The 262739-nt window shown below is 49.1% G+C and overlaps 70 protein-coding genes across 70 annotated transcripts in view; 39 read left to right on the plus strand and 31 right to left on the minus strand.

The window, feature by feature from the left end:
• The first annotated feature begins 2895 nt into the window (after window positions 1-2895).
• Window positions 2896-6338, plus strand: F4807DRAFT_203619 (kinesin-domain-containing protein). The gene is made up of 2 exons (XM_047993835.1): window positions 2896-4012; window positions 4067-6338. The coding sequence occupies exons 1-2, from the start codon at window positions 3262-3264 to the stop codon at window positions 6220-6222; spliced, it is 2907 nt and encodes a 968-aa protein (XP_047858397.1). The 5' UTR covers window positions 2896-3261; the 3' UTR covers window positions 6223-6338.
• A 3671-nt stretch (window positions 6339-10009) lies between these two features.
• F4807DRAFT_203718 (uncharacterized protein) lies at window positions 10010-12337 on the plus strand. Its single transcript, XM_047993837.1, has one exon. The coding sequence runs from the start codon at window positions 10246-10248 to the stop codon at window positions 12070-12072; it is 1827 nt and encodes a 608-aa protein (XP_047858398.1). The 5' UTR covers window positions 10010-10245; the 3' UTR covers window positions 12073-12337.
• Window positions 12338-15423: 3086 nt separating this feature from the next.
• On the plus strand, window positions 15424-17348 carry F4807DRAFT_409497 (cytochrome P450). Its single transcript, XM_047996544.1, has 2 exons — window positions 15424-15762; window positions 15826-17348. Exons 1-2 carry the CDS (start codon window positions 15517-15519, stop codon window positions 17161-17163), a joined length of 1584 nt encoding a protein of 527 aa, XP_047858399.1. The 5' UTR covers window positions 15424-15516; the 3' UTR covers window positions 17164-17348.
• A 102-nt stretch (window positions 17349-17450) lies between these two features.
• Window positions 17451-19815, plus strand: F4807DRAFT_409498 (uncharacterized protein). Its single transcript, XM_047996545.1, has one exon. It carries the CDS (start codon window positions 18068-18070, stop codon window positions 19280-19282), a length of 1215 nt encoding a protein of 404 aa, XP_047858400.1. The 5' UTR covers window positions 17451-18067; the 3' UTR covers window positions 19283-19815.
• A 166-nt stretch (window positions 19816-19981) lies between these two features.
• Window positions 19982-23918, plus strand: F4807DRAFT_409499 (tRNA synthetases class I-domain-containing protein). The gene is made up of 2 exons (XM_047996546.1): window positions 19982-23049; window positions 23115-23918. Exons 1-2 carry the CDS (start codon window positions 20157-20159, stop codon window positions 23519-23521), a joined length of 3300 nt encoding a protein of 1099 aa, XP_047858401.1. The 5' UTR covers window positions 19982-20156; the 3' UTR covers window positions 23522-23918.
• Window positions 23919-23944: 26 nt separating this feature from the next.
• Window positions 23945-26620, minus strand: F4807DRAFT_409502 (ammonium transporter MEP1). The gene is made up of 4 exons (XM_047996547.1): window positions 26234-26620; window positions 25806-26137; window positions 25115-25706; window positions 23945-25061 (listed from the first exon to the last, which is right to left on the minus strand). The coding sequence occupies exons 1-4, from the start codon at window positions 26313-26315 to the stop codon at window positions 24478-24480; spliced, it is 1590 nt and encodes a 529-aa protein (XP_047858402.1). The 5' UTR covers window positions 26316-26620; the 3' UTR covers window positions 23945-24477.
• A 2127-nt stretch (window positions 26621-28747) lies between these two features.
• On the minus strand, window positions 28748-32241 carry F4807DRAFT_409507 (uncharacterized protein; the record flags this gene model as incomplete). Its single annotated transcript, XM_047996548.1, has 3 exons — window positions 31779-32241; window positions 30369-31642; window positions 28748-30317 (listed from the first exon to the last, which is right to left on the minus strand). Coding segments are annotated over exons 1-3 (2237 nt in total), but the record flags the coding sequence as incomplete, so codon positions are not given.
• A 2097-nt stretch (window positions 32242-34338) lies between these two features.
• F4807DRAFT_203791 (uncharacterized protein) lies at window positions 34339-34973 on the minus strand. Its single transcript, XM_047993838.1, has 2 exons — window positions 34789-34973; window positions 34339-34679 (listed from the first exon to the last, which is right to left on the minus strand). Exons 1-2 carry the CDS (start codon window positions 34848-34850, stop codon window positions 34412-34414), a joined length of 330 nt encoding a protein of 109 aa, XP_047858404.1. The 5' UTR covers window positions 34851-34973; the 3' UTR covers window positions 34339-34411.
• Window positions 34974-40290: 5317 nt separating this feature from the next.
• F4807DRAFT_409522 (Clavaminate synthase-like protein) lies at window positions 40291-42416 on the minus strand. The gene is made up of 6 exons (XM_047996549.1): window positions 42011-42416; window positions 41713-41961; window positions 41421-41651; window positions 41298-41365; window positions 41065-41234; window positions 40291-41004 (listed from the first exon to the last, which is right to left on the minus strand). The coding sequence occupies exons 1-6, from the start codon at window positions 42015-42017 to the stop codon at window positions 40560-40562; spliced, it is 1170 nt and encodes a 389-aa protein (XP_047858405.1). The 5' UTR covers window positions 42018-42416; the 3' UTR covers window positions 40291-40559.
• An 818-nt stretch (window positions 42417-43234) lies between these two features.
• On the minus strand, window positions 43235-46274 carry F4807DRAFT_204103 (uncharacterized protein). Its single transcript, XM_047993839.1, has 8 exons — window positions 46073-46274; window positions 45495-45975; window positions 44876-45438; window positions 43930-44799; window positions 43825-43873; window positions 43695-43763; window positions 43523-43636; window positions 43235-43437 (listed from the first exon to the last, which is right to left on the minus strand). Exons 1-8 carry the CDS (start codon window positions 46085-46087, stop codon window positions 43334-43336), a joined length of 2265 nt encoding a protein of 754 aa, XP_047858406.1. The 5' UTR covers window positions 46088-46274; the 3' UTR covers window positions 43235-43333.
• Window positions 46275-51467: 5193 nt separating this feature from the next.
• F4807DRAFT_204266 (uncharacterized protein) lies at window positions 51468-53908 on the plus strand. The gene has a single exon (XM_047993841.1). It carries the CDS (start codon window positions 51827-51829, stop codon window positions 53552-53554), a length of 1728 nt encoding a protein of 575 aa, XP_047858407.1. The 5' UTR covers window positions 51468-51826; the 3' UTR covers window positions 53555-53908.
• Window positions 53909-56191: 2283 nt separating this feature from the next.
• Window positions 56192-57553, plus strand: F4807DRAFT_456432 (uncharacterized protein; the record flags this gene model as incomplete). Its single annotated transcript, XM_048000877.1, has 1 exon — window positions 56192-57553. One exon carries the CDS (start codon window positions 56192-56194, stop codon window positions 57551-57553), a length of 1362 nt encoding a protein of 453 aa, XP_047858408.1.
• A 1794-nt stretch (window positions 57554-59347) lies between these two features.
• On the minus strand, window positions 59348-61998 carry F4807DRAFT_456433 (putative sulfate permease; the record flags this gene model as incomplete). The annotated part of the gene is made up of 4 exons (XM_048000878.1): window positions 59348-60873; window positions 60926-61472; window positions 61528-61673; window positions 61725-61998. The coding sequence occupies 4 exons, from the start codon at window positions 61996-61998 to the stop codon at window positions 59348-59350; spliced, it is 2493 nt and encodes an 830-aa protein (XP_047858409.1).
• Window positions 61999-64106: 2108 nt separating this feature from the next.
• F4807DRAFT_409566 (TBC-domain-containing protein) lies at window positions 64107-66709 on the plus strand. Its single transcript, XM_047996550.1, has 3 exons — window positions 64107-65009; window positions 65065-65849; window positions 65911-66709. Exons 1-3 carry the CDS (start codon window positions 64488-64490, stop codon window positions 66032-66034), a joined length of 1431 nt encoding a protein of 476 aa, XP_047858410.1. The 5' UTR covers window positions 64107-64487; the 3' UTR covers window positions 66035-66709.
• Window positions 66710-67238: 529 nt separating this feature from the next.
• On the plus strand, window positions 67239-68158 carry F4807DRAFT_204328 (uncharacterized protein). Its single transcript, XM_047993842.1, has 3 exons — window positions 67239-67563; window positions 67627-67704; window positions 67761-68158. Exons 1-3 carry the CDS (start codon window positions 67372-67374, stop codon window positions 68109-68111), a joined length of 621 nt encoding a protein of 206 aa, XP_047858411.1. The 5' UTR covers window positions 67239-67371; the 3' UTR covers window positions 68112-68158.
• Window positions 68159-68197: 39 nt separating this feature from the next.
• Window positions 68198-70074, minus strand: F4807DRAFT_204356 (HlyIII-domain-containing protein). The gene is made up of 3 exons (XM_047993843.1): window positions 69754-70074; window positions 68442-69683; window positions 68198-68386 (listed from the first exon to the last, which is right to left on the minus strand). The coding sequence occupies exons 1-3, from the start codon at window positions 69937-69939 to the stop codon at window positions 68288-68290; spliced, it is 1527 nt and encodes a 508-aa protein (XP_047858412.1). The 5' UTR covers window positions 69940-70074; the 3' UTR covers window positions 68198-68287.
• A 796-nt stretch (window positions 70075-70870) lies between these two features.
• F4807DRAFT_409573 (Fms-interacting protein-domain-containing protein) lies at window positions 70871-72637 on the plus strand. Its single transcript, XM_047996551.1, has 3 exons — window positions 70871-71417; window positions 71556-71799; window positions 71852-72637. Exons 1-3 carry the CDS (start codon window positions 71068-71070, stop codon window positions 71891-71893), a joined length of 636 nt encoding a protein of 211 aa, XP_047858413.1. The 5' UTR covers window positions 70871-71067; the 3' UTR covers window positions 71894-72637.
• Window positions 72638-77690: 5053 nt separating this feature from the next.
• Window positions 77691-79997, plus strand: F4807DRAFT_456438 (glycosyl transferase family group 2-domain-containing protein; the record flags this gene model as incomplete). Its single annotated transcript, XM_048000879.1, has 5 exons — window positions 77691-78284; window positions 78433-78658; window positions 78731-79286; window positions 79340-79916; window positions 79977-79997. 5 exons carry the CDS (start codon window positions 77691-77693, stop codon window positions 79995-79997), a joined length of 1974 nt encoding a protein of 657 aa, XP_047858414.1.
• A 607-nt stretch (window positions 79998-80604) lies between these two features.
• Window positions 80605-82360, plus strand: F4807DRAFT_469659 (ThiJ/PfpI family protein; the record flags this gene model as incomplete). The annotated part of the gene is made up of 4 exons (XM_048002731.1): window positions 80605-81353; window positions 81421-81952; window positions 82093-82221; window positions 82302-82360. The coding sequence occupies exons 1-4, from the start codon at window positions 81225-81227 to the stop codon at window positions 82358-82360; spliced, it is 849 nt and encodes a 282-aa protein (XP_047858415.1). The 5' UTR covers window positions 80605-81224.
• Window positions 82361-83105: 745 nt separating this feature from the next.
• F4807DRAFT_409582 (uncharacterized protein) lies at window positions 83106-85619 on the plus strand. Its single transcript, XM_047996553.1, has 4 exons — window positions 83106-83411; window positions 83558-84022; window positions 84074-84749; window positions 84801-85619. The coding sequence occupies exons 1-4, from the start codon at window positions 83316-83318 to the stop codon at window positions 85004-85006; spliced, it is 1443 nt and encodes a 480-aa protein (XP_047858416.1). The 5' UTR covers window positions 83106-83315; the 3' UTR covers window positions 85007-85619.
• A 582-nt stretch (window positions 85620-86201) lies between these two features.
• F4807DRAFT_449853 (kinase-like protein) lies at window positions 86202-89134 on the plus strand (the record flags this gene model as incomplete). Its single annotated transcript, XM_048000065.1, has 4 exons — window positions 86202-87079; window positions 87136-87691; window positions 87731-88677; window positions 89131-89134. 4 exons carry the CDS (start codon window positions 86202-86204, stop codon window positions 89132-89134), a joined length of 2385 nt encoding a protein of 794 aa, XP_047858417.1.
• Window positions 88644-91593, minus strand: F4807DRAFT_409586 (DNase I-like protein). Its single transcript, XM_047996554.1, has one exon. The coding sequence runs from the start codon at window positions 90981-90983 to the stop codon at window positions 89244-89246; it is 1740 nt and encodes a 579-aa protein (XP_047858418.1). The 5' UTR covers window positions 90984-91593; the 3' UTR covers window positions 88644-89243.
• Window positions 91594-91959: 366 nt separating this feature from the next.
• F4807DRAFT_204609 (WD40 repeat-like protein) lies at window positions 91960-93912 on the plus strand. The gene is made up of 2 exons (XM_047993845.1): window positions 91960-93067; window positions 93138-93912. The coding sequence occupies exons 1-2, from the start codon at window positions 92064-92066 to the stop codon at window positions 93748-93750; spliced, it is 1617 nt and encodes a 538-aa protein (XP_047858419.1). The 5' UTR covers window positions 91960-92063; the 3' UTR covers window positions 93751-93912.
• A 71-nt stretch (window positions 93913-93983) lies between these two features.
• F4807DRAFT_409588 (uncharacterized protein) lies at window positions 93984-101134 on the minus strand. The gene is made up of 2 exons (XM_047996555.1): window positions 94562-101134; window positions 93984-94502 (listed from the first exon to the last, which is right to left on the minus strand). Exons 1-2 carry the CDS (start codon window positions 100744-100746, stop codon window positions 94235-94237), a joined length of 6453 nt encoding a protein of 2150 aa, XP_047858420.1. The 5' UTR covers window positions 100747-101134; the 3' UTR covers window positions 93984-94234.
• Window positions 101135-101411: 277 nt separating this feature from the next.
• F4807DRAFT_409590 (ubiquinol-cytochrome C reductase) lies at window positions 101412-102405 on the minus strand. Its single transcript, XM_047996556.1, has 5 exons — window positions 102235-102405; window positions 102151-102173; window positions 102028-102093; window positions 101924-101972; window positions 101412-101870 (listed from the first exon to the last, which is right to left on the minus strand). Exons 1-5 carry the CDS (start codon window positions 102235-102237, stop codon window positions 101826-101828), a joined length of 186 nt encoding a protein of 61 aa, XP_047858421.1. The 5' UTR covers window positions 102238-102405; the 3' UTR covers window positions 101412-101825.
• F4807DRAFT_409593 (uncharacterized protein) lies at window positions 102406-103910 on the plus strand. Its single transcript, XM_047996557.1, has one exon. It carries the CDS (start codon window positions 102688-102690, stop codon window positions 103288-103290), a length of 603 nt encoding a protein of 200 aa, XP_047858422.1. The 5' UTR covers window positions 102406-102687; the 3' UTR covers window positions 103291-103910.
• Window positions 103911-104321: 411 nt separating this feature from the next.
• On the minus strand, window positions 104322-106504 carry F4807DRAFT_409594 (MFS general substrate transporter). Its single transcript, XM_047996558.1, has 2 exons — window positions 106104-106504; window positions 104322-106028 (listed from the first exon to the last, which is right to left on the minus strand). Exons 1-2 carry the CDS (start codon window positions 106327-106329, stop codon window positions 104557-104559), a joined length of 1698 nt encoding a protein of 565 aa, XP_047858423.1. The 5' UTR covers window positions 106330-106504; the 3' UTR covers window positions 104322-104556.
• A 1434-nt stretch (window positions 106505-107938) lies between these two features.
• F4807DRAFT_204722 (SUN-domain-containing protein) lies at window positions 107939-109836 on the minus strand. The gene is made up of 3 exons (XM_047993846.1): window positions 109787-109836; window positions 108185-109482; window positions 107939-108130 (listed from the first exon to the last, which is right to left on the minus strand). The coding sequence occupies exons 2-3, from the start codon at window positions 109400-109402 to the stop codon at window positions 108080-108082; spliced, it is 1269 nt and encodes a 422-aa protein (XP_047858424.1). The 5' UTR covers window positions 109403-109482; window positions 109787-109836; the 3' UTR covers window positions 107939-108079.
• A 7436-nt stretch (window positions 109837-117272) lies between these two features.
• Window positions 117273-120377, plus strand: F4807DRAFT_409640 (uncharacterized protein). Its single transcript, XM_047996559.1, has 3 exons — window positions 117273-119065; window positions 119123-119407; window positions 119465-120377. The coding sequence occupies exons 1-3, from the start codon at window positions 117742-117744 to the stop codon at window positions 119848-119850; spliced, it is 1995 nt and encodes a 664-aa protein (XP_047858425.1). The 5' UTR covers window positions 117273-117741; the 3' UTR covers window positions 119851-120377.
• Window positions 120378-120587: 210 nt separating this feature from the next.
• Window positions 120588-121871, plus strand: F4807DRAFT_409644 (40S ribosomal protein S15). The gene is made up of 4 exons (XM_047996560.1): window positions 120588-120798; window positions 120887-120963; window positions 121109-121405; window positions 121482-121871. The coding sequence occupies exons 1-4, from the start codon at window positions 120778-120780 to the stop codon at window positions 121549-121551; spliced, it is 465 nt and encodes a 154-aa protein (XP_047858426.1). The 5' UTR covers window positions 120588-120777; the 3' UTR covers window positions 121552-121871.
• A 288-nt stretch (window positions 121872-122159) lies between these two features.
• Window positions 122160-123577, minus strand: F4807DRAFT_409651 (uncharacterized protein). The gene is made up of 3 exons (XM_047996561.1): window positions 123190-123577; window positions 122870-123108; window positions 122160-122664 (listed from the first exon to the last, which is right to left on the minus strand). Exons 1-3 carry the CDS (start codon window positions 123409-123411, stop codon window positions 122484-122486), a joined length of 642 nt encoding a protein of 213 aa, XP_047858427.1. The 5' UTR covers window positions 123412-123577; the 3' UTR covers window positions 122160-122483.
• Window positions 123578-123657: 80 nt separating this feature from the next.
• On the plus strand, window positions 123658-125465 carry F4807DRAFT_204934 (uncharacterized protein). Its single transcript, XM_047993849.1, has one exon. The coding sequence runs from the start codon at window positions 123967-123969 to the stop codon at window positions 125314-125316; it is 1350 nt and encodes a 449-aa protein (XP_047858428.1). The 5' UTR covers window positions 123658-123966; the 3' UTR covers window positions 125317-125465.
• On the minus strand, window positions 125466-127693 carry F4807DRAFT_204933 (uncharacterized protein). The gene is made up of 2 exons (XM_047993848.1): window positions 127036-127693; window positions 125466-126980 (listed from the first exon to the last, which is right to left on the minus strand). Exons 1-2 carry the CDS (start codon window positions 127293-127295, stop codon window positions 125615-125617), a joined length of 1626 nt encoding a protein of 541 aa, XP_047858429.1. The 5' UTR covers window positions 127296-127693; the 3' UTR covers window positions 125466-125614.
• A 3204-nt stretch (window positions 127694-130897) lies between these two features.
• Window positions 130898-134366, plus strand: F4807DRAFT_204928 (uncharacterized protein). The gene has a single exon (XM_047993847.1). It carries the CDS (start codon window positions 131099-131101, stop codon window positions 134198-134200), a length of 3102 nt encoding a protein of 1033 aa, XP_047858430.1. The 5' UTR covers window positions 130898-131098; the 3' UTR covers window positions 134201-134366.
• Window positions 134367-136371: 2005 nt separating this feature from the next.
• On the minus strand, window positions 136372-138552 carry F4807DRAFT_469664 (uncharacterized protein; the record flags this gene model as incomplete). The annotated part of the gene is made up of 6 exons (XM_048002732.1): window positions 137704-138552; window positions 137628-137647; window positions 137464-137568; window positions 137011-137393; window positions 136860-136958; window positions 136372-136726 (listed from the first exon to the last, which is right to left on the minus strand). The coding sequence occupies exons 1-6, from the start codon at window positions 137951-137953 to the stop codon at window positions 136372-136374; spliced, it is 1212 nt and encodes a 403-aa protein (XP_047858431.1). The 5' UTR covers window positions 137954-138552.
• A 22-nt stretch (window positions 138553-138574) lies between these two features.
• F4807DRAFT_409660 (MFS general substrate transporter) lies at window positions 138575-140555 on the plus strand. The gene is made up of 3 exons (XM_047996562.1): window positions 138575-138877; window positions 138924-139585; window positions 139645-140555. The coding sequence occupies exons 1-3, from the start codon at window positions 138693-138695 to the stop codon at window positions 140229-140231; spliced, it is 1434 nt and encodes a 477-aa protein (XP_047858432.1). The 5' UTR covers window positions 138575-138692; the 3' UTR covers window positions 140232-140555.
• Window positions 140556-140745: 190 nt separating this feature from the next.
• F4807DRAFT_469668 (uncharacterized protein) lies at window positions 140746-142170 on the plus strand (the record flags this gene model as incomplete). Its single annotated transcript, XM_048002733.1, has 2 exons — window positions 140746-141429; window positions 141495-142170. The coding sequence occupies 2 exons, from the start codon at window positions 140746-140748 to the stop codon at window positions 142059-142061; spliced, it is 1251 nt and encodes a 416-aa protein (XP_047858433.1). The 3' UTR covers window positions 142062-142170.
• Window positions 142171-142173: 3 nt separating this feature from the next.
• F4807DRAFT_205429 (uncharacterized protein) lies at window positions 142174-143864 on the minus strand. The gene is made up of 3 exons (XM_047993854.1): window positions 142847-143864; window positions 142566-142777; window positions 142174-142493 (listed from the first exon to the last, which is right to left on the minus strand). Exons 1-3 carry the CDS (start codon window positions 143504-143506, stop codon window positions 142340-142342), a joined length of 1026 nt encoding a protein of 341 aa, XP_047858434.1. The 5' UTR covers window positions 143507-143864; the 3' UTR covers window positions 142174-142339.
• On the minus strand, window positions 143818-145149 carry F4807DRAFT_205044 (3-hydroxyanthranilic acid dioxygenase). The gene is made up of 3 exons (XM_047993850.1): window positions 144859-145149; window positions 144725-144800; window positions 143818-144657 (listed from the first exon to the last, which is right to left on the minus strand). The coding sequence occupies exons 1-3, from the start codon at window positions 144888-144890 to the stop codon at window positions 144223-144225; spliced, it is 543 nt and encodes a 180-aa protein (XP_047858435.1). The 5' UTR covers window positions 144891-145149; the 3' UTR covers window positions 143818-144222.
• A 98-nt stretch (window positions 145150-145247) lies between these two features.
• On the plus strand, window positions 145248-146694 carry F4807DRAFT_205321 (Ctr copper transporter family protein). The gene is made up of 5 exons (XM_047993853.1): window positions 145248-145470; window positions 145610-145751; window positions 145968-146151; window positions 146257-146389; window positions 146457-146694. The coding sequence occupies exons 2-5, from the start codon at window positions 145665-145667 to the stop codon at window positions 146572-146574; spliced, it is 522 nt and encodes a 173-aa protein (XP_047858436.1). The 5' UTR covers window positions 145248-145470; window positions 145610-145664; the 3' UTR covers window positions 146575-146694.
• Window positions 146604-148529, minus strand: F4807DRAFT_205084 (NUDIX hydrolase domain-like protein). Its single transcript, XM_047993851.1, has 4 exons — window positions 148040-148529; window positions 147675-147840; window positions 147556-147606; window positions 146604-147496 (listed from the first exon to the last, which is right to left on the minus strand). Exons 1-4 carry the CDS (start codon window positions 148295-148297, stop codon window positions 146814-146816), a joined length of 1158 nt encoding a protein of 385 aa, XP_047858437.1. The 5' UTR covers window positions 148298-148529; the 3' UTR covers window positions 146604-146813.
• Window positions 148530-148610: 81 nt separating this feature from the next.
• F4807DRAFT_205125 (NAD(P)-binding protein) lies at window positions 148611-150377 on the plus strand. The gene is made up of 3 exons (XM_047993852.1): window positions 148611-148792; window positions 149229-149319; window positions 149372-150377. Exons 2-3 carry the CDS (start codon window positions 149283-149285, stop codon window positions 150103-150105), a joined length of 771 nt encoding a protein of 256 aa, XP_047858438.1. The 5' UTR covers window positions 148611-148792; window positions 149229-149282; the 3' UTR covers window positions 150106-150377.
• Window positions 150378-151782: 1405 nt separating this feature from the next.
• On the plus strand, window positions 151783-155215 carry F4807DRAFT_409698 (uncharacterized protein). The gene is made up of 6 exons (XM_047996563.1): window positions 151783-152091; window positions 152146-152403; window positions 152469-152608; window positions 152755-153710; window positions 153783-154235; window positions 154354-155215. Exons 1-6 carry the CDS (start codon window positions 152087-152089, stop codon window positions 154858-154860), a joined length of 2319 nt encoding a protein of 772 aa, XP_047858439.1. The 5' UTR covers window positions 151783-152086; the 3' UTR covers window positions 154861-155215.
• Window positions 155216-155465: 250 nt separating this feature from the next.
• F4807DRAFT_409716 (proline iminopeptidase) lies at window positions 155466-157296 on the minus strand. The gene is made up of 2 exons (XM_047996564.1): window positions 155899-157296; window positions 155466-155830 (listed from the first exon to the last, which is right to left on the minus strand). Exons 1-2 carry the CDS (start codon window positions 156561-156563, stop codon window positions 155575-155577), a joined length of 921 nt encoding a protein of 306 aa, XP_047858440.1. The 5' UTR covers window positions 156564-157296; the 3' UTR covers window positions 155466-155574.
• Window positions 157297-157326: 30 nt separating this feature from the next.
• F4807DRAFT_409721 (uncharacterized protein) lies at window positions 157327-161762 on the plus strand. Its single transcript, XM_047996565.1, has 6 exons — window positions 157327-157423; window positions 157494-157771; window positions 157832-158337; window positions 158389-159593; window positions 159648-161131; window positions 161189-161762. The coding sequence occupies exons 2-5, from the start codon at window positions 157688-157690 to the stop codon at window positions 161021-161023; spliced, it is 3171 nt and encodes a 1056-aa protein (XP_047858441.1). The 5' UTR covers window positions 157327-157423; window positions 157494-157687; the 3' UTR covers window positions 161024-161131; window positions 161189-161762.
• On the minus strand, window positions 161141-163474 carry F4807DRAFT_469678 (uncharacterized protein). The gene has a single exon (XM_048002734.1). It carries the CDS (start codon window positions 163135-163137, stop codon window positions 161257-161259), a length of 1881 nt encoding a protein of 626 aa, XP_047858442.1. The 5' UTR covers window positions 163138-163474; the 3' UTR covers window positions 161141-161256.
• A 4-nt stretch (window positions 163475-163478) lies between these two features.
• On the minus strand, window positions 163479-166720 carry F4807DRAFT_409727 (checkpoint kinase 2-like protein). The gene is made up of 6 exons (XM_047996566.1): window positions 166368-166720; window positions 165737-166310; window positions 165079-165671; window positions 164655-165024; window positions 163789-164584; window positions 163479-163729 (listed from the first exon to the last, which is right to left on the minus strand). Exons 1-5 carry the CDS (start codon window positions 166404-166406, stop codon window positions 164106-164108), a joined length of 2055 nt encoding a protein of 684 aa, XP_047858443.1. The 5' UTR covers window positions 166407-166720; the 3' UTR covers window positions 163479-163729; window positions 163789-164105.
• A 1653-nt stretch (window positions 166721-168373) lies between these two features.
• Window positions 168374-171953, minus strand: F4807DRAFT_456468 (centaurin beta; the record flags this gene model as incomplete). Its single annotated transcript, XM_048000880.1, has 6 exons — window positions 168374-169697; window positions 169755-171117; window positions 171174-171240; window positions 171294-171638; window positions 171701-171834; window positions 171890-171953. 6 exons carry the CDS (start codon window positions 171951-171953, stop codon window positions 168374-168376), a joined length of 3297 nt encoding a protein of 1098 aa, XP_047858444.1.
• A 2930-nt stretch (window positions 171954-174883) lies between these two features.
• F4807DRAFT_456469 (uncharacterized protein) lies at window positions 174884-179113 on the plus strand (the record flags this gene model as incomplete). Its single annotated transcript, XM_048000881.1, has 3 exons — window positions 174884-177490; window positions 177546-178127; window positions 178187-179113. 3 exons carry the CDS (start codon window positions 174884-174886, stop codon window positions 179111-179113), a joined length of 4116 nt encoding a protein of 1371 aa, XP_047858445.1.
• Window positions 179114-185855: 6742 nt separating this feature from the next.
• Window positions 185856-189997, plus strand: F4807DRAFT_456470 (uncharacterized protein; the record flags this gene model as incomplete). Its single annotated transcript, XM_048000882.1, has 5 exons — window positions 185856-186708; window positions 186759-186791; window positions 186848-187941; window positions 188013-189503; window positions 189560-189997. 5 exons carry the CDS (start codon window positions 185856-185858, stop codon window positions 189995-189997), a joined length of 3909 nt encoding a protein of 1302 aa, XP_047858446.1.
• A 3552-nt stretch (window positions 189998-193549) lies between these two features.
• Window positions 193550-195322, minus strand: F4807DRAFT_206001 (uncharacterized protein). The gene is made up of 3 exons (XM_047993857.1): window positions 195060-195322; window positions 194967-194986; window positions 193550-194110 (listed from the first exon to the last, which is right to left on the minus strand). The coding sequence occupies exons 1-3, from the start codon at window positions 195159-195161 to the stop codon at window positions 193969-193971; spliced, it is 264 nt and encodes an 87-aa protein (XP_047858447.1). The 5' UTR covers window positions 195162-195322; the 3' UTR covers window positions 193550-193968.
• Window positions 195323-198673: 3351 nt separating this feature from the next.
• Window positions 198674-201406, plus strand: F4807DRAFT_409809 (uncharacterized protein). Its single transcript, XM_047996567.1, has 8 exons — window positions 198674-198696; window positions 198786-198937; window positions 198995-199028; window positions 199083-199259; window positions 199365-199419; window positions 199512-199745; window positions 199809-200564; window positions 200617-201406. The coding sequence occupies exons 2-8, from the start codon at window positions 198822-198824 to the stop codon at window positions 200796-200798; spliced, it is 1554 nt and encodes a 517-aa protein (XP_047858448.1). The 5' UTR covers window positions 198674-198696; window positions 198786-198821; the 3' UTR covers window positions 200799-201406.
• Window positions 201407-202148: 742 nt separating this feature from the next.
• F4807DRAFT_456473 (barren) lies at window positions 202149-204908 on the minus strand (the record flags this gene model as incomplete). Its single annotated transcript, XM_048000883.1, has 4 exons — window positions 202149-202409; window positions 202502-204091; window positions 204147-204732; window positions 204820-204908. 4 exons carry the CDS (start codon window positions 204906-204908, stop codon window positions 202149-202151), a joined length of 2526 nt encoding a protein of 841 aa, XP_047858449.1.
• A 522-nt stretch (window positions 204909-205430) lies between these two features.
• On the plus strand, window positions 205431-209258 carry F4807DRAFT_409813 (uncharacterized protein). The gene is made up of 2 exons (XM_047996568.1): window positions 205431-208620; window positions 208676-209258. The coding sequence occupies exons 1-2, from the start codon at window positions 206024-206026 to the stop codon at window positions 209004-209006; spliced, it is 2928 nt and encodes a 975-aa protein (XP_047858450.1). The 5' UTR covers window positions 205431-206023; the 3' UTR covers window positions 209007-209258.
• A 1519-nt stretch (window positions 209259-210777) lies between these two features.
• F4807DRAFT_206060 (uncharacterized protein) lies at window positions 210778-211681 on the minus strand. Its single transcript, XM_047993858.1, has 2 exons — window positions 211214-211681; window positions 210778-211143 (listed from the first exon to the last, which is right to left on the minus strand). The coding sequence occupies exons 1-2, from the start codon at window positions 211619-211621 to the stop codon at window positions 210871-210873; spliced, it is 681 nt and encodes a 226-aa protein (XP_047858451.1). The 5' UTR covers window positions 211622-211681; the 3' UTR covers window positions 210778-210870.
• Window positions 211682-212405: 724 nt separating this feature from the next.
• On the plus strand, window positions 212406-213472 carry F4807DRAFT_456477 (uncharacterized protein; the record flags this gene model as incomplete). The annotated part of the gene is made up of 3 exons (XM_048000884.1): window positions 212406-212644; window positions 212711-213169; window positions 213241-213472. The coding sequence occupies 3 exons, from the start codon at window positions 212406-212408 to the stop codon at window positions 213470-213472; spliced, it is 930 nt and encodes a 309-aa protein (XP_047858452.1).
• A 572-nt stretch (window positions 213473-214044) lies between these two features.
• On the plus strand, window positions 214045-215493 carry F4807DRAFT_206108 (eukaryotic phosphomannomutase). The gene is made up of 2 exons (XM_047993861.1): window positions 214045-214803; window positions 214898-215493. Exons 1-2 carry the CDS (start codon window positions 214247-214249, stop codon window positions 215148-215150), a joined length of 810 nt encoding a protein of 269 aa, XP_047858453.1. The 5' UTR covers window positions 214045-214246; the 3' UTR covers window positions 215151-215493.
• F4807DRAFT_206131 (uncharacterized protein) lies at window positions 215305-219857 on the minus strand. Its single transcript, XM_047993862.1, has 3 exons — window positions 217179-219857; window positions 216415-217103; window positions 215305-216299 (listed from the first exon to the last, which is right to left on the minus strand). Exons 1-3 carry the CDS (start codon window positions 219689-219691, stop codon window positions 215818-215820), a joined length of 3684 nt encoding a protein of 1227 aa, XP_047858454.1. The 5' UTR covers window positions 219692-219857; the 3' UTR covers window positions 215305-215817.
• A 1983-nt stretch (window positions 219858-221840) lies between these two features.
• On the plus strand, window positions 221841-223312 carry F4807DRAFT_206104 (HSP20-like chaperone). The gene has a single exon (XM_047993860.1). It carries the CDS (start codon window positions 222075-222077, stop codon window positions 223140-223142), a length of 1068 nt encoding a protein of 355 aa, XP_047858455.1. The 5' UTR covers window positions 221841-222074; the 3' UTR covers window positions 223143-223312.
• Window positions 223312-224066, minus strand: F4807DRAFT_206080 (Pcc1-domain-containing protein). The gene is made up of 2 exons (XM_047993859.1): window positions 223829-224066; window positions 223312-223766 (listed from the first exon to the last, which is right to left on the minus strand). Exons 1-2 carry the CDS (start codon window positions 223864-223866, stop codon window positions 223472-223474), a joined length of 333 nt encoding a protein of 110 aa, XP_047858456.1. The 5' UTR covers window positions 223867-224066; the 3' UTR covers window positions 223312-223471.
• A 221-nt stretch (window positions 224067-224287) lies between these two features.
• Window positions 224288-227720, plus strand: F4807DRAFT_409824 (phosphatases II). The gene is made up of 2 exons (XM_047996569.1): window positions 224288-225397; window positions 225459-227720. Exons 1-2 carry the CDS (start codon window positions 224959-224961, stop codon window positions 227012-227014), a joined length of 1995 nt encoding a protein of 664 aa, XP_047858457.1. The 5' UTR covers window positions 224288-224958; the 3' UTR covers window positions 227015-227720.
• Window positions 227721-228639: 919 nt separating this feature from the next.
• F4807DRAFT_456483 (alpha/beta-hydrolase) lies at window positions 228640-231019 on the plus strand (the record flags this gene model as incomplete). The annotated part of the gene is made up of 4 exons (XM_048000885.1): window positions 228640-228852; window positions 228943-229134; window positions 229363-229504; window positions 229611-231019. 4 exons carry the CDS (start codon window positions 228640-228642, stop codon window positions 231017-231019), a joined length of 1956 nt encoding a protein of 651 aa, XP_047858458.1.
• Window positions 231020-231116: 97 nt separating this feature from the next.
• On the minus strand, window positions 231117-234148 carry F4807DRAFT_206244 (adenine nucleotide alpha hydrolases-like protein). The gene is made up of 2 exons (XM_047993863.1): window positions 234142-234148; window positions 231117-234087 (listed from the first exon to the last, which is right to left on the minus strand). Exon 2 carries the CDS (start codon window positions 233842-233844, stop codon window positions 231214-231216), a length of 2631 nt encoding a protein of 876 aa, XP_047858459.1. The 5' UTR covers window positions 233845-234087; window positions 234142-234148; the 3' UTR covers window positions 231117-231213.
• A 1265-nt stretch (window positions 234149-235413) lies between these two features.
• F4807DRAFT_456485 (uncharacterized protein) lies at window positions 235414-237446 on the minus strand (the record flags this gene model as incomplete). The annotated part of the gene is made up of 2 exons (XM_048000886.1): window positions 235414-236579; window positions 236888-237446. The coding sequence occupies 2 exons, from the start codon at window positions 237444-237446 to the stop codon at window positions 235414-235416; spliced, it is 1725 nt and encodes a 574-aa protein (XP_047858460.1).
• A 4265-nt stretch (window positions 237447-241711) lies between these two features.
• F4807DRAFT_206319 (uncharacterized protein) lies at window positions 241712-242295 on the minus strand. Its single transcript, XM_047993864.1, has one exon. It carries the CDS (start codon window positions 242111-242113, stop codon window positions 241820-241822), a length of 294 nt encoding a protein of 97 aa, XP_047858461.1. The 5' UTR covers window positions 242114-242295; the 3' UTR covers window positions 241712-241819.
• Window positions 242296-242837: 542 nt separating this feature from the next.
• Window positions 242838-243929, minus strand: F4807DRAFT_206327 (uncharacterized protein). The gene has a single exon (XM_047993865.1). It carries the CDS (start codon window positions 243588-243590, stop codon window positions 243066-243068), a length of 525 nt encoding a protein of 174 aa, XP_047858462.1. The 5' UTR covers window positions 243591-243929; the 3' UTR covers window positions 242838-243065.
• A 7702-nt stretch (window positions 243930-251631) lies between these two features.
• F4807DRAFT_409864 (uncharacterized protein) lies at window positions 251632-253008 on the plus strand. The gene is made up of 3 exons (XM_047996571.1): window positions 251632-251927; window positions 252138-252501; window positions 252572-253008. The coding sequence occupies exons 1-3, from the start codon at window positions 251802-251804 to the stop codon at window positions 252919-252921; spliced, it is 840 nt and encodes a 279-aa protein (XP_047858463.1). The 5' UTR covers window positions 251632-251801; the 3' UTR covers window positions 252922-253008.
• A 298-nt stretch (window positions 253009-253306) lies between these two features.
• On the plus strand, window positions 253307-256186 carry F4807DRAFT_469694 (DNA helicase; the record flags this gene model as incomplete). Its single annotated transcript, XM_048002735.1, has 5 exons — window positions 253307-254011; window positions 254099-255223; window positions 255341-255500; window positions 255566-255626; window positions 255833-256186. The coding sequence occupies 5 exons, from the start codon at window positions 253307-253309 to the stop codon at window positions 255918-255920; spliced, it is 2139 nt and encodes a 712-aa protein (XP_047858464.1). The 3' UTR covers window positions 255921-256186.
• A 3067-nt stretch (window positions 256187-259253) lies between these two features.
• On the plus strand, window positions 259254-261656 carry F4807DRAFT_206616 (uncharacterized protein). Its single transcript, XM_047993868.1, has 2 exons — window positions 259254-260094; window positions 260169-261656. Exons 1-2 carry the CDS (start codon window positions 259612-259614, stop codon window positions 261588-261590), a joined length of 1905 nt encoding a protein of 634 aa, XP_047858465.1. The 5' UTR covers window positions 259254-259611; the 3' UTR covers window positions 261591-261656.
• Window positions 261657-262642: 986 nt separating this feature from the next.
• The window catches only part of F4807DRAFT_206619 (Zn-dependent exopeptidase), a 2326-nt gene continuing 2229 nt past the window's right edge, over window positions 262643-262739 (plus strand). The window contains exon 1 of the mRNA XM_047993869.1: window positions 262643-262739. This exon is cut by the window's right edge and continues 1001 nt beyond it. The gene's annotated coding sequence lies outside the window, so the exon portion shown is untranslated.

Genomic DNA, 262739 nt, shown 5'->3' on the forward strand with positions numbered 1-262739 from the left:
TAAAGACGCAATGATATGTGATCCCAATATCAGAGGCAGTTTAGCACTTGTCGACATTGACGCTACTGCACGGACTTGGGGGATCTGATCACGTACATGCTTTCATACATAATAGTGGGATAAAAGGATAAGCGCATACGTGACGAGTGCTAAGGCTCCTCTTCGCCGAGTCCGTGCAAAACACCGTCTTTAGTAGAGTGCTGACAATGCAAAGGACACAGACATGGTTGGCAACTTCCGAAATTACCTCGATTATCGGCCGTTTTTATGCATACAACCCAAGCAAAAAAAAACCCTTAGGCCGATACCATATGACAAATATGTGAGTGATAACATAGAGAGCCGACTGATATGCGTGGAGAAACCCCTGTATGCTCTGAATGTTGGTTGACAGATGATCGTGGGGGAAAATGGAAAGGGGATCCCCTGAAGAATCTTACATCGCGTAGTAGAGTCTTGCAACGGGCGCTGTTTACATTCATATTACAATGGATATAATCTACTGTCGTTTTCACCCACCATGTAACGAGAAATACGCGAATAACAACCGTGGGACCTGCGTAGGTGCAGTTCCATTGCATCTACATCCCAGGTCTCCCGCTGTTGCAGTCAGTACCTAGACCTAACTGGGTGAGCCCATTCGGATCAGCAAATGCAATAAGCTACCTAGTGTATGTACATAGTATGTACTAACCCGCAAGGAAACACAAATGCAAGCCACTTGCATCTGCACAGAACATCGAACCATAATCTTCGAAACGTGGGAGGACAATAGGTAAGCTGTTATACCTAATAGGTTAAATAGGAGAATTTTTTAGGTTGTAGATATCGCACCTTCAAGCATCTCCAACGGATACTTCTCGTAAATCTTTTCCGAGAATCCTCTTTTTTCTAAAGGGGAAAGTCAACCCGTTGCGGCGGATGGAGGGACTAGGGGTTAAGACAGCCCGACAGCCCGGCAGAAGGCTTTTAGCTCGACTCTCATTAAACCCAGTAGAAAATACTTGATTCAGAATTCCAGTTAGCTAGCCCTGCCCGCTACGTGGTAGCGCAGCCGTCCTAATAAAAGGGGTTCAAGCAAGGCGTTGAGAATTGATACTGACCGTTATGTTTGTTCTACCTCGTCAGGAAGGGAGAGTAAGGAAAAAAAGCAATGCAGCGCCGTCGGTTGTATTTACTTGTTTCCAACTTCGCCGCCAAACTAAATCAAGATCAGCCACAGCCGAGATGGCGTTCTGGCTCGAACGAGTGCCACGAGTAAATGAGACATCGGCGCACGGCTGTTGAGGCAAGAAAAAAAAAAGAAAAAAAGATCGGCAACACTGTTGATGAGTTGATATGTACGAATGTGTTATGGAAGAGAAACTGAGAGAGAAGAAGGATAAGAGGCAAAGATAGGATCATCGCCGTCTCTTCTCTTCTTGGTACGCGAAGTGACTTTCGACAAGAGGCACCATCCAGATCCCTAATTCATATTAACGAAAATAAGTTCTCTATCACGGCAGGGGGGGGCCCTGGTCGTGAAGAGCATGCATATCCAATCCCTGAATCTGGACCATACATTGTGCATGGTCTGTGATAGTGCAAGCCCCTACAGTGAGCTTGGCCCTAATTTGGATGCAAGGTACTGTAATTGGTCAGGCACGTATCAGGGGATATTAAGGGAAAATATACTAGAAGATACAATTAATCCTTCCCACGCGTCATCTGGTGTTGTCATAGGAGACACCAATCTCCTTCTTTTTCTGTCGCTCGAGATATTTTCGTATATCCCATATTGAGGTATTAGGGTATTGAAGGGATTCGATCGTGAATGAAGAAGAGAAGAAGAAGATCTAAAATACCTATATACATGTGTAATCCATGATTGAATTTAAGGTTAGCAAATATTGAACGATTGGGGCAACTTCGATGGTTGCGTACGACCTACCTAGTACTTAGGTGAACTTTCTGGCCGCGCATCTTATCCCCTTGTTCCCCCTCCACTTTCCCACTCAAATGCCTACCCCAACCCAACCCAAAGTACCTAAGCCCAGACCACTTCGAGATTGTTACTTCCACTGCTTCCACTAGGGTTCCAGCTAGTTGCGTGCAAGCAAGCAAGCACTTTCCGCTACCTCTATCGTCCTTCTCTCCACCGGATCCATGAACTCCAGTTTCTTAACCTTCGCGCATGCTTCTTTTGAGAAGATTCATCGTTGGGTGCTTCAGGTAGCTTGCCCGATCGCGACGCCCGCCATTCATTCATTGTAATTTACATACTTGTCTAATTTTTACTTTAGCAACTTCCTCTTCCTCCCGACGATTTGTTGTCGAGATAGCTACCTATACTTCGTATATTCGTTCGCTTTTTTCACCGAAAATAGAAATCGGATACGCGGTGTCTCTAAAAAGTGTCTCGGCCCCATCCATCTTTCGCAGGGACTCAGCAAAAGAAAGTAGATCTCGAACCGCCGAAAGATTACCCAACCACCGACACGGTCTCATTTGTTCTTTGTATTCGTTGTCATTTTGCTGCGAAACCAGGAATTGCTGGATTTCTCTATTGTCAGTTTCCGGCAATAGTACATTCTTAACTATTTTTTTTCGACTACTTTGGAGATACCCCCCGTTCCCAATCGTCAGCCTTCGCGTTTGGACTTTGTATCAACACAATACCTATCAGACGTGCTTTCACCTTAACCTACATAGTACCTACGTAGAGGTACTTGCGACTGAAGTAAGTGACTCAATTAACAATGTTGGCAATTACGGCGCAAAGCTTAGATATTCGAATATGTGTCGTACTGACAGGTGCTTGAATAGATTAATCTGGAACCTTTTGAAATTCAACTTGGATTCTTGTTCACCCACGTGGAGTTTCACCAACATTCTACCCTACTAAGCCAAGTCATATCGATATAATCGAGATAATTACATCCTAGACCTGTGAGGGGTCGTAACTTTCGGCTACGTTTCGTCACACCAACTCGATACCCGCTTCCCTTTTCATCCCGACTGTGACTATCCTCGAACGTTTCTCCGTTGCCGAATTAAGGAATAAAGAGGCTCTATTCTGGAAACCCCCCTATACGGAAAGCCTTGACTATGAAACGAAAAGAATGCCATTGATCTTATAGTTTTCTTAGATCTGGTTTGCCTGCCGTTAATCTGTTAGCACCGTACTGTAAGGAGTTGTAATTGGTAACATAAGAAAAAAACCATCAACCTACCTATTCTTCCCGCTTTCTCGTGTGTCAGGTCATAGACACTCCTTTCAATATGGCGACCACCCTACCCCGACCGCGGCCTTCGAATGGCCCGCCAACCGGCGCTCTTCCGGCCCTGCCCATCGCAAAGACCCGCAAGAGCACTAGTTCCTTGTCAACTCATAGCAATCATCACGGTACGCCTAAGAGTGGCCTCCGAGCACCTTCCGCCAATTACCCCGGCCCTCCCCCGTCTCCTGCACCGACGACAGCCCTCCCGGTTCCAAAAAGCTCACATGGGGTCAACAGCGCTGGAAAGACTATTAGGAAAACCGTGAGCATAAACTCGTTTCCCCAGCCGCCGAGCCGCACAAGCCTCCCAAGCCCCTTATCTGGGGCAGTGACCCCATCGAGAAAATCACGGACGCCCCAGCCAACCTCTAAGATGGCTCATATGGGCAGTGGAGTACCAAGTTTATTAAATGGTAGCGGTGAGGGCAAGTCACTTCTCGGCGGAGCCGGCGCGAGGAACTCGGACGGACTTATTAGTATTTCCTCTCCCCCACAAAGCCGTAGTTCTTCTGCGCAAGATTCATATTCTACCTCGGCAACAACCTATGACGATCTAGCTGAAACAGCGGGTACTCCAACCGTTGATAAGCGTTCTTCTAAAGGGATGGAGGGTAAGGGCAACGTTATCGTCAGCGTCAGGGTAAGGCCCGACGCCGGAGGTAACAACGGTAATCCGGAAGGTGAATGGATGGTAGATGGCCGCAGGTCTTTAGTAGCTTATCGTGGCCGCGAAGGGGGCGATTACTATTACGGTGAGTGTGTTTCGTGCTTATTCTGTCAAATGGTTAACTAACTGATTTTGGTAGATAATGTCTTCACGACACATGATGACAACAGCAGAGTCTACGACCACATTGCCAAGCGCTTAGTTCGCCGGGTTATGGAAGGTTACCATGGCACTGTATTCGCATATGGTATGACAGGCACTGGAAAGACGTTTTCCATGCAAGGAACCGCGTCGTCACCTGGTGTGATTCCTCTTGCCATAACGGACATTTTCTCGTACATTCGGGAGACTCCCTCTAGAGAGTTTCTGTTGCGTGTTAGCTACTTGGAGATCTACAACGAGAAGATCCACGATCTCCTAAGCATGGCCTCCGGCAACGGCCCCGGGATGGGCGCGCAAGAGGAGATCAAGTTGCGGGAGGACAGCAAGCGGGGTGTCTACGCCACTCCGCTGAAAGAGGAGATCGTCCAAAGTCCCACACAGCTTTTACGAGTAATTGCCCGTGGCGATCAAGCTCGTAGAACTGCGAGCACGCAATTCAACGCTAGGAGCTCTCGCAGTCATGCTGTTGTGCAGATCGTGGTTGAAAGCAGAGAACGCATACCTGGCGGCGCAGGTGGCGACAGCAAACGACAGGCCTTACCTCCCGGTGGTGTTCGTGTCTCCACGCTGAGCTTGATCGATTTAGCAGGTTCAGAAAAAGCTGCGGAGTCCAAGGAGCGCCGGACAGAAGGATCTCATATCAACAAGAGTTTGTTAACTCTAGGAACCGTTATATCCAAGCTATCGGAACACAAAGAAAAAGACGGAAAGGGGGCGGACAAAGATGGGAAGCACTTACCTTACCGAGATAGCAAGCTGACTCGACTCCTGCAAGGAGCTCTGTCCGGCAACTCGCTTGTGAGTATTTTGTGTACGATCCAGACTGGCTCGGCTGGTAGTGCAGCCTCTGCAAATTCGCATGCAAACGAAACGATAAACACCCTTAAGTTCGCTTCGAGAGCAAAGAACAGCATTGTTAGTCATGCCAAAAGAGCCGAAGAAGCTCTCGGCGCCGGAGGAGAAGGAGGAGCCAGAGTTCTCTTGGAACGTTACCGGATGGAGATTCAGGAACTCAGGAATCAATTGGAGACTCAGGCCAAGTCAAATAACAACAAGGCCGAGGAAGAGGAGAAGGATAGAGACGAAGAAGAAGAGCGTGCTCGTGAAAAAGAACAGGAGGCAAGGCATGAGGAGCAAATGTTGGAGATGCAATTAGCACGTACGGCACTGAAGGAGCGGATCGACCATCTGAACCGACTAATTCTTAGCTCGAAATCGACAGGAGTAAACACTGGCGGAACGTATAGTGCGCTAGGAATTCACGCCAACTCCAGGTTTTCTCAGACGTCTATACGGACATCCCTCACGACTTCTAACGGCAGTCGTTCAGTCCTAGAGAGAACCGCTTCCATGAATTCTTCATCGTCAACAATTGGCCGACGGTCAATAGGGCAGCGACGGTCCAGCATAGGGGAACAGGCGTCAAACGAGGATGAGGATAGTCTGGGTGAATATGGCGATGGCACAGCGTCCTTGCAAGCCCAGAACCAAGCTCTACAGGCGGATCTTGCTGATAAGAACCGATATATCGCCACGCTCGAAAAGCGTCTCCTACAAGCTCGTCGTGCTAGCTCCTCGCGAACTTCGGTTGGCCTCTCAGCCCCTAACAAGGGCATCATGGTTGGCGAAGATCACAGTGTTTCTACCCTTATGAAGGAGAAGGATGCCGAGATTGCGGAATTGAGAGCAAGACTCGATGACAAGGACAGGATGTTAGCAGCTCTACGGAGCGCAGCTCGTTCGAGAGATGTTGCTGAGGGTATTGATTTTTCGAGAGATCATTCTAGGAATGAGACTAGGAACGAAACTAGGAACGAGACTAGAAACGATACTCGCTCGTCTCTCTTGTATGAACAAGCAGCAAGCCCGCCACCTCAAGGAGCTCTTCCCGACCCACCAATATCCAAAGGTCACTCGCCGATCAAAAAGCGAACCAGAAGCGTTGATGAGATGAGCCGTATCCTAGACGAGATGATCCAGGATCGGGTCGAGGCGGGCGACATTGTCAGGGGCTCCCGAGGCAGCGTTCGTGTAGTCAGCGACCGCAAACGCGAGACATTGACCGAAACAAACAATGGGGATGTTGAACCGTTGCACGGAAGCGAGTCGATGCAAGTCGTGCTGGAGGCGTAGATACCCTCATTGGCGATTCAGGAGGCAGCATCTATCATCTTTGCGAATTAACGAGGGCGTTCCGGTTTGGCACTGCTTCTGCCGTTTGTTTTATACCCGATCCAATTCATCTGTTTGCTACGCCGAGGGGCCTGTGAAACATGAATATTCTGACGAAGGAAAGGAAGTTGACGGATCATTTTTTACCGTTTCCGAGCCGTCGGACAATGTTATTTTTTTATCATGTATTAAATGAGGGCGATGGGATTGTTTTATTTCCTAATGGCAGCGGGTAGAAACGTGAATAGGTGGCAGAGCAACCTTGTTTTGGCCCCTGGGGGGGTTTCTTCTCTGTATATTATTGAAACCTATGCCGGGCCCAGGCTCATAAAAAGGAGGCGTAAATATGATCTAATTACCATAGGATTTTTTTTCTATGCATGATTCTATTGAATCTGTGAAACCACATCGGCCCTCTTAGGACCTTTTGACAAGCTGAAGAATACGAAGCTGACATCCGGCGTCCGGGATATACCTAGCCTTTTGTTCCTTTTTTTAAAGAAAAAATTCTTTTGCTGAAGACACTAGGTGATCACATCCTTTCTACAAGATGATTCTGAAGAATAGTGAAGTAGCTAGCCTTCCGTCAAGCCCGGAGCGAGCGCTCACTCGGAGTTCGGTCAACTGCATTGTTTATCGGTCGACTCCATCCAGTTGTGGAAATTGTAGTGGTACATCTCAATGCTATTCACATTGCAAACGACGAAATCATATTTCTCTCAAAGACCTTATGTATGTTTTATGTGCTAGGCTTGCTTCCCGCTCCAGATTCGGGCGTGATGACTCAAAAGACGGTAGATCCGCGATACCTTTGGGATCCTGCACGTGGCCTATTACAGCGCTCGGATATTACAAGGAACTTTTGAAAGTGAACGATGCTGTGGATTAGGTGATGGGTTGTTGGCCCGCGCCTCTTTAGAATGAATATGTTGTGCAGTAAAGTTGAAACTGGATTCAATATAGTAATTTTCACAACGTGGCATTGAATTCTATGATGGGGGCTATCTAATAAAGTGTAACAACCAACTCAACCGGACTCAACTCCATCGCAGTCAGATGATCGTCCGAAGGGATGAGGTACGCAATATGATACCTAGGCATGAATGGATTCCATGGTGCTATTTTTAAACTACACGCCTCTCCGTCGTCATCTTATGATTAACCGGCGGAGTTGTAAGGTCTAGATGGCTCTTGTACGGATGGCGTCCGGAAGGACACTTTGCTCCGAACACGGAGAGAGGCTAGATGGTGGATGACAGTGGTTAATACAATTCCGGGGAGAGGGTATGGTCCGCAAAGATCTAGCTAAATACTCGTGGCTTTTGATCTCAGGTGGCACAGCAGGATGTGGTGAGGAGGTAACCAGGTTAGAAAGGATTGGTGGGAGCACAGAATTGTCGTTTCGTCAATGCGGCACCGCATTCCTGCAACCACAACGTGCTCGTCTGAATGGACCACTCGGCGAATACAGGAACTAGTCTGTGTGATCAGTTTGGGTCCAACGATGCCTTTCCACCGGTGCCTTCGCGGTCACGTCTTCGTCCTCCGGTCCCAAAGAGCCAATGCTGCGTCTAACTGGCGTTCGCACGGCAGACGAGTGGACCAATAGGAGTGGATGGCGGGGTCTGACGCCACTCAGACCTAGCAGACCCAGCTGACGAGGCGTGCTAAGAGGCGGGTAATGAATTGCCTATTAACTTTCAATTGACAGACATTCGCGGCAGAGCGTCTGACAAGATCGTCGGTAGCCCCTCAGAAAAACCAACAAATCAAGGATTTGACTAGGTTGTCAACGTAAGATCTTGCGACGATAAACTGCCACACCAACCAGGCAACCAAGCCCAGCCAACTCGAACTTCGCCGCTGTCATCCATGGAGGTTGGCGAAAGGGCGCCGAGGTATCCGGCAATCCGAAGTTTAGGAAAGCCAACGGGAGTCAAGTCCGTGTCCGCTTGCGTCTTATGTAAACATGGGATTGTGCAGAGCATTTTCTAAAGACGGTCAAGTGAGCCTGTGATAAAAAGAGAGGATTTTCAAGGGACCTAACAAGGGACCTAGAGAATTAGACGAAATGGTGCCTACTACGTAGTAGAATATCGTCATGCCCCCAAATTCCGAATCGACGCACCAATGGGCACCCGATGAGGTGGAATCCACCTTTTGTAGCGACATTTAGCGCAGTTTCAAAATGCTCAGGGGTTTCAAATGGCGATCATCTCTAGTCGAAGCCGACCAATCAGATAACGCATGGATTTTACGCCGTCAAACTCGATGGCACCGTGTCACCCGAGAATTGGGGTACACATGCCTATGCCAGTATGGGGAATCATAAAAAAAAAATGCATGGTATATAATAATCTCGGCGAACCTAAATTGCTAGCGAAATTGCAATTGGCTCATAAACAATTGGTGCGGCTTTGAGCTAACTTCTTATTGCTTAAAGAGGGTACATTTCGGCCACAAGGGCTCCTGGGCTATTATTATAAAGTTTACAGTCCCAAGGCGGAACGACATCATCCAACTGCAACCGCGTATAGTTACCCAAATTTGAATAATATAATACCCATGAATAGGTGCATAGAAGCAGGTGCCGTCCATGTCCAACGTACGTTGCCGTTCGTCCTTTCTTCCAACCATGGCATATTAAAAATAGAGGTGTGTGTGTACGTATACGTACTGCGCATTTCATCTCATCAATCTGTTGTTTGTTAGTTTGTTTCTATGAAGCCGTTAGGCGATTCTAACGTGTCTACTAAACTCAAAATTCCATCTGTTGCTTCAGATACATTATCCAGCACTATTAGAGTTCGCCTTACTATGTACCCCTTGCAAATCCATAACAGGCCCGATGGAGATCAGGAACCATTAAGATTACGGTTGGTCGATCTTCCTGGAAGGAGAGCTGGACATCTGGAAATCTAAGTCTCTCCATCGTTCGTCTGTGTGGTCTGACATCATCCCGCTACCCTGCGTAACCCACGATGTTGTCATCTCTTTTCTTTTTCACCATTCCTTTCCCACGCACTTATCCTCTTTCCAATAAGTGGCTCGGCGCATCTTCCTTTGCGTCAAAAGGATCTGGAGAGAACCGAAGGTAGATTTTCTCATTAGCTTTCTTTCTACAAGAGTACTGTCAAGTACTGTTTGTTTTAATTTAATTACTTTTTCTGTTCGATCGACAAAATATTTTCCGTATCGTCCTTCCCCCGGCCTGGTTGCTCTCAGCCCTGTAAGCCTGTGGCTATCGTGGTCCTTCCTCTCTTTTTTTTATGCCAAGAGTATTTGGCTATTCATATGCACATCGTTCGTCGTATTCCTCGGCTCCATTGGACCACATACCTGTGATCGTCGTCTCACCACCAAAAAGCATTGGGCGGTCAAATATATTGGGTCCTTGTCGACCCCGTTTCCCCCATTTCCTGGGAAATATTGTACATACTATACATATACTAAGCACCGGCGGACGGCTACTCAGCGCGATCTAGTGCCGAGAAAGGAAAATATTGAGTAGAGATCGTCGCTCACCTGCGCCTGAGCGATCACCTGCTTTTTCTGGGCACGATCACCTCCAAGTGTCGAAGACAATAAGGCATACAAGTACCGCGTCGCACGAAGGCTCGGCCACCACCCGGAGTTTCCTCACTTTCTGCCACTCGAGGTTCACCATCTTCGGTAGTTAGGTGGTAACTTGTTCTTCGATACACCGCAGATGTAGATGAGAAACCGCACGAGCTGTATGCCCTGATGCCTGGCTCTAATAGGTAATCGCCGTCTTCGTTGTCTTTGAATCATCTGTCGCTCCTTTTCACACTTGAATTCAAACTTCCCTCTCTGCCGCAGCCTCTTTCAGCTGGGCTTTCTGTCACTCCTTATACACGCCTGCGGGCTGTGATTACCACATAACGTCGAATCCCGATATCCCGTTCCATCCCCGCGGATGTCACAGTAGTGAGGTCGCTTTCGACGTCACTACATACTTCAGCCATGCCGCCGACTTTAGACTTATCCCAGAGCACCCACGCCAAGATGATCGTCTCACCACCTCGAATTAATCTGCGCAGGGCCGCGTCCTACCAGCATGAAAAGGCACCTCTATCCGCGACTTCGTCACGCTTCAACTTCAACCACCTCATGTTCTCTCCTCCGCCCTCTCCCGGACTGCCAGCCTTGGTACCCCGGCCACGGAAGTTGTCCAACGGACCGAGGCCAAGCCGAGTCGTCCGAGTTATCGTGTGGGTTCTCGGATTAGCACTTGTCACATTTGTTGTTAGGGCCGTCGTAAAGAAGGAGGTACGAGTCCCGGTTGTTTCGTGGGCCTTGGACCGTGAAGAATATGAGATGGTCGGACAGTATGACTTACCGGATTTTCCTACGCCTATTGCCGTGACGGACCGGAACGGCAGGTCGAAGTGGACGGTCTCCATCCCGCCTACGTATTCTTTCCCTCTAACCGTCAAGGAGTATTCGGATATCTGTGTTAAGTGCCATGAGGTCGCTGCTCATGTTAGAGAACTACATGGTCATACGAATCAACAGTCTCAGACAGATTACTATTACGAGGATCCTTACTTCATCGATGTCAGGGATGCTGAGAAACGTGGACTGTTGCCGGGTGTAGAGGGAAAGGCGTGGAAAGTGACTGCTCAGGCTCAAGACGGTCACTTGGTGGGGGATAGAGCGGACGGGTTGGTCGATAGGGGCATTTGCAAAACGTCCTTGACGTTTGTCCTTGAGTCGGCCGATGCTGGGTTGGGTCCCACATTAATGATGATGTGGATGGCATATGGTCTCGCCCAGAAGGAAAAACGGTCTTTCTTCATTGATGATTCGCGATGGGTTTATGGTGAATATACCGCCATCTTCAAGCCACCCCCAATGCCTGACTGCAACCCGCCCCCGCGTCACGAGATGCTGCCGTGCCCTCACACTGCGCGCCACTTGGTTGTCTCATCTGCCACCGCGTCTGAAACCTTCGGCAAGAGTTTCAACGCCGAATACGAGAATCTCCGCCGCAGTAACGTTGAGCGAGAGAAGCCAATATACGATCTCGCTCGAGTTGGATACGAGGCCTTGTTCCGTCTCAATGATGACGATCAGCCTTATGTAGAGCATCGCGTGAAGGAGCTAAGAGCGATGGCTAAAGCGACGGATGGTGCCTATCACGATGGTCTGATTATCGGGGTTCATATTCGACATGGCGATTTACACCCATATGAATATCAGTATAATGGGGCGTATATACCCCTAAATATTTATGCGCAAAGATCTAAAGAAATTGTCGAAGAATATCACAACCACAGTACTCCCCTCGGAGGGGAGGATCTAGTTGCAAAGCAACATTCATTTTCTATAGTTGCGTCAGACGATCCTGACGTTTACGAGTCGGAAGAGTTTTCGGGCTCGCTTCGCGCCCAGGAGCAAATCAAGCTTGCCAGTAAGCAACATATCCAAAGCGCGAACCCGGATAAGTCGGTGATGCATAAATTCGTCGACGAGACCTTCGGTTGGGAGGGCGGGTTCTTTGCGAGCATGTTCTGGAACTTAGGTCGATCGACGATAAATAATGCCAACGCAGCAGACGACGTGCAACCAACGTTACGACCGTCGGCGGAGACCATGCGGCTTAGAGGGCTGATTGGCCGAGCTTACGTGATGGACCTGGCTGTCCTTGGTCAAGCTAGCGATTCTGTCATTTGTACTATGAGTGCGATGGGATGTCGATTGATAGCCGTGATCATGGGCTGGGAGAAGGCAATGGAGGATGGAAAATGGGTCAACATCGATGGTGATTTCCAGTGGACGGCGTTGTGATTATAAGCACCCGGCAAGGCGTTATTGGGGGTTTGATTGCGTAAGAGCTAAATGAGGCCGGCATAAGAAAAATTAAGATATCCTGCATATTAGCATATCCATTCGGCGTTGGGTTGACGTAGAAAAACGCTTTGTTGATTGATGGAAGTACGACATCTCAACGAAGCATACGGGGGATTGTCGTATGAGAGCATCAGAGCATATGTGCCGACCGCGAGGTTAGGACAAGGGGAATAGCCCCGTACAAGCCTCTATGGCTACGAATGATATTTTCATTTTACATACAATGCATGCAAACTGGATTTTCTCGTGACAAGTGAAGACGTGAGAATATTTACCATAATTACAATACTAGTAGTTCAACGCGTAGCGTAACATCAGCTAACGTAGGATACGCTACTAATTCAAGTTGGTACGGTACTTTGATAATAGTTAGATAATTTCTAGGGCGACGAACAGAGCTTGATTGATGTATCATTATAAGGGTCATATATGCCGGATTTGCTATCAAATGCAGTGGGGACCTTACCTTAAGCCAGTCAAATAGACAAGATATGATAAGACTAGATAGCTTCTTCCTCACATCGCGCGTCAAGCACGCGATAGCAACGAAAAAAAGGAAAGAAAGAATATGCCTGTCAGACGTCCACCATCGCCCACCCCGGCCGCGCGCCCGAAGGCAAAGACCGCGACAAATCGGGGTTGAGATCATCACCACTCTCTATACAGCAAGATCTGTCGCCAGAAGTTACCGCCGTCCTCACGGACGGTGCGAGAGTTAAGGAACAAAGCGACCAAAGGTCTCAGTGCTCCCGTAAAATGGATTTTCACTCTGGGGCGACGGGGATATGCGTTCATCAACCAGGGTGGGATCTGTGGCTCCTGTAGGGAACACAGAGTGGGAACGAATACTATAGAAATGATTCTCTGAAGTACTGTTTGCGCAACGGCGGTTAGCTCGTTCGGTCTATTTGTGCGAATGGTTGGTGATTGATGAATTGGTGATTGGGTATAGATTTGGGTCTGGGTTTGGCGTTTGGGACCAGGTAGGGGAGGGGAGAACTCACTTGTCGACATGAAGAAGAAAGGAACAAAAATTCAAAAGTAAACGTGGAGAGCTGGGTATATATAGATTATTCTGCCGCGGCAGAATCACGGGCGGTGCGGCAGAATTGTCGGCGGTGTGTACTTTCTGCCACTAAGTGCAGCCGGCAGCTGTCATGTGCTAGTTGATGATACAGTTGGACGGCTAGACGACAGCCGTCAAGTGAGTACGCTAGAAGATAGAGTTTGCTAGTGCAAACTTTATTTCGTGACATGTTCTTTCATTGCTTACCTAGGTAGTGTTGATCACCTTATGGATAAGTATCTCTAAGGAACGCACTGGCAATGATTTCACACCGTAGCACAGGACATCAGGTTGCTTAAGTATTACCATTCATGGGCCATCTACTCGAAGGGCGACAAGATGTCGTAAAAGTATCACGAGTTACTCGAATCGTCAGAAATATACCAGTACCTGGTGTTTCGATGACCTTGGAGCCGAGTCTTCTATCCGAGATAGTATAGCAGCGTTAAACCTTTCTAGAAGGTTTACGGATGCCCAATAGTTGTCTACGTCCATATCGATCCTTCAGCAATAATAAATCTATCTAAGTTTAAATTAAGGTAAGGGCTTAAGTCTGACCTCTTCTTGCTTTGCTTAACTCTCTACTAAGCCAAGAGTGACGATGAGCCTCTTCTTCCGGTTGGGCTTATTAGCAATACTAGGTTACTTAAATACATAAGACCTACAACACTACTTTGCTAATTACTTCTCCTATCATACCTACAATAGATGTTCAGAAATTTTCTTTGCATCCTTGGTCTTCTTATATCTCAAGGGTATACTGCACCGACTTGAAAGATTGTGTTGATAATGCCTTGCTCTTGTCCTCGCCGGTCCTTGGGACAGATTTGCATAACTGACTTCTTAGATTGCTACCCTAGCGGAGTGAAACCACACAGACAGAGGACTTGGTTATGTAGGGACTCACAGCGGCTCTTGCGGAAGACTTCAATGTGGGGGGTAAACTCTGTATCAGTAAGATATTATTGTAAGCGAAGCACTCACGAGGGTAATGGCCTAACGCCGATAAGGTACATAATAGGCATGCCACTTGTTGTTATGAGGCATACGTCACGATAGTTAGAGTTCCAAGGTTCCACGATTGTGTATAGGAGCTTGAAACCATCTATCGTAGTTCTGCGCCACAAATAGTGGCTTGAATAGCGAGTCTTATGCCAATTAGATAAGCCTGAACCCGAATACGAGATTTTATAGACGACCATCGATCACCCGAATATTGACACGGTGGTTTAGGGGTCTCGCAGAGGTCAATCTTCACGATATCCGATGATGACTATTTCTGAGCTATCATTCTACAGCGGGTTCCGTTACCGGTCCAAGGATGTAGAAGTGGTTCTTTAGTTCGAGGTTGGGTTTTCGTAGTGAAGGGTACATTGGTGTTGTTAGGCGGGAGGACTGTTAGATACAATGATCAAGGTTAATAAGCAACCACGAAACATGATCTTCAATATTACAAACCAGCAACTCTTCAATAGGTATGTGCTTTTTAGAAAGTCAAGTAAGGTGGATGTTCAAGGAGTTTCTCAGATGCGAGTAATCTCCTAACTCCTAACTAGCTTTGACTACTAGTAGATATAATATCCTGACTGTAACAATTGATTAAATGACGATGCGAAGAATAGGGATTGACAATCCCAGATTAATGGATAGTTTAACTATTAAACGTAAAATTTTTGAAGGTTACTCAGCTGATAGTGTTGAGTAGGAGAGTGTTAAAGAACTTTGCCAAGCCATATCGAGTCGATGTAATTCTACATCGTATCATTGTCATGCCTTAACAGACTGATCGTACTGGATACCGCAGGTGCGGGATTACCAACCAGCAAGTCTAGACATATCAGATGTAATTTTACAGATTGACGTAGTTAAAATGTTTCGGTAGCGGTGTAAAGCCTATGAGGTGTTCTTGTTTCGTAATTGGCTAAGAAACAGTCGATGTTCTGCGGCTTAATTGATCCTAGGAAGGTTCCATGCGCGGCATTCGACGTCCTGGAAATAAAGTTGGACTTGTGAAAATAAACATTGGAATAATTTGAACAATTTGAAGCGTACCGCGTGGAAATCCGAATACGAGGTATTTAAGTACTTCTTTAGCGTGGTCCCTGGATGGGGAACATGGGCCGACCTTGAGCCCCCTATCGATTGGCCAATCTCTTGCCATCTTTTACCAAAAAGGGTTTCGACTTGACCCTCAGTTTTTTGTATTTATTAAACTGTCTCCTAATATTCTCTATCCCATTTTCATCCTCACATTTCAAGAGTCTTTCAAGCTACATGTGCAGTGGACAACAGCTCAGTAGCGATAGATTTTCGAAATGGGGCTTTTAGAGAATATTCAGGGACCCGTGTCCCAATACATGTCGCAGCTTTCCACTCCGGCGCAAGTCGTTGTTTTCGCTGTCGGCGCTTTATTCTTGACCGTATTTTTCAATGTCTTGCAACAAATCCTCTTCAAGAACCCCAATGAGCCTCCCGTCGTTTTCCACTGGTTTCCTGTCGTAGGAAGCACCATCACCTACGGAATGGACCCTCCCCGATTCTTCAAGGAAAACCGCAAAAAGGTACGGTGCCCCTTATTCTCCGACCCGCTTAATTAGGTCGCGTACTAATAGGAGACGCGACAGTATGGAGATATCTTCACTTTTATCCTTCTTGGGAAGAAGACCACCGTATATCTTGGTACCGCCGGCAACGACTTCATCCTTAACGGCAAGATTAAGGATGTCTGCGCCGAGGACATCTACACCGTCTTGACTACCCCTGTCTTCGGGAAGGACGTCGTCTACGACTGCCCTAACTCCAAGCTCATGGAACAAAAGAAGTTTATGAAAATCGCCCTCACTACAGCCGCCTTCCAAAACTACGTGCCCATCATCGCCGACGAGGTCACCAGCTACCTCAAGAGATGCCCCGATTTCAAGGGCAAGTCCGGAATTGTAAACATTCCCAAGAACATGGCCGAGATTACCATCTTCACTGCCTCGCATTCTCTCCAAGGAAAGCAGGTCCGAAGCAAGTTCGACGAGTCGCTGGCTGCTTTGTACCACGATTTGGATATGGGCTTCACTCCGATTAACTTCATGCTTCACTGGGCCCCGTTACCCTGGAACAAGAGACGCGACCACGCCCAGCGGACTATAGCGAAGATTTACATGGATATCATCAAGGAGCGCCGTGCTGCTGGCAAGACTGATGCGCAGGATATGATGTGGCATTTGATGAACTCTACTTACAAGAATGGCACTCCTGTCCCAGACCACGAGATCGCGCACATGTTGATTGCATTGCTCATGGCTGGCCAACACTCTTCCTCTTCAACAAGTTCTTGGATGATGCTGCGTCTCGCTGCGCGCCCGGATATCATGGAGGCCTTGTACCGCGAGCAAGTTGAGGCTCTTGGTGCCGACTTACCACCACTGAAGTACGAGGATCTCGCCAAGCTTCCGCTGAACCAGGCAATCATCAAAGAGACGCTTAGACTTCACGCTCCTATCCACTCTATTATGCGAGCTGTCAAGTCTCCTCTGCAAGTCCCTGGAACCAAATATGTCATCCCTACTAGCCACACTCTATTGTCTGCCTCCGGTGTATCTTCGACAGATCCCCAGTATTTCCCCGAGCCGGATAAATGGGAGCCTACGCGATGGGACAAGAACTCGCCTATTGCCCCGACTGTGGTACGAAACAACGTAGAAGAAGAGGAAAAGATCGATTACGGATATGGCTTGGTCAGCAAGGGCGGAAACTCACCATACCTTCCGTTCGGTGCTGGAAGGCATCGGTGTATCGGCGAACAGTTCGCCAACGTCCAGTTGCAGACCATTAATGCTATGATCGTTCGCGCGTTCAAGTTCAGGAATGTCGACGGAGGCAGCGACGTTATTGGCACAGATTACGCCTCTATGTTCTCGAGACCGCTTGAGCCAGCTAACATCCGCTGGGAAAAGCGAGACTGGGAGTGATTTTGGATCAGGAAGCGAGGCGTACTTGACTGAATACCATGACTAGAGATCTGTACATATATACATGCGACCTATTAGATGATGAACACGGCCCAAGGCAAGAGAACCTGGCCGGATATGTCACGAGAGAAGACAGCATATAGCTAGACTAACTAATATTAATAAGATAAACATAAAGAAGTAACCCTCTATCCCCTATCGAACGTATTGCGACTCACCCCGCATGTGACGCGGAACTGCAGGCGAGTATGAATCTGTACGGATTGTCTCCCTTATTACTACGCAGATGCGACTCAGCCTCCTACAGTAAGGGGTTGACTGGTCGAGTTCCAGCTGGGAACCCTGCCGGCAATCGATCATGGAACCCAATGTTTTTGCGCGTCCCCACATATTGGATGACGCAGGCCAGTCGAAGCTACACATCACGCACTCGGCATTTTGAGGCCGGATATATAGTGTCGCATAGGGTCGATGATCTACATATTCGATAACTCATACGAGCCTTTTGCCTAAGGAATTCGACACAACGCTATGTAATGATCATTAGGGTTAATTTGGGCTCGTGTCACCACATTACCTACTTCTTATCTCTTTCTAGTGCTCTAGGGCTTTTTTGCGTTTTTAATGGATAGGTAGTAAATGAGGTGCGGTTTGAATCGGTAGCCCCCAGCCCCTTGAAACGGTTCCAACAAAGTTGCGAGCAAGATTTTACCTTAACCTGGGGGTTGTGAGACACGCAACGCTAACTAGCAAACAAACATTTCCGAATTCTCAACCTTTTACAATACAAACTGAGAGAGTTTAAAAACCCGTGCTCTTATACCCTTACATAATTTATCCATCCGAGTTTAAAATAAAATAGTTTGAAAGACTTATCATATACAAAGAACTTACACAAAATACTATGTCGACAAACACGCTAGGCCCCCTAGTCCGCCTACGGGGCCTGCGAACGGAGCAGCTGCCCGCGGCGTCCGCGTCGCCGGACGACCTCGCGCCGTTTTTGCTCGCCATCCTGCAGGAGGCCGTGCCATTCATCGACTCCGCGGCGCCCAAAGCTTCCGGCGACGCCAAGCCCGACCCCAAGATCTGGAAGCTCAAGGGGACGCACACGCACCCGGATTCCAAGGCTAAGGTCGAGGTGCTGGAGCGCGTCATCCCGGCCGCCGAGCTGGAGAAGGTGGAGTCTAGGAGCAGCGCGGCAAGCGAGGGTGGCGGAGAAAGCAAGGGCGGTGGGGGAAAGGACGCGAAGGTGAAAGGCGAGACGTGGTGCTGCCGCCGCAGCGTGCACGCGGACGCGGCGGAGCGCGGGACGGCGAGCTGGGAGGAGTTTGTTGCGGCCTTCCGCGAGGAGCACGCGCAGTCGGAGAAGGCGTTCACGCCGGCGTGTCTGGCGGCGCACGAGGCGCAGAGCTGGGACTGCGCGGGCGTCGAGGTCGAGGAGGGGGGCGTCCGGTGGGGCCGGTTCAAGTTGGTTGTGGAGGAGATGCGGCACCGTATTGGGAAGCCGGTGCTTAAGGACCGTACGTTTCCTGTTTTGCAGATGACGGCGGCGGCGCTGGGGTCTGGGACCGGGGGGGAGGGGGGAAGGGAGTTCGTGGTCGCGAGTATCCCGGTGCCGGATTATGGGGAGAGGTCTGATAAGAGCAAGTTGGCGAGGGAGAAGGGCGCGCAGGTCGCGTTCTATGTTAGTGTGGAGCGCATACGCGGCATCGGAGGAGGAGATGGGGGCCAAAGGAAGATCGAGTGGTTGATGGCGACGGCGAGTGATGCCGCGGGCGTTCTGCCCGCCTGGGTGCAGAATCTGGCGGCGCCGGCGGTTATCTGGAAGGACGTGCCCTTGTTCCTGGGGTGGATCGCGAGGGAGAGGGGGAGGAGGGCGCAGACGAAGGAGGCAGCGCCTAACGGGGGAGGGAAGAAGGAAGAGAAGGCCAAGAGCCCAGATGCGGACGGTGAAAGGGCGGCGTTACCGCGGGTTTCGTCTGGGGTGGAAGTTGGCAGTTTGCCTACGGTTTCGGAGGAGACGTCGAATGACCCCGAACTCGATGCGCATACGGGTCCCGAGGTCACTACCGGGGTGGAGGTTAGTCAGACGGCGAAGGTCTCGGGGAGCGCTTGATTCTATCTGAGGAATCTTTGGGGAGTCGCTGGGGGGAACAGCTGGAGGAATTAATGGTACGGTATGGTCGGGTATACCCCAGCGTGGCTTAGGTTGCTTTTTCCTCGCTCGGAGAGTAGACGTGTTATAGGGAGCAATATGTCCTAAGTGATATCCATGGATGGATAATGAGAGTTACCCATAGTCAAACACCGTAATTAGGAGGATCACCACTCTAGTAGGTTGTATATACAGAAATCCCATATTGTCTTGTACTTCTTTTCATTGGTCAAAGTATACGCTTTGTGATATGCCTACCCAGTAGGTATTCGTACCTAAGAGACTGACTGGGCCATTGTGTGTGTTATACTCGTTACAGGTCGTTCTTATGACGAATGAATCTAGGAGTCCACGTCTAAGAGAGTGTGGAGAATGCGTGATGATATAACAAGATAATTCATTATGACTCTTACCGAAACATAAATCAATACAATGGAGTCATAACATATGGATATCTTGTGCTTTTAATAGATGCTATGAACGTATTGCTTACGGATGTTCGCTGTGAGTAACGAAGTGGTGAAGCAATTGGTTTTACATACGAGGTACCGGAGTACACCTAACATCCCACTATCAATTATCGATAAGCGATAATAACCGGTGGTGCTTACCCCTCCGTGACTCTTACCTTTTTACAGTGTGAGTCAAGAAAACTTCGAGAACGGAAGGAAGCGACACGGGTTTTAATATAAACATCCCACTTCAACCAAATGCCACGAACCGCCTCTTAACTTCCTCCGCACAAAATACCGTCAAGTTGTCTAGGCTATTACTAAGAGCACTCTGGGTGCGCAGGCCGCCATACAGACCAATTCTTCACTTCAATCGTGCCACAATGGCTACTAATAGCGGTCGTGGTAACCCTATCAACGCATCCGAGGGCCCAAGCAAAGTCGGCGAGGGCGCACCGCCCCCAGTTCCCGCCGACGTTAAGGGTGCTGTGAAAGAAGCTGCGGGACAGTCCGACGGTCCTGGTGTGCATGCCCAAGGCCAAGATGCAGGTGCAGCACCAGCTGGCGCCAAGGTCAAGACCGAAAAGGAGCTAGAGAAGGAGCGCAAGAAGGCTGAGAAGGCTGCCAAGTTCGAGCAGAAAAAGGCCAAAGCTGCTGCCCAAGCCCCTGCCGCCAGCAAGAACAAGGAGAAGAAGGCCAAGGCTCAGAAAGCCGAGGAAGAGGCCCTCCCTTCTTATGTCGAAGAGACTCCCGCCGGCGAGAAGAAGCAACTTCGATCCCTCGACGACCCCCAGCTGAAAGCTTATAACCCGATCGCCGTTGAGAGTGCCTGGTACGAGTGGTGGGAGAAGTCTGGCTTCTTCAAGCCTGAATTCACCCCTGATGGCAAGGTGAAAGAGGAGGGATCCTTCGTGATCGTCATACCACCACCCAATGTGACGGGAGCTCTACATATGGGTCACGCTTTAGGCAATTCTCTTCAGGATGTCATGATTAGGTGGAACCGTATGCATGGCAAGACGACATTATGGCTACCGGGTTGTGACCATGCCGGTATTAGCACCCAGAGCGTTGTCGAGAACATGTTATGGAGACGGCAGGGCAAGACTCGACACGACCTGGGACGTAAGAAGTTCGTAGAGACCGTCTGGGAGTGGAAAGAAGATTACCACAAGAGAATCAACAATGCTCAACGTAAGATGGGTGGCTCGACCGACTGGAGTAGAGAAGCCTTCACTATGGACAAGAACCTCAGTGCGGCCGTAACAGAAACGTTTGTCAAGCTTCATGAGGAGGGGACTATCTATCGTGCGAATCGCCTCGTCAACTGGTGTACGAAGCTCAACACGGCGCTTTCTAATCTGGAAGTCGTCAACAAGGAGTTGGCTGGGCGAACGCTTCTCGATGTGCCTGGATACGACAAGAAGGTTGAATTCGGAATTATCGTCCATTTCAAGTACCCCATCGAGGGAACTGAGGAGACGATTGAGGTAGCCACTACACGTCCCGAGACGATGCTGGGTGATACTGGTATCGCCGTCCACCCTAAGGACGAACGATATAAGCATCTCGTTGGCAAGAATGCCATCCACCCTTTTATCCCTGGTCGTCTGCTGCCTATCGTGGCTGATGACTACGTTGATCTAGAATTTGGTACCGGTGCCGTAAAAATCACCCCAGCTCATGACCCCAACGATTTCGCACTGGGCCAGAGACACAACTTAAAGTTCATCAATATCCTGACAGATGATGGCCTTATGAATGAGAATGCCGGTCCATACAAGGGCCAGAAGCGATTTGATGTAAGGTATTCTATCCAAGCTGATCTTAAGGAGCGCGGACTGTACGTGGATAAGAAAGACAATCCTATGAAAGTCCCTCTCTGCGAGAAGTCAAAGGATATCATCGAACCCATCATGAAGCCCCAGTGGTGGATGAGAATGAAGGATCTGGCTGCCGAGGCGATCAAAGTAGTGAAGAATGGCGAGATCAAAATTAAGCCGGAAACCGCCGAAAAGAGCTACTACAGATGGATGGAAGATATTAATGACTGGTGTCTTTCGCGTCAACTCTGGTGGGGCCACCAATGCCCCGTCTACTTCGCCAACGTTGAGGGTGAGGCAGGTGATCGGGCAGACGACAAGTTGTGGTTCTCTGGCCGAACGGAGGAAGAGGCTCAAGCAAAGGCTGAAAAAGCTTTGCCGGGCAAGAAGTTCACACTGGAACGTGATGAAGACGTGTTAGATACATGGTTTTCTTCCGGATTATGGCCCTTTTCAACTCTTGGGTGGCCCAACAAGACCCATGACTTGCAGACGCTTTACCCGACGAGTGTCCTCGAAACCGGATGGGATATCTTGTTCTTCTGGATTGCGAGGATGATTATGCTAGGCCTGAAGATGGTCGGAGAGATTCCGTTCCGCGAAGTTTACTGCCACTCCCTCGTGCGAGATTCAGAGGGAAGGAAAATGTCCAAGTCTTTGGGTAATGTCATTGACCCTCTTGATGTCATCAGTGGAATTCCCCTAGAGAAACTTCACGAAAAGCTAGCTCTTGGAAACCTGCACCCTAGTGAGGTCGAGAAGGCCACGAAATACCAAAAGACGGCTTTCCCAGATGGTATTCCCCAATGTGGAGCCGATGCTCTTCGGTTTTGCATGGTCAATTACACCACCGGCGGAGGAGACATCAATTTCGATATCAAAGTCATGCACGGTTACCGAAAGTTTTGCAACAAGATTTACCAGGCCACGAAGTATGTGCTTAGTAAAATAGACCAAGACTTTATTCCTCAAAAGACCGGAAAACTTACCGGAAAGGAATCCCTTGCTGAAAAGTGGATCCTCCACAAGATGAACACAGCCGCCAAGGAGATCAACGAGTCTATAGCAGACCGAGAGTTCAACAAGTCAACGTTGACGGTGTATCAGTATTGGTACAACCATCTTTGCGATGTTTACATAGAGAACTCGAAGGCCCTTATCCAGGATGGTACGGCAGACGAGAAGCGCTCGGCCGTTGATACTCTATACACAGCACTTGACAATGCGTTAAGATTGATCCACCCATTCATGCCTTTCCTGACGGAAGAGTTATGGCAACGGCTTCCGCGGCGACCTGGCGACGAAACCCCATCGATCATGCTCGCGCGATACCCTACGTACGATCCGGAGTTGGACGACCCCGCAGCCGAGGCTGCATACGAGCTCGTCCAGGGCTGTTCTAAGGGTATTCGGTCCCTGATGGCCGAGTATGCGCTGAAGGACGAAGCTAAGGGTAAGTTATTTGAAGACATTCGTAATTCTTAATTCATGGATGTAAATTAACACATACGACTACAGTCTTCGTACAAACCTACGATGAGACCGCACACCAAACCGCAGTTGATCAGGTGCAATCCATCAAATCGCTAAGCGGCAAGGGCGTCACCGACATCGAGGTAATCTCGGGCTCGCAACCCCGGCCGGCGGGATGTGTGGCATTCCCGGTGTCAAGCTCGGCGGCCGTGTTCCTGCATGTCAAGGGTCGCGTAGACATCGACGACGAGATCTCCAAGGCCAACAAGAAGCTCGAAAAGACGCGTCTCGCCATCGCGAAGCAGTCGAAGCTCCTGTCCGACCCGGGCTACCAGCAGAAGGTCACGGCCGCCATCCAGGAGGCCGACAAGAAGAGGCTCGCGGACTTCGAGTCCGAGGCGAAGGGCTTCGAGGGCACGATTAAGCAGTTCGAGGCCCTGAAGCTGGAATAGATTAGGTGTGCGCCTAGAATGCGGCAAAGCTTTTCGAGTTCGAGCGAGGAGCAAGTGCTATATAGGCTGAGGAGTAGATGAGTAGAGCACGTACTGGGATTTGAGAGGGAGAGCTAATCGGTTGCTATGAGCGACTGACTGGCTTGCCTGCCTGTGCTTCGCATGTAGCTGCAAGTAAATAAGAGGATATTTCAAGATAAAGGCAAGGTTTTAATGCAGTGGTTGTGTTTGCAGAGTGATATGCTATTAAGCTTGATGTGACGTGGTGTAATGAGAGGTTAGAGAAGGAAACTACCTAGTAATTATCTACATAGATGTCTAGGTAAGCACCAGGTAGGTTCCTATTACATCAAGAAAGTTAATAAAAGCTGACTACGTGAAGGCAAATCTTCACGACTTGATTGATACTGCTTAGTATTTATCATCTAGTTGCATGTGGCGAGAAGAGTTGAGGTATGGATTATATCAACATGATACTTGGTGCATATATATATAGATGTAAGTACTAGGTAGATGCTATAAGTTACTTGCTGTAAGGGGGGGTAGTAGTGTACATATGCAGATGGAAAAAGGGGCGGTTGTTCACGAGCACGTACATGATAGATCCGTTAGTACCTATAAATAGGATATAGAAGTGCTTAAAATATTAGTCAAAAACATCACACCGAATCACATCTAACCAAAGACAAGGTACCTAAGAATCCGAGACGAAACGATTCAGATTCAACAGCAACTCAATTCAGCTAGATTGGTATTCAACGACATCTCAACGCCTTATACACCACGCCCCTAAGCAGATCTTTTTTAAGCCTCCCTGATATATGTTTTTCCGACTCCTGATACAAGACAAATAAGAGAACCGAAGAACTGATGGGTATTATGTAGCCAACTTGTATCCACAGCGCAACCCTCCCACGGAGCAAAAATACACGGGGCCCATTTCACGCGATGGGCCATCATCGACTGCTACTTTCGGTAGCCGCGTCCGCGTCCGCGGCTTCTTCGGCGGCCTCCTCTTTAGCAGGGGCCCTGACCGAAGCTCCCATCTTCTCCTGCTCCTTCTCGAGGACGTGGCCGTTCGTGTTAGCCATGTTCTGGTGCTCCTCGATGCCGTGCTGGGGGATGAAGCGGTGGCCGCCGGAAGTGGGCTCCTCCTTGGCCGGGGTCCAGGCCAGGAAGTCGCGGCGCACCTCGACGTAGTCGTATGCGAATTCGCCGAGCTGGTCGTCGTCCATGCCCAGGAGTTCCGCTTCCTCCGTGGCGCGCAGGTGTAGGCCCGGCACGAGGTCGATCAGCTTAGCAATGATGGCCGACATGACGAAACTGTAACCGCAAGCCGCTACGATATACGCGATCTGGATGTACAGCTGTGCGTAGTGGTGGTCGATCCAACCACCGGGGTACACGCCGTTGTTGACGCCGTCCAGACCGATGATGTAGTTCGCACCGAACAGGGCGTTAAAGATGAGACCGACGATGCCACCAATACCGTGCTCGGCGAATACATCGAGGGAGTCGTCGATTCTAACCAGGAACTTGACTGTTTCAGATGTTAACTTTTGTTCTCATAATTTGAATTTTCAAGTGAAATACCTTTAGTGCCAAAATTGCAGCACACTCCAGTAACAACACCCAGGATAATAGATGCCCAGGGAGGGATGAATCCCGACGCAGGGGTAGCGGCAACGAGACCGGAAATAACACCAGAACACCATCCTACCATCGACCACTTCTTTGCGAGGCGGAAATCGAGCAGGCACCAGGTCATGGCGGCAAATGTGGCAGTCAAGCAAGAGTTCCAGCAGGCCATCGTCGCGCGCAAGTTAGCGCCGAATGCAGATCCACCGTTGAAGCCGAGCCAGCCGAACCACAGGAAAACGGTGCCAAGAGTGACTAGGGAAACGTTGTGAGGACGGAAATTGAGCATCATCTTCTCGTGACGTCGGCCGAGGACCCACGAATAGGCTAAGGCGGATAGACCGGAACCGATTTCGACAGGCCCGCCTCCGGCATAGTCGAGGACACCGTAGTTGAAGGCCCATCCGTTTATATTCCAAACCCAGCAGGCGAGTGGGCAGTAGACCAGGGTGGCCCAGAAGAAGGTGAAGACCATGGCGGGAAGCATGCGACCACGTTCGGCAACCGCCCCAATGACGAGAGCTGCTGTTACGGCGCAGAACATCATCTGAATCGCGCGTTAGCCGATAAGTTCTCAGATCACTAGAAATATTCATTTTTTGAAGGCGGCGAAGGAAAAAAAAAAAAAAAAAAAGGCAAAACTAACCTGGTAGAAAGAATAGAGCAATTCAGGTATTAAAGGGGAACCGGGAGAGGGCACCGCGAGGGTGTTCATGAGGCCGAAATGGTGAAGGTTGCCGATAAAACCATTGGTGGCGGTCGAGCTGAAAGCCAGCGAGTAGCCCCAGAAGTACCACTGGAAGATGATGACGCTGAAAGACATCATGCAGACCCAGATCAAGGACAGAGCCGACTTTCTTCGCGACAGGCCGGAATACAGAAAGGCGATTCCGGGCACCATCAGCAAAACCATACATGCCGCAACGAGGATGAACGCCTGGTCACCCGATTGGTACCATTGGTTCAGGTTCTCGGTGTCTACGAGAGGATCGAGTTAGTTTCGGTCGTAAGGGCGCTTTTTGCCCTTTCCCTCTTTTCTTGAATTTGTCAAGAATCGTGTATAGTTGTACATACTGGAATCGCCTCCGGTCTCAGCGTTCGTGCCATTGAACGTGGTGGGCGCACCGGTCCACGAGTAGGACGGTTGCCACGACATGCTGCCGGTTGAAGGGTGGTGGTCGTTGAAGATCAGTGATTAAACGGCCGTGTTCGGTTTCTTTGTATCGGGAATGCCGTTTCGGGGTGGGTACTTAGGCGGTGATATCTACTCGGAAACGAGGGCGTCGAGGATGGGAAGAGGCGAAGAAGAATTGAAACAACATCTGATCGTAAGTTCGCAACGAGGCGGGATCTACGCGAGTATATATGAGAGAATACCTAGACCGAGACCGAGATTTTTCTTAGACTTTGAAGATCTGGCTAGACCCCGGTATGAAGATGCAACATGGACCTTGAAAGAAGACGGGACCAAATTTGGGATGATAGATAAGTATCCGGCCAATCAAAGTTCAAAGTCTTACTTGTAGCCCGTATGTAATCGAGTACCGGGGTGCACTTCCCCAAACCCTAATGATGGTTGGGTACCTACACCTTTTATGGGACCCCCATGTATGTCTCCACCGGAGGCTTACATCTTACATAGTACATGCATTGAGGCAGTTACCAGAGTCATAGTTTGTGTAATGTAGAGTAGCAGAGCAGTCACTTCCAGGTGTGCGAGAAGGCACGTCCTATGAGCGACATCGCTGAGTCTCCTAGACCGAGGCCTTTACCTTGCCTAGGTACATGTAGGAATCTAGACAGGTACCTTATTCAGGGTCCATCCTCACGAATTAGCTGGGCATGTCCACAACATCGGGAACCTGTTCATGAACAATCTTGGTGACTAGTACGAACCTCTGCCCATTTTCGTCGGCTCGTCGGTTCCAATCTTTCGGGCTTGTTTATTCAGCTCCGATCTGTTTCACCATGTCTTGGGGGTTAATCAGAACTGAAGGAGACATAAGCCAACCGGATATCTAAGTGGCAGCTTACCAGCTTACGTTGATGTTTCTGCCAATGTTCAGCCCTTGTCGGTATCGTCGTCCTTCTCCTGGTCTAGGAATATCCGGAGTTTGTGGGGTACGTGGAGCTACGCGGCTACCTACTGCACGGCCGGGGGGCTCTCGCGTTACTAGGATTTCCAATTGCCAGGTCTAGGGGTTCGGTAGCAGCGCTAATAATTCACACTACATCATGTCGTCAATGTGTGCAGAAAAGATTCTTTTTCGTGATCTTCGATATCTCATTGCGTCGTAGTCGCAAGCGACGACGAAGTCCAAGTCGTATAATTTCTTGTCGTTGCCGATCCCAAGCCCAAGGGTCCCTCGAATGCAGGTCCCCTAGTTCCATAGCCAAGCGAAGCTTGAGCCCTTTAGATCGCGTGGGACGGGAGTATCTGTTACGAAATAGTTTGTCTGCTTCCCTGCAAACCATTTGCAACAGCCTCGACTCAGGCGAATGAAAACGCCAGCCTTCAGCCCGAACAATTCCTATCTTTTGCTTCTATCCTTGAACGAGTCGTGCAATGGGGCTGAGATCGGAACCAGCTGCGTAGAACCGGGGGACGCGACAAGGGCGAAAACCGCGAGATACCTTGGATCTTCTCGAACCGTTAAAGCTTAACCATGTATTAGCCGCAAAATCTTGCAACTTCACGATCTTGCCCGTTTGTATTTGGTGCTAGGTATGCATAACCATCCATCATCCCAACTGCTTAATTCACATGCAAGTGACCAACTAGCTTCCAAACGAAATGCAACGAAAAATGTCGCTTAGCCTCAAAACATCCCGCGCCCTTCAAGCCTAGGCACGACAGGCTGCGGGCTTGAGAGATTTTTTGCAGCATTGATATGTCATCAATGTCTTTTTAGTCAACAGCGCTGTCTCTTAAGAGACATGGTCCGCTAGTGCCGGGATCGACGATGGGTTACGACTTTTTTTGATTGAAGCCAAGAAGATGTGGAAGTACCCCCTTAACAATTTCCACATAGGGTGCTGTAAAAATCGAGTACCATGCCTAGGTAGGTATGATGTCAAGCTGTCGATTTGCTGAGAGATACCACCTCTTGGCTATCTTGGTTCGGTAACCATTTAGACACGTGCGTTTCAACCCTCATGTTTAAAACATCAGAAGGTAGGTGGCGTCGGTGTCACCCGAATAAATCGCCTATGGTACCAATTCTACCTACGTCCGTCCCCGGACCACTTCAAAGGTAACAGCCGGAGAGAATATCGTGTCACAGTCGCATGTTAGGAAGGCGCATGAGGCTGTCGGAAATTAGCAACCTTGGGCTGAGGGCTGAAAGTCTCTTTCGTCAGCTTGCCTGCCCGAGAGTTACCTTTTTAAATGACAAAATGGGTCCCGCCAAACCCCATCCACCCCCGGAAATAAAGCGCGACCCGCAAAAGTCTGACTGAGAAGGGAAAGGTCAACTTAGAGCCTTATCTTCACTTTGCCATCCAATCAGAACTTCCAATTGCTTCATCGATTTATCATTCCTCCACGAAATCGCGGCTTGGCATCTGATCTCCCTAAAGGTACGTACTCATCTAACTACTCCTAAGCGTAAGTCGTCAAGGGAATGGGAATTATTTGTAAATGTTCAACTTCAGTAACTTCTTAACGTAGGTATGGAGCTTCCAATTCAATGGTTCATATGAGTGGCTCAACTTATTGAACGTACTCCTGAATATCCGAAGCATCGGCACCTACCTACTCAGTATGAAATAGGCATCATGGGTAAAGCTTAGCTCATTATTCATCATGTCTTTTATTATTAATGCGTAAGAGTGGCTGCCCGAACAGAGAGAGCGCAGGTCCAAATTCATGTTCCTGGCATATTACCTGTATGTATCCTCATCATCCTTGCCGTGGAGAATTCTTCTAGAAGAAAACATCCTTGCTGCGGCGATCTGATTTCCCCACGGGTCAGCCGCCACTGTATTTCGTATCGCGTACCTACATATCAAGCCTGGCTGCTCAGTACCCAGTACCTAGATACCTAAAAGGAATTGACCCAGAGACTTGTTTTTATTCGTGCCATTATTTCCATTCATGTTTCACCTAACGCCTTACCGGGACGGGCTGCCGGATGATTAAGTGAGCCTCGTCCACCATCCGTCATTCTCATGCAACCCAAACGCCTACCAGCCTCAATCTGAAAGTAGTTTGCAAAAGCCCCTGGGTATCATGACAGCATAGTCTAGGGAAGAAGGGAAATGATATCTTCAGCTAATAGAGAGAGAATCCGTCGCTGAACTCCGGGACAGGTCATAACTCAGTATGCTAAGATCGTAGAAATGAAGCATGATACGGTACGGCCTTGCGTTAATAGGCCTGTCTGCTAGTTCAGGGCTTCCGGAAAATGGAACAGGTCCGACAGCCACGCCCAGCAAGGGGCATATGGGTCGCCTCCCTTTATCTTCGTCCAGTGCGGTGGGTAAAATAGCCTCAACCCTGAATGCTCGTTTGAAAGAGAGGCCCTTTTCCTCTGGGCGCGTTAAGGTGACCAGCGCTACCCTTCCGCATAATGAGGCAGCTACCACCAACGACAACTCAGGGACATGAATGAGGTTTGCTAGACGCTCATGTGCCACTCTCATCAAAGGTAATACTGCCTGTGAAGGCCGCATTTGATCAATGACCTTTTCGAACATGATGCCTCTACCGTCTTGCTCAAAGCTGCGAAGTTCGATATCCATTTCGTACGTGCGCATGATACTGCTTCCATCTGCCAAGACGGTCTTACGTTTCGGTTGGTTTTTATAACCCGGGCGAGATTCGCGTTCGCGACGTGACATCCTATCTTCATCGTGGTCCTTCACCGAAGAAGCCGACTTGGGGCCATCGAAATCAAACCATGGTGCCTCTAACTGCGCCCTTCTAGGCTCTAGAGGGTTGAAGGCGAATTGCGTATGATGTCCCCATCTCACCCACGGATGCACCCGGGAATTATTTTCTACATTCTTAATGCCCGGGCTGATATCTATCCAATTGCCGACCCTGTCGTTCGATACGTATCTGGCATCGTCCAATGACATACCAATCGCATCCTCTTTATTCTTCATCGGAAGAAAACTACTTTCAGGTAATACGAGTACACCCCAACCCCTAGGTCTAAATCACATTTAGCCACTCCTACGGTGTAAGGAAATAGGATAAACTCACTTGTGCGAATGGAGGGTAATTCCTTGGTGCCTTAGACGAGGCTGGCCTGGGTGAAGACCATCAATTTTGACGTAGGGGCGTTGGTCAAAATTCCAGATATCCATCAACCAAAGTCTTCCGTTAATGTCTACCGCCACAACCTTGTCTGCCTCTCCATCGGCGTCGCTGCTGAAAGCAATATTGGGAATGTTGGCGCCCATGCGACCAGTTTCCAAGACAATACGCCAATTAGCATCTCGACGTCGGACTGCACTTTCCAGTGCAGCAATCTTGGAATCATTTGAACCGTGCTTAGTAGCATCGGAGGCCTGTGATGAGCCCGTCTTTGGATCCACAAATTTGCCATGCTCGTCTTTAACAACATTTCTGAAGAGTTCGAGCTCGTCAACCTCAGGCGTATGTCGGTATGGATGACCGGTCAAGGCGAAGATGAAGACGGAGACATTGTGGGTGTTGGAACTGGCAGCGATGATGCGAGATTGCTTGTGGATTGCTAATCCCCAGGCGCTTTTCTCAACGTTTTCGTGGAAGAAGGGGGTAGGAACAGATTTATGGTTCCGACCTTCCCTCTCACGGCGTAGAAGCTCGTTCTCGATGTGATGGGTGTAGTAGCCTATAACGTCGCCGTCATCGTAGGCAAGCAGTAGAATTTCCTCATTCCCGAAGGCGCCAACGATCAGATGATTAACCTGATGCGGAAAGTTCTCGTCTAAGTAGCCACCAACATCAATGCCCATCGTACTTGCTTTGGGTTGCAAAATAAGATCAGGCTCAGCAGGCAGGGCATTGGTAACGCAGCTACGGGGCCGAGAGACATAGATCTTGTCAGTGTATGCTACCATGTAAATATTGTAGACCTGCGATAACGCCGTGAGATTCATCCTCCACGGCGCAACTTGCGGCAGGCCTTCTCCCTCCACCGTATCATCGGCCTCGTCTTGGTCATCTGACTCATCTGATTCATCATCAGGATCGGCAAGTTCCATACCATCATCAAAGAATCCAGCAGCTAGGAGTCCTTGTGGTGTCATCATATCTACTATCACTGCTCCATCATTAATTTCGGGAGCCTCATCAAATAAGAACGCGGCATCTTCCAACAAGGCATCATCCTCTTGGTCACTTCCGTCAGAAATGGTGGTATCATTATCGTCGTCATCGTCGTCGTCGTCGTCATCGTCAGGAGGTTCAATATCCATATCGTGATCTTGGTTGATTACGCCGAGGTGCAGGGAACTCTCGAAGGGGATTTGTACTGAGCTTGGAATTCGGTGCTATGAGGAGGACGATGTCAGCAGGTTGTCGGAATACATTGAAGGCAGTCAAGTTAATCAAAGTAATCAGCGGGTGAGGCTAGAAAAGCGACGGGTAACTCAGAAGCCACACAACGTTAGCTGCTTAGGTACTTACCCTCTTGCGACCAGTCTCCATGTAGCTTCTGCTCACTCGAAGCGCCCCTTCGGAGCTCGCAGGCTTCGCCATAGCCATGTCATCACAGATAAGTCGACCTCAACAAATGCAGCTACCTTCTGTTAGAGGATGACCAAATGAATGATTAAAGGTAAGTGGCGCAATTTCTTAAAGTTAGAAGTCATAACAACACCCGCCTGATGCACAACGGTGGGGGATTTGGGTTTGATAACTGATAATTGATAGGTGATAGGTGAAGCTTAACGTTGGAAGCTTCCGGTTTACAGCCTCAACTGGAACAATTGGAAGGGACCACTACCTGCGTACCTACATTGGTACCATGAACCCCGCCAATTACATACCTACGCACGCGTACCTGTGGAGGTACACGTAGAGAGTTCCTGACGACTTTATGTTGGGGCCTTTCGCAACACAATGCCTATAAGGCACCGATTGTTTGCTTCCAACAAAATGGCAAGATCAGCTCAGATTCTACGTAAGTCCAGGGACATCTATGGTTGACGTTAAAGTAACGAAGCCTACATAATCTTTGTACCAGGAGTACGTAAGGTGCCAAAAATACCTAGATTATGTACTTATATACTTAGTCTCCACATGCATATGTGCAAGGGTGTGCTCCAAACCCCACAGTGGCTAAGGTGAGCGTATTACGTAATATCTAATTGCCATTCGACATGAAACCCCGCCAGAGAGATGGATCAGCTACTCCTTCGTCTATTAGGCAGTTTCCCTCTTCGATTCTCGAGGGAGAAGGCTCTCAATCATTGAAAGCACTCGCTGAGTTCAGACTTTTCTTGAGTACCGGCTTAGTTGAATAATTACCTAGGTACCAATCCTAGTTTCGTGAGATAGAGTTGGCATAAATCTCGTCACGAAATGTGAGTATTTTCTCGATTGGATGTTGGTTTGTAGGTGATGTAATATTATCATTGGGAACTACCGTGGGTCGATGCAAGGATCATACAAGTATATAAATGTCAAGGAACTACGCGATTCATAGAACAGAAGAGAAACGACGGGTGTGCGTTTTGTTTATTCTGAACATTAACTTTGATTAACTTGTAACACTTGTCCCGAAGACCAGCTTGGTAGTCAAAGTATTACAGGTGAACCTTACTGGTTAAAATGACATTAATATAATATCTCTTTTGGTCAAGTATTTCTCAACATGACGTATTTAACTATTGAAGAGGTTATTAGGTACACTTGACAACGAACAAGTCTAGACCAGAATAATAAGAGCATGATCTCGGCAGGATACCTAAGACAAAGATACCGGACATCGTGGAATACATCGTAGAATTAGAGACCATGGAAAATGTCGTGGTTTGTGAGTTCGGATCGGGTAGAAATCTTGATATAATTGGTTTGAACCTTTTCGGGGACTGTAAGAATAGTTACACATTCATGTATTCTGAATTGATGTATCGGTTGATCGTGAATATGACATGATAAATAAGGTAAGGAAATGGCAGAATAACATATCGCAGTAAAATTGACTACGGGCGCATGTGAGATTCAAGTGGTGGTTGAGCAAGAGTTATCTTAAAGACCGAATAGGGGACTAGGGGAATATGGATATCATAATCTCACTAAGGAAAGTGTTTCTAAGGGTTGCTCTGGCATTATCTTCTAATCTACGTGAGTTGAGATTTAATTACTGCGTTCTCTAATCTGTTCATGTAATTCATAAAGGAATACTTATAAGATCTCGTGGACTATCTTAGCAAAACCTTTCGTATGAAATAAAAAGAGAAAGTGACAATATAGGTACCTAAGGTATATGAGAAACTCTTTGTGAATCAGGTCTTCCTACAGGGATTTTGAGCTTCTATGATATCATCTACTCCCTTCGAGATCAGCGTACCTTTCTTCTGCGTCTAAAGCGCTAGCTCCCCATATTCATTACATACGTAGCCTTTCTGTCCGAGATACTTAGTACACGTTTGGAATAGGTGAAGTCGGTATGTATTTTTAACACGTCTCTGAGAATAATTGTTTGCTTGTCAAGAAGCCTTATCATACTTTCTTTTGAAAATGAGATAGCTTTTTACGATAATTATGTTGGTGTTTAATAATATACCGACCCTTCATGAATAGTTGCTTCCTTGATAAGTGTGTATCTAGCTAAGTCATCTGACGCTGTAACTGTAACTTTGGTATTTCAGATGTTAACCAATATTTTATGAGAGTGGTCAAACACTAACTGCTACGAGATACAAACGCCAATAACGGGCTGTTTAATATTATAATTAAAACGTGTGGTGTGAGTAACCTGCGTAAGAGTCGAAAATAATACACATAAAAGGGATTATCGCGGAGGGAACGTATATCCGTGATCTGCTACCCCCATAACAAACCTATTTGATAATCTAATTCCTGTAGTCGGATGGGGAACGAGGACGTGGGGTGACAATATTATTGATTGCCTCTCGAAGCCATACGAAGCGGTCGGGTATTTATGAGAACTATCATGTATGACTGGATGGAAGCCCATACCGTAGATTTCAATAGACTCAATGGACCATGGTCAGACATGGTTAGGGCAAGAACATGATTTGTTTCTAACATGTTTGGTATATCTAAATATATGTAGGCGCCGTAGGAGGGTACTACGCCCTATTTCGGATGTAAAAGTCATCACTCGGCTTACTACCCTCAATCTGCTCGATATGCTTCGCATACAACTCTACACCACCGGGCCTGTACCAGGTCACACAGCGTCTTGACGAGGACGTCATAACCTTCTCTACGCCCAAAACACCCAAATATCGTAAAGGGGGGGATACCATCCTAGGGCACCATTGTGGTGGTATGGACAAAGAATGGCGGTGGAAAAATGGATGTGGGCATATCGAGGAAGCCCGAGCCCTTATTGACCTGTGTTGCATTCGTATAATCTCCAATTGGAATGTTTTGGATACGGTGATTCACGAGGAGATCATGCATCCTCATACAGCTGATTTCGCCTGTTGGTGCTCATGCTTACATGTAGGTTGCCAACAAAGCCACCCAGTTCCGAAGAAACACTGCAAAGCGCGCAACCCTCATCTTTATTAGATGCCTCGTGACTAATCCTGTCGGTAGATCTCGATTTCGCCGCCCTCTCCTAGTCTTTCCGCCTTCCTTTAATTGCGGATCATAACAAGGGGCCTAGACTAGCCCCATACGCAGAACACATGTTGAATGGGCCGTTTGGTGTCTGCAGGTCTGCCGGCCCACGTGGTCGAGAACCTGGAAGCTATGCGGCTCCACGGCTATGCCGTACCTCCAAGATCTAAGTGATCACTTTTTAGTGCTTATTTTTGAGTCGTCGCCCCAGCGTTGTAACACGGCGTTAGATCTTAAGAGTGGACAACATCTGATCTGTATGCGACTGTTGCACAAGTTGATGATGGGGAGGTCTCGCATGGCAACCCGGAAGACCCCTTGATAAGTGTCGCAAAGGTAATATAAAGCTTTGACTACCCCCTCCTACTTACCAAGTATGTTAGATTCTCACTTATTCATATGTCAAGTTTGACTCCGTCCTTGTTGTATTGGAAGTTATATTTCTAAGAATCGCACCATATGACGTTGGGATTCTTGAAAACATGCTACGCACGGTCGGAGGTTGACTCCTTTCGGCGCAACCCCGAGTTACCTTGTACGGAGATAGACCGAGAGCTCGGATCAAGACTAGGATAGCCTTCATTCATTCTCTAACTCTAGCTTGAGTTAGTCGTTGGTGGTATTCGGTGGCGGGACTGGATTGCATAAGTTTACACATGTGTCAGCTCATCGTGAGATACGGGCTTGTATCAACCTGAAACTTTTGTTTTGAATCACAAGGACACCGGTTTCGAGGGCAGGATGCCGAGATTGAGAGGTATGTGTGATTGGCTTGTTCTGAATATGGATATAGATTATGGATTAACTAATGATCTTTCTAGGTCTTATCAGATCGGACATACCAAGATGATGATCACTTGGTTTACCTTCTTGATAAAGGCGAAATCTTCTAAGTTACCTCCAAGCTGAAGTTCGAGGAACCAACTATTGGAGCGCTTATTGACGTGAAGAGGTCGATCAAGCTACCTAATCATGAAAGACAGCTGTTGATTTGATGACCGAACATGCCCGAAAGTGCTCCAACGCCGGTTGACCGATACGACATTCTGCTATGCCGCCCGAGTTCACTGGACGGGTGGCTTTTGTCGAGGAGCCTGGAGGGGGGTCTAGACGGCTTAAGTGGACAATAAGAGTAAAGAATGACAGATATACCTACTAGTGGAGTCGTACCTGATAGGGATGGGGGAGTCCAGAGCTATGGAAGCATGGAGGTATGGAGAGTGGGAAAGGGAAAGGTAAGTTCAAATGTTTCTTTTTCTCTTCGCGAGAAGTAGGAACCTTGGAAGTCTCGATCTTCGATGCAAAGATAATGCTGGTATACAAGGTAACTACTTCCAACCTCCGTTATGAGTACACAAATCTGGAATGTGGCTATGTGCTTATGTACCTAGTGGTTACCTGCTTGGCCCCTTATTTACCGGAAGGCATTAGCCGAAGCTTGCGTATTTATGAGTATTGAGTACCTACTTTATTAAGTGCGCACCCTAGTCTACGTACCAAGGGCAGTGTCACTGACGGTATGGGACATGTATGGAGCAAGGTACTGTGCAGCTCATACTTTGCGAAGCTTACTTGAAGCCGGAAGGACCTAAGGACTCTCTTTTTCCTCATACGGGATTTGGGTTGGGCTGGTAAGGCCCAATAACCAAAATTTGCCCCCTTACCCCCTGTCTAGGTAAATGTACCAAATCATCATCGTCAGCATCATTCAACGTCTACTTTGCCCTATTTCAACTCTGATACTCATACATAATCGCACAAATTCACAAAAGTTCACATCTTCAGCGAATGTGGAGGATGGGCTGACTTCATTCGTCACCATTCAAGGATTGACGCAAGGAATGGTTCCTTTGGAATGGAGCCCGTCCTGCGTCGAGTTGCAACGGGTCACGCGACGAAAATGGCCGAAATACGGTCTCATTAGTCAATATTTCTTCCCAAGCGCGCCTCTCGCCTTTCGAATTCCGAGAGCGTGATTCCTGGGGATCGACGACATGCAGAACCCGTACCTGATGCGTTCACACGCCCTTATCGGGTAATCCGATTACAAAATTGTGCACAGTTCACGAGTTCGTGGCTTATGTTGCACCCTTCCCAGTCTTACTGTCGATGATTTCTAAGACAGCCTGGACTTTGTGTGGCCATCACTGTGCTGATCGAGATCAGCCACTCTCTACCTACCTATACCTATACACGAGGAAATCTCTTCGGATATGTGTGCAGAACCTCGTCACCGTGCTTGGATTCTGTTGGCCGTCCTCGCTGCAGCAGGGTAAAGGAGCATCGATCCTATACATCCCCCCTTATCGCGCGTTTTCGTTGGCTTCGTGTCGTGGCTCCCGATGACAGCACAATGATGCTTGGCTCATCCATATGTGCGCGGGTGTCTCTAGCGAAAGGATGCCGTCGACTCGCTGCTGTCCTCGCCTATGCAGCAATCAGATGGCTACTCGGCGTCCCGACATGCTGCAGCAAGGAGGAGTGGCAATCTGCGCATGCCGAAGAACATGGTATACCCTCCTCTCTGCAGCGCAAAGTGGGCAAAGCAGCCCGGCAGGCCGTCTCGCACTAGCGGCAACCGTCGCAGTATCCAGTCCTAATGCAAGCACGCCTTGCAGATATACCCATACCCAGACCCATATTTTAGCCCTGGCCCTGACCCCATACCTCAGATCTCTCGAGGGCGGAATGCAAGTGCATACACTGCCCTAGTAGGGAGATGTTGGAGGCGTGCTTGGCTTCCTGCTGGAACCTGGTATTCGCTAGCGGCACAGTATGGTACATAGTACCCGCAGAGAGGCGTTTCGGCGCAACCACAACAGGGTTAGCTGTGCTTATCCTTCGTCCTATACAGCCCGTACCGTGCTTGTACCTTCGCATTTCTTCGCCAAGATCGTAAGGTGTAGCTATCCGAGAGCACGGCGTTCCCAAATATTGGGAATTCGGGTTCCATAGACGGTGCTAGGCGGCACATCGTACGTCGGGAGATCTGGAAGACTAAGCCCCCTACGGCACTGGAAAAACTGGGGTTCTTTAGGAAGAGCCCCGACGCCGCGAAGATGAGCTTACGATGCTCAAATTTGAAAGGAGCAGCGCAGAACCGTATTTTCCCTCTACCACCACCCCAACCCCCCAATACATACATGTAATTTTCCACCTGCAGTTTATGAGATATGATAGAAGCTCATGTCGTCCCTTAGTGCTGAGGCAAATAATACGTAGCAAATAAGGGTCGGATTGTTGGTTCCGCCTGCTCCGATCCAGTGATGCTTCTCCCTGGTCGTTTCTAGTCGATGTTTGCAGTCAAAACACAGGTCGTCGCCATGAAACTGACAGAACTCTGACGTGGGTTCAACGTGGGTCGAAAAGTGATGGATGAGAGTCCAGGCCTTGCTCATCATGCACGAGGCGCTCTGAAGTCAACATGTGTTGCCGATCACACGGTTCATTATAAAAGCGAGCTTCGGTCTATTCCGTCAGCCCCGACCGCCTCTTTGAAAAAGACGAGAGTGTCGCAGAGGGGCGGCACGGGCTTGTATATTGAACGAGATGGCTTTCTTTTGCTATGCTCGTTGGTTCAGCCGACGGGAGGTGATAAAAGAAAAAGAAAAGGCCCGTAAGGGATTGTAGTAGGATAGCCACGTGAGTAAATGGTAATGTACAGGAGAACCGGGTTATCAGTTCTAGATTCAATTAGAGGTGGCTGAGGATCTTGGCACAGATACGCCGCGCGGAAGATCCGGATCAAAGTAGCCGGCGGGCGGCCTGAGGTTCTGCGGTTCTGCGGTTCTGCGGTTTTGCTACGTCGCACAAGATATATAACGGGCAACGTATAACATATGCGCCTAGTAGATGCTCAGTTATGACTATCTACTAAAAAGTAGCCGCCCTGTAGGTGGTTTGCATATGCACCTGGGATATGTCGCAGACATGGATTTGCTAGCTTGTACGACATAGATTGATCAAGGCACTCGTCATGGATGATGCGAAGAAATTTCAACTCGCAAAATGCCCCTTCTCTTTCGTCGTGTTCAAGCCGGGACTAATCGGTCTCGTCAACGTGCAGTAGGCCGGAGTGGCGAAGTGGCGAAGTGGACCGGATATCAGCCCACACGGCCACGGAGTACGGCACGTACACGGACATTATACACTCTTTAATCTCATACTACAACGTACACTGCAAGGATTGAAACTAACGAATGCGGCCGGCCGGGTTGGCGGATGAAGTTGAAAGATGGTAGAAACTAGCTAAGCAGAATTTTTTTCTGGAATAAGACGTAGTCAGACACTAGAGGCGGAAAAAGGGGGGAGAGGACAGGGAAAACCTTGGGTGAAGCCACATACTTCGTTCTTACGCCCTATGTAGGTGTTTACGAGAATAGTCTACTGCAAAAACTACAGTAGTAGCACTAGCGAGAGACTTTAGATGCTTGCTCCACTGTGATAGGTACAAAGCCCGCAAAACTCCTCCGCAATCACACTATATATAACCATCTTGGATGGTTAACGGCTACCCACCCGATGTGTTGCAAAATGCACATCGATCAAAGCGGTGCAAAATTTCTGCATCTCGAGAGGACCTAGGTTCGTTAGTGTCGAGAAATGTTTCACTCAACAAGGGGAAGACTGGGGAGAGAGAAGAAGAAGAAAGGAAAAGAAGTACCAGAGAGAAAAAAAAATGGTTTCATCCGTTGTGTGTGTAGCAGAGATAGGTAGGGTCCCCCGGTTTGATCTCCGATCTCAACACCAGTCACCGAGGCCTTGGGAGGGTATGATGAATGGGACGGGGCCGTGGTTACGCCTTTCTTGGTTGAATGACTAAGGATATTATCAAGACGAGAGACGCCTTATTACATACCACGTATAGATTTCGCGACATATACATATGTACGTACGTAGCTCTAGATGCCAGGAGGTATGTAACCTACTACTTATGTATGCTTTCGTTCGGTAGCTCAACAAAGTCGAAAGGAACAGTAGCAGCCGTTGCTGCTACTGCCACTTAATAGGTACCAAGAATTAAAAAAATGGACCAATCTAAATCGATCCCTGTTTATCCTTTTTCTCGACCAATGTCGTCGCTCCCGGGAAACAAAAGGTATGCGCTGCAGCCACTGGGCATGTCTCGTCCGCGTAATGGTGTTTAATCCCCGGCCGGTCACTGCTAACACCAATACTGCTGCTGCGGCTGCAACCGAGTTAACGATTTTGATTCGAACAGTAAAAGCGTAGCATTATCGAAAAAAAGATATGTCTTGCCAAGTCAATGCTGGGGACGCATAGGGGCCAATCCGTACCACCGCTGTGGAGAACGGCCCAGACTGCAACAACATCGGAACAAAAAAAAGGATGTCTTAGGTAGGGTACCTAAGGCGTAGCGTGGATATGAATGGTTCGTTAATTTTTTTAGGACTACCTAGAAAGTAGGAAGCTAGCTGACTTATTGCTCCTACTGAGTGACAACGGTTTTGATGAAAAACATACTACTCCTTTTTTTCCCCTAGGTAATTAGTCTTGAGACCACCGTAATGACAATGTTATCGTGATCGAGGAGTCCAGCCAAGGAGAACGTTAAGAAAACTATTAATTATAGGGTACACCTAGTATCACTTTCCCCCCGCCTTTTGCTGGGGCTTCCGCGCCGTCCCATTAGTTGGTGTATTTGCGAAGGGGGAACACGTCGCCAGGCATCGGTTCGAGGTGCCATGTCTGGTAAGTGTCTGTCTCGAATGCATTATGCCACTCCTGCTTTAGGTCGTTGGGGATATCCCACCCTAGCTGCGAGCTTCTTAGTCTCATGCGGACCAGATGTCGTTTCTGCTGAGCGGATTGGCCGTCAACAAACCCTTCACGTCTGTGAAGAATGGCAAGGTTGTTGATGAAATGCATATCGCCAGCTTCGGTCTTGATTTCGAGCTGGACCGCTTGAGCAATAGCTTCTACCACATCGAGCGCTTCGCGTTGGCGATCGTTCAGTTTTGGGAGGTGCTCTGGACGTGGGTGGACAGCATTACCCAGTAAAGGCGTACGGCCGAAGTTCATGACCAACTTCGAGTCATGATAGAAGAGTATCGGCCGACATTGGAATTGGGGTCTTCAGCCGGGATATCAGTACCGTTTATAAGGATAACAGAATATGGAGTAAGCAGCTTACAGTGCAAAAGGCCAATCCGACTTTGCAAGGGTACGTATGATGTCAGGACGATGGGCCGCCAGCATGTTGTAAATCGTGTAAGCCGAAGCAACGATGCATTTGCCGCCAGAGGCCGCCGTGCTGCGAGTTAGCCAAGCGACTACGTCACCTGCCTCCTCGTTGTGAAAGGACTATACGCATCGTGAGAACGCATGAACACGGGAGGGGTTCTATAATTAGTAAGTCTAACTTACAATAGCGGAAGTGGAGTGGCGGTGGTGGCCCAACTTCATCATAGAAGAGTTATCAGCAACAATGTGGACTAAAAACCAATGTTAGAAAATGTGATCTTCGGCTCGTTACGACATAACACTAACCAAGCATGTTTCCGAGATGGTCTTGGCAACCTCTCTGGTCAGCAATGTAAGACTGGATTCCCAACCAGATGATGGTCAAGTCTTCAACGGAGTAATCATCCGGCTTGATGCCACGGACAACAGAGAGGCCCTTCCCATTGTAGATATCCTGGCTGAGCTGTTCTAGCTTTGAGCCGAGGGTGGGAAGAGGGAAATTGTCCCGGTTGACTAAGTCTCCGTCAAGTTCCAGTGCTAGAGGTTTAGAGTCAGCGTGGGCAAGAGGTGACAACGAAGGGTTTTTAGGAAGGTATACATTTGAAGCGATCCTTTGCGGATCGTACTTCCAGCAGCTCGTTCTCGGTCAAGTTGAGAACGTATTCGGACTCACGGCCGTCCAGCTGCTGGCCTGTCCAAGCAAGTTCATGCTGCAGAACAGGGGGATAATCGCTGGGGAGGCTAGACAACCCATCGGAGACGCAGCTGGCCCACGTAGAAGATTTATGTGTTGGGCCGTGAAGGCTGGGGCGGCAAACTGGGCCCTCAAGATCCATAGTGCAGCTATCTTTAGTTCTGTTAGCTGCGCCAATAATAACTCTGGGCCATCAACTTACATCTCATACACTGAAACAAACGAAGGATTCCTCTGGTTCGTACCAGACTTTAGACAACTGTGGTAGAAGAGATGGATCTGAGAAGAAATGGATCTGAGATGAGAAGGACAAGATTCCAGAATTCAAGTGGTCATCAGACATAAAGTGTTGACGCAAACCATTAATCAGTAGGAAAGAGCAATTCATAAATATCGAGACGAGTACAGCTTCCCGTGTGGGAGCGGTATACAAGCCCGCAGTTTCCTGATGGCGTAGACATTACTCAAGTGCTACCGCCTCAGGGTGTGCATATCAAGGTGCCTACCCTAACTATGTAGTGCAGGAGCAGGTACGTACGAGCTGCATAACTGTGTCGATTGGAAGATATACACTGCCTTGTCTGAAGATTGCTTTCCCATGCAGTCGTTTTGCTTCTGCCCCGCTAAATTATGCAAGATCTGGATGGGCCATAGGTGTCAAAACCTGGTTAATGGAACTGTGGCTGGCTGCAGTCATGCGTGGGCCATGTCTGGTGCGACGGAGGGAGAGCCGCATACCTACCTACCTATGCAGCTTGCAGCTGCTACTACCCGCACGTAGCTCCGAGAGACGGCGCGACTTGAAGTTGTGGTCGCAGCATACTCTCTTGGCGTTAGTTCATCTTTTGCTCTTTCTGCGAATGTCGGGAGCGTCTTGTGTATTGTCCAACGAGTGGCCAGATTGACAGTATCCGTTTATATCCGTTTACTTCGAGCTCTCATAGGAGATAGTTGATAGAAGTACCGACTGGAAAATATTGTGCCGTGTGGCCAATGATGTACCGCCTCGGACGGCTCGAGTGATTGGCAAATCAGATGAGATACGCCAATTCGACCTATACTGGACGGCTCGTACATGCAAGAGGGACCGGGCCGCTGCAGAGTTGTTATACAGTATATATTATCATCGTTAGGTAAGAGCAATGTTCCGGATGCTGTGCTCTCGACCCTTCCTCGATATAATGAAAGTTTTCGTCAAGGTTGAATTTGAAACCTTTTTAGCAGCAGCTCTTTCTAGTTTATGTTTGCAGTTCCTTCGTTCTTTGCTTTTGTTTCGGGAGAAACTGCGCCGGTTAAGTGTGTAAGTACTAGGTATAGCATAGATCATCGCCAATGGCCAACCCAAGCGTCTGGAGTTGTTGCCAACGAATAGAGTTCAACATGCGCCGGATCCCGTTCCTAATACATCAATATTGCTGCACTAGTATGCGACGTAAGTTTTCTCGCATATGCTTTTCCATTAACCTGAACTTAGGTTTCCGCTCATACATCCTTTGCTCAAATCGCTCCCACCGTACTGATTGTCTTAGATCGTCGATTGCGGTGTCCAGTTTTCCTCGTACATCTGGCTGATGTAGTAGAAATCGTTTTCGTAATCGTCGGTTTGACGTATCTTCGCCCAATGCCTCTCTACGAAACCAACTGATTAGTGATCCATCCGCCTTGGATATCGTCATAGGAACTCAACACGAGACGGAATGCCAGCGAGGCTTACTGTATTTTTCAATGTTCGACCTTGTGAACTGAATGAGCTTAATTTGAGTCTCATCTAACTCAGCCAGTATTGATAGGTCTTGTTCCTTGCACTTCGCAGAGAACGGGTATATATCTATCGGCGGTCAGCTTCATTAATTCGTGGAAAGTTCCAGAATACCAGTTTTTCTTACTTTTATTGCAGTAATGAAAATACGCCAGCAGAATATTCGCGCCTGTTCGACAAAGTCGTATGTCAGAAGCTGCAATCTCAATAACCGACGCCGAAAGTTTGGACCCGCTCGAGGAGACACGACGGCTTACCCATTTGGTACTCCCTCACCATCTCTTCTCTCGCGAACCGACTCTGCAACTTGATTAGTGAGCGAGGTAGTCCTTATGGTCCATTGGTAGGCATTCGTTACACACCTTAATGCCGTGTTTACGGGCATATCCAGCATCATGCTGGCAAAGAAGCGCTACGTTATGGAGCAAAATGAAGGTAATGAGGTATGTTGTGAACCAGGTTTGGTGTTTGTTAGCTTGCGTCATTGTCTGTAAGTTTTCTAACATCTCCCGACGCAGGTTAGATTGGATTTGATGAATGAGGACCAACTCGATTTGCGCACCCATTACCGGCGGCAACGGAATACATCCTCGAAGCGGGCTTGTGTCGTCCATGATATCGAGAGGCATCCCCAACGTCTCTTCCCCAACAATAATAGTGGATTTCGTTGTCAATCGAATGGCCATCCACAACTGAAGTGCTTTCTTGAGAAGTGCACTTTCCTTAGGATCTATCGTCGGATCTCTTGAGGCCTTGATTGCTGCGGCGTATGTTGCAAGTAATAGCCTGTCCTTGCCTAGAAGCACCTTCTTGCAACATTCGGGCAACCCCTGTCTGATGTATTCGGTATAAATGCTCTTCGCTTCTTCAAGATTCACGATAGCATACGGAGGGATTTTGACATTCTTCTTGGTGCCGTCGTGAACCCAGCTTCGTTCGAGCCTGTCGCCTTCTTGGGGGACGAATTGACGGACTCGGAGCTCTACGGGCTGGTTAGTGTAGCCCTCAGTGACTTTGACTCTCTTTATCTCCATCGATGCCCATTGCGATATATCGTCGGGGATGCCCTCTATCCACCTTCGTGTCCACTCGTACCCCTTAACGTTCCCTGGCTTGAACAACTTCACATCGGTAATCTTGTAACGAAGACAAGGCATTCGCCACACTTTCACGCTAGATACCTTCAGGCAAGTGAGGCATGTACCAAGCTTGTCCGAAGGATTAATCTCACACTAAAATTGAAAATTAGTATATGGAACTCTTAGAGGCCACTAGGAAATAATCGAGAGGCGACGTATGGTGGCTTACGCGAATTCGCTGCATTCGGCACCGAATACAGGAACCTATTCGTCTCGTCTCGGCCGTCTCCTGCCGTATTTCATTTGACTTGAACGGTCCCCTCCTCGCATGTGGGGGGCGTTGATTCGGATGTAAGATGTCCAACTCGCAAGGCTTACTAGAAGTCCGAATTCCATCTGCTTCCTGAGATGAAACGTCCTCGGCCGTAGTGTTCTGTCTGAACGACGATGGAGTGTAGTTTTGCTGAGCTCCCATCATGTTATTCGTCATAGAATTTGGCATATCGGAACAGAAGTCTGGTTGACCAAAATACTGTTGACCAGATACGGGCTCGGGATACACCATGCCCTCGCCGCTAGTAGAAGGCTGGACTGTCATAGGCCGGTTTGGCTGCAGAATAGGATAGTTGGACATCATTGATGAGGTTGTGGAGGGGTCATGAGGAGCAAAGACACTGGGCTGATCTGGAGACATTGTTCCGGGTGGTGGCCCAGGAGACGACGAGCTGTCGTCAAAGTATTGCCGTGCTGGGGCATAAGAATAAGGCGAGGCGGCCGGGATTTGGCCGTAGACTAAGTCATATTTAGTATGTTTGATGGGACACCAAAAACTAGAACAGGAAGCAAACCTTGGGGTTCGCATGTAGTGCAGGGCGGGCAGACAGAGAAGGTTGAAAAGTACTGCGCCAGGCGGGAGCGGTCTATGCCCATGGAGAAACCATTATTTGGTGCTTCGGGAGCACGGGGCCGCTCAGAGCCATCTTGGATGGGGGGCGTAGGTGGCGTGGACTTCTCCTGAGGAGATGCCGGTGTCATGTCTGCACTAAGACGTTGTCTCTTCGTTGAAATTGGGTATGGTATAGATGAGACAGAAGAGAGTGGGTATTGCTGTGGATGAGAGCTTCTATTATTAAGTCCAAGCAATTGGGAGACGGGGCAATTTAAGATAGACGCTGCCTGCTGGAGTATATGTAGATCCTGGACGGAGAAGCCCTCCGGATGAGATGAAGGGACAGAGGCAGAGGGTGAGTACGAGGGATCCAGGGGCACGGGCACCGCCGGGGGTTCCCCGTGGCCATAGGGCCGGCGCTTTCTGATATTATGATTATTCTATATGCAAGTCAACGGACTGCACTCTGGAATCCAAACAAGGTATGCACTACTTTGGGCTATCTAGAGGAGAGGAATATAGTAAGAAAAGCCTTACCATTGTACGTTCCATAAGGGATCGTATGAAGACGGTGGTGTGTTAAACGAAAGCTTGTCACCGGTGCGTGTACGAGGTCCAGAAGCCTCTATGTGTACAACAGAACGAGGGCCAGCAGTAGCAACAGTAGCAGCGATCAAGGAGCTGCGCGTGTCTCTCTCTCTGTTTTTCTTCCCTTACGCCTCACCGGGGCGTCTGACAGATTAGGGTGTGTGAAAAGGCGGCGTACGTCAATGTCTCACGGGCGTCATTGCCGCTAATAAGACTACCAGGATCATCAGAGAGCTAATGCGACTATGTCTTGGTGTCGCGTTGTATTATGTTATGTTATGCTGTGCCGTGAGGTACAATGGCTATACTGGGACGAGCCGCCTGCGTCGATGAGCCTATCTAGGTAATTAGAAACTGAAAAGGGGCTGAATTAACTGTCAGCAGGTGGATAGATGCTAGGGGTGAAATGTGGAGGAGGCCCAAAGAGAGGATGAAGAGGGAAAAGAGAGGAAGAAAACGGCGGTATGCTGCCGCCCGATGAGATGTGCGCCGTGCGGGAGAGGTGATGATTGGAAGAAGAAATGCGGCAACTGATGAAGAAAGATAACTCGGTGAGAAAGTTTCTACGCGACCGTTGAATCGGCGCATTCACCGGTTTAAAGAAGAGGGGGGATTAACTAGTTAATGAGAGTTGGACCTTGTGCAACCGTTCGACTGGGCAACGGGCAACGGGCAAAATGGGCAAATAAGCTTAGGTTTATGTTGTATTAGTTACAATGAGGCAATATAAATCTGTTGCTGACCAAGGGTTTCAATCGTTAGATTTGGGGGTTAATGGGTAGATAAACTTGATAGGACCAAGGAACTTAAGGGGGGGAGACCTGGGGGAAGATGCCGGGATGTTAAGGCATAAGGCATAAGCAGGGAGCAGGGATCTGGGAGAGAAGTTACCTCGTACGGTACAGTACGGGGTCGACGGGTTCCAAAGTTGGCCTGGACCTGCTCAGATACGGCTCAAAAAAGAAGTCTCCGAAATTTTACCTCAACTTTCGAGGTGCCTTAGTAAGGAATAGGTAAGGAACAGCCTTGCGAGCTTGATCGAATTGGGGCAGTCACGGACAATTGTGGGCAATTCGGGACCTTGGAGGTATAGCATCGATAGGTAAACCTTGGAAGGGACCAAGCGACTGTGGGCTGCGTGGGATCTGGTGCACTCTTTCCCGTCGTACGTAGGATGATCAATGTAAGCTTTAATGCAAGTAAGAGATGTCATCATTCCACAAAAGCCACACTAGTATCTCCTTTTCCCTCTTTTTCACCTTTCGGGTTCATTTTCCCTATTCCCTGCCCTTAATTCTCGAACCCCTGTTCCATTATCAACCCGTTAACCCGAAGATAATCATTAGTCTCGGCCAAAATTAAAACATCTGTTCGCATGAGTTCAATGGACCGATTGATGCTTACGTACTGACCGATAAGATTCGATTGAGCTGTTCTCCACCTTTCAGAGCTAATGAGATGGAACCTGATTGAAGCCTAAGGGGTTTAAATATATTAGGGCGAAGGTAATGCTGATCGTACGTATATTTGAGCAAGTATGTACCTACACTAAGTCGTCGGTAAAGTACGTAGAAGCGGGCATAATCGGTCTAGATTAGAAAACTGCTAATACACTACGTAGGTAGGTAAATTACGGCGACCCAGAAAACGACATCGAGCGGAATGTGGAGTTTGTTCTTCGACCTAGGCAAATCAGGAAAGGCGAGGTCTATATCAGCCGTGTCAACTGACCTGATTGCCAACGTATCCATCCACCTGAGATCGCATTTCTGGGGATACACAAGTTCGAGGAGCCAACGAGCCGACGAGCCAACGACATACATCGTTTCTATCTCGCCGGACCCGCTACGACGGATCTTAATCATCGGAAAGTAATCGCGTACATCCATCACCTCCAGCCTCAAAGTTCCGCCTAGTGTAGTCTCCCGTCAAGCCCAGGGGTCAGTTAAGGGTCTGCTAAGGGTTCGCGTGTGATAGTGCGAGAGGGGGGGACCCTTATTATTAAGCCTATCAACTGACGCGAACATGATGTGATACCTGCCGAATTAGGAACTCGGATTGAACTTTTCAGAGACCAGAACCCCTTGGGCCGACTCCCGGAGCATAATGAGGTAGTACCTAACACTCAACTAGGATTCTCCAAAACGGCGACTACCTTGGTGAGTTACATTTCATTGCTTATCCCTCCCTGCGATCGAGCAAATTGCATGATTCCATGATCTGAGAATGTAGCTAGAAAGATAAAGGAGTAGTAGAAGTTAAAATACACGTGCTCGACGATTTAATCATGGATGAACTGACAGTTTAGGTGGGGCTGACTGTACGTAAGGCTACTAGCGCTCGGCAGAACGTTCGCAACCGCATGTACGCCATTTACACATAAACAGGTATGTATGTAGGTAGGTACCTACAGACTTCAGATTATGTAGTTCGTAAGAAAGCCCTGACTTTGTACCTATCTTCAAGGTTGGTTTAAGGATTTGCGCGGGACGTTTACTACGTACCATCTTTACTCCGCATATTGCTACACGTGGACTTCCAAGGTTACCTGGCTGTCGGCTGAGGTAATATATCTTTCTTCCTATAGCATGTGCGGCTTACGGATTATCACGACGAAACATCGGCTATGGATGGTTGTGATGCATACCTGTATCGGGCGCTGCGTATGCTCATATAATCGACGCGACATTGTGATCTCCGCACGCTCTTTTCGTCCACTCAAGCTTCTCCGTGTATAACTCACCGCCCCTTTCGTATATATCTAAAAGTGCATCTCCTTTTAGGTTTCAATGTACGTGAAGTGGCAATAGATGGTCGACCGGTGAGAGCTGACACTGATGCCCAAGTTGTGCGACATAGAACATAACCAGACCGAGACGCCCGATGAACCAGAGAGCCTTGCATTCTCGAAAACAACTGTCTGACCACCATCGAGCCCGTTGGCTAGAGATATAGCATGACTATATACCGATGGATTATGTTCGGTATTTTCGGTTTAGCTCTACCAGGTACCTAGTCACAGGGTCTCAGACAAACCGTTGACGCTTGACGCGGATAGGTCATGCGATTACCAACCTTGGGATTTGCATGGTACAGCTTATCATGGACCGGGGAATTCTAAGCATAACGCATCTCGCAAGATCTGCGACAAATGTTTAGACGCACATGTCTACACCTAAGTGGGATGTGTTTCCGTCTGATTGTAGTTTGGAAATGCACGTCCTCGTCTCGGGATTAGTGCATCCGTCTGGATAGAAAATGGAAATTCAAGATGGCGGAAGCAACGCTTATTTGGAAGTCTTACTGACTAAATTTACCGAGGGAGCAGGTTCCTTCGCTCTCCATTATCAGCTAATACAGTCTGTAATGATGTACAGTGTCTACTACATCCCACACGTGGATAACATGTGAAGATTTAATTGTTCCGAGTTATTGATCGTTCAGGTAACCTTAAGGGACTTGACCCCCTCTCTATGATGTCATTTTCTTGTTACACAAAACCTCCAGATCGCTCCTCCCCAGTTCCCCTCTCCTAGCTTGACATCACCAGCCAGGGGAGCATTTAACCAAAATGAGGGTCCCCCACATTTTGGGAACTTCCCGTTTAGGAGTTCATGGATATTCGATGTTATTTTTATGAAAAAAACGAAAAACTAAAATCTCTACCACGTGGAAGTCACGGTTTATCTGATCAAGAGAACAAAGCTATTAGACACACGAAAATTGTATAATTACCCACCAGATTTTCATACTTCCACTTGTTCATCATAATTCGCTTCAAGTCGGCCTCCTGTAGACGACAATCCCACAATAGCCAATTATCGGAGCCGTAGCAACGCTCAATCATAATCTCATCGAAGAAAATGCATATAGGTATACAAGAACAATCAGCCAGGCTAAATTGATAATGAAAACGTTGCTCCTTAGGCATTTATCATCCTTCGATCCATTTACTGAGGCAAGTAAAAGTGAATCGCCTTTTTTCGGCTTTACTTCACCCCGTAGTTATCTACGTATACTGAATCTCAAGCATAGGTCAATAGGTATCATAGTGACTATCCCCTAGAATTACATGGTTTCTGTATATGCCTTGCGGCGTATCTATCCAAATAACCATTACGACGGGAACATAAATGAACACATTTTGGTTTAGAATTCGACTTGGCCCCGTGTTTTCTTGGCAACGGGGAAAGTAGCTGGAGAAACGCCAAGCCTTTCTGTGTCAGCCCTATGAAATCAGTACCTATTTTAACTACCAACTAATCACGATAATGCAGATATAAATACTATTCAAGGTCATCACTTCACGACGGCGCGTATATGCTGCAGTAGTAACGCTTCCGGTATAGCATAGTCCTGATCGTCCGAAAGCTAAAGAGTTTCTATACGGGAGATGTAATTGGGTTATCAAACCTAGTTGCTTGGTAATCTAAACGGACCTTTTACTATACCTAAGGAGCGCCCATATTAGTAACTCGATGCCTTTCGTCTCCACCGTGTCTAGTAAAGTCATTTACAGATGTCTACCATCGACGTGGGCTAGCGAGATATCGAGGAGCTTTCTTAATAGCCCTTCAGCCGATAGATTCTACGGAGTCAGCCTCACCCGCATTTCAACATTGTGCTAGCTCAGGTAGGTAGGTTACAAACCTACAAAGTATTAGGTAGGTAGCTATAAGCAATGGATGCGGAGCCAGACCGACAGTCCCGACCAATCATTAACCCGACAAGATAATCGGGTTTCCCCTATTTTTGCTTTTTTTTTTCGTTTTAGGGCCGACTACCGCTCAGCTTAAAGAGAAATGGCTTGCGCAACCTGCATCCGGTCAGGCACTCGGTCAGCGGGGGATACATTTTTAATGGCCCAGTGTCGAGGCCATCGTGATCTTGCCACCCACCCGCGGTTTTCGTCCAAGTTGTCTTTTCTGGGCCCGCCAGATTATGCGTAGACACTATCACACAGGCTAAGATTAAGAGTTTCGGCATAGGACAGGTGCTAACGTCCGTTTGCGGCTTGAAGCGGCTGCTCGGTTTTAACAGCCACAAAACCGCGGCAACGCTGCCTTCCTCCAGCCATTGCTAAATAAGCCAGCCGTCCAGACAATCAAAATTCGACTCTTATTGGGTATTTCCTTGAAGGGAGTATACGCGGCTTAGTTCTCAAGAAGAAGAGGAACATCAGCCAAGTAAAACTAGAAACTCAGAGCTGGCTTCTGTCCTTGGACACTAAACGCGAGAGTCGGTCTTAGGGACGAAATCAATCCCCAGACTTCCATCTAGCTTCGAATGTCGGGTATCTACGTGCTACATCGGACCTCGACGTATCATGTAGGCAGGCGTCACCTATGTAAGTTCATTAGGTAGGTCAAGTAAGGAGCGAGCCAGATTGCTTTTGGTGCGCCTTTGCCTTCGATTAAGGAAAGCACGCCGGAAATCTCGGGAGATGGCAGACGTGGCTTCTCGTCCAGGAAGCATCACGCGCTCTTTGTGCTTTTAATTCCAGTATACAGCTAGAGCCGGTCCAGTTTTTGGGCAGCTTTGGGCACGGTCTTTTGCATCCTCCAAACCCACGTCCCCTCTTCGGTCTCCTGGCTCCGACTTCTCTGCATCGGCCGGAAATCCAATACTTATTGATCGAGCATTTGCCTATCTCAAAGGCCTTCGGAGCACCCATCAGCCACGGGAAGCGATATCGACTTGAACATGGAATTGTCCACGAGAGCTATAGGAGAGGTCGTCCACCCCACCGCAGCTTTCTACCAACCTCCTTCAGAGGTTGGAGAAACTCTAGAAAGTCTTAGCCCAGCAGATTCCGTCGTTGAGTCTACGTGGGAAAATTCTCTCTTGAACCCGAAGAACCGGATTGATAGCCTTGATTTACCTCAGAATCCTTTATGGCGTGTAGATGGCTGTGCTGGTTTGGGAACGCAGTACTATGTCCTTCCGCTTTTTCTTCAAAAAATCCCTCCCATGCGCATGGACGTGTTTGTTTCCAATTTTCAACCCACTCTCATTCGTGAGCAGCTCGAACTTCACAGGGCGTTCCATACCAAAGACGCTATTCGATTGCCTAGACTTGCTATCACAAAACATATCGTCCGAATCCTACAGATCTGGACTACTTCCGAATTCAAGGACCTCGCGGCTTTCGAAGACTTTTACAAAAGCGTGCCTTTCGGATCACGTCTAGTCTTGGAAGATATGTCTCTCGATGTGCGGCGAGTTCGTATCAAAGTCGGCCTCAACCATAATCTGGAGCATAAGCTGCTACCATTTTCGAGATTGGCGGACCTCTGGGGATCGGACTTTCCGTTCCCCCAAGTGATTGACTTCTTCGATCTCCATGTTGTCAGCATCTTACACGATAGCGTCTGCCTCGTCCGAATAAACGAGCAACTCTGCATATTCAAAGCATTGACCAGCGGGGCGAAATACCTCTACCACGAGTTGAAAACGCTCTGTACAATCGAACCACATGAGAACATCATCGTACGGCCAATGCATATAGTCACAAAGAGGTGCAACTTCGGCACCAAAAAGGCTGTTGTCGGGTTCACTACGTTCTATCACTCGAAAGGCACCCTCCGAGATGTCCTACCCCTCTCGCGCGCCCATGGCCAATTACGACGTGTCGATCAGTTGAAGTGGTCGATCCAGCTGACCAAGGCTCTTGAGCATTTGACTCGCTCAGGGATATACTATCCCGATTTGCGACTAGATAATATTGTCCTATCAGAGAGCTCCAACATTATTATGGTCGATTTCGAGCAGAGAGGAGTCTGGTGCGAGTTTTCAGCCCCCGAAGTCAATGCCATCGAATACATCCGTTTGATTGCGACCGACGAATGTGTGTCCGAATCTGTGAGCGCGAAGTATCGAAGGATGTTGCAAGATCTGCTACCTTCCTTCGAATCACTAGAGGATGAAAGATACACAAATCCTAAAGACGGATTTAACTTACCTTGGATTGCGCTTAGCGCGGCAGAGCAAGAGGCCGCTGAAGTATACATGCTCGGCAGGGTCCTATGGTGCATTTTCGAAGGGGTCAGCGGTCCTCAGAAAGCAGCTGTTTGGCAATCGTATCGATGGGAACCCGATATCGAATTCCCCGAGTATAAGAGGACCCCTCCTGCCATGAGGGATCTGATAGATAGATGCACCAGAGGCAGAAGAGGCACACTCAGCAATACCATAATGAGACAGCACAGCCAACTCTTTTTAACAGCCAAGGACGCCAAGGAACAAAGCGCCGACGACGTTAGAGAAGCTGCAAAGCGTTTCTGGTTTGCTGAGATCGATGAAGCAGAGAGGTTCCTGGCACTCCGAAGCTCTCAACGTCTTAAAGGGGAGTGGAATGACAACTACTATGGTCGGCCAACTCTGAAAGAAGTCTTGGAGGATCTAGAAGCATTTCAGATCCAAGCTCTTTAGGGTTGTGTAAGGAGCCTAGGTCAACATTTCAGGTTCAACAGCCTAGTCCTCCCTCGCTTCTCGATGGAAGCCAACAGTAAGACAGCTTGAATCATATGCCTTTAAAGAACTTTAGTATCTCATAGAGATCATCTATTATAAACAGTGTTAAACTAACTTTTCTAGAATTGCCTAATTCGATGAAAATGTGGCATGAATGCCACAACGTAACTTACCTTAGGTGATGCTAACATATGTGAACTTCACCATCTTAGACCATTCAGATATACAGTTTAAGTAAGATATCGAGCTCCTTGGTTAGGTGCCCCGAGAAAACTAAAGGAACTCTAGATCAAAAGTGTACCTTGCTTAGTTGAAGGGCCCCATTCATTCCTTATATTAACTCTACTTATTATAAGCAGCTTCGCCGCTTCTTGTTCCAGTAATGATCTCGACCTCCGCCCTGACTCACCATGGACGACTTCTATTACATACCTGTCTTCAGCTTATATCGCCTGTGTTTAGCAATTAGGGGGCTATGTTAATGGACAGCGAGGTACCTCCCTCTGCTATAGCTGCTAGGCAGACAACAATGCTGGCAAGATAGCCGGATTATGAATTGCCGAAGTTGACACCTATAATCACCTATCGCCTCGCGGTTATTCTTGACCGACTTTGTATTGAATCCCGGCTCAGCGGTAACCAATAAGGAAACATCGAGGCCTGTATTTATGCAACTAATAGGAAGCTAACTCTCAGATAGGGGGATAAGCTGACTGAACATTCCACCGTAAGGAGAGTCAGAACCAACGAGCGGACGGAGCAAACATCGAGACGTGTGATAGCAGCAGTCTTGTGTTCGAAGAGAAACCTCAAAGATTGTTAGAACTGCAAGCCAACCAAGAAGGATAATCCTAGTCACTCACCAACGACATATACGACACAAAGTAATACAAGGAACTCCTCCATAATCTCGTACCATTCCTATGAGTTCATTAGCAGTTACTCGATCGTCTCAGCTGTGCAAGCATGGTCACACCGCTGCTATCCTAATAGAGAGCTAGGTGAAGAAGTGGCAAATCGGCGAGAGAAAAGGGGATATATCAAAGCGGCGCAGCAAACCACCATCTCAAGTAGTCTACTATCGTCCCATAAGTCCACTGTCTAGTGAGAATATAGGGTCCTTGAAAAGCGGGTGACGGCAACGTGCCGCAGTGCCCAATCGGATCGAAGCTCAACGACCTCAGGGGAGGCAGAGCAGTATATGTCCATTCCGCCGAAGTCGTCAGCAGACGTATGAATTCCGCGCTGATGCCTGCCCACTCTCATGCGGCAGTGTCCCTCCCCGCGCTTTTAGCATGATGAGACGAACGTTCTCCTTGAGGCTATACAATCAAAGCTAGGTCTGACGCTTGCCGGTTCTGAGGTGGAATTTCAGATATCCCGACCGCCATGAGCGCCGAATCACCATCCCGGTCCTGAGTGCCGAATTAGGCAATGCAGTCGCCCAGGGGATTTCGGATATGTCCTAGTTCGATCATTTGATTCTGGCACGATGCGCAAGAATCGCAAATAACGTTTAGGCCTCATCCGGTGATGCTAGGCCGTCGAGATGTGATCGCTCGGAGTGGGAGCCCTCAATTTTTTTTCCTTCTCGAAGCAATTGATAACAACTAAGGTGAGGGAGAAAAAGCGAGAAGCCTCGTTGGCCGCCTAGTGGGCCGGATTCGCTGGAGACGGAATAGGCGGTCGCCAAGAAGCGGCCTAGTTCGAGGCTTTGGGGCCCGAAATCGTGGCCCGAAGCCACGACGAACCTCTCAAATGAGCGCTGGTCGCATCGATGGCCCTGGCCGTGCTTTTATATTGCTAACCCACGAGCTTCAGATCCGGATTATGGTCCCTCCCCAAGGCAGAAAGAGAAAAAAGGAGGTGAATGAACAAAATACTGCTCCGAACACCCAATCCCGCTTGTCCACCAATCACAACCCCGGTCTTACCGTGTGGCTGATGATGAGATCAATTCGTTGACAAAAGCTGTATTATAACGACTCCAGATTGTCGATTCCTGCATGCGTTAGTATGCAGTACACAAAATTGCCGTATGACTATATTCGGCATCGCCAGTCCTACCCGTCCCCTTGGGTCTGGGTGATTACTCGTTTGAGACATTAATCACGCACCTTAGGCGTGCCATCTCAGGATTACGTAGCATTTGTTTGATCTACAGCATTTCTTTCTACGTGCATCTGCGACTCAGCCATCCAGATGGGTGGGTGCAAAGTTCCCAAGTACCCAGGCTTCCATCCCGGCGACGAGGTTCCCTACAGCGAACCCTTTCCTTTTGTTCTGCTACCATTTCCGGCCCGTGGCGGGCGGGCGGGCGGTACAGAGGCCCTCGTCGGTGCTTCCTCCCCCACGGCCCCTTACCCTCCTGCAATTCGGTCGACTTAGACCAACTAGGTAACGTATTACTGTCGCTGAACCAACGCGGACCGAGTGGTCTCGATATTGGGCCGCTTCTTTCATTATACTAGCACTTAGGGGACTCCCCACTGTCTGCCTGCTCTCGTGATGATTATTCTATATAACCACCCGTATATTTCCAAAGCATGTGTGGTAAATCCTTCAGTATCATCGCCGTTTCATCAACATCACTCGATGTCCCCTCCAACCGAACGTTTTAAGAAGCTTTCACTCGAAGGCATGCCTCCCATAACTCGTCTCCAGAGCCAGAGGCTACCGGTGGAAGACTCGAGCTCCGAGTCTGAGACCGAGCCGGACTTCGACTTCGATGAGGATGGTTACATGACGTCCCCGTCGAACCTCAGATACTCACTAGATCTCCTAGATGAAGAGACACGGGATAATGTAACGAGGGCTGTTGAAGTCCCTCCTCAGTTCGTGTTGCGTGGCTGCCAAGCAGGAGATCAGCGCTGCCTTTTCTTAATAACAGAGCCGGTGGAATACACGATTCGGACTGGTATGGAAGAAAGCGGTTATGGGATTCCAAGCTGTACCTGCGAGAGTGGCGAGCACGGCGAGTCACCTTGCCGCCATATTCTTTGGCTGTTCGATCAAATCACCAGCCAGATCCTGGGCGTCCAGAGGGATCCCTTCACCCTATCGCAACACGGCTCTCCAACGGAGCTCGGGAACCCATACGATGCGATATCGGACTTCCATCTCGACATGCTAGCAGACAGCCTCCATTGTGATGTCGTCGGGCAGTCACCAGATCCGAACCCCAGGCGGGTCCAGGAAACACGAGAGATACTCGCCTCCCTAAACGAGGTGCCCATCGACGAATACCGGCCGGACCTCTTCGACAACCCGCGGAAGGGCAAGAAGGTCATCAAGCGAGGCGACCTGGAGCAGACCATCTTCCGCATGCTGCTCCGCAACGACGACTTCTTCCAGTACTTCCTGTCGTCGATGCGCGCCGACGAGTCCCCCCACAAGAACCGGTTCCGGAGCCTCCGGCACCGGACGGACGCCGCGCTGGCCGGCCTGCGCGCGTACGCGGAGGACCCATCATTGCAAAACGTCGCGCGCCCCAAGGACGTCGAGTGGTGCGCGACACACCTCGCCTCGGTGACGCGCCAGATCCACGCCGTCATCCACACGACGGACCGGCCGCTCGAGGCGCGGGAGCTGCGCGCCGCGGCCCGCGCCGCCGTGCACGCGCTCGCGCGCGTCGTCGACAGCGACGAAGACGTCGGGCCCTCGCACCTGCCCAAGGAGAAGCGCAACCTGTTCTTCCGGCTCGTCGGCTCCGGCGATCGCAACTTCGCCCTCGACGTCCTGGCCTCGATCCCGCCGCAGGTCCTGGGTCCTTGGATCGACGAGCTCGCGGATATCCGCGATAAAGTCGCGGAGCGGGGAGCGCCGGAATCGTATACGGCGCGTCTGGGCTCGCTTGTCGCGCACTTGCGCTCCCGCTGGGCGGGGCCGGCGGCGCCGGCGGCGGGGTCGAAGAGGACGGGCCAGGGGCAGGATCGTGGGGCGAAGAGGGTGAAGTGAAGGGGAGTGAGCTGGGCTTACTTCCGCTTCCATATGACTGGGCAATGAGCTGGTATTCTCGTTACTGGAGTCATGTGTGCGGACTACGGGCAATTTTGATCTGGTCTCACGACAGATACTAACTACGTAACCCTCTTCAGGAAAGGGGGACTCTTCTCTTCTCGTCTTTCATTTCATGTTTTCTATCCAATGCCTACCTCATCCAAACGGGCTTCGACAGCTCGGAGGCAGGCAATTCTTCCCTTGACTTATGTTCGACTATTATACCTACAGTGTACGGTTACTACAATGTTGATGTCTAGACTGCTATTTCTCACGAAAATAGATAAAGATAAAAGATAAATAGGGTGCCCGGAAATAAAATTCAATTCTATTAAAACGTTGTTATCATTATTTTCGCGAACTATGAAAACTATTGCACATCTCCTAGCTATAGGTTATAAGCAACTCTCGCCTCTTCCCCTCCCCTTCCACTTCCTGCACCTGTCCTCCTTTCCTGATCATCCGCCGTGATAGCCGTCCGAACGATCCAACTAGGGAGCGCTTACTATCAGTCCCGTAAGTCTAGTCCTCATAAAAAGATAGATGTATATGTAAAAACGACAGTGCGCCTAATAATGCGCAACCCGTATACTTTCTCCATGCCCGAGGTCGAACTCGCCCGCGTTGGTGGCCAAAGTAGTCCCCCCTGAGCTTAAGCCTCGCCTCGTCCGAAGGTAGGTAATTTCGAGGCGAGCGATCCGTAGCCGCCGTCCCCCAAATCCGACCGCGACCCGGGTTGGGGCCGGTATGCCGAATCTGGCGGCCGCGTAATTTTCCCCCTTTTCCATTTTCGCTTCCGTCCCATTCCATTTCATCCCAACTTCAACCTCAGCTCATCTCGTTTCCATTTCGTCTCGTCTCATCTTACCGCACCTCATCTCCCTCACCGTCGCCACCGAGGCAGGAGAGCGCTCTACGGTGGAAGAAGGCCTTACATCTGACCGAATATTCGCCTAATTACCTACCCAACTACATGCACCTGCCCACTACTACGCGGCCCTGAGGTGTAGTATTTCAGGCCCGGATCTCATTAAATCAATGAAAGAGGAAGGCAAGCAAGACCAGCTTAATTTTCCGGTCGGGATTTGAATGTATATCTCCTACAAACATCCCGAAAGCACGTCACGGTCAGCAGTGGCAGAATGAAACCTCCTACAACCCAAGCTCGTGGCGGCCTCAATTGCAGCCCAGGACACCCCGTAATCTCGCAATGCAAGGGAACGAGTGACATCAGACGTATGCGCCGAAACTTCAAAATGTATTTCCATACTAAGTTCCGCATACGTATATTCAACAACGAAAATGAATCTCACATTAGTCGTTTCGATTAAAAATTCGGAAAGTTCATGTTATTTCATAGGCGAGTATCAATTCATATGTCTCGGGGTATATCCAGCGCGACTCTTTGCATCTCCACCTTCACTCTCCACCGCCGCTAGCCCTTCATGCAAGTAACATCACACGCATCTCATCTCATCTCATCTTACCATCCATCTCGTCTAATCAGCCACACCTTAAAATATGGCCAAAATACCAGACCTCCCCCAAGCCCCCCAAACCAAAGCTGAAAAGTGAAAAAGTTCTCCAACGATCATGCCAAATAACGGTAACGAAGTATCCAATCCCGATCCCATTTCTACAAACCGGCCGCCGTAATGCAAAATGCAAAATCCCGTTCTAAGTTTCTCGCCCGTATATTTCAAAACTTAACAGCACCCAATTAATGTTGGTATGTACAAGCTCGCCTCAAACTCAAACGTCAACACCGATATCCGGTCCCCCCGCAGCCTCGACCTCCTCTCTAGCCCTTACATTAGCGATGGAGCTTTGCAGCGCGCTAGTGAGATCGATGTGGAAGAGCGGGCGGTTCAATCCGTGAACAACGACCTTTCTAGGCTCGTTAGTCCTGGCGAATTCAGGCGCCTTGCTCTTTGAGGCCGACTGCGTTATGCTCGAGGCTTTGCTTGGCCCGGGGCTGTTCTGGGACGGGCTCATGATGTCGGTATCTGGCTTGCTAATAGTCGGCCGCAGGGTACCCTCCTTCTCACTAGCTTCCAGCTCTGCTGCCGCCGCCGCGGAATCCGAACCGCCGATCTCGGCGACGCTGAAGATAGACTTCCAGCGCGCGTGTTCCGGGCGCGGTGTGGGGTATCCGAAGCCTGCGGAGACGAGGCCGCGCTTCGTCCATCGGTTGTTGATACAGGCAAAGTGGAAGTCTACCGGTTCCGGAGCCGCGTAGCGGTCTAGCTGGTTGCGTACGTCGATCAGCTGCTGCACTGATGTTACATCGACGTTATTAACCGAGCTGAAGTCGAAGATGATAGCCTTTAAAGTCGGTAGCTCGTCGTTTTGTTCTTGTTGTCCTTTCTTTGGACCAGGATCATTCCACGGTCGGTCTCCAGGACGTGAGTACGCGTTAGATCTGTTGCGACGTGTATTGGCGAAAATGTGACTTGTAAGGTAGTCTAAAGTGTGACTAGCGCTGGGATAATTGAATCCTTCTGAGAAACGGTAGATAAATATACCCGGGTAGGGGCTGGCGACCTCGACTTGCGGGTTAGAGCCATCGCCATGGTCGATTGGGAGGAAAACGTTGCGAGTAGGTGGAGAGGGGGCAGAATCAACATCGATCGTTCCATATCCACCCATTACGTTGCTGTCGTTGCCGATGAGGTGATCACCAAGCACGGAATGCACTTGTACTCTGCCGAGAAATCTTCCGCGCGATTTGAGGACGCGGAACATAAAGACAGCGAAAGAGATGCATATTGTCGCGTAGATTCCATTTTCAATGGTCGAAAATATGGTAACGAACACACCGACAAAGAAGATGATAACCTCAATGGGTGAGATTCTCCAAAACTTGTAAAGCGTATTCGGTGATGTGATAAGGTCTCCGACAGCATGGATAATAACAGCAGCAAGAGATGCGGAGGGGATATAAAAGAACACGGCGGTAAGGGCGTAGATTGCTAAGAGGACCACAACCGCCGTAATAACGCCAGCGAATGGAGTTCGTACACCTGCCTTCGACTTAATTGCAGTACGGCTAAAAGATCCGGTAGATGGGTAGCCTCCGAGGAAGGGCGCGAGGACATTAGTCACACCAATAGCAACCATCTCCTGCGATGGGTTGATTATGTAGTTGTTGACACGACCGAAAGATTTCGAGATGGCGATATGTTCAATTAATAGAACAATTACTGTCGCAGGGAGTTCGCTGATAAATGAGCGGATAATGTTCGTACTGATCTTTGGGACAGCCGCATGCTGAAAACCTGTTGACTATCAGAACCTCATCGTCAAAATGGAATCGGTTAATATAATTACCTCGCGGGACATCCTTAAGGATTGCAAAGGCTGGATTTGAACGACGGTGCATGTTAACCAGCCAACTGATCATGGTATATAACAAGATGACAAACACAGCCCTCAATGTTGACAGGAAGAAAAACAGCTTGTGGTGGTTTGGAAACTTCTTTGCTGCCCATGCGCAGGAAAATCGGATCAAGTAGAGCATCGTGAGAGCAGTCAAGCCCATAGCTGCGTTCAAGTCCGTCTTGCCCAGATTTTTCAGTGTGTTGATAATCACCAGGTACGTCGAATCCCTTGTCGAGAAACCGGAGATGCCCATAAGCGTGGGGACTTGCCCTGCCGCAATGTTGATGGCAGATCCGGTCATGAATGCAGCAAGCGATACTAGAGGTATCAACTCCACGATCCATCCACATCGGATCAAACCGATAAAAAGCACGATACAGCCAGATATGAGAGCAAGGGCGCTTGCAATGACCCAAGGCTCATCAGCGTACTCTGGGTATTCTTTAATGGCTTTTGAAACGACAGTACCGGTAACGGTAGACACAACAGCAACAGGCTTTGATGTGTTAGCAGATCGTCTATTTCACACATGCGACCATGTATCAACTTACCCCGATGGTAATATCTTTGGAAGTAGCGAAAAACCAATAGATCAGGACGCCCATAAACGAGGAGTATAACCCAAACTGCACTGGAAGGTTGGCTAGCTTGGCATACGCCATTCCTTGAGGGACAACAACGGCACCAATGGTTATACCTTGAATTAAGTTAGTTACGAACCACGTTTAGGTCGCAAAAGGGGACAAACCTGCAACAAGGTCGCCGAGGAACCATTGTAGATTGTAGAATCCAATCCAAGACAGGAATGGGAATAGGGATTTGACGTAATTAATCATGTCCTGCCCCGAGGGCGTGACCTCCGCTATCCATTCTGCACTTGTAGGCTGCTGCTCGATAAAGCTGTCTGTAGTATGCGTCGAAAAGACCGATTCTCCCCTAGTCACGTTGTCCGTATCGGGATCATCGAGCTTGATACCTAAAGCCTTTGCCAAGGTTTGGCCCAATTGTCTTGATTGAGGCATGGCGGCAAGGTGAAGTAGTAAGAGCAACAAGTGTGAGTGGTTGCTAGAGGGCTATGATGGAGTTTATAGTCGAGGTGTTGTATGCGATTGCTCCGTGAAAGAGCTTAACACCCCACGAATATGAGCCCGTGGGCCAAGGAAATGCGACCCTAAAGTAGCGCTATACAGAAGTACCAATGGCCATTTGGGATATTCTAAAGCAAAGGTACTGCGTATGTCTAGATTGAGTTCTCGTGATTGTACGTTATGCGTCGATCCAGAGGTGAGTAATTCGCGCCAAGGAGTGAGAGTGTCGTACGAAGGTTCAGTCAGTAGGGGTTTAGCCGTCAGTCAAGATGCCATCAATAAGTCGTTGCAGTTATTGTAACGATCGAATTATCTTTGAGCCACAATCCTAGGTTGACAGAGATAAAGACAGCCGTCAAGAACGTTCTCTTTTCTGGGAAAGATTTTGTTTGGAGGACGTGTCTGAAGGTTATAAAGGTGAGTTATCCAATTATCCACGTAGGCCTAATTAGAAACAGACCGAGGCGTGGTATGATGGTGCGTAGTCTCTGTGGGGACCGGAGATCTTAAGATTGCCACCAAGAAAAGCTGAGGAGCCGGGGTATAAACTTGATATAAACAATAGGTAGATCTATGTGGGCATAATGGACCCCTTTTCAGGTGAGGCTTGAAGAGATATAATAAAATCTGATCGAGAAAACGTGGATAGTACGCATAGTATGAGCTAGCAGCTTAGTAACTAACAATCTGCTAGTATACGGTCCGTTCTGGTGCTTCTGCGGGTGCCCCGACATTGGCTGGCCTTCGATGGCGCAATTGGCTTTATGCTATATAGAGTCTAGCGGAAATATTCAGGTCGATCATTCTCATGCTCGACTATTACCAGTACATCTTATAAAAACGAATTGCAAGCTGAACTGGGAGTTATCACTTGGTCTTCGAAGACAGCCGAAGATCGATCTTATAGCATTCGTCCGTACTCGCCCGCAGCGAATCCATTGCTCCAATGGCACATTGAAAGACAAATTCGGCAGTTTTTTTCAACGACGTAAGCTACAAGTGATGCTTCTGTACAGTTGCATATTGGATCTCGTGAACGGACATGGAGGAGTCGTGGGATAGTGTGGATGACCACGGGGAAAGTGAGAATTGAGAATAGGAAGAAGTGGATTGTTCCCAATTAGGCGAAAAAGGCACATCCTCGGCCAATCAGAAAGCTTAAATCTATACAAACTGGTCCAAGCGCAGATGACGCGATTTCATCTGCAGTTGATGCCATCAGTAGAAATACGTCAACCACATACAAATCGAAAATATACTTCCGTATACCACCTACCTACCTTATACTAAGGTACATACAATTCTCACAATACGTAGACCGGAGGAATATTAAACTGGCGCCGACTCCACGGAAATACCCGTACGTTTCTTGTCAGGAGACTTAGAATCAGTCTACGTACCTCTAGTACCCACCGCAGTCGCCTGCTTACGAATCTAGACCCGCGAACGCCTCCTAGCCTCATATGTACTAAGGAGATTTTAAAGATCCCAAGTTCTTCCTAAATAATCTATCTTTCCAAGGCAGATGGTCTTCTTTGAACCTTCTAGATCTTCTAGATCTTCTAGATCTTCGGGGATCTAGGAGCTAAATAGCCAGTGCCGGATGCGTCGACTATCCTAGGTTAGACATTCATAATGAAGTTAATAGCTTTTCTAACGCAATCATTACTTCCTGCGATTGGTCGGGAACCGAGACCACATGTTTGGTAAACTCAACAGCCTTATGCTAGGTAAGTTCTCATACATGGCTGGGTACTTGTCTAGGTACGTACAGATCTGGATGTTGTTGATGGATGAGATAGATGATCTTCTAGCGAATGCTAGTATTGATCTCTGTACGCAAACAAATGCGAAGCAACTGTACCTGCAGATGGGGGCTATTTCTTACGGGGATTTCTTGGCGCCGGCCACCTTTTTATTGACCCATTGTAACCTGTCGACATCAATGCTGATTTTTCACATGTTTCTCCTAAGTGCCAATAGAAATAATTTATATAGAAACATTTACTATCAACATTTGAAAGTGATGTCAGCTTGTTAAAGGAAAATTCAAACTTTCACCAAAAAGACATACCATTGAGCTATTACATAAGTTACACGGCTTTCCAAATAAATAACCTTTTTGAGACGACGCGTTCTATTCGTGTTAGTCCAGCTGAAGAAAGAGTGAGGGGATCTGTACCTATGTACCTGTAGCAAGGGCAATAGGGTAACCCTGGGATCCCCACTTGGACTAGACTGACCAACCTCTTCTTCTTGCCTCGATTTTATCGAATTTTATTCGTTTATTGTACCTGATCGTCGCAACCGTCGCACCTACAACTCCAGAACACGTCGAGCACGGTTTTTTGGCCAACGACGATAGCTTCAACTCGCCTGTCTCCGCAATTTCTACAGCAGCTGTTTGCTGCATACGAGCCAAAATGACTAGCCCAACCCGGGAGCAATTCCCACCTGCTGCGCAGCCATTCAACACCATCCACGCGAACCCTTCTCTCACCACACAGCTCGCTACCCAGCTCCACGCCCCGCCCTCACCACAAACTCACAGAGCGCTGCGCAAACTGCAATCCGCACACAATCTCGGTGCCGCCGCGCGGAATCCGACTCAGAGCTCCATCATGCCTCCCCAAGTTTTCCGTGCGGATATCCAGGATCGCGTCGCGTCGCCTGCGCCGAACAACAGACCTGCGAACCGGTCCCCTCAGCGGAACAGAGCAAACTCCGACGCCGCGACACCTCCACCCGCAACCTTTCCGAATAATATCCTCATTTCGTTGAACAGCAAGAGAACTGCTTTAAGTAGAACATCGAGAGCAGCCGACAACATGTCTCTGGACCGGCTGATTAGAGAGGGTCCTCCTGATGGTGACATAGATGCCGCTTTGGAGAGCGCACGCCTGAAGGTTTTGGACCAGGGTATTCGAAGCGATAGTGATGGAATGGTTCGCTTTGTTCTATACTTCAAAATTTGACAATAATCAAGCTAACCTCGTCTAGTCGCGAACTCGCATTTACGTCTGGCTCATCTTTCTCGATGCGCCCGTCCTTGACACCAATGAATATCTCGGTTTGATACATCGAGGCGCTTCGCCAGCCTATTCCAAGATCCGAAACGACACTTTTCGAACCTTGACTACCGATCCTCTCTTCCGTCGTCGTGTTAGTGAGGCAAGCTTAATTCGTCTTTTAAATGCTATTGCCTGGAAGCTGCATGATGCGAAAGAAGAACGCCGACCGACCAGCAGCAGACTCTCTATCGCCCCTACTGATAGTGCCAGTAGCTCCCGTAGCGATCTGTCGCAGACGGATATCTCGCCGTTCTCTAGGAACCGTAACCGCGCTCTTACGCTCACGACAGAGGACTCTGATGCTACCACGTCAGAGCCCGGTACCTACGTGCAGGGGATGAACGTGCTTGCCGCCCCGTTCCTGTATGCAGCTCGTAGCGAGGTAGAGGCATTCGCTTCGTTTCACACTCTCCTGACCAAGGAGTGTCCTGGATACATCCGGGGCGCAATGGACGGGGTTCACCGCGGCCTAGCCCTAGTCGACAAGGTATTAGGAATCGTGGATCCTAAGCTTAGCTCCCACTTAAAGTCTAAGGCTCTATCGGCGGAAATATACGCCTTCCCATCCGTCCTCACTCTGTGTGCATGCACACCTCCTCTCCCAGAAGTATTAAAGCACTGGGATTTTCTTTTCGCCTACGGGCCTCACTTAAACATCTTATGTATCGTTGCCCAGTTGATCATGATGCGTAATGAGCTCTTGACCACTGCAAAGTAAGTGGTCTCATGGACATTATAAATCAGGATATCATGACTGGATGCTAATCGTGAACAGCCCTAACAAACTACTCCGATCATTCCCGGCTTTGCGGGCAGAAATGGTCAAGCGAACTACCCTCGCTATTATCAAGATGATACCCGAGGACGTCTACGCAGAGATCGTCAAACACGCTCTATAATGTACCATCTAATGATAGCGCCATTCTCTAGGATGGAAGTATGCCTATAGGATATGGGGCTTGCTTTGGTTCAGCCCCTTTTGTAACAACAGCCCATGACGACGAATTAAAGGAACTCGGAGACCTCGGCATATACCCAGACGGCCGAGGCATTGGACGACATTGGATCCTCGTATCACGAGATGCCCATGATAATGACCTTTGCATATAGATTCCTCTCGCGCGATCGGAAGCCTGCCTATCTACGGAGTAAGCCTTCTCAGCATACGTCTAGTTGCGAGAACGCATAAGAAAAGGTCTGATACCACCAAACCTTGTACTATATAAGACGACATGGACGACGAACGAACACTAAAAAGGGGAGAAGACCTTGAGGGTCACGAATCATGCATGATGAAGTTACGAATACCGCACACAGCGTGTCTTTTTTTCTTTTGTTTGTTGCTGTACTACTACTGTATAAGGGCAAAGGAAACGGATTGCCGATTGCTATAGATGATTGACCTGAACTACCTTGCCCTACTTTACGCGCAAAACGAATACAATATGTACACTAATAGGCGCGCTTAGCGTGCTGTATTTTGATATATACAATGATCTAACTGATTCTTCTGCGAAGATAACTGATTTCATTCATCTTATTATATTATATACCTATCTTTCTGTATACTACACATAACTATCTAGCCTTAAGCGCCTGGAGAAAAAACTTGATATCGACTATCGAACATCAACGAGAAACTATTAGTTTCGAATTGTGTAAGACAGGAATCCGGAACACGATAATTGCATCCTCGCGCTCGGCTAGAAATTGCAAGGGATATATCCCTCTCCCTCCTCAAAGACCTGCCATCCTAAAAATGCATTCTCCCTTAAGAAACCTCGCACTACCTCCCTACATATTTCCAACCCCCATCTCCAACCACCCTCTTCGCCAGCGACAAATACCATGACGTTAGACCCGATCCGCGCCAGATCAGGGGGGAGGCTATGCGTCGCAAATGTATCGGCCCCAAATTCCGCGGGATTATAATTAAGTATCGATATCTCATTGTCCGCGGTCGAAACATGTTCTACGCACCTAACTATCAAGGAGTTGCGAAGAGAATTCGGAGGTGTTCGGTAGTAATGATATTATGCATTATATACAACGGGCTTCCCATCCTCTGAAAAAGCCCTTCTTCGCTCCCTATGCTATCTATATCCCATGCTTTCTATGCTATATGCTTAACCCCTAAACCGCCATACCTCGCCTTTATACTCCAAAACGCACTTTGAACGCCATTATCCATCAAATCAGCAACCAAATAACATCCAACCAAATAACATCAGTCACCATGTTCGTCCTTTCGCTTATGCTTCTCGCCTGGCTCGGGCTCTTCGCTCTCGCGCAGGAGAAACACGGACATGTCCGCGTCTCCGTCGTCCATAAGAGGGAGACGGTAACCTGCGAGGAGATGTACGGCAATGGCTCGCAGACCTGCGGAGGCCCCGACAGCACCTATTGCTTCAACCCTACTTCCGGTCAGGTAAGCAAGCAGCTGACACACCCCATCCCATTCCCAACCATAGGAAATGCTAATAAGGAACAGTCGTGCTGCGCAGCCGACAACGGGTTCTGCGACGCGGGGAAATATTGCGCGCCGGTCGGAGGCTACTGTTGCTTCGAAGTAAGTTTCCGACCATTCTTAGTCCAAAAAAGTCGCATTTGTTAACCGTGAAATAGGGCGAAGACCTCGAGACGTGCGCCAAAAACGCCGGCTTCACGCTCCCAGCCTCCATCTCTAACTCGTCGTCGATGGGCGCTAATGCGATAGCCGGATCACCGACTGTGACTCCATTTCTCAAGGAATCGTCGGTGCCGGCCACAGTAGATATTGAAAATTGCGGTTCACCCGAACCTGCCGAAGCTATAGCTAAAAACTCGACCACGTCCGCACCAACAACGACGGCACCGCATACGAATGCGACAACCCCGACATCTCTTGTAGAAGTTTCCTTCGCAAGAAGACGGGCTGACCCTATAGGCGGACGAATAGTAATGGTTGGGATAGTTAGTCTTTTGACACTCATTTGAACGATTTAATCTCTAGATCAATGAAGGGCAGAGAAGGGATCCCCATTGGAACAGATTTTGCAGGCTTATTGTTAGACAGATATGTAGGGGTTTTTAATGTGTAATGCCATATGCCAGAAGATTTTGCGCAGTCAGCTGTAGATAAACTATATCCCTGAATCGTTCGAATATGCTGCTTAATAAGTTGGGCAACCCCCTTGCGCGCGCTGAAAGGCGCCGGAGAAAAATTCTTGCATAGCGACATAATGGTAAAGGATTCCGCCAAGTACGGCAAGCTGGACACTGCATTAGCGATGGTGTGATGGTGTTTCGATCCTCTGTAATACTTACATGCCATAGGTTATGCGCATTCCCACAGTAATCAAACGCCCCAGGGAACCACCGCTCAGGGACTTTGCTTGCGTACACACAAGCTCCGATAACATAGACGGCAAGGGATTTGATCAAATTCGAACCGGCATAGAACTCATAGGCCCATTCGGGACCACGCGTGACGATGATCTGGAAGATTGGCAAAAAGCCAGTAGCGCCTAACCCCACGAAAAAGCCTACTCTTAACCAAGCCATATCTTGGCCATTAAATTTCGGATGCCACGGAAGGATGGTACCAGCAATGCCCAGGACAGCCGTTGCCGTCAAGTACGTCCACCGGCTGATAGGCTCGCAATAAAAGGCCGTATATTCAGTTGTCATGATCGATGCGGCGATGAGTAACGAGATTCCGGTGTAGTCGATGCACGCAAACCGTTCCATCAGACATTGATCTGCGACGCAGTTCATGGTGTGCCAAATAGTGCTGCAGACTAGGCACTTGCAAGCCGCGAAAAAGAACACGGCGGCGATGAAGACGTCAGTCTTCGTATAGAGAGAGAAGTTCGCGGACATCGGGTAAAAGTAGAAGGCAATGGACAATATGATTATCAAGCCAAGTGCGTGAGACCAGATGTTAACCGTCTCGTTCGAAACACCAAACATCGAGCGAACGCAACCAATTTTAGACTCGGTGAATCGATATCCACCAAGAATATGAGGGTTAATTCGCCAAGGTACGGGAAGCTCCTCATATTTAATCAGTCCCTTCTGCTTTGCACTAGCAATGGCTCTCTGAATGTGCTCTTCGACTGTTTCTGCGGCACGCCAGGCTCGCTCGAGGCTGTCGTCCACGACGCCACGAGCACGCTCTAACCCTTCGTCTACGACTCGTCGACCCTCGCCTATCAAACTTCCGGCAGCACCGGCAGCGTTCGCAAACCCGTTGTCGCGCAACTTCAAGGCTCGGGTTTCAAAGTCCGTAAGCATACCATCGAGGATTTCAACACCGACACGAGCCTTCTCATTCATCGACCCGGCCGCATCCAACGCTTCATGGTATCTAGTGTCCAAGGTCTCGACCATGACCTGCAACCGCCGGCGGCCGGCACCAATGACCTCTTCCGAGACTTGCGAACATCGTTCCCGCACTGTCTGTAGAGTGGCGAAGGTTTTGGAGATGCTCGTATCGAGGTCGACTAGTTCGCTATAACCTTCGAGGTATTCAAGTCTCCTCTCTAGTTCAGAGAGGAACAGATCAACCTATTATGGTTAGGACATAGGCAATCGAAACTTAAATGTATTAAAAGGTTAATAGTAAATGGGCAAATACCCGAAGCAGCAGGCCTTCTTCACCCTCCATGATATGCTGAACCAAAGAATGTCTTCTCCGAGGCATAAAAGAGGAATGTCGTCTCCGGCGCCGCGGGATGTTTTGTTCGGTCGCTGTAGTAGAACCTCTGGCGCCAGGCTTCTGGTCTTGGTGGGAGCCAAAGGCGAAGGTCGATGTGCAAGACATGGTGAGAAACGTGTGTATGCGAGGATAAAGCGTAGCAAAATAATATGTAGAGTTCGTTGGTGCCAACTAATAAGACCAAGGCTTAGGCAAGTCTACGCTGTCAGAGGTCCCTGCATGAGATATCCACGGAGACAAAGCTGACCAGTAAGAGTATAGAGTTGCGCAATACTTCCGAAAGATTGGGTTGAAGGTTGCTGGCGAAAGGATAGTAAGAAGCGAACTGAGGTTAAGCGGAGGGGTTGTGACTTTCACATGTGGAAGTTTGCCGTTGTTATTGGTTCGATGTTGAGGAGCGGTAACTTTTCAAGGGGAGAAACACTGAATCGGGGAGGACGGGGAGTAGCTTAGATAAGATCGTAAACTCAATAAACCTAATATTCATGCAAGGGTCTGCGTAGGTTCCCCACCATCGGAACGCCATATATCGATCATTTAAAAGTACCAGATACACTTAACCTTTGAATCATTTGCACCTATGACATACCGAAATATGTCCCTAGTACTAGCCGCTTTTTGCATTGATTGTCAAAATTCGACCATTCATTTGGTGTAAATGTTGGACTCCACCAACTTCCTCTATGGATTCAATACTAACTATTTTCAATAATGGATATTAGGTAGCAAGGCGTTGAAGAGCACTGAGGGGAATCCAAGCAATTGTACCAAAGTTGGTGTACATTTTCAGCTGAAGAGCTGCGAAAGCCCCAAAAATTGTTGCGGTGGTATTTGCTTGTTGGTGGTGGCGGAGAAAATGAATGCTGACCCCAATTTCCGTTGCATGTACCTAGGTACATACTTACCAATCACAAAATTGAGTTGAGATCCTCGGAAAGCGGCAGCGGCGATTGAATCATCCGACCCCAAATCGATGAGGCCCATTTTTAACGGGACATGGATCACCTTTCCCAACTTGAACCTTGTAAATTTTTGATTATGTAATGATAAGGCTTGAAGGCCTTCAAACACCATTGTGATTTTGATTGGTCACTTTTTCAAAACATCCTGGCCGCATCTAAATTTCACAACGATTGCACATTACAAACTTTATCTGGGTAAATACCAACTGGTTGATAAACCTGAGTCAAGCTCAGCCTTCTACCTTGAGCTGGACTCTCCACATTCATCACGATGGCGATTGATGAGATTGTGACCGATGAGAACCTATTGAAGGTGCTTGATGCGTCCCGCGATGCCCGGGTACAGGCGTTGAGTCTGGTTGATCAGATCGCGGCGACCGGCCCGATTGAGAACGCATCTCCAGAAGCTCTCCAGGAAGCCTCCAAGCAACAGAAACTGCTTATCACCAACCTCGCGCAACTTCGTGGCCTCCACCGAGCAGCCTATTTTGCTGCGCGACAGACCAAGTCGCAAACGTCCGAGGCGCGGCAGGAGGTAGATCGTCTGCATCTACAACTCCAGAACCTGTACTACGAGCAGCGACATCTGCAGGGAGAAATATTAGCCTGCGAATCATACGAGTTAGTGCCTGACCGAACTTTCCCATTAACCAATTTAGACAGCAGTCGAATCTTTTATGTCAAGTAGCACCAACTTCAGCGACTATTATATAACATCACTCCTTATCTCAGACAATAGCTAACAGAGCTTGAAAATAGTCATACCTATCAGCAGCTGCCTCTCATCCCTCTGGAGGAGTTCCTCGCCCTGAAACCCGAGCATGCCAACGACGACGAGGTTACCTTGATGATTGCACGAATCGACCACGAGCGCAGCGAACGCGAGGCTCTCGAGCAGAAACGCATGGAACTTCTTAAGCGGAAGCAGAAGCTCATTGCCGACAACAAGAAGCGAAAGGAGGATCTCGCAAACCTCGACAAGGAACTTGAGAAATTCATCGACGTGCGTTCATATCTGAGTTCCTCTCTTGCTACTAACGCTAATATACAACCAGGCCGCGAAACCCATTCAGAAGCTTCTCGACAAGAACGTCTAGGCCACATTCTCGAGTAGCCCGAGTAGTAGAGAGTGCCAACACTTCTCGTGGCGCGACTTTATGAACGCCTTTGTAAAGATCTTAGCAAGAATCTTCACAGGCATAATGATCGTCGGTCAAATTATATTACTGAGATTAATGTAAGTCGTTATCAACACCATTCAGAGGGCGTATTTAACTCCCTTCCCTTATATATATTATACGCAGTCATCCTTATTAGAAGCATGTACTAGAAAGCTTACCACTATACAACTAGGGATGTTGAAGCCAGTATTACTGGTTACCCTGGTGACTATCGTAGCTGGTTTGAGCCAAGTAACGATCAACCAACTAACCATTAGGAGTGTACACGCCTTTTTGTCGGTTGAATTTTACTGGAAAGGAGGATCTTGAACATATCCGTCAATGCGAAGGGACGTTTAGCTGCAGCACAGGTAATTGAATGCTGGTGGAAAAAGTCCTTCACATTGGGCTAGCAGACAAAATGGGCTCAATTGTCATAGCATGTTGGCTGGACCGGAGTTGCATATCGAACTCTGCCGGTAATCTTGTTAGTAGCCCACCTCTGCAGCAGTGCAGCATGGTCGGCAACTAATGCCGTGCGCATTTGCTGCATGCAAGAATCGATTTCTCGTGTTCACTACACTTATCTAGCCCGAACCGGTGAAACACAATAGAGATGATCAATCTTCTAAAATGTGCGCATAATGATGTTGAAGCCCGTAGTATTTGGCAAGGCTATTCAGTGAATATAAAAAGTGTACGAGCCTTTATGTATTATATATTTGAATGGATGTGATTTATGAGACTGTGAATGGAGGCCCGTCAACTGATACTATAATCACGCCTAGCGTTGACTCTGATTCTCGTAACTGCATGTATAAATGAATCAAAACGCAGGTCACCTGCTGTGATACATAGCTATGACATCTATCAGGAGATTTGCGTATCAAGACATGGGATCTGACAGCTCGCCGGTTTTACGAAAGAGATGGGACGAAAAAAGGGAGAAACGTCGCGCGTTAATTGGTCGGCCGGGTATAGTCCTGCTAAACCTGAAATGACGCGTTTTGGCAGTTCTCTTCCAATCGTGACCCGATTACCCAGAACGCGTCTCACGAATCGTGGTCGGGTAAGGCTCCTAGGCTCACGCGGGAAAATATCGGTCATTCCATCGCCAAGCTTTGGTCGTATTTCGATTAGCCCTGCCGAGGACCCTGAATACCCACGCAGTCCAGGCAGCCAGGTTGGGATTTTGACAATCATGACCCCGGAAACCTAGACCCAGGTCTATTCGGCAGAGAGCTGGAGCTCCCGAGCTCGTTTCTCTTAATATTACGGGAAACGGCTTAACGAGATGTTTTATATGCGGGGCCTGTTCGTTAGCTGGTCCAGCGGTTAGCCCCCTTATAGATTTCGAGGTCCATTAGCTGAGGCAGCGGATTTAAGCAACTCGACGAAAAGACGAAGAAAAATAGAGAGAAAAATAAATAAAGACCGTGCGTACGAGCCTTTTCTAGACATACATAGGTAGTTATGCCTCAAAAAGGACAGAAGAAGGTATTGCCCCCAATTGGTCTGCAATTGGTTCCTCTTAGCCCCCGTCCCCCGTCAGACTTCGGAAAAGGCAGAATTTTACTGTCGCTTTAGTGACGGATCCAGATCGACGGTGGGCCAGTAATCTCGACTGACAAATAAACGTGGATACGGAATCCGCAACGGCCAATGAGAATTGCCCGAACCGCAGTTTAAATTAATTCGCAGTCGCACTGAGGATCAATGGTGAGCATACTACGCAGTAGCAAGCATAGCGACGCTGCAACGACCGGGGGTCATGTGCCACTGAGCCAAGAGAGAGCTCATCTTGATACCCACAGCTGTAGGCAATCTGTACCTTTTCGGTGCTACCTTACATGATGAAGACCGTCCTGCGTTGGCGGCCTCCACACTGTACTGCGACTTTGCTCTTGCCTTCTGCATGCGAATCAGAACGGGAGGAAACATTTTTCAAACGAAGAGCGTTGATGGATGTTTTAAAAAAAGAGGGAATATCAAGCGAGAAAGAGACGATCCCTATTCCTAAATAGCATCATTTTGGAGGCCGTTTCATATTTGGTATGTTGGCAAGGCTGCTAAGTTAAAGCAGGTTTCAGGATTCGAAAAATGAAAACCGAAGACAATAAGGAAATCGGAATTCTACTTCTGGAAATTTGTCTCCAAAAAGCGCAATTCGATTCGCGAGGGGGCCAAGCCACAGTGAGCTATACTGTGTTTCGGTAGCTCTTGAAGTTGCGATAAAACTATATACCGAGGTACGTAGGTACAAGTCTCGGTACAGAAGGTACGAAGTGAGCCTGGTGAGGTCATTTCCGAATCGCAATTAATATCTGTCGCAGCTTTCGACAATAAACGCATATGCAATTATCCGATTTATTATAGAACCTCATACCATCTCGCCATAATGACGTCCGACTTACTGTACACATGTGCTACAATAACATCTCAGCGTTATCGTTCATGTTGGAAAATAAGAACAGTACCTAGCGCCTACCTAGTATAGGAGCGGGGGGATGTGGCATGACGACGCCACGGGGCGATAAGCCTCATATCTGTCTATCTACGTAGACATATCCAAGGTTATCTCGTCCGTAATCGCGATCATGAGCGCGTGGTATCTTGATGGCAATTGAACAGGTCTTGATGACGATGAAAAGGTGACGACTAGCGTTGGCATCGTGGCTAGACAGGGTAACAAGCCACCATCGCCCACGCGGTCTATGCGTGTGCATATGCATCAGTGATGTCGAGATGCAGGAGAGGGATAGGTTCGAAAAACGTAAACCTATCAGGTGAGCTTATCTGTATAGGTATAGTATATCCTATAAAATATGTTCGGCGCTGTGCTAGTGGCTTGAAGCGACGTCGTCCGCCACTAAGGCGAGTGTTTAGGCCACTTAAGACATAGCCCAGCCATGGGGGGTTATTCTCTTAAACCTATACGATATACCTACGCGCAGAATGCGAAACGAGAGGCGTTTATATGTTTAGCACGTTTAGCGTAAGGGATTGCTTAGTGTAGACTCGACTATGCCACCACATCGCATACATAATAGGACATAATAGCGGTGTCCACTGCCGACAGTACGTGGGCATGTGAAGGATCAGACATGGAATCATGTCGACGTACATAATATGCAACACAGCATTCATCAGGTTGATCGGCTCAGACCCGGCTGACGGGCATTTGTGTCTTTAACAGGAGTCGTGATACAATAATCGTAGAGGTCAGAAGTTGAGATTGGATAGGATTGGCGGGTTAACCAGTATCAGACATGCAGGTTGGGATGCGATATGCTGCCAATAAGTCAGATGGTGACGAAAGAAGGGAGTATGCACACACCACTAGAGAAAAGCCGACTCTGGGGTGGGCGAGTGGCTGCGTGCATGCTATTCGGCAAGATAATCAGATGCTAAGGACGCTTGACTTCTAAAACTTGAACCTGAACCTGAACTTGAACTTCCACAATGAAGAACCGCTATCCGTATCTGTTCGCGCGGTTAGTAGGTCTGCAGTTGCTCATGGTGAATGTATTGCAATGTGCTACTGTAACCATAGTGCCGGTTTGAGGTTATTGATGATGGATAGCAAGTGGAGAACCTCCAGCTACCTACATATCATCATATCTCATCGTAGCACCCCCAGTCAGGACTGCAGAATCTGTATCACGATAGCTGAGCAAGCTGCTGTAGTCATTATCGTACGTCTTTCCGTTCTTCCCAAGATCAACCCGCCTTTCTTGAAGATCAAAGAGGCTGAGATGCATTCGCTAGCCCAAGATTGACTCGCTCAGCCAACAATGACCGGCGCAGCGGTGTTCGACGGCGTAGAATGTACGCTAACTGAGTAACTGGTCAGCCTTGGGGCGGGATGGCTATGAACCTTGCACATATGCAACCTTCATCCCTCTCCCCACGTAACCTAATTGTACCGAACTACGGTAATATGGGTGCCTGGTCCCGTTGTAAATACTTGTACAGTACTTGGGATGGCGCATGTAAGAAAGACCATACATGGTCATACATACACCCTTATGTATGGTTGGTGACAAGAATAGAAGCTGAAGTCATCGCTCTCGAACGTAAGAAAATAGGATTTGGTCTAGGTAACACTTATTCTTCAGCCCTTTAACATCGGGGAACAAATAATGACCTACATACAAGGCACGGCATCGAATGATGTAATTATAGCGAAGAAACATTACAAGGTTTTTCTAACCTTAGGTCGAAAGATTCAAATGTCGAATGTCGAAACGGCGTACCGATTGGGTAGGCGGATGACGGAGAGACGCCACATGAAGGTAAGGGTTAGATTGAATTCGGTCCCTGGTGACTACTATCGAGGGTCTGCTTTGCCTTCTAGAGTTTAGATGCATCTCGCACCTGCAACTTAGTGCTGAAAAACGTGAGCAGTCGAGAGGACTTAGTTGGCTATGCTAAGTAGCATCTTGCATAGCTCTTATCCGGGGTATTGTATTGAGCAGGTAAAATTATATGATTCGAGGACAGATGTTTTGTCACATGAGTTAAGTTCAATATTGAATTTCGCCCAGGAACACTTTTAGACGCCACTAGATTTGATGAAGGAGAAGACTTTCAAACTTTAGAATTGATTGGCAATTATTATATTATTCAAGTTCTACACTACTTACATAATTGTTCTCGTTTTTTGGAAGTTGCTCCATCCAAAGTGAAGAAAGAACGCTTCTTCAAAGTCTATTATGCCGTCCCGTTTTAAGTCTTTGGAGTGTTCTAAAACACATGTGTCGTACCTACCACAGCTGTATTGTACCTACTGTACATATTGTAGTGGATACCTACATCAGACCTAAATGCTGTACAAGGCCGTGATCTATGCTTTGTTAGTGATTTTCTTCGTTCAATTGAATAAAATGGTGATTGGCGGTGCGTCCAACTCGAAAGAAGGCAAAGAAACAGGAGCTGACAGGGCAAAGTGGTCTTTCATTTTACCAGCTGGGCATTTCATCGAATTGCATAAAGAGCGTGTGGCTAACAATTGACTAGCCTTGCATGTAGTGACTAGATCAGAAATTAAGTACTATGGCGTACTGTACTTTGTAGAGACAAGCCCCATAAACGCTCCCCTTGCCCCCCATAACCATAACCATAAACTACTGGCGCTAGACCTAACTGAGCCTACTAGCCTGTCTGGGCCCCAGGCTTGAAATATCTGGGAATTGGAACCTTTCCCGTCGTCAGAGCTACTGTCCACTTTGGGGCGCAGAATCCCTACCCATCTAATTTCTCAATCGTACTAAACCAGGCTCCCCTTTTCCCTAAATGTTATTACCTTCATGAGGTTCAACCTAGTAATTTTCCAGCTCCTCTCCCGTTTTTTTTCTCTCTTTGCCCTGACTTTGCCAGTTTACTACTAGATTTTTTCCTCTTTTCCTTTTTTTCCCTTCACACCCAGCCAATACAACCTAAGAGAGGATCATTACCACAGGCCCAAGGTTACTGTGCAGTAGCGCACGAACATCGCGTTCTCTGCTCAAGCATCCCAGCCCCCCCTCTCCCTCTAACCCCCTTCCCACTCAACGTCCTTCCTTGTGTTATCTTTTCCCGAATTCGCTACTGAACGCCATTTCTTCTTCTCTTTTCTTCCTTATTCCTCGTTGGCGCCTCACCATTACACTCCTTATCTATCCCACCGTAGGCAAGCCATCGCCAAACCCCCGAGGAATCAATCTTTACACGTCCCCCCTTCCGCCTGCCCATCATGTCGCTCTTCAACTGGTGTACGAGGAGAGCTGGAGGGTTGGCCATGTTAATGACCTTAGCTCTCAGCTATTATGTTGTCTCCAAGGAAGCGGCTGCGACGCGATATGACTACAAATTTACGCAGCAAGATACCTTGAGCAGGCCGACACACTCTACCAGCTCTACATCTGAAGAAGAAGGTGGCGGACTATGGACGGTCCTCTTTGCTTGGTACTCTCTATTAATACACATTCTGGTTTTCGCCTTTCCGATGCGTTCTTGCTACGCCATTTTCGACATTACTCGAAGCTTGACCAAAGCTGCGCGGGGTCGATCTCTACGTGACTTCAAGCTCTCCCACCGTCGTCGCGGTTCTTCCACCTCTCTGTCTAGCTCTGAGACATTGACCTCTTCCAAAGAAGATTCTCTCCCTTCCTCGACTACTAGCAGCGAAATCGGCGACATTGAGCCTGAGTTCTATACTGATGGTGACGCGGAATCCGACCGTGTCGTTCACGCAATTGTCATTCCCAACTACAAGGAAGAAGTTGATAGCTTAAGAGAAACACTGGACGTTTTGGCATCCCACCCTCAGGCTCGCGATTCCTACGATGTAAGTTCGTTTTTCTTGAAGGTTGAGTGAAAAGCGCGGTTCAATTAATTCGTATCCCCAATTTGGGCGAATTACGTGGCTCCTTTCTTAAGCATGACGTCGCGCTAGTGATCACCGTTTCAAAAGTACTAATTGGATTTGCCCGCAGATCTACCTTGCTATGGAGCAACGCGAACACAATGTTGAGCTCAAGGCCATGAACCTCATTCAAGAATTTGTCAAGAAATTCCGTTCAATTGATTTTACTCTGCACCCGTCTGATATTCCCGGCGAGTCTCCTGGAAAAGGTAGCAATTTGGCATGGGCCGCGCGCAAGCTTAGCGAGAGATATTCTATGGGCTCCAGGAAGGATGTGATCGTTACTGGAATTGATGGTACGTGCACTGGCTGCAGAACTCCTTCCGGGATATTTTCTATGCAGAAAGCTGACAAACATCGCAATTTAGCTGACAGTCATTTATCCGCCAACTACTTCGCTCATCTAACTAGCATGCATCTAACTTACAAGGAGACTGCCAGCACTACTCTGTACGGTGCTCCTATCATCTTCGATCGTAACGCACACGCTGTTCCCGCCATCGTTCGTGTAGCCGATATTCTGTGGGCCGCTGCTGGTCTGTCTGGTCTGTACAGTGGTTCGACTATTGCTCCTCCTACGTCTGTTTACTCTGTGCCTCTTGAATTGGTTGACCGAGTCGGTGGCTGGGACTGCGACTCCGAGGCTATTGGCGAGGATCTGCACATGTACCTGAAGTGTTTCTTCGCGTTAAACGGAAACCTAACTGTGAGAACTATCATGAGCCCTGTCAGCCAGAGTAACGTCAAGGGTGACGGTGGCGAAGGAATGAAAGGACTATACAACGACATGGGTGCCCGCTACAAGCAAGCTCTGCGACACATGTGGGGAGGTCTTGACTCGGGTTTCGCTATCAGGAAGTTCATGGAGCTTTGGCAAGAGCGCAAGCACACTGCTAGGGCTTTCCGTCCTCTGCACGTCGCCTTGTAGGTTTTTATCTATATTAGGATCTTCAACGGACATTGCTAACACGACATAGGAACAACCCTACCGATTCGTACCTTACGCAGACTCAATTGGATATGAGCCCGGAACAGACTCTTGAGAGTGGAATCTTTAGCGACGTTACCTCTGACACCCTGAAAGAGCCTGACTGGCAACGAATCATCTTCCTTTTCCACCGACTCTTCGAGGCCCACTTCCTGCCCCTGCAAACGACTATTCTCATCATTGCTTCCACTCTTTACGTCTGGGTTACTGATGGCGGTTCTGACCCTCACAATCTCAACTGGATCTTCATTGTCTGCAACATCTTAAGAACCGCTGGTTTTATGGAGGTCGCTCTGATGCTGTTCCTATACGAGCGGTTACATAAGATCTGTGCCACTACGCGCGAGAGGGAAATGACTGAAGCCGGTCTCTCCAAGGGAATGTGCTTTTCTCACCGAAATATCCGAAAGAACTACATCGACTACGCAATGGCGCCCCTGGTCGCACCACTATATGGTGCTATTCCCACTGCACATGCTCAAATCATGCACTTCTTCACGCTTGATCTCGTTTACACAGTCAGCAAGAAGGTCACAAGACAAAGAGCAAAGTCTATAATCGCAACTGTCATGCCCTAATGGACTTTTAACGGATGAGTTGTTTTGAGTTTAATAATCTTCGTCCAGGCCGACTATTGCAATGGTTGAGCCTGTTGCGCGCTTTCTGTTCGATTCTCCACATACCCGTTGAAGACCGAAGAAGCGAGAGCGACCTTTTCCGACTTTTGAAAGAATAGCTCATGGAGCGCGTGTAAATAGAGGACATGATGTTGATATGCATGGCATCGGCATTGGCATTCTAGATAAGGGGATACTTTTTTCTGGGCTCACGGAGTTCTTGGAGCAAATCGCAGGAGTGAAAAAGACTTCCTGCCGGCATTCGTTTACGCGGCAAAGAGAAGGGGCCGGGGGAACACGGCTCTGTGGTCAAGTTCGACTCGTCGAGGTCGAAGGGACGCATCTGTCCAAATGGGGGGCGGGCTAGCCCAGCGAGGACGACAAGGCGGGGTTCACGATGGAGCAACCCACGATACCTAATGCGCAAATCTGGCCCGGTAATAACTAATAATGATGTACATAAGATCCAGTCACCTGATGGGGCTGAAGATTACGAGCAACATGGCGACCGAGAACAGTTGTCAAGCAGTACTCTTCAAGCTTACAACAATGATAAAAATCGTATTGCTCTAGAATTATGCTTCTCATGAATTGACGATTTGGTGATAGAGTTTTTATGAGATTATTTCATCATATTTTGCTATGCTCCGGGGCAGGTCGGATACGTGATAGCGAATATACGTGGTACAGATAATTAGTATGTCTTTCCTGGGATATATGTATTTACAAGGCAACTGGGCAAACCAGCAGGTAATTATTTTGATTTACCTACAAAATAAACCCTTACTTCAGTGATATAGTCCGACGGTTTGAAATATACAGCTCTTTATGTAACTCGTTACGCGCAATCCATGTACGTCTAGCTCCGAGTCAAGTCGGAGTAGACGCCAGATAGTTGGCCAATCATATTACACTGTTCCTGGGGAATCTCGGATCCCTTTTAGGCCGCACGCCCTTGGCGGCATCAAGAACAATAGATTTGTCTCCCATCCGATCGACTTCGGGAATTGGCTTGGAATCCATGATGTTTTGCGGTTCCAGGTCGAAAGGCCGCGCACATGTCGACTCGCGAGAGTTTGGGACCGCGAGAATACAAATACCCCCTTCATCACTTCACTCGAATTAGGTTCTTAGTCCTGTCTATATACAACCTCACCTTAAAGAGACAGGTTCATATATAATCATCTATCTTATATCCAACCCCAGCCGATCTAAGTATACTTGGAACTTTGACCGTTTCCGACACAACTCTACAAGATGGCCAGCGAAGACAAGAAGAGCAACACTCGACACACCGTGAGAATCGGCGTGTTCATCCCCACGGACTGCCAGGTACTCGACGCGGCAGCCGTCGATATCATGGGATCTATAAGCTATGAATGGTCAGTACGAAAGCCACCAAGGCAAACTTCTCAAACCTCCTATTCCATACATAAGCTAACGTGATCGGCAGTACGTTATACTAATCCCGAACTTACTATCTCCCCATTTCGCAGTCCCGTATTATGAGAAGGGAAAGAAAGACACTGAATACTCGGCAGATATGAGCATGGTATCCTCGCTCCTACCCAAAGCCTTCCTGGACCTCGCGCCCTCGGTCCAGATCCGGTACATCGGCACGGTGGCAGCGGGCCAGCCGATCCAACTCACGTCGAACCAGGGGCTCGTGGCGACGAACCACTACGCCGACGCCGCGGTCGCTCCCGGCGAGCTGGACATCGTGGTCGTGCCCGGCCCGGACCCGTTCAAGGAGTTCGAGAAGGGCTCGCTCGAGTGGCTCAAAAGCCAGGCCGAGACCCCCGGCGTCGACGTCCTGAGCATCTGCTCGGGAATCCTGGTTTGCGGCGCCGCGGGCCTGCTGAAGGGTAAGACGGCGTGCGGGCCTAGGGGCATGCAGGATTTGATCAGGGAGAAGGGATACGGCGAGAAGGAGCTTGTTGGGCATAAGTTTAGGTGGATTCAGGATGGCAATTTTTGGTCTAGTGGTGGGTTTTGCCCCTTTTCTTCTTCTTCTCTCTCCCCCCCTATCTTTGGATTACTCCTTACTCCTTACTCCTTATTTCCCCTTATCATAAATTTCTCGAGGCGCTTTGGAAAATTCATGCTGACGTGACGGCATATACAGGCGGCGTGACCAACGGAAACGACCTCGTGGCGGCGTACTGCCGCGCGTCGCGCCACTTCCCGACGCCGCTCGTCGAGGTCATGTGCGAGATGGTGGATGTGGGCGACCGCCCCCAGGTCTACACCAAAGGTCAGTCGACGTTCGTCCTCGGGATGGTATTTGGCGCTTTTCGGGCGTGGCTAACGAGCTTTACTTCGCGGCGCAAATAGAGATGACTACGCCGGATACGTTCGAGGGCCTTATTCAGGCTGCTGGTGTGAGTGTTTGAGGGTAGTAGGGAGGTAAGTACGGTTCTTTCGGAGGAAGGTTGAGTTGGGAGGAGACGGAGGGGAAGTGAAGTGAGATGAAATGAGAGTTATCCTCTTCTTTGAGTGCTGGCACCCATGGACCAGTGGAATGTATATCTAAGACATTCCTTGACTGAGACATAACTTGATGGCATTGCGTTTATTGCGTTTGGTTGAGAGAAGCCAGACATTATCCTTGAAAACCATATATATCGAGAGGTGTGCGCATTGTTCTCGTTTTTGCTTTTTCTTCTTCTCCCCTCTCTCATCCGTGACACCCGAACCGTATTTGTTCGTATCTTCCACCTACCTGTAAAAATGTAGTCGTTCTCGCAATTCAGCACCTACCACCTAGGTGGACCCTATTCTGTTGACAACATACCATATTGAAGGATGCGTCCTACGTTAGTATTCAACAATCTATAATCCCACCCTAAAAACCGATGAAAAGAAGGTAATACATATGCGGACATTTGTTGTTGTTGCGTATAAGTTCTTTACGACTATTGGCTGCATAAAGGCTTACGGCAGTTATTTGGTTGCTGGTCGACGACCGCTAGAGAACCAATTCTGGCAAGGGCTCCCGCTAGATAAGCCTATTCCTTACTAGCGGTCCCTTATCGTCGAAGGCGGTAAGACTTTTTGGGTGGGGTGGTTGCTTCGGCGGAAAAAAAAAATTTGGAGTGCAGTTGCTAAACGGGATGAAAGCTACGCTAAGCTTCGAACTTTTTTTTTCCTTCTTCTCTTCAACGGCTCGAGTCGCGTTCAACTTCCTTTTCGTCCTTTCTCATAAGACCTTGCCTTTCCCTCCTGCCTTTTTACAATTGATATTGGTAATTGACATTTGCGATTTCAATCATTCACTTTTTTAATCGCATCGTAAACCCTCAGTCGCACAAATTTTGTTCAATCATCTAACCGTCCCATCAATTCATAATGACGATTCTGCCTATCGCCCTCTATGGGCTTGAGGTCCCGGCGCAGGGCCTTCTGGTTCCTGCCATGACAGAGGATGGTGTTCCTGGTGCCGCTGTAAGTATATGTTAATATGAGTCGCTAGATTGGCCTTTCGCACAAATGAACTTTTCCATCGCATAAATTCTCCCCGCTCCCCACTCTGTCGCAGCATCGTATCCTGTGCTTCGGTCAATTCTTAGTCGCTAACATGGAATTTGCAGTATCGCATTACCATGGCCGCTCTCGACCCGACTGAGGCGCCCGAAGCTGACGAAGAGGGTAACATCCCCGCCGTCCCTCGTGCTACTCTAAAACTCATTCGCCGCGCGCCCACCCTCGACGATGAAATGGACGATGAATATCTTGATGAACTGATGGGCGGCTCGTCTGACGAAGATGATGACGACGACGACGACGAGCCTAACGGTGGTCCTAGCGACCCGGCCAAGTCGAAGAAAGCTCGACAGGCTGCTGCCTTGCAGAAACTCATCCAGGCTGCCCAGGAAGAAGAGGACTCCGATGAGGAGATGGGCGATGCCAAGCCTAACGGCGTCAAGGCTAGCAAGAAGGGCAAGAAGGGCAAGGAGCCTGCTACATCTAGTGATGACGAGGATGATGATGAGAGCGACGGCTCTGAGGGATCGGAAGTTGAGGAGTTTGTTGTGTGCACCCTCGATACTGAACGCGTATGTCTTCTCTATCTCGTACTGTTGAGCTTATGCTAACCCACCCCGAAGAACTACCAGCAGCCCCTCGACATCACCATTGGTCCTGATGAGGAAGTATTCTTCAGGGTCAAGGGTACCCACACCATTCACTTGACTGGCAACTACCTCATTGACACTGAAGAGCCTACCTCTTCCGACGAAGAGGACGAGGAGGATGATTATGATTATGATATGGAAGACATGGAGGAGTACGACACCGACGACTCGGAAGTAGACGAGCTAGATGGTCTCCAGGACCCTCGCATCACGGAGATAGACTCCGAGGAGGAGGAAGCCCCCAAATTGGTAAAAGCTGAGGCTAAGAAGGGCAAGAACAAACGTCCTGCCGAAGACGAGACGGAGGGTCTTGATGAACTGATGGCTAAGGCCGAAGAGACCAAGCTTAGCAAGAAGCAGCAAAAAAAGCTGAAGAACAACAAGGGCGAGGCGATTGCCGCCAAAGAGGAGGCCAAGGCCGAATCGAAAGATGCCTCTAAGGGAGACAAGAAGGTGCAATTCGCCAAGAACCTTGAGCAAGGCCCCACAGGCTCGGCCGCCGCAGAAAAGGGAGCTACCCTCGGCGTCAAGGTTGTTCAGGGTGTCACCGTCGACGATCGCAAGCTCGGCTCTGGTCGCGTTGTCAAGAAGGGTAACAAGGTCGAGGTCCGATACATCGGCAAGCTTCAGAACGGCAAGGTCTTCGATGGTAGGTTTTAATCTGAGAAGATACATGTGGAAACATGCTAACGAGAAGTAGCCAACAAGAAGGGAAAGCCCTTTAGCTTCTCGGTAGGCAAAGGAGAGGTCATCAAGGGATGGGATATTGGTGTTCAGGGCATGTCCGTAGGTGGCGAGCGTCGCCTCACGATCCCGGCCAACCTCGCCTACGGCAGCAAAGGCCAGCCAGGCATCCCCGCAAACAGCACCTTGATCTTCGACATCAAGTTGTTGGCGATCAAATGATCGTAGCGTCTGCCGAATAATTCTCCTTATAATCTCCTTATTTCCTGATACCATCCTGGTTGGTTGTACTCTATTATTGGCCGATTCGGTCAAGTCTGCGTGCGATATGAGCTGTCGTCGGTTTTCCTACTCATGCGCTGTGTGGTCTCCGACCTGCGCAGGTCTGCTGGGATCTGGCGTCATTCGGACGCGGGAAGCAGATGTTGTCATAAGGGATGACGAGGTCTGCATTGCATCAATGGCGTAAAAAGTGCAGGGGGGTTGGTTATACTCTCGTATAAATGAATCTGCGGCTGTCTGTCGGTAGTTACAATACCAACAATCAAGCCAAAGTTAGTAAATTAGATATGTTCTATAACTACCTACCTAAATCGTGTGACTGTGATACGTCTTGAGAAGGACACGAGTGTTTTTGGTTCAGGTATAAGGAGACAAGTGGCTCTATCCTAGTAGGTTCATATTCGACTTGTTGGTAAGCGCGGAGTGATGAGACAAAGAGAAGTTGAAGCTACAGTTGAGGGTTGGTCGTTCTACCCCTATTTCAACAAGGTTGGACGAAGGTAAGAAGTATACACGTGTAAGGAAGCTACCCCTTTCCTTACATGCTTGCTAGGTAGATCTAATGGATTTTGACTGAAATTTCTATTCTTACCTACTTCTGATACTCTTACTATACCGTTATCTTACATCGCCGTCTAGTTCCCAACAGACACAATACCTCTAGACGGTGGCCTGGGCCCTTATGTTAGCTTATCCACCAGGGCCCAGGCGAAGTTATTTGATATCATTTCTATTGTAACACTGTCTTTTGGATTATAGCTGCTACATTACATGCCACCAATGAATTTACAGCATGACGACACATGAGCTGCAAGTGATGGGCAGCACGCCAACGCTCCTTTTGGATGATGGGCATTCTCCATTAGCTACTCCATCGTACACCCCTTTATCCATGCCTGAGAGAGGCGAGCCTTCTCGAAAACTCAGACGACGTGGTTCACGAATCTTGTCTGTGTTACGCTCACTGACAAACGGCAGTAGGGTCTCCCGACCCAACAGAACATATCGTAGTCAACTCTTCTAACTATAGCTTTTAGATTCGAGTAATTCCGTTAAGGAACCAGCAACATGGCCGGCACCTTCTCCCACCTTTAATGGAGAGCCATCCCAAACACGTCGACGGTTCAGGAAGAAGATGTCTATGCCGTTCCTCCGAAGTCCTTTCGGCGCCTCTGTCACCGTTATTCATCGAATTCGATCCAAGTCTAGAATGTCCTTCGGGTCCATGGAAAGAACTGCTAATGATTCTCTTCACCCCCCTGAGACTGTAGTCTCTTCAAATTCTGGCGGTAACTCGTATAGCAACAGTAATACGACTTCCAGCGGCAAATCGTCCGGTCAAACTACCGGGGGAACTGGTGGAACCGGCACTACTGGCAAGACTTCATTTGAGTCTAAGCGAGAGAATACCTCAGGAGACAAAAAGACCTTTACAGTGATTCGTGACAAGGAGCCAGAGACAACCACCTCGATCACCGAGTCGAACCTAACAACAATCCAAGAAACGGCCCTCGACATAATAACACCGACTATTCTAACTGTCGAGCGAGCTGCGGCCGCAAAAGTCTTTCTTGAGACTTATTTTGACGAACAACTCTCTAAGCCTAGCCCACGCTCGCTTCGCCGGCGTTACCTAGAAGGAGAACTATACCACGCTAGTGGACTGACAGAGGCGGAGAAGGCTGCTAGACGCCGGAGGTTTTGCAAGCAGGAGACTAATTATCTCCGTGAAAGTCGCGTTTTGAAGGCGAAAAGTATCGGCGCGGTGCAAGGGAAGCATAACCAACTTGCTGACGGTTACGAAGTTTTGAAGATCCTTGGGAAGGGGAGTTTCGGTGTTGTGAGGCTTGTACGTGAAAAACCGAAACTAGGTGCTCTCGTACATGAGGTATCACAGGACAAACGAGTATACGCCATGAAGGTGATACGAAAGTCGGCAATGTTGAGGACGAGCCAAGAGGCTCATTTGCGCGCCGAAAGAGACTTCTTAGTTGCTTCAGAGGGCTCGAAGTGGTTCGTTACTATCTATCAACGCCATCAAGACTCAAGGCTAATGAATACGATCCTAGGATTGTGTCATTAGTCACTAGTTTCCAGGACTGTGCGAACTTGTATCTCGTGATGGATTATATGCCTGGAGGCGACTTTCTCGGCCTTCTTATCCGAGAAAACATTCTCAACGAACCAGTCGCTAAATTTTACATCGCCGAGATGATCTTGTGCATCGAGGAGGCACATTCTTTGCGGTGTATACACCGTGATATTAAACCGGACAATTTTCTCATTTCCGCATCTGGCCATCTGAAGATCTCAGACTTCGGTCTGGCTTTTGATGGCCATTGGTCGCACGACACGAGTTACTACCATACGCAACGGTATAGCTTGCTACAACGATTCGGTATACCGGTAGAGGGAGATGCCCTCGATCGTGCCGAAGGCTTACAAGGCTCTGTCAAATGGGCTCAAGGTGTAGCTCAGGCGATGCAGAAGCATGAGCGCCATCCAGCGCACCTGACCTCGTCCTCAGCATTGCCGGATGAACCACTTCTAAATTGGCGTAACAGATGCGGTAACCGGAGCGCTGCTCGATCTTGCGTGGGAACAAGCCAGTACATGGCCCCAGAAGTCATCCGAGAGGGTGCTTACGATGCAAGATGCGATTAGTGGAGTGTCGGCGTCATTTTGTACGAATGTTTATACGGCCATACCCCTTTTCTGTCGGATGAGGGTGGTCGCCAGCAGACGAAGCGTAATATTGTCAATCACAAGCAGACATTCGCTTTCCCACCCCGCCCGGTTATCTCGAGGCGATGCATGGATCTTATTGCCAACCTGATCTGTGAAAAAGAGGACCGTATTTCGTCAAGACGATATCGTTACCGGGATACAACCCCGGAGGCCTCGCACCTAGGAAGAGGCCGACACCGTCGTGGATATCAAGACTGGACGGGAAGAGCAGTATATCCTCATGACGGAGAGGATATCAAAGCACATAAGTGGTTCCGTGATATCCCCTGGGACCGGCTACAGCAAATTCCTCCGCCGTTTGTCCCACAACTCTCAGGGTGCGAGGATACACATTACTTCGATGAAGAGGAGCCAATATCGGATTGGTCGGAGTCAGAACCGGAAACGAGTTCTGAGATGGAGGAATTATCACTGTCGGTAAATCCTCTAAACATCGGTAGTATCGCCGGTGGGCTTCCTAGTCCTTCACTCCCCCGAATCGCACCTTACAGGAGCCCCGAAAAGATAGCAGCCATGCAAGCGCAACTCGCCAAGTTTCCACGCTATGTACGGGGTGTTATCGGACAGTTCGTGTCGGTGCCGTACGATTCGGCCAAGCTCAAACGAATGGACCACGAAATCGAAGCCACAGCACCCGACACAGAAACCCGCGAAGCAATGAAGGCGTTTGTAAGGGGGTATGGGCGTCGCGAGCGGAAGCGGCCCCGCGATAAACTACTGAGGGATCGAAATACCAAAGGGACGGTGCTGGAGGTGCGCAAGCAGACCGCGTTCATGGGGTACCCATATCAGCGCATGAAAGAGTATAACCCTCTGGCTATGGCCGGTTGGGATGGTAGAGAAGATGGAAAAAGGAATGGGAAGTCGAACGAAAGTGCTGAGCTGGCTTCCTATCGGGCTTGGTACCACGCCCGTGCGGCGGGCTGACAGTGGTGGCTTCGGGGCGAAGACTTAGGTACGCTTTGGTGGGAAGGGAACTCGCTCATGATTAACAAATTGGTATGAGAGTAGCAAGAGGATGAAAATAGGGATCGCTGGAAAAATTCCAGTCAGACGGGAGAGAAAAATTAGTATTAGAACAGTATCCCTATATGGATGGAACCTGTATCGTCCTCGTGGTATCATTACAAATTCATAACCTAAGTATGTAATCGCCTTTCCAACACGACTCGTATCGCCCCTATCCTTTTTAATCGTTCCGTGCATTATAAACAAGCGTTTCCCTCGTCCCAGGAAAAAGTAAGTCGGTATGTCCATTATTTCGCTCCTTCCAAAATTTCTGTCCTTAGAAATATACCTACTTGGTTGGTAGGTAGGTAGGTAGGTAGGTAGATCGAAAATAGCGAGATCATACGTATACGCAAACATAAACGTAAACACACACACAGCCTCGCCAATTAATTAAATAACTAATCAACCAATCAATCAATCACCAAACCTTCTCCCCCACCTCCTCCCCGCCAGCAACAGTAGAAGCACCACACCCCTCCTCGTCCCTCAGCCCATGCGCCCCGCTAGCGGTAGCCTTCGCGTTGCGGATCTCCCACTCGAACTCCTTGAGGGCGCGGATCTCTGACCCAAAAAACAACAAGCCCATAAGGCCGTCTAAGAGGCCGAGCGCGAAGCCGAGGCTACTAAGGACGAGGAACGCGAAGGCGACGCCGGGCCACGGCTTCACGAACCAGACGGCCACGTAGCAGGCGACGACGACGCAGAGCCAGAGGAAAAAATGCAGGATGCGCCAGCGCCGCTGCGAGCGCTCGCGCGCGTCGTAGGCGTGGATCAGGGATAATACGTCATCGTACAGGGTGCAGGGCAGGCCCTCGCCGCGCAGGGTCGGCAGCGCGCGGGCGCTGTCGCGCAGCTGCGCGTCGTAGGACTGGTCTAGCTCGAGGCGCGAGGCGACGCGGACTTCGGAGCCCGTGGGCGAGGAGAGGTAGGTGCCGTGCTCGAGGGCCAGGAGCGAGCGCGCGTGGTGGTTGGTCCCCGCCTTCGTGGCGGCGAGGTGCGAGTCTGAGCTAGAGGGCCGTTTTGGGGGCGGGGATGGAGGGGAGGAGGGTGGGCGGCTGGGGGATGTGGTGGCGAGGGAGGTGTCGGATGTGTGGAGCAGGAGAGTGGCTTCGACGGAGAAGTGATCGCTGAGGGAGCAGCCGAGGTCCGGGTGCCGCGTGAGCATGCCTACACGCGCGTCCTTGACGACCCAGCCCCTGGTCCTGGTGCTGCGTTCGCCGACATCATGGCTCGTGCGTGCCTGGTTAAGTTCTCTAAAATGTGGATTTGTCGTCGAGCAGACTTGCGGCGAGAAGAATATGTAGTCGATCCGCTTGCCTCGCGGATCTGGCGTGTCCGGCGGCACGATCATGGAGTCCTTGCCCGAGCGCAGCGCCCGTTGATCGGACTTGGACCACCTCCACGTGTTGTACACACTGTTGCTCGTAACGCCATTTTCGGCCAGGTTGAAGGCAGCAGAGGGTATGGGTCGCCGCCGCGAGCGCTCGAGCTCGTGGATGGCGGAGCCGAGAGACGAGTCCGGGTTTAATACTCTCCACACATCTCTTATCGGGGCGTGAGCTGTTAACATGCGATATGATAGCGACAGCGGCACGTCGTTAAAATCACCCAGCGCTATGGCTAGGTGCCCTCTCTCGGCGGCACCGCGGACTAGTTTGGCCATTTCCCAGGACTGCGAAAGTCGCTGGACCACGTAGCTGTCGGTTTTATCGGGTGGGTGTTCGTATATAGCATGAGTATGTGTGTTGAAAACTTCCACAATATCGCGGTCCCCCGGGCCGTACCGGATCCGCGCGCACGCCACGCCCTTGCCGACGAACCAGTCGCCCCTATAAAACGCGGTCGGTCGGCCGTTAAGAGGGTACCGGACCATACTACTCTCCTCGATGGGCCATCTAGACAGTATGGCGAGGCCGCCGCCGAATACACCGCTATGGTAGAACTTGCCGAAGGGCAGCACGAAGCGGGTTTCGCGCCGGATGGTCCGGTAGTCCTCTTGCGTCCAGCATTCTTGCAGCGCGACGATGTGTGGTGCTGGGTCGGCGGCGGCGAGTTCGCGGCCGATGGCGGTCAGACGCTCGGCGCGGTGCTGGCTCAAGTGTAAAAGACCCCAGCAATTTAGCGTGATGACGTTGAGCTCGATGGGGAGTTCGTCCATCTTGGCTCCTATATTTTTCCTTCTCTTCTCTTATAGAGGGCTTTAGTCGTCTTTTCGTTTCCTTCCCTAAACGTATTTTGCTAGAATTGTCTAGGAAGAAGTGTGGTGAGTAGCTCCTTTGGTAAATGGAAATATGAACAGTCGAATTAGTTGCTCATGTGCCATATGATAGGATGTTTCCCCTGTGCAGTTGCAGCATGCGTGGACTGGGATTTAGCGATCCTTCCAACCAAATTTATTCACTAGACCAACGTTCCTCAAGCCTCCACTGTCTCTAAGACCGAGGACCCGAGACTACGGAAAGAGAGAATAAGGATAAATCGCTTCGAATCGGCAATCTCAAGATGAATCGTCAGTTTCACAGCAAGATGAGACAACTCCACATGAACTTCGCGGGGAAGAGACAATGGACAATGGCTGGTGAGATTTGCATAAATCGAGCAACTTGATCAAAGGGGAAGAAAATTAGCTAGTACAAAGTATCGATGTCATTAATTGCAGGGATGACACCAATTTCTTCATTAAAGCTTCCATTGTTCCATCCTTGCCTGCATGGGAGATTTTTAGACTCGCAGTTTCCCCCTGCATCGGAAAGTGGAAGATTCTCTAGATCGTCATTCGACGGGGATTCGTTCCTGAGAAGGCAGTACCTGCCGAGGAAGCCGGCGATTTTGTCACGACCAGTGCCTTCCGACACTGTATCGCACCGTGATCCCCACGCCCCTAATTCCAATCTTATGCCAGGCACGATAAAGATTAGCGGGTTTAGGAAGCCGGGAAGCTCGCTAAAAGTGGAGCGCATTAATAGCCCGACGGCCCAATGAAGATTTAAGCTTATTATGAAAGACCCACCAAAATTTCTGTTTGCCATTCAGCCTTGTCAAATTCCATTACCGTCAACCTTTCAAACTCGCACACGAGGCTGACGATACCTCCTATCTGCGTAGCCTTACCGTTTGCCCAAGCCTATGCTTCATTCGTGTCACACTAGCGTCGAGATTAAACTAGGGCAGATGAGTAAAATCGAGAGTACCTGACAACGAGTATTTTCGATCCGACGCTATACGAACGAAAGACGCCATGTCCGGCGTCGACGCTGCCGCCACCGCCCCCGAGCCCCCCTCCAAGCGCCGCAAAGTCCACGACGACAACAGCACCGACTCCACGCCCGTCCGCCACTACGACGCCGCGGATAAAGCCGACGACAAGCACACCCTCCGCGTCTCCATCCGCGAGAAGACGCTAGACAGCCCGTCCATGACGCCAAGCAGGAGCCGAAGCCCGAGCCGGAGCAGGGACCGGAGCCGGCCACGTCGACGAGACACAGACGACTACTCCAGCGACCGTTCGCGGCACAGCATATCGCCGACGTCTAGCACGCGTTCGCGTCTGCGCTCCCCGTCCTCGAGCCGCTCCTCGAGCCGCTCACGTTTACGATCGCGAACCCCTCGCTCCCGATCACGCTCGCCCTCCCAATCCGACTCCCGCTCGCCCTCACCAGGCTCCCAACTCCGCGACGACGCCGCCCTCGCCGCGCGCGACGCCCCTCCTCCTTCCCGACAGCATCCCCAACCCGCGAAGCCGCACTACGTAGCGCGGATGGTGTTAACAGGGCACACGAACGGGATCTCGCAAGTGCGGATCTCGCCGGACGGGCGGTGGATCGCGTCGTCGTCGGCGGACGGGACGGTGCGGATCTGGGACGCGGCTTCGGGCGCGCACGCCGAGACGCTCGTCGGCCACATGGCGGGCGTGTCGGCCGTGGCCTGGTCGCCCGACAGCGCGACGCTGGCCTCGGGGTCCGACGACAAGGCCATCCGGCTGTGGGACCGCGTCACGGGGCGCCCGCGCGCGCGCGCCGGCGGCAAGCCGCTGCTCGGCCACCACAACTACGTCTACTGCCTCGCCTTCTCGCCCAAGGGGAATATTCTGGCGAGCGGCAGCTACGACGAGGCCGTCTTCCTCTGGGACGTGCGTGCCGGCCGGCTGATGAGGAGTCTGCCTGCCCACAGCGACCCCGTGAGCGGCATTGATTTTTGCAGAGACGGGACTTTGGTCGTTAGTTGTAGTACAGACGGGTTGACGTAAGTCTTAGTTCTATTCCATACATGCTCTATCTACGGGAACTAATATAGCCGCCTTAAAAACAAATAGCCGAATATGGGACACCTCCACCGGCCAATGTCTCCGAACCCTCGTGCACGAGGACAACCCGCCGGTAACATCCGTCTGCTTCGCGCCGAACGGGCGGTACGTCCTCGCCTTCAGCATGGACTCGTGCCTGCGCCTGTGGGACTACGTCTCCGGCACCGTCAAGAAGACGTACCAGGGGCACCAGAACAGCGGGTTCAGCATCGGCGGGTGCTTCGGCACCGTACCTTCCTCCTCCTCCGACAACGACGATAACAGCAACGGCACCTCGGACGAGAGTGGGAGGGCGTTCATAGCGGCGCCCAGCGAGGACGGCGCCGTCGTACTCTGGGACGTCAAGACGAAGGAGGTCGTCCAGCGCATCGACGGCGCCCACGACGGCGTCTGCTTCTGGGTCGACGTCCACGGGGACACCATGGTCAGCGCCGGCAAGGACGGCCGCATCAAGGTGTACAAGCACCGCCGCCCGGGCGCCGCCTCCGCCAAGGTCAACGGCGTGGCTGCTGCCGGGGCGAAAGACGTAAATATGGAAGACGGGGTCGCTGCTACTGCTAACGGGGACGGGACCGGGAGTATATCGCCGCTTAAGGATGAGGATGTGAAAAAAGAAGATTAGTAGGAGGAGGGCATACCCAAATTATTTACAGCTAACTGTGCTGAGGGAATATAAGTGGTACGTAATATGTGTGCATTTAAGGGGAAACGAAAAAGGCGAAGAAAATAAAACCGACTTCGTTACTACGCGCATGGATCCTAAGAGGCAGGGAGCCTTCCCAAAGTCCGTATTTACTTTATGTACCAGCCTATTTACTCATGCTCGACAGACGAGCAACCGACGCATTATGATGATATAATATATATTAATAATCATCTTGTATTTCCCTACAGCACTCTTCATGTCGTAATGCATGGCGAATGAATCCCGACCCTTCCTTTATACCTATGAGTGGAGAACTCCTAACACCAAAAGAGCAAAAAAAAGAAGGGAAAAAAATGAGTCAAGGGCTATCCGGAATACCAACGACGTTTCTTGCACATTGTTATCTGCTCTGTCGAATGCTACATATCGATCACAGTACGATGTACGATACTCGTCAAAATCATATGGTTTCCCACCCACCACTGTTAATATCAGCTTCCAGCTTTCTGCTAATAAAGCTAGGGATGCCATGGCTAAGCCACATGTTGCGCAGCATCGAGTCGTAGCGCTTCTGGTTGAGGAAGAGCTGGCGCCCGTGGCGCAAACCGATATCCACTTCTCCGTACTTGTCGATGTAAGGTGCGTTGCTAAAGCTACCTGACGTACGATGCAAGTAGAAGATAGCACACTTGCGAATGTTAATGAAGAGTCCGATATTGCCCTGACACCTAATGAAACACTCAGGTTAGTAAATGTGATAAACGACGTGACATTTGTTATAGCATACTTGAACAGCATGTGTTGCTGGGCACCCCCGATTCTCATCAATGGCTTGTCTGGTCCTGGTTCCGAGTATTCCATAAGACAACACATAGTCTGTCCGCAAAAGATGTCCCCGCACATCAGGCACACGATAGGATCGGCCAAGTCTTTGCCAGTCTTAGGGCATCTTCTCTTAGCACACTCCTCGATCAGAGTATCAAAGTTCCTGGGTAATCCAACAAGTTCGAAGATTCCAGGATGACTTAGCTGAGCGGAAACGGGTGGGATCTCTTCAATGCCCTTTTCTGAAGCTAGGTACTTCGTGGTGTATGACCGTATTTGATGGCGCAGCCAGCCCTTGACCATAGCTTCGATACGTGGCGGCCATCCAAATTGGGTACCCAAGGGTGTCAGAGCAGTGCACATCTCATCAAAAGATGGCAACCGCAGCGCGGCCGTTAGACGCGTCAGTTCATCTGCTTCCGGAACCGGAGAGATGTGACTATTGAAGTCAACTCCAAGATGAACGTGGAGGAGAATTGTAACCTTTCGCAAGAAGATTAGGGCGTACTTCCTAACGAATGAATGAAGACTTTCTAGACTGTCTAAGCCCGGCTGGTCGAATCCTTTGTTAGGCTGATCAGGTGCTGGCTCCAAATTCATTCTAGTTACCGTGATGCAGTGGAAGAAATTGGCAAAATTGTTCATCGCAGGGTCATCTGAGTTTCGGTTGCCCATGTATTCGAGCCAACTAGAAAGTGTCAGGTTCTGAGATACGTTGTAGACGACCTTGACTATCTCAGCGAGATAGCAGAGGCGAACCAAATGCATCGGATCTATGCCCAGCGCGGGGGACACGCCGAACATAGTCTCGCATAGGAAAATAAACATATCCTGGCTAAGCAGTGGCGGAAATTCATCGAATGGCCGATGTTCAGCTCCCACGGCCCCATCATAATACTGCGTTGAAAACAGCTGGCAAAACTGGCGCTCGCTACCAGTGCGGAATTCCACCTCAACCTGATTATCCCCTGAATGCCTGAGACCACCAACCGCGATATATGACGATACCGTCTCGGACAGGATTCGAAGTTGGACCAATAGTTGTTCGGGCATACGCTCGATCAATGTCATTCCATATTGAGCTTCAGTGCCCCGTTGTTGGATCTCAGCAGCGGAGATCGAATATCCCACAGACTGCGCCAATACATCGCTGGCATACAAATCATCATCCCTGATTTCGATGTCAAGGGCCTTGAAGAGCTTATTCTTGCGAAGAGTATCGCGCAGGCGTCTATAGGTCAGCATTAATTCTTTGTCGCCGTGTTGCGATTCTGGCGAATGCGACCGTATACTCGATCCAGGGGTAGCTGCAAGAGAGAATGTGTCACTAGAAGACGAAACCGAAGGGACAGTCCTAAAAGGGGTCGGTTCCCAAATGGAAAAGGCCGGCAGACTGGCACTAGTTTTCTCGAGGCAGTCCGGCATCCTTGTTCGCAAGTAGTTGACGAATGCAGTTTGAGATTGGTCCCCTCTTATGACTGAGTTGTGTGGATCCGCCATGCTTGTGGATATGAAGGATGAAAAATCCGATTCTGTTTGCAAGATTCCTGGATAAGACTCTTCTTTACCGTCCCAGGATATAGGCAAGAACGCATTCCCGAGGGCTTTACAGAGAGGACACACGAATTCTAAACGTTCCAATGACTCGGGGTGATGACGGGCGATCTGGTGCCCATGACGGCGGCTTGTCGCTTCCATATACATATCGAAGCAGCTGAAGTGCATAATATGCCCGCATCCAACGGATACGGGGCCTGTTCGGCATAGCTTAGCTGGGAACCCTTTGCCGAGACCTTGCCTTTCGGCGACAAATGTCTGCCCATCTGCTTTTATCTTTTCCACAACCTGTCTGTTTTCGTGGGCAAGACCGAACGGACGTATTGCCTCGGCTGAGCGGTCAAGGTTCACGGGCGTGCTTGCAGCCTCCCTCACGAAATCTGGGTCTTGGAGATCAGTCTGTCGTAAAATTTTGCTCTCAGTGAAGAGTGCGAAGGTTCCGTAGAGACGTCCATCATCGGTATCTTCCTGGCATAATATGCAGGTACCTCTTGGGTATTTCCAAAAGTTCTTCTGCTCTTCCACTGGCTTGGCTTCGTCCATATCGTCCCACTCTTCTTCACCCCAGTCGACGTCCCCTTGCATTTCCAAGAAACTCTTCTGCTGCTGCTGGAACTGTGCCATAACCTTGGCTTGTCGGTCGAGAGCGGCTTTCTTCTTTCGTTCACGTTCCTCTTCAGCATTGTGCGTGCTGGCTGGGGATGCCGTGTCAATTCGATCCACGGGTATGCCCAGTCGGTTATACGCCATATCGAAGTGTTGTGGGTATTTCTGTCTCATTCTCTTCAAGATCAGTGCGATCTTGGCGTGACAGGCCTTGAACTCCTCTTTAGTTGACATCATATCCAGGAGCGATACAATAGTTTTTCGAGCCGGAGCATCTTGCATGAAATTGCTACGGGCGTGCGTCGTCAAAGCGATGTAAACGAAAGACCCGGCTTCGGCGGTAGGCTCGGTCGCTTCTGCCTTGTCCTCGGCAATAGCGATGAGAATTAAATGTAGAACCACTTGCAGGAACGTTTCTATCCTGGTGAACGGAACCTTGGGCGTTAACTTGGCCGCAACTAGAGGGTATAGGAGGCAATAGTAGATGATCTGTGCAAACATCCCAGTGCTCGTGAATTGAGCCAGCCCCATGAAAATCCCAGATTCGATCGGCCGCAATTTGGGCTCGTAGACAATTTCTTCGATAGGCTTGCCTGTCTTTTTGGCCATCCACTTGCGGTAAGCGGCCTCTGATTCCTCTCGCTGGTTTTTATTGTAGTGAGCAATGTATGGGTCAATATCCTCAATAAATTGCGGCTTCAACTCAAAGGTTCCTACGTCCGACACACCTTCGGGAGACTTAAATGTGGCCACCTCGTCCAGGACACGCTGGAAGTCCTCGTGTTCGTGGAATTTCTCAGGAAGCTTGCTAGCTATCTCGTTGAAGGACAGCGGTCGGAAACATAAAACATGGGTGATGTCACGGCGCATCGCCATCAGATGAGTCTGTTGTTCATCTTTGACGGGAATAAGCGAGGTTCGGTCGCTCAATAAGACGATTAGGAAGTGAATCATATCCTCCACCACGTCAAGGTGCTGTATCTCATCTTGGGCTTGCGAAGTGAGCTCGAACAATCCCTTGATCCAGCTTTCCATGCCGAAGCGATCGACAATAGAGGCAAGGACACGACTCGGCTTACAAACAACCATCGCTGTTTGCAATAGGAAGATATCTCGGGCATGAGTAACGTCCCTGTGTAGGATATTCTTGTATGTTCCAGCTTGGTGCCTTAGACTAATGCCATTACGCACCCACATTCCCGCCTTGATCTGGGCAAGCCAGGTACAGACGCGTAGAGGATAATCAAATGCAGCCATGAGATAATCTTCCGGAGAATACTCCCGTCTGGGCATAGACTTCCGGCCCATTGATCTAGGCTTTGATTTGAGCTCTTGTGAAGTGAAGTTCAGGATCGACCTGAGTTGTTGGGGCGACATGTGCTTTCCACATTCGATCAGCCAGGAAAGAGTATAGTGCAACGCATGATGGAAACTAATTGACTGCTCCTCCACGTTGAACTTCACTACTTCAAATTTTGTAGCCTCTCCGGCGAATTCGAAGTCACTCAGCGCCTTGAACCGTATTTCATCTTTAATCTCGGCCTGGGTGAATCTGGCACGTTCGGCACCAACAGAATTGATGATGACACTCTTCGCCGTCGTTCGAATGGCCTTACACAGATACAAAGAATCATGTTCTGGAAGACCCCGGAAGGAGCCGGATAGGAGCCTACAGAGCCTGTTGATTTCCCTAGTCATCAACGAGGCGCCGATCCAACTATCAGTTTCGTATTCCACGTGCTCTCCAACGGCTCGGACATTCGGGCAGATGCCCTGATGAAGTTTGACCAAGTCGAGGAATTGCATTAAATACCTCTCTTCGGTTCTCATGCGTTCCTGAACATGAGGAGAGCCGAGGAGGAACTTGAGATCGACGTAGAAATGGTACATCCGCCTATTGGTCACTGAGCCTGTATCGAATCCGAGGACAGCGCTTGACGAGACCTCCCAAGGATGGCCGACTTGTCGGGTAGTCAAGAAGGTGTATAAGATTGCCATGAGAGTTGTTAAAAAGTTGCCTCTCTCCACCACTTCGGCGGTAATAGATGGTGTGGTAAGCATCTGCAGGGAGATGTTGATGATCGAGTGGTCCGGTTCCCGGTCTCCAATAAGGTATAATTGTGCCAAAGTTGTGTATAGGGCAGCAAATCGGAGGCCTAAGACCCTCTTGAACTCGGGGATGGTAACGACCGTAGAAATGTATAGTGAACGCAAATCATTACGAACTTTCTTCCACATTCTCAGGTCAAACAGGATCAGCCAGTCTAAACGAACTCGTTGGAAGACGTCCTCAAATGGATGAACCCGATCACGTTCCATGTAAGCTGTGGGCGTTTCAACCCAGTACCGCCCAGGCTTTGGCGGAGCGGCCTTGTCTGCCTTTGATAAACCCGGAGTCTTAGGGATCTCAAGATTTGCCTTCGCATATACGGTTGGGGCGATTAACGGCTCTGCGGTATCTGAGTCTGACGGCGTGAGGTCCCGATCTCTGGTCGTGCGTCTCGGCACGGGAGGAGGCGGCGGAGGTGGTGGATAACCTGCCATTGTGGCTTCTTCCTCTTCGAGAGACGCTATACCCGGCGCGTTCCAGTCGGATACACTTACATCGGCACCTGCATCTGGCCGTCCCATGTCTACCATCATTACGTCTTCATCGTCGTCTTCGTCTTCATCATTGTCCTCTTCACTGGAGGGAGTGCGGTTGCCACCGTCCATATCCTCGTCATCATCATCGTCCTCATCATCGTCATCAGTATCGAGAAATTCGGCTAGGGTAGCCGCGTTCCCGGTTTCCGCCAAGAATCTCGCGCGTTGGATGAATAGCGTAGCCGAATGGGCCTCTAATGGATCATACTCGAGTTTTTCCTCATCCTCAAGACCATCCTTGCCCGGCATGGCATGCGTTCCAGGGCTTCCTTTCCGCCAGGACTTCAGAAGTTCTTCACAGATGACCATTCGGAGGATGTTGTGGTCATTTCCCACTACGCAGCCTGCGATGTCATTCAACCAGTCAATCATAGTCCCGCACATCTGCTCTCGAAACGTATCGCGCGATGACCGAATGGTGACAGTTATCTTGATGTGTTCGAGAACAGTGGCGTTTGCCAGAAGCCTCTCAATGCTCGTATCGTATTTCAAAATACTCCGACCAATGGAGTCAGTCTCTACGGCTCGGTTATATCCTTCCTCAGAGGTGGTACTACATGCACGTGCAACTTGATCTTGTACTTCCTTAACAGTATGTTTCTCGTCGTTCCAGAGTAGTAGTGCGTATTCCTCGGGAGAGTCGATATCTCCTCCACAATATGTAGAGGCTAGGCGAGACATCTTCTCATCTTGTTCGATTGATTCTTTCGTCTTAGGCTGTCGGAGTTGTTCCGGAGCGCACGATATGACGTCGCAGATGAAATCGAGGACTCGCGATATGGTCATGCGAATATTGGAAACAACCTCGTCGGGCAGCCCAGCAGCCTCTTTACCCTTTCCTTTCGACCGATCATCCTCGCGTTCGCTATGTATAGTGCAGAACATAGGAGTCTTCCACGCCTCCGGATCTCCGCAGTCGCAGCAACCACTATTACCGGGAGATATGGAGATTCTTACCATATGGCCCGCATGGTCTGTAGCGTTGAAACATTTGCTGCATAGGCAGCAAGTGTCATCAGTACTGCATGTCTTGCAGCTATATGACGCCTCTCCAGCTCGGAATATGTGGCCACATGCCTTGCCGCGGGCTGCTTCTGTGTATTCGGCTCCATCCACCGCTCCCTGCGCCTCTCTAAGATTCAGGGTGCTCTTTGGAGTAAGTTTGCCGTCGGGGAAGAATAGCCGTAGATTTTCAGGCCGGCCTCCAGCCATCGACCAGAAGAGATTATATAATAGATCTCGACATGCGGCTTCTTCGTATCGGTATCTGTAACGTTTGGGCAGCTCTATCAGATGCTGACAGAGCTGCAGCTCTTGGGTAGACAGTCCGGCGTCCATGGTTAGACTCGGCGTAATGTCATAATTGGGATTTGGGAATACAGGTTTCGTCTCGGGGGACAGATTAGGGGAGTCGATGGTGTAGGTCTCGGGAGGATTTGCAACGAAATTACAAAGGATGAGGTCGAAGTCGGTAGGCTAGGTGGCGATAGCACGTGTGGAGTCTGTCAAGAAAGGTGTATCTCGGAATGTGGTGGGTTCCGTTTACGTAGGTGCGTCAGGGAGGACTGGGAGGAGTACAGTCCTAAGTTGTGCTATTGATGTAGGTATCTTATTAAATTAAGATTCGATGGTCGGTCTTATATAATCAAGACAAAGAGTTGCAACACACCTCCCAAGGAAGAAAAGCTATGCAAAAAGGCAGTTACCGTCATAATAAATTGAGACGCAGAAGCTTCGACTAGAAACAGTATCCCCCCTCCTAACCTTTGACACCGACTAGTTTCTTATCTGGAGTCGATAAGACTGAACCGCAGGGATAAATCGTCATAAGCCATTGACAGCTGCTAGCGGGTGTTCGCGCTTTAGCGCCTGCTTAATGCTACGCTATTTACTGTACCGAACGTATCTATAGGTGGGATTACATAAGGCATCAACGATGGTATTTCAATAGTATCATGCCTGACACATGTTCTAGTTAATCATATGCTTCATGAGAGATGGATGATTGCTGAGTTTCTTGTATGAGTATGACTCACCATACATATACCTAGAATCATGTATCTGTCATATGAGTACAAAATCCATCATGAGGGCCTATCATGATTTGACTACCTTCATATTAGAGATTAGCAATTGAATTGATATCATGATGTACTAGTATTAGCTCTATTCCACGAAACCACCTTATAGTAAAGGCATAAGATATGTTTATACGACAATTTCTTGAGTCGCCATATAATTCGTTGTTCATCGCAAGGAGACCAAAAGGGTATATAACTTTGCGTGAATTGTGGTTTGAATATTGTTCCAAGGTTCCGATCTCTAAGGTACAATTGTATAGTTTTGGGTTCATCCTATTGTCCCTGGCAGTTGCTTTGTACTCCATCTCTCTAATGTCGCGAGTTGATCGTTGCCGCTTAATCCTCCTCCACGTATCGGGATCGGATGTCCTTCCATTGTCGCTTTCAACATGTTAGCAATATCATTCTCGACACTCTTAGCTAATAACACATACCCCTCGGTTGTAGTTGTCCCAGAGTTTGTTCATGCCAGTGTCGAACGCCCTGCGATTCCGTCAGCAACCGGTGTTCATCCTGCGAAGCCCTTTACATTACATACATTTCGAAGGCGAAAGCTCCGGCAAAGACGGCTCCCAGCATTTGCCAGTTTCTTCGGAAGAAGGCGCTACGCAAGGAATGGTCAGTTCAGCGCATCGGGGGGTTATGGGAGTGATCGACTTGCTTGTAGAGAGGACGAGCAGCGGCCTATTGCGCGATTAGTTAGTTTCTGCGCAACAATGGATAACCAGACAGAGTTACAACATACCATGGCGAATAGGGTCTAGAAGGCTAGAGACCAAGTATACGAAAATGAAGTTCGTGTCGGTCAAGACGGTTATCGATGTCGTTGAATGGTAGGCGTCGCGAAGAAGTTCTTAGAAAACGTAAGTTCCGGCTTTCGAAGTTCTAGCCGAAGAATTGCCCAGTGGTGATTTTGGAAAATGGTTACTGCTGATTGGCTGAAGCTTCCTTAATTGAATGACCCACTATTTTCTCTTAGGGCAGGTGGGCTGTTCGTTCCACCGGCCTTTACAGTTTACTTGCCCATCTGCGATCGACAATTCGATATTTTTATATTCTGTCTACATATTGTAGCATGCGGACAACTAACGTCCTCACATTTCTCAATTTCCCAAACTCGTTTCTATATTTCTTGGTACTATAAGGTTATAAAGACAAGATATTTTCAATTGCGTGTCGTGTTCGACTACCCCTCCCGATGCCTTCCGAACCGTCCAAACCATCCACTTCGGGCATCGTCACAGACGAGAACAGCGGCGAGCGCCACATCCCAGAATCCGTGCGAGCGGACGGCACCACGCGGAAGGCGATTAAGATTCGCCCTGGCTACCGACCCCCGGAGGATGTCGAAGTCTACAAGAACCGCACCGCAGAGTCGTTCCGCAACCGCGGCAAGGGCGGCGTCATCGGCGCAGAAGGGCTGAAGGAGCAAAAGCAAGAAGCGGCGGCCGCCTCAGCTGCCAGCAACAAGAACGCCAAGCGCAGGGAAGCCAGAAAGAAGGCGAAAGCAGCGACTGAAGACAACGCGCCCGGTGATGCGAGCGTTGCTAAGGCAACAGAAGGAGAAGAAGCTGTCGATCCGGAGGTTGAAAGGGAGAAAAAGGCACGGAATTTGAAGAAAAAGTTGAAGCAGGCGAGGGAGCTGAAGAACAAAAAGGAGGGCGGCGAATCTCTCCTGCCAGAACAGATCGCCAAGGTCATCAAGATTAATGAGCTCGTGAGAGAACTCGAAGCGCTCGGGTTTGACGCCGATGGCGAGCCCAAGTCTGATAATGCTCAGGAGACAACGAAAGAAGGATGAGTAGGCGATTGTCCGAGCGATTTTCCGATTCGAAAATCCCAACAGAACCCTGCCAAAAATATGATCTGCCAGATGTCATGATAAAGGCAGTAACAGTGCTATGGTACGAGTCACACAGATCATGGGATACGACCCAGTGGAAGTAGATCAGGCAGCTTAACGTGATAGTAGTTAAGCCCTACTACGGATTTCACCGGAGGCGCCATTGACTATTTGATTACCGGTCAGCACAGAGGCACACTTAAGCCAAGGCGTTAAGCCTAACTTCGTCAAATTGACGATATGAGGAGGTCCAGCCTAGACAGTGCTATCTCGACAATAAGTATGATGAACTATGGAGTCAAGGTCAAGATACTACCACTGATGGTGCTTGAAGAAAAGGGCTACAGAATCCAGACCTTAAGTATAGTATATATCACTTTTGAATACGAATTCTACGCTCAAGAGCAGCAGCCCTACTTACATAAGATATCTATCACATGAATGAGTAAAATTATATCTTTGTGAATACTTACCTACCTAGGTAAGTAGGCAATTACCAACATAGCCTCGCGCTTGAGATCAAGAGCCTAGGTCCAGGTCCAGGTCCTGCTGTGAATATATAGTGCCCCATAAAATATCAAGGAATCTGATCAAGTCTTCGGCTTTCCAATTTAAGGCTTCACCATTCAACTATCCTGCTTTCTTGGTGTCTTTGTAACGTAGCAGGACTGAAACCTGATCGTGCTAATAGAATAAACTTAAGCGAAGTTATAGTGAAGCCACCGCGGCATCTATATTACACCGGATCGAAGTTATACACATCCCCGAAATCCACTCGGAAATTCCGAAGTAAGGGGGTGCGCGACTCTTGTTTATTAGGTACTTTTCTAAGTACATGCGGACCTAGGGAGTTCCAAGGTCAAATTTTTGACAGGATAATGACAATCTGGAATTATTCGCATATCTCTACGGATTATGTGTTCAGGTACATATCAGGCAACTCCATCTACCAAGGTTCACTATTGGCACTCGAGTTAAGCCGATTCTTGTATGGGCAGTTATCTATGTTTTTGCTTTTTATTCGTAATCCCATCCCAAACCAAGAGGTATATACCTAGACACTATAAAAACGCCAGGCCTAAGACATAGCCACAAGTCAGATATGCGGAATACCTAACAGACTCCCTAAACATTGACTGGCAAAAGCACAATGAAACGCCATGCAGAAATCAAATTTAAACACACTTCTATGCCATTAAAAGACACAAACATGCACGAGCAAATTTAGTACTCTCCGTGCCCATACCCAGCAGCCCTCTTCATACTCAAGCTTCTCGCCTTCAGCGTCACGTACCCCACGAGACAAATTCCAATGACCAAGCCGAGCGATAGCAGCAGCAGGTTCACCGGCACCGGGTTGCCACGGAAGGTGCGGTGGAATAAGTAATCCAACGCACTCTGACTGAAGTTAAAGAGGCCGGATAGGCAGATAATAGTTCCGTAAACAGTACCGAAAGTGCGGAATCCGAACACCTTAGCGCTGTAATCGCTAACGGCCGTGTAATAGAAAGGTCGGTAGAGCACGAACAGCACGATATTGGCATATGCGGCCCACTCGTACGGCAGCACGCCCAGGATCCCAATCGTAGTTGCGGCAACCACGAGAGTCGAGAGAACCGCGACCGTGCTGGTGTGATCCAAAATAGCCCCGATGAACGGAATAGAGATTATGCCGCCCAGTGGTAGTGCAAGATCGAAGAAGTTGTTAATCTCGATAGCCTTTTCCGTGGAGCCAAATATAGCCTCGTACTGCGGCCGGATAGTCGCGACGAAGTAATTGATCCGGGTCATCTGTACAACAGTGAATAGACATATTAGCACAAACCAAGGCGAACGGATCTGTTCCAGCGCCGTGTTGTTATGCATTACACCCCATACGCCGCTTTTCTCGTTCTTGGCCTCTTCTCGTTGAGCTTGTTTATCTTTGTCTGCTTCGTCGGAACCTAGTAGGTCCTCAATATCGTGTATAACACTTTCGTGGTGCTCTCTTTGTTCCTCGCGCAAGAGCGCAGTCTGCTCGTCCACCTGGTCATCAGCATTCACAACGTTAGCAACAGCTGAAGCGTCGCCGAACGGAGGTGCTTCATATTCCTCGATCATTTCTCCCATCGTCTTATATGACCGCTTGGGGAGTATCGTGAGTTGGACGACAAGAATTACTGCCGGCACTACAAGGTAACCTAGGAAGAACTTGTGATGCCCAAAAGCGCCCTCCGATTTCAGGTAGATGATACGATATATGAGGAATAAGGCACTCGATGCATCGAATGCCCCTGTAAGCAATGCCAATATCAATCCGGAATGTCGAGGAAAGGCATTGGATAGTTGAAAGGAGGATATATATGTAAACGGCCCGCCCAGGGCAAGAAAGAGGTAACCAAGGAGGAACGCGTCGAACGGCAAGGTTTTAGCAAAGGATATGGAAAGTGCACCAATGCTAAGAAACAGAGCACCTGTTATTCCGCAGACTCGGGGGCCATAATGGTCTAGGATTGCACCGACGGGCAGAGCAGCAACATTGGTGGCGACAGCCGCAACGGTGAACATGAGATTGAGATGAATTTCCACACATGTATCTTCGCCGTAACACATATCTTGATATGCGCCCTCTCTCTTGAGAACTGGTTTTAGAGCAGCATATCCGAACACGATCCCGGCTGAGAAAAGGCAAATTACGACCATAACAACAACCTGGACTAAATATTGGACCTCAGTATTAGCCGCAGTCTTCCCAACTAACTAGAGAACAGCGACTGGTGGCAGATACTCACGTATACGTTTCCATTGCGGAACTTCAAAGGCCCCACGGGTCCGGGCAAGCTGATCTGCTTCATGATCATCAAATACAGGATTCCACGACTCTGGAAGCGGGTTAAAGGTAAGTTTACGAGCCCTTTCGGAGGCAGCAACGGAGGATACAGAACCCCGCCGCGATCTTCGGCCCTCCGTAGGGACGTTTACAAAGGTCTCGAGAGACGCGACGCGCTGCAAAGACATAGCTTTTCAGAGTCTCGCCAGAAGAGAAAATGACTCGTAGGCGAGGAGATACAGAGATAAGAAACTGGGAGAGAAAGATAAAAGGTGGAAGGAAAAAAAAAGTTGGGATACTTATCCCCGCCACCAACTTGCTAAGTTACCTATCAACGTGACGATCAATGTCGAACAGATAAACCTTGAGCTAAAGCACAAACTTAGATACCCGCTAGTCTACATGCGAGAAGATGCGAGTGTCTAGTACAATGTGGGGTAAGCCCCAAAGCAATTCGCCAATACCGGAACTTCGACGCAAGACCCGGTGGAGAATCGAGGTTGAGAACTGACGTTATGTGCCAAGACAAAGGCACCCGCCAATCGTAGTCGAGTATAGCTATGAATTATGTAAAAGATAGACTTCGAGCGAAGCCGCCGCATCGGTTGTGTCGGACAACAACATCAAAAATGAGAAGTCCGAAATACGTTCATAAAACGCAAATACAAAATGTTGATTGTTACACAGGCTAGTAATATACTGGTAGATACGTATACCAATTGAGAGTCGATTTATTCAAGGCCTACCATAGTCCAAACCTACCTAATTTACAACTTGCGAAATGTCGGTATTTGTTAATGATATTATATCATGACGCCATGAACCTCAGGGGCAGACTAGGGCCTATGTAAGTAAGATTCACTAGCCAATACTGGTGGTCAGCACCTTAACTAACCGCCGAACTGTCTTAATTTTTCAGTCACATTGCTTTTTTACAAGTCTAGGAGCATTCCGTAGAAGAATAAGTTCGACGCTCTATAACCCGTGCCACCAGTCGTCCTATAAAATATGGATCCTATCCTAAGCTCTCTTTACTACCTAAGCAGTATAATGCATGAAATTAGAAGCTAGTAAAGAGCCTCAAGTTTATGAGACCAATCATACATGTTCCTAAACTTGAACCGACCACTCCCCTAGTCTTGCTTGACCTATACCCCCATCGACTTTCACAAGGGTCGATTATTTTACTAACATATGGATGACTTCAGTTGGACAAGTAATCCAATTTATGTCTCATTATTATCTACATAGTTATTCATGCCGACGAAATATAGAAATCGAGTGTTGATTAAGAATCACTAAAGCTCCGTTACACGTTCAAGGTCATGGGGTTGACATCGCGCAATAGTCAACATTAAAAGGAAAATACAAGTACACTTCGAAAATTATTGTAACAAATAGAAATCAACGATTTTATTGAGCGATTTTGCTTCTCTGCAAAGAGCCATATTCCGCCGAGTCAGTGCTCGTGACTTGTACTCCTGAGATCCTCCTCGCCCCGCTCCACTATCAACTCGTCCGCCAGGACTCCTATCCACTAACCCACGGCGTAGGAAAGGTAATCCCTTTGCTCTGCAAACCCTACCGAAGAAGGCTACGGTCGATGGCTTCGGGTAGGGAATGCATAAGCAAATACAGACGCCGGGACCTATCCATCCTAAACGGCCACCATGAAATACTGCGAAACGTCTCAATGTACCAACCCCCCGCGCAACATCCATCCACCGGTGGCTATCGAGGAATGCCTTCCATCTCCTAACCGCAAAGCCAGAAATATACACAATAAAAATTAGATCGTCATGTTCATCATCCACATGACAAGCAGGCCTCTAACACCCCGTCGTACTGAGGCGGAAGATGGCAAGAGGTATCCATTAGAAAGCAATATAGAAACCCATAACCCCAGCATGACTGAAAAGAACTATGGACCGCACTACACTAAGCCTCGGTGAAATGGATGACGGCGCTGCCACCGGACGGGATAGTAGTCTATACAAAAATTAGTCAAGTGCACAAAATACATAGTATAAGATATCGACTTACGGTGCAGCCGCTGTCACCAACGGCGTACGCGCCATCCTGGAAGTAGCATGGTATGCTAACGTCACCAGTGATGTTGATGTTCATCCTAGGCTTGGCGCTGCTAGTGGGCGTGTTGGGGAAGAGCGAGATGTAAGTGTTGCCATCCGCAGCCTTGCCAACACCGAGGATAGTAGGGGCCCAGTTACCGCACTCATCGTGGTCAGTAGCGCAGTCCCACACACATCCGTCCTCGGTCGAAACACCAGGCTGGTTAACATAGTACTGGAGCGTGGTAGACAGACCAGTCCAGTGATAGTAATCGGCAGAATCGACGTTGGCCAAGTTGCGGGTAGTACCGGGTTGGGAGTCGACAGGAATGACCATGGCCTCGATACCAGGGTAGTCAGTACGGCAAATGGCAACGTTCTTAGCCATGTCGTTCTTGATGGTGACGCCACCAACACCAGGTTCGCAAAGAGTTTTGGACGAAGGGCGGCTGAGCTCGAGGTAGCCGTCCGAGTTGCACTGAAGGCCACCAACGGATTGTTTGGTGCTACCCTGGGCCTCGGGCCACTGGGACTTGACGTATCCATCAGGGCAGGCGTACGAGTAAAAGCCGGCCTGCTGGGCCATGCCCTTCACGCCGTTGATAATGTTGCTGATCGAAAGATCACCGATCTTGTAGTCAGGGGTGAACTGGAGACCAGTCCAACCTCCGAGACCAAGATAATCGAGAGGGACAGCACCATATTGCTCGGGGAATTCAGAGCACTTGATCTTGCCACTTGGGAACTCGGCGTTAACACCAGTTGCGCCGCTGGAGTAACTGGAGCTGGCGCTCGACGAGGCGGCGGCAGAGGACGAAGTGGCACTGCTGCTGCTGGTAGTGGTAGCGTAAGCAGAAGATGAAGAGGAAGTTGAGGTGACCTTCTGGATGAAGACAGCATCTTCCTTGGAAGAAGAGCTGGTAACCACGGGCTTGGGAGGGGGGGTGAAGGTAGGGGTGGTCTCGCCAACGACGACGTAGAGACCCTTATCCAAACCAGCCTTAGCCTCGTCGGCGCTCACTTCATCGTTGCCCAGCATGTACTGAGTAACGGTGGCAGGAACGTAAGTGGTCTCAACATCGCGCTTGTCGACGTTCTTCTTGTGGTGGTGGTGACCGTGGTGGTGAGGCTGAGCGTTAGCGCCAGCGGCGATGGAGGCCGCAATGGCCATGTTCAGAACGGTAGCCTTCATCTTGTCCGGATGCAATATTTAAATTCGAAATTACTAATCGGCGATATCAGATTTGGCAATCGTGACCTAAAGTCGTAGTTCTGTAAAGAGTCATTGTTAGTCCGACGGTTGAAGAAACGGCGCCCACAAAAATGAGGATTGTGGGTGAGAATTCGATATCAAGGCAAGGGATAGAAGACGGAAAGCTGGTTGGAGGGAGGGAAGTAAAAGTGAGCGCAATAGTTCTGTGCGTGTGAAGGGCGCAGCGACGTGGCATAAAGCAGTGGGTGATGTGTGATGTGCAATGTACAGTAAAGGTAAGTGTAAATGTAAATGTGATTTGCAGTTATACAGCTACGATCGTTGCGATCCCAACCTAGGTACACAATACGCATGGGCACTTACCGATCGAGTCGCTGATGTCGTGCTTTGATATCCTTTCAATTCCAGATGACTTCAATAAACTATCGTGATAGATGTCGAAGAGAGAAGGAATGGCGAATATTTGATTGTTTATTTTGATTCGTTAGATGCGTAACGTAAACGAGCGTGTTCGCAGTTCCAAAGGAATGTGGTAGAGAGCAGAATGACTCTCAGTTGGAGGAGACGGCGCGAATTGAAAGGAGACAATGAGCGTCCGAAAGTTGAGAAGGAGGGAAGTCGGTGGGAATTAATTGTTTGCAGGGTGCCAGTAAGTTTAGGGGGAAGGGCCGGGGTTTCGACTGATCAGGCGAATGCACGTAGGTTCGTACCTGCTGTACCTGAAAACACACGAGGGTCTACGGGTCTACGGGTCTGCCACGGCGGGTCCTTCCTAGTCCTCTCCCTCTGGGATGTCCGACATGCGTCCAATTGGATGGAGGCACTAACCTGAACAGGCAGGGTTAGCGGTGTAACGATGCCAGCCGATGCGAGTGAGTGGCCAATGCTTGACCGATGCTTCCCACTACTGCAAGGTACGATGCACTATTTTGATTCCTGATGAAATTACCCAGAATTTAGCGTAGTAAGTGGCAGGCACGCCAACAAGGAGACGACAGGGATGCACTTCGCACTTCAAGGCAAATTTGGCACTACACGGCCACAATCGAACCCTTGCCTTTATTTGTCTTTTCCATGATTTTTCTATGCTAAGTGAAATGTACCTAGCAACACACTACACGATATGATTGAACCAATCCACGATCAATCCACCGCCAACAAACGAAAGTTGGAAGTTGGTGGGAAAAGTTGTCTGCGTGGCGTTGCGCCCAGTATCTAGCCGACATTTCTGTCTTAACAAAAATAGATGCTCTCATCATTTACTACAAGTAATACGAGCGTTCAGATGGAGAATTTTCATGCTGTACCCTGAAGCTGTATAGACGGCACGGGCTAAAGCTGTGGTGTCCGTAGCGTCTGTAGCGGTACGCCAATGCTGTGGTTAAACTTGAACGGCATCGCGATTTTGCCTTAACATTCCTCATCTCCGTCGCGTTAGTCATATACTTGGATTCCACCCCCCTCTTCCGACCTTCTCCCTCATTAGCGACCGGTTAATGTCGCATCTCCAAGATTACTCTCGGACTCCTTTGTGATCTATTCGCGTATATCACACTCCGGTTAGCGAGGACTTCTCAGTTTTCACATTACTTTTAGTGGTCTACTAGTGAAAAACCTGTACTCCAGCAGTTCGGATAACTTCATTAGTTCACATGCATCTAGCATCTATTAACATCAGAGACAAAACAAAACACGACAAAAGAAAAATACTACCCATCTAGGTACGCATCAACTCACAATTTGGGGCTAATAATAAAGAGAAAAACACGGGCTAATATCTCGATGATCTTTTTAGCACATGCCACAAGTGGCAGGAGTGGATAGGTTGCGCGTCCGTTCCCTGGCTTTAATTGCTGCAATTTCGGGATTGGCAGCCAGGGACATCTGCCTCCTGAATGGTCAGAATTTCTCTGCCAGCACCTCACTGCACCTCCTTTCTTGATTTGGCTCTCTACAAGCTTTCTACAAAGATCGATTAGCTAGCTGATCTTCATTCCAAGCAATGACCCTCTTGATCCCGTCATCCATCGTTCCTCCGATGCTTCTTCGATAGACCTCTCAAGCCCTACGTATGGGGGTTTCGATGTTTAAAAAAAGATCAGCAACTACACTCCATCTGCCCCCAGATGAACGTTGGCAATCGTGCCTTGTCGAACATGCTTAAAGTAGTTGACCAATAGGACGCTTCCATAGCTAGTAACACAACAACGGTTATCACGACTTCAGGTCTTCAAGTGCTTTTTTTCCGCTCTTCTATGTGTTATGCAATCCGTGTCTCAATAGTTACGTTAAGAATTTGCTATATAACCGCTTAATGTTGTCAAATTGGATTCACCGCCAAGGTCACACAACTCGATTGAGAAGGACGCATGCTTGATTCGGTGAGGAACGAAATGAACGGCATGAGAAATAATTTATACTTAATATAATCGACCTTGGCCTGGTAAGTGACAGCTTAAAACCCCTCGTAGTTTTATACTATATCAATGAGATATTGGATGAGATGTATGAGTGTGCTTCAGATTCGTATGCGAGATACAGTAGGCGAGTTTATGAGACTGGCAAGCTTTCAAAGATAGCATTGTGTTATTATGTCGATTTGGTATATGCCGTTGAATATATCAAACTATCACATCTGACTGAGGCTCCAATTACTACAAGAGATATCCAAGATCGTCTATGCGTAGCCTCCATCGTAAACTACCTACCTAGTTAGCCTTAACGATCCGCCTAAGCTAGCAGACCTAGTCAACATCAATAATTAGAATGACGTTTTATCGTACGTAGTTAGAGACGACTAGTTTATTTAGACAGTGAGCGCGCCACAATATATTATATTTGTAGTCGTAAGACTCGTGCTCATGCGGGGACCCGTTAAGGGTCCATTTCCTTCATCTGCCTCTCGATGTTTGCGGACCGGACTCCATAGTCCCTCTTGCTTCCTCTTCCATTCGGGTTACCGCAGAGGGGTGACCACATATCATATATGCTTATCTATTCCTAGGAGGCTATCCGCGACACCGTCAAGAATAACATAATTTAATTATCGCGCCATGACGATGACGCGGCCGAACGGCAGGGGCTGGAGTCTACAGGTAGATACCCCATACTGTCTTCGAGGCGAAGTTAGCATGGTTCCCCAACGGTTCGTACGCTTGTCTTAGATGCCCGCGAGCCTGGCTTTAAATTTGAGCTGGGATTTCAACGTCGTTCCGGGGTTCCTCAGGGTTCATCAAGCAATAATAGACCGCATACGTGATGAGCCACGCGATAACTCACTTCGCAACAACCACAATCTAACTATTCACTCTCTATTATTGCTTAGCGAACTAGACACGTTCAGGGGCTAGGACCAACTTACATCCTCTGGATAGAATGTAGGTATGTATGGGAGCCTAGGGAAGTGCAATTAAGAGCAACCATAATGGGGTAGCCCAGGTTAATATGAAACCGCAAATGATCTAGTTATGGTACTAGCGAAAAGGACGACAAAGGAATATATTAATATTTTTTAACTCAATTATAGCCTTATATACTCATCTTTTCAAAAGGAAACCGCAATCAAGTGCTGGCTCAGCGAGAGAGGCAGCGAAGTTTGGGTCATCCCAGGTGTTGTACAACTCATAACAGGATCTTTGGGTTGTTTAATAGGAAATCTCATAACTAGGTAGTCATCATAAGAGGATTTCGCTTGGATAATATCGATTTGGAGACAAGTTAACATATCAGACGTCTCGTTACTTTGCTAAACTCTCATCGAGCTAATTCACGACGTAAGCAGGCCATTGGCGATTACTAATTTCTCGGCATATCGTGTTCAGGAAGCAAGGGGTCACCAACCAGCAGGATATCAGGTAAGGGGTAGCCTTGACACAAGGGAGAAGAACAACAGCTGCATAGGGGGGGGGGGAGTCCTAGTCGACTATCTCCTCGGGCGTTGCCACTCGTGAGAGTGGCGAAACAGCGCTGGTGATTTGTGCAAGTTGCGGCCCGCGTTCGAGGTCAGCTGCGCGCGGGAGAAGAGCCGGACCAGGCTGAGTGTGGGGGTTGAGGAGACGTTGCTGGAGATGCTGAAAAGACGGTCTCGCGACGAGGATGTAGCGGGCAGCTGCGAGGTGGGAAATTGCAGTACGCGTAGAGTTGTGCTGAGGAGTGGGAGGGTCAGGATTAGAATGATCCATAGGAATACCGCTACCTAGGTAGGTACCAACCCATGATAGGCAGACTGCGGTAGCCCGAATGTGGTTTTTCAAGGCGTCAGTTGCTGTCAAGGTAAGCTGTATATAACCATGGATTCATAGTATGTACTTTCTATGATGTCTTTAGACTTCCGCAGGTGAAATGCCATACTTGCAGATTTGGTAATATTGGCAATGGCATGCTTCGATATGGTACAAGGTAGCATACCTGGCGCGACGATATACGAGTTCGCAGGCCCTAAATTGATAATAGAGCTTCTCCCAACCTAGGTTGCGTGTGCCGTGACGGCTGATGATAGCTCATTGCCTCGTGCTCAGTTATGGCCGCAGTAACTTGCACGGACACCAAAAATCGTTTCATCGATATTGGATTCGGTTATCTTGGAGAGGATGTCCAGCTTAAGGTTGTACCGATAGTTCGGTATGACGTTCTTTGGTTTAGGGGGTCGTTATATATTTTCTTGTCTGTCATTTGACTGAACGTCTGATTGGAGATGCCTTTAGTTTCGTAACAGGCCTAGTAATAACAGGAAATGTAAGTGTAGGCTTGGAGAAAACACTAAGTTTGTATCTTTAAACTTTGTAGAGCTCAACAAGGAGATACAGTGCGATGAGGAGTAGCCTATTTTTAGTTGATTCCTATATGAAAATGCTCGTATTTGGTTTTCACACAGAAGCGCTGGCTAAGAACGGATGGCATGATCTATCGTGATCTGAGCTTGCGACCTCAAATTAGGGAACCATAAGTAGACGAAACTACATACACTATAAAGGATATGGTAGCATTATAGAACAAGACGAACCTTCCAGAAGTCTTCGTCATCTCATGAATATCATCTATCGGGCCTTATAACTTCGTAAATAGGACTGTTACCTAGGTCGGTATGTTCAAGATATCGAATGATAGACTCAGGATACTATCAACCGCAATAGTCGCCACGTTGAATGACTGTACATTGTCATAGATGTCATGAGTTAAAGATCACACAACCGAACTTATGTATTCAAAGTACCTTGACTGAGGTTGTATCGGAGAATCGTTCGAATCATCTGAGAGAGATCGGACATAGTTCATACATAATAATTATTGTCAATTCGGTTGACGACTAAACAACACTCGATGACTGATATATTCACCGGTGAGAAAAAGGTGAGGGAATGCAACGAACCCATAACTTTGATGACACTTTGTTGTTTGGATAGGTCACATCCAGAAACTCGTTGACCAGCATGGGCAACATAAAGGTTTACACAAGTGTAGCTGGAGTGGCTGCCTGGAGTGAGTGGTATATTTATCCAATAGGTATAAGGCTTCAGTCAACGTCAAGCCTTGGGTTCCATATCTGACCTTTATTATGTAAGACGGTCATGTCTAGGAGCCAACGGCGAGAGACCTGATTCACAAGTATAGTAAGCTCTGGTGTACATGTTCTTTCGCAGTGGTAGAGTGATGACATTCTAACATATAAACACATATAAAATCAATGAGCTAGGTAAGTAGGTAGACTTATGAAGTCGAGAGCGGATTGATACCATTTATTAAACCTATGGTAGACTGCCTTTACAATCTTAACCCGACGAATTCTAACGATAACCGATGTCGCGGAACTGCGGAAATGTTTCGACTTTTAATACAATAATTACCCTTGTGGTTGCCTGCCTAGGTACGTACGTTGTCGTAAGCACATAGGTAAGCACGAGGAGTAATCTCGTATATCGACACGCTTGTCAGCAGTTACGTACATGCTCAGCAAGGCCAGAGATTGAGGCTCAGCAGTATGTCCCTTGAAGAGACTGCGTGGCGCCGGGAAACCCCTAGTCTAACTCGCTAACCGAGCAAGGCTGAGGTGATTCATGAATGTTATGCCCCTAAGTGCCCTCCTATGGAGGGGCACCACGCTTTGGCTTACCATCCCGGCATGTCTCCGTAACGTGATCAACTCTGGCTCATATCCTGCGAGATAGCTTTGAAGTTCATAGCGGCCTAAATAGGTGGCTGGCACCATTATCACGGGCATCGATGAACATTGATGAGCCGTGGAAGACCCGATTCGGAAGAGACTAGTGGAGCATTTGACCGGTTTGGGCGATGGAGAAGAAACTTGGCGTCTGTGGGGTTGCAGTCTGGGTTGGCGAAGCGTGTAATAGGACGATTAAATCTGTATGTTATAGGTAGTAGGGTAGCAGAGAAGAAACATAACTTGCATATAATGACGAGGATTTACTTGCTGGCGCGACACCAACAGCATACCTATCTGTGCTTAGCTTACCGAGCTACAGCTTTGGAACCTTTTGGTTTTTGTATCGAGTTGAGAGTTTTGAGCTTACATCTCGATAACAATGTCTGTACCAAGCTTAAGCGTATCCATGACGAGGTACCTACTTAGGTAGGTAGGTGGAAATGGGTGATGCAGTGATGAAGTGATGCAGGCGTGAAGTTGTCGGATGTCCGAATTATTAGGATCAGAGAACGTTGATGTCAATGTGCAAATGGAGATAAATTCGGTGGGCCGAGGCTTGGAAGATACAAGACTGAAAACAGCTGGTGTGGGCCTATGGAGAAACAAATATGTACATATGCAATAGGAAATAGCAAATAGCAAATGACAAATGACATCCTATCGATCGCAAATGGCATGGGCGACCATGATACTCTATCGTATTAACTGCAAGCGCCGGTTGTATGCTCTAATCTGGATCAAGGTCGTCATTGGCTGAAATCTAATGGACTAGAGTAATGATGGAAGTAGCAGGTCCGTGTTTACTGTCCAGCTCCTGCTTGAGTTATTACCTAGAAGTAGTAGTAGAATAATACGTAAATGTACATATGTAAGTATTCAGAGATTGAGAGATCTTCTTTGTCCTACCTACTACTCTTGGGGCACTCAAGCCACAGTGAATATTGCCTCAGATCAATGGTTGTCTTCAAACTTCCAAGGGCTGAAATTATGTACTTATCATCTTGTATATTAAAACAAAAAGCTTCCCCGCTTGTTATTTAGCGAGATGTATTGCGTATTGTCAAACCTGTCGCGAAGGACAACAATGGTATCCAGGACATTTCTAGCGGTTAGAGACCTTTGGATTGATGGTAGGTACCGCCACATCTACAAGTTACATTTCTAGCTTTGTCCATCCTTGCACATAACATAATGTACCGATCTCAAGCTTCTGCATATACCTACCTATATAATTACATATATGGGTTTTATATGTGGGAATATTTGACTTCGTTCAGAAAGGCAGATGGGTAGTAATATTGAAATGTATATTCTAAGCTTTCAGCTTTAATATTCAGCTTAAACTTACTTTACTTGTTCACCTTAGGGTTGAAGCTTACCAATCCTGTCAATCGTACCTGCTTACGATATGAATGTTGAGTAGACACATAAGTACATTTGATAAATGTATGCATTTAACTATCCCCCTTCACCGATGGGGTACCTAAACGCACTGTAAAGTGTATTTAAGGTACGCTTACTTGATGCGTCATTGCAGAGAGGTACTTACCTGCAAAGTACATATAGTGTGGCAGGTGCATGTGGGGCTTTGGAGCCGAACCAAAATAATTCCGACACGCACCAAGCCCAATAAACTGGAACTTGCCGCCGCCTCCGCCTCTTTTTCCTTCCCCTTCCCACTGCCACCTGGGCCTGCACCACCACACTTGACGTCCCCCAAGCACCTTTTTTTTCCTGCTCATCCACAACCTACCATCTCGTCTTTGCGGCTCAGTCATGCACTTACACTGTTGACAAGGTCAACTTTCTCACCAGTGCAATCAAGGCAATTGTCTTTTGACATATCGTTTCCTTTTTTACGGAGGCGAACGAGATAATCTAATCTTTCATCCTACACGACTTTCACATTTGTAAACCAGAAAAAAACGAATTCCCCCAGAAGATCAGCACCTGGACGCGGCAGGCGCGATCATCAACAACACCGTCAATTTCATTGCAGCAGCCACGTACTTCAGCCACACCATCTAGCCTTATTGTCATCAAGTTCAACAATGCGTCGTTAATGCGCCTAGGCACCACTTGCGTCTCTTTCAGGTCTATTTCGATTAATTTCCTGTAGGGACTTCAATCGCGTCCTCCGTCGTCGTTGTCCAAACCCATGGCGTCCGAGAAAGGTCCCGTCGCGACGGAAGCCCCGCCCTTCTCTTCGGCTACCTCTCAACCTGCCATTCCATCCGATCCCGTCTCCGTCGAGACTTTGACGGCTGAGGCTGCTCGCGCGACACAGTCGCTGAAGAGGCAGCGGGAATCCTCGCCACTCTCGCCGTCTTCAGCCCTCACAGCTGCACTCCACCGGGAATTGTCACCATCGAAAACGGCAAGGCTTATCGGCGCGACATCGAGATACTCACCTACACCCATGACTGGCGCTGCGGCTGTTGAAGACGAGCGGCGGATGGAGGAGGAGCAGTATAGGCTTGAAGTCTCGGGTGCTAGTGACAATCCTGCATTCAAGGCTCAATCTGCGCTATTGTCTGCAAGCGCTCTTGCCATGAGTCGACCCCAAGAAACTCCTCAGGAAGCCCCCCAAGACACACCTATGGATGCGCCACAGGCCATTTCTCAGGCTGTCCCTCAAGAAGCTGCTCAGGAAATTCCTCAAATTCCTCATGGCCTTCCTCAGGATGCTCACGAGGAAGATGGCGCACAACCTGCTCCTCATCCCGTCTCGATTCCGCTCCCCGACGGCCAAGATCCAGAGAACAAGCCTGAGAACGTAAGCCCCCAGAGCGCGACCAGCTTGGGCAGCTTAGGTGGTGGGCCTGGTGCTCAGGTAACGACGAGCCCAGGACCTATGGAGATCGACGGACGTAGTGACCGGTCTGGCTTTGGAGCACAGCCGCCGGCTCCAATGGAGGATAAGGGTGTCGCCTCGTTATCGTATCCCGGTATACTACCACCAAACGCTAATATGCCTGCTCCTCCTGTTCGGGGTATGAGCATGCCAATGCCTGGTAACCCACAAACACCACGCTCGCCGAACTCAAAGAAGCATAAGTGTCCGTATTGCGAAACGGAATTCACCCGCCACCACAATCTGAAGAGCCATCTTCTGACTCATAGTCAAGAAAAACCATACGTCTGCCAAACGTGTTCGATGCGTTTCCGTCGTCTACACGATCTTAAACGTCACACCAAGCTTCATACTGGAGAGAAACCTCATGTATGCCCGAAGTGCGATCGAAAGTTTGCGCGTGGTGATGCTTTAGCGCGACATAGCAAGGGTCCTGGCGGTTGTGTGGGTCGGCGAAGTAGCTTGGGCAGCTTTCTTGGCGAGGAAGAAGTCGAAGGATCAAGTCATCTTGAGGGCGATGATTCCGCAATGTCTGGTGTCATTTACGAGGGTGGCAACGAATCCGAATTGACTGAAGAGGAAAGGCGACGTCTAAGTTTACCCAGCATAAGGGCCCAGCATGTCCAAGGTAACGAAGCACTACTCAAGATTCATCTTTCCGCATTTTTAACGCGTGAACCCTCAGGATCCACTGCAGGTCGACTGTATCCACCTAATATGGATCGTGGCTCTGGAAGCTCAAATGCTTCCCAGACCCCCGCTACGAGCATTTCATCCCTTCCTGTGGGGACTGGCAACCCAGCCATGTACGCCCAGAATGCCATGACTGAGAGCCCTAAACCACTCAGCCCCTCTGGCATACAGGGCCATGATTCTACCAACATTAACAGACAGCGCTCACCTAGCTTGACGGCCCAATTTCAACAGCAACACTTCAGTCGTCACCAATCAGATCGACACACACCCCCAGGTTCGTACAGTCCACAGTCTCCCATTCCATACATTCATACTGAGATGACCCACGAAGTGCCCGGATTTGCCGCGACCGATGCCGCTAGATACGCCGCCTCCGCTGGCGGTCTGCAAGGCGCTGCTCCCGCGCCGCAACCCGTACCTGGAAACTCAGGTCAGCCCGTAGCGCCGGGTCCTGAAGTTGATCACCCGCATGCATCAGGTGACCAAAATGGCGGAAGTGGCGACAGCGCAAGCAATAACATATTTGCAACCGACCAAGGCATTTGGGCCTACATTCATGGCCTCGAAGAGCAGGTGAGGCAGCTTAACGACCGAGTTCAAGCTATGGAAGCAACGGGTAGATCTCAGGAGGAAAAGATTACGTATCTTACCAACGAGGTGGCAACTCTTCAAAACCAAGTCGAAGTCAAGACGGACGCAGCTGAGAAGCTCGGCTGAGAGGATGCTTCGATGCTCCGAAACTTATACGAAATAAAGAACCATGGCATTACGACTAGGGAGGCATGAATTGGCGAAGGACTTATTATGTATGCATGGCGCATATGAGGAACCCGATGTTGCGGATCCGATTCTTATCGGTTGGCATCGTCCGTTAATGGATGGAAGCTCATCCTGATAAGGGGGCGTTTGGGGAGTTATCAAGTTGCCTACAAAAAGCTGGGGTATTGTTTTGCGTCGATTGACGAGTTCCCTTAAGGTCTTTCGTTTTGATTCCAGTGATATCCTATGGGTCTTCGGGCTTGGAGCCGGGTGGAACCCAGTATTTGACTTCCATACCATCCATACCATCCATCACTCGCAAGTCCGTGTACTATATACAAACGCAGATAGATGCCTCGAGGCAGGGCACAAAAGGCAAAGCCGTCGCTAAACTAATGAATTGAGCTGATCAAGTTAATTAATGCTGAATACTTCGACTGGATATATGTCTCGTATAGGTTTGATCAATTTGTAATGATGATGAACTGGTAAATTTCGTTAGCTGAAAGTTTTCTACAGTACATGCCTGGGTGCCCATAGGCCCCCTTGGAAAGCCTCATGATTACTTAATCAAAAGGGAAGTGGGTACACGTGACAGCCACAAATTCACTAGCCATAAGCCCTAGCCACTGTCCGTCTACATAGTACTTGCCACCTGCCCACTACGAAATTGGCCTGTGCGTAGCTCGGGGCCACAACCCTCACACAAAAAATTTACTGGATTCCTTCCAAGAGTGTGGAGGTAAACTAAGCGAAACCCTCTAACAAATTAACCATCTCAAGAAATCCAACAACCCCCCATCTCAATCTTGAACATTCGCTCTTCGACAACCGACAACCCGCACCGATTAGCGAAACGTCTTGAGCATCACAAAAACCGCAATCATGGCTGACGACCCCGACTACGTACGTGATAATTCCTATTGCAGATTGGCTGCGGCGATGCAGAACGAGGATGAATTAATGGGAATGCGACAACTAACTTGGACTGCAGAACGCTGAGGAGGCCGCTGAGCTCAAGAAGCGCCGTCAGTTCCGCAAGTTTTCCTACCGAGGAATCGACCTTGATGCGTATGTTTTCCCCGAAAAATTTCTTTTCTGTTCCTGGCGCGATTGCCTGGTCATTCGAATTTCACGGAAACGATTTTCACGACGGTGGAATATTACAAGACAAAATATCTGAGAAACACGAGGACTAACTTGGTGTTATCAACAGCCTTCTTGACCTCTCCTCCGATCAACTACGTGATGTCGTTCACTCCCGTGCCCGCCGTCGGATCAACCGGGGTCTTAAGCGCAAGCCCATGGGCCTGATCAAGAAGCTCCGCAAGGCCAAGCAGGAGGCCAAGCCCAACGAGAAGCCCGACCTCGTCAAGACACACCTGCGAGACATGATCGTTGTCCCCGAGATGATTGGCAGCGTTATCGGCATCTACTCCGGCAAGGAGTTCAACCAGGTCGAAATCCGACCGGAGATGGTCGGCCATTACCTGGGCGAATTCTCCATCTCATAGTACGTTCTGAATCTGGCACAAGCATACGTGCATTTTTCAAAAATGCCTGGGATAGATAACTGACGAGTTCTATAGCAAGCCTGTCAAGCACGGTAGACCCGGTATCGGTGCTACTCACTCTTCTCGTTTCATTCCCCTCAAGTAAACGTGTGGAAAATGGAGGGTATTTGCACTTGCATTCACGGATTGGGCGAACGGAATGGTTCTTTTCGGTAGATAGGCGATGACCATCAACCGACATGGATGCGCTGCATGATAATGAATGAAATCATATTGCGCATAACAAACACTAATGGAATCCGGCCGTGACTTGAACTGGTCTGACTGGTTTGCCTGCTTTGGCATCCATGTATTCGAGTGAACTCTCCTAGGTATAATATGCGTGCCGAATTAGCCACAAGGGCCATGAAACTCAGTGTACCAATGCTACTCTTGCTTAGATCATTCCACCATCTATCTACGTCCCCATGGCTATCTACGTCAAGCCTAAATAAGGAGTAAACACGATTCACATCCACCTCTGCCGGCCATTATCCAAGTCAACTGTTGCTATGGGCTGACTACCTATGACCTTATCCGTAATAAACGTCTAGCATCTATCAACTCTGGCCCTCCTATATGAATATCTCAAAATCTAGCATTGTCAAAGGGGCAACCTATTTAGATTCTTCCCCACGGTTCTGGTTTCTAGAAATCTAGCCGTCGAATTTTTCACGTTCTCACTGCGAATGTTACTCAAATCTTCATATACTGCGTTGATCCGCTTACAGACAGGATGCTAAGTAGTAGATAGAAAGCAATACTCGAGGACCAAATACACTGGCATGGATATATAGGTCACCGGATTACTTAGGCCATTAGTACCATCTGAACCTGGCCCGAGTAATATAAGACAACACGTATATCACTCTCACTTGCGGAAATCCTTAGCGCTGCGAATAGCCAGCGAATAACAAAACAAAAAGTAGCTACTCCTTAGGTAGGTAGCCATCTGCGCGTTGGATTCTTGGTCTATGCTATGTACGTCCGCCGCATGAGGATGAGATAGTGTATATGACGATGTCACGTCTGGGTCCCTCACGCTGCCGCTTCCTTCTTCTGCTCCGCCTCCGCCTCCGCCTTCGCCGCTAGTAGCTGGAGTTTCTTGAACTTCCTCTCTTCCTCCTCGGCGGCTTGTTTCCGGTAGTGCTCCGTCACGTGGCTGAGGTTGGGGTAGAAGCCCGCGGGTACGTTCCACGGCGAGCCCGAGTCGATTAATCTGTTTGAGAAAGGGGTGATGTTAGCGAGTGTCTATGGGTTGGGTACAGCACATGCTGCTTGCGCCTTGTGCCTTGCGCTAGGGGTCTGGAAGATCCGGGATTTCCGCGCTAGAACATGCCAACTGTGATGCTTGGAATACGAGGGTATTCGGGGAGAGAGGAGAATCGGAAGATGTAGATGGATGGATGGATGGATGTACGTACTCAGGCATCTTGAGCTCGATGTGCGGGTTCTTGCCGGCGTACATGAACAGGTGCTTGTCGTGGGAGGCCTGGTCGAGCAGGTTGGTGCGCAGGGCGTTGCGCTCCTCGTAGTCGTTGAAGTAGTCGAACTTCCGCAGCCAGGTCGTGGCGGTGGAGGGTTCGCCGTCGGCGCCCGGCCGCGTGACCTGGTAGCCGAGGAAAGCCAAGGGGGCGGCGGCGGCGAAGACGTAGAAGCCGGTCTGTCCCCTCGCATGGTTAGCTTAGCCTCCCCCAGCACAGCACTCGATTTGATTTATTGAGGGAAGAGTGAAAACACATACGCCTAGCCCTTCGGGTACTTCGGGGGCGTGGTGGTGGTCATGGTGGTGGTCATGACCGTGGCTATCGTGGCCGTGGTCGCCGTGGTCGCCGCCGAGGGTGTCCTTTAACTCGTTTCCGTGGTCATCGGGGCCGTTGGAGGAGGCGTAAGAGCGGGATATTCGTAGGGACGTCGGTCGTGATCGCCTGGCTACGCAAGCCACTCTCGTTCGGAGGACGTGCATGTTGGGTCGTGTGTGGTCGCGGGATGCCAATTGGCTTCTCTGATGATATAGTCCGGCTATTGAGGAGCTTAATGAAGCTCGAGATGTTGGAATTGAGGCATATGGTGGGGATCAATCCGGCCAATCACATGCGTTTAATCGGTAAGCTTCAATGTGCGAATGTTCCGCTTTTACTATATATTAATACTGTATCAGTATATTGTGTACCTCCACATTCTGTCTAAATGAATTTAACCATTAATGCCTGCAACTACAATACAATATGTAATTTTCTATCGCTAACTCTGACAACCTTGAAGTCAAAGTATGAATTATAAGAGAATGAATGATCTAGGAATGAAATGATATATCTGTTTCTTTTCACTTCTAATCTCGTCATAATTCCCACAAGTTAAGCGTCTTGAGTCTTGTGTCCAGTTTGGTATTTGCAAACTGTCCTAAAAAGACATTGCCACATCACTCATAACACAGATTTATATATCTAAGCTCTGACTACAGGAAACCCACCCTAGATATATCTGTGGTCCTATACATTTCTATGTAATTCTGGATAACATGGGGTCTTCATATACGCGCAATCTGAAAAAGATTGCTCTTTCATTTTTCGTCGTCTCATCCGCTTTCTCCTTTGTATCTGCCTCCGCCTCTTCCCCTCCTCCGTCTGAATCTCCGTCAGCGGAAACCGAACTCATCTGTCACACAGACAACCCCGCCGACTGTTACCCCAAGGTCTTTTCCGCCACAGAGGAATTCCAAATCGTCCACGACGACCAGGACCTTCCGCCGGGCTTGCACGTGCAGCTAGATGTCCAGACGGGGAAGAAGCAGGCCAAACTCTACGACCCTAAGGAGGAGAACCCGGCTCTCGAGGGCTTACCGGTAGACCGGTCCGTCGTCATCGTAGACCCCGAGGAGCCTCAAGATGACAAGCCCCGCATACCCTCCGGCGCCCCGGCCTACGACCCCGTGGGCAAAGTCAAGGCGCCGAAGGAGAAAGACGAGGGTTTCACACAGGCCCTAGAGACCGTTAAGAAGTACGCTAAGAAGTACTCCAACGCCGGCGACTACTCCGGCCAATCTACCAACGCCGGCGACTACTCCGGCCAATCTACCGAGCTAGACCAAGCTCTCGAGGGCCTGTTAGACCTGTCTTATGACATGTACTACGGGCTTCAGATCGCCGAGGACGCGGACACCGTCCACGGCCTATTCTGCCTCGTCACCAACGTAGACGACTCAGACTCGAAAAAGGACGTGCCCGTAGGCGAACGCCCGGACTTTCTCTCTGCGCTGATCCTCGCGTCCTCGATCCGGAACAACAAGCCCGCATTACAAGCCCTAGAGAAATCCTGGGACGCAGCCACGAACAAGCAATGCGTGCGCTCATCCGGATCCGGATCCAGCACCACTCCTCCCCCGCTGCTAGCAACAGACTTCTTCGCCAACCTCTCCCCCACCAGCGAGCCCGGCAGTGCCGAAGAAGTCGCCGACATCTACCGCACGCGCCTATCGCTCATCGTGCTGGAGCCGCTGCTCAAGAGCGCGCCGATCAGGTCCCAGTTCCTGCGCGCCGACGGCATGCAGCGCCTCCTCGAGGTCCTGCTGCGCGGCGAGAACGCCGTCTGGCAGGACCAAAGACCCAAGGTCGCGCGTATCGTCTCTGATACCTTCCTCGACGAGGAGTTCGGCGCGGCGCTGGGCGTCTGGCCGACGGCCGCTCAGGCGACCGAGGACGGCGTGTGTGCGGCTGGCGGGACGGAGTCGAGGGGAGACGGGTGCTGGGAGTTTCATTTGGAGAGGATTGGGCGGGATCCGGGACACGCGGAGTGGAGTCGGCCGTTGCTTGATTTGTTGAAGAGGAGGAGGGCGGATATACCGAGGACGTCTGGGCGAGACGAGTTGTGATACATATCTATCGGGGATATAGCGTACTTGCCCACATTGGCTATCACTAGAAAGCAGCATATCAAGGCGTTCAAAGGAGGTTATTGGAATATTGTAATTTATTCTTAATTGTTTCTATTTTATCATTTAGGTCACCCTAACGAATACCCAAGCCCGCAGTCTGCGATCCAAAGCTGCGGAGCCACTACATAAAGGATATACACAATACCACCTATATGTCCTCTCACGACTCTTCAGTGTACCGCGATATACCCCCTTTCTATTGCACCATGTAGTAGGTATTCATCAGGGCTGCGGGTCAGGCCTTCAGCCGGCTCATACCCTCCACCACCTCATCCCACCTTGTCTCGAAGTCCTTGCGCACCTTAGCCGCCTCTTCGACGCGGCCCATGCGCCGGAGGTACTTCTGCAGCGTCGCGAGCACGGTCACCGTCGCGTTGTCGTTGTGCCCGAACTCCGCCTCGCTGATAGCCAGGCTGCGGTACAGGATGCTCACGGCCTCCTCGTCGCTGACCTCGTAGCTTGTCGGCAGCGTGCGCAGCATGTTGTAGCAGCTGAAGCGCGCGAGGCGCGGGTCGCGGCCGCGGTTCGCTGCCAGCGTGTCCGCCGCCACCTTGGCCTCCGTCGGCTTGTTGTGCACGTTGAACAGCCAGGTGAGGTGGTGGTCGAGGAGATCGATGTCTCGCTTTCTTGATTCCTGGGCTGCCGCGTCCGCCGCTGATGACGACAACGACGTGTCCTCCCTGAGGCCCGCGAGGAGGTCCTGCATGTACCGCTGCGCCGCGGCCGGCTCGAGGAATTCGCTGTTGAGCATCGCGCGGTACACCGTCGCGAGGTACGTCGGCTTCAGGCGGCTATCCACCTGGACGGCTTTCAGGAAAGTCTCTAGTATCAGGCCCGAGAACTGCGCGATCTCGGACGGGCTGGCGCTTTTTAGTCGCGCGAATAGTAAGTGTAAGGGATGTCTAGGACCGAAGACGATCCGCGACATGTTGTATGAGTAGTTGATCAATGACTCGGCTAAGCCTGGCCCGGATTGTCGTAACGCGCCGAGGGCGAGACATGTCTCGACGAGCAGCGAGGGGTCTTGCCGTAACATCACGTCTCTGTAGCCGTCAAAGGTTATCCTAATCATGCGGAACCCCTGCTCCGTGAAGCCGTTGATGAACAGTTGCCTAGCGGACGACACGGGGTCTAGCCACGTTTTCCCCCGGGGTGGAAACACCAATTCCTTGTCAGGCGTTCTTTGCCATAACGCACCGTCGAAGGCGCCCCCGACGTAAGTCTGTACGATTTGCATGCATTCCTCGGGCAGCCGTAAGCTATCGGGCGCTTCCAGTCGCCTCGGCACCATCTCCATCTCCGGCTCTGGCTCGGGCGACGGCGTCCGACATATGATGTCCTCTATGCTACGCTTCTGAGTGCTAGCCATTTCTGCCCTGCCCGAGAGTATGGCGATTAGCTCCTTGCGCCTGGCGGGGGAGACCCGGCGTAAATATGTGTTGAGCCTGTCGGCATCGATCTTGCGGCCGCCAACGAAGGACACAGACGGCTTGCCGACGGCAGCGCGCTTACCCCGCTGGACCAGGAGTTCTGCTACCTGGTGGGCCCGCAACTTCTTATGCAGGCCCCATTTGTTGAAGCGGATCTTGTACATCTTTTCTCTAGACGCGGGTCAGACTTCATGTCGGGCAACTGTTGGACGGATAGGAATCTTACGTTGCGTAGAAGTAGTATTCTTCTCGCATGATGCGCATGACCTCTTTTAGGCTCTTGTTCTGGTCGAGATACAGGGACGTAATCGTGTCCCGGTAGTTGGTCCAATCACCGTCCCTCGCAGGGCCATTGAATCTCTGAGGCGTGGATGACGGGGTGGTCGCCTGTGGCGTGGTCATGGTACTGGAAGAGTGTTGGCTAGAATGCTTATATCGATGTGAGAGCGTCATGTTCGCAAGGTTGGCTTGATCTTGCTCGGACATGTAGTTTAAAGTGCGGAAATAATCTGCTATAATCTGTTACGGGTTTGAATAGGGAAGATATACGTAATCATTATATTGTGATGTAGATGCACCTGGTGGGAGGGTAGCAGAGGAATGTAGAGCCTGTTGCGTTTACGTTGAGATAGACAACGGTTATAACCTAATAAAGAACGAAGCGAAGCTCGCCTCCTGCTTCATCATGTAGTATTCCCTACAACGCGCAAGACCCGTTCGGATAGGCGTCTCTAATAAGGCTACTAGCCTTTATATTAGTCATGGGTAGGGCGGCCATCTTGATCCGTGAACTACGGACCCTTGTCGTGACATGGTCGTAGCACTCAGGGGGGCATCTCTGCCCATGGTCGCTCAATCATATCTACTACACGTGTTGCAGCCATCCAGCAGCATTCTCTGGTGACCTAACCCGTTTTTAGCTGGTAGCGCGGCATATTAATACCACCTGTCGATCACTTCGTTTTGTTTCTAGTTTCCTTCCGGATGTTGATCGTGGAAAGCTTAATAATAACAAGCCTGGGAGGATGTCACCCAAGACTTTCCAGGAGGATGAAGGATTAGGGGAGGTGGGCGAATAAGGAGTTAGCGCGGAGGCGAATATTCCCAAATTAGAAGCTCCACGGCTACTATTGGCGGAGACGGCTTACTTAACCCTATCGTGAACCGGCGGAGCTTGGTAGCCTTGGCTTGTCTGGCCTGTCAAGGTTTCAACTCTTAAATGCAGAAACACATTCTTGGCTTCTCTACTTGCCGGACTGCAATGCTGTAATACCACTTGCATATCATCCTCTCAATCGCGAGCCGGAGCTAGAATAGGTTATGCGCTGAATACAGAATCGGATGGCGGTATGAAAGCACATGGCATGGCACATGGCACCCCTCGCCCTTTTTGCGTGCTTCGCTGCCTCGCTGCCTCGTCGTGCCCCGGGCGGCCTGGCAGGTTCTTCGCTCATCCTGTGCTCCGAATCCTTACGCCGAATTGGCCGAGGATAGAAGAAATGCATGACACGCTCGGCTCGAGGATAAACTCTTAAAGACGAGATGACGTTAGCATAGCTTCGTTTCCCTCGGCGAGTATCTATCTCATGTTCGAGCCGTCAAGACCGAACGCGCTGTGCTCGTAATGAGCATCTTGGAAGTAAAGTAAATGACGAGAATTTGAACGGATCTGTAGTGGATCAAGTAAAAGGGGCATGTCCCCCTACTCGGCAATTGCCCCGGATTATCATCGACGATGGACAAGATACTGCCCTCTCGGTCTCCGTGATGTCGTAGACAAAGCAGGTAGAGGACGAGAGAAATTTGTTCTCGCTTCCCCTGAATGCATAGGGTCGCTATCTACTGGATCCTGATATTGCAGACCGCGTTCTGTCGAGTATGAGGCTGCAGCAGCAACTGTTAATTTGGCCTACTTTGGTCGACATAAACCCCCTAAATCGCTTACCTACTGCATACTATGTAGTAGGCTTTTTAGGATGATGACTATTAAATGACATCCATAGAGACAGACGTGCGTTCTCCAACCCACTGTTATAGTATATTTGGATCAGGTAGCACGTGGATATTCGTTACTAATAGCCGGCAACTGCCTAGGGAGTATTGTTTCTGTCAGTTTTGTTGAAAACACACTTTTCCTTACTCGGATATGATATGAGTAGGATCTCCCAGGTCGGCGAAATAGATTGTAAATCTTCGAGATGCCCGCCGCTGTCGCACCCGGGAATACCAGCTGAAGCCCCATGGGCGGCGCACGGGCTGATGGGTTTACAGGGAGGCCCTGTTGTGAATCAATTACCCAACTTTCAGCATGAATAAATAAAAATGCAGGGCTGCTGGGGTATTGGGTGTTTTTCTGTTGCTCAACCTTAGGCACATGCTAGTAGCACTAGGTTCTTGATGCTACGCTATCAGAAAGACTACAGGATAGTAGGGGTACCGTACAGAATAGATGCTGTCAGGATTTGCTATGATGAAACATAAACATGTAGGTGTTCGAATGAACGGCATCCTTTTTGGAGGAGTATCCCACGGATTCTACATGGAATCATTGGAATAACGTTGTCGATATCTACATGATAGTTGACAGCCTTGTAGGGATTATGCCTAGGGGCCTGGAAGTGATGGAAGATGAGAGATTGGTGGGGGATCTCGCCCGCGTATAACGACGGAGAATGAAACGAGTGGACCCTTTGATGTCGATTTTCTCCATAGAAGTGAAGGATGCCAGACCCGGCTGAAGATTTATGACAGTTGACTTATCTGAAGCTGGTCAGATTGTCACCACTAAGTTGGCAGATGCGGGACATTGACGTCTTCGTCGATATCGATCGAAGACTAGGCCTCGGGAACGACCGAGCCGCAACGGATAAGACGGCGAGTGTTCCACAGCATACGAAGAGCCGTTCACAAGGTTGATAGATTGGGAAAGAATAATACGGCAGGATGAATCTGGCATGGTATCGAGCTCCCAGTCTGATACATCAGCGACCTGTTCCTTGTTCGCTAGATATGTTGTCAGTTGTCTCATCGATGTTATGAAAGAGAGTTGGAGGCCAATCAAGAGGCCAGTTTGGGAGGGAGAGGGGCAGGGGGTTTGGGGGCTTGGGGGCTTGGGTACTTAGGTACATATAAACGAGTATTTGAACACACTGCCGGTAGGTACCTGGTCTGCCTGGTATGTAAGGAAGCTGCATCCCGTTGGATGGCGCAGATCGTCAAGGATTGATTCATTTGATTCGATGCTTAGATAAATGGCCCACTAACTTGATAGGCTTTACCTTATGATTGAAGTGTTCATTTTAACTCTGCACTCTCGTCCTTATCAATCTCACCATGCACATGCACTCCTTACCTATACCTACACCAACATGAATAACTTCAACAAGCAAGCTATGTATTTGCGCAGGTATGGTCAATGGTAACCTACGGTCCTACGTACGCTTACCGCTTGTGTATACTGCGGAGGGCGGGATGTGTGGGTCGGTAGGGTTGCAGCCGCGAGACAAGACATTGCCGCCCAGTCATTGTGCTAAGTGGCTTGGCTTGATCATGACCGACCAATAAGGTCCATGCTCTCCGACAACTAGGCGCCTACATCGAACATTCATCTGCCTCAAGCGAAAATTCCACCATCCAGAGGCTTCAATTTACCCTCATCGAGCGGCCGTGAGTGTCTCTCGGGTCCCCGACCCTGCTTATGGCGTCGTGTTGTGCGATGAGGTCGGATTTTCACGGCCAACCAGACATCGAGAAACTATCCTGTCGAACCAATCAGGTTGGGTGTTGGTCAAGCTTGAACCTCCGTTGTGTGAGCTGTTACTATGGCTTCGTCTAGATGTGTGGCCGCGGCAAGGTCTGCCCCCATGCCGGCCATTGTTCAGATTCATTTAATACTAGTCTTCGCCAGTAGTCTCAATTCACAATGACCTCTTGCATCTGATTTTACTAACGTACATTGTTCTCGAGCTTTTCTTTTGTTTCAACAAAGACGCGATTTATATTTATCATGGTTGTTTTCTTTCACCTATGACTCAATGGATTGCTCTTCATGACTTATACCATTCCGCTCACTCGTCAACGTCCGCGTTACGTGTAAAATCAAACCTGCCTTTTTAATACTGTCAAGGCAGCCTCTAGAAAGCTCTCACCTAACTTTACTACAACTACTTAATTTTTCTTCATTTCTGGCCCGTCGGACATCAACGCTGGTACTTTGAGTTTGACACAATTTACAGATAAATTCTTGATGAATTTCTAACACTTTCATTTCCTACGTACATTATCTCATCATGAACGCGACTGAGCCGACCCCGAACACTCCCTGGCCGAGCCCTAGGGACCCAAACCGCAAGGATGAATGGGAGGACTGGGAGGATTCGGACGAAGAGGGACAGGTGACCATAGATGATAAGGATGGGCTTCTCATCGATCTTTCCGATGAGGCGAAACACAAATCAAGTCGACCTGGTGCTGCTCAGGGAATTCCACGCAATCTATTACGGTACTCGGTTCAAAAACCGGTTCGCGTGAAGTCCAAAGCTAGACAGAAGGCGCAAAACGCAAAAGCCGGTATATCACTTGTGACGGACATGACAAAATTCCGCCAATCAAAGCAACGCGCGAAGTTCGTTAATCCTACCACTCTTCAGGCTTTAGAAGGAGAGCCGTCCTCTGCTTCAATAGGCAGTTTTTCATGGCTTAAGCAAAGGCCCGGGAATGCCAGCGGTATCAAGGCAGGCAACAAATCTGTACAACGGTCTTCAGACCTTTCTCCAGTAGCTAGGCCAATCGTCATTGGAATATCGGTACCTTCGGACAACCTCTCTGACCATCAAGTCAGCCCACAAACGGCCGTCATCGAGACGCCCACAGACTTTCCTAAATTCCCCCCTAAATCAACTACGACCGCCGCCAATCCTTCAACCCTTACACCCCACCAACTGCGCTCTGTTTGGTCACCAGACACGGAAGCAAGCGAATCTCCGTACCAGGCTTCTAGAGCAGCTTCAAGTCTCTATTCCCAGCCAAGTTTATATGGTGGCCCGAGACCGGATACCGATGTACCTCCTGTACCCGCCTTGCCAACGACTTTCGGGTCCAAAGAGAGGCAGACTGTGGTGATTGCGGATCTCGAAGATGACGACGATCTTGGAACGCCTTGTACTCTTTTTGAAGAAGATGGAAGTCCTACGATGACTCGCAAGTCGGTAAAACCTAAGGCAGCGATAGTTAGCCCTGAAAGTGCTGGTAGCCGATCTCATGGTTGGTGGGATCATGTTACAACTCCTTTCATACAACAGACCAACAACCCCTTTAAGCAACAAGCACAAGAAACGGGATCCAGTCCTTCCTCGCAGCAATGGAACCCGTTTAAGAATCAAACACAAGAGACCGGGTCCAGCCCTTCACAACTTACAGCAGTTCCTCATCAGTGGTGGGCTGGAGCTAGTGAGAAGGGTAGCCCTTCCCAGCTAAACCCACCAGCACAGCAAGTACAGCAGGCCACTCCTAGCCCTTTACAATCTACAACAGGTGTTCGTGAGTGGTGGAATGGGACTAATGAGAAAGATGGGCCGTCATCCAACACTCCAGCTCAGGCTAGGAGCACCCCCGTCGTTCTCCAACAACAATATATAGCCCAGTCAGCGGGTTCTTCGTCTCGCGAAACGTCACCAGAACGCAGAGAAACACGATCCGAGAAAGCAAGGATTCTTTTGGAGGAGAACCAACAATCGAATGAAGAACCGCCTCCGTACTCACCTCCCAAGCCAGCGCGAGAGCCTCAAGTCAAATATGGCGTCATACTGCCGCCTCCGGTTGTAATCAACTCTCAAAGGGTCCCGTCCCCTGGTCCAGTGACTCCGGGCTTGGCGGGAACGATGACATCTCAAGGGGCTATAAATATGGCGGACATACCCTTAACACCACACAATCTTCAACCTGTGCAGGCTGCAGTACTTCCTGATCGCGCACCCGGTTCCTTCACACCTGGTGACCATTTCTACGAAGTCCGAGGACAGGCCAACCGCACTGAAAGGCAACGGCGCCGTCACGAGAAAGAAGAGGTAATTGCTAGAAAAGCTGGCGGGTTCTGGAGAGGGCGGGGCTGCATGCCTAAAAATGGTTGCTTCGGGCGGAGCGGTCGCGAGGGCAGAAAGAGAAGGCGGATTTGTCTATGCGTTATCGCTGGTTTGATCGCTGCGATCATCCTTGCCGTCGTCCTAGCTGTTGTTCTTACACGACGACCTCGACCTCAAGAGAATCCGGCTCCTTCAATCTGGCTCAATTTGACAGATTTCCCGCCGATGCCGACTGGCGTCTTGACGGTTTCTGGGCCGGACAATTCACTAGCGAGGACTGGCTGTTTCGTTGGCACATCAGATACCGCTTGGTCTTGTGCTTTGCCGAAAGAGGAGCACGCATCTGTAGCTCCCAATGCTCCTAACCAGCCTGAGTTCATCTTCCAGATCCAATATGACAACGGCACTAGGGCTCTTTGGAACGTTACGGAAGAAAATGATGGAGACCAACCTACCCTATTCGACTCAGGCTTCAATCCAAACCCACAGCCACCCTCCATCGCGGAAATTCGATTCCTGGGCAACACGACCGATCACATCCAGTCAGATAACAAGGCCGGAGAACCGACGCCTTTTTTTATTAGTACTTTGACAGACGTCAACAAGACAGTTGGCGCTAACATGCTCACTCGTCGACAAGGAGCTAATAACGCCATTGGCGTAGCTGGTGACGATGGCTTTAATCTGACGGATATACTTCCTCCCCCACAACTGAACGGTGACGGCACGGGTGCGCCGGCCCAACTATTCCCGCATTCCGTCCAGCAACCTATCCGTCTGTTTGACCGTGGCCTGCCCACCGAACACTACGGCTTTTACACCTATTTCGACAAGACGATTTACATGGTAGACACAGTGAAGGTAAACGCCGCGGACGACGACGGTGGTTCGACCGAGGCCAGCGCCAAGTCCTTAGTGACATTCGCCCAGACCCGTTTCCTCGTGCAGATCTGGACACGCATGGAGAACACGACACAACTTCTCGGTGATACCGGCGCTGCTGTTCCCTGGACAAACGGCACGTCCGCCACCACCACCCCTGGAACCATGCCGTACCCGGTCACCATCACAGAGGACATGCACGGCGGTGACAGCAACAAGAAGATTGACTACCGCTACGGGGTTCTGAAGAATCAAGCTATCAACACCACAGATGCTCAGCTTATCATCGTTAACCGCGCGTTTGCGGGCACACTGGTCAACGGCATGAACAACAGCCCCAACACCTCCATGGGAGGCATCGATGGCGGCACCGGAGGCTGCAAGTGCGAATGGATCAATTTTAAGGGGCTGAGCAAGGTTACGACATAATTCGCGCTATGAAGAATACGGGAATACGTACACACTCTCTCATAAACTCATTTCATTATTGAGATGCCATTATGGATACACTTGGTACAAGCATCGGAGGCGTTTACGGATCGCATGATTGATTTAGCGGAAGACAAAAAGAATTGGCGTACGGTCATGATTTTTCAGGGGTAATTATATTGCATAGGTGGTAGTCGTACGAAGACTGATCGGGAACTTATGAATAAGCTTTTGGCCCCCGGAATAGGGGATGGGTCCTCGGGTTGGGTGCCAGTATGGCCAGATTAGGAGAGGAAGCTCATAGGATGCTACCTGTAGCGGTGCTTAATACAAATGCATAAAGCGATTATTTATTACAATCGCCTTAAATTGACTTATACCCTAGACTGTGCTCTGTTTGTTTTCGTTGTAAAGTGGTCGAGTTACCTCCGTACAAAAAGGGCCAAGTATGTGGTATTGAAGTGTAGGAGACCTATTTACTCTTTCACTAGAACGGGTTTTATCGACGAATTCATAGACACATGTTCTCCATTAGGTATAATATCGAAGGTTACGCCACATAAGTGATTTTACTCGAAGATTTATTCATGTGCTTCCCGTCAACCATACTAAAGAGAATAGAACCGGGGAAATGGAGATATCAAAGGCATCGATAAAATGACTACTAAATTAATCTCGCACAAGTTGCACTTATTGGAACCAGAACTGGACACTAATCCGACCAGTCTAATTATGCAACAGCCCTTACCATGTGTCCTGAGTTAGACGATGCACTTCGGTCAGACGAAAGGATGTAAGGACAACCACCAGGATATAGCTTGTTGATATGGTGCTGACAGCAGCTAGATAATATTTATCCAATGAGGGTTGAGCCTTTATTGACGCCAGTGTATCTTAAGTGAGAGAAGTGGATTGCAATATTGCCTCCTTTAGATAGGTACCTATCTATGTATACACATGTATCATGCAAGGTTCCGACATAATGATGCCAAGATCTGGACTCCGTTGGAGATGATTATATTTCAAAACTGGCTTCGAATGAGGTACCCAGGTAGAGGGCTGGTGAGAAGTAGATCTGGAGTTTAGATTCGTACACGCGATCTACTCTATTCACTCTAGCCTAGTGACGGTAAATAGTAAACGGCGACTATTTTCGTCCTCCATAAGGCTGATAGGGCTGAACCCAACCATACCCATAATACTTTCAATCTTCCATCGCGTCTGTGCAGCTTCTCCAGCCTTTCTCCACAATCCGTAAAGGTTCCAGTGGATGGCCTGGCATATATTTCCAGGCCCTACGATAAGACTGCTAATCTACCTCCCGACAATCATCCCTCCCTTTTTAACCAATCTCACAATCTGTTTCGCTGCGGCGATCTGCTCCTCGAGAGTGAATAGATTGTATGTGGGAAAAGACGCTGCAGTGTAACATATCAATCCCGCACTTTCTCAGGTCCGTCCACACCTTGCTCTGTGCCGCCCTTAGAAGAAGACCCGAGCGTTTTTCGGTCAAGGAAAAAAGAAACTCGTGGCTCAATCCTATGAAAGCCTTTTCGATGTCGAGGCCAATAAGGTTGTTCCGGAGGGGACGTCGCCAAGCACCAGCTGGTGCAGATTTGGCCCAAAGCAGCAGCCGACGTCTAAGTCAGTGGCGTCCGCGGCTTTGGGGCGCGAGACGGTAGGACGGTAGGAGGGTGATCAAGGTTTAGATTCGTGAATCAGTCTAATGTACGGATAGGGATCAGGGGTTAGATTACCGCCACGTGCACGTACATGCTGTTGTACCGGATACTTCCAGTGCTGTTCACATGTTTCACCACCTCGGAGCTGGGCACCTTGCAGTAATTTTCGAGAAGTTTGCGCACAAGGCTCATTTGTTTCAATCAAATCATCTTGATACCACTCCCTGCTTCACTCTGGGGAAGAAGTCTGGTTGGTAGCAGTCCTCTTCGATACCTGGGCCAAGTCATGTAACACTGCCTATTCACCTGCGAGGTTAACGAAAATAAAGGAAAAAGGCATATTTAGGTAATCAGGGACAGCAATGTGTTAGGCACAACTACATCGTGCGCCGTACAGAGCTACCCATAAACGTCTGTGTATCATAAGAATGCTGATACTATTCAATAATAATGACAGATCTAAATGACTATCTCTGTTCAGCTACCCGATCAATATGTTGGCTGATCTTCACTATCTCTCTTGTATGAGTCCACAGTGACCTCCTGAGTGACAGTAATCTCTCCTGGTTGTTGCCAAGCGCGAATATGATCAGTCTTAGCTGCGTGTTGAGCCAGATATATATCTCGTTCGTCTAACTCGATATAAGGATCACTTTCTAGCTTCATCATGCCTTGGGAAATAACCGTAGAGAATCCGTGACTGCCTTGCCGTGGATGTGACCTATCATCGGAGAGATACTGGCCATTCAAGATACTCTCGCTGGGCGTAGCGCGCTTTGTTCTTCTTATAATGGGTCCCAACTCCGGAAAGCTCACACAGAGCATGCCGGTTGTCGTCTCGGCACTTTAAAAAAGAAAGTTAACATCATCTACAGATATCGGGAATGACAATCTCCTTGTCGGCTTGGTTCGAGTACCGTCCTTCCCGAGACAGGCCAAAAGGGGAGAGACAGAAAAAGAAACTTAACGTTACTTACAGACCCCACATTATAATCTTTGGCTGTATCCAAGATTTGTCGTTGTTATTATTCCCCTCTAGGCGAATTACAAGGCCCAAAACGCTGAATATCGGGGCACTGGGTCATTCTTAGTACTATGACTTCGTAACTGGCTGGACAAACTACTAACCATAAACCAAATGTGAAGACACAAATGACGAGCACCTTTTGCCTGAGCTTCAACTTCATATTCCAGACTGCTTTCACCGGGAGCAGGAGCATTATAACGTCTGTCAACGTATTGAACACCCCACTAGTGTCCAGCAGCACCGGAGTGTTGATGCAAGACCCGGGTATATCGTTGTCCCAGATCTTGGCCCTTGGAATACACCCCCATATCTTAACTAAGGTCGTCGAGCTGTAAAATAGGATGAGTAGGACGATGAGGCAGACGATGCTGATATCGAAAGGCCTGCCCCTGGACGGAGAGAAAATACGACGATAATACCAGAGAACCGAAAGTTTGGTAATACATATAGCGATGCCATAGTTGACGGTGGTGGCGTTAAACCACTTTCAAGGTAAGTCAATGTTCGCAGCCCCTTTTTTCGTTTGCTGAACTTATTAAGAGTCTGTAACTTACATATGCTGCTTGTATGGCCTGTTCTCGCGTGATATCCCATTCATGCCTCCCTCCATAGTTCGCCATAGTAGCGGCGCCGACTCCAGCGAGGGATACCGTGCTTGCCTATGTACGTGGGTTGGTTGGAGGCAATGTTAATTCGAGAGATCGTATTTCTCACTTACCCAAGCAGTCAAAGCAAGCCCTAACAATTAGTATGTTAGCCTCGATTTCATCTCGAGGGGTCAAAGTTAAGTTTACAATCTTCGAAAACCCATGTTTTCCTGATCCAAATTCTAGCATACACCCGAAGAAAGAAGGATATCGTTATCAGGGGAATAGAGACTCCCATAGCGATGTTGTTCTCGTCGGTAAGGGACTCCGGGTTCACGAAATTGGAAGTTACTCCTGGAGGGGGTGGTAATGCGGGTGTTGGAGAGGCTGTCGCCATTCTGGTAATTCTGCTGAGCACTCTATGGGAAGACTTGATGGGTAAGACACTGGGAGGCATGAGAAGACCTCCAGGTTACGCATCTATGTATATAATTGAGGCATGTCTAAAACTTAGGCGTCTCAGCTCTTCATGGCTTCGATCTGGGGTATGTAGAGCAAACAAGATATCAAACAAGCCTATACCAATATGCAGAAATCCTTCCATTCTTCTTCCCTTTCCTCTCCTGTCCATTTACCGCTCTCTAGAAAAGCCCTGGCTTGGCTAGCTTGGATACGAACGACGCTCTTACATCTTAATATAGTACATTGTTCTGGAAATCTGACGAGGAAATCCTACTCATAGACCATATTGGCTTACATCCCCGACGAGGCTGCGATTACAAGCGCTCCGGGCTACTTAGATGATTCATGATTTTCGCTGGAGAATTGCCACAAATGCAGATGCCACAATCCTCCACGACGCCTCAACGCCTCTTGGTCTGCACTAAAGTAACCGGTCAACGGTATGACCCGATTGATTGGGCCTAAGGGGGTTGCGCGTACATCTCTCTCGGAGATACGATATGTGGTAAATTAGTAATTTCTGTGCCCGATGTAGAGATACTTATTCGTGTAACCTTTGGCGTTCGGATGTCTTGACCGACCGGTCTTGGGTCTTTGTTTTCTCTTCACTCCCTTCCGACCAGAGTGTCGGGAGGCTGTGTCTCTTTCTTTTCCCCGTCCTCAGCTTCCCGTTTTTAAAATGTCAATACGTCTGTTTCATCGGTTTCTCTCACCTCTATAGAAAATAATCCGACATGGCTGATCTGAAAGGTGCTGACATTGTCGATGGCTCCCACGGCGCGTCCGTGAGCTCGCACTCGGACCATGTAGCTGAGGAATCCTTCCAACCCTATGTCGACGAGAAAAAGCTACTCTGGAAGACGGACTTACACGTCGTACCTATACTGTTCATTGTATACCTCGCGGCGTTTCTCGATCGGTAGGAGTGCGGACCCTTTGAAACAACTGAGACTGACTTTACGTAGCGTCAATATATCCAATGCCCTCACCATGGGATTGCCCGCAGAGCTCGGTCTCGAGGGCCAGCAGTCGAACATCGCACTCTGCATATTCTTTGTGCCATATATTATATTCGAAATCCCATCCAACATCCTAATGAAGAAACTGAACCCTCACATCTACCTTCCGGCCTGTATCTTATGTTTTGGGATCATAATGCTGGGTCAGGGCTTCGTTCAGAGCTACAGTGGATTGCTCGCTACTAGATTCTTCCTAGGACTCGCCGAGTCCGGGATTTTCCCAGGTAGTTTCTACTTAATTAGTTTCTGGTACAAGAAAGAGGAGGCTCAGAAGAGATTCACTATCTATTGGTCTAGTACTATTCTCTCTGGGGCATTTGGGGGCTTACTGGCTTCCGCGATAGGATGCATGAATGGTATCCGAGGCCTCAGCAACTGGAGATGGGTTTTCATACTGGAGGGTATTGCGACGATATTGATTGGTATCTTAGCGTTCTTTTGCATCACGGACTTCCCACGAGAAGCGAAGTGGTTGTCTCCCGAGGAGAGGACGTTCATACTAAATAAGACGAAAACTAATGAATCTCGGGTAATCCCCGTCACCGCGAAGGACGTTTTCGCTTTCCTCAGAACGCCCAAGGCTTGGCTCGGCGCAATCATGTACTTCTGTAAGTGTGGCCGTCAAAAGTTGGCTTTATACGGAGGAGTGGATGCTAACTATCGGCAGCGGTCTTGGTTACCTCATATTCGCTTTCGTACTTCACGCCAACTATTATCCAAACACTCGGCTACAGCACAATTGAGACTCAACTGCATTCTGTCCCACCTTTCGCATCGGCTTTTGGGCTCGCTATCGTCTTAGCCTACCTCTCCGACAAAGTTCGGATGCGTTCGCCATTCATCTTCTTCGGTCTCGCACTGTTGATCACCGGGCTCTCCATCCTAATCACTACACACGGGTCATCGCATTTCTCAGCTGAATACGCGGGAATCTGTCTGACAGCCATGGGCTCTTTCGGCATTGGTGGGATGATCATCTGCTGGTACGTGATGAACCTTCAGGGCCATGTGGAGAGGAGCATCGGAACGGCTTGGATGATAGGCTTCGGAAATTGCGGAGGCATTGTCGCAACGTTCCTGTTCGTCAAGAAAGACGCGCCCTACTACCATACAGGCTATACTGTCTGTCTTTCCATGGGTTGTCTCTGCGTAGCCGCGTGTGCTGGCTACGCTTTGCATATTTGGCAGCGGAAGAAAGCCGTAGCTGGGATTGAAAAGGAGGGAAATGAAATGGACCATGTATTGTACTTATGAAAATTCACAGAAAGAAAGGTTACCAAGGTAACCAATCCTTAAATAACTTGGTAGGTAATGCTGGCATGGCTTACTAATGCATTATATTTCGTCGATGTCAAATTAAGCTTCAAAGGATTTATACCCAGATAAGATTCCCGTCACTTCTGAGTGTATAAAAGGGGTAAAGACTGATAGGGGTAGGTACAGGTACCTGTGAAAATTACGATTAATACCACAACTATTATTCATTTCGCCATTTTCAACCTTGAGGTTTTACCCATCTATAGAGATTTTCTTGCTTTATGTGAACGAAGATATCTACCTACTCTTCTCAGCTCAATTCTTTGTCTATTTCTCGGTAATTATTTTAGGGGGGTGGGTACTTACCTGTATAATCCCACATGTACTTCGCATTCAACTGAAATCATTAGCGCTGCACGTATTTCCCTTTTCCTCTTTTATCAACACCACAAGTTCGGTCACTCTTTTCATTGCGGTCCCATGGCTTATTGTATGATTGTCTAAGTATAATATGATCTCGCCGATCGCTAATCTGGGACCAGAGATCCTGCTGGAAATCTTCGAATGGCTTTCTCAGGATGGCAATGCAACGCTTGTCCCCTCCGTTCTGTGCTGCAGAAAATGGCGACCTCTGGCTCTGTCTGTCCTATATGGCGATGTCGTTCTGACCCACAAACAACTCCCAAAGTTCGTGGAAACTTGCACGGACCATGAAGTCCGTTCGCTGACATTGCGGTTGGATACTATTCCCGTTAACCCCTATGAGCCATCTGAAGCCAAGCAAGCGGCCGAATCTAGGCTGGAAGCATTGAGGCGGCTCAGCCTACGGATGCCGAGGATGAGGCTTTCGGCCTTATCTATCATGGTCAAATTCCCCTTTCCATTTACGGCCTCGCAGGAAATATCCTTCATTCTAGATCACTTGCCCGCTTGTTGCGTAAGCCTGGACATCGATGTCAGATACACCAGCTTCATCCCGAATTCTACCGTAGATCCGCAAGCTCATCTGCACCTGTGTGACTCTATTCGTGTTATCCTACCTCAGTTACGACACCTACGCCTACGTCTTCCACTAATTTGCCCTGCCATATTCTCTACTAAGCTACCCGGTCAGGATACGCCCTATCAAGTCATCCGCGCCCCAATGCTCAAAACCTGCCTTATCAATCTCTCCCTACGCCCTACTCATCCCAAGGTGCCTCGGCGACTTCCTGTAGCGACGACCTCACCCGAATTCCCCATGTTGGGCTACTAGATCAGCTGCCTTCTCCTCTTCCCCCAGTTCTCGCAGTACTCCAGGACTTCGCTCGTCTTAATTCCACTAATCTTGAGAGACTCTGGGTCATCGACGTGGAGTCGCGAGGTCCAAACCCGCATTCCTGGGCGGCCTGGGTGCGTCGCGATTTCTTTTCCAACACCAGCTATCCAATTCCCGTAGCCAACATCGGCGACTTTGTCCGCGTTGCTTGGTTAGCGCGGGTACCATCGCCGGCGAGTCCACACAAGACGCAAGATTGGCTGTCGACACTGGATAATCTGGAGACGCTGGCTGAAGGCAGCACCTGGGTAGAGACTATCGCTTCTCGTGCCCGCCTGCCGATCGCCATGCTACGAGAGCATCAGGACAGGCGCGAGGCGATGGCCGGGGCACTGTTCCGGAAGCGCAACAGGATCGCTTGTATGCTATGGAGGAATGAGGATGAGACGGGTGAAAAGTTGCTTGCGGAGGGGCCTGGGGAGTTGATGCGACGATGGGACATGAATGAAATAACGCCTAGTGGCTGGATGAGGGACGAGCACACTGCTTCGCCCATGGTTCGAGCGTGATGAGGTTCAAACAGTAAATCATTCATGAAGTACATAACCTAGGTAGGTACTTAACATAATCACTACCAGTCAGCCGATTAAGTTAAAACGTATATTTCTGATACAGAGGAAATTGTACAATTGATTATTTTATTAAAATGTCTACTAAGCTCTAGAAACATGCGAAAGTTCGCAAATAGTATATAAATAAAACGGCCTTCCGACCCCTATCCTCCTTACCTACCACGTATCGTGACCAGCACCGTTGGAATTGGCATCCAGGTGTACGAAACTGTGATCTAACGATATTTGACACGCGCCCAATGAACCAAGAAAGAGCAAGTCACAAGAAATACCTTCTGCTTCACCGACAAGTCCGGTAGAAAAGGGCTCCTGGGATCGTACTCGGCACTGGTGAGAAGGAGGCCCGTAAGATTCAGAGTGTGACCCAACCTGATATATGAATATGTTAATGGCTAACCCAAGATGTAAAGCACGACTATTTCAAGGTTTAAGATCACATACAGTTTTGCTACGAAGAGCGTCCAGAGGTAAACAGGGTAAGAATCCCATCGTGTTTTTCCTTGAAATACCTCGCGCGAGGTGTAGAATACCGGCGGCGTCCAGATGACGGTCGATACGAGCTCTAGGGGAAGTCGTATGCGAGTCGTGTTTGAGTGCTGGACGAAGTCCAACGTCAGGAGGGCGAGGGATACGAAAGACAGGAGAAAATTGAGCTCCTAAAAATTAGTCGCCGATGCGACGGTAAACCGCTAATAATTCCATGGAGGCGGGTCATAACTTACTACAGCCGGTATAATAACCAGAGTGACATTGGCATAATCCAACCAGACCATCGTCGTAATCACAAGCACGTATAAAAAGTGACCGGCGCTGATAATCCACCACATGCAGTTCATGAGGGCTGAAGTTCTGATACAAGACAGATGCCTCTTATCGTGTCGGATAGGCCAGCCACATAAAGTACAAGCGTAGCCCTCCCGCCCATTCACGAAGGTAATGTGATGATTGGGTCTGTCAAAGTAGTCTGGGCTTCGCTTCAATCGCCAGCAGCGAAAACACATCGATCTCCAAGTGCCCGGCCTGAAGAACTCGTCCTGGACCAAGTAGCCATCATGGGACATGGTGAGACAATCGATACAACAATTCAGCAGATCGAAGGTGATATACCGATTCTCCGTGAAAAGGCGTTCAACCACATCTACCGTAAGATGATGGAAATAGAGTCGACATGTTCGCCGAAGTTGGAGTGCAGCCCGAACGTCCAGGTAGGATATGATTAGGAGTTGGATTTCCCAAGGTAAAAATGTCAACGGGGAGAATTCTGTCGGCTGTTCAATCGGCGGTATCAGTGACGGCCATGAGAACTGACTTGATCTAGTCGATGTTCTAAGAAGCTGTAATTCATACGTCTCATTAGTCGACGTAGTCGAACAGCAAGCCATAGTGAAGGCGCATTTGATCTCAACAAGTAAGAGGAAGAAGCCATTGGGGTTGATAAGTTCACCCAGGCCCCGGCCGGAAAGCTACCTAGCGAGAGACTTTAATAGGTAAGAAATGGATGTGAAGTTCTAAGAAAGGACAGATAGTTGGTCGAGTTGTTTCGTACGATAAGACTCTTGTAAGCGCCACAACCATGGCGAGCCGTGCAGAGAGGGCTCGATCCCCACGTGGCTTAACTTATATTACCTTTAACCTAAAAGGCATGGGGAAGACAGATGAAGAGGACGAATAAAATCGATGGGTAGGGTGAGATAGAGTAGGCTCCTTGGATAAATATCTCCGTATTTAGGAGTGTAGTCGGTAAAGTCGTGTTAAAATCGCGTTAAGGGGTACTAAGAAGCATACTCCCTGGTTCATCTTAGCCAAGGAGCAAGTAGGTTGGTTATCCATATGCAACGATGATTATGACTCATTCATCATCTCTAAAATCTCTGTCATAATTCTGACGACAGAAGATATGTGAAACTTATATCTGTCCACTTGGACATGCCCGACATATGTAAACAGCTAACCCTAGGGGTGGGCGATAGCGAACTTAGGCGCTCGATTAGAGACATCCTACAAACCCCTAGATGAATCAATGCGGAAAATGGGTTACATAGCTAATATATGTATTGAGATCAATCAAATATGTGATCTACTTCAGTCAACGAGACCGTTACTCCGTGTTCGGATCCTTGATGATACCGGGTTTCGGTACCGAATTAGCGACCACGCCGCATTTCTTGCACTTTCGGGTTTCCTCGCTTGACATGAATTCCTCGATGGCGGCCTTGATCTGAGTACCGAGGTTGGTGCAGTGGAAGGCAGCTTCGTGTACTATCTCGTTACACTCCTGACAGTACCAGCGCATGCGGTCGATGGTGCCTTCGGGCCGCTTCTGCTCGAGGACCACGCCGACGGTGTTAGCGAAGCGCACCGGGTTATGCGGCGTGTTGCCCGGCAACAGGAACATGTCGCCCTCCCGAATGATGATGTCCCTAAACTTGCCATCGTCAACGACCTTCAACATCATAGCACCCTTGTACTGGTAGAACCACTCCGGGGTCTGGTTGATGTGATAGTCCGTCCTGGCGTTGGGACCGCCGACGATCTAGTGCGATAGGTAAAAACATAAATCAGCTAGTTCGGGCGAAGATTTGGAAAACGCATTTGCGCACCATGACGGTGAAGTCTTCATTGTAGACGCAATAGTTGTTGACCGGGGGTTTTAGGAGATGAGAATTCTCCTCGAGCCTTGGCTGCCCATTAGCCGCACCCGGGCAACACGTCACCGAGAACCTTGCTGGCTTACCACTTCGGGAGGTTGACTGGCGTAGAGAGCATTTTGGTTGGTTAGAAATCCGACGCCGATTGTGGATTCTTCCGTTCTGTCAAACCTAAATCGTAGAAGACTCACTCACTCACTACAAAGAGTCGTAGTTGAATGTGAGCGAATTAGAACATCCACACTTTCAATGGTTCAGTTGTTCCCAATAGGATTATTAATCGTACATGACCTCGGGATGACTGATAGCGGTTTACGTTATCAATCGTCAAATCATCCGCGGGATGCCGATTCTGTTTTGAGGGTTGAAAGGCTCAAAAGTTTAAAAAGAGCTCCATTACCCCACCATTCCTACCATATCATGATTAGGTAATATCCATATTGGGCACTTATTTAGCAGAGTTTAGCTTGGGGTGTACGTACATTGTTAGTTTCGGGGTGGTTGTATGAAATCCCTGTACCTGAACGACAGAGGAAGCCCCTAGTCTCCCGTTTGGGGATGGGTTACGGAAGCTCTAGGGGGTGTTTTGGTGTTTGAGGGTTTGAGGGCCCACTGTCTTGCGCTCACATACCAAGTAACCACAACCAATCTTGAAGCAACCACGCGATTTGACTCCATCGTCAGCTTTCTCGTTGCAGGTGAGCAAGTTTAAGCAAATTTCGAGCAGTTTATCGAGTGGATTCAAGCATTCGAAGAAGCATATTAGACTTCAACCATCCTGCTTTTCTCTTTTCAATTCCAGCTTCGTATCTCATCGTGTCAGTCGCCGACCACCAGCCGAATCTAACTCGAACCTTGCGTAGTGCTTCGTAATCCTACAAATAACTTCATCATGGACCATTCGCACATGGATCATAGCCATATGGATCATGGCGACATGGGCCACGGAGATATGCCAATGCCAATGTGCAGCATGAATGTCAGTAATATCTCTAATTACCTAACGCCGCATTCGCATTCTCTAGCTTCATGCAACGACCTGCGTTGCGCCAACCCGCCCCTCGCTCTCAACGCCACGAAACCCCATTCTCAAGCTCCAGCGGCCACCTCATTGGGTACCGAAAAATGGGAGGGGAGGAAGATGAATAAGGAAAACTAAGACTAACTCTTGGCCCTTGCGTTTTGGCTCAAACAGATGCTGTTCACTTGGGATACTACCAACCTATGTATCGTTTTCCGACAGTGGCACATTCGCGGAAATGCCTCCCTGATCTTCAGCTTGCTGGCCATCATCGCTCTCAGCGCCGGTTATGAGGCTCTCCGCGAAGGCATCCGTCGTTACGAGACCGCGATCGCCGTTAAGCAGGATGCCTCTCCTAGTGAGTTCAACTCCTCCCGCCCTTCCCTATCCCATACACACACAAATCCGTTTGATTGGCATGCCTTGGGGGAGGTCCATGGCTAAGATCTTGCGAATAATCGAGTCGAACCAAATACTGAGAGCGCGGCGTTACTTGGCGTAGGACGAAGCAGCCAGGCCGACGCGATTGGACGGCGAGCCCATGCCGTGAAGGCGGTGCTATACGGCGTGCAGAACTTTTATGCGTTCATGATTATGTGAGTGGATTGCCTTATACGCTCCACCCCAATCGTCTATATTCTAATGCCGTCTGCGAACGAATAGGCTGGTTTTCATGACCTACAACGGCTTCGTCATGCTTTCCGTCGCTATCGGAGCTGGCCTCGGGTACTATTTCTTCGGTTCGCGTACGAAAGCTGCTAAGGAGACGGCCTGCCACTAGATACGGGAAGACCTGATTAATATCCAATCTAAATGTACGAGTTGGCCAAGGCATATTAAAGAAGGCAAATATGGGGTCGAATTTGGCGGTCTGCAATGGTGTGGGACGGAGACGCTGATCAGTTTGTTAAAAGCGCAACTACACGCTCGGTAGCAGCGGAGTTAAAGATACAACGGGCTTGAGCCTACTATGAATCTACAATACAAGGAAGACCTCTTTTGGAAGTTGGATTGGTCCATCTACATCTTCGCATCTTTGACCTCTTCTTTAATGGCCTCCTGCCCTACTTCCTTTCTTTTCTTATCGGGAAGTCGGCCTGCGTTTTCTAATCTCTCTAAAAGGTGTTCGTCACCGTAATGGGCATTATGCTCGAACTCGGGCTCTTCGTCATAAGCAATTCGGGCGGCGTCGACTAACATACGTCCCGTCATGCCCCAGACAAGGAAGCGTTGAACCTCATCTTCTTCATCTTCTAGCTCATCGGCCAAGGCGCCTTGTCCACCCTCTCGGACCTTGGGTTTAGTTACCTTCTGGTTGTTTACCGGCACGTGGAAGTTATGGACCCGCCAAGGTTCGTTCTGCCAAGCATGCCAGTACCCGTCGTACCAATCTCCGGGCGGTATTGTCTCCCCCTCACGCGGTTCGTCCTTCGCCTTTAAAAAGTTGTGGAACGGACCGCTGAAGACCGCCGCAACCTCCTTCGCGTCTAATCGGGGTATCATACTCTCGTCCACCATCGCTTTCGGCTTTCCCGGCTCGTCATCGGCATGTAAGAATGCTACGCAAGGCCGCACGGCCATTTCGGTCTTCGCGAGGCTGCACGGTAGGCAGCAGAGCGGCTCTATTCGAAAGGGCTTCGGGATTTTGGCATCGTCCATCGGAAGGCCGATTTCCTCCCATGCTTCGCGGCGGGCTATTTGGTCTACCGTCGAGAAGTACATTAATATCGCAGCTTCTACCAAAGCTCGACTCCAAACTTACACGGGGACTCCGCCAACGAATCTGCCTTTCCGCCGGGAAAGGCTGCGTGACCTAACTCGAGCCGAGCATATTAGCATCGACCTTCTTCTCGTTCCCGGAGCGTGCATCTGTTCTCGTACCGGAGAAGTTCCGCAAACTCGCGGCCCGCATCGTGATCACGACTCTTAAGTCACCCTTCCGGTCCGCGAACAGCAGGATCAGCACGGCGGCGCGCCGGCTCACCGGCAAGCGGTCCCAGGTAGGGAACGGCGGGGGCTTGTAGGCGCGTAGTCGCGCGAGGGCGGCCTTTGATCGCATGAGCATGTGTTGAATCATCGCGTCTCTCTCTTTTTCGCATCACTCGCCACAAGACTACCACGTGAAAGGGCACAGCAACAGTCTTAAGACTTAGGTACTAGGTAGATTATAGATGGTAGATGCAGATGGCAGATAGGAGGTAAGGTAGGCAGGTAGGTAGGTGTGTCTAAATTGTAGCTATACTGACCGCCGAGACTGCGTTGAGCGGGGCCATGGTCGACGCATCCCAATAATACGAAGCTCGATCGCGGGGTTCTTCGGCCGGGCGGTGTTGTCGTTGCAAGTCGAGCGAGAGGGCGAGGTCGGCGGGCAGCGAGGTCGCGGGTGCGGTGGTGGAGTTGCGAATGCTCTGCAGGATCTCGGCCGTTTCGAGCTCCGTCAGCGGGGGCGAGTCGTTTCTTCGTGCTGCCGTGCCGGAGGTGGCGCCGTTCGTGCTGCTGCTCATCGTGGAAGAGGGAGGGTGTGCGAGTTCCGCCGTTTTTACCGGATCGGGTCGTGACCTTTTTATTTTTTTGTTCTAGGTTAGGTGAGTCGCTGGCTGGCCGATGTGGGTCCGATTGACGTAGCTTCCGCGGACAGCCCGCGGGGTACCCCACATAACGTCGGGAATAGCTGGACTCCCCTCTATAGGGGTATCCCTTGATATACTTACGGTATTCTTAAGCAGAAGTCACTGCATAATAGTCAATTCTCAGAAATACATGGTAAGATCGATATAATGCTGATGATATACTTAATGCGTTTAAAAGAGATTTTCATGTATTGCTAATTTACCTTGGTAGCGATCTTCGTTGTTAGACGCGGATGATCGGACTTAACATAAGTCCCTCAACTTCAAACGTGACATCGCTATGTTCGGTAAAGGTTATTATAACCTCATGTTAGATGCCTAGACGCTGTCGATGTGCGTATGAGCCGCAGATACACATGTATATCCATTGTAAGAAATTTGTCATCGTTCGAAGACCCCTATGCTTGGAATGGGAGAGGGTTCCGGATTCCCTCCTGGAGTAAGATTAGTCCAAACGGTCAGGGGAACGCTTGCCTACCAAGTACCTACCTAGGTGGGCAATCGAAAAGCAACAACATCTGTGAGGTTTACAACATATAGGTGGAACCTTGCCATGACTGTTTAGTTCGTTACACTTCATGTGCTACATACATGGTACAAACAATATGTGGTGATTATACTGGACTTAAGTCGTCTTTAGCTTAAGTCCGAAACATTGATCCTCCGTAAAAGATCCAAAGAGCTGAAAAGGGGCATGAGAAATTCACCTGAGGCAGGCTCAATTCTTCACTAAAAGACATATATAAATATATAAAGCCACAAGTTTCATTAGAAAGCAAATCCAAGTCTAATATCTTGCCTCTAGCTACAAGATCAACATATCTCATCAACAGAAAGATAATCAAAGTCCTAAGATAAGATGGCGCTACCAGACAAGAAGATCGTTCTTATTACAGGTAACACCTCGCCTTCTACCTTTCAGACATTGGGCTAACACCAGATACACAGGTGGTAACCAAGGAGTGGGCTTTGAGACAGCAAAGAACCTGATTTTTTCGTCTCCAGACTACCACGTAATCCTAGGCAGCCGAGATATCACCAAGGGCGAAACTGCCGCCAAGGAGCTCCAAGTCGTTGAAGGCGCCAAAGGCACCGTATCGTCGACCCAGATCGATGTAACCAACGACGAGTCCGTCGACGCTGCCGCCTCCCGCATCGCGTCCGAGTACGGACGTCTTGACGTCCTCGTCAACAACGCAGGCATCGTCTCGATAGCGCAGCCGCCAACACGCGCCGTCATGCGCCGTATCCTCGACACCAACGTAGTCGGGAGCCTCAGCGTAACCGAAGCCTTCCTGCCACTACTCCGACAGACCGCGCACAAGCCGGCGCGCCTCGTCTTCGTCAGCTCGAGCACGGGGTCGATCACGCACGCGTCGAACCCGGCGTCGCCGCACTACGCGCCGGGCGGCGCGACGGAGTACCGCACCAGCAAGGCCGCGCTCAACATGCTGATGGCCCTGTATGCCGCGCGCCTGCGGAGGCCCGAAGGCTCCTTCTACGTCTTCGGCGCCGACCCCGGCCTCTGCGCGACGAACTTCACGGGCGACCCGGCGGCGCTGAGGGATAGGGGCGCGGCGGAGGCGTGGCAGGGCGGCGAGAGGGTCGCGAGTGTGGTTAAGGGCGAGAGGGACGCTGATGTGGGGAGGGTGGTGGGCGTGTATGGCGTGTCGCCTTGGTGAATTTAAATGTGGAGATTGTGTAACCCCTTTTTTTCGCACCCCTACAAGGTATTCGTCCGTGATGTCTGCCCACAACTCTCCCTTCATTAGACTGTCAACCTCCGCGAAACCGGTAAAGTAATAATATGAGTTCTCTTCCTACGTGGCCAGTTCGGTTCTTCGAACCATCGCGATTTTGGCTAAACCCGGCCAAATGAATCCGGAGGTATCGTGTCAGCATAAATACGGGTGACTTCATATTTTATTTTATTAAAAAGCTTCTTCGCTTTTGTATCCCTCATCAACTCTAACACAACCTGATCAATCAACGCAAATCCGGAATATTCTTGCTTTCCGACCGAGCCCTTAGCAGAACCTGAAGACCAGGATTGTAGCACAGCAAATATTGCGGACGCGTAGTCTGCTCTTCCTGTGAGAATATGGGTGACGGTAGTAGTGGTCACTCTTCCCCCGCAGCTTCAACGGCGGTCCGGGAGCCTGATCAATCTACTAGAACTTGTGTGTGCCCGTTCTTGATAGCAAACTTACCTATCTAGGTAAACATACGTCCTTAGCTAATTAGACAAAAGGCGATTACCGTGTTGACTCTTGCCATCGGAGGGGGCGCAGTAGAGATGTCACCGTCTATAATCATCCTACCTCCGGTTATGACCTCACTGCACCGCACCCTGGTTATGACGGGTCCTCTCAGAGAAGGAGGGAGTCCACAAAGGGGGAGTCCAGAGAATCCAAATGACCCATTCGCTGAAGGAGGGAATCTAGAAAATCTAGATACTGCTTTATCCGGTATATTCTGTGGGATTAAATTAGACGTGCAGCAATGTTACGGTGTTCGTAACATACCAGAGTCACTACTGGCACTGACTTGGGACGCGTGCCCGTGCCTTCGATGCGCTTTAATTAAATACCGTAGGTAGGCTACGTGATATGGAGTAGTGACCTACCTGTATGTATGATTGCGGAACGCCAATGGGAATGCCAGATGATGATAATGTGGTGAAAGAACGATCGCCCTCCCGTAAGCCTTCGGTGCTACCGTCGGCCCTACTCACCAAACCGTAGACGGATAAGCTAATTGCCCAACTCTCAGTATCTCCTAAGCGGCTCTGTATTGCATGGACATATGGCGTATCTGGCAAGTCTAGAACTGCAGATGATTCGTAGCATCTTAGGCTCTTGAATTGCGAGAACGGAGAGGTGGAAACTCGGAGGTAACTAAATCAAGATTCTGGTCCTGAGGGCTTCTCAGCCGGCCCACGGTATGTAGAGAGGGGCAAGAGTTACACAGCAGACAGCAATTGATTCGCATAATGATCAAATAGATGCTAAGCGCCCTTCTCCCCTAGAGTAATCATATTCCTTCGACACTGCTCGTACAGATCAAGCAATCGACACAAGATTGCAACATTGCCGTCGCTTTCAAATCGGTTTCTTATAGGAGCTCGAGACTAGAATTGCAAATGTGCTAATGTTAGGAAAAGTAGTTCTCCTTTAATGGATGTCATACATAGAGTGAATGCTAGGTAGTAGTGTAGTATCAATGAACTATCCTTGTCACAGGGCGATTAGGTGACCTATCCTAAAAGGGAATAGCTCTTAATTAGCTTAGCTGTACGTGGATATATCTAGCTCACCATTCCTTACAAGCAACGTTCTCCTTTTCTTAATAGATTATACCTTTTACTATACATACTAAAGATCAATCCGATACTCACCAACTGTATAAAAAGGTTTGTATTCAGGACTATAATCTTTTAGATTCTGCTGGACCAGCTAAATTCCTCCTTGGGCCTCTTAGGTCCACATCTCCCTTTTATGCTTGAACCGTCGCTCGAAATCTATCTTACAGCTTCCTATATAGGATACAAGAACCAGCTTATGGTATTGGTGCCTACCTTGAATTAATATCGTGCACCTCTTTTTACTTATCGTCCAGCCCACGCGTACTAATTTATCCAACGTGCATGGCTGTGATGAAGACATGATGTAAGAATTATCCTTAACCGCTTATATTTGGTATCTTACCAATAAATTCATCAGGGAACCATATTCATTTGAAAACCCTGAACTATTTGAAGGCTATGGATCATCTGAAGGCTCTGTACCGAAAGAAAAAGACATCTTTGAAACCGACCCGGCAACATGTTGCGACTGTGGAGAAACAGATAAATTTGAACATACGGGCGACCCGGATGAAGCCATGTGCAAAAATTGCGCGCACATAATCTGCTCTAATTGTGATCATAAGGGCGGTGGTGGTAGCAGTGGTTTCAGAAGTTCACATCCTACTCCTACAATGTACTAACCACTTTATTTTAGTGTTTTCTAGTCTATATACCTAGTAGGTACTAATCGTGTAATAGCTTTCACGGGGTGGGTAACCCTCCACAGTCGCCAACAAATGTTCAGGAAAAGCATGATAAGGAAATACCAGAGCTTGTCAACATTCCTGTCACCGAAGACTTGTGGGAGGGCAGAGGAGTAAAGAAACACAGCCCTCAAAGTGAGTTCTTCATCATTGTTATAGGAACATGCAGCCCGATGCCCTTCTACCAGTTCTTACCTACCAGGTACTCATTCTCAGAGGTCAAAGAGTTGTAACTTGGCTTGATTTTGGTTGGCAACTGTTAATTAATATTATACGAATAGGGACTCAGCCCAATTTAATGTCTAGTCATGCCGATGAAGATTCGAATCAGCTGGATCTTGAATTTTCCGGTGAATCGTCTTGCAACGACTCGATTTTCTCGGAGCCTGTTTCCATTCCCAGTACTCAAACTTCCCAGACCGGAGAAATGAACACTCTACTCGTACAAGAATTCGCGGCTCTATTTCGTCGAGATGAGCTAATAATGCTTGATATTCCGATAGCTATATCTAAAGAGGACGTCGGGTTTGAAAAAACGCGAGATAGGTTTCGAAAACTCCTTAAACGTTACGCTTTGGATCTCAAGGTAGAGGCTCGCAGTAAGAACCATCGAGAAGTTGTAAAATTTGTCAGCTCATTGTCATCTAATATCACCCGCGAGCTCTTCGCACAATTTTCTGTGGGCAGCCAAATTCAAATCCCTGATGCCCTTCAAAGGAACCCAGATCGTCGAGAGAAGGTCAATGAATTCCTCCGGAATCTCCACGGTGATTTCGAGCCTATTGAGTCCCACGATGATAGCGATCAAGACTCTTTAGATGAGGACGACGACGAAGAAGAGCTGTATGATGGTTTTCTACCACACCTTGACCAATTGGGACAATTCATTACCGGTAGCATTGCTTATAAGGTTTTGCGTCGACGGCTTCATGAATTCGTCCATCCTAGCCTAAGATCAAGACTTCGACACCTATTGGAAATGTGGTCAAGGAACGATCACAAGTATCACGCTTATGTGGCTCCTTATCGACTTTTAGACCTGGCGGCAGAGCTACAATACATCAATCCCCATGAAATCCGATTCGAAACTGGTGAGAAACCAAAATACATGCCTCAGATTATCGGCCATTGTCAAAGCACAATAGAAAATTGGACAGGAGAGCATTGGGACTGGTCTCCATTGCCTCGTTTCGCGAGACCCCTTAAAGATGGGGAAGCAAGAATATGTTGGGAATGCGTGAGTGTCCTGCTAATCACCCACACATCCAAAAGATTCAATTGAAGGCTTTAATAGTAACTATATATTTAGACCTGCGGTGAGAAAAGGCATGTAGAAGTTCCATTGGTTTTTTTTAAACGCCTACAGTCGATTATTCGCAGTCTTCCTCGAACGACACAGCTCCCCCTCACCCAAATTCATGGAGGATCAAGTGGATTAGCTAGCACAAGCAATAATCAAAGCCAAGCAACGCCCCCTCAACAGAATCAAGGACATCAGCAGTCAGCTCGTTCACATTCGACCAATGCGGCCCAGTCAGGGGCACAGCTCCAAGCCGCCTTGTCCAATACGAACACCCTAAGTTATCGCGTCATTTTAACCGTAAAAAGGGGTATAGAATATAAGATTGCACAAATTGGTGTTATCAATGGTCTTTGCTGTCAAGAATTTTTCAGCGCGTTAAAGAAAGATTATTTCCGTCTTCGAGGATTTATCAGGGCATGGTTCAGTATCTGGAGATACTCTCACTGCGATTTCTACAGGGCAAGTACACTTATTTACTAGTTTACACAACCTTTGATCATTTCTGGGAATAATGACCTATAATCTCATATATATTTTTTCCATGTGGTTTGGCTAATAGTTTTGAAAACTTATCTAGTGTGAGAAATTTGATGACCACCAGTTCGTCCCAATAAAGAAAAATGCGTTTCCCGAAGTTATGAACACGGATTATGAATATCGACCAAGACCGATGGACTTAATTCCGCCTATAAGCGAGCACGAATTTGCAACACGCTTTTATGCATGTCACAAGTCGCAGTCTCGATACCATTGGTATCACAAGTGCAAAGCACTGGGACTTCACTCTACTGACATCCTCGATTTCTTCCCGAAGAAAATGACAGAATTGGAGGAGGCAGGAAACAAAAGAGAAGTTTTCTGGGGGATTTATGCACGTGAAATGATCAGCCTCCGTTGGGTGATAGCTTATCATGTCGTTTGTGCTTTGCCGCCACTTGTCTTTTTTGGCATCCGGATTCTTCCTGCCGGATATGCAACTGACTTACAGAACCCGTCAGTTCCATTGACGATGATGTTCGGGATGCTATCCTTATTTTGGTCTATTTACATAGGCAGTTTGCAAACTTTCAAAACTGCCAGTTAGAACAGTGTATTCTACACACTGAGCTAGTGGAGCTAGTGGAGTTAAAACTAGTAGAATTCGGGGAACCTTGGAAGCAGGTGTGCTAAACAGGGTAAGGTCCATTCCATAATTATTTGAATATAAGGCATTAGCCACTGTAATACAGTGGCTTGAGTGTTATAATTGTAGAAGGTAAAGATCACAAAAGAGTGTCCTAGCGCGCTGAATACAGGGGATCTGAAAATGGTGTTCCCTCCAGGGCTGTGCCACATGCGACCCCGTAAAATGTGCTGCCCTAGGCCCGCGGTCGTTGAATCTGATCATTTTTAAAGGCGTCCTTTTTAAAAAAAAAAAAAAAAAAAAAAAAAAAAAAAAATTAACAGGGTAATTAGAACATGAGATATAATGCGGTTTTAACATACCAATATATATTGCTACATCCATGTCAACCCTAACTAGGGGCATTTCTACCGCACTCAGGTATGTACGTAGCGGACATGAAAATACATACATAGGTAGGTACCTAGGAATGGGCGTTTGGCGGGGGATTTGGTGGGGATGGTCACGTGCCTCTACATATATTTACACTGGATGAGTTTCATTTGGAACTTCGGTAAAAATTCATAATTGTTTTCGACTGCTTAGCAGGTAGGTGCCTACTTGACTACTTTGACTACCTACTTAGGTACCTACCTCTTGAATGTTCTCATCCATATCAGTCAAAAATTCAGATTCTCACCCACTCAAGAGAAACGTTCCACAGAGCTCATTAAATCTCTCTCGATGTTCCCAATGAGTCATGTGGCTGGCATTGTTCAGCGTGACCCATTTGACCTTGGCAATGCTCCTGAACCACGGCTCGATGCAAAGGTCCATCGCCTCGTCCTGATCACCGTTGAGAAGCAGCGTTTCGACCTCGATGTTGTGTGCCTCCTTCCACGGTTCCCAGTCCTTGAAGCTACCAACGATGGTGAATTCTGAGGGTCCTTGCCTAAGGAGTCCGGTAAGTCCCCCTCTCTAACTTCACAAGAGGCCGGGTAACTACAAGGGGGCACTTACATAGTGAGATAAGCAGTCGGGTCCTCCTTCAGGTGCTGAAACCCGACCTGGACAGGCTCGGGGAATGGGTCGAGTTTGCAGAAGTGGCGGGCGTAAAATACGGCACTAGCCTTCTGGAACTCTTCGCTTTCGTAGTCACCCTTGCGCTCGCATTCCTCGATGGTGCGCCGCACGTCCGGTGGCAGCTGAGAAAGGAGATACTTGCAGCCCTCCGAGTATAAGGGCATGCTGGCAGGCCCGCCGGCAATGATAATCTTCCTCAGACCTTTCGGTCGGCGCGAAGCGTAGGCGCCGGCGAGGATGCCGCCCCAGCTCTGGCCAAGGACAGAGAACCCGACCTCTCGCAACTGCAGATGGTCGACCAGGTTGTCAAGCTCGGCGATGAAGAGGTCCATTGTCCAGAACGACTCGTCGCCGTCTTTCTCCCGAAAGTGGGTGGAACGGCCGCAGCCGACTTGATCATACAGGATGATCGGGAGCCCGTGCTTCTCATAGAGGTCAAGCAGCGTGATCATGTACTCATGGCCGGTACCCGGGCCACCGTGCAAAGCAATGAGAGGTGGCGAATCCAGCTTGCCGACGACCTTGTACCATGTCTTACATGGCTTCGACGCCCCAGGTGCCTGGAAATCCACTTCGCCTTCGCGCGCTGGAGGGCTGCCCATGTTGAAAGCTCAATACGGCAATGGCGAAAGAGGACGTTGAAATGATGATTGAGTCGATTGAAACTACAGGATAAGGTAGGTAGCTTATAACAAAGCTTGCCATCGAAGAAAACAACAAAGCAACGCAGAGGATGCTAACAGTAAAAGCCCAAGTTGGTTACTTATCAAACGCAGGGCTGTTCCAACGGCCAACCTGTCTTGAATGACCTACCTAATGTAGACGCAACCAATATATGCAGGCAGATATTCTGTGCTACCTCACCTCAAGTTAGAAAGACCTGCCCTTACATCCGTGCGCCTTGCGAATCAACCCAATGTCCTACCAGGACCGTAGCCCTTGCCACCTGGATAGGGGTATAGGTCTGTTGGTTGGTAGGATATAGTAGTATCTATCAGGCCCATAGCTCTTCGCAACAATATAGTTGTTTATAGTAGGTGTGTATTTAGTTAGGTCGTACGATCCGTGCGCCTCGACTTATGGCGATACGTATAGTAAAGAAACGCGGTGAGATAGGAGGTTGAAGAATACCTAGCCGTAGGGTGTACGCCAAGTAGAAGGCTGTTGAACTTAAAACTTGGTCCATCGGGATGTACAAATGTAGAAGTAGAAGAAGCCGATGTCTCGACTGCAGATGGGGCTGTGTTCAACAATCAAGGGGAGGGGGGTTGGGGGCGCGGTCTTCACTCCGCCCTCGCCATTAATGATACATTGGAGGATATAATTGGCTCTTGGGGCGTGATCTTCTTATATTTTATCGTTTCAGTCAGATTACGGAGTTCATTTCTTTCTAAGTCTTTCCACAGCCGAATAGTCTCGTTTTTTAAGTCGTCATGATCATCTACAATTTTCTTCTTAGATAGTAAGCATCGAGAAAACTTGTCTCGATAAATTGTTTTGATGGGTACCTAAGATGACTTCTTCTATTACAGAGCCCGGTACATCATCCTTTCCGCCCGCCTCGCCCCAGGAACCTCCAGGTCATGCCGCGCCTAAAATCCTTGTTAAGCCAACTCCGGAAAAGCAAAAGATTTATAACGAAACTCGCGATGCAATCGAGAAAGACAAGGAATACACCTACCGTCATCATCCAGACGCCGAGCTTTATCTCCTAGATAACGATCCTATGCTTGATATACCATTGAATATCCTCCTCAAGCGACGCCTTACACTTGCTTGTATATATGGCTGTGTGAAAAGGGAAAGAATAGTATGCAGACCTTTATCTTTAACTTGGAATAATCGCTGATTTTTCAATATAAAATGTTAGTGCAACTGTTATGATTACAGCAAGTTTGAGGAAGGCTATTATGACTTTCCACTTGAACAATCAAACGCCAGACGTTCGGAACACTACTTCATTTCAGAAGTCCCACTTGGCGGACCAAAGACTACCATCCAACTACCAGCTCGTGTTGCTAGTGTTTCCAATGTTAGAAGTGATATACCCGCATCATCGGACCAAGAGGTCTGCAAGAATGACATTCCACTGTCGGACCATGGGACAGCCACACACTATAAAGCGGCGTCTGTAGAAGGTGAGGATGAGCATGCTGATCTGGAATATTTCAAGTGGCATGATCACCAAGCGCCAGAGTATGTGGTGGAATTAGCCCAGGATATGGTTAATGAAATCGATGCATATAAGCTAGACAGCGAGACAATCGATAGACTGTCAGTTGTCCTCTTTCCACTTTTAGAGGCACTTGCGGACAGGCTTGGGCTCGAACCCCATGCAAATCACGACGTAGTGGAATTTATTTACGGACAGAGACGGTAAGTAAACACCTGCCTACTCCAGTATCAGATACTAACACTAAGACCTAGGAAGATTGTCGCGTCTTTCAAAAGCATCTGCCAGCGAGCTAGTGAATCATACATAGAAACAGCTCCTACACAAACTTCCCAGTCGGGGGGATTTGACGATGCAAAACCCCCAGAAGACACCAAAGGATTCCCTCCAATTGGCAGAAGTGAAGCGTTTAGTCTTCCCGGATTAGATGAGTATAAACGATTGATCTTTGAAAATCCTGCTTATCGGTGGCTTCTTGGCCGATTACAGGGGGAAGCAGCTCTCTCGAATACAGAGCCACAGATTCTAAATGAGATCAGGAGCAAAATCCGACAAGCCCTTCTCCCGATAAGAGAAGGTGGTCGAAGATGGTATCCCACACGTACCAAGATCACTTACACTCTTCGTTGGGATATCTTGGGGTTTCTAGATGCTCAGGAGTACAACCTGTCCGCAGCCGATGCCATTGCCAAAGCTATCACTTTGACGGGACATCACACGGATGCACAAGCTCTTAGTTGCCGTGACTATATGACACAGACGTGGCCTCATACGGGATGTAAAACCCTTGAGTTCCTTCAGGAAGTGTTGAGGGGCAACGGGGATTTTAGTCTCTTCTTTTCATTTTTCGAGTCTCGCGATGAGTTAATGGGATCAGGTAAGGTGAGAGACTCTTCAGTTTCTATAATAGTTAAGGGAATCCCAGAGCTTGTAGTAGAAATAGGAGAGCAACTCGCCTGGATTGGTGCTGCTTTGCGGTTCTCAAAGAGTAGTATTGGTGTCGCCCACTGCACTCCACGCGTGTGCTTCATACCCAAAAAATTGGATATCAAACACGATGTCGACGTAGTCCAGAAAGAGTACCAAGGTACAAATGGACAATGCTGGCATAATTTGTTCGCTGACCCCGTTGTCGTCCGTGGCTTTCCCATTCTCAAAAGAAGCAAAACGGGCACAGGGTTGGAAATGTCGCTCGACATGCTAGTTGCACTAGCGAGAGCACGATACGTTGATACATTCAAGTCCAAGGTCTTCATCAAGGGTTTCTCCACCATGCTGATACCAACGAAGCAATCGGGAAACTTGCTGGTTTGGCACTTGCTCTACAACAAAGACCCCAACAAGCGGATATCATACCTTGATTGTGATCTTGGTCATCAACATATCGATATTGAGATGCATGCCTTGGGGAAGTATCGCCATATTTTGGGATGGTGTTCTGACGTGGTCTCAATTGTTGGTATGCTCCCCCTTTTCCTGTTTGATAGTTCAACGAACTAATCACCTACACTAGGGACCACTCAGTCGAAATATAACATCGAGAAATCCAAGTTGCCTTATGCCCATGCTGGCTGTGCCCTGGAAAAAGCCGAGGTTTCAGGAGGACAATTTGTGACAGGCACGGCAGTTTTCAGCTTAGGCAACAGAGAGAAACCGGTCCATATCTCTAGATTCGGTTACCTCAACAAGCTCCAGTGGATTTCGTCGAAGCATTTCGTTTTCTGGGACGAGGAAGCGAAGAGAGGCTGGCTGGTGAACGGAGCAAGTGCTTTGCTCCATATCCTTCGGGCATCCCTAGAGCACAGCCAACAGAAATTTCCATCAGCATGGCTTTTAGACCCAAACGCTCTAAGCGATGCAGCTGGGACACCAAGGTCTCAATCAGCTCTTGAAGTTTTGATCAATGAGCAGAATCGTGATCTTAAGCTCTACGTGGACAAGACTGAAGTATACGACGAAGAAACCAATGACCAGCAAAGAACCCACAAGGTGTTAAAAAGACAGACGAGACATTATCGATTGGAAGACCGAATCGAACACATATATAACATCTTCGAAAAACTGATAGACCACCAGACTGATGCCGAAAGACGATCTGGGCTGGATATCAAAATTCGACCACGCCGACAACTTGAGGGTTGGGATTTCAAAGACTTGGCCACCGACGGGGATCCGCTATTTCCCCGTGTTGCTCATCTCCAGACTATTGGAAAGGGATGGGTTGACTTCACTCGAGCCCTACATGCTGTGACCTTATTCGGGCGAGGATTCGGAGATTTGATCCAACCACGATTCGCAATACCTTGTCCCCGTTGGACCCAAGTACCGAGCAACAAGTACTATCTCGCTGCCTGTGTTTTAGATCTTCAAGAGATCATGGAAAGGGATGGAGACTCGAATTCTAACCCAAGAAGGTTATGCGAGAATATTATATGGCAAGTGAAGCAAGCAACATTCGATAAATGCCCCTGTACCGGTAGAAGTACACAAGCGCACCACGATCCCGTTCAGATTCTATTTCCGCTAAAATTCACGCCGAGCCTTGGAAAGGGGTCCCAAATCGAACTAGAAAGCCATGGTGCAGTCATTTTCGGCCACAACATGAATCTCCATTGGCATTGGGGAGACCACGGCGATCCTGTGAAGGGTGACCCCCCGCAAGAGCTAGAAAACGAGACAGACACGATCAGCGACAGCGGAGTTGGATCAAGCCTCAGTACATCTGGTGACTCATCCGCCTCCAATCTTAGTAACTCTACTCCTGTGCGCACTCAAGAATCACCCCCGAGTATTCCTAGAGATACAACGTCGGAAACTCCCAAACTTCATTTCAAGGAGGTGTTATCGTCAAATATCAAAAGAGCATGGCATTCCTTCTCCGGTAAATGAGTTACGATCATACTCTGACCAAGTTATGGGCGTTTGAGAAGGAGAGCGATGGTTGATCTTTGAAATAATGTCTTTCTATACTTCATCATCGGGATGGCGTTAATGAAACTGCTTTGTTTTAGATATAAATACCTCATCTAGACATAAACATCGACAATAACTTACGTCAAATAAACACGTGAGACCACCCCCTAAATCAACCCCTATTTCCCGCTCTCACCCCATCCGAACCCTTACGTCCTCGGCTCACCAAAGCGAATCTGTCTCTTGATCTCCGCCCTCCTCCTTTCCTTCCTCGCCTCTTCCGAGCCCATCCCGATCCCCAACCCGTGCCCCATACTCAGCTGTCTCGCCCGCTCCAAGAAACTCTTAACCTTCGGCATCGGCGACGCGCTCCCCTCTTTCTCCAGCTTCCTCACGTCCTCGCTTTGCTTCCGCTTCTGCTGCTCCCTCTCCCTCTCCCTCTCTTTTTGTTTCTCCTTATCCCTTTCTTTCTCCCTATCCCCCCGCTGCAGCCCCAACACCCCCTCCCCTCCACCTCCTCCACCACCACTCCCTGCACCCCCACCCCCAACCCCAAGCACCGAATTCCTCCTCAACCCCCTCGCGAACCCGAAACCCGGCAAACTCGAAACGCGATTCAACCTCCTCATAACCCCCTCCACCCCCGCCGCACCACCAGCCCCCCCTCCAAACCCAACAAAACCCTCCTTATCCTTATCCCTACCCCTATCCTCAGACACCTTCCGCGTCCGCTGCGTCGGGTTCGACAAGCCCCTCTGCAACGCCGGCGCCGGCGCGGGCGGGAACGGCGTTTTCACGTACGCGTCCGCGATCGGGCGCTCGCTTAGCTTTAGCGGAGGCGGCGGCGGAGCGCTCCTCTTGCTGTTCGCGCGCGCGCGCTTGAACCCTTCGTTTATCGTCCCGGGGCTGCCGCCGCCGCCGCCGCCGCCGCCGGGGCCCGCGAACGCGATCCTTGTTGTCCCGCTCTTCCCGCTTCCGCTCGTCTCCGCGCTGGTCGTTTTAGCCAAGTTTCCTCCGCTAACGCTTACGCTCACGCCGCCGCTCAGCGGACTGTCTTCCTCGCGTAAGGCGGGGGACGGGGACTTGGGTCTAGGCGGGAGACGGTTTACGAAATTGTGTGTCTGTGCCTGGATCTGGGGTTGCGTTTGGGGCGGGGGCGGGAAAAGGGTAAACGCGGGCGGCGGCGGATCCCGCATGTCGACGAGGCGCGGCGCGCCCGGGTCCGGGTCCGACGGCGACGGAAACCACGTCGGCGGGTGGATCACGGCGCCGCTGATCGGGCTGCCCGGGTCGCTGTACCGGCCGTCGATCTGCAAGACCTGCGAGTGCGGCGACGCGAGCCGCGCCGCGGCCAGGTCGTCTGAGGAGTGCGCCGTGTGGGTTCCTGTGTATACGAAGTTCCTGTTCTTCGCGTTTATGTTCGTGTTCGTATTTGCGTTGGTATTTAAGTTTATGTCGTTGTTGTTGTCGATGTGATGCCCCGCGTTGCTTTCCGTGTCGCTCGGAGTCAGGCTCACGGCTAGGTCGCCGGTCGTCGGGGACGAGATGCGCTTCAGGTCGGCCGCGAACCCGAAGCTGTGCTGCGACGACGTCGGCGAGAGCGGCGAGACTTCGTACGGTTGCGGCGGCGCGATCGCCGTCGTGTTCCCGGCCGATACCGGGCTGACGATGTTGAAGTCCTGGTTTCGCGTGTCGAGGATGATGGGAGCTGGGTATATCGGCTGCGGAGCGGCGATTTCTAGGGACTTCTTCTGCGGTTGTAGTTGTTGCGGTGCTGACGTTATCGACTGGGGATGAACCATGGCTAGGCCGGCTTCGTTCAAGATACCCGCCGGGCTTGGATTCGGGCTGTCATGTCTGAAGTGGCTGATCGGCAAAGGAGGTTTCGGAATCGGAGCCCGTTTGGTGGCCTCGTCAAGGCTGTCGTACGCGGACGAAGTGTTCGAATCGGGTCGTGGCGGAAGCGCCCTATTGACATATTCCGGCAATGCCGCCGGCGGCGGATATTTCTGCGATCTTGCGACGATGGATCCCGTTCTTCGCGGTTTGCTGCCATTATCTAGGCCTCCTAGAATATGAGATGAGGCCATCCCAATGGTGTGCTTGCCTCTATCATGTCTTACAAAGGTGCCGCAACTTATGATGAGAAGCCGTAGATGCTGCACTTCTCAAGAATCGACCATCTCATACCTCGCCCCGAGTACGAGACAAAGAGCCTGGAAAGCCGAGTTGCTGCTTTTGTTTTCAGTTCAGTCCGCGCGTTCCAGCTCCCGACTGCTTTGTCTTGATTTACAAAGAAAGCCAATTAGTAAAGGTTACGCCATGGATGTAAACCAAGTGAGTATAGGCATATATGAGAAGTGTATATCGCATGATTCCATATTGCTTAGGTAGCTGCTCTATGATAGTTAGAGCGACGAAGACGAAATAGAGTCTAGTCAAAGTAAGAAACTATCTGAGCTAATGGGCGTATATTATATGGAAATATCGTATCTCTGATGCGTTTACTTAGTAAGATGACTCGAGTGCTTGAAATAGATTATCTATGATGTCGACATAGGGGCGGGAGAAGACAGCCTAGTGACGACAGGCGTTCTAGGCTGAGCTAGTGAATTCTTCGCGGACGTCGACGTGAAATGACCCTTACCCTTCATTTAATTGAATAGCATTTAAAGTGTACTCCTGATTGATATTTGTTGAGGCTCATGAGTAAAGCAACGTATATTATAGTCGGCACTTACATGGTACGATGTGATGCGAATTCTGAGAAAACCCCTCCCCTCTTTTTTAATTCCGAATAAACCTCGACTTTGGAGACGCCTGCTTGATGCACACCCGCAAATATAAATCAACCCATCGTAGTAGGCTGAATGAAGAAAATAAACCTCCCCTAAAGACCGACAACACTTGTAAGAACTGACAAGTATAAGAGCTCATAAGCTCATGCACCCGCCATATGCCGCCCCCCGCGGAATGAACAACTGATAGATCTTCTAGACTCGTCGAACAATGATATTTTCCCACCATCTCATTTCATCTCATGCTGCTTCATGCCCAATCATCTTCCACCGGCCTTCACTTTACCCTTACCTTTTGCCTTGTTCCCCTTTGCTGCTGCCGCCTCGGGCTTGGAGTAGAAGCTTGCATCGTCATTCCCGAACAGCTCCTGGTCGCCTTTGCCACCCATTTCCATAAACTCTTTCGTACCCCTTTGGTCCGCAGGCCGAGGTTCTGCTTGTGTTGCCTTATTCTTATCTGCTGCCGGGTTCTTGTTGAACACCTTTATCGGGCTCTTCTTTGAATCCGGGGTGGCGGGGATTTTGTTTGCGACTTGCACCGAGTTGATGGAGCTAAGCAGTGTTCGCTCACGGACCGCACCTCTTCGTTGCACCTCGAGACCTCCAATACCTGCCACTAGGCCATCCGTACTGTCATTGACGCCTAGTGTCTTCTCGGTTATCCACGGATGTGTAAGACATTGATCAATTGTGAAGCGTTTCTCCGGCTCGGGAACCAACATATGATCAATGAGGTCCACTAATAGATCAATGTTAATTTGCAAAGCCAAGTATGAATAGGAAGACGCGAAGTCGGAATGATGACTCACATGCCGGGTCTCCTACTGAATCCCAGTATGGGGAAGGATAGTCAAATCGAGCGCCCTTGATCTGCTGCGAAAGCGTATAAGGGAAATCACGACTGTATAGTTCGTCCGAGAAGGGTGGAAACCCGCATAAACATATATATAGCACTACTCCGAGTGACCAGATATCGACTGCCTTGGTATATTTCCTGTGTTTCACTTCCGCCAATATTTCCGGGGCGACATAGCTTGGGGTACCGCATAGAGTAGTCGTGAATGACTCCTCTCCGATGATTTTAGCAAGTCCAAAGTCGGCAAGCTTGACGTGGAGATCCTTGTCGGTTAGCAAGATATTTTCAGGTTTGACGTCTCGGTGAACGATATTTCGGTCGTGCTATTCCAATCGTCAGCTAGGTTTAGTTAGGCAAAGGGAGACAAAATGCCATACCAAGTACTTGATACCCTGGAATAACTGGATGAACAGCTTCCTCGTTTCCGCCTCAGTCAATTTCTGCTTCATCACAATGTAGTTGAACAATTCGCCTTCTGGGGCAAGTTCCAAAACCAAATACACCGCGTTCTTCTCATTGAAAGTGTCCTTCAGACACAGCACATTAGGGTGGCTAACTCCCATCAACACCGCAATCTCCTGTTGCAGCCCATCCGTCTTAGACTTCTCATCCATGCCAGGGTTCTTCGTGAAAATCTTGACAGCATAACGCTGACCGGTAGACTTCTCTACGCACAAGTACACTTCAGCAAAGTGACCTTTGCCCAAGCGATCGAGTAGAGTGTATTGTTGTAGGAAGGCGCTGGAAGATCGGCTTCGCGGATAGCGGAAGATGAAACGAGCCTTGTCCATAACCGCAATCTCGTCTTGTTCTTGCAATTCGCGGCGTTGGTTTCTCCCAACGATGGCCTCGTTCACGAAAGTTCCATTACTGGACAGGTCTTCAATGATGGCGATCGTGTCATCACTATTGTTCTCGGTGAATATTAAGCAGTGACGGTTAGAGACCATTGGGTCGTCCACGATAACGTCTATCGAAGTCAGTATTTAATCCAAGCGTTCAAGACTCTTAGACTAATAAGTAACAGGAACATACCGCACTCGGGGTGTCGTCCAATCAGATATCCGCCTGACGGGGCGTCCTTCGCCTTGGACTTCTCAAAGCTCTCTTCCTGTTTCAGGGGGGCACCACCTGGTTGCTTCTTGGATGACGCGCCTGAGAGCTCGTCTGACTTCGGACAAGTAGATCGTTTTCTCAAGACTACACACCTCCCTCCATACATGGTATTAAGCGGGAACAGGTAGCCCCATACTCCCTCCTTCTCTTCATCCTCGACCTCGTCGGACAAAGCGGCGTTCCCGTCAACGTATTGGGATGTTGGAAACGCCTGGGTATCTTGTAGCGGAGACGAGAAGGCCTGTACTTGAGAGAAGGTCTCTTCGGGACTGCGATGAGTCACTTGACTGGGGCGTCCGTCTGGGGGTTCGGCTGTTGCTTCTTTATATATCCCGTCGCTTTCGGTTTGATATGTGACTGGGGAGGGTAGATTTTGCTTGTTGGTGATGACCGGTGTTTTTTGTTGATCGACGTTCTCAGCTTTTTGCGACAGGCGGCCGGATCTACGAGGTTTCTTCGCAGTGTCATTATCATTCTTAGAGGGAGGAGATTCCTGTGAAGATACATTAATTATTATCCGGCATACACCAATGAGGATTGTTGCAAGTACCCGTCCTCTCTTGAGCTGACTCTTCTCGCGTGGAGCCATGGTTGGCTGCCTTGAGCAAGGGGCGCTGGGATTCCTTGTTTCCCTTCGTGGCAAGCTAGCAAAGGGGAGAAAAGAGGAACAAGGGGAACAAGACGAGTTATTATGTCTGACGCGATAGCCTATTGCAGCGAAATGCGGGACGCGGTTCAAATGGTCGTCGAGGGAGTAAGTAAGCGTGGTTGAATTGAGTGGAAAATTGTTATGGTAGTTTGGCAAAGGTCGAAAAGCTTATTGCGGAAGAGCCCCCAGCTCGCAGATATGGATATACATAGTCTAATAAGGGTCGCAGGTCCTTCCGACTCGACAACGGGATTGGGCGGCCGCAGCTGACCAGGGATCCCGAACGACTTCGAGCACTATCACCCTTCACCTTCGTCCGATATATAATGACTCACCAAAACCAATCATTCAGCGCCGTTGAAAGGGAAAGAATGTTTGCGAGTATAAACAGAATCATCCGCCATGTGATTCTCAATGTTTCTAGTATGAAACGTCAAGAGAAAGTATAGAAAATCGCAAACTCTGAAATTGGCACCTGATAGTGCTGGAGGTCATCCCCAGTTTCCCAGAGCTAGAGATCCATTGTGCTGCAGCTGTAATCGGCAAGTGGGGACTCATAGATGCTTGTCCGCGGTCTCCTGGATCGTTATAGGGCTGTGCAATAATTTCCAAGCTTGAAGGATTGTACCTTGTAGAAGCTCCACCATTTGGTGCCCTGAGATTCCGTCATACTTTCTTATTCTCCATCGATCCTCCCTTCCCATGGAACCCGATCACAGGTGGCTATGCAACAGGAAACCTTGTATTTTCTAATGTCATGTAAGGGTGCCGGTATACTTGAAAGTTAAAAGTTCATAACGGCTTCTATTTCATGTGAGGCTAAGCAGTGGTCACACGCAACCTTGCTTTCGCACGCTTAAGCTTCAGGTGATAATCATTAGGGCACACCTGCAACGCCTTGCATGTGTTACGTTTCTCAGCATTCACGGCACTATATATTCCATAAATATTGCTCAAAGCTTATATCATAAGCACCATACTCTATTCACATGGTATCACCTCTACTCTACCTACATACCTACGTAGTACATGAAATTTTTCAGGTAACATTATAGAGTACACACACGTTTCCGCATAGTACTAGACCTTAGGTATCTTCCAATCCCATTTAATATACATGCGTTGTCTTCCTTCAACGTATATAAGAACAAGCAATGATCATTTCACGTACCTAGTAGACACAATATGCTTAGTGTTCACAAATTGGACCCGGAGCTTATCCAAAATTTCACTTGGTGGTATTTCCTTCGGTCTACTAAAAATGTACCTAACTACCACCGACGTTATACACGATTAAAATTATGGGTGTATCAGTACATGTCCCTCCTCGCCAATGGACTCCTTCCTTGCCCATCGCTCAAAGCTACGTCCTAGTATCATATCTAGGAAAGCCGGCCTAGTATTTTTAACTGCTGCTTAAAAATGGTGTGGACGTCGTAACGCAACATGAGGCTCAGGACCACTTTGGTATTCCCCTTAGTATGCTCCATAACGCCCGGGACGAAGGAGATTCACACATCCCCTTCTACCTGAAACCCGAAAAATACTCTTTACCAATACCAACGTGTCTAATGCAACCCCAGCTATCATCGTATAGATTTATTTTCATCAGTTCGTGGAGTAAGAATCGTCATAGAGCCGATTGTACAGCGAGGCGGGGGAGGTGGTGTCACAGGTCTCAGTGGAGGACAGAGGATCGATGAGCGACAGAAGGGCGGTAAGGCTGTGGAGAGATCCAAATGGGGTATCTGGAAGAAGGAGCGATTCGATCGCCGTTTCTACCGTCCGGAAGTGGATGAGGAGGAGTTTGAACCTGTGATGTTTGACTTCCGTCGACTGAGCCGACTCTTCTGTGTAAATGACGAGGGAGATGAAGACGAGAGGGAGGCGTTCGACTTCCGCCGTTTCTACCGTTCGGGAATAGGCGACTTCGCCAGGCGTCCGCCAGCGCTGATGCGTTTCTGTAAGCGTGCGTCCTTATCGCGCTGAAGTCGCTCGCTCGGGCTCGGGCTGAGACTACCCGGCAACGACGCGCCCGATGCCTCGATAGCAGCGCTCCGGCCACGCTTCTGTTCGAGATACATCTGGGCGCTCCGACTCAGTGGGAAGGCAGGCATTGCAGCAGGTATTTCAGCCCCGTTTTGTATCAACATTTCCGCAACTGGAAATGGGATAACCCGAGAGTCGGGCTCCGGCCGTCCGGTTACAGGAGTAGTTGGCGATGGCGAGGCCGGATCAGCCGCCGCAAGAGCTAGAAAAATCGGATGAGTTCCACGACTTTTATCCAGTGTATTAGGGTTAGCCCTCAGCGCTAGTGCGTATATAACTTGTTGAATCTCGTTACGCTTTATAGCCGCGAGGAGGGTTTCATCGGCGGTCGGATACCGCGAGAGAGTGGCTGATATCGGCTCCACATAAGCTCTGTCCACGTATTTCGCTGTTATGAACTTCAGGCGTTGTTCCCGCGTGGCTTGCGGACCCGGCTTGAGATTCGGGTCCAGTTTCGCCTCCCAGACCATATTTGAGACTCTGTTTCCAACGAGAAGTAATAGCTCGATAATATCGGGCGTGAATGACGTGATGTCGAGTGTGAGCGACCGCACCTTGCTGATATGCGTCCCGAGAGATCGATGGATGCCACTACACTCGATGCAGAGAATAATAGCCAGGTTGATCGAAACCCATTCGACCTTGGACCCGCTGCCGCAGTCAGCACACCAGCAATTGCCCTGGTCATTGTCACGAAGCATCTGGAGGAGTTTATCCGGATGTTCATCGTAGCTACTGCTTGGCGCTCGTGCGTTTGCAGGTCGCGCACCGACTGTAGTACGGCGAGACGGGGGGGCGGAGCTGGTATTGTTGTGAGAACCATGATGAGAACCATGATTCAAAGAGCTGCTCTTCCCAGTCAGAATCGAACCGATATCGCGCTTAAGGCTGGTGGTCGACTCCCCTGGAGACAACGGCTTTTCTTTAAGACCACGACCTTCAACTGCGCTTTGGAGGGCGTTGTTGATGGAAAGAATCCAGCTGTTCATATCCTCACCCGAAGTTGCTTGATACACTCTCTTGTATTGTGGCGTAATTACTTCAAAGCAGAATCTTCGTTCTGCATTTCTCGCCTCGCGGACGGATGCCATGCGAAGGTCAATGGGGTCCATATGGAGATCCAGCTTCTGCTTCCAGTTACTGTATTCCGACAACTTCCCTTGATCTAGGACAACCCAGAATCTGCAAAAATACATATTAGTAGGTAGCATTATATGAGGTCGTATCAGTTTTACGTACTTGTGCCAACCCTGCTTGTTTAATGAGAGCGGATCCACATGTGTACCTGGCCGATTCAGAGCCCAGAGAAGACCTTCTTTTCGGTGCGTCGAGTTCTTATCGGCAATGGCCAGCTGGCTGAAGTCTCTCTCTTCCAGATCGCGTATTCCCTTGAATTTCGATGTTTGCGCGGGGCTGTGCAGAGAAGCGTGTCCTACGCTTCCCGGGGATCTCGAGAGGTCTGTGCCTGCCGAGGCCATCGGCCCTGAATTGCCCGTGGGTATAGGCTTGAGCTGAGAGCTGGTACTATCCGCTCGACCAAGTTCTGAGTCAGAGGTGTGCTGGTTACCATTCGAGCTGGGATTGGCGGTCGTATGGACCGCGGTAGTCACACCTTCTGGCTCATTATATTGGAGATTACTCTTCTCCAATACACGTCTCTTTTCTTCCCGTTCGCGTCTCTGGTATTGGAACTCCTTATCGGCTTCTTGTACCTCATTCGCTAGAGCTTCAAGTTGTGGCAACAAGTTTTCAATTCTCTGCGCGGTGGCTAAGAAGCCCCTTGCTTGGATGTCGGCGTATTTGGTTAAATGAGACAAGACTTCCTGTTCCTTGCGACCACCGTGAAGATCCTGCATAAACGATGAATAATCAAAACGTTTGAGCTCGAAATTTCTCCTTTTTGTCTGGTATTTGCTATCACTCTCGGCAAGCTTCTTAGTCTTCACCGAGTCTTGTCGTTGGCCAAGATACCGAGATACGTAAGAATAGTAATCCTTGCTCTCCTCCTCGAAATCTCGTCTCTTCGATTCCGCTTGTTTGATGTCATACGTATAGAGCTTGCTTATAGGCTCGATAATAATCTTCTGTAAATTAAGGGTATTTTGCCTCTCGTAGTTTAGTATTTCTCTCGAGATCTTGTCAAAGTAGTGATCGATAGCAGGCTGAACCGCATTGGCGTTCGTTGCCGACGCTTCTCGGAGGGCATCTGTAAAGCTCACGAAAGCCTCGTTCGCCTCGGTCTGTGTAGTGTATGCATGTTCGGCTTTCTTTAATACTTTCTTCATCTGCGTTCTCATGTTTCCAGTCTTCTGCTCGAGCGCCTTGATGGTAGCTCTGAAAACCGGTCCATCATCGCTCACGGTCATGTCCTCGCCTGGCCGGGGACATGATATATCAAGCTTCACAGAATCCCGCGAGCCCGGCACGATCGTAGGCGCGATAGATAATGCATCGCTCTGCGGGTGCACAGGTGAGCTCGGCTCATCTTGTTCGCTAATACGAGATTCAACAGATTGAGACGACGGCACTCGAATTCTAGGAGGTACTGCCAATTGGAAAGCCGGGGATGGTGAGTTGGGATGGCTTGGAAAAGGCGAAGTATCTGAGTAGTTCGTTAGGTATGACTAGATAGTGAACGTGGGTTCTTGTTGTACTCACTAGCGACCCAGAAGGAGAACCTGGCAAGGGTATCTAGGCGGTGTGCTCTTTGATCGTACTCGACAAACTATACCAATGTTAGCCAACGTCGCCGTAGATGTCCAGTCCAGAAACACGTACACTGCAGACATTTCTCCATCCACCTCCTCCGTCCTCCGTCCCCTTTGGCGGTTTCCACTTCCACGACCATTCGAAAGTCACCGAAGCGCTTCCGCCAGTGGTGTAATCGCCGACTAATTCGACATTTGCGTTTTTGTGTAGATTTGGATCGGCGTGAAACTCGCGAGTGACAAGGTTCTCGAGATCTCTATTGGTCGAAGCATAGACATATGTTAGTCCGTTGATGTGCGTATCGATACCAGCCCCGCCATCTTCCTGGCGGATAACGAAGGTAAAGTTGAATATGAGTTCGTCGTCATTGTTGAGTTTGAGGAGAAAGTTCGGGACAGCTGAAGGTTCAGTGTCCTAAAGTAGTAAAGTTAGAAACTTGGAATAACTTCAGAGCTAAGGATTTTAGCAGAACCAACCTGAATAAACTCGACCAGTCCAGAGTCGCCTGGTGATCGCGTAGCCGTAGCCCGAGTAGCGGGGAACGCATTGGGGACTATAGTGGTTGAAATGCGCTTGCGAGGGCAGGTAATAACTACGGAGGCGATTGAGACTAGATGGTGTCAGTTCCGATTGCGCGAATCGCAAAAGGGGGAAAGTAGACAAACGTCGGTTTTGGTCTCGCAGATAGATGGCAGCGCCATCATCAAGTCTGCTGCTCACGATGCCCATGGTGAGAAGAGCCAGCCAGATGAATGGCCGCGCAAGAAAAAAAGAGTACGAATATCAATCAGATCAACTATATGATAATCGTAAAAAAGAGTAGGCGAGCGTAAAAGGATGCAAGGTGGATTATATTAACTAGTGACGTTGTAAGAGAGATATGTATCAAATTGGAGAAAAGCTGGAGTTGGTGTCGCAACGGTCGCAGCGACCGCAGGTGCTGAACGGTTTACGGGCAGCCAATCCGGTTGGGACGAAACGATTGCGCAGTGGATTTTGGCGGGGTCAAATCATTCAGGGTTGTGGTGGTTACGGTACCAGAGGCACCAAGGGGCGCTGTTGCAGGGCCGTCGTGTTGCCTTACGCCGAATATAGCCAAGCATGCAGGAGTAGGTACGTAGAAGAGCCCCAAGGTGACGTTCGAGAAATCCCGATGAGGCAGAATATACTAAATATATCGATATGTAATCAGTTGCGACGTCTGACCGAAAAGGCGCAAGCATTCATTCGTAGTATTCATCACACGAACAGAACCAAAAGGGATTCCGACAGAAACACGAGCGCGGCAGAGCAAAAGGCCAAAAGGGCAGAAGAAGGCAAATTAGGGGTGTACCAAGGTGTGTACTAAGGTGTGGTGAAAGACAATGGGCAGGAGATCCTTTTAGCTGAAACAGATGGGTTGGCAGGCTGAAGAATATTCGTACCTTTTTGCCAGGCACACGCACACGCAACTCTTAGCTGTATAATCCTAGGAGTCACTCGTGGACAACAAGGCTGAGCGAAAACCTGATCAACGCAGCATGTGATGTCAAGACCAGCAAGACGGGCAGTGATCCAGTGGATATCCAATGCGAATGCGTACTCTTTACTTGTCGCGTGCCTTTCGAAAACGTCGTCCTGTTCAATTGAATAATAAGTCCTAAATGAAGCATGTGTAAAATGCGCTGTAAAGGAAACATCTGTTTGCTGTATACTTCATATAGTGTTAAACCCGTACGGTATGTGGCGACGGGGTGAGTTGGAATTTTGTGAGTATGAACTGATCGCGAAAATAGACAAATAGACGAGCAAGTGACGAAAGATGAAGGCAAGGGCAGTGGTATTGGAACACCTGAAAGCTTAGCTACGCAGTTACCTCGCCTTATCCAGGCTGCCTAGCAGTAGGTACCTTAATAGCCGCTCAGCCGGGGTAAGTGCTCCATCTTATCTAATAAAGATCTAGGTTGCGATGGACTCATTTTGGAACTACACCAATTGAGAAAGTCGCTGATTACATAAGCTGTGTATAATAGGTACAGTCAGGTAGCACAATACGAACCCACTACCTACTCACAGGTTCATAGAGTCCGTATATGGATGTGTCTTCGAAGTCTTTATTGTCGTATCAGTATACCTGGAGTAGTAGATAAGCGAGTATCTGCATTCTATTCCAAGGAGAGATGAAATGGATACTTGGCAAGGTGTTCTAGCTACCTATGTACTTACACCAGATATCTTCCTATATTTCTTAAGTCGCAAACGAATTCATAAACTTTTCTTATCCGATCTTCGGCAGTGAAGTTCGAAGTTAGATTGCCACTATGGCTACCTCATTTCTTTAGATTATCGTCTAAATATTCCATACTATTAAAAGTCTATATGCACCGGGCAAGGTCGAGCGGCGGATATATACGAACGAGCGAGAATAAAACTTACGTACATCAACTTGTCAGCTTCGCACGGTGATGACCGATCATCTGGTCTCCCTACGTAGTTAGAATCTTCGTGTGGTGATGCCATAAGGGCATAGGGTCACATCTACAGAGCTCAAAACGGAGTGGCCCATTGAGACTGTCCTCGTCGAGAGATTTTAGACTAATCGTTTCAAAGATTGCCCCCTATACTTGCGTAGTATAGCCACACCATACCTAGGTTGTTCATCCAGCACACACTGCTGTTTGCTTGAACAAGATATTCCAATTCCATATAAGGGAATTTGGAAAACTTTGAATGTGCACCTCTATATGCGAGTGTATTACATGTAGGTTCCCGTAAAACTTATTCGATAGGTCTGATCCGGCGGCCACACACCCAACGACGATATCTATCATCTTTTCATTGGGTGAGACAACCTTGAGACGAAGGGGCGATAGACATCGAATATCGTCATAGACACAATCATAAACATGTTTAATACATTATATCGAATCTTGCAAGTTTTGTTATCCCTCCGGTTCGCGCTTTTTCGAAGAGATGTTTGAAGCCTGACTTTGACTTGTATTACCTACTAGTGTACGAAAAGAGATCCATTACTTACAGTCGCAAGTTGTTGCACTAGGTACGGTAAAAGTTGCAGGTGTTGCAGGTGTTGCAGGTGTTGCAGGTGGTAAGCGGGGATGAGCAAAGGTGAGAAGGGACTAATGAAGGGAAACCACCTAGGTACAGGGTCCCAAGATGGTTCCACTATCGATAAATTTATATCATCGTCATTGGGTAGATATTGGGTAGTCGCCCCCTCTTCATTCAATGAAATGATAACTCTCCTATTTGTATTGCATGTATTGCATTGTAAGGGATACTACTCGACCGAATGACGTTGCTGCACTTTCGTAAAGGGAAAAGCCTAAGTCCCGGAGCCGCCCAGGTCAATTCAATTTCTATTTCAGGACAAACCAAAACGTTAGTTTCAATTGCCGGCGGCGTCACCTTCTAACCTCCGTACCTAACCTAATTATTATCGCCTGACCGATTATCCACAACTTCTCGCATCTCTCAACCTCACCACATTCGCACATTTTACACCTTCACAACTACTCACAACCTACAGCCTAGAAACTAGCCTTTCAATCGAATCACTACGAATACCGCGAGTCTGTTTTTGATTGTGATACTACGAACATGCGTCGCAGGTAGTTTATGGGACATGACTTCATAAGACCGACTTATATTCATCCTGCACCATGTCGTCGGTGTCGAGGAAAGCGGTGCCCAACCGCCGTGTAGACAGCTTGAAGAATAGCGATAGAAGAAGTCGCGCCGGTTCTTTGGCTAGGCAGTTGGCCGTGAGCCATGACGATGCATATACCTACGCTCTACGAGTCGCCTACCTACATTACATCCTCCAACCCAAGACCAAACGAAAGCAATGGGTCCCCGCACCGAAGCCGCCGCCGAGGACTCATACGTCCAATATAGGAGATTTGGTCAAGGAACTTGTACCGGGAAACTCTAGTAGCGTTAAACTTCCCCATGGATTTCGAGGCCATCTAGAGAAAAGAATGGAACGGGTTATTATGGGTGCTGAAAGACTGCCTGGTTATAACGATCCTGCTGTAAAAAAGACATTTGCGCAAGCTTACACAGCTTTTACCGAGCAGGCTTTTCGGAAGAACGTCGACAAGGAGCGCAAGGTTGAGCCGCTGGTGTTGATTTTCTATTCGGCTGCCACCAAGGCGTGTATGCTCGGCCACGAGCCGGGCGACGATTCCTGGAAGCTTCTTGTCGACCGGCACGTCGCCCTCTTTCTCAGACTTCTGACCAACATATTAAGGGATCAGGGGCACGAGCGAGACAAGCCAGAACTTCTGAGCAGACTAAGCACTCTTGAAAACAAACTTCTAACCAACGACCAGAATCTCTATATCGATACCGGTCAGAGCTCTGGTAATACGATCGAGGTGATAGTGCCGCTTACTTACGACGTCAAGGATATGCCTATGGTTCAAGTCGTTGCTAAGATATTTGGCCTTTCCCATTCCGACGTCCAGACTCATATCGATGCTCAGCGACAGAATTGGACTGAAGAAGCCGCACTGAGAGACCTCAAGGCATACCAGCATAGGTTGAACTCCGATGCGAGCGGCGCCCTAAGAAGCCAAGATTTCAACATTGATGAGGCATATCAAGAGTGGAAAAAAGCAGAAGCGCCTTTCCTTTCACAAATGATGATGGAGATTTTGACAGCTCAGCCGGAGTTAGCTAGGAGATCCACAACTGTCAGCGTCTCTTATGATAAAGCATTGCCAGCAAGCCCTTCCTCGGCACATCCAGATGATAAAAGAGCGTCATTCAGTCCGGAAAGAGCCTCCATGTATGGTATCGACAGCGTAATGAGTCTCGGATCCATGTCTTTGGATGATGGCAGTAGCATCAGGGCTGTCGATGACGCAAACTACACCAGTTACACTTTTATCCCTCCCGAACCTCGCGAGTTTTTGAAAGTCATTGCAAAATACGCTGTAGAGTTTGATGCTATGCATGACGACGAGGCCGAGGAGTCCAGTTTGTTCTCGAAGCAATCAATGGATCTCCTTACAGAACTGTGTGTACGCTGGCGAATTCCCCAATTTACTCGTCTGGTCGTCTTTCTAGAAGTGGCAGCTCGGAGATTCACAGACACGCTGTTTACAGTGATCGATTTAGATAACGCTTTTGACCTGGTTAAAATTCCACAACCGGAGCCCAAAAAGCCACCTCATATCTACCTTCACAATGAGACCCTTGCAACCATGGACCGGAGTAAATGGACTATTGTGGACTACAATGTGTATCAGCAAACTCTTCAGACATTAAACGATGCGCTCCTACGCGATCTCTACGATACTTTAATGCATTGCTACGAACCAAAACCTCCATCAGCTGGCCCGGCAGTGCATGTATTAACAAACCATATCTTCAGCGACCCCGATTTCTCTCGTAATGAGAAAGACGCACAGGAGTATGCCCGTCTTCTTGAGTCTGGCTTGCAGGAGCAAGCTGCTATCGTCTATCGCAGTTTCTTAGACACCGAGGTTCCCCGAAGTCAACAGGACTGGGATTTTAGCCATGTAGTCCAGCTTGGCAAGTCGGTCGTGAAACTTTGCGAGAGGATTCAAAAGCGTTATAAAAAGAACCCGGAGATCATGGGTGTCAACCCATTGACTGTTCTTGTGGAGACAATGTTTCCCAACTTTGAAGACGATGCTCATGACCTAATAAAGAGAATCGTCCAGGTCGCTCATGATCGGGGAGTGGAGTTACCTCTTCAGGATGGCTTTGATTTGTATAAGGAATTGGTCGAGATTCGACGCATTCATAGATCGTCTCTTCCCGGGCGACCGTTTACGTTTGATGTCGAGGAGTTGCTCGTAGACTTCGTATGGCGTTGGATCCAGAACACCGAAGCCCGAGCAGAGGAGTTTGTCGAAGGGGCTATCAATCAAGATCCGTTTCAAGTACGAGGCAACGGACCGGGTCACATATCATTGGATTCGGAACGACACAGCCATTCGATCATCGATATGTTCCAGCTGTTCCACCAAACTGCTGATCAGGTCTTCCAGCTGGAGTGGGACAACGATGTTCACCACGCTCGATTTATGACTGCGTTATCGAAAATCTTCGCTAACAGCATTGCCCGATACTGCGAGATTGTGGACCAACGATTCGTGAAGGAAATGGATACACCAAGACCAAATGAAAAGGAAGCAGCGGAAGCGGCTCAAACGACGCAAGGGAGGTTCATGCAATATGCTAAGGATGCTTGGAGCACAAAGGACAAGATTGAACCATTTCAATTCTTTCCTGAGGTATGATTAACCTTAACTATCATTATACTTGAATTGATACTAACACGTTCTAAAGTCGCTAGTAAAACTCAACAATGTTGAATGGGCAATGCAAGAACTTGACAAACTTGAGAGGACCATGAACGTAGATGCTTGTGCCAACATCCTCGAAAAGGTTGATGGCCCTAAAAGACAAATCAAGCGGCCGGCTAAGTACGTCTTTACTATCAAAATTGTCGAGGCCGAGGAAATCAAGGCATGCGATCCGAATGGAACAAGCGATCCTTATGTGGTACTTGTGGACGAATACCAAAAGCGGTTGCACAAGACGCGAATCGTAATGAGAACACTTAGTCCTCGGTGGGATGAGTCCGTAGACGTTACAGTATCAGGGCCTCTTAACATCGTCGCTACGATCTGGGACTACGACACTTTCGGCGACCATGACTTCGTTGGCAGAACTTCTCTAAAGCTAGATCCTATACATTTCAGTGACTACCTCCCAAGAGAGTTCTGGCTTGAGCTCGACACCCAAGGAAGGATCCTGCTAAGGGTGAGTATGGAAGGGGAACGAGATGATATACAATTTTATTTTGGTAAGGCATTCCGGCACCTCAAGAGGACGGAGCGTGACATGGTCCGCAAGATTACAGACAAGGTATGTTTTCTATGGCCCTAATGCTCCCAAACGAATAGCTAATCTAGATCTATGTGAAGCTTTCACGCCATATCAACGCATCGCTCTCATACGATGCCTTACGAAACCTTCTTGGAAGGAATGTCACTTCACAGGTTACCTCATTCTTCAAACGACAATCCACGATCCCGCAAATCACGGATACCGAGATCGAAAACGCGTTACAATCGCTTTTCACGTACTTCGACGAAAACTTCGCCATCATGAAACAGACGTTAACTGATGCAACTATGGTTGCAGTTATGACACGTCTGTGGAAGGAGGTGCTTATGGCCATAGAAACGCTCCTCGTGCCGCCTCTGTCAGAGAAGCCGTCTAATCAACGACCTCTCACTCAGCGCGAGCTCGATGTCGTTTTCAAGTGGTTAGGCCTCTTATTCGATTTCTTCAACGCACGAGACGAGGACGGGGAAGTCCTCGGTGTCCCCGCAGAAGTCCTAAAATCGCCTAAGTATCACGAGCTCGCCTCGCTCAACTTCTTCTACTTTGATACTACTGAAAACCTGATCCGCACATCGGAACGTATAGCCGCAGCAACTGCACAACGGCAGCAACAGCAGCTCCAAGGACATATGAGCTCCAACCGCCTCTCCGCTCCCGCATCGTTGGGCTCGTCGCTCAACGTTCCTCATGCCGGCCCGGCATTCGCCAGCATGGGAACGATCCGCCGAGGCAAGAGTATCATGATGAGCCGCAACCTAGGCACGATGCGCCGAGCCAAGGAGGAGAAGCGGAAAGAAGCCCAGGCCGATCCATCCGACGATATGATCCTGCGGATATTACGCATGCGGCCTGAAGCAGCTGGATACCTCAAGGAGAGGCACCGTCAAAAGGAGCGCATGGCTGCTGCCGCCGCTGCTGCGATGATAGTGAAGCAAAGTGTCACCCAAGGCTGGAATTCAGCCGGTGGCGGCTTCGGCCGGGGCGGTGTTCCGGTTCGACGCTAGATTTGCGTCGGCAGAGTCGGGCGGGTCGTAATATCGAGTCGAGAAAGTCGTTGCGCGAGGTTCGAAGAGCTTGGATTTAGGGACTTCGGAAGTGAGGCAGAGTATAGCAGCGTATTAAAGGGGGCGAAAGCCGAACCAAGCTCTATGGCATCGCCATCCTTTTACCTTTTTCTAGGTGCCATTTCGAACGCGTTCTCGCGATTATCTTTTAATCCAATGGGTGTGTGAACTTCGAACGGCGTTTATCAGGCAACCAGTTCAGTGGCATTTGGCATTCGATAGATACCCTCACGAAGCAAGCTTTGGAGGTTCCACGGGCGCTTGTTGTTGTTGTTCTTTGTCTCGCGTTTTGTCCTTTTGATTCAATGGGGGGGAGGCGGGTAGTACCTTTCAACGTTTTTTTTCTTCTTCTCTTGCCTTCGTTCTCTTTTACGGCCATTGCCGAGGAAAATCTATTCTAATGTAGCTAGCGTACCCAGAATGAAGCTATCGAGTAAAAACACGAAATGATGATTGATGATGAAATTATGTACGTATTTGTCCTAGGGTCTGTACGACAGAAAGGAGTGCTAGAGTGCTACCATGGTCACGCTGACTCTCATCCACGAGACCTACTTCGGATGCAAGTACAATTAATGTATGTAATATGAGACGACACAGGGTCGGGACAATCGTATATAAATTGGGTCAACACGAGCTGTGTTGTACCTGCGCACGGCTGGGAGTGGTTTTTTCATCGCATATTGCCACTGCTCTAGGAGGACTGCTAGGTAGTAAGCACCATATCCCACCGGGATCATATCGTAATCGAGGACTCACGTATCTCGATGGAGAACGTGATCGACGAGGCAATGTGTAGCAATATATTATACGGTATCACTCTCGCAACTTTGGCTGTGTAGCTACCTACCAATCTCAATCAAACCGAATCCTCCTGGTCTTTCGTACTACGGATAATCCTTTTCGGGAGCCTATTCTTTCTTGCACATATTTTGGCTTGTACTGTTACATAATGATAGCCGCCCTAAACGACCATCGAATTTATCAATAGTGTGTGCGTGTGTGATAATAAGCGACCGCCAGCCTTCTTACTTACCGTACCCATTTAATAATGGTAATGATGAGAAGTGACAAAAATAAACGAAAACTTGAAATAAGAAGGAAAAAAATCTCAACGTGCAGATATGTTCCAACTTTTAAGGCATGGGGAACAGTTTATTTCCGCCCCTAAGGCTCTGCCGCGGCGAAGCGTTCCGTTGTCGGCCGGGGGGGCTATAGTCTTTCTCTGGCGGTCGCTGGCTCCGTCCCAGGCTAGGGGGGGAAAAGGGCATCACATGAACCTCCGGTTACTTTGGGGGATGTGGTGGGTGGTGGTGGTGGGAGGGCTGATCGTCGAGGATCATCCCCCCTCAAAGTGCGCGCGCAGTAGCAAACCTTGGGAACTTGACCCGTTGACGATCTCGACCCCGGAATTTCCACCCAAAGAAATACCTAGGTAATTCGCCCCCCGCCATTCCAACCCCAAGATTCGGGCGTTTAGGTCTGAAAAGGCACGTTCGGATTAGGTACTTAACGCTCGCTAGGTAATCTACAACGCAAGGCATTTTGCAGATTTTTGGGGGGGTAAGTAAGCATAAAAGGGGGGGTCCGCAAGCCGATCTGCTCAGCCTGAAACACTGAGATTTTGACAGTTCAGATGAAGATTGGAGCAGAAACGAGTAAGTATTTCTAGATCGGCGCACGATAGAAAATTCCATCTCGGTATTTCCTTTGTGAAGAAATCAAAGTGAACAGAACGCACATGCGTACGTAGACCACATTTTGACGGGCTCAGGTTTAGAAGTTATTCAGGACTTTTATATGCGATGCGTGGGAAGTCATCCTGCGCAAGATTCCGCTCCGGGCGGGAGAGCCGCCTCAAATGGCGGAGGTGGGATTCGTCGTCAGGTTTTGCTACTAGGCAAAATGCCGAGCATACTGCTACGCACATAGTAATGGAGTCGTGCTGGTGCTAGTGCTGGTGCTGGCGTGCACAAAGCGATTTGGCCGGAGAACAGCCTTCTCGCGTGTCAGGTGGAGCCTTGCGTTCTGGCGGTGTCGAGTCTCTCGTCGACCTGGCCCCTGATAGGAGAGTCCTAGACGTATCCTTAATACAGGCTAACTGGAACGGCGTAGTTGGTCGATGGACCTAAGAGTCCGCGGCACGGCTTGATAATCAGAAAGATCTACTGTAAAATATACTGAGTTGGACATTGACCTGCAAATTTTAATCCTTCATTTTCTTTAATCGAAAGACGACCGGAACACTAACCAAGACGTCTGGCCCCGATTAGATTCTTCTCGTGCTAGAGGATCGATGGGCAAGTTCCACGATGCGAAACGCTAGCGCGTGCAGCTCTCACCTCAACTCTTCGCCTGTTCGCGTGAGTTCGGGTCCTGGCTTACCTGGTCCAATGTCCAATGTAACGATGCCTCTGGACATGACGCTAAAGGTGTCTAAAGGTGACCTATGCCCGACGAGGGGCAGTCGGGATGGTTTGACCATGAGCTGCCGACCAACGTAAAATGAAGGAGAAACGAGAAATAATAGCAGTAAACAGTAGACTAGAACTGACTAGACTAAGTGGACTCCCTTCTCGGCCACTCCTTTGAACCTATGAATCTTTCGACATCTCAACGGTGAAGCGCTTGAATTGCCCCTCTGTGGGGTTTGACATACGATAGACGAAGGGTCTTGAAAGGTCTGAAAGGTCTGAAAAAGGACCCTCACTGCCTGTCTTTGTTGAATGGTCTCGTGGCAACCGAATTAATCCCGTCGTCGTCCAGGTCGTCCAGGTCATTTAGGTCGTCTAGACTTGCTAGGTATTCCACTTACATAGTAAAGATGGGCGACAGGATGCAATAATCCCTATATTCGCTGGATTATCGTGTGTTTCGTTGCCGAAATCCCTGAAATCCGGCGCTAGCGTCTGATAGCCCTACGAATCCGGACCAATTCGTGATCGCTTCGTGAGCCGATCATCCGGAAGTCCATTCTGTAGAGTCAGTACAAGTTTATACAGTACGGAGTTTTGCCAGCTCTGCCATATGTGCCATATGTCGCTTGCTTTGAGCAAGAACAATAGTTGCCTCGTGTCTCCCTTTTCGGGAAAAGACACGGTACGGGAAGAGGACCCTAGGTACGTAGACCCTAGGGACATTCCTTGTTGGGACCCGGCTGGGTGCACATGCAGATTTGCAGATGCCGTGACGTCACCTGGCATATAATGGGGGGAAGATAAGTAGTGTCCCTGTAGCGACCCCGTAGCGACCCTTCGATAGGGGCTTCCATCACAATTGGAAGCCAGTTCCAAAAAGGTTGTCCGACAAGAGCTAGACCAAAAGTGTGACAAGAAATATTTCGCGATGAAACATCTCACCAGGAAATACTCATGATCATAAGTCACGAATCAGTAGTATAATAACATATCGTAGTGTTCCTGTCGATCAAACATAATACGGAGATAGGACAGAATAAGGAAAATGAGAAAGAAAAAAAAGATTTACCTAAAAAGGAGTCGTAATTTTTGCCACCTGCGAATAAGGCACAGCCCGCTCTAGGTACATAGATACCTCCAACCATCACCTAGGTAGTAGGTATGTAGAGCGATACTGGGCCCCGGCGTGTAAAGTGGCTTGTCAGACTTGTAGCTTGTAGTGTGCTAGTGTAGCAAGCAATTTTGTGAGATCCGACAAGAATGCAAATCTGGAGAAGGCTGCTTTTCTTCTACGGAAGAAACGCACGAATAAGATGCGATTTTGAAATCCAGACAAATGGAGAGGGGCATGGCCGTAAATGTGACAGGCAGAAGGCCGCGATCTTTTGGCCTGTCTTGCTACAGGCGAAAGTACACGTACCAGGTTCAGTGGGGAATCGGCATGTTGGCGAACAGGGTTTAGAGCCAATTGTCGATGATGTCGACTATGCGCTTGTATGGGCTGTATGGGACGAGATGGGATGGTAAGACAAAGCGGAATGGCGATTCTTGAGGAATCCCGTTGTATGGATGTGCATCTTGTCTGCTTGTGTAGGCATCTCACAAGGCATGGGATATCCCACCCTACCTTAGACACCTGAGGGTGCAAGACGATGCAGGCAGGGCGGGCAGGGCAGGTAGTACCTACAGTATGTACCTACTACCTAGGATATCGCTGGCTATCGCTAGGTAGGAAATATGCGCGACTTGCGGTCCAGACCGGTTGGGGAGATCAGATTGCTTCAGACCGAGTGGTCCGTGATCATGGCCGCGGCTGCGATTAACGGCGAGAGCAAGCAAGGCTTGAGTCAGTAATCGAGTCGAGAGTGTCTAGGTGAGTCCAGTCCATGCGTCCATCCAGATAACGGACTGCAAGTGACAGCTGCAGAGAGAAACGACGATGCGACAATGAAACCAGAGATCTTAAAATAAGTTAATATTGACCACATGACGTCAGCCCTGTTGTTTAGTTTGAAGATAGAAGATGTTTAGGAATCTTGGAAGTCCAACGTTCAGCGTTCAGCGTCCAGGAAGTCAAATAAATCAGGGTAACGGCTTAGCGCAGCCCGGTCCGGTGTGTTAAAATACGGCATATGAAGCATTAGTTTATGTCTATCCGTTTCTTCTTTCCCATAAGCGGAGGCTGAAATACGAGAATACCTACATAGTACGTAGCAGTTCGATCAATGATACTTCCCGACTTGAGCTTACGTACATCGTGGGTGCAATATAGGTACGCGATATACATTTCCCATCTCGACAGTCCCTAACTTCGCAAGCTCGCATCTAGGTGCCTCTCTATACTTTCTACGACCTAGTAAACCCATCTGGGTGGAACGTTTAACTATCGGCCACCAACTTACAAGCTTTGACCCTGTTAGATTACTTCAAATCTCGTGGGTGCCCTGGAGGTTAATTGCTGCTAGCCTCCGTTAGTAAAATGTTAGCTAAGTGTTAGCTACATGGCAATGGCGTTACCCCCCACAAACGCTCCAAGGCCTTGCGCTTGCTCCGAAGATGCGAATTAGACTTCATTACAGGCCGGTATTAGGCACGTAAGGTAGCCCTTTCGCTAGCTAGAACAGCTACGTAACTGAGGGTAGATCACTTTATTTCGTCCCGTACGTAGCACTTGTTAGACGACATGTACCGTAATACCGCATACAGCGCATATCAGATTCAGAAATACGTAAGTAGTATACTTATTAGTGACTTACCTAGGTGGCAGTCAACCTTTCCGTGCCTCATTGAATTGCACATGTGGAGGCAACAAATATTCGCCGTTTTTTTTTAAAAAGTGAAGAAAAGCCTTGGACTGTCTGGAATCAACATGTGTGTGTATGTGCACGCCTCTTCCCCTACCTTAGACTCGATAAGTTACCCCATCCTGGCCATCTTGAAAGTCCCCTAGAACTTGGTGTTTGTAGTAGGTACCTATACAATATTTGGAGATCACAAATACCGGTATCCAGATACGCTTAGCTAAAAGTCATACTAGCGTGGTAGGTTAATTTGCAGCTAGCTGGTGTAGGTAAGTACGATAGTGGAATACCTGAGTAGGTACCTAAACACCGGGACCCTTCTTCCAATATTTCTCCTTACATCTATATTTGGAGACAATGAGAAAAGCGGGTTGACAAAGACAGATATACTTAGTGACCGAAGAGAAGAAAAAGAAGAAAAAATAGGATAAAAAGAATATCTAGTCATTCCCGGCTGTAAGCGCCCGAGTCTATGCTGAATTTACTATGTAGAATAGAAATTACCATGTACATAATTACAGCGCTGTCCTGATGATTTCCCAGTTAAGCGTGGCTGGCTGTTTCACCCCGGCTATTTCCTTTCCTTCCCTCCCAAGCCGTAAGTTTAGTTGTAGCGACCAGTTAGAAAAGTGCAAAAGTGGCTACTTAGCACGTAGCGTGGTCCGTAGGCACTTTTTGGACCTCTCATCCTTCAGCAATCCAACAATCCCCGGCCCATACTGCTCATAGACCCAGGTCGTCCCCGCCTAATTTTCGCTTTCCCTTATTGCTTCGCTTTTTATGTCAGGGTTCCCATTGGGAAACTAAGGAGATCCACCTCTCAGTTAGGTTTTTGAACCTAGGCGGCCCTTGACATACATACATACAAAGTGGTACACACATACATCCTCAATTGTATATCTTGTATCTTGTACCGTCGTACCCTTGTACATCTGTACATCCCATACCTACACCTCCTCTCCCAAGCCCGAGCCCTCGTCTCTCCACCCGCTCGCTTTCAAGCAGGGTCTCTCCTTATTGAATCGACAAGAGAAGAGAGGCCTCTTCTCTTTCAGATCTGATCCCATCTCATCCAAGTCAACACACCACAAATCGTCTTATTCGACGACGGCGAAGACGAATATCGTCAGACTTGTATGAGTTGAGCGTTCTCATTGCCTGTAATTATATATTCCGAACGCTGCTGTTATTAATCCGACCCTTAACACGGTTACCAATTCGCTCCCTTTCCCCCGACTGCCGTTGAGGCGGGTACGCCGCGACAATCCGCGATATCGATTTGTGTGCTCTACTCTTCCTTTTTCTCGGTTTATTGTATCATCGACATCGGCATCGCCTTGCTCCATGCGTTCGTCATAAGCCTATCCAGCGCCTAACAAACGCTGGCCTGCCGTTATCATTCCATCGTTTATGATCAACAACAGCTACTCTTAGAGACGATTTTGCATCCCGAGAACCGTAACCATGAGAGTGATGGCCGACGAGGAGACTTTGGTGGCTACGGCAGCCATCATTAGGTCCCTAGCCGCCTCACCGAAAGATCCAGCATATACTTCGGTCCCTATTGGCACCAATTCTGGGATCAAGTTGCCCGGTCGCGAAAGCCACGCCAAGGAATCTGTCGAACGTGAGCTGTCAGCCCTCGTAGTCAGGGTTCAACAACTTGAGGCCAGAGCCAACCTCGCTAATGGCGCAACTTTCCCCGATACACCCAATGAGACGGCCGAGTCTCTTTTCGGTGAAGAGTCTCCTAGTTCTCTGAAGTCCTCAACGCGATCTCGGCATCCTGTCCTCCCTCCTACCCGAAATGGCTCTACCGAAGATCGACCAATTAAGGTCCTTCCACTCACTAACGAAGATCTCGAAGGGCTTCACGAGCGCGTGATAGACCAGTCTAAAATGCTCGATAATCAACGCCAGGAATTGACGAATGTTAATGCTCAGCTCATCGAGCAGAAACAATTGCAGGAGAAAGCGCTCGAACTTATGGAAAAGGAACGAGTTGCTGCCTTGGAACGAGAATTATGGAAACATCAGAAAGCCAACGAAGCCTTCCAAAAGGCGCTACGTGAAATTGGTGCAATCGTTAGTGCCGTCGCCCGAGGTGATCTAACCATGAAGGTTCGGATGAATACCGTAGAAATGGACCCTGAAATTACGACTTTCAAACGGACTATCAATACTATGATGGATCAGCTTCAGGTCTTCGCCAGCGAGGTTTCCCGTGTCGCGCGTGAAGTCGGTACCGATGGAATACTGGGCGGCCAAGCTATGATCGAAGGTGTAGACGGAACATGGAAAGAACTCACGGACAATGGTAGAGTCCTGCGTAAACCTGATTATTGGGATTTTCTAACACTTTTATAGTCAACGTTATGGCTCAAAATCTCACCGACCAAGGTTCGTTATAGCACTTTTCCTTATATAAATATTAACTGTTGCTAACAAATGTCCAGTGCGAGAAATCGCATCAGTCACAACTGCTGTCGCCCATGGAGACCTAACTAAGAAAATCGAGAGACCGGCTAATGGTGAAATTCTTCAACTTCAACAGACCATCAATACTATGGTTGAACAACTGCGTACATTTGCTTCCGAAGTCAGTCGCGTCGCCCGAGATGTAGGTACCGAAGGTATACTGGGAGGTCAAGCCGACGTAATGGGAGTCCAAGGTATATGGAATGAATTAACGGTAAACGTGAACGCCATGGCAAACAATCTCACTACTCAGGTGCGCGATATCGCAAAGGTCACTACTGCCGTTGCCAAGGGAGACCTCACTCAAAAGATCCAAGCCGAATGTAGGGGCGAGATTTTCGAACTAAAATCCACTATCAATTCCATGGTGGAACAGCTGTCGCAGTTCGCGCGAGAAGTCAGCAAGATAGCGAGAGAAGTCGGAACCGAGGGTCGCCTGGGTGGCCAGGCTACTGTGAATGACGTTGAGGGAACTTGGCGTGACCTCACCGACAACGTGAACGGCATGGCCATGAACTTGACAACGCAAGTGCGAGAGATTTCTAAGGTTACCACTGCCGTAGCAGCTGGCGACCTATCCCAGAAGATCACCGTCGAGGTCAAGGGTGAGATGCTCAGACTAAAGCTCACAATAAACTCCATGGTGGACCGCCTAGGCAAGTTTGCTTTCGAAGTCAGCAAAGTCGCCAGGGAAGTCGGAACCGATGGAACCTTGGGTGGCCAAGCTCGAGTAGACGATGTCGAAGGGAAATGGAAAGACCTCACCGAAAATGTCAACACCATGGCCTTGAACCTTACATCTCAAGTGCGGGGTATATCAACCGTCACTCAAGCCATCGCCGATGGTGACATGAGCCAGAAGATCGACGTCCAGGCAAAGGGCGAGATACTAGTCCTGAAGGAAACCATCAACAACATGGTTGACCGTTTGTCAGTATTCTGTAATGAAGTGCAGCGTGTGGCAAAGGACGTTGGTGTTGATGGCAAGATGGGAGGCCAAGCCGATGTTGGAGGTCTCAAGGGACGATGGAAGGAAATCACAGCTGACGTCAACACGATGGCAACAAATTTGGTAAGCTTTTTTATTATTATGATTATCCGGTTTCGTGAGGTGTCATGTGAGGCTAATAGTACTTTCTAAAGACCACTCAGGTGCGAGCTTTCGGCGATATAACTAATGCTGCTACCGATGGAAACTTCACCAAGCTGGTCGACGTAGAAGCTTCTGGCGAGATGGATGAACTCAAACGCAAGATCAACCAGATGGTGTACAACTTGCGAGACAGTATTCAAAGAAATACACAGGCAAGAGAGGCGGCTGAACAAGCGAACAAGACCAAATCCGAATTCTTGGCCAACATGTCTCACGAGATCCGAACACCCATGAACGGCATTATTGGAATGACCCAGCTAACCCTCGACACCGACCTCACACAATATCAGAGAGAAATGCTGAATATTGTGAACAACTTGGCCAACAGTCTGTTGACTATTATCGACGACATATTGGATCTATCGAAGATTGAGGCTCGGAGAATGGTTATTGAAGAAATCCCGTATACTTTACGGGGTACTGTCTTCAACGCCTTAAAGACGCTGGCTGTCAAGGCGAACGAGAAATTCCTCGACCTCACATATCGGGTCGACAGCTCCGTGCCTGATTATGTGGTCGGTGATTCCTTCCGTTTACGACAAATCATTCTCAATCTTGTAGGCAATGCCATCAAGTTTACGGAGCACGGCGAGGTGAGTTTGACGATTCGGAAAGCCGAAGGCGCCCCACCCAAGGATCCGCGAGAATACGCTATCGAGTTCGTCGTTTCAGATACGGGCATAGGAATACCGCCAGACAAACTCGACTTGATTTTTGACACATTCCAACAAGCTGACGGGTCAATGACTCGTAAGTTTGGTGGTACCGGCTTAGGTCTGTCAATCTCAAAGAGGTTGGTTAACCTAATGGGCGGTGATGTTTGGGTCAAGAGCGAGTTTGGCAAGGGTAGCTCGTTCTACTTCACCTGCGTAGTCAAGCTTGCAGACGGCGAGGTTGCATCCATTGAGAAGCAACTAAAACCATACAAAGGACATCAAGTTCTGTTCATTGACAAGGGACGTACCCAATATGGTAGAGAAATTGTCATTATGCTGCAGAGGCTTGGCCTGGTACCGGTCGTCGTCAATACCGAAGGAAATCCCAATATCCCCGGCTCGGACGACCCGCCGTACGATGTCATCATCGTTGAATCTATCGACACCGCTCGTAAGTTGAGGGCCATCGAAGACTTTAAATACCTCCCTATTGTCCTGTTGGCTCCAGTTGTGCATGTCAGCTTGAAGTCTTGCTTAGATTTAGGCATCACGTCTTATATGACTACTCCATGCAAGCCAATTGACCTGGGGAATGGAATGGTCCCCGCCCTAGAGAACCGTGCCACCCCATCGCTAGCCGACAACACGAAATCCTTCGAAATCCTTCTCGCCGAGGATAACAGAGTCAACCAACGGCTCGCCGTGAAGATCCTTGAGAAATATCACCACGCAGTCACCGTCGTCGGCAATGGTCTAGAGGCGGTGGAAGCCATCAAGAAGAAGAAGTTTGACGTCATTCTTATGGACGTACAGATGCCAATAATGGTTTGCCCCCCATCGGATTATCCGTTATCAATTTATAGCTTGCTAACTGCGAACAGGGAGGCTTTGAGGCTACTAATAAAATACGCGAGTACGAACGCAGCCTTGGGTCTCATCGAACACCGATCATCGCACTTACAGCTCACGCCATGATGGGAGACCGGGAGAGATGCATCCAAGCCCAGATGGACGAATACTTATCTAAACCTCTGCAGCAAAACCACTTGATACAGACGATCTTAAAGTGTGCAACTCTTGGTGGCGCACTTCTCGAGAAGAATCGGGAACGAGAACTGGCTCGTCAAGCTGAGCAAAAGAACGGCGGCAAACAAAACGGGCAGAACCACATGAGGCCTAGCTTAGAAGGTCGTTCGATAACGACGAACGAACCCCTGATGGGAACCATGGAGAGCCCATCTATTGTCTCAACGAATCAAGACGATCCGTTGCACAGGGCACGTTCAACCCTCTCTGAACCCTGCGTTCAACATGACTAACTTGGGTCACCTGCTCAGCTCTTGATAAGAGCTCACAGTAACTGATCAGTTTCCGTTGCCGGACAAGGCGTAAAGGGGAGGAGGGCATTGCTCTCCTGAAGTCATTTCCCCTTGGCACACCCGGAATCCGTGTTACAATCGAGAGTCGTTTCTTGATCATTCTCACGATACCCAGGACCTACGAGGATGCCATCAGTTATAGGTGTCAGTCGCCTGATTTTCTTGTGTTTTCAATACACAAATTTGATTACGGGTGGACGTAACACCATGTGGCTGTTGTTGCTCGTTCTCCAGGTCTACGGCTCTTTTTGTTATAACGATGTCCAGGAAAGTGGATAGGATGTGCCGCTTTTGGGGAGGAGCTAACTGCAATTGTCGGTGTTTCATTGGGCGTTCTTCTCTTGCTTCGTGTTTGAAAACAATAGTCACACGAGTCGTTTGCGAAATATCTCAGTCACGGGTAATTTCCCCTCGACATTGGCATGTTTTGGGCTATTATTCCAGGGGTCCGCCGAGAAGGGATGAATGAATTCTTATTGGGGAGAGGGAGGAAACACGAAGTTATTTGTTTTGTTTTTTTTGGATTGAGAATAAGAGCATGTCTAGATTCCTACGTCGGAGTCTTCCGTGACGGTTCGAAACGTATCATATATGGAGTAAATAGTGCTTGGGTCCTGTGTATCATGGAATTCAGTCGGTGCCTTCTTATGTCCGTTTTTGCTGTCTATCACCGGGCTCGCATTTTTTGCGGTGCGCTTGAAAAGAGAAGAGAACGGAGGAGTAGACGAAGCATTTTTTTTGTCTCTAAATAGGAACACGACGTCTGTTAATGGATCAGCGATAACGAGTTCCCGGTTTATTCTACATTACTACTCAAATTCATACATGCGATTGTGCCATGTGATTTATACCGAGCCTTGTTGGCTTCAACTTGATATGTCTTGAGTCTTGAGTTTATCGTCACATACTTATTAAACTAGCTCCTACCTCACGTCGGGCTGTTTTTCCTCTTCAACACTTTAGCCATGGCCACTAAAGGGGTAGTAGGTAGGTGAGTGAGAAGGCATCCACATTCATATTCAACATCCCCCGAACAAAGCAGCAAGCCTTGCCTGACACAGCGAATTTACATATCCTAGTTCAATATTCTCGGAAATATTTCCGACCATAAAAACAAGGAAACCGTAGCAGAGTAAGAGGACATGAGTAGGTAGGTAGGTATCCAAGCCCGACTATTTACACTGCCCCTTTTATTACGTCACTTAGCAACTAGTCTAGGTACAGTACTTATACGATATGGATGATCCTAGATTGTTAGATTAGACCACCAGCATTTGCCATGTGCTGAACTCTCCAGACCTCTGGGCGCTCGATCCTTGCTGGAACGTGCCAGAACCGGGATCTCCTGGCCTGGTGCCGGCGATGTATCGTATACAACTTCAGGAACTTGACAGCGCCAGGGACTAGCGTAATGATCTAATATAGCAGCCGGCCTGAATCTAGATCAAACTTTATATCTCGTTCGCTGCCCAGTAGGAGGTTAGGGACCGTTTGGCTTAGCTGAACTTAAAAGGAAATGAAGATGCTCAGCGATTTTCATTTGATAGAAATGCTATGGAAACGCCGAAGAAATGATTCGTGGAGGTGACAAGGGAGTATGAATGTGAGTTCGAGGTTCAGCTAATAAGGTTCTAGATCTATATATGTTTTAACATGTGTAGGTACGTACCTAGGTGATTTGAAATCTTCATATGTCTTGAAAGCCCCTTCAATTCGATCAATGACTAGATACAACGAGGGCCTTACACATTGCTCTCGATAATGAGGTGATACCTCGTAGAATGACTTAGCTATATGGTAGGTAAGAAAAAGGGAGACAAGCTTTTTTGGGGTAGCTGGGGGGTTGAGAACCATCTACCTCGTACAGTTCTTCGCATTAAGATAGGGCCACCAGGCCGCGTAACAGTCAGCCGCATCGTGTGCGTACACCTCATCCTAGAAATCATCCTACAATGTGGGATATGATTATGCGGTTCGGTGATGAAGTCTTCGTGTTCTTAGTATTGCTTTAATAGTTAATTTTACTATAACGAGAAGATGACGATACTATTACAAGATCCTAGAAGGACAGCTTCTCTGGGTGGACCGGGATGTTGCCCACCTAGTATACTGTAAGTAGACGAAAGTAGGTTTGTAGATGACAAATCAACGTAGCTGCAGAATCAGAAGATTGGAAGATCCCCAGACTCCACCCATATCAAATTCATGTGTCTCTAAGGTCGTGGATGGGATATCCCAATCGGCTTCCAAGCATGGGAACCGGAAGGTCATCCGCAGCTGGTCTCAGACATACAGGATATATTTATATATAAATCGTAAACGACGACTGCTGAATACATAATCAATGATAGTAACTCATAATGTAACACTGGTTATTTTTTTCGTGACGTTAATTACCTGCGAGAAAGTCTAGATGTTCTCAAGCGTGACCTTGTGATGCACATCATCGTAGGGTGTGCGTAGGTAGACGTCGCTGCCCCCCCACACGTCTCTCCTGGAGATGGATCAGGGGTGAAGTATGTAGATCCCCAAATGAAGTTGAATTATGCTCCTAGGCAGATTTTCTCTAGACAAGCGAGAAGAAAGGAGTCGTTGGAATGGAATGGAAGGAGAACCGGCCTCCTACCGTGTGATGAGTAGATGGTCGTCAGATTATGGGACCACCTTACGATCCTTAGCCCGGATTCCGCGGCCCAGATTCGAGATGGTCCGCTCTAGTCGACCAAGGCGTTTGTTTACGATACTCAAAGAAGACACCGAATTTATGGACCGACCAGTGGATCCGCCGTTCGGCAGTTCAAAGGATCGACACGCTGTCGGCCTCGATTGGGGCACGAGTACACTGTTTGACATCGTCCGAGTTTTTACATATCTCCAAATATTGAATAAAGTTCGTCAAGAAGGTGATTCCGCGCGGTAAACAGCTCATGCTTGGTTGCGTGAGGGGATAGCTTCCACAAGCATGTCTAACCATGCCTACGACTAAGAGTCATTTGAAATACTCGACTACACCATCGTCTTCTTAATTGAGGCAATAACGTAGGAGAAATTTGCGAGGTTCTTGATTGGGGCTACCCCATGTACGTGGGCAGACGTTGGCTAGGGTTCCCAGCTATGTTGTCTTCTCCCGACGTTCTTTTGGTTCTGATCATAAATTCAGCATGATATTAAAGATTTTGTTGGCCAAAGGGCTATATTAAGATGATGGTAAGACCAAAGTGTTCTGCCAAATATGAAGAAATGCAGGTTATACCTGCCAAGTACGTTCCCAACGAGCTAAGGGAAGGCTTGAATTACATTTCTTTCGCCTCATACCTTATGTGATCCCTATAGAGTCAGACATGTAAGTTCGTTAAAGCGAAATATTTAACGTCATGCCACAGCTCTGTCGTGTGGTGATTGCGTAGGTACCTACACGCGTCATCTACGCATCGAGCCTCAGTGGCAGCTCTTTAGGAGTTCTCGGAATCAGCTACCTTTGCTCTAGAGTCTCTAGTGAGCTCATAAATAGCACGTCTCTGGGACGGTCACATCGCGCTTGTCATGTCATTGTAAGATCGAGGATCTAGGTACGTTTCCTGGCTCAGCAGATGCCCCAACCAGTGTCGTTCTATCGGATCTGTAACACCATTGTCGCTGTGGGGTAGCTCCCATAACAGCTCCTCCAAATCTCTTGGAATATGTACATGATATGTATATGCACGGGATGTATGCGGAGACCAATATAAGTGAGTGTGTGTATATGAGGAGGTGGTGGCAAATTCAGCTGTCGGGGGAGTTGGGGGTTACGAAGTTTGGGTGCTCTTTCAACTCATGATAGTTTGTCTATCTCGATCCCAAGCAAGCGCCAGGGCAAAACCCCTGCCCAGTGAACATAGCGTGGCTCAATAAACGCGGAGAAATATAACATGTCATTTCTTGGTCTCGGGTTCATGCTCTTTCGGACCAGGCTCCTCGAGCTTCCCGTTACCTTCTAAACCTGCCATCATTTCCTCGAGATGACGCTCTATCTGGTCAAGTTTTGCTTCAATAGCATCGGCCTGATGCTCGCCCCTGATTTAAAGCACACGTTAGCTGCGTGATTCTACAAGAGCCTCGGCCGAGACGAAAGGAAGTGGCGTGTGAACTTTTGATCTGCTATGAAAATATAGCTAGATATAGACTAGTAGCCTTTAGCGGAGATATTCGGCGAGACTGTTCTAACTACACACTTTGGTTTTATGTAGATAGCATTGTGCGACAAGCTGAGAACTGTCCCACAGACACCATGGAAATAGACGGGACTCTCGTTTACCCCAAGACATCGGTATTGACATTGCCATAAGAAAGGCGGTTGACCTATACAACTTTGCTAGGCATGACAGTGTGGAGCAAATGGTTATGCTAACCATTTCAGTACTAGCAAGAGGCAATGCGAGTGAGACAGCATCTGATTGTCAAATACCCGGGGACTTCCACGATGGGAATGCAGCATGCAGTGGGAAAATATCGATAAAACATGAACTGTTTTTCCCATGCGGATTATCACATTCAGGTGGGATTCGGTTAGGTGAAATTACGAGTCGGGTTTGTTCTTCGCCACTGGGCGGGGATCTAGACCTTTGATGGAAGACAGGGGGCCGCGCGATGGGGAAAAGCTACGCTTATCGTGCCAGCCCCGTATGCAAAAAGGGACTTTGGCATGCTGGGGAGGATGGGTAATCCAGGGGCCTAGAAGCGATTTGCATGGTAAATTATGGGACATCTGAGGCCGAATTTGGGCATTTCCATGTGGCCACGCCTCCCGAACCTCTAGGCCGGGAACTGGCAACTTAGATGACTCGTCCAGGTGACAAGATCGACTGTTGATCCCCCCCATGGAACGTTCTCAATCATTGACAGGGCTGCGATAGTAAGCATATATACGTACACTCTTAAGTCTCGGAGAATCTGATCGTGAGAATTTGTGTTAGAGCAAGAGATCGGTCTCGTTTTAAGACACTTATCGGGGCTGCTAGCTTACCTCAGCGATGCTTGCCTGCGTCGAATTTGGGCGAGAAGCACTCGCGGAATCTCCATTAGGCTTCTGAGCCTTCGTGTCATCGTTCGACGTTGATTGAGGCATAGTGAATTACTGTAGCGTCCCTATATCTAGCTAATAGATGGAATGCCAATATTTTTTTAAGATTCGATGTGGATCTTAGAAACGGGTGATTGGTGAAGATTCTCAAATGTTGGTTGGACGATGAGAGCTTTCGTGTTGCCACCAAGCGTTCTGCTCGGAAATAGTAGGTAAATGTATAATAAAGTCAGATATAAAAAAGACCGGGCGGCGATCTGTAGGTACGGAGAGAATGAAGATTGGTTAGATTGCCCGGTGTTAGACGGGTCGATCCGAAACGTCCCTGATAGGTCCCAACAGTCAGCTTCTCCACGTGAAATCAATTAACGAGAAATTATGATAAAAAGTGTAAAATGCGACTCTGTGCACAATAAGTATGCAGAAATGATCTTACTCCATAGAAGATCGACAAGTTGAACGGTGGCCTCAAACGCAGATCTTCTCTCTAGCTGGAAAATAACTCCGATGTCAAAAAGGAAAATTGTCTTTCGTTCCCTACGGTCTAGATCTCTGGATCTCGGCATTTTAAACGTTTCTCAATAGATTGGGACAACCCGTCATTGGTTGTGGGTATTAGCAATAGCGCAAAAGGGAGAGAGTGAAAGCGTGCAAGCGCAGGGAAAAGGGTCAAGGATTCTCGATATCAGAAAGAAACACGAACAAATGCTGTGTGTCCATGCGTTTTGCTAGTCTGGTAGTTTGGTAGCCTGCTAGTCTTGCAAGACCACGTGTTTTCCTTTGCACTTACCTTTACTACTCCGAGTTGTCGGACTGGGCGAACCAAGGTTCAGCTAGAGTACGTCAGCTTGACAAAGAATTCCATCTATTTCGATGGGAAATTGAAATTGTGAAGCGTGACACTTGCCGAACTTTGGAAAGTTCGAAGATTTCAATGTTCCTTCCCTCTTCACATAAACCGGGTACTAAGGTAGTATCTACATATGTATGTAAATGGGTAATATATGCAGCAAAAAGGATCTAATGCGCACCTCTGTATAAGGGTATACTATAAACCGATATTATACGAATAATCAGGTGATTATCCGTCACTGCCCTGCGGAGGATCAACCAAATCAATCAATAGGGAATAGCGATTGGTGGATGGAATTCCTACCTCTTACATCTACATATGCCTACATCTGTAGGCACTGTACATACATACACATTGATACACTTACATACCTACATAATCCCATACATAATACAGTACAGTACAACTCACGTCGTCGCCAATCCAGTATTATCCAGTGTTATCAAGTCTGCTGGAAGCCTTCTCTAATCTCGATCTTGTCCCACAATGACGATGGCTCCAGGGCTGCGGTATCTTCTTGCAACGGAGGAGAAGGGGGGAGGGCTTTATTCTACTCTCGTCGTCCGCCTTCGATCGATTCTCGAACCTAGCCTATGGTAGCCAAGGTGAGCTTACAGATTCGTATACAACCCGACATCTGACAGTAACTCAAAAATACCACGATACCGGAAGCAGACAGCCAGACAGCCAGACACAGCTACAAGTACCTACTTCCATCCGCTTCCTCTCCCACCTCTTAGTGGGGGCGCAAGAGGGGCATATTGGCACACAATCGCCGATATTTGGAAGTGGATGCAAATAGGAAATAAAAAAACAGCTGACGGAACTTAGTTAGTCTGTCTGGGTCTGGGGTTCGTTAGTTCGACGGACGCCAAGAACTTCGATCCCGGGCTGAAATGTCGATTGCGAAACCCTGCCCTCTTCAAATCTTCTTGAATCTCATTGGCACCCTGCTGCTAGCCCTTGACTTCCGTTCCTCTCTCAACATTGGTTAGTGGTCCGACACCCCGATACCTCTATCCTACTATGGAAGAGATAGAAGAGAAGTACCTGACAAAAATCGCATCATCACCGATCTTCTGGACGAACTTCAAGAGAGACCAGTCCCTTTCGGGAACCCCGAGCTCGTCCCTGGTGAGGGGAGATGGGCAAGACTTAGTAGCGGGACTATGTAGCAGAGTAGGTAAGCAGGCGAGACGTGAATACTTATTCGCCATCGTAACAAAGAGGCTCTCCTGGTACCAGGCAGCCAGACACGGCCGTCGAAAAGGTACGTCGCGAAGCAAGATGGCGGCGAGCTCGGGAGCAGTACACACACATCCCACATCCTGGCAAGAGACACGAGATGAAAGCAACCCACTGGGAGTACGTCCATCTCATTTGTCGTAAGCATCGGTCTGCGATCTCGATCTCTCCCACCAGCCTGTAACCTTTTCTTTTCCACTCGGCTACCACTGCTGTACCATGGCCGTCTCTCGCGTGATCTGCAAACTGGTTGGACCTCTTCGTGAGCTCTATTCTCATCAATCATCAATATCATCATCAAGATGCAAAAAAGGAGAAGGGGATGGACGGCCCTTTTTGAGCTGGGTGAGGACTTGCCTATGAAGCACTAAGCTTTTAGTCCCTGGCTAGGCTGCATGAGCTTGATTCTCACCAACTCCATGCATTTACTTCTGCATTTATGGAGTCTTGGTACTTAGTCCGGCTATGATCATCTAGGAATAGTCAGTCACGTTCCTGAGCAGTCTCGTCCAGACCCAGGGGACTTGCAGAGGCGCAAGAGGCGTGACCTCACACCTCGATAGTTACATAGACGGCCAGGTACCGTGTTCAGGTCGTTTCTAGTGTCCTGAGAGTGTCCACCGGTGGACATATTATTGCCCATCAGCCCATCAGACCATTTCGTGCTTGCATGTTCTTAGGACCTCCCGCCGGCCGTCAAGAAGAGAGTAATGGGAGCTAGTCCTGTAGGTGAGTTTCTATTTTTCTCTTCAAGCAAGCGCTAGCTTTTCTGGGTCTTTGCCGCAACCGTTATTTTTTCTAATTTTCCCTTTCGCTGTCACACATCAGTTCTTCGATTTTCATCGATTGCGCTACTCATCGAGATCTGGAAAATGCAGAGGGATCGTATATCACCACAACAGCCCGGGATCCAGAATGCCAAATTTCCCCATTTCCCCTAGACATTGCCATTGACCAACACGGGGCAAACAGACAAATCCGATTCCCAACCTTTTTGATGCCACAACATACACGATCTTGCAAACCCGCATCACAGCTTCGCGCATTTCCCCTACTGTAGTGTACTTGTTATTATAATTTCTTTTTTTATATTTTTATTTTTACGTCCCGTGTCCGTTCCCTTCGACAAGAGGGATCGTTCTTATCTCGGCATTTCACTCACGCGCGCACTCCTGTAATTCTAGACCCCACGCCCCACACCTGAACTTCGCATCAAACCCACGACGCGTCTCCATCTCTACGTAGCTTCGGAATCCCGTTTCGTTGCGGTTGCAGACTGTTAGTGCCGTGGGAAGGCAACCTTGGAACAAAATCCCGACGCTACCCCAGTAGGCTGGTTATTAGACCAGTTATTTCAGTGACGAAGAAGCGTCTGGCGCTTGTGTATATTGGGGGTGTCGTTGTCGGAAAAGGTCGAGTTGTCATCCGAACCTTTGGATCGCTTGGGTCTATCTGCCAAACAACAACATCGACTCTCGAACGGTTCGCCCGCCCGCCCAAACAAAAACCGCTGCTCACGAGTAACGTCGTAATTGCCGGTCCGGAAGCCTGATGCTGAATTAAAATTCTAGCGATTGACCCGCAGAGACGCGGCCAAAATCAGCTATATGACTTCCCTCGAGGTCATCTTTGGCGAGCTAGGTATTTCTCAGTACCTCGAGGCCTTTTTCGACCAAGGCTTCGATTCATGGGAAACGATTCTGGATATCACCGAATCTGACCTGTAAGCTTTGTTGTATGCCGTTGTTTAGAGTCAATGGCTGACGTGACAACATTTTAGGGATGCACTTGGCGTTAAGCTCGGCCATCGAAGAGTAAGGCGACCCCTCCAGTGTTGACCAGGAGAGACAATTCTAACTATTACAAAGAAACTACAGCGCCGGATTGCGAACTACAGAGGTGTTGCGCCCGAGACGTCCTTAGTATCTCCTACTCGTACCAGCATTGAAGATGCTAAGCTCGACTCGAACCGGATCGAGCCCTTGAAATCCGACAAGCCAGATGGGGCCGGCGTTGCGAAACGAAAATACCGACGGCATCCGAAGGTTCGTGCTTTTCACCATTTAATATATATTCTACATTTTCGCTGTTGGGTGGTTTTGATGTCGTTTCCTCTCGTGGTATGGAACAGAGAACTAACAGTATAATAGCCAGATGAAAATGCTCCGGAGCGGCCACCCTCGGCGTACGTGCTATTTTCAAACAGTAAGTTATATCCCCCATAGTGGGAGTCGCAACGATTGTGGATCATTGCTCCGGTACTGCTTGACGCAAGAGCCACCTGCTGACAAATTCAGAAATGCGAGAAGACTTAAAGGGCCAAAATTTGACATTCACGGAGATTGCTAAGTTGGTTGGCGAGAATTGGCAAAATTTGACACGGGATGAAAAAGAGCCATTCGAAAGGCAAGCACATGAGGCAAAGGAGAAGTACAATCGTGAGCTAGCAGACTATAAAAAGACGGCTGAGTATAGGAAGTACTGCGATTACTTACATGAATTTCGTAAAAGACAAGCAGCTCAATTACAAGGTAAAGCAACAACCTCCCCTCCCCATAATGCTCAAGAAGTTTGTAGTCTAACAGATAAAATAGAAAAAGATGTCTCTAAACGTCTGAAGACAGAAGCTGACAGTATCCGCGGTAGTAGTACCAGTGGGGGTTCAACAGGCGCCAGTGGTACAACGAGCGGTACGGTGAGCGGTTCTGACAGTCAACCCGGCAGCGAGCCTCCTCCTTCGCGTCAGCAAAGGATGGGCTCTTCGGCATCGACCGTTGAAAGTAGTTTCTCGCCGGGGTTGAATGCGATGCATCACGGAGATGACCAGTTGCATTCGCCGAGGACTATATTATACGACGAGCCAAATAGCGGGCGACCTCGGGGATTATCGAGTCCGACTTCACGTGACCTCACGATGCATTCAAGTCGTCGGCCGGGTTGGGCTGATAGCCAACGGATGTATGGAGAGTCTCCCAGCACAGTCACTTCCTGGTTTGACCCGAGAGGTGTTACAGGAACTTTGGTACATTCACCAGAAAATGGATTACCTAACTCCGCTCCAATTCATGGTCCAAACGGCGGGTCTGGTCGGGGATCGAGATCTTCTGGATCAGCGTCTATGTCACGGCCGCCTTCATTAAAGACCGAGCAATCTTCGACCGGAAGTGTAAGCTCACTTAATTCCTACGCCATCCCGAGAACGCCGAGCGATGCATCGTTGCCAATACATGCTCTTTTGACAAAGCCCGAGACGTCGTATCCTCCTTGTCCGGCACCTGCCCAGCAAGCGCCGCTACCGATATTTCAACCACAGTCTGGCCGCCCACCCGGTGACCAGTCAAGTGGTAACGGTATGTTTATCCCTAGGAATTTTGACTTGACACAACTAATGCTTATTGTAAGGATTCCCTCCGGGACCAACTACTCCGAAGTATTCGATTCCTAGCCTTCAAAAAGAGGGCACTTTCAGCGGACCCGCTGAATCAAAGGCTTCTCCTACTTCGAAGTTTAATAGCTCCAATGAGAATACTCTTGACGGCATTAGTGCCCTTCTTAAAGCGCGAGAAATTGTCGATCGACAGTAAAGCGGGTACAAGATTATTGCTATCCCCTCCCTTACTATATTTCTCGTGGATTTCTGCACTAATCACATTTGCATGTTAAGAGTACGCGGAGCATGGCATTTACGAAATTTATATTCATGACTGGTATTAACTGGGAGGGAAATGAGCGTTTGGAAATTGCAACACGACATGACACTTAAATGCGATCATTTTGGCAGTTATCATCCGGACACAACAGGCTTTGCGTCTCTTATGTTGGAGGAGAGCCCGGTAAATCTTGCTGCAAAGACTTTGAATCTATTCCATCTAAAATACCCATTTTCTACATCTGTGATGTTTACAGCGACTGTTTTTTTTGTCTTTACGAAAAGGGGGCTTTTCCACGTTTGACATTGATGTTGTTTGCACAATCAGATGTGATTTCCGTTACCATTGACTATCACTACAGGTCTTTTTTTATACCTATATAGGAGTTTTGTTTTTAGGCACTACTCGAAGCGGCACTCTTGTGAGAGAAAGAGCCGAAAATCTTTGGCGTTGAGAGGTTGAAAGGTCTTTGGGGCGGGCTTCATGTATTTACGGATATAAGGGAGCGGACACTTCCACTTTTTTTTGGTGAAAATTTCATGACGTTCGAGGCTTCCTAGGCACGTCCTATTTCCGTGCCATACTGTCTTAGTATATCTTGTCTTGGTAGCCAATTGCCAATGATATTATGTATGTATTTCGCTATTTTGGCAAGACAAGAGTATCATTGCTGCGAGAAATAGATCGAGAACAAGGAGCCGCATCGAGTAATTATATCATAAGTTGCCACATCTATCCAAACCAATGCAAGATTTACGCCTCATCGGTCTTGGCGATTTCTTAGGGTGGCGAGCTTGCTTTGCATTGCATACTTGACGCCATTCCTTGACTAGTCGTTACCTTTTTCCGTAATGTCATCTCCCGGCTAACGATAACTCTACTCGGCACGGCACGAAACCGAAACCGAAATCGAAATCGAAAAGTGGATGGATTAGATATGAACGGGGCACGCGATCAAGTACCTAAAACGATCCATATGCATACAACTTATGTTCGTCATCCCGTAACCAGACATTGTAAGGCAGAGTGGTACGCCGACCAAACTGGAACCGTCATCATAAGCAGTGACCCATCATCATCACACAAAACGTTTGCTTGCTTGCTTGCCTTCCCGTCCCGATCGTCATATCACGTGCATATTCTCTTTCCGTTTGCGCCCCCTTTTCTCCCCGACTCTTGAAACCACTATTCGTAGTTTAATAGATGATCTGACGATTCACTGATTGAATGAACGAAAAATGAGCGAATCAGATGTGCGACCTTATGCCGGGTTAGTAAGGGGGATCAGATCTCGCCAGTAACCTCGGCCGTCCAATCCTTCCGGATCTCAAGTTCGAGCAGCTCGGGCGTATTGTCGATGACGAGACCCTTCTCGTTGGCCAGGTGCAGCAGGCAGATGAAGCAGAAGCTCGTCGAGATGTCGTCCATGGTCGTCTTGGGGTACACGGTCTGCAAATCGTTCATGACCTCCGTGAACTTGAGCGTCGGCACCTCCTTGGCCTTCTCCGGGCTCGGGGGTGTGGGCAGTCTTGAACGGTCGGGGTCCTATATAGGTTAGTTATGTTAGATTTGAATTGAATTGAATTAAGAATAAAATTCGCGAATTGGAATTTGAAAAAGGCATTTTGTGAACTTACCACCGGAGTCTCGGGGAATCCTATTCCCTTCCAGAGCTCCTCCTTCAGCCGACGCACGTCCACCTTCTTCGCCACGCGCGCGTACTGCACGTACTCGGGCCGTAGTCTCCGCGTCGACGTGACCAGTTGCGTCCCGAACCCGCCGGTCGTCATGCCGTTGTCCAGCATGCCCGTGATGCCGATGTCCTGGGTGACGGGGACGTCGGCGCCTGGTGAGAAGTGGTCCCTCGCGTCGGCGAACTCGAGGTCGTCGTCGTCGTCCAACATGCCGCCGCCGGGCAGCGGCATCTCGTCGTCGAAGAAGTTCGCGTCGTAGTCGCCCGTGGGCAGGACCGTGTCCTGCTCCGCGCTCTGCTGCGGCTCCCTCTGCGCCCAGAAGGCCTCGTTCATGTCGCCCGGCGCCACGTTCATGTCCTGGCCGCTGCCGCCGCTGCTTCCGAACAGGCCGCCCTTGTTGCCGAAGCGGTTGCGGCGACTCATCCGGGCCTTTGGTTTTAGGAATAGGCTTAGCAGCTGCGTCGAGTTGAAATGCTTATCATCCGGCAGCAGGTTCCGCGTCTTGGATTTCCAGTCTTTCTTAGGCATAGATATAGCAGAGTTACTCGCCGCCTGCGTGAAGATGGTATCGGCTAATTTCTGGTCCAGAGGAGATTTAAAGTCTATCTCGAAAGGCTCTTTCTCCTTTCGTTGACGAGTAGTCGTCTCGGGTTTATTGGCATCCTTGATTTTCCGTATCCTCCAGTGTTCCGGGCCGGCCCAGTTCTTCTGAAGAGCTTGGTCGAAGTAGCCTAGGATATCCTCGTGCATCTTATCTCCGCTCTTGGCGTGCTTCATAGAGATGATGTAGTCGCCGTTGTTCTCCTCGACGCCGTCAGCTCCGTCTATGCCAGGCATACCATCATCAGCGTCCACGTTATAAGGTCGCATCTGAGGTTCCAGGGCAGCTTCCCGCGCCCATGCCTCGCCACCTTCGCCGAACGCGACTTCGGCAATATCGAAACCTCCCATGGCCGTCATGTCATCAAAGGCAGCAGGATTGTCATCATCGATGAACATGCCGGATTTGTCACCGCCAACATTGGTTCCACTAAGGTCTGTGTCGTCGTCGTCATTCTCCGAGGCGCGTAGGAAGGGTAATTCCATAGAACCTGACGGATTGCCGAGTTCGAAAGTCTTCAACGAGGGGCAGATATCTTGTTCGTCTAACCTGCTAAGGTCTGGGAAGAATTTGGCACCGAGAGCGCTAATGTCGATCTCTACGTCATCTTCTTCTTGAGCAGGTTGCTCCTCTGTGATAGTTGCCTCCGACTGGTCGTCTGCTTCTTCGTCCTCTTCGTCTGCTGCGGCATCTTCTCTCCGTCGAGGCTTACTACCCTTTGCAGAAGCATCGTTGGTGTCATCACTGCTATCGAATACAATGCGACCTTGGCCGTCGATCATAAGGTGATTTAGTAGGAGACCTTTAGCACCACCTTCGTCAAAATCTGCTGAAGCTTTCTTGAATAAGGGGTCCACTCCGAATTCAAGCTCGAACTTCTTGAGCTGTAAGGAAGCGAAGGATGGTACGAGAGTTGCTTCTGAGGACCGTTGCTGTAGAATAGTGATTAGTGCCTACATTTGATGTGTTACGAACGGTCAAGCTCACTCTCTTCTTCGTTTTCTTCTTAATTACGTTCCCATCTTCGTCGACCTCCTCTTCGCTATCCTCGCCATCTTGATCGCCTTCCCTATCTTTCTTCTTGGAATTACTATCTGCGAGGCCGCTGAGTAGTTTGCCTGTTTCTGTGGCTACACTGTCGACTCTGCTCGTATAGATCTTGACACAACCGTCTAGGGTGCAACTGGCTCTCTGGAAATTGACACCGTCTCCATCCTTTAGCAGTGACATATCGTGGAAGTAGTCGATAAGGGCGAAATTCCAAGAATTGGTGGCATTGATCTTATTGTCGGTGGCCATCTTCATCCATTCTTCGAAATTGGCCAAGATAGGCATGCGCTTCATAGGCGTCACGCCGCTGTTGGTGCCGGCCACATAGACATCGTCGTCGTCATCCCCAGCGCGTCGCGGCGTGCGCGGATTCGAGCGGGGAGACCCATTATCGATATCAGCCAGCCTTTTCTTCGCAGGCGTCGCCGCAGCGGCCTGCAGGTCGTTAATCTGTCTTTCGTGAAGGGCTCGCCTTGAGTGAAGTCGCCCCTTTCTCTCGCGTGCGTCGTCGTTGAGAGGGATCCTGTTTTCGGCAGTTAGAGTTTTGGTTGCGGGGGCTGCCGTAACAACCGGTGTAAACATCTGACTAAGTCGACCCAAGTTTACTCACTTTAATGGGGATTTGAAAGGAGATCCGGATGAACCAGTTGTTGTTCGACTGCTGACGCTGGCGCGAGGAACCTGAGCTACCCGAGGCATCTTCGTTTGTTCTGGATGCGCATGTATTTGGGTTGTTTGTGGATTGGGCCGAGATGCAGGTCGCAAAATTATGTATGTGTGTGTCGCGTTGCCAACTCGGAGTTGTGTGTGTGCTATGTGCTGCGCTGGGTCGGATGAACCTGGACTTTGCGCAAGTAAACAATGCAAAAATAAGCTAAACCTATTATGTTCAAAATTGGGGTTTTGGCGGGGAGATGGAAAGCTGACTCTCTGCAAGTCTCCGAACTCTCCAGTGCTGCGCCACAGCCACAAAGATGTCGAAAGGGGCGCTAGGAGAAGGTTTCAAACCGCTTGTGGCGTACCTCCAACCGCTTGTGGCGTACCTCCAACCGCTCCTACTGGTCCAATTAGAAAACGGCCAATTGATGCTTACATAGCCTTCCTTGGCAAAGTACGAGTGCGATACTTGATCGGAACTCCCTATCCAGGTACGTACTTACGCACTTAGGCACTTACGGATTATCTAGGAGCCAGGAGCAGATCAATTGATCACCCGGATCTCTTCTTTTAAACGTTTCCTTCAAACATTCTCTTAAAGTTTCCGTGAAATCTTGAAAATGTCTCGACCTAACATTCGCCAAGTCACAGCGCATACGAAAATATTGATACCGACGTCATAAACTGTCGGAGGCCGCCCATCTATACTTACCTATCAATGCCTTACAATTCCAGCGGTCTGGGAAGGATCTGACGCACTAGCTTAAGTTACAGACATACACATAGACATACACATGTAATGTCCGGGGTTCCTTCTGTCGTCCACGTCAACGGGACGTAGGGTAATGTACTTGAGTAGTATCGACAAGGTACCGACCGGGTAGTTGATTGGCCTTTCAGCAGAACCTGAGCTCACCACTTCATCAATACCACCTCCTAAGAGATACCCAAGAAATACCTAATACCTAAATCGATATCATTACCATCTTCCCAAATCGTTCCCAATCGTTCTTGTATATCATATTTCATCCTTTCGCTCGTTTTTAGAACCCGGCTTCATCGTACAATTTGTCAATCTCATCATATTATCCATGTCACAATCCCCTATTTCTCTCCTGGCTATGGCATTTTGATCGCACCCAGCCGGCCAAGCCAAAATGCATACTTCCTTATCTTGGAGGAGGGGCGCCATCAGCTCTCGGCCATTCTACACGACGATATTCATTATTACACTTCTCGCCACATATAGTATATTTATTCGAGCGCCAACAGTCTCATCAAAGGAATCCCCCTCTCTAACTGCGCGATCCGGTGAAGACTGTCGCTTAGTTCACAATGCGCCAGACAAGTGTGCCTTTGTAAGGCTCAATTGTAAAGATGACGAAGCAGGCATTATAGAATATTTAACATTCTATTACTGCGACCTTGAGCGCGCACAACCCGTCGCCTTCATTATACTGGCCCTCTGGTTAGGCCTTCTGTTCACCACTATCGGCATAGCCGCTAGTGACTTTTTCAGCGTCAACCTTAGCACCATCGCAACCGTCCTCGGTTTGAGTGAAAGCCTTGCCGGGGTCACCTTCTTGGCTTTGGGAAATGGCTCGCCGGATGTGTTCAGTACATTCGCCGCCATGGGCTCCAATAGTGGGAGCATGGCCATCGGCGAGTTAATTGGTGCTGCGGGCTTCATCACGTCTGTCGTTGCCGGCTCTATGGCCCTAGTACGCGAATTCAAGGTTTCGAGGAAGACCTTTGTGCGAGACATCTGCTTTTTTATAGCGGCCGTCAGTTTTGCCATGGGCTTCTTGGCCGACGGGTACCTGCATTTATGGGAATGCGCCGCCATGATCGCATTCTACATTTTCTACGTCATCGTAGTGGTCGGCTGGCATGCAGTCGTCAAGAGGAGAACAGCTCAGCGAGCTAAGGAGGCCCAATCTCGCGGCCACTTCTATGCATCCGCAAACGAACACGGGGATGATGCATTGGAGCCCTATAGAGATGACCCGGATGACGAAGACGTTCCACCGGCAGAGCGTCGTACTTCGTGGAGGAGCGGATCTGATATCAGTGCGCTAGAGCGAGGGCCCAGAATCGAGGTCGGCTCACCTGACGACGACGATGGCGACCGCAGCCAACATGTTGCTGCAGAGGTGGCGAGCAGCATGCGAGTGAATCGTCCGCGTGGAAGGAGAAGTAACACGACGACCATCACCCCAATCCGGCCCAGTCTAGTTGGCGCGCTGGAATTCAGGTCAGTATTGTCGTCATTACAAGACGAAGGAAACCTACGGATGCGACCAATACACCATGGTCGTAGCAATTCTGCCGATCTTTTGCAAGAGGGACATGCTATTATTCGGGGGAACAAGAGTGTACAAACGATTCAGGACACTAAGGATGCTTCCGTCATCGTTAGAAATCGCTCACGGTCATCCGGGGCCGTCCCAATTGCTGTTGATGTTGACCTTGCCCCTCAAGAATCGGCAGAGGATAGAGGTAGGGCCCCTAGCCCACACACCATAGGAGGGAAGTTAGCTCCTCCGCCCAACGATCTTTTAGGCGGTCATCATGCGGAGAGTTCGACTTCGGAGGATCCGTCGCGGAAACCGCAGCTACATCGCCTCCGCATCCCAAGTCCACCTCGTGACAGTGAGAGGTCTTCGCCATCATTATCACCGTTCCCTGCGTTTACAGAATCACCCTTTGCGACTGCAGAAAATCCTCACCAACCTCCACATATAGTGCTGCCGCCCTCTATGGAAGAGCGAAATGCGTCGCTCCGCAATCTGGTTGAAAACAGAAATTCGAGACCCATCAGATGGTGGCCCTACCAGTTATTGCCTCCACCACAGACCATACTTTATACTCTTTTCCCTACTTTACAAGGCTGGAAGAGCAAAAGCATCTGGGATAAATTCGTCAGCGTGATATCCGTGCCCAGCATATTCTTTCTAGTCATTACACTGCCTGTGGTAGAGACCGAAGCACCGGAAGATGACTCAGAAGGAAGTATTGTAGAACAATTAGCCTCAGAGCAAATAGGGAATGTGGCAGCGCCAGTGTCGTCGGTGTCCTTCGAACCGGAGTTCTCTATTCAGCCCGAAACAGAGTGGCAGCGGTACAGACGGAGCACAAGATCTCGAGCATCTAGTCGGAGCCGCTCACCTAGCCATGCTAGCTTTATCTCTCTAAATCCCCCCAACGATACGCAAACGAATGGTGCGCAGGGGTCAGACCAACCCCAGGCGATACCGGTCTTTGCCCCTTCAGATGTACATATATCAAAACCTGCCTCGGAGCCCGAACAGACGAGTTCAACGCTGAGCGACGAAGAACAAGGATGGAACCGCTGGCTATTGATCCTCCAGGTTTTCACCGGTCCAATATTTTGCGTTTTTATCGTCTGGGCAAACATGGCTGAGGATCTTGATCAACCTTTCACTTTTCTCTGGAAAGCGGTGCTAATTTCGGTTGTTTGTTCTCTATTTATATTGGTTGTCATACTTCTGACAACGTCCTCTGATCGTCGACCTAAGTATCATTTCTTATTCTGCTTTCTAGGATTCTGCATATCGATCGCCTGGATCTCTACAATTGCTGGTGAAGTAGTTGGGGTGCTAAAAGCATTCGGGGTGATCCTAGACATATCAGAAGCGATACTGGGCCTTACCATTTTTGCAGTTGGCAATTCGGTGGGAGACCTAGTTGCGGATGTAACTGTCGCTCGACTGGGTTACCCAGTGATGGCTTTGTACGTCGTTCCCAGAATAGAAATCATGTTGATCCGCTCAGCTAACCTTGCGTAGATCTGCCTGTTTCGGCGGCCCCTTGTTGAACATACTGCTCGGCATCGGCCTTGGAGGCGCGTATCAAACAATAAACGCAGCAAAACGCAGGAAAATAAAACATCCGGACGACCCGATACTCTATGAGCCATACCACATACAAGTTAGCGGGACGCTGATGATTTCCGCTATTACTTTACTTTTCACACTCCTTGCGTTGCTAACTGTCGTACCAATGAACAAATGGATGATGAACAGAAAGATCGGCTGGAGTTTAATAGGACTTTGGTCTATTAGCACGATTGTGAATCTGGCCATCGAGGTCACTGGAGTGTGGCAGGAAATAGCCTAAGTCAGTGCGTTGCGCGACAGAGACGAGATTACGAAATGCTTCTATTATCCAAGTGTACGATTGTAAGAAATTAAAATGGTTCGAGCTTAGCATGGCGTTTTGAGCGACTATTCCAAACAGGAATATAATTTGAAAAGCGATCTATCTAAATGAATTTCCTGTTTGCATTCAAGTGTGTGGGTGGTCCTCAGGGCCGGTATAGCAGAGTATCGCATCGAGAGACGTTATATCCTTGATGATGCTCTAGCTTATAGGATAAGTAGCCATGCACCTAATTTGTGTCAATGGATAAGACTAAGGGGATAAAACACTAAAAAGCTGAGCCGCGGATTCTTCTGATTACACGTTGGTACGAAAACCGATATATACCTAGGTTTGCATACTCAATTTTTCTTGGAGAGTTTATCATTTGGCATCCCTTCTAACATTCCTATCCATCATTCTCACATAGTGAACAGCTCGAGTCTTGGCCCCTCAACATCCAATGATTAAGCGTCGTTATGGAAATACCACCATCCCACCATTTATGTCTCCTACCACTCACTTCCATGCAGAAACAGATTCAGCAATGCTTAAAATAGTCCTACATGACCTTACCGCACTCCCAGTCGACGTTATCTTGGTCACAACAGCTATGGTGTCGGAAGGGCCACGCAATCGTACAGTCACTACCTACTAAATAGAGGGATACCCGCCACTTAGGGGTAACAACGTACAGCATCTGCCAGATATAAGGCATAACCGAACACACATCTGGAGCTTTCGTTCCATTTCAACATACCGTTTATTTACTGGATTTTTTTATTATATTCCAAACAACTCATTTAGGTACGTAGTGTTTGACAATATCCAGCTACCATAAACATACATACAAAACCCCCATAGTAGGGTTATTGGAAAACTACCTAGGTATGGGGAAAAACCGAGACAAGTGGTACGAGCGACAAATAGAAGCAACCCGCTAGGACGAAGAAGACGCCAGCAAGCCCCTCTCGGAGAGAATCGTCAGGTCCGAGAAGACGGAGATTCCCTTCGTCAAGCGGAAGGTAGATAAGCCAAGAGAGAGAACCGAGGGAGAGAAAGCAGAAAGGGAAAGAGCAAGGGAATGGATAAGAGAGATGGAAGAGCAGTGGGAAAAGGAACAGGATAGAAACAAAAAGAGTAAGGCGGAAAGGGGGGAGGATGAAGAAGGATTGAGGTTTGGGAACGTTACTCGACCTAATTTCGCTATGTTGTGGGAAGAGCACAGATTACTGGAGTTGCTGAGGGAAGCTGAGGGCGAGAATGATAGGTTAGGCCTGAGTATTAGGGACTTGGTCGGGTCGGGCAAGATCAAGCCTCCGGGACCCTTGGATGATATGGATAGGGAGCTACTTGCTCAAGAGTCAGGGGGGTCAGATGAGTTGGATAAGCTGTTCGTTTCACAGATGGACATGGAAGTCGACGATGATGAAGAGGACGACGACGACGACGACAACGACGACTTAATAGTGGTAGAAGCGAGAAAAGGCAAAGGAGGGGAGAAGGTGACCGAAAGTACCTAGGTAAGGAAAAGAGACGGAGAAGAAGTGATAATTTTGATTGCACGGACTGTATGAAAAGAGAGACAAGATGCTACTTTCGTCTGTTTTTTCTAGTACTAGGTATTATAGGGAGAGAAAAGACATATCGTTGGGGGGGGGTAAGCGAGAATCACTATGAGCATACGAAAACCATCAATTCCATGCGTATCCATATTCCCTACCTGGGTACCTATTTAGGTAAATATCCATCCGTTCCATTCTATCGTAGTAGTTCTCCATTGCCATGTCGTGTTGTACCCCGTCCAGGTAAGGGGCTTGAAGATTACTAACTCAAAAGTGACTCATTCAACGAACCTAATAGTCGTTGATGAGTCTTCGTTTATGCTATATTTCAGATCATTCATCTGGTAACTGTAGAGGTAGCCCTCTTTATAACGCTCTTCGATAAACGCCGGGTCCTCGGCTCTCAATCCGAAGCAGTCATCCTCATCCGGAAACATCCCGTCGAAGAACATCTTCCCCTCAGCTTCGTCTTCAAATGTCCACCAGAAAGCCCCCAGGCGCTTGCGTGCAAATTCAATGCGGTACTCTGAGCCGGGAGAGATATCAGAGGGCTAGAGTGTCAGGCAACGTCAGTATCTCATGACTTAATTGCGTATTAGATACCTAGGTGTCTAGACATACGCGTGTCTTTGTGCTATACTGGAAAATCCTCTCCCCGTTTATCTCATGAGTCCCGGTCAATTCGCCCTTATCGACCCCCGGCACCACTTTGAAAAGCTCGAGCTCGCTCTTGCGGAGATCGGATGGCGGGTGAGAAGGGTAGGGAGCGCTGACAGCAGGGGCAAATGGAATGACTTTGGCTGGATCTGATATGCTCTTTAGGAATAGAGCACCCATGAACAGGCCTGCTCCTCTATCATCCAAAGCAGTCCATCTTGTGTTGATGACTACCCCGGACGACGGCTTGCTAGAGGAGATTGTCTTCGCCGCAACGATGATGTTCAACGGCTCATCGAGTCGCGATAGGCTTACTGTGTCTGGTGAGACAGAGACGGAAAGTTCAATTTCTGCATAAGGTTTCGAAGACATGGTAAATCGACTTTGTGGGGTTTTGGGGAATGCGAAGTGTATAAGGGGGGAGAGTTGCTTAGTAAATGTTAGTCTAGGATGAGAACTTAGATATTATCGATGTTGATATAAGATACCTAGGTAAGACGACAAGCACGTGACGGGTAATATACTCTTAAGAGGTTTCCCAGGGATAAACCTGGGTTACTGTTGCTAATATTGGTTTGGCTTTTAGATTCAAGGATACCGGCATCAGTGTTACACGTAGGATGTCTTCAATATGTTTGAGATACACACATAGCGAGCTTTAGTTACCAATGATTCACGATATCGAGTACGAGTTGTAAGAACTAGCTTACCCAGCTACGGCGAAGTCGTAGCTATAAGACATACGCTAGTTTGAAGGATCTCTAGCTCTCTAATCCCTTAGTCGAATGTTAGCAATCGAAAAGGAGATAATTTGCACGTTTCTAAATAAAGAAAACAAGCAGTTAAACTGTATCATATTTTAAAATCTTCTGAGTCCTCTGGGTCCAGGTGGACAGCTCACCAGACTCGATCAAGGAATCTCCTACGGTCAGAATATAGAATAGACATTCTTGTATACATAGTAAGCGCTATTCATCATGGAGGATGGAGTACGTTTGGAGGATCATGGATGACATACTTGTCAAGAAGAGTAGAGCGGAAGAATGGTGAATAGGGCAATATAAAAGGGAACCAAAAGAATGGTATGCCATGACCTCTTTCTCCCTCAATCATAGAAACCTATCATCCAACTAATAAACCAGAATTTATAACCGCCATGGGACTTCTTCGACCTTTTAATTTTTTACTCCTAGGCCTCCTTGTCCCCTTAGGCCAGGTTGCCTGCGCGCCTACAGCCGAAGGAGAACCAACGATTCTCTCCAGAGACTACACCGGTTACACAGAGTGCAGTGATGACCAGAGAAACCATATCAACAGGGCCTTCCAAGACGCAGCTGTCATAGCACGACAAGTTACCCAAAATCGAGGGCCCCAAACTTTCAGATCGTCTCTTGCGTGAGTGCTCTATAGATCTTTAGTTGACCTACTTATAGACCAATTAACATGATATCTACTACGTAGATTCACACACTACTTCCGGGATGACCAATACGATAGTGTCCAGAAAATGTTGGCTGCAATCGGAGAGCAATGGCAGCCCCCAGCACCCGATTCTCACCAATCTGGCGCAGGCCCACAGATCCAGCTCAATCAATTCACGGTGAAAATCACTTGTCAATACGATGACGTCTGTATCAGTCGTGGGAAGAAGTCCTTGGTGGTGACCGACGTAGGACCAGAAAGCAGCAGTTTCACTCCTCAAATGCGGTTTTGTCCACAGTTCTTCAGGGAGCCGGCCACCAGTCGCAACCTAGACTCAGAACCCTACAAGCTAAAACCAAAGCGCTACGAGGAGAGCTGGTGCAAGCCTGGGTATAAATTTCTGAACTTCGAGGTGGGCGGGACCACGATAGTTCACGAGCTCACTCATTTGGACGAAGCCGGAATCCGTGCTGGTTTCACGAGACGTCCTGTTGAAGGGTAAGTTTGTGTCTACCTACGTCGTGTTAGTCATCCCGCACTAGACGTTACTAAGATTGACGACTTATTAGTCAACCTTTCTCCTCCGCCGGGACAGAGGATATTTACGAAGCTTCTGGTTACACAGACAACCCTCCCACGGCGGCACGCCAGCTTCATGACAACTGGGTCAAGGCCCTTCGGAAAAACCCACCAAAGGACCCGCCTCCATACCCGGAGACGCTCAATGCTGAGAGCTATGCCGCAAGTGTGACCGAGTGGTGGTTCATGACTAAGTGTGAACTTGACGATATTGAGCTCTAGGAAATCATGCTATGAATTCGTCTGAATAGTTCTTCGAAATGTCAAAACATACGTATGGTTAATAATACAAGGTGTGTCTGGAATGGAACTAGTAGATTTAGTGGAAGGATGGATGTTGTCGTGTTTTAATCACCGGCTGGAAAAGGGGTAACTACCGCCATATGTTAGATTTCATGGAGGCATTTGGAAATATGTGGTTGTACATCTCCATTCAATTGTAAAGTAGAGATCGGAGGCTCGTCCTTAACACATGTGGGATGCTGCTACGGGCTTGCCAGATGGAGAGCCGGCTGAGATGGTTAAAAAAGGTGAGCTGGAGATCGGGACGTTCGAAATACATTAGAAGTTTGTATTTGTATCGTTCGGATGAAGATTAGTTTAAAAATGTATAGAATACCTATTTTCTATTAGGAATATTGAACAAATACGAAATGCTACCCCTATTTAGGTACGTACCTAGGTACTCGATCTAGTGTGGAGCATGTGGACCAGATCGAGCTTCAATTGGTGCATGTCCCCCCTACTTTCTTGACCGCCTTCGTTAACACGAATTTACCCCTCAGCCCCTCCCCCTCCAACTACAGATTTACAGGGGTCCGAGTGTTTTATTATATCGAGGCGCAGCCATTGACTTTTTGATGAAAACACTACCTAATAATCTCTCTGCTTGAGGACACGCGTTCCTAACTCTAACATATAATCTTAGCTAGTCTCTCGCTCAGAAGGATATAAAATTCAACAAGAAGAAAACAAATAGAGAAAAATACCGACATCATGGACGCCGCCGTTCCTCCCTACCCTCCCCTAGAGGACCGCCCGATCAAGAACACCATTGCGCTCTTCGATGTTGACGAGACCCTCACCCCTGCCCGCCTCTCCGTCTCCCCGGAAATGCTCCAGACTCTCGAGAAGCTGCGACAAAAAGTCGCCATCGGGTACGTTGGCGGATCGAACCTGGTCAAGCAGCAAGAGCAGCTGGGCACCGGCGACCGGCCCGTGACGTCCATGTTCGACTTCTGCTTCAGCGAGAACGGGTTGACGGCCTTCAAGCTGGGCCAGGAGCTGCCTTCCAACAGCTTCATCAAGTACATCGGCGAGGACAAGTACAAGGAGCTGGCCAACTGGATCCTGCACTACATCGCGGACCTGGACATCCCGGTCAAGCGCGGTACTTTTATCGAGTTCCGTAACGGCATGATCAACGTCTCGCCAATTGGCCGTAACGCTAGCACGCAGGAACGCAACGACTACCAGGCGTATGACTTGAAGAACAAGATCCGCGAGACCATGGTCGAGAAGATGAGGGAGAAGTTTGGACATTTGGGTCTGACGTAAGCGCCCTCTCTTAAAGTTATCTCCTACTTAAAAAGGAAGGGAGAAAAAGAAAAAGAAGAGAGAAAAAGTTAATGTGGTAAAAACAAACAGTTTCTCCATCGGTGGTCAGATCTCCTTCGATGTCTTCCCCACCGGCTGGGACAAGACGTACTGCCTGAAGCACCTGGAGGACGAGGCCAAGAAGCCCGGCGGCATCCAGTACACGACGATCCACTTCTTCGGCGACAAGACCGACAAGGGCGGCAACGACTACGAGATCTACGTCGACCCGCGCACCATTGGGCACTCTGTCAAGGGACCCGAAGACTGCTTGAAGCAGATAAAGGAGATCTTCGACCTATAAGTTACTTACAGATTCTCACATATGAGCACAGCCAGTTTCTAGAACTGAATCCAGACCTCGAGCCGCGAGAAGATAGGAAATAGGTTTTCATAAGACGGAAGCAAAAAATATCCAACTAGATCTGGCCGATACTAGAGCAGATAAACAGAACCGACGAAAAAGAAAAGGCCTATAAAGGTAGAGGGCGCTTTAGCCGCATAATGGGTTTAGAAACGTCTTTTTATATCTAGCTGCGTAAAACTTCACCTCGAAAATCCCCTTAAAAATACAAAAAGTCACAAGAATAACACTGGGTACCACTCCGTTTATTGCCTGTTACATAATATGCGAGATATGAAGTCGCGGTAGACATGCACCTCGGGGAGAAATTAAGAAATATCTTTCGTAACTTTGACTTTATCATTCAAGCATGACTACCTCCTACCTAGACATACTGTATAATATAAGGTATCCCGCATCCAAGAAGTCAAGCGCAAAGCCCTAGACCAAATTCCAGGCTTGCTTCGCCCCGGACGGCTATAAATGTCATTCATCATGCGTTTCCCCTTCTCCTTTCTCACCCTCGCGACTCGTCCAATAACCCCCCCTTTCGTAGGACGGAAGACACCCTACTCTACTCTACTCCACCCTACCAAAATAGGCCTCTCCCACCCGTAGTTTCCTGTCATCACCGCCCAAACTCAAGATGCGGCACAATAACCGGACCATACTTCGTCGGCGCCGTAAACGCGCCGTCCCCCTGAACCACGAAATCCACCGCAAGACTCAAACGATTCAACCCACCATTCGCATGCTGCTGGAGGTGGGCGGCATTAGGCCCGTACGGCGTGGCGGGCACGGCGTCGGGGTCGAAGGCGAGGACGGCGACGTAGTTGCGGCGGCCCATGAGCTTCTTGAGCTCGCGCGGGGCGCCCGAGGCGTCGGTGTGGAAGATCTCCATCATGTCCTCCTTGGTGTCGCTGACCTCGTTCGCCGCCGACCGCTGCCCGTTGGCCGGGATGTAGTGCGCGCGGTTGTTGTGCAGCATCTTGAGGATGTACGGCGCGGCGGGCGCGGCGACGATCGGCGAGGTGATGATTTGGTACATTGTCTTGTGGTCGGAAGGGTGCGCGGGGTCGTGCACGAGGCCTGCGCCTGCGGCGTTGACGTCTGGGGTTGTTTGTTAGGAATAGCTGATATTTATTTATGATCTTGTAAGGGGTGGGATGAGGGAAAGAAAGGGATGAAAGGGTGACAGAAAAGGGGGTATGGAAAATTAACGTACCTCCGGATAAGAACGTCATGCGCAAGCCCTTCTGGTGTGAGATGCCCTGCAGCGTGCGAATCAGGTACGTCCGCTCGAGGTCCTTGCTGTCGTGCGTCCACATATCCTTCAAGATCTCGCTGATGTCCAGGTCGCCGAACTGGTTGACCACGTTGCCCATGAGGCCCGATTTTCCGACGGCCTTCTTGACTTGGTTGAAGCCTTGTGCGACCATTTCCTTGCCGCCGACGATGCCCGCCACCGAGCTTGTGACCTTGCCTAACACGTTGTACGACATGTTGACCGCCTTCTTACCCGTCGCGAATGTATTGGCCAGGCTTTCCACAGTGTCTAGTCGCGGGTAGACAATGGGCACCGATAGCATCCAGAGGCAGTGCTGGACGCTAGGCGGTAGCATCGCAACCTTAGGGAATAAGCCCTGGTATGTCGGGCCTGCGAGCACGCGGTTTTGCGTTCGCTCCGACCGGAGATCGACACCGACCACGACCACGGCGGGACCGAGATATTTGATGAAGTGCCAGCCTTGGCCTGTGACGGTGAACAGATCTAGATCATGGCTGACGTTTCGAAGGACCTCCAGCGTGGTATGGTGCTGGAAAAGCAGGTACATGTCTACGGCTATCCGGCCGATATTCTTGAACATCTGCGAGTTTTGCATGTAATCGGGATAGGAGCCGTAGCCATCAAAGCTGGGTGATTATTAGTACGGAAATCTTCACGATATACCTAAAGCTCGCGCTAGTTGTTTATAAGTGAGAACTTACATGTCATGGTCATCGATCTGGCAGACGTGAGGAATCTGCGCAAACGCTTCACGAAGGAACGGCTGGTCGAAATGGCTCGTGTAGAAATGGAAATAAGCGTGCGACACGTCCTCCTCATGACGCGCCGTCCACGAAGCATTTTTCCTGTTCTCCTTACCCGGCATAGCCAGCCACTGTTTGAGGAGTGGCACTTCTTTCCACAGCCGGTCTCCGTAGATCTGGTCGCCCAAGCCGAGCTGGACGTGGAAACCACCGCAGTCGACATTCTTTTGCAGCACATCTTTCCACATAAATCCGAGCCCGCCAAGTTTGCTGCGTTCGTTCTGATTCGTGCTGGCAGCGAAGTCGTTTCCGGAATGCGCGATGAAGCGCCAGTTAGTCTCACTTCGACCCGCGACCACGAATTCATATCTGGTGCAACCGAGGTGCGAAGTGACGGCGTAAGTCCACCTTTCCGTACCAGTTTCGCCCATTTGTAAGTCGACATCATATTTAAAGAATTGCCACCTTTGATGTGTGTAAATAGAACGAGCTGTTAGCTGGCGGGGATTTGGTGATAAATCAGTACTGAGATGAATGTGGATCGTGGGCGGCTGAGGAGCATCTGTGACTATGAGGATACTTCCTAGCCACATTCCTTTCTCAACATCCATGTTCGTGTATCTCAAATAGGGTCCGAAGTAGACACCATTCGTCGGCTGAACCTTGTACATATCTACACCAACACCAGGAGGTCCCGTAAACCCAGCAGCGGTCGGCGTAGCCGTCGCGACGCTCATAATACTCTCAGCGTAGCCGGGAGTCTGCGGCGGGAACATAGGTGAGGCCATCGCGCTCTGCTTGCCAAACATCGGCGACCCGAGAGGGTTGCCATAGGTTGATGCCGTGGGAGATAGAGGTGCGGCTTCATGGTGAATAGGGTTTGGCCCCTTAGGGAATTCCCATTGCGTAGCCTGCGTGGCTAGATGGATATAATAGTACTGGCCGGAATTCTGATCCAGGTGCGCAATCCAACCCTCAGGCAGCGGTGGTGGCGAAGTAGGACCTTGACCTTGGAATGGAGAAGGGGTGTGAGTAACTACTTGCGGTTGCACTTGCTGACCGTTTTGTTGAGGTTCGGGCCTCGGATCGTTGGCAAACGCAGGATGTCCGGGATGTTGCAAAGCTGGAGACGCAAGCCCAGCTGCTATCTCGGTCTGTTTCTTCGGGGGAGATGCTGCGGCTGACGCCTGAGCTGCTTGGGCCGGTGCCGGCGTAGAGCTTGAACTCGGTTGGGTCGGCCGTTGCTTCTCGTTAGGATATGCCGAGGAGCTTCCATTAGGGTTGATACTGGAATATGCAGGCGGAGGGCTAGGCGACATCTGCATTCGCTGGAAGTCTTGTTCTAACACGCTGATCTGAAGGGCGGGTCCGCCATTGCCATTACCATTGGAATTATTATTATTGTTAGCAGCTGCGTTAATATTTGACGGTCGCGCTGCCTGAGCACTAAACGTCGATGCGGTAGGACTTGCGACAGGGTTCGCTCCCTGGTAAACCGTGGGAGGTCCATGCGGCTGTTGGTCAGGAGTTTCCGTCGGCGTCCACGGGCGAGGCACCTGCTGCGTAGCCGGGTGCTGACCATATTGCGCCAGTCGTTGGGATGCCGCTGGGCTTTGGAGACTGTTAAGTGTTGCGGTCCCGGATATACCAGCGGCCGCATATCGTGCCTCAATACCACCGCCCGGAATAGTGCCCGGCTCGACGATAGGCGTCTCTGGCGGAGGAGGGGATCCTCGGCTTGCTCTTGTAGTTGAAGTGGAAGCTGTGGAGGCGAAGCGATTCACTCCATTATCCGCAGGCATCTTGAGGTAGCTATCTTCATTCACCTGAGGTCGCGCATTGTTGTTCGAGCTTGAGCCCGAAGCCGCTGAACTCGCTCTAGGTGGCGGATAGTAGGGCTTCTGATGATAATCGGGAAAAGATGTACTAGAAGAAGCAGCCGCCGGCTTGGGTTGGTTGGCAAGCGGCTTCGCAAATAGGCCACCGTCGTCTCCAGGTGGACTGGCAGGACTAAGCGCTCCTGGTAGAGGCTTAGGACCGGCTCCTCGTCGTTCTGCAAGACCAGGCCCCTTCTTCTCGACAGGGCTTTTATCTAATCGCGGGGTTGTGTCGTTGAAGGTATCTGAGTGTGTAGAGCTCGCGGGACTTATGTAAAGCTTGTTACCGGACGGCCGACGCTGGTCGGCTGGGTAGGGAGGTCGACTCGAGTGGGCAACCGGCTGAGCTATCCGATGGTCGTCGTCATCAGGGTATGGTAGAGGCGCAGCAGAGCTAGAAGCGCCCGGCGGCAGCGGAAAACTCGGCTTGGAAGATGCCGGGGCGGGATACTTGAATCTTTCCGAAGCTCTATCCGAGGCAGGCTTAGGGCTCTGAGGCTTGAATATTCTCAGAGGCTCAACGGTAGGGCTGTCGCAATCCTCGGCGGGCTTGCTGAGGAACATCTCCTCATCAGGCCTTCCGTGACGGTCCATCTTGTTTCACGTACTCTACCGTACGCGGATCGCAAGGCAACCGACAGACGCGAAGGTACTAGCAATAGACGCGGGATGACGCAGGGAAAAATGAGAAAAAGTTATTTATAGGCGCTTTGCGACAGCTAGACCTTAAAAATGTATGCGACGAAATGACTTTATCGCAACTAGATGAGGGGTTACAATGATTGGCTTTGGAGCGAAGTTGTGAAGCCGAAGCTGACGAATTCGACCAACAAGATGGAAATAATAGGATACACGACACAGGACACAGACACGAGCAGGTGAAACGAGTTCAAGAAAGGACAAGATGGATTCGAAGAGGTCTATGATATGCGACCACACGGCTATGGAGGGGGATCTGGGGGGAGCAACCTTGTCCGCAGGTTCGGTGGGTTCATCAACCTTGGCAGGTCGGGAGACAGGCCAGATGATTGGTCGCTCAGAAGCAGGCGCTTAAAGAATAGGGAAATATGGGTGAAGCAGATGCCATTTCCAAGCGCCCAATCAGCCCGACGCTTGGTGTAGTACGCGAATTATACTGGCTCCCTCACATGAATGAGCGTATTTCTCTGGCTGGCTAGCTCTGCCGGTTTTCCTTGATAGCGCTCGAGCTGCCAACGAATAACTCGAGACGTTTATCGAGCCCCTATAATCGCTTGGTTGTCAAGCACGTTCGCATACTCTGATATACCTCCTGAGATGACGAGAATACGATGATCGCTTGCATTCTATCTCGATCTCTTCAAAGTTAGGCACAGATGATATTCATCGCAGCGCGCAACAGGACCGCGGCTTTGGTTAAAAACTCAGAAGGCCCAAAAACGTGACAAGGGTTTTGAGACGGATATTCCCACCATCACTCATCGAGTAAAAGGATCCATATCTATCCCATCATAGCCGGGACATGGGACTTAGCTCAAGCGGCTATTGATCCAAACTTCGCAATCGCATAGCATATGCAATGAGCATGATCAAATGTGCATGCATTATGCACGGCTGTCGAAAATCCTTCCCGTCGCATGGGATTTTGGCCGAATCTTGATGTTACCTATAAATAATAACGTTACGGGAGGCCCCGTCATGCTAGCGTGTCGCCGTTAAATGATAATTGCCCATAGGGCTACGTTGGATTTTGATATATCGAGAATCGTTGAAAGCTGAACTGACCTGGTTTCGCTCGAACTTTTCCACTTGCTATTTCAACTCAACTAATAATCCCAATTGATTTCTGATTCGAACTGGTTACACATCTATCGGGAGCATTAAGGATGTAAACACCCGTCTTTGAATATTCTTGTCTTCGGGTACTGGCGTCTGCATATGGGGGCAGTTTAAGTGGCGTAAGACTTAAGGAAATGGCCTCTTCGTTATTACCTGATAGATATTGTCGGTCCAGACCCGGAAGTATCGAAAACTATTAAATTGCGATTTATTAATCTAACTTGAACAGTTAGAAGCGCGAAGTCAAATCTATAGATATCAACGTTGAGAGAAAAAGAGACTAGGTATGTGTGTTCCTAGAAGTTGGAACCTTGGAAAGCAACTGGATAGATAGATAGATAGGTAGGTATGCTACACACGTCAATTATGATCGGCGCAGGAGCGAGTAGATGCCCTAGGTACCTAGTAATCTACGACGACTAATAGCCTCTCATCGTTCTTTACTATTTTAATCATGAGCACATTTAGATGTGAAAGGAGCAGAGCAGTTACGGCCTTAGAAGAAAGAACGCCACTTCCAATTTACAATAACTTTGTCGGCTGTAAAGGTCGGTCGCCACCTCTCGGCTTCGGTTGCGAAGGAGGCCGCTCGTCTCCACTCGGAGGCGACTTTCTAACGCGGCGCCGTGACCAAGAAAACCACGAATCCCATCGGTTGCCTACTAGCATAACTATGACTCTTACCTTGTGATTCAAATGTCGTTCGAAACCCAAGAGCTCGGATACCGACCATGTTTCGTAGTGCCCCGATCGGGGTTCGGCTCTTGAATATTCGGCCAATCAAAACGCTTCTCGGCACTCTTGACCGTTTGATTTAGTGTGTAGGGACGCGTGGCGACCCTCTAGATCGCCCATCCATGGATTCGATACGGACGATATAGCTAGGCAGCACCCTTCTAAATTGTTCCGCCCTGTTCGAGCTTGTGTTTAGTTGCGTCGTGGAAAGCTGGAGTGTTACGTTAGTCATTTGCCATCACACGACAACCGTTACGCATCCCTGTCTGTAGCCTTGAGTCGCCTTCTTGTCAAGCTACCTCTGCAAAATGTATATAAAAACTACATAGACCCATCACAATCGAATTTGGATTCTTCACAATCAACAACTTCACCAAACAATCACTAGATCATCAGATCCATTACCATCTATTAAGTATTCAACATGGCAAACGCCAACAACAATAACAACAATCAAGTGCCCCCTTTCTGGGAGTACATGCAATCATTCGGACCTCACGCAGCCATGAGAGCTGGCGCTGGTGTCGACCACGCCAACACCGGACCCAGCTTCGGCCCCGGGTTCCCATTCCACAACGCTCAATCTTGGCCGGGCCACGAGTGGGCCCGCTCGGGCGAGCCATGGAACGGGTGGCACGGATTTCATGGATGGCACGGCGGCAGGCATGGCGGTAGGCACGGTCGACACGGCTTTCAGAACTATCGCGATGGTCCTACATCAGACAGAGAGGAGAACGAGCACGACAACGACAACGATGATGACGATGAGATGGAGAGTGCTCCCGAAACCATGAGAAACACTCCGGACGAGTCTGTCAATAGTGAGGCCCCGCCTGCGCCTCCTTCGGGTGCTCCCAACCAGCCTCCTCACCCACCTCACCCATTCCACCACGGACCCCGTGCTTTCGGTGGCCATCATCGTGGAGGACGAGGTGGTCGATTCGGACGTCGGGGAGGCCGCCGTGGCCCACACCCACACTCACACTCACACTCACCGCCCCCGCATTACAATGGCCCTTGGGACTTCCGACCCTTGATGCATGCTTTCGCCACCCATCCGTTCGCCGAGGCGTTTAGAGATTACATGGACCAGGCCCGCGGAGGTTTCTCAGGCGAGTCCAACGAGCAGCAGGAAGTTGCTTTCGTACCCCCTGTCGACGTCTTCAACACGGACAAGGCTTACATCCTCCACGTATCGCTACCCGGTGCGAAGAAAGAGGACGTCGGTGTGAGCTGGGACGGCGAAAAGGTCAACATCGCCGGAGTCGTCCACCGTCCCGGCGACGAGGAGTTCATCAGCTGCTTGACTTCTAGCGAGAGGAAGGTCGGCATGTTCGAGCGCAGCATCAAGCTACCGCCTCCCGGAAGCAACGAGAAGGAGGAGGTCGACGGCATCGGCATCACCGCCAAGATGGAGAACGGTATCCTCATCGTGACCGTTCCTAAGACCGAGAAGGAGTGGACTCAGATCCATAAGGTTGAGATCCAGTAAACGTGGATTTTTCTTACTTGGACGGGTACGGTTGGCAAGGAATAGGTACGGAAGGCCGAGAATAACCTGGTAATTCGAACGGCAGGCGCAAGGAGTTTAGGAGTTTTCAGATAAAATTGCCCCCATCATAACCAATAAAAAATTGCGTTCAAAATAATTCAATGTCTCCCTAGGTCGCTAGACCGAACTTGGTGTCTTTTGCGATATGTCTTAATAATCTGTTTCGTTTCAGTATTCGTGTTCACTCTGATACTCACGTCTGAGCGTTTGACATTCCAGTCCATAACTCTAGAACGGTCCTGGTGAAAGGGATATTTGTTTTGCTCCGCTCATGCTGCGATGTTATTTGCAGCTATAACATCCGTGTCGAGTTCTTGCATGACTTCAAGTACTAGATTTAAGCTGTCCATGAAGGAGTTGACAGCTACTCGGAGCATCCTGTTCGTCGTAGCCTTATACTCAATTTGTAAAATATTTCCTCCTACATCTCCATTGGCGGCATCATCATTTAATTTGCCAGTAGAGAAATTTCGCTGCACTAGCGGAGACAGTTCTTTGTCTACCTGCAACGTCTTGAGAGCGATAGATGCTAATCGAGGTGTTGGGAATGGCACCTCAATAGTTCTAAGAAGGGAGCAGTATTAGCATCGTGATTGCTGCGTGTGTGGTTACAAACGCTAACATACAACACGCAAGGGAACTGTGCATCTTTGGTTGCCGCCATAACAGTTATTGACAATTGTTGTCTTTTCGCGAGCGAGTTGTGTTATGTTTGGAAAAATTACGGTTGGCTAAATAGATCGGAATGCGGATTGCGTAATGAGAAAATATCGAGGTTCCACGGTTTCAGGGAGCGCAAGGAGGGGTAAATCGCAACCAGGTAATTTTTATTCCGAAGCGACGATAAGATAAAGTTGACTGGACAGGACGGTTGGAATTCAGCTGAGGCTTAGGAGGTCAAGGTTTCAGCCACCTATGTAATATGGGCCTATAATGGACAGTTAGCAGTCAGTGGGTCTTCCCGGTTGCCAGGCAACGAAAGTACCCACAAACATGACAAGGTTATGGGTCATGCCCTTAACCAGAATAGGTAAAATGTCAAATGAGACCGCTATGGCCTTTGCTTTCTTTGCTTTCCTTCTTACCCCAACAATAACAATCAAACAGGAAAATAATAATACAGCATCTGATACAAAAAAACATCGTCTCCTTGAAAAAGGCTTCATGTTTTGATGATCTACAACATTTCCTTTTTCTTCAAATCGTTTCCTCTATCTCTACTAGTACTCGGTACGGCTCTCTCTTCTTCGCATTGCATCCTCTACTTCTATCACAACTGCGTTTGTCATTCAAATAGATTGTTAATGCGTGAATGATCCCATTTACTTATTCTATTCATACCCATTACTCTCTTTATTTGAGTATCGCCAGTCGATCCTTCTAGGCAGTGCGTCGCATACCTTAGCACTTGAAGTCTCGGTTGTCGAGTCTAGCAAAGGGCCTGCTCTTGTTTATGCAGAGCCATTGAAGCTTCCTTAGCTCGTTCGGGTCCCGATTGACGGTGTCCTCAAAGGATTCTTGAACGAGTAGCGACACCGCAAGTGGTATAGAAGTGTCAACAGCAATATCCGCTAAGATGGGGCCTTCTTCGAGGAGTTCCAACGCTGGCTCGGTCATTGAGTATATTCCGGGTAAGTCTTTTTGTCTTCACCGTCCTTTTCGCGGACGACATCGATAATAGCTTAATAACTTGCACCCTCATATTCGTCTTGCCCTCGATAATTATCCTAATCCTTTGACTACCTTGCGCCTTCCAATGACGCAAACCAATTTGAGATGTTCAGTGTCTGCTGGCATCTCTCATGGCCCCCTACATCATCCATCTTTACTACTTAATTCGGAAGCATTTCCAGTTACATTGCTTACAATTGCAGACCGCTTATACCTAGCATCCTACCTCCACACCCCTACCGCCGACACCGTCTTCCCGTATCAAGAACCGCCACCTCAATCACCAAGGAAGAGGTCGCAGAGAGCCGTTGATGGCCCTGCGCCTGCGCCATCCAAGTCTGACCGATACCCTCCGTATTACTTTACTGTCGACGACAGCCTCCTCTACAACGCCTTTCACCACGATTTTGGCCCGCTTCACATTGGTCACCTCTACCGCTTTGCGCTGCACTTCCACGATATCCTTGGTGCTAAGGAAAACCAACACAGACCGATTGTGTTTTATAGCCGAGCAGACCCAAGAAGTACGCTTACCGACATTTTGACCTTGAGACATTTGTGACGATTGCTGACAATTCCGGACAGGTCGAGCAAATGCCGCTTGTTTACTAGCGTGCTACATGGTCCTAATCCAGTCATGGCCACCTCACTTGGCCCTAGCGCCCATTGCGCAGATCGAACCGCCCCTGATGCCTTTCCGCGATGCTGGTTATAGTCAGGCCGACTATGGTATCACTGTTCAGGACATTGTATACGGTGTCTGGAAAGCTAAGGAAGAAGGCTGCTGTGTCTTGGACAACTTTGACCTCGACGAGTACGAGAGATTTGAGCGAGTTGAGCATGGTGATTTCAACTGGATCACTCCCAACTTCCTGGCGTTCGCCTCTCCGCAAAGCAATCCGACGGCACGAATCACGGAGTCTTCCGAATTGTATGCTTCATTGCCTAAGACGCTGTCCGCCGTAGATGCTCACCCGACCCTCCCACAACCATTCAAGAACGTATTGAGACACTTCTCTGAGCGCAACATCGGCTTGGTAGTGCGTCTTAACTCTCCTCTTTACTCTCCGTCCTACTTCGAAGCGCTAGGGATACAGCATCTTGACATGATATTCGAAGATGGTACTTGCCCACCGCTCAGTACCGTCCGAAAATTCATCAAACTTGCCCATGAGACAATCACAGTCAGAAAGAAGGGGATTGCCGTCCATTGCAAAGCTGGTCTTGGAAGAACTGGTTGCTTGATCGGAGCATATTTGATCTACCGCCATGGTTTCACAGCGAATGAGATTATTTCGTTCATGAGGTTCATGCGTCCAGGCATGGTTGTCGGTCCTCAGCAACATTGGCTACATATCAACCAGGGAGTTTTCCGAGAATGGTGGGTTGAGGAGAGATTGGAGAGGAAGTTGAGAAAGGAGATGGCCGCGAACGCGAATGCGCCACCCAGCACACCTATCCGTGCGATGCAGAAGGCCAACTTGAACCGAAGCGCTCAAGCCTCAACTCCCCCAAGTCGAAGCCCGTCTAACCGCACGCCCCTCGGCGATTTGGACGATGAACGCCGTAATGCTGGTGCGCAAGAAGACTACTTACCTGCACCAACGCCCGGTCAACCTCGAAAGACCAGCCGAGCGGACCGTCATCATCCTTACCAACGGAATTCGGTCCACCATCCTACTGTCGAAGAGGAACAAGAAGGCGCCGGCAAGAACGCAGAGGTAGCCTCCTCTCATAACAGGCGATCTAACGATAGCATTGAGTCGGAGGAGGAATTATATCTGCGCATGCGATCTAATCGTAAACAATCTCGCACACCAGCTTGCAACGAAACGATCCGATCTGTCAGTCAGAGCACGACCACAACAATATATCAGGTGATTGACAACGACGCATCCAATGACGCCGAAAACGTTGGTCACAGTCGTCCGAAGACCATCGTAGACCATGTCACGGCAAGCGGTTCGCCAACACGCTCGGCAAGCGCTTCTGGCGTGTTGACCAAGGTCAGGAGCAGCAAGCGATCGACCGAGTCTGCCCGAAACAAAGATTCAATGGGTGTGCGAAAGACCAGCGGTCGGATCGGTAGCATTGGCACCAACAACACAGCCAATTCGGCACGTAAAGTTTCCGCGTTATAGGATAATGAGGTTTTACAGCCGCCGAATTGGACTGTCGATGACTGTTCTGAATAATGCTGCAATATATCATGGCTTATCCAATGATGATCAAACCTTCTGCGGGCAGCTAATTTTTCACGATGACGACTATGACGACCGAATCATGGTTCTTTGCATATGCGTTTGGCGTTCGGTATCAATAAGAGGTACATGGATTTCACCCCCAATTCAAATCAAATATAATGGATCCGACTTCTTTCTTTCTTCGCATCTGTCCTCCTCGATGATTCCTCTTCGAAGAAAATAAAGTACCCAGCTGGCTACCTTGGTTGCTTGTTATTCGTTCCGACCGACCGGCTTGCCCACGCAAATCTTTCTGAATGACTTGGGCGTTTACGGTTCCTGTTTTTGCTTTTTTGGTTAGTTGGTTCGGAATGGACACTTTTGCATCTTTTAATCCGGGCTGGTTTTCAACGCTGAATTGTGTCTATTCTAAACTGACGTCGAGCTGGAAGGAGGATGCGAAGCTGTAAGAAGCCTTGGAGTAAATTAAGGAGGGAGGGTTTTCTCGTTGAGGTATCACTGCTTGGGTTTGCTTTAGATCAATACGCGTATATGATGAATAACTTTTTCATTTTACTATTTTTACGACTCGCTTTTAATATTTAATGGTGATGGTGAGATTCATGGATCTTCAGCGGCTCTGGGTAGTGTGGGCTGACTCCATAATGACGGTGAAAGTGATTAACCTTCTTCGACCAATCCTATTTGACCGTTCCCCGGCTACTCCCTTGTCCGGTCTTCGTCATATCATGGATGTCTCCAAGGACACCGGGCCGTATTACTGGCATTGGAGCGGGCAGAGCGGGGCCAATCTTCCCAGCCCATAGCTCCTTCAGCCCGAAGTCCTTTCCCAGTTTGAGTACGAGTTTGAATTTTTGATCCCAGACTGCCAGAATCAGATGGAGGAAACGTTTTAGTGTCCACTCACCTAAACACTTGCTGTCCCGTCTTTCTACGATCATGTATCATTCATCGCATAACCCCAAAACAGGGTTGTGTCAAAGCCAGTTTAGGGAATAGTCACCTTTTTCGGATGCCTGTCTCCCGCATCACCGAAGATCATGACCTCTAAATCGCAAATTTCCCCGGGAGGCGCCTTTCGCTTGCCTGGATCCCCCGCTGCCCGCTGTTACTGTAGCATTGTCGGAGGCTTATTCCTACGGCAGACTATTTTACTTTACATGTTATGTCGTCCAGCTCACCATACATTACATTACATACATACATACGTACATGGATACCTAGGTATGTAGGCTTTGGTGGCTTCCAGTAACATTCCAACAATAGACAAAGACTACTGCCGTGTCACTCCTACATGCAAATATTTCGTGATCATGTGGCGTTTCTCCTAACCAGACGGGCTAGACTAACTTACTACTGTGATGAGAAAACCGAGGCATTTTCTCCTCTCCGAGACAGTTCCCCTTAGATGAGCATTTATAACGAGGCTACCGGGAGGTATTCCCCGCTGGCAGCTCAGCCGGCGCTCATACGAAGCAGAGTAGAACCAGCTCTTCGAGGCTGGAATACTCGGATAGGGCGGCTATTCACTCCCAGAGACCTAATTTACGGCTGCTTTTGCCATGGCGGAAGAAGAGCAATTGCCAGACCCTCCCAAAGGTCGGCGGGAGATCGCCATGAACAAACTCCGCGCTGTCAAGCGCAGGATAAAGCCGTGGTATATATACGCCCTCATAGCGACGACGATAGTTACTCTCGTCGTAGTGCTTTCGGCCGTGCTAGTCACTCGACGGAATCACCAGTGGTTCATTGAAAAAGTTCAGCATGACAAAGCGGTATTCTCTCTCCCCTCTTGCTTCTCACTTCTTCTCCCTCTCCTTGGAGTATCTTGTTGAGTGAGATCCAATGCTAAGACCTGAGCGCAGACCCCGTCCAACCCGGGCAACGCCCGAGTGAATCTCGGCTACGCACAGTACCAGGGCACGCTCGTCGGCAGCGGGGGCGGCGTGGCGCAGTACCTCGGGATGCGGTTTGCGGCGCCGCCGACGGGAGACCGCAGGTGGAAGGCGCCCGTCGAACCAGAGGTAGAAGATTCGGGAGATCAAGCCGCTGATTCCGTATGTTTTCATTTTCAACGTCTTTTTCTTATATTCCCTTGTGAACTGTCTTATGCCGCTGGACCATTGTTTTGTTAGGTATTATATACTTAGTGATACGGAATTCCCTCCCATTTCTTTTCCTTTAGAGACAAAAAATAATAATAAATAAAGGGAAAATGAGAGGAGAGTTAGAAGAGAAAGGATAGGAGAAACACGCCAGCTGACACACCGTGATGTTATATATAGTTCGGTCCCATCTGTCTAGGTCTCGGGTCGTCGTATCCGAATAGCGACGAAGACGAGGATTGTCTGTACGCCAACGTATGGGCACCGGTCAACGCAACGGTGGACTCCAAGCTACCCGTATGGCTGTTTATCCAGGGCGGTGGTACGCATTTCCCATGAGCCTTTCCATATCCTTAATCCCCCTCCCTCTTCCCCTCTCCATCTACCCACCAAACCACTCACCACCCACAAACTAACCAACCCACCAGGCTACAACACCAACAGCAACGCGAACTGGAACGGGACCTACCTCCTCGAGCAGTCCAACAACAGCATCGTGTTCGTGAACTTCAACTACCGCGTCGGGCTCTGGGGTTTCCTAGCCTCGGAGCGGCTCCTAGCCCCTGGCGCCGACGGAGACTTAAACGTCGGCTTGCGGGACCAGATCGCCATGCTGCGGTGGACGCGGCAACACATCGCGCAGTTCGGCGGCGACCCCGACCACGTCGTCATCACGGGCACATCCGCCGGCGCCGGCTCCGTCGCCCTGCACCTGGTGATGGCGTACGGCGCGCACGGGCAGGGCAGCTACGGTAGCTACGGTAGCTATGGGAACGCCACCAGCGGCGACAACAGCGATGTCGGGGACAGCGTCGGCACCAACCTCTTCGTCGGCGGCGTCGGGGAGTCCGTTTTCTTCCCGTGGCAGCCTGTCCTCGCCGATTTAGAATGGCAGTACGACCTGCTCCTCAACCAAACGGGGTGCGACGCGCTGTCATGCCTCCGCGGGCTCTCAACAGAGACCCTACAAGCCCTGAACACAGCGTCCCCATTCCCAGGACGACCAGGCCTGCCCGCGCCTCTGCCGCTGTTCTACTGGACGCCCTGCGTCGACGGCGCGCTGCTGCGCGACCTGCCGTACGTGCTCTTCGACCGGGGCGAGTACGTCCCGGTCCCCGTGATAATGGGCACGACGACGAACGAGGGCGCGTCCTTCGCGACGAACGCGTCGACGCCCGACGAGTTCGGCACCTTCATGCAGGACAACTACCCGCACCTGACCTCCAACCAGACTGCCGACATCGTCGCCGAGTACCCGCAGGCCCTGCAGGCGCCGCTCCCGGCCCACGCCTCCTGGTTCCCGTCCACGGCCGCCGCGTACGGCGAGGCCACCTTCATCTGCCCCGCGGACTACATCCTGGCCTCGTACGCGCGCCCGCCGGTGCCGCCTTTCAACGCCGGCGTCAACGCCAGCCGGATATGGGGGTACCGGTACGATGTCGCGGATCCGATGAATACGGCCGAGGGGCTCGGCGTCCCGCATATATGGGAGTCGTGGGCGGTGTACGGGCCGGACGCTATTAACGGCGTCGGCGGCGGGCCCGCGAGCTACTACTACCCCGGCATCGCGGCGGGGGTCGTCAAGCCGGTGCAGGATTACTGGATCTCGTTCGTGAAGAATTTAGATCCGAACACGGGAAGAGCGGCAGGGGCTCCAGTGTGGGAGGCGTGGGGGACGACTAACGAAACTAATAGTGCTAATAATGCGAATAATACTAGTGATGGAGGCCAAAGGTTGCTCTTCCAGACGGAGGGTTTCTCGATGGAGCCCGTGGCGTCGGATTTGCAGGATCGGTGCGACTTCTGGAGAAAACTTGTTCCTGCGACACAGCAGTAAAAGTATCTTAAACCTACCTACCATGCTCAGCGTTCTACGTATGACTACGGAGATTATCTAAAAAGATATCTAAGTAGCTGCCTATATAAGATATATAATGACGATATAAATACTCATAATATACATATAGCCACTCGACAAGACCGTTTACTTTATCTTCCTCTTGTACGTGTTTTCCTACCCGTAAACAAACTTTAGCTTTCATGAGTTCTTTTCCCCCATCTACTCTCTAGTATCACCACCATATCCAGCTTCTGCGCAGCGGAATCCCACAGCGACCTACACGGGATAATTGCTCCCTTCCCGAGCAAAGAACCCGCATCTCCAAGTAGGTCAAAAGACTCGGAGTTGACGTACGTGAGCTTTGGATTTAACTCGATAAATCCCAGTTGTGGACGATCACTTGTTTGTAGTATTTGACCTACCACCCTCAAAATATGCTGCGTTCCACGAACTCCTACCCCGCTATGAGCTGCTTCGCTGTTCTGGTACGCCGCGATAGTCTGGACGAACACGTCGCCAGAAGGCGACTCAACGACAACGCTGTGCATTGTCGTATGTTTGTCTTTGTCTGAGCCGTGAGATGAGTACAGCCGTACATCTCCAAAGCCCACGTTCGCGAATCCCAGATGCGCGTGCCACTCGACACCAGCGGATCTTGGTAGCTCCTCGACTTCGGCTGAGAAGACGAACGGAAGTGCTCTTTGTGATAGACCGCCTTCCGAATATGAGTCGGGGTCAAAGTCCTTCAACACCTCCCAATCTGGGAGCCCTGGCTTTGCGGTACAAGTATCGCCGCTATTGCCATAAGTCATGTATAAAGGATTGTACTTTTGATCCCACAAGTCCGGACCGTCTTCTGCATCACTCGAAGCAGAAGATGGCATCGCATGTGCGGCTCTCCAAGCACTTGCGGCAAGCAAAGCACGATGTTTTGTGTATGAAGTAGTAGTTGAGCGCGGAAAGTATGCCACGGCACTACTCCACCATTGGACCTGCATCTCGGCGCCCACACGCCAGAGATGTTGTAGCGCCAGAGTAATTTGTAGGCGGATATTATCATTATCGCCCGGTGACATGGGGGTTAGGCTCATGGATGCAGGTACCAAGGGTATCTGGCCTGCAATAGATACCGCGACGGGCAAGTTCGAATTTACGTCATTATCATTACTGTTATCTTTGTCGATTGGTAGGAGCGGGTATGTGATGGCTTGGCTATAAGGGCCGATGTTTGCGGGTGCCCAGTATGACCGAGATTGTACATGCAAACCGCGTCTATCTCCCTGCTTCATCCGAGGTTGCACCGCGAGGAGAATGGTTATATCGGCATCTCGAGGCAGCAGGAAGTCGCCGCAGGATATAGTGACTCGGGCCGGTGGATTGGGCTCCCTGAAAAGTGCCCCGTAAAGCTTGTTGACAATTGGGAAGTCTGCCATTCGCCGTAATACAATAATTGAGTTGGTGATTGCGGTTGGCGATAATGAGTATTCGCGTAGTCTTTGACGCACCTCATCCACAATTTGGGCTGCCTGGACTTCAATATCTCCGGTGCGACCAGCGTGGTACCAGTCTTGGCTAATAGAGCTAGTAAGCTTGAGGGAAAGGAAAGATGGCCGCTGGCCGATTTCGTGAGGGCTGATACTACCATGTTCGTATCCCAAGAATTTGCTACGTAACGAACCGAGTATATTTTCGAACTTCGGATCAAGCAGGTCTGGAATACGGACGCCTTGGCCTTCTGTCTTGGATACCATTTCGGCTTCCGGTTTCGCCTCAACTTGAGCCTCGCGAATACTCAACCAAGCACTACCGCCTCCTTCACGTACAACCCTCTTGTCGTTGTCGCATACAACGATGCGGCCCTTAAACAGCGTTGGCGGCCCATCTACGACGAGCGTCTCAAACTCGCCTCCCTCGCCGAGCACGGCACCCCGTCCGCCGTCACCACCGAAACGCCGGAGTGCGCGGCGGATACGTGATATGCCGGTATCGCTAGCAACATTCTCCCACAGGAACTCTTCTCCTAAACCAGCGCTAGCCACCTTCACGACACGTGCTACCAGCCCTGCGGCAGCCATGTCACGAAGTAGCTGCGCGTCATCGGTACATGCCGCAGGTTGAAGAGTATTTGTGGGGAATGCAGAAGTAGTAGTGGAAGCGGAAGAATGCGGAAGCTCAGGGTACTGCCATAGATACGCCAGCGGAATTAAGCCGAGACGTAGGGCGACGGACTCAACACGAGTTCGCTGGTACGTCGATAGTATTGCGCCCGAGCACAGGGCGTTAACCTCCGGATGAGCCTTGAGGACAGCACGAAGGAGCGGGACTAAGGACTCCGTCTCATCCTCTTCCTCGTGATGACCGTCAGGGTCTTTGTAACTTGTGCCACTATCTACGGCTGTACCAAGGATAGCCTGGCGAAACAGAGGTAACCCTGTGGCTTGGGCATAAAGAGGGATTACCTGGTGGCCCACGGTCTGGTACATGAAACTATTCAAGTCGATCTCGTCTTCATCTTGGCTATCGTGATCAGCTCTTGGTCCTGTGAGTGAGCCGTGCTGCGGTTGGGCAACAACATGATCGCTGGGAGAGATCCGTATGGCAGCAAGATTGCTAATAGTGTTGCCAATTTCGGCTCTGGATCCATCTTCATCTTCAGATCTGACAGTAGTTCGTATACTAGTACTGCCAGATTTAGGCGGCGGATGGAGATTAGCCAGTGCTATGACGCGATGTCCATTAGCCAGGCAGTGGAGAATAGAGTAGAAACTATCCTTTCCTCCAGATACCAAGGCGACAACGTTTAGGGGATCATCCGTTGCCATGGGTCATTTGCGACTGTCAAAATGTGACAGGTAGAAATTTCGGAGAAATAAAAAGAAGGCAAATAGTGCAACACCCTACCGACGAGTCATCGTTCTCCGGTAGGTCGGCTTTGTCTTGACTGTCACAACTCCAATAAGACCAAGGTCCAATTGCCTCACTTTTCACTTTTTCTTCTCGCCGGGTAAGGTATATCTCAGCTGATCTCGGTGTTTGCTTCGTGATATGGAATATTTGAAGTAGTGCTCGTGCGCAGTGAGCTATCGTTCAGCGACTAGTGTAGACGTAGTTAGGCATACCTAAAGCTATAGATATCTCCAATTAGGACACTAATCAAGCGAATTATAACGATGATAGCTCATAAAACGGCGTTGGCTTGGCGGGGACCCGGACGATTGAAACAGTTTGGGAGACCGATGATGGACGGCTAGGGCTCTAGTAGGTAGGGACTAGCCGTCACCAACAGAGGCCGTCAAATAGTTAGGCAGAAACACGATCGTCTTAGTACGATTTAGCGAATGAATATGTACAAGTGGAGGTTGGTAGAAGTTGCGCCTTTACGTCCGTTGGGTCTTTTGGAGATGTTTCGATTGAAAACGGAGAGACTGAAAAGTTATGACCCACAGGTTGGTTTGGTTAGTTAGATAAGACGATAATTAGATTGAAATGACGTAAAATAGTAAAGGCGAGGCAGTCACACTTGTTCCGGTACTACTGAGGCACTCATATCAAGTAATTGCATAAGGTAACATATATCGATCTCTATACACGATATGGATGTAACGAAGACTGTCACGGTAGAGCGCGAAGACTCGGACGTAGTTATTCTTGGGCAGCGGCAAAACCATTGCTTGGATCAATTTCCTATCTTTTACAGAGTATGCAGAAAGTTATCTTCTTGTGACCCGCACCGCCAGAGCAATCCGCAATAAACGAAGTCCGAAAAAAAATCAAAACCGAGAAATTAGACACACGAAGAGGGTTCAGTGAGAGGCCACCCTGCCACCTGCTGTCTCTTTCGCCCTCTCCTCCCTCCCATCCTCTTCTCTTCTCTTCCCCTTCCTCCCCCTCTCACTGAACGTGTCCTGTAGCGAGGAACGACTGCTCTGCTCCGCCCTGCCGTAGTGATTACAACGAGCGTAGAGAAGAATAAGCCGCCATAATAAAGTTGTAAAAATAGATGTATCGCATCTGCTTCCCATGGCAAGTATCAAGTGTGTCCGCCTCTGTATGTTTCAAAATGCCCGCCCGATCGACGCCTCATCACCAATCCGTTGTATCCCTTGAGGTTGCCGCTCCCGTGAGCAATTTTTTATGGTCGTCATGAAGAAAAGGGTGTTTTTGTCACAATATTGGTACAAGAAGACAAGTCGATGCTGGAAAATCAATGTGCAACTTTTGTGGTCCTCTCTACCTAGGCCTAGTGACCTGATCCGCGTAAATGAAGCTGGCTAGGCTAGGTCGAATGTGTTTGTGGAAAGTCATTATATCATTATGGGCGTACGTCGACAGATCTCTCGTGGATCCTCGACGGGTAAATCTGATCTGAATCCTCCTTAGGCAATTCCGATTTAGTCAGATCGCTTGCGCTTCTTCTTGCCCTGACCCTCACTAGGCGATTCATCCGATGAGAGGTCGCTGGAACTGCCAGGGACTTCCGATGCGACTTGGAAGAGGACCTTACCGAAGTTGGCATAGTCGGTCTCACCAGCTGGCATCAGATCAAGACCTTCCTCGCTAGCATCGATGAGATTCATGACGATGGCGCCACTGCCATGAGTACGTGCGTGTTGTGACAGGTTGTCGCTTCTAGAGAATTTCTTACCGCACTCGTGGCACTCGAAGGGCTTCTCCTGCGTGTGTAGAGAACGGTAGTGTCGCTTGAGATGCTCCTGTCGGCGGAAACGACGGTTGCATAGCTCACAAACGAAGGTCTTGCTGGGGTCTTCGGTTAATGATTGCTTACGGCCTCGGCGGTTGGGCGGAGCAGGCAGGGGGGTTTGCGCATTTGATCCCTCAGGCGATCCAGCGTTGTTGCTGTCGTCCGCCTCAGTTTGGGTGTATTGTTGTTGCTCTTGCTCGCCACCCTGAGCGGAGTTGGAATCGGCAGCGACGTTCATGACGGGCGCAGCCTTTCGCGATTCCTTCTTTGACTTCTTCAATTTCTTGTCTTTGTGCGAGTCTGGGTCTGACGAGGTGTAGCTGGAAAATCCAGTCGCACAAGAATTGTCGTCGGCGTCGAAGTCACCCTCACCCAAAAACGACTCGCTACCAAGCGACAGCGTGGTAGAGCAAGTAGCAGAGCGTGACCTCTTGATGTCTGCACCTGATTGATCACCAATGTTGCATAGACGGTTGACAAAGTCGTCCTCTGATTCAAGGTCGTCAATGTCCTCGAAAGTTGGTAGACCGTGATGAATATCTGGGTTGAAGTCAAAGGAAGTAGGGAGAGATTGTTTTGGTACAGCGTCACCCCTGAATTCCTCTAACGCGACAGGGGCAGAAAAGTCGGGCGCTAATGTGGGGTTAGATACACCGCCAACTGTCAAATTCCGAGGGTCGCAGAAGCTAGAATCCACGTCCTGCTCTGATGTAACAGATCGTGCGTAGGGAGATGGTGACGGTGACAAGGAAGGGCAGGATGTTGGCGATAGGTGGTCGCTTGAAAAGCTGGAATTTGGTGACGGAACCTGACTCTGATTTGCTGCTGATTGTTGTGCCTGAGCTTGGAGGTAGACTGTACAGAGGAAAAAAAGAATAAAGTTAGCGACCCCAAATTCCCTGAGTTAAAAATCGTTAAAGTTTTAGATAGTGAAAGATAAGAGCGGTGAATTTTCGACACCCATGCCCCGCCAATTTGCCAGTTCAATTGCTGAAACTTTTGAAACTTTCATGATTATGATATTTCCGCCGTGAATTATTTTTAGAAATCCTTCTCTTTTTTTCCTTCCATTTTTCATCTTTTCTGGAAACCAATCGCATCCAATTCATAGAACGTATTCTGTTGCAGGATATTAAATCCGAAAATTGAAAACACAAACATACCAGGTGTTAGAGGTGGCGAGCCACAGTTGGCCCAGTCCAGGTTCTCAAGATTCTCGGGTACGGTCTCGACTTCCGGCTTGACCATCTCGCATCCATCCAATCCAGAGAACATGGGGTTGAGCGGTGTGGCTAACATGTCGTTCGAGTTGCATGGGCTACCCATGGAGCTACCCGACGTTGACAAGGGAGGCGTGGCCGGGTAGTAGAAGCCGTCATTGTCGCAAAGCTCAGTCTCCAGCATCAGCTTGGAAGGTTGAGTCTGTACTAGAATGCCAGGTCGCTGCGCGGTCTGAGGTGACGCCATCGGAGTTACGTTGCTCGGGACTGCGCCGTACATCTTGTTCGGGAACGGTTGTTGCGAGCAAGCCGAGTTCGGCCTCGAGTAAATCGGCGTCGAAGGCAGCGTAGGTACCACGGGGAACACCTGCTGCTGCTGCATCTGTTGGAAGCCAGGCTGTTGACTGAAGTGGCCGTGATGCCGGTTCTCTGGGTTGGGGTCTGGCGTGTAGTAGAAGAAAGGCGTTGGTCCCATCTGGGATGCCATCATAGTTGGGTCCATTGTCGTCGTTGTCGTTGTCTTTATCCAATACCACCCGTCAGTCTTTGCGGCTAGTGACTCTCACCCCGATATATAAACTGACCTATATACCGGACTTCGGTTACGTTGCTATCGGACTATCTGGAAGATTGTCGTTTCCCTTTCGTTTTATAAATTAAGTATACTTATAAGTGTACTGTACAATGCGTTGTTGTTGGTGGGCGGTTGGCCTAATGATGGTGGTTTCGGTTCCTGGGTGTCTGAATGAACGAACGTTGGTCTTGATATTGGATCATAAGACCTTTTAGTTGCTAGTGACTCGTTGTTGTCTGGTGTTATACATGGACCTGCTCTCGACTTCGTAAAACTCCCCGAGTATTATCGTCAAGCAACTGGTTGTGCTGTGTGGGAGCGGATAGGTACAAGTTTGTATAGTTAATGAAGGGCAGGAAGTTCGAGGAGATCGAACGATTCCAAAAAGACGAGTCACAAGAAGAAACAAGAGAACCGATAGGGTTATGAAGAAGAAAGAGATCACTCCAAGACGACGGATATGTCGATCACGTACTAGCTAAGAGAGTAATGAACGTGGTTGAAGGGAACCTTGAGAGGATAATGTAAAATAGTTGAAGGCCGCCCAGATCAACGACACCAGATAAAAGAAGCCCATCGATAGGCACTGGAAGGCCTGCGGGTGGAATGGGGACCCATAGAGAGCCCACCCACCCAAGGCGAGCAACCCTGTAATGTCTCACTTGGGGAAAGCTGACAAGGGGGCCATCTTTAGGCCCTGGTCGGCCTTGGGTGTTCTGGTCGACAGGCCACTAACTAACCTTGTATTCTGCATGTCTGGGGCAAAAACGGAAACATGAGATGAGTGGGTTGTGTCGACTGGTACTATGTGGGCGCAGCCACCGAGCGATTCTAAATCTGGATAACACACTGGACGAGGACGAGAGGGACGAGGTACCGCGTATTGATGGGTACTTTGTCTCTTTTTTTCGACGGACAGAAGAAACCTTGTCCGACTGGTCGTGTACCTACCGCATAGTGCATACCTCTAACTCCGTTGGTTAATACGCACGCGCAAGCATACGACACCTTGCATATCGCCTAGCATAGTCCATAGACGATACGGGCTCTCATGCAGACCCGAGTACATAGCGAGGGTACATAGCAGAGATGCATTTCGACATTGAGCAGCTAAGCCAGGATGTCCGTTCTTTTATCTTGACTTTGGTGGATAACTGACAACTAGTATTTTGGCTGGAAGTTATCAGTCGTACGAAGCTTGTCATTATCCAGGTTTTCTCCCACGTGCTTGTCGAGAAGGCAGGCAGGCAGGTATTGGTAGACAGACAGACAGTTCAAACGGACAGCCTGGTGGCATGTACATACAATATGCTATCTACCTACGTACCTCACGCATAAACCTGTACTTAACGAACAGATGAGTAAAAAGACGACGCCTATCATATAGCGATTGCAGTAGTACCTCGGCAGGTTTTCCACAAAATCCTTTTTGGGGAATTGATTGTCGTGAATGGTACGGATGGTACTCTGCACAAATTTTCAGGATTTTCTTGGATGGTTGGAACATGCATACATACCTACGTCGTATGTACGATACATGAGCGGGCGACTATGATAGGTGGGTTTGACCGCTGGACCAGAGGAGGAAGCGAGCCACACAATTTGCATAATTCGTCCATTTTTGCCAAAGCTCTTCGCCGTAGGTGGTGGTGGTTGTGTTCGGCTGCAACATTGCACAGCCAGTCGCTGAACGCCGTCCTGCCTTCGCGCGACGCGGAGTACTCTGCGCCAGCCCATAGTGCCGTCCAGTAGAACAGCGTGATGGAATGCAGGTACGGGCGACCAGGCATCGCGCTGTGGATCACCTTCGTCATTCAGCGCCTTTCACGAGAAATACTTTGCGCGTATCCTGAGCTCCGGATAGGCTTCTGGGGTGTCGATTGGTTTGCGGGGAACTTGGTATCCAGCATATCGGATGCCTCATGTGCTTTGCTACGTACTCTCTCCTTGATGGAGATCCGGATATGAGATACTCACGTGTCTTGGCCGCTTGAGAGGCAGAGAGGGAGGTAGATACTATGGTAGATGCTATGAAGGGAGAGAGCAAACCACGGCGCAAACCATCCTCACCGTATTCATCCAGGATGACAATGACGTTGGCCACCTGGATCCCTCTCGACAACATGATAGTTTTACGTTCTAGGCTCTTGCTAAGAGAACCAAGACTGGCACAGTGAAAGGGCTTCCCTTCCGAACTTGGCTCGAAAAATTCCTACTTGCTGATGATTGGATCACATTAATAGGCTGTGAAGCTAGTGAATGAAGAGTTCATTTAAGTGAGGTGAACCGTATGTGGTCAGCATGCAGTGAGAGGCAGCCTGCCATTGCCTGGCTATTGCCTACCATCGTATGCCCAATACAACGGTATCGACATCGTATTGGATATAATGTAGGTATGTGCATCAACTGATGGTGCGTGAAGTAAGAAAGATAGTTCCAGTAAATGAAGACCAATGATGTGTGTGTTTTGCCTAAGCTGACCTCGCATTGGCAGATTTGACCACAGATTAGCTTGTGATGGAGTAGATTTTCACAATTTATCTGTTAAAACCGGTTGCATCGATTGGGATTGGAAACATAGGATCGGCCCTAGGCATCGTGTGAGTGGACGAAATCCTCCAAGACGCGCGCGTTCCTGATATGCAAGCACTATATAGCATAGTCGCCCTCAAAATGCAACCCATTCATCCAGAAAGAATACCCCTAAAAGACGTCTATGCCACAGCAACCATCGAATCATGATGTTTTCTGTTTATGGAACACGCGCTTCAAATTTCTCTTTGGTGTTATCACACGAAAAGGTGAGATGGGGTTGGCTGATTCAAGGCGTAGGCTTATCTTCTCGTTGAATTTACTTCCCGATCTGTAATATCACAGCGGTTTAGCAGCTGAATCCGCCATATTCGCCGCACATTCTGTTACAGTTGAAGAAATTACACCCCGCATCACCTGTAGCGTAAGATGTGATCGAGCACCCGATGGGTTCGCCCCTCGTACCAAGACAATGGAAGCAATTTTCTGTAGTGTTAGAACGACTTTACTTACTAATTCATATGATAATACATGTATACTTAATAACTATAAGATTAAATCTCAATAAAAATAGAACATAGCCATCGTGACGGACCATACAGAAGATATGTGATGAGTGATGAAGCTTTAGGATGATTGAGCGTTGTTTTACTAGTTTGATTGAAACGGAAAATGTGCATAGGAAAATAAGCTTCTTTTTTTCACTTGCAGGAAAAGCAATATCAACACTTTGATCGTCGTTGATCCTTTGATCGTTCTTACCTGACTCGTCATCAATCCCGTCACTTGTGGAAGGAAAGAATACATTATCCGTTCTTTTCTGTTCTTTTCGTGCTTGCCAACTTCGGAACTTTCCAACGTATTCATTGGATCCGAAAGCCGTTTCCCTCTCTTGCACCTTCCACACACGGCTCGGAATCCCGGGGAAAGAGAACTCGATTGTCTCTCTCTTCCCTTAAGCCTCCCCCGTAATGGTTCCCAGCCCACGGCTTAGACATGCACATGTACTGTAGACCGTAGTTGGTCGAGGCATCTCATACGATCTATGAACATCTCCAAGGCTTTTCATCTCCGCCAGTTTGCTAGAGCACGCCATCTCCGATACCAATATCAACACCAACACTAAACCATAAGATCGCCGCTCTTGTTTGTCGGTTGATAACACTCTCCTCCACTATTAGACATGTCAGGCACATCAGGCATGATCAAGCTGTCGCTCAACTCCGAACGGTACCTGGTTGAAGCGGCCAGGACGACTGCAGAGTCCGACCGCCTCGACTGTTTCCGGGTTCCTAGCGTGCTCTAGAAGCGGCATTACATACAGCATTGGTGATACGCTCGCCTATCGCGCCACCGCCCTCTGCCCTCTCCAACCGGTCTTGGTGTTGATAGGCACTGAGGATGCACTGAGTTCAATGGGTTCGATGGGGCTATGCTTTGGCGCACAAACCTGCATCACATACATAGTATTGTGCACTCTGTTATCGTCTAAACACTATTTGGGTATCATCAAGGCGCTCATCGGCGCTCATCACTTGTTTCATTATTTTACCGTGCATACTAGTACAAATGCCAATGCACTAGCATTGCATTAACATATTGTACGCGTACACATACAGGAACATATGTACATTATGTACATGCATTATACTGACCCATTTTCTCAGTACTCTACGTATGAATGCTACTAATTAAGCGGTGGACCGGCCTTCTATCGGATTAGAGTCCCAAATCAGGAAGCTTATCATGGGCTAGGTAGGGCCAGGCGATCATTCCACCGCCAAAGTGCCTAGACACTTTACTGGGAGTTCCGACTTGCCAGGTACCTGAACGTACCCATAACTGGTTCCGTGGAAGCCTTCCGGCTCGACAGGACCCCCAGCGAGAGACCTTCTAGCTAATTTGCCTCCCATTATGCGGCCTGCTACCCGGCTCCCACAGTGCTGGAAACCAAGATACGTCAGGGTAGCCTGTTGATGAAGCCCAGAAACGGACGAAGTACCGCCTGTTGGAGAGTACATGCAGTCCTCTCCACACCAATCGCCTTCTTTCGGCCAATTCATCGACTGTACCTTGCATGTCAATTTTGTGCCTGCAGCATTCGTCCTGCAGGAACAATGCAGAACCGGCACATTCTTACTACACAGAGTTAGCCATGGTAAGTCGGTATGCAAGCAGGTCAATGATCCGGGGCTTAATTACTTAAATACTCAGGTATTTACATCTGATAGATAATGGAGATGCGGGAAAAAGAAACAACCCCAAAGTAGTACTCGACGACGAGTCTGTTGCCGACCTCGACAGTGATGCAGGATAAAATGCAATAATGCACGGGCTACTACCCTCAGGATCTCTATTGCGCGGTCCTTCGACGGTTTTACGCTTGTCGAAAGGCCTCAAGTCTGATCTGTACAGCTCCCATGTTCCCTAGCACCGATGACAAGACCTTGAACGTTACATAGTACATACATGAGGGACTCGTACACAGCGCGGAAGCAGTCCAGAACATCAATTTGCCAACGTGAAAACGAGAGGCTAAGAATTATCTTGTGGTACATGACAAGCGATACTATATAGAGGCCCGTGCTATCCCGTACTTAGTACCCTTTCCTCATCCAGATAGAAAACCGTAATGAGGGAGGTTGACACTGGTTGGGAAAAAAGAGCCAGTGGCAAGATTTGTATTTCCACTCACAGAAGCTGAACTTTAAGTCTCTGCGAACGACAACCACATCGCCAATTGTTTGTCCGAGGGTTACATGAGAGCGATGAGTCCACGGTACCGTCAGCGTGGGCTGATCGGCTTCAGGTCGGAAACTCCACCGTAACATATTCCTCCCAGTTCCAACGTCCTGGAACGTACGATGCCAGAACATCAATATGTCAACAACTATCAAAGCCATACCGTAGAAGGCTGGCAACCCTGATTCTCAACTGTCGCCTCACACACTCTAACGGTTCCACTCCGCTAACAATCCCGAATTCGACGTCGAATCCGGGAAGCTGGCGTCTCCCTTACTGTTCGGTCGTTTCGGCAATTTGCCGCCAGGTGACTGATAAACTCACTCTTGACTCATTATCTACAACATCGTTGTCAATCTCATGATTACTACGTAAGATACGATTCTCCCAGATATGCGCGTATCTAGAAAGCATGGAAGCCCTGGACTGGACTACGGTCCGTTTGGAGAAGGAGCCGCCTTCCGCACCCGTTGGCGGAATTGATAACTCGGCGACAAGGACCAAAATAGGAACAGCGCCGTTTCCTCCAACCTGTTCCCCCAGATTCGCAAAATAGTAGGAAGACAGACGGCCAGGGAAGCCCTTGAGCACGAAATGCCCACCCCATGTGATAATGCAACACCGAGGGCTTCCACGTCTTCCACGCACTTGCGAGCTAGCTCGAAATGAGCGACAGATTCGGTTTAGGCTCGAGCCGGGAGCCCTGTAAGGAACTGTACCAGGCGTGATTCTGGAAGATCTCGTCAGTTCTTTCGAGGTCTTGGCTTCTTCACCGGCATATTTTGGGCCAATGAGCATTGATACCGGCTCGCAAGCCTACGTAGGATAGAGATGGGTACATGAGGGCATCCTCAGCACGTTGCCGGCCACCCTAGGTGAGTGATGTTTCTCATTCGGGCCTACGACACATCATATGCAAGGAAAGGCCGTAGCACCAGTGTCGTCGCATTAATGTGAATCTCACAAACATTGGATCATCGTTAAGCAACCGAGAGGCTCTAAGATAATTGTATGATATGCTGTTTCGAAATATCCAACCGTGGCCACAGATGCTAAAACACCAGACTACACCAGACTACAGCATCTGACACATGATAGATGAGGCTTAGCACGGACGGGGAAGAGAGCAATATGTTACTAATAAACGAGTTCTTAATCTATCGATACAATATTGTAACATTCGCCAAGCTGATAGTTGACCTGTCAGGATGTATCAGACCAGTTCTCTCAAATGCGTGCCGCTCCGTTATTACTCCAACACACAGATCCGAAGGTGAACCGTCGTCGCCTCGCCGCCGCCACTATGGTCACGATACTAACCATCCGCGGAACATTAGCAGAGTGCACTTATTATACCGGAATGGTTAAGCACTACACTAAATTTATGTACTCCACAGAGACAAATAAAGAAAGGGTTCGGTACTAAGTGTTACTAGTATACCACTAGCGAAGAGAGCCAATGTCGGAGGTTTTCTATGAAAGGTAGCATCCAAACGGATGTACCGACTATATCACAGGTGAGTAATCGTGGGTGGTGTCAGGTACAGCTATTGGTTATCATGGGTGATTTGGGCTTCCTGGGCTTCCCATCCTATCTTCCCCGTCGATATTTAGTCCCGCTAATGCAGGGCCCGGTCCAATTGGCAACGTTCCGCTGTTATTTTTTCTGGAAGACTTCTTGCGTTTCAGTTGCGTATCCGTTTCTTGTCATCTTTTCCACCCCACTTGTTCCAACCACCAGTTCATCATTATCACTCGAACTATCGTTATCCTTAAGCGAGGCAGGCATAGTGAAGCGTGGTGGTCTGTGAGTGAGCTTGCCATTACCTACAAACTCCAGGGCTGCCAGGGCTGCTTAAACTACAACAATAAGCATTATAATGAACAATAAAACTGATAATAAGAATGACCCCGTTTTTCGTCGCATAGTATATAACCCGCTTGGAAATTCGGGGTCCATTTTTCGTATGCTACGGAGAGTATACTGGACTCCATTTACCCAGGAATTAGTCGTTTAATTTACCTAACCACGTTATGTAGCCCTGTAAAATTCCCATTTCTACATAGTATCGTCCCAGAGCCATAGGCACGGGTACTTCCAAAATTTACGATAGAATATTCCAAGACACCTCAACCTCCCCAGCCCTTCTCACCTCATCTCACCTTGATGGATCCCGGGATTCCTTGGGACTTACCGCGGTAAGTTACGTCGTATCCCACCAGGATTATCAGTTCTCAACTCCCATTCGCATGAACCGCGAAGCTCATAATGAGAATGCGGTCCGATCTATTACTACCTGTTATTACGGCGAAGACGAAGAATTGCTATACCGCCTGCGTAATGTTATTGTTGAAACTTTTTATTATTATAAAGGATGTTCTATTTAAAACATCCGCATTATAGTAAGGCATAGGACACGCCTTTAAAGGGCTAGTATCAGACATGTGTTCATGCGTCAGGTGGATATCCCTCTTACTTATTCCTTACCCCGAAGCTCGGGACTCCGTCTGGTCTATGTAAAAGCAAATGCGTGTCGTCCCGCGCCATCTCACGGATAACGTCGATCTTTTCTTACGATGATCTTGGTCTAAATGTTTGCAACCGCCTCTTTGCCACCCTCTCTTAATGCTTTTTTGCGAGGCCTGCAGCAAGTCCGTGATGCCTCGGCAATTGCCGCCAAGGTATGAACTCTGGGAAAGCGAAGATCGTCATCTCCCACGCAACGGCTCCGGTAAGCGAAAGGCAAGCAACAAGCTTCTGACATCGTGGGGCCGGGAGCCCGTGGCGGGCATACCGCTACCGGAAGATCTATCTCGTGGGGTTTATCATCACGGATGCCGATATCAGGAAGTCCTAGATGATGTTCTTACAAGATTCTGCAAGATGTTTCAATGCGGTGTCAAGACGGCCAAAGCTTCACAAGCGCACGCTCCAACGACGCACTGGTGCATGTAACGGTGTAGGAAACCAATGCTTTCACTACCTATGCAGCTACGAAGCGAGGTGGTTTAGTATTCTCTCGGGGTCAGTGATGAAAAAAAAATTTGTGCGTCAACGTTTCATTCTACGGTATCATCGAGATTCATACAGACCATGTTTTTAACAACTCCTCGGTCGAGCGCAGAGGCAAGTGTTGCACTAGAGTCTGAGAGCGAAGAGGCAAACAGCATCATTGGACAATTCGATCTTTGAACTTGGTTCAAAGGAAGAATTAGCTAATCTTCAATGCTACCTAGTACCTCTTGGTGGTGAGTATCATCAAGAATGACTTGCACCCCACGTGTTCTCTTAACCACACCTATCCAGTAATGCCTGCCATAAATGCAGTGTTTTAAGGAACGATGGAACTCAAGAAGTTCCGTCTCAAAAAAGTGTTCTTTGCGAGTCTGCCACTGCCAACATTAGATGACCTTCCTAATGCGAATTTGCTAAGTGTTGCGGGCCGAACAGATGACGACAACACGATCCCAAGTAAAGCATCGCCAAATGTACAATGCTGTTGCTGATAGCCTTCCTTTTCTGCGATACTTATCTCGATTAGGGATATTCCGAATGTCCAGGTCTGAGATCTAGACGATGCGAACCCGCATTATCTGTGTGAGACATACCATACACATTGTAACTAGAGGACATATGCAGGGGAAACGTTAAGTCAACCAGGCAGATCGAATAAAAGGTATCTACGTGAGCCAAGCCAGAGACTTTGATGTGAAAGCAAACTTTTCGCCCTAGAAAACATCAAGCTGCATATTCTCAGGCAGAAGTTTGCAACACTTGCAACGCTTGCTTCCCAAGCACCAACATGTTTCGGAAGCGAAGCCACCAAATGCGGAAGTCTTCACAGACGCATACAACTGTGTTCAGTTCGCAGCTTGCCCTGTCCTCGCCGGGGATTTCCCCCTCCGTCAACTGCCCGCCACAAGCCTGCAGCTACTCCGAGGGGCCTGTAAGTTGTAGGTGACAGAGTGGGAGTGTTGCGTCCCACACGGGACTGTCATCGGTGACTTGGGAAGCTGTGCCTCTTTTTTCTCCCCGCTAGATACGACCGAGGCGGGATCTCCGAATGCACCTACGTCGAGATCCTTCAAGATCCTTATAGCGAAAGTGGCCTGCCTAGATGGTCCATCAAAGACATCGAAAAGATAAAGCATCAAGCTACCTAATCTATCTAACCTACCTAGACTAAGAGACGTCATCAGCAAGTGTGGGGTTTGCAGAAGCGTTCGGAGAATTGAGGTCGCCATCCCATCCCTTCTTCGAAACGGCTTTGCATGAACATGGTGGGCGCAGCGACCCCCAGCCAAGGGCAAAAAAGCTGACGAATAAGTCGCAAGCAAATTCGCACTCCCTCAATATTAAGCAAGCCCGGCCCTGCCGTCATCATCAGAGCTAGGGTCAGGATTAACCTGCGGATATGACGAGATCGCGGGATCGTCCCGAGGCATGGTATGGGCGGGAGAATCTCACTGGTCGAACGCCTCTCCCGTCTAGGTCAGCACTACGATCCTTCGAGACTGTGGTGTAAGCAGGCCGGCTCGGTCGATGTCCAAAATCTCGAACGTGAACTTTTGCTACGTCTACGTACTATCTTTATCGCAGTCGCATTCTTGATTGCGTCGTACATAGGAGGGCACAGACGAGCTCGATCACGCCGCTTTTTGGTCCAGAAGCGTGTCGAAAGGATTCCGTGCTACCCAACTTCATGGGTCGTACAGGTTACCCTTAGGAGGTATGTTTTGCTTAGCCGTCCAAGCCGATCTAGTAAATAGATGCGGAGGGAATATGCATGCGAGTCGAAATCCAACGGGATGAAGCTATAATACGGCACGGACTGGCCAGTAAGGCGATTTCTAAGGAATCTTTCTTAAGGGATTGCTATAGGTATGTGCAAATATTGTATGTATGCCCGCTGACACAGCATATGTATCTTCGGATCCTTCCTCGGACCCCATCGCGAGATCATCGGTCTATATGGAATCACTTATCTATGCACATAGCGTATACAGCTTAGTGCGCTTACCCTCTATTTTGATATACCGAAATATCTAAGAATCGTAGCTTGCTCTGCAGTGCCGCCGACTATTGGTTCTAGACTAGTCCAACGCTGACATACACCGCTTTCGACAACCACCTATAATCCATCCAACGTGAAATACAGTAGCTATTATAAACAGCTCGGTTTAGAATCTGGTAGGTTGATCGAATCCTGCGCCGTTTTCTCACTGGCTGGCCGCACCACCAATAGTCTTTAGGAACCTCCCGTACGGAATCCAATCATTTCAGCTGCTGCAACTGTTATGTTGCAAGGCTGCTTACACTGTGCGCTACTACAATTCGCGGCATCGAAATCCGGCGAATTGGCGGTTTCCGTCAGGCTACGGCGTTGAGACTTTACTTTTGCTATCAGAAACTGCCTAAACTCACTTGTAGATGGCTATCAAGCCTAGCCTAGTATCAAACATATGAGATGGCGCCATACATCAACTGCGAGGCAGATCTCGCGATCATAGACACCATCAGGCTCTCTAGGCATCGCTTTTAATCAATATACTACACTAACTCAGCGTCATCGTAAGCCGTAAGATATCTACCCTTTTAACTTCTGACAAAACTAAGACTATTTGGAGGCATATCAACTTGGCTGTCTAGCTGCTATGGAAGCTTACCTACATACTTAGCGTGCCCTAATGGGATTTATGTGCCGAATTAGAGGTATAACGTGGCGTAATCGTCTACCAAACTCGCGCTGAGGGTGGTATTTTCTAGTTGAGTTTCTTTCCCCTTCATACAAAGGTCAGATCATGACTACCTGTGGAGATGTCTCCGATGCTGTGAAACTTCCCAGGCAAGTGATATGCTGACGCCACGCTCCTCCGCGTGCTGCTTATCACGTATCGTACCATAGGTCGTCCTTTTCCGGTGATCAACAATTTCTTACAGCTCAAGATTTTTTTTTTTTCGCGTAGCCGTCGTGTACGTTACGAAATAGTCGTGCCTTTGGTAGCCGGTGCCGAGTTGAAACGAGCTTGTCGGTGTGCTACACCATGAGATGGGATGGCGTATTTCTCATTGCTCAACGGCCGTCCTGTGCTACTGCTAATCATTCCGCTGAAGATTTATTTGTGGGGGAAGTCGGTACAGTACACGTATATCGACAGAGGGATAACACAAATGTGTTGATATCGACAAGAATAGGCTATCAGATATCGAGCCATGCACGGATCTCTCACCCTTCATCACCATAGAGTTCTGACTAGTCGGATATAATCCATGACAGAGGAATCTGTCTCAATAGCTCGTCGTCAGCTTACCGTGTATGACGTGCAAGCTCAGGTACCCGACCCAAAACGTGGAGACCTGAGGTAGATGTATCGTCAGAGGTGATCATCTTGATGTATCTTATTGACGTATCTACATATTTGACATTTATAAGCATGTTATGAATAGCTTTTGTTACTCCGTGAGATCTGATACTGCGGTAGTAAATCCGCATATCGGGAGAAGATGTCCTTAGGGGGGTTGTCCTATACTTCCGTTGCGTCACTAACAAAGGGGTCGGCTATACCTGTAAGATAGGATGGGCGAATACCTCCTCTGAACCCTATATGATAAATGAGAGAATGGGGGCGTTATTGGATATCTTGAGCCATCATGTCGCAGTGTTGATTAGTCTGACCCAGCTTGAGATGTGAAGAACATTGTAAAGTGTGATAAACCAACTAGTTCGGTGTAGCTACCCTTCGAACAAGCGTGGCAGCATTTGCCGAACGGCCGTAAGAGAGCCCCGAACGACAAATGAGGTTCCCAAACTATTACGTTGTGTCCATATGTGTAAATGAGGCTAAGAGGCCCCAGACTAATACCCTCAACCTCGGAGCTGAATAAGGGTCCGAGAAAGCATGAAGTTAGACAGGTCGTAGCCGCCTATCCCCGCCAGTTCGCTAGTAGCGCTCATCAGGCCGCCAGTCTAACGTATCAGGCTTACGAATCTTGTAAGCCAGAGCGCCACATCATATTCCCTATAATATCCACGCGAAGGCGGTGTCTGTCTCAAGCTAGGAGCGCACAGGGCTAGTCCTCTGCCGAGTATCGATAGATTATAACCTTGGGCTTGGTATACTGCCTCCCCCAATTATTTACGCACGTATAACTCAGCACTTGAGAGCCAGAAGAACGTATACAAGAGCCTAGCCCGACGAGCCTAAGATCTAAGACATGAGCCGATAACCCAGGGTTATTTGTGCCATCGACGCCACGAGGCTTCTAGCCCAGTACTACGTGAGACCGTACTAGGCAGAGAGAGACAAAGACAAGCTTTTTCATGAGGGGGGTGGTTTAAGATGTGTCTGAGACAGACACGCAAGACCGGGTCTTCGGGCCCGCTTGTTCTTGCCTTTCCGTGCCGGCTTGCTTGAAGGGGACAAGAGGCTAGGCTCGGACCCTGCGGATGGAATAAGGCGGAAATATGATAGAGAGACTACCGCTCGTGATCTCTGGGCGAGTATCGTGATGTCAATAAGTTGGAGTCCGAATCGCGCGCGGCAAAACGTGCACTAGCTGAGTTGAGGCGAGCCAAGTAAGATCTATCATTTGATCGGATCAGATCATTTTCAGCTCCGTTGGTTGAGTCGGCCCCCGGATTCTTATTCTGGCCACTTGTTAGTCCCTTGGGGGTCATATTTTGCATTGCTTAGGGCTGAATGAAGGGTCAGATTATATGCCTAGTTATCGTAGGTATACAAAAGTCTTGAAAGTCCGTGTGACCAAGTTGACCATAGGCTGACCTCTCGTCCAGTTCATCAGTAAGCGTGTCCGACCAATCTATGATGTTCTAGACCGAATTCGAGGATTCTGTCCCCCCTTGTCCTTATGGCCATCTTGCCTAAGAGGACATCTGCAAGATATCTGTTTATGGGGGCTAGCGCCAACCAAGGCGTTGAAACTTGATCGATCATGAAAGGTTGATTAATGCCATTTATCGCATGGACGAGAACCTAACAGAAGGTATACGTTGAGAATCCATGAGATATAGCGACGCGTGGACGTCGCCCATGAATGGAGTAGTTGGCATTAGCATTCCTCTCAGATGCTCTGCGTAACTGCCAACGTGTCGAGTGGATACAACGAGGATAACTCAACTTTACCTCGAATAAGTGTCAGCGCTATTGTTACTATGATTCACCCTTATTGACCCAGACATGAACCCTTACGAATCTTAATAGGCTAGGTACTAGGTAATATAGAAATCTCAGTTTGATATTGAAGATCCGGCTTCTGTCGTCCGGCGGGCGCTTTTGACTACCTGGTGCTATTGGGTTGGGAATTTCTGTTGCAGTAGCTTGTCTTGTGAAGCTCGAGGGAAGCTGGATATTAAACGACTGCGACAAGACAGCTTCGATTGACTTCTGTATATCAACATAGCTTAAGATAATAACAGCTGAGGTGTCCTGAATGAAGACAGACATGAGACGGGTGCAGATAAAAAGGAGAAGCGTTCCAAGGTTATCTTATTAGTTCATCTACCATGCCGATGCCCCGAGTTGCTACAGCGATATTAGTAAATGATGGATATGACAAACTGTTAAGGCAAGTAACCAAGTCGTAAAGATGAAGTGATCTTATATTTGATACGCTAGGATTTGCTCAGTTAAGAGAACGTAGGTAAACTACACGGTTGAAGCTACAGAAAATTGATAAACTCAATTCGCATATAAATGCTTACCTGGGTATATTCAGGAAGTCGCATTCTGGGTAGCTCAGAACAGTTCCTGCAACTGCGGAAGCTAATGACGTAGCGCGTAGTGCTGAATAACGGCGGCAAAGCTAAACTTATTCGCACCAATTATAGACTTGCCAAAGCTAACAAAAACACCATGGAATGCCCAGGTGCCAAACATGCCCAGCCCGTTAACCTTTGCGCTTGCATGGCATCGGATTGACTTCCCGTACGATCAGTTGGAACGATAGAGCGAGTCCGCTCTCTGCCCTCTCTGACAAAATTTCCGTCAATGGCTCCCGGGTCTCCAATGCAGCCGGTGGGACCTTCTGCTCCCTACCTGCGAGGATCTTCGCCGGTACCAGACCTCTCACTGTCGAGGTTATCTTCCCAAGATAGGCTCAATGGCATTCTCGAGGTTCGTCTGCATATCGTAATCGGAGTTGTTCTTTGGTCCGTGTGTCGCTTTTTGGTTTTCTGGCCAAAAAAAGAAAAGAAATGCAGGTGTAGCAGTCTTAGACTACCTACAATCAACCCTTGCATTCTTGGATTGATTCCAGAGTACAGAGTACAGAGTCCTACATATCTTCAATTACAATTCTAACGCGATAATTTTTCCAATTTCTAGACCGCTAGAGAACGCGCCGATACGATCGGTTCGCAAGCTTCAGGTCGCAGTCCGAGAATGAGCGTAAACTTCCAGCGTCTGTCGGGGCGCGACGATGACGATTGTCCGGACGAGACGACTAGTATCACAAACGCGCGCGACAACACGCCGAACTACCAGGGCACGCGGATTTCGCCCAGTCCGAGGAATAGGCGGCCCGCGCAACAATCGGGTACCGACAACACCCCGACGAACGCGACGAACGGCACGAACGGCGCAGGTCATCGCCCGGATGAGAAGAGCTGGTTAAAGCATTGCTTTAGCGGCTTGTGGTCGGTAGAGCTGGAGAACAAGGGAAGTGTAGCTAGGGACCACTTAGCCTTGGGTATGTCCAATTACTATTGTCTCTTCTTTGCTTGCCCTTATGTCCTTGCAAGCTAATAGAGTGAAATTAGAACGAACGTTTCTTGCTTGGCTTCGAACATCACTCTCCTTCGCATCTATCGGAATAGCCATCACCCAATTATTCCGTCTGAATACTTCGATAGACACCGGAGACGATCCCAATTCCGAAACCATCCGCCGTATAGGAAAGCCTCTAGGCGCAACATTTATAGGCATATCTATACTAATTCTGCTGTTGGGGTATCGCAGATATTACCAAGGCCAGCAATGGGTGATCAAGGGGAAGTTCCCAGCATCTAGGGGGACAATTGTGATAGTATCAATAGTTGCGTGTGCCATTATTGTTGTCAGTTTATTTGTGGTCATATTCACACAACCTTCGAGTGTCACATCTAGGTAGTAGTTAAGCTACACAGCGGGTTGGAATTTATGACCATGATAATAATTGTATATGCTGTAAGATATATCTTATGAATAGGTACATAATTGAATATAATTCAATTGCTCTTGCAAGATTCAATCAGTGATACTACTATGGATTACGATAGAATTTGGTAGTACATGATATAAGGCTTTACTCCACTAAACTTCGAGACCTCACCACTCACAACTTACATATTGCATATTTCACTTACGAAACCTAATCCAACACTTACCTACGTTCGTCGGATTTACAACATTTTCACGGACACATCACCGAAGCCTTAGACCACCTCAGAATAAGCTTACAAAGACGATTCTGCCTCACCAACCAACCAACCTATGTATGTAAGCCCCCCGCAGCCATGAAATCCGTCGACGTCCCGGCCTTCGCCCGGACGCAGCTCGCGCTTCTGGACGCCGAGCTGCAGAGCGAGATCCAGGAGACCAGCGGCCTGATCGGCGGCGCCAGCCCCGCGTCGCTGCAGCGCGCCGGCCTCGCCGTCACCAACCTGACCGTGTCCTCGCAGCGCACGGGGCTAGGCGGCAGGACCGTGCTCGAGCTCGGCCCCGACGCGGCGACCACCGGCGCAGGCGAGCTTCCCGAGCACGGCGTCCGCACGGGCGATATCGTGCTCGTGGCCGAGCAGCCCGCGGGTAGCGCTAAGAAGCGCGAGGTCAAGGACCTCGAGCGTAAAGGTGCTAAGGGCGTCGTGGTTAGGATTAAGAGGGATGCGATCGCGGTTGCCGTGGACGAGGATAAGGAGGATGCGGCGGGGTTCGGCGGGAGGGTTTGGTTGGTTAAGCTCGCGGATGATGTGACGTATCGCCGCATGAACCAGGCTATGGAGAAGATGCGGGATATGGGCGAGGCGGAGTACTCTGGGTTCATGAGGGTGCTGTTCGGGCTGGCGAGCCCGTCGCCGGTGCCGGATGATTTGAAGGGGGATGAGGAGGTGGGCGAGGGGAAGGTGGAGTGGTTTGATCCGGGCTTGAATGAGTCCCAGAAGGATGCTATTCGGTTCGCGCTTAGGTCGAGGGAGATCGCGCTGATTCATGGGCCGCCTGGGGTGAGTGCTGCTTGAGACTTACCTACCTTGTTCCTGTCCCCTATTCGAATGGTAAAGGTGACCAAGGCCCGAGACTAAGTTCAACAGACAGGCAAAACGCACACGCTCATCGAGCTTATCCTGCAGCTCGTCAAGCGCAACCAGCGCGTCCTCGTCTGCGGACCGTCCAACATCTCCGTCGACAACATCGTCGAGCGGCTGTCCCCGCACCGCGTGCCTATCGTGCGCCTCGGGCACCCGGCGCGGTTACTCCCCTCCGTCCTAAGCCACTCTCTCGACGTGCTGACGCAGACCTCGGAGGCCGGGCTCATCGTGAAAGACGTGCGCGCCGAGATGGACGCCAAGCAGGCGGCGATCAAGAAGGCGCGCGGCGGCAAGGAGCGCAGGGCCGTGTACGCGGACCTCAAGGAGCTGCGCAAGGAGTACCGCGAGCGCGAGCGGCGGTGCGTCGGCGCGCTCGTGGGCGGCAGCAAGGTCGTGCTGGCGACGCTGCACGGCGCCGGCGGCTTCCAGTTAAAGGGTGAGGAGTTCGATGTCGTGATTATTGATGAGGCGAGCCAGGCTCTTGAGGCGCAGTGCTGGGTCCCGCTGCTGGCGGCTAGGAAGGCTGTGTGCGCTGGCGACCATTTGCAGTTGCCGCCGACGGTCAAGTCGACGAATTCGAAGGGGAAGGGTAAGACGAAGGGGAAAGGGGTTAATGAGGGAGAGAAGGAAGGCGGGGAGGGGGATGTGATCAAGGGGGCTAGTTTGGAGACTACGCTGTTTGATAGACTGCTTAAGCTACATGGCGAGGGGATCAAGAGGATGTTGACGACGCAGTACCGGATGCACGAGAAGATCATGCGGTTCCCGTCGGACGAGCTCTACGAGGGGAAATTGGTAGCCGCGGACGCGGTGAAGGAGAGGCTGCTCAAGGATCTGGAGTACGGGGTTGAAGATACGGAAGATACGAGCGAGCCGGTCATTTTCATAGATACCCAAGGAGGGGATTACCCGGAGAAGAACGAGGAAGAGGAAGATAAGGAGGCCAAGGGAAAGGATAAGGATAAGGATGGGGAGAAGGGAAAGAAGAAGGCTACGGCTAGGTCGCTGTTTGGTGAGAGCAAGAGCAACGAGATGGAGGCTGCGCTGGTGCGGCAGCATGTTAAGAAGTTGGTCGATGCTGGTGTGAGACCGGAGGATGTCGCTGTTGTTACGCCTTACAATGCGCAAGTACGTTTTCGTATTTCTTCACTCATTTACTCTAGCCATCTACCTAGGTGTCCTTTTTTCATTTCTTCTCAATGCTTAGTTATCGTCTGATATTTGGTACGCTAACTACGCTCCTAGCTCGGCCTGCTGGCTCCCCTGAAGGAAGCCTTCCCCGGCATCGAGCTCGGCTCCGTGGACGGATTCCAGGGCCGAGAGAAAGAAGCGGTGATCGTTAGTCTCGTACGGAGCAATTCCGAGGGGGAGGTTGGGTTTTTGAGCGAGAAGCGTCGGCTCAATGGTGAGTTTTTGAGCACCAATTGATATTACGAGGTTACATCAGAGAAGTGAGGCTAATTGGGTTAGTTGCAATGACAAGGCCTAAACGGTCACTCGTCGTCGTGGGTGATTCGGAGACTGTTCGTCGGTATGTTTATTTACTGTGCCTTTACTTCCCAGCTATCCTTCCCCTTGCCCTTATCCTTGCCAACCGTATCTCGCCATGATAGGTAGACATAGGTACCTGTCTCATCTGGGTGAATCTTCAATTCATCGTCCCCACTACGGCTCACGCTTAGACGATTTTGGTCGTTTCACATGTTTCTAGAAGTCATTTACTGATTTCGGCACCAGAGGCAGCAAATTTCTCAACAACTGGATGGAATGGCTGGAGAACAATGCCGATCTTCGCTATATTGATTCGGCTTCGATAGAGACGTGATATGTGACGAACAGGTGCGGTCGAAATCCATTGGCCGAGGCGAACAGACTCTACCTTAATATTCAGTCCCTTGGGACTGGCGAATTGAAGGAGCATTCATCCGAAGTTTTAGCACGGCAAACGATAAGTGACTAGAACACACGGATGCGACTCTACGATACTTGCCGAACGTCCAGTCGTTGAGATTTCCTGGTTGATGTTGTCTGAATTTTATTGAGAAGAGGTTACCTTGCATATCGTAGATTTTCTGTTGGCCTCACCAACGGCCCCCAACGGCCTTCACACAGTACCTGTTGTAATGGTATTGACAAGATGTGTTCAGATGTATTGAGAGTAAGGGGTTGGTAGCGGGTTGTATCGCAATAAGGGACATGGAATGCAATATTTGGACCGTATCGGTGGGTTAACGGAGTCGTCATTGCAATGACAAGCCAAGGTCTCCCCCGGTTGTCTTCAATGCATCTTTCAGAATTCATGCTGTCAATGTCCAAATTAGAACGAGCTGAAGGAATATCAGACGATTTTGCGCTGTGACCGATATGTGATTTTTGAAAATATGGAGGCTAGAATTGATATACTTGGACAGGTATGTACGTACCGGCGTAATATCCATATCCTTGCTGTTTCAGAACTCTTTTCGTAGCGGGGGCGGACCGTTGGTGATCCACAGGGCTAGACCTAATACAAGAAGGACGAACCTTGTGTATGGTAATTTATCTATTAAAAATATTCCGGCTGGTGAACTTGCCGAGGAAGGGGAAAGAGCACACCCGATTTACCATCACGGCGGAAACTCGATATTAAGAAATTGATCTTCAAGAGGTGAAAGGGAGAAGGGGAAAATGAAGTTTCTTCACATTGTCTCGGCGGACTGGAACTCGATATTCGCAGGTTAGGCAGCTTCTTACAGTTCTTCATACAGCTTCGCGCATTGCATAGCATCCTCCCCTGCCCTTCCCCCCCCCCCATTGTAACCAAAAACACTCGTTCGACGGTGTACCTGCATGAATTAGCGGTTCGGAGAAATTCTGCGACTCTTGGGATTTGCTTAGATTTGGTTAGCTTCGTAATAGTCTGCATGCAGTACGTTGCTGTATGCAAGGTAGGTAGCGCTCGACAACGTCCAATGCAGCAACTAGATGCAAGAGTTAGGAGATACGGATTGGATATGCGAGTCCTCGCTTCTGTTCTCTGCTTCGCTTTTACTCGCCCAGAATATCAGAGACATACATACATCTAGTAGCGCCAACGAATACGCGGGCTCCGTTAAGCATTGTGCCGGTGTCGGCTCAAGTATGGGACCAATATAGTGGTGCCAACGGCATAGTTGTTGATGTCTCAACTTCGATGCTATTGAATAACGCAGTCTCTGCTGCAATAACGTTTGCTCTGGAGATCTTATTAAGGGATATCCTAGCCGATAGGATTTTCGGTTCCCCCAGATATTCACGCAGATCAAACGCGGCGTGCTTCCATGGGTTCGCGTGATGGTGTATCAAGGCTTCCTTCCACAGTCGTGCGTGGTACCGAACCTACGCTTGGCGGTTTTCCGTCTGAGATAGATAAGTCAACGGATCGAGCGGAGAGAAACGTGGTGCAAAATAAAAGGGACGAAAATGGAGTATGTCGCCCCAGTATAACCAGTCCGGCGTAGGTCGCTAGACTCGTTATTACTTAGAACCGCATTCTGTGCTTTAACTTATGGTTCAGCTGGGCGGGTAATCGGGCCAGATTCCCTCGTGATGTCGAGGGTTAAGGGTCCGATTGATGACAATAGATTATGCAGCTAATTGGTAACCTCAGAACTAAAATTCGACAACATTTGAGCTATCATTTTTCGCTATAGACGATGTTCAAGCTCTGTACTGCGTACGTTGGCTATTAACCCGTTTGAGCGTGATACTCTTGTCGTTTAGGATGGCGTGGCTGAAAGACGCCATGATGTTTTACTATTCCGCTTGTACGTGCATCGTAATCGAATTCGGCATGTTGGTACCTACACATCACCAGATTGTTGAAATACGCCAAGTTATCAATCGATATTCACGGCTTCAAATTAATGATATCCATAACTGGTCGTACAATATTTTCCCCGTTGTTTGTTTCGGGATCGGTTTTCAGGTCATCCTATACGTTGACCGACATTACCAGTTTATTGACAATTTGAAAAAATTCGAAGTGATAGTTGAGGTTGCTATTTGGTTTGTATATATAAGAGTATTAAGATGTCTATTAAGGCGAAACGGTGGTGGAGCCCCAACCGGAAATCGACTCCGTTCGCTACTAGGGCAGCCTAGGGGTGGGGGTTCTAGGGTGCTATTGGAAAGTTAGTCTAATTCAGACTTTGAGTCTTCCAGATATGGCAGAAGGTACCCAGGTGGCTTCCCGGCCGACTTCCATTTCCAAGTATATATGCATCTATCCGGTCATCCTGCAGGGAAGCTACATACTACATACCTACTATGTAGTATGAGCTAGCAGGCTGGCAGGCTGGGAAGCTACCAGCCTAGTAGCCAAGTTTCGCTTAATCGTTTATCTTAGTGCTCTGTCTAAATGTTTACAAACTTGGAACCTTTCATAATACACCATTTACTACGAGTATGTAAATGTCAACGTGCATATACCCTTACATTGATGTGGCCAACTTGGAATCTGTGGTCTTTCTATGATACAATAGTATCTGAGACAGTTTACGTACTTGGATACGATGTCAGAAAAGAGCTCAAACTCGTCACAGCCATTGCCCCCTCGTTCGTCTTATGCCCGCAATAACGCACACGCCATAGACCATGGACCATCGAAACAATCTCAGCCAACACTCGGACAGATGAACACACAGACCCTCGACCGTCCTGCAGCTACAAGGTCCGAGCATGGTTCAGTCCACTACGAGGACCCCTGGGGGCCAACCAGTATCAGAGCATTCCAAGGCCCTGGTCCTTCGTCATCCCGACCTATCCTGGTCTCCTCCTAATCCTCTTTGAGGTCACTCTGCGGCCCTAGCTTCTTCTGTTTCTGCTGCTTCTGCCACTTACAGCCGATCATCTCATTAGACATTGTTGCAGTAAACCTGCAGTAAACCCTTCTGACCCTTCAGAGCTCGCCGTTTATGTGCATTGATTCGTTTCATCGGTCGAGACTTATCCATATGTTTACCGCCCATCCGCTCCTCGTCCCCAGAGCTTCTGGAACCTTGCCATCCCACTCGCTCACTTACATACGTACCAGTTTATGGAGACTATGGTCCGCCTTCGCAGGAACGCATTGCAATATGCGTTGTAGTGGCCCCAGGACCTGTCGTATTCCCCATCCCATAAACTAGCTCCGCGCCCTCATAACCTATCCTTCCTTGTGTTTGTCTCTGTTCGCCACTCTCTCGTCCAGTGACAATCCAGGAGGGGGTCCCCTCTCATCCATTCGACTCGCATATCGACGTCCACGTCCACACGTCCTTTCGAGCCGCATTGCTGGCGATGTGAGATGCAAGAGACTGATCTCTTTCCCAAAAGCAAAGTGACCAGTTGCAAATTCGACCGAATCATATTGTGAGAGGCAGGAAATGGATCGCCGGCCGCCGTAAAACTCCCATATTTATCATACTTCTACTATCTTTCTAGTCGTTCGCTATCAACCCTGAAAATTATCATTTCGTAAATCGCGCCTTTCCAGCTCCAGCTTTCCGAGAGACATCATGGGTCTCTTCAGGCCTTCCACCAACCTCGGCCGACCGAAAACCGCCCAGCCTGATCCGAGTTCACTCCGTGGTAGAATTAGTGGCCCTATGCCGATGGACGACGAGTTTCCCATTAGACAGCCTGGCCATGGGATAGCTCATGAAGGCAAACCAGAACAAACCGAGTCCCGCACCGAGGACCAGCCCGCCTCTATAGCTGAGAACATACCTTCCGAGGTAGTACAGGCGGATAATATAGATTCTGTGACCCCTTCCGGGCCGAGCCAAGCTTCTCATTCTTCTGCGAGTCCGCGGCAGCAAAGAACTGCCCGTCCTACCACCCTAAGATATTCTACCGTCAGCGACGGCACAGACGTAGATCGACCTCAACGGAAGAGATCGACGCTGAAATCTACGCTAGGTAGGCTCTTCAAGCGAAAAAAGAAGAGTCTAGGCGGTGCTTCTATTTCGGAGGGTCGGTATACAGGATCGGGCGAAGAGGTGCGCATGACTGCCGTGTTTTATTCCCAAACCTATTAGAGAACGACTGTCGCTAACAACAGCGGTGTTCCTAGGATGCATCAGCTTCACACCAAGTTCACAAGGAGACTGAGTCTAAACGGTCGGTCTCGCTGCCAGTTACTGATTACGATAGAGCGCTAAGATCGCATTCGATTGGTCCCGATGACATGATGGCGATCACTAGCGCTCGCAGCTCATTGCAAGCGGATCCCGCGCTAATTCGAAGGAGAGCTGCGTCGTCTAACAGGATCTTAAGCGGAAGAATCAAGGACTTTGATGGAGAGATTATAGGTCTTTCTCCTAGGCCGGCTAGTACTCATGGGCGTGGTGGTAATCTATCGAGGCAGGAAGATCCCGAGGACATCGGTCGCGCTATTACTAGTGATAGTCGCACGCATCGTCGGAGATCGAGGAGTTTGTCGCAGCTTACTGATGTTGCGATCAGTCACACGAATGTCCGAAAGCGTAGCGATGAGATTCGTTATTGGAGGGAGAGTTTTAACCAACCTATTTTATCACCTAATGCGTCGACTGTCAATAACGATGACCATGCCATCGTGGGTACGGATGCGGGAACACAGCCGGAATCCCCAGCAGAACCGCCCGAGCAGCTTCCGCCGAAGACGCCGCCACAGCCCTTCAATTTCGGCCCAATGGTCGGAATGAAGATTACACAAGCGGCTAGCCTGGAAGATCGCATAGCTGCTCTAGAAGTCCACAATCAAAAACTAGAGAAGCTAATATCTCAGCTGTTCCAGGTTGTGCCAGGTGTCAACAATTACGTGCCTGACACCCCTGACCAAGCACAGCCTCGAGGATCCGTAGCTCAGTCAGTGATTTATCCGCCGCCTTCGCGCGCGGCGGTGGCTGAAACGTCTGGGTATCAGTCATCTTCGCAGGATGTTGAACACACATCGAGATACAGCGTCTCCCAGCAGTCGAATGAGTCGTTCGGAGACGGGAACACATTCATTGGATCAGTGCCCCCTTCGACGAGACAACCACCTGGAAGGCCCACATCAAATTCGACAATTCGTGGTGCGACGAGCCTGCCTGCACTACTAGGGGAGAATGCGGGAGCTCTTGCTACGGATCAGTATACAACACTCAAAGCCCTCGTCGATACTGAACGAGACGCGCGGCAGGCGTTAGAAGCTCGCGTGACCAGGCTAAGTCACCGACTCAATCTCATATGTCGGACTTCACCTAAGCTCGAAACTGCGTCTACCACTTATTCCACCGTCTCTGCCTTTGAACATGACGATGACGAGCCCTTGAGTGCTGGTGCTGACACCGAGTCGGAGGCATTCAAAACTCCACAGGAGGAAGGCCACGGTTTCGGCGCTTTCGGCGAAGAGCTACGGGATGAAGAAGTAGATGGCTCAAGAAAGAAGGCGGCGAGGACGCTTTCCCTCAGCCAGTTGACTTTAAAAAGGCCTGTGCGGTCTCAACAAGAGAGCAGTGTAGACTTATGACTACACGGACTCTGAGATATGCTAGCTAATGCACTTAGGGTTAAACCCAGGAGGTCATTGCTTCCTACGACTTTTTTACCTGGCATCATTATTCATTTTCCCGGAAGCAATTGGGCGGAGGCTTTTTGTCTTTACTCCCTTGGCGAAACAACACTGGTTGTTCCTATCACGATGTCCAAGCATGGCGTTTGAGATGTACGACTATACGATACGATTTCCCTCCTTTTTATCCATCGCACAGCGAATTTTTTCCCCCAACGAGATGAATGAGCGAGCTCTCCTTGTCGTTCTATCACGGTCGTCCGAGATGATACTTCAAACAGCCGCCCATCCATCGTACCCTTCCCTCATTGTATTTTTTAGTCAAGTTAACCAACCCATGTTGAACTTGGTATTTGATACCACATATCACAGTAGCCTCGCACTACTCGCATTTTTGTTCTTTGTTTGCTTTTTTATTTTGAGATTTCCCACAATGTTCACCCATCTTTGCGCAGAGCATTGCTAGAGCAGGATTCAGGCACGAAATGATACCATGGAGGAAAGCGAAGGAAAGAGGGGGGCGCAAGAATGTCTAATGGAGGTAGTTGGAAACAGGCCTCGTGTATTAATGGTAATTCAGTTAATATATGAGGTGCGTGCGTCTAGGATGCAAACTACCGCCGTTGACAATTACTTGAACCTGCTTTTCTGATTCTTAGATGCGAGTGACTATTTCTTAACTATCTAGAGCCCGAATGTCTGGAGCAGTTTCTCCTCAACTGTGTAGACACAAAGGACCAAGGCCAAGATCAATTATCGTCAAGTCCTCGTCCGGAAAACGTGCGATCTGGATGCCGATCATCAATAAATAAACTGCAGCATGTACGCCCCCTCACCCACAGATGCTGGACACAGCAGCTTCCAGATCAAGATAGGTGATTTTATTGCCAAGACACGCACGCCGCCTGCCCCCGTCGCTCCAAGAAATACACTCGAGCATTAAAACAAGCTCGCGGTCCGTTACGACGGGAAGACGTCTTGTATGCTTGATATGATTGGATAATTCGTGCTATCAAGCAGGCTTAGATATCTAGTAAGGTACCTACCTAGGATATGGGAGATAGCTAAGAGTCTTGGAAGTACGACGAGGGGAAGAAAGTTGGAGAG

The sequence above is a fragment of the Annulohypoxylon truncatum genome (assembly GCF_022578515.1).
Source record: "Annulohypoxylon truncatum strain CBS 140777 unplaced genomic scaffold F4807scaffold_3, whole genome shotgun sequence".
NCBI classification, from domain to species: domain Eukaryota; kingdom Fungi; phylum Ascomycota; class Sordariomycetes; order Xylariales; family Hypoxylaceae; genus Annulohypoxylon; species Annulohypoxylon truncatum.

Coding starts and splice junctions, on each gene's coding strand:
- F4807DRAFT_204356 (XM_047993843.1), bottom strand. CDS start 69,939: ATGTCTTGCACATCGACCTTCGCCTTTGGCTCCCACCAAGACCAGAAG. Junction 69,684..69,753: donor AAGAAGGCCTGCTGCTTCGG/GTATTTGCCCAT, acceptor TAACCATAATAG/GTTGATCTGTTCCTCTCTGA. Junction 68,387..68,441: donor ATGCGCATAACCTATGGCAT/GTAAGTATTACA, acceptor TGCAGTGTCCAG/CTTGCCGTACTTGGCGGAAT.
- F4807DRAFT_203619 (XM_047993835.1), top strand. CDS start 3,262: ATGGCGACCACCCTACCCCGACCGCGGCCTTCGAATGGCCCGCCAACC. Junction 4,013..4,066: donor AGGGGGCGATTACTATTACG/GTGAGTGTGTTT, acceptor TGATTTTGGTAG/ATAATGTCTTCACGACACAT.
- F4807DRAFT_204328 (XM_047993842.1), top strand. CDS start 67,372: ATGTTCGTCCTTTCGCTTATGCTTCTCGCCTGGCTCGGGCTCTTCGCT. Junction 67,564..67,626: donor TCAACCCTACTTCCGGTCAG/GTAAGCAAGCAG, acceptor AATAAGGAACAG/TCGTGCTGCGCAGCCGACAA. Junction 67,705..67,760: donor GAGGCTACTGTTGCTTCGAA/GTAAGTTTCCGA, acceptor ACCGTGAAATAG/GGCGAAGACCTCGAGACGTG.
- F4807DRAFT_206108 (XM_047993861.1), top strand. CDS start 214,247: ATGGACGCCGCCGTTCCTCCCTACCCTCCCCTAGAGGACCGCCCGATC. Junction 214,804..214,897: donor TTTGGACATTTGGGTCTGAC/GTAAGCGCCCTC, acceptor AAAAACAAACAG/TTTCTCCATCGGTGGTCAGA.
- F4807DRAFT_206244 (XM_047993863.1), bottom strand. CDS start 233,844: ATGGCAACGGATGATCCCCTAAACGTTGTCGCCTTGGTATCTGGAGGA.
- F4807DRAFT_203791 (XM_047993838.1), bottom strand. CDS start 34,850: ATGAGGGTTGCGCGCTTTGCAGTGTTTCTTCGGAACTGGGTGGCTTTG. Junction 34,680..34,788: donor GCTTTGTTGGCAACCTACAT/GTAAGCATGAGC, acceptor AATGCAACACAG/GTCAATAAGGGCTCGGGCTT.
- F4807DRAFT_409651 (XM_047996561.1), bottom strand. CDS start 123,411: ATGCACGTCCTCCGAACGAGAGTGGCTTGCGTAGCCAGGCGATCACGA. Junction 123,109..123,189: donor AAGTACCCGAAGGGCTAGGC/GTATGTGTTTTC, acceptor GCGAGGGGACAG/ACCGGCTTCTACGTCTTCGC. Junction 122,665..122,869: donor ATCGAGCTCAAGATGCCTGA/GTACGTACATCC, acceptor TTTCTCAAACAG/ATTAATCGACTCGGGCTCGC.
- F4807DRAFT_409809 (XM_047996567.1), top strand. CDS start 198,822: ATGACTTCCCTCGAGGTCATCTTTGGCGAGCTAGGTATTTCTCAGTAC. Junction 199,029..199,082: donor TTAAGCTCGGCCATCGAAGA/GTAAGGCGACCC, acceptor ACTATTACAAAG/AAACTACAGCGCCGGATTGC. Junction 200,565..200,616: donor TGACCAGTCAAGTGGTAACG/GTATGTTTATCC, acceptor GCTTATTGTAAG/GATTCCCTCCGGGACCAACT.
- F4807DRAFT_205084 (XM_047993851.1), bottom strand. CDS start 148,297: ATGAGCAGCAGCACGAACGGCGCCACCTCCGGCACGGCAGCACGAAGA. Junction 147,841..148,039: donor CGCTCAACGCAGTCTCGGCG/GTCAGTATAGCT, acceptor ATGCGATCAAAG/GCCGCCCTCGCGCGACTACG. Junction 147,607..147,674: donor GAGTTTGCGGAACTTCTCCG/GTACGAGAACAG, acceptor GGCTCGAGTTAG/GTCACGCAGCCTTTCCCGGC.
- F4807DRAFT_206001 (XM_047993857.1), bottom strand. CDS start 195,161: ATGCCTCAATCAACGTCGAACGATGACACGAAGGCTCAGAAGCCTAAT. Junction 194,987..195,059: donor CGCAGGCAAGCATCGCTGAG/GTAAGCTAGCAG, acceptor TCTCACGATCAG/ATTCTCCGAGACTTAAGAGT. Junction 194,111..194,966: donor ATTCTCCGAGACTTAAGAGT/GTACGTATATAT, acceptor GCTTTAAATCAG/GGGCGAGCATCAGGCCGATG.
- F4807DRAFT_204934 (XM_047993849.1), top strand. CDS start 123,967: ATGGGGTCTTCATATACGCGCAATCTGAAAAAGATTGCTCTTTCATTT.
- F4807DRAFT_409588 (XM_047996555.1), bottom strand. CDS start 100,746: ATGGACGCCGGACTGTCTACCCAAGAGCTGCAGCTCTGTCAGCATCTG. Junction 94,503..94,561: donor CAGCAACACATGCTGTTCAA/GTATGCTATAAC, acceptor GTGTTTCATTAG/GTGTCAGGGCAATATCGGAC.
- F4807DRAFT_206131 (XM_047993862.1), bottom strand. CDS start 219,691: ATGGACCGTCACGGAAGGCCTGATGAGGAGATGTTCCTCAGCAAGCCC. Junction 217,104..217,178: donor CAGATCGATGACCATGACAT/GTAAGTTCTCAC, acceptor ATAATCACCCAG/CTTTGATGGCTACGGCTCCT. Junction 216,300..216,414: donor CATGACGTTCTTATCCGGAG/GTACGTTAATTT, acceptor AAACAACCCCAG/ACGTCAACGCCGCAGGCGCA.
- F4807DRAFT_409502 (XM_047996547.1), bottom strand. CDS start 26,315: ATGTCGTGGCAACCGTCCTACTCGTGGACCGGTGCGCCCACCACGTTC. Junction 25,707..25,805: donor TGCTCTATTCTTTCTACCAG/GTTAGTTTTGCC, acceptor CGCGCGATTCAG/ATGATGTTCTGCGCCGTAAC. Junction 25,062..25,114: donor CTGCAATTTTGGCACTAAAG/GTATTTCACTTG, acceptor CATCTGAAACAG/TCAAGTTCCTGGTTAGAATC.
- F4807DRAFT_204928 (XM_047993847.1), top strand. CDS start 131,099: ATGAACGCGACTGAGCCGACCCCGAACACTCCCTGGCCGAGCCCTAGG.
- F4807DRAFT_409586 (XM_047996554.1), bottom strand. CDS start 90,983: ATGGACGAACTCCCCATCGAGCTCAACGTCATCACGCTAAATTGCTGG.
- F4807DRAFT_206327 (XM_047993865.1), bottom strand. CDS start 243,590: ATGCTCATTGGCCCAAAATATGCCGGTGAAGAAGCCAAGACCTCGAAA.
- F4807DRAFT_206104 (XM_047993860.1), top strand. CDS start 222,075: ATGGCAAACGCCAACAACAATAACAACAATCAAGTGCCCCCTTTCTGG.
- F4807DRAFT_409498 (XM_047996545.1), top strand. CDS start 18,068: ATGTCGACAAACACGCTAGGCCCCCTAGTCCGCCTACGGGGCCTGCGA.
- F4807DRAFT_409813 (XM_047996568.1), top strand. CDS start 206,024: ATGCATACTTCCTTATCTTGGAGGAGGGGCGCCATCAGCTCTCGGCCA. Junction 208,621..208,675: donor GGTTACCCAGTGATGGCTTT/GTACGTCGTTCC, acceptor AACCTTGCGTAG/ATCTGCCTGTTTCGGCGGCC.
- F4807DRAFT_409640 (XM_047996559.1), top strand. CDS start 117,742: ATGGCGTCCGAGAAAGGTCCCGTCGCGACGGAAGCCCCGCCCTTCTCT. Junction 119,066..119,122: donor AAGGGCCCAGCATGTCCAAG/GTAACGAAGCAC, acceptor GTGAACCCTCAG/GATCCACTGCAGGTCGACTG. Junction 119,408..119,464: donor AGATCGACACACACCCCCAG/GTTCGTACAGTC, acceptor TGACCCACGAAG/TGCCCGGATTTGCCGCGACC.
- F4807DRAFT_409644 (XM_047996560.1), top strand. CDS start 120,778: ATGGCTGACGACCCCGACTAC. Junction 120,799..120,886: donor TGGCTGACGACCCCGACTAC/GTACGTGATAAT, acceptor CTTGGACTGCAG/AACGCTGAGGAGGCCGCTGA. Junction 120,964..121,108: donor CGAGGAATCGACCTTGATGC/GTATGTTTTCCC, acceptor TGTTATCAACAG/CCTTCTTGACCTCTCCTCCG.
- F4807DRAFT_409590 (XM_047996556.1), bottom strand. Junction 102,094..102,150: donor GCTGCTCGTCCTCTCTACAA/GCAAGTCGATCA, acceptor TTCCTTGCGTAG/CGCCTTCTTCCGAAGAAACT. Junction 101,871..101,923: donor GGGACAACTACAACCGAGGG/GTATGTGTTATT, acceptor ACATGTTGAAAG/CGACAATGGAAGGACATCCG.
- F4807DRAFT_409824 (XM_047996569.1), top strand. CDS start 224,959: ATGACGCAAACCAATTTGAGATGTTCAGTGTCTGCTGGCATCTCTCAT. Junction 225,398..225,458: donor TAGCCGAGCAGACCCAAGAA/GTACGCTTACCG, acceptor AATTCCGGACAG/GTCGAGCAAATGCCGCTTGT.
- F4807DRAFT_409660 (XM_047996562.1), top strand. CDS start 138,693: ATGGCTGATCTGAAAGGTGCTGACATTGTCGATGGCTCCCACGGCGCG. Junction 138,878..138,923: donor CTCGCGGCGTTTCTCGATCG/GTAGGAGTGCGG, acceptor GACTTTACGTAG/CGTCAATATATCCAATGCCC. Junction 139,586..139,644: donor CGGCGCAATCATGTACTTCT/GTAAGTGTGGCC, acceptor AACTATCGGCAG/CGGTCTTGGTTACCTCATAT.
- F4807DRAFT_204103 (XM_047993839.1), bottom strand. Junction 45,439..45,494: donor CACTACATGCGAACCCCAAG/GTTTGCTTCCTG, acceptor AATATGACTTAG/TCTACGGCCAAATCCCGGCC. Junction 44,800..44,875: donor GCCGAATGCAGCGAATTCGC/GTAAGCCACCAT, acceptor TTTCAATTTTAG/TGTGAGATTAATCCTTCGGA.
- F4807DRAFT_206319 (XM_047993864.1), bottom strand. CDS start 242,113: ATGAATTGGCCGAAAGAAGGCGATTGGTGTGGAGAGGACTGCATGTAC.
- F4807DRAFT_409698 (XM_047996563.1), top strand. Junction 152,609..152,754: donor AAAGAAACACAGCCCTCAAA/GTGAGTTCTTCA, acceptor TTATACGAATAG/GGACTCAGCCCAATTTAATG. Junction 154,236..154,353: donor CTCACTGCGATTTCTACAGG/GCAAGTACACTT, acceptor AAACTTATCTAG/TGTGAGAAATTTGATGACCA.
- F4807DRAFT_409497 (XM_047996544.1), top strand. CDS start 15,517: ATGGGGCTTTTAGAGAATATTCAGGGACCCGTGTCCCAATACATGTCG. Junction 15,763..15,825: donor TCAAGGAAAACCGCAAAAAG/GTACGGTGCCCC, acceptor GAGACGCGACAG/TATGGAGATATCTTCACTTT.
- F4807DRAFT_204722 (XM_047993846.1), bottom strand. CDS start 109,402: ATGAAGGCTACCGTTCTGAACATGGCCATTGCGGCCTCCATCGCCGCT. Junction 108,131..108,184: donor TTGGTGACAGCGGCTGCACC/GTAAGTCGATAT, acceptor ATTTTTGTATAG/ACTACTATCCCGTCCGGTGG.
- F4807DRAFT_409566 (XM_047996550.1), top strand. CDS start 64,488: ATGACTAGCCCAACCCGGGAGCAATTCCCACCTGCTGCGCAGCCATTC. Junction 65,010..65,064: donor GAAGCGATAGTGATGGAATG/GTTCGCTTTGTT, acceptor AACCTCGTCTAG/TCGCGAACTCGCATTTACGT. Junction 65,850..65,910: donor GAGCTCTTGACCACTGCAAA/GTAAGTGGTCTC, acceptor AATCGTGAACAG/CCCTAACAAACTACTCCGAT.
- F4807DRAFT_409716 (XM_047996564.1), bottom strand. CDS start 156,563: ATGGGCAGCCCTCCAGCGCGCGAAGGCGAAGTGGATTTCCAGGCACCT. Junction 155,831..155,898: donor CCGACTGCTTATCTCACTAT/GTAAGTGCCCCC, acceptor CGGACTCCTTAG/GCAAGGACCCTCAGAATTCA.
- F4807DRAFT_409864 (XM_047996571.1), top strand. CDS start 251,802: ATGGCTCCCGGGTCTCCAATGCAGCCGGTGGGACCTTCTGCTCCCTAC. Junction 251,928..252,137: donor GGCTCAATGGCATTCTCGAG/GTTCGTCTGCAT, acceptor TCCAATTTCTAG/ACCGCTAGAGAACGCGCCGA. Junction 252,502..252,571: donor TAGGGACCACTTAGCCTTGG/GTATGTCCAATT, acceptor GAGTGAAATTAG/AACGAACGTTTCTTGCTTGG.
- F4807DRAFT_409727 (XM_047996566.1), bottom strand. CDS start 166,406: ATGGCTCCACGCGAGAAGAGTCAGCTCAAGAGAGGACGG. Junction 166,311..166,367: donor GTCAGCTCAAGAGAGGACGG/GTACTTGCAACA, acceptor GTATCTTCACAG/GAATCTCCTCCCTCTAAGAA. Junction 165,672..165,736: donor TGGACGACACCCCGAGTGCG/GTATGTTCCTGT, acceptor TGACTTCGATAG/ACGTTATCGTGGACGACCCA.
- F4807DRAFT_204933 (XM_047993848.1), bottom strand. CDS start 127,295: ATGTCCGAGCAAGATCAAGCCAACCTTGCGAACATGACGCTCTCACAT. Junction 126,981..127,035: donor GAATACTACTTCTACGCAAC/GTAAGATTCCTA, acceptor ACCCGCGTCTAG/AGAAAAGATGTACAAGATCC.
- F4807DRAFT_206060 (XM_047993858.1), bottom strand. CDS start 211,621: ATGTCTTCGAAACCTTATGCAGAAATTGAACTTTCCGTCTCTGTCTCA. Junction 211,144..211,213: donor AGTATAGCACAAAGACACGC/GTATGTCTAGAC, acceptor CTGACACTCTAG/CCCTCTGATATCTCTCCCGG.
- F4807DRAFT_204609 (XM_047993845.1), top strand. CDS start 92,064: ATGTCCGGCGTCGACGCTGCCGCCACCGCCCCCGAGCCCCCCTCCAAG. Junction 93,068..93,137: donor TGTAGTACAGACGGGTTGAC/GTAAGTCTTAGT, acceptor AAAAACAAATAG/CCGAATATGGGACACCTCCA.
- F4807DRAFT_469678 (XM_048002734.1), bottom strand. CDS start 163,137: ATGGCCTCATCTCATATTCTAGGAGGCCTAGATAATGGCAGCAAACCG.
- F4807DRAFT_205321 (XM_047993853.1), top strand. CDS start 145,665: ATGGACCATTCGCACATGGATCATAGCCATATGGATCATGGCGACATG. Junction 145,752..145,967: donor TGCCAATGTGCAGCATGAAT/GTCAGTAATATC, acceptor TGGCTCAAACAG/ATGCTGTTCACTTGGGATAC. Junction 146,390..146,456: donor TTTTATGCGTTCATGATTAT/GTGAGTGGATTG, acceptor GCGAACGAATAG/GCTGGTTTTCATGACCTACA.
- F4807DRAFT_409594 (XM_047996558.1), bottom strand. CDS start 106,329: ATGTCTTTGCAGCGCGTCGCGTCTCTCGAGACCTTTGTAAACGTCCCT. Junction 106,029..106,103: donor TCCGCAATGGAAACGTATAC/GTGAGTATCTGC, acceptor TCCAATATTTAG/TCCAGGTTGTTGTTATGGTC.
- F4807DRAFT_203718 (XM_047993837.1), top strand. CDS start 10,246: ATGCCGCCGACTTTAGACTTATCCCAGAGCACCCACGCCAAGATGATC.
- F4807DRAFT_206080 (XM_047993859.1), bottom strand. CDS start 223,866: ATGGCGGCAACCAAAGATGCACAGTTCCCTTGCGTGTT. Junction 223,767..223,828: donor GCACAGTTCCCTTGCGTGTT/GTATGTTAGCGT, acceptor CTCCCTTCTTAG/AACTATTGAGGTGCCATTCC.
- F4807DRAFT_206616 (XM_047993868.1), top strand. CDS start 259,612: ATGGGTCTCTTCAGGCCTTCCACCAACCTCGGCCGACCGAAAACCGCC. Junction 260,095..260,168: donor ATACAGGATCGGGCGAAGAG/GTGCGCATGACT, acceptor CGGTGTTCCTAG/GATGCATCAGCTTCACACCA.
- F4807DRAFT_409593 (XM_047996557.1), top strand. CDS start 102,688: ATGCCTTCCGAACCGTCCAAACCATCCACTTCGGGCATCGTCACAGAC.
- F4807DRAFT_205044 (XM_047993850.1), bottom strand. CDS start 144,890: ATGCTCTCTACGCCAGTCAACCTCCCGAAGTG. Junction 144,801..144,858: donor CCAGTCAACCTCCCGAAGTG/GTAAGCCAGCAA, acceptor TGGGCAGCCAAG/GCTCGAGGAGAATTCTCATC. Junction 144,658..144,724: donor ATGAAGACTTCACCGTCATG/GTGCGCAAATGC, acceptor CTATCGCACTAG/ATCGTCGGCGGTCCCAACGC.
- F4807DRAFT_409522 (XM_047996549.1), bottom strand. Junction 41,652..41,712: donor CGCAAAGGATCGCTTCAAAT/GTATACCTTCCT, acceptor CTAAACCTCTAG/CACTGGAACTTGACGGAGAC. Junction 41,366..41,420: donor CCATCTCGGAAACATGCTTG/GTTAGTGTTATG, acceptor ATTGGTTTTTAG/TCCACATTGTTGCTGATAAC.
- F4807DRAFT_205429 (XM_047993854.1), bottom strand. CDS start 143,506: ATGGCTTGCTGTTCGACTACGTCGACTAATGAGACGTATGAATTACAG. Junction 142,778..142,846: donor TGGTTATTATACCGGCTGTA/GTAAGTTATGAC, acceptor AATTTTTAGGAG/CTCAATTTTCTCCTGTCTTT. Junction 142,494..142,565: donor ACGCTCTTCGTAGCAAAACT/GTATGTGATCTT, acceptor TTCATATATCAG/GTTGGGTCACACTCTGAATC.
- F4807DRAFT_409582 (XM_047996553.1), top strand. CDS start 83,316: ATGACGATTCTGCCTATCGCCCTCTATGGGCTTGAGGTCCCGGCGCAG. Junction 83,412..83,557: donor ATGGTGTTCCTGGTGCCGCT/GTAAGTATATGT, acceptor TGGAATTTGCAG/TATCGCATTACCATGGCCGC. Junction 84,023..84,073: donor GCACCCTCGATACTGAACGC/GTATGTCTTCTC, acceptor CCCACCCCGAAG/AACTACCAGCAGCCCCTCGA.
- F4807DRAFT_409721 (XM_047996565.1), top strand. CDS start 157,688: ATGCTTGATATACCATTGAATATCCTCCTCAAGCGACGCCTTACACTT. Junction 157,772..157,831: donor GTGTGAAAAGGGAAAGAATA/GTATGCAGACCT, acceptor ATAAAATGTTAG/TGCAACTGTTATGATTACAG. Junction 159,594..159,647: donor TGACGTGGTCTCAATTGTTG/GTATGCTCCCCC, acceptor CACCTACACTAG/GGACCACTCAGTCGAAATAT.
- F4807DRAFT_204266 (XM_047993841.1), top strand. CDS start 51,827: ATGGAATTGTCCACGAGAGCTATAGGAGAGGTCGTCCACCCCACCGCA.
- F4807DRAFT_409499 (XM_047996546.1), top strand. CDS start 20,157: ATGGCTACTAATAGCGGTCGTGGTAACCCTATCAACGCATCCGAGGGC. Junction 23,050..23,114: donor GCTGAAGGACGAAGCTAAGG/GTAAGTTATTTG, acceptor ATACGACTACAG/TCTTCGTACAAACCTACGAT.
- F4807DRAFT_409573 (XM_047996551.1), top strand. CDS start 71,068: ATGGCGATTGATGAGATTGTGACCGATGAGAACCTATTGAAGGTGCTT. Junction 71,418..71,555: donor TTAGCCTGCGAATCATACGA/GTTAGTGCCTGA, acceptor GCTTGAAAATAG/TCATACCTATCAGCAGCTGC. Junction 71,800..71,851: donor AACTTGAGAAATTCATCGAC/GTGCGTTCATAT, acceptor ATATACAACCAG/GCCGCGAAACCCATTCAGAA.
- F4807DRAFT_205125 (XM_047993852.1), top strand. CDS start 149,283: ATGGCGCTACCAGACAAGAAGATCGTTCTTATTACAG. Junction 149,320..149,371: donor GAAGATCGTTCTTATTACAG/GTAACACCTCGC, acceptor CCAGATACACAG/GTGGTAACCAAGGAGTGGGC.